Below are 204,362 nucleotides of genomic sequence, written 5' to 3' on the forward strand. Positions count from 1 at the left end.
TGTAATCACGGAGAGCAGAGCTATAATCAAGCACAGGGCCTCTGGCACAAAACAGACAAAGCATGGCAAGAGACAGAAAAAAATGTAATCATAGCAGGGAAGGAAGGAAAATGATAATATATCTGAAGCAAAACCTTTAATCACTCAGGGGGACAGAGACAAAGGGAGAAGGAACCGGGCGACAGAAGTAGATGGAGTGGGAGAGGTGAACAGACAGTGGAGACAGAAGGTAGGCTGGAGTAGACAGAGGGGTGAAGTTGGTATTTTTAACACGTTCTAATCAAAGCCAGCACATCAAAAGTGGCCTGCTGTGAAAACGCCCTCTCAGTTAATCAGCAGGAAGAAAGGACGAGGAAAAGAAAAAGTGATCGTTATTGATACTAGAACAAGACTGTGGCAGACCCGACCTTTTTTTTTTTTTTTTTTTTTAAAGAAGATTTGTCGTGTACAGCATACAGAAATGAGGGCAGGATGGAGTGAAATCTTCTTATGCAAATCTTTTACGCATGAAAAATTCCTCTTGTACACTTTAGGGTTTAATAAGCCGGGAGTCCCATCCTGTCTTCTACTAGTTCAGTGGGTTTTTGAGAGAAGAAGAAAAAAAAAAAAAAAAGAAAAGAAAGAAGATGAGTTGTGCCTGAAAACAGGATGAGGGCTGACTCAGGGGAGGATAAGATCTGTCTGCCTCATGTTCGGATGCATTCTGCTCAGCTCCCGCTCTGGTTTTTTCTTTATAATCCTGGTGCCATAGGACAGTAGTGTCAGCCCCTTTAACAAACCCCAGCAGATTAGCATACAGGAGAACACACTGCTACAGCATGTCCTTATAGGCGTTACCTGCAACATAAAGTGAGATAGTGTCAAAGCAGGAAATGTGGAAAAACACCAAATATCCTGAAAAATCCTGCAAAGCCATGAATAATGTAGAATGCCTTGCAAAAACTGTGCAAAATGTAAAAATACTGTTACAACTCTTGGACATCTTAAATGGCAGACAAGAAGCCCATAGCAAAAGTTTGCAGCAAGACATCCAGAGTGCACAGCAAACATTAAGAAAAAAGCTAAACACACATCTAAGAAGTGCCAGGAAATGGTTTAGATGAAAGCATCATCATTAGGATGACCTAGTCAAAGTCTGTAGCAGCACTGAAAATTATGATTCACATTTGCGCTCCATCAAAACCCGAACAAGCTTTTAAGAAGAAAGAGCAAGAAATTCAGGCTCTGGATCTGCAAAGCCGGCGGGAACTTAACCCAGGGAATCTGCTGCTACAAATAGCAAAATTGCAGGACGCCGCGCGCACAAACACATGCATCACACCTTTCTGATTTTTATTTGTAAACGTTTTTTGAAACTCAGCTGAAACTGTTCTCATGCTTTGCAATCGCGATCGATATAGCAAAAAAATCCCAATAAAAAAACACATAAAATGTGAAAAAGATTCAGGAAAACTTAGCAAGTCACTGTAGCTTATTAATGTTAGCTAGTTAGCGTTTTTTTTTTTTTTTTTTTGTTCCTTTGATATTTTTTCCACATGGGTAATCCCTGGAATATTGACTAGCTGTGAGCCTGACGGTGCTCCAATCACACAGCAATCAGGCCCATCGCGGCCCAGCGGATCAGCCCGGACTCCACGCTCAGGTACTTCACCCTCCCATTAGTATGGACGCTATGCACCGACTGATTTGCTTGTCATTCCATGCACCTTCAAAGCTCTGCTGAAGAGACGAGGAAAAAAAAAAAAGTCACATCCAACAATCAGCAGCCAGCCAGCGGTGGGACAATACGAGAGCTTGTACGCGGCAACACACTTCCAGCCACCGCGGCCCGCAGGGAGTGGGACGGCGCAAGCATTTAAAAGCCTGTTGTAGCGGGGTTATTATCCAAGAACCATGACAGGAATTCAATACCAGGCGTTTTGTCTTGAGAAATTTTTCTCTTCCCATACGAATCTGTATGTTTCTGCCTCTTTTTTTTTTTTTTTCTTCTTCCAAGTCCGTCCCCATTTTATATCCCTCTGCTCTTCTGTGGGGAACGAGTTAAAAGCATAACATTGGGAGTACTTGACTGAGAGGATTCCTCTTGAATGTTAATCAGTCTTATCAAATGGCAGACTGCAGCACAGTCCCGGGCATGGGCAGGGATATTCTGAAAAGTCATCTGATTATTCTGTATACCTCACAGATAAGGGGGAAAAAAATTCAAACAAATCTCTGAGGCCCGGATGGGCTTTTGGTGCTGGATGGATGTGAAGTGTCCTGTTGGCAGCGCGGCATCAAGAAGTGACATTTCAGAATGATGCAATCGTGTCTACTTGAAGGAGAGGTTTGGGTTGGATACCTGTTTTCTCTTCGTTATTTGAAAAATGCTGTCCTTTTACTCGGGTTATTTTCGTCAAAACAATAATTTACTTGATGACATGAAAATGAGACAAGAATCCCCAACAGAAGAAATCAGTAAGATGACGAATACTTTTGCTTGCACCGCATGTTTCCATTAAACAATCTTAGAAATATAACATTATGTATCACTCAGTAAAAGTAATGTATAACCAGAATCTGGCCTTGCAATATATGAAAAGTAGTTTTAGTGGGATTCTTACAGTTTGTAGTTTTTAAACATTTTTGATGTTTTTTGATACTTGAGCCCGGCTGCACAGTGGCACAGTTGGTAGAGCTGTTGCCTTGCAGCAAGAAGGTTCTGGGTTCGATTCCCGGCCCCGGTCTTTCTGCATGGAGTTTGCATGTTCTCCCTGTGCATGTGTGGGTTTTCTCCGGGTACTCCGGTTTCCTCCCACAGTTCAAAAACATGACTGTTAGGTTAATTGGTCTGTCTAAATTGCCCCTAGGTGTGTGTGTGTGTGTGTGTGTGTGTGTGCATGGTTGTTTGTCCTGTGTGTCTCTGTGTTGCCCTGCGACAGACTGGCGACCTGTCCAGGGTGACCCCGCCTCTCGCCCGGCACGCCAGCTGGAGATAGGCACCAGCAACCCTCCTGACCCCACTGAGGGACAAGGGTGAAAGAAAATGGATGGATGGATGGATGGATGGATGGATGGATGGATGGATGGATGGATGGATGGATGGATGGATGGATGGATGGATGGATGGATGGATGGATGGATGGATGGATGGATGATACTTGAGCCAACTCAGATGATGTGTTGATGGATCAATCTGCTGCTGATTGATTTCTAATCTGCTCACCTGGGTGGTTCCAATGCAAAAAAGCAACACAGACAGTAGGATGCAAATATGATTGTCTTATCAGCTCAATGGTAGCAGATTAATAAGGAAAATTAAACCAATTTGGACCATTCTAAGTTGTAATTGTGGTGCTTTGATTTGTTTTTGTCGGTAAAAATGACATAGATATGTATATAATATTGATGTAACTTGTCTTTCCAAAGTTGTTAAAGGGTTGCCTTTTAATGTGATTTTTAAAAAATGACATAAACAGGCTTGTGATCAGTTTCAAATATATGATTAAATCAACCATTCCTCTGCCAGATTAGCAACGTTAATAACTTAACACAATTCTGGCATCTAAGGAAGACAACATGTTCAAATATATCTTGAGGCTAACATGACAGTAAAAGATGGATCATATTATATTTTAGATTTCCACTCACTTAGTCCTGTGCAAAAAGAGTGAGACGACTGAAAAAGATTAGCACACTTTTCCATGCAATGGAAACAAACGTCTCAGGCTTCCCATAAGCTTAGTGTGAGCAGGGCTGTCGTCCTTGTAGGTGAAGGATACAGTAAGTTTTGTTACACTGTGGAACAGGTTGCTGCTTCAGGAGGTAGCGCTAAGAAGCTGTCATAAAATATTTGCACTAAGACGCTAAAGTTTGTTCCAAACTGCCACGTGTCAAAAAGAAATAAACTTACAGGTTTGGCGGCGGTTCCTAAAGTTTCTAAAAGTCAAATGGGAGGCAAATATGATCAGGCTCCTCTCCAGTGAAACCGGCTCCTGTAGTTTGTTTTGTTTTGTTTTTACTGTAAATCTGAGATCCTGTCAACTTTTAAAATAGATTCAGGTTATAGTGAGCTATCTCTGTTGTTTTGTTGCTTTGGGCTGAGGAAATGCTGTCCTCCATTTCCTTGGTCCACTTCTAGTTCTACTTTCCCCTGTTCTTCATTTGTGCGCTATCTGCAATTATTGCTTCTGTCTAGCCAGTGTTTTTAGGAAGTTTTTGTCTGTAAAAGCTACTGCAAACTGTAGCATCATTTCATAGAAAATGTTTTATGTTTGAGTTTGTTGCATGTAACGTTAGTTCAAAACCTACGCAGCTCAGACCAGTCCAACAAAAAAGAAAAAAAAAAAACTGATATGAAAACTGAAGCTGAATTCAAGCTTGTCATTTTTCATAAAATATTAGAAAAAGCTACAAAAGCTTGGGTAATCATCAAAAGAAAAGCTTGTGGAGCATCTCAAGGTAACTGGGTTAATAAGCAGCAAATCGGTAAGGCGATTAGCTATTCAAGACACGCATTGTGGTAACACTGTCCTCACAAGCGTACACAAAGAGAAAATATTTAATCTGCACAACACTCTGCCTACACCGCTGCCGTTTGTGCTCAAATAAGCAGCAGCGCTTGTGTTTCTGTGGGAGTCAGAATCCTGACGGATCGCCTGTGCTTGGGGGGGGGGGGGTGGAAACAGGACGTTGTGTTTGTGCGCACGCATCAGTTGAAGCAAAAGCCATTTCCATCCACCATTTTTCCTGTAATTACACACAGCAGTTTGGACAGTGAGCGTCGGTAAATTACAGAGCAGCTCAATCGGACGGCAGAAAACGGAGATTACAGAAAGCAAACTTTCCGTTTCTCTTCAGTGGCTCGCGTACAAATGCGTGGCAGGACCCTTGGCGTCATAAAGATTTAATGAAGCTGTAGGGGATGTCGTCTGGTGAAGTTTAAATGTTTTAAGTGCTGCTATTTTTGACGCGACGGGAGGGATGAAGAGCATTTCCTGCGGTGATCTCTGTGTGTCGGTGGTCGTCTTCCTTCTGCCTGTAGCCGCAGCAATTTCCCTCAGGCCTCAATACATTGATGTCCGTGTGATGTAAAGCGTTGCCACTGCAGAGTGTTACAGGGCTCTAAATGAGCAACAAACTATGAGGACGAAAGCCGCGCATCAACAACAGAAGTCAAAATTTAGCTGCTTTTATTAGATTTGTAGAAAGAAAATCTTCTTCCCTGTGACAGGGATGTGTTTGGCGTAGACTGACTTACACTCAAGCTCCGGAGACGAGGATTTCAGCACAAAAAGAGGAGTTTCATAAAAGAAGGATGGCTTGTAGCTGAATTTAACAACCGAGGGAGGAAAAAAAAAGGTGTCCTGACACAGAATTTATCCAACAGCCCACTCAGACTCAGCTGCTCACATATTTTTTACGCTTTCACAACCGTCGCTCTCCGTCTGAAGCACTCTGCGTTTACAAATGGGATGTTACAACCCTCCAAGCTGCAGCCCAGGGCGAGCACATATGAAGATGTTTGATTAAAAGAAAGAAGGATCAAGTAAAAGCCGAGCAGTGTTGCTACGGAGCCAGGGAGCCGAATTGGAACTGATTCGATGCTGGTGTCTACATTTAAATAGGCGCCAATTCCAGTCCATTGCAAAACGCTTTAATTTAAAGCATTGATGTAAGACGTTGTAGAAGCAACCACACACACACAGTCGCACTCAGTCGCTGTAACCATAATTATATTTACAGATGTGATAATTAAGAATAATTATTTAATAACGACTCCCAGAAGGATTTGCTCATGCCTCCTCTGTCAGCTGCACAACAGACCTCGGAACAGAAATGACGTTAAAGGGAATAAATCACCGTTTTTCCAGCTTAATTTGTTTGACTGTGTTCACACTCGCTTTATTCTCATTACATGAAGAACAAAGCCGCATGTAGGAAAAGCTTGATGGAAATAAAATGAGCTGCGGAAGTTACCGATGAGCAACAATGTTGTGTTTGGATGGTTGAACTGTGGCATCACTCAGTGGCCACCGAGACAAAAGTAGCTACGTCAAAGTTTCCATAAAGCGAGGATTTGCATCTTGCTCTGTAAACTTTGCATGCTGCTCCCAGGATTATCTTGTAAAAGAAAGTTTTAAACTCATTGGGGTTTCCTAAGTGAAATAAAGGTTAATAGTATATTTTCGGAGGTGCAGGAAATCCGAAGACGGGATATTGCAGATGTTTGCAGGCAGCTTCGGTTCTGGTTCTGACCGTCACTGCCCTTTTGAGTCTCACAGAATCAGCTTTTCCCATGTCCCCAAACAGCTAGCAGATATTTTTAGACTGTTTCGACACAGTGATTGTTTCATCTACTCAACTCAATCAGTTTGTGTTTTACTTGTGAGGGTTTGACTGAACAATACAGCAATTTATCAATTAAAACATATTTTGGAGCATGCTACTCATGATCTATCAGTCATCCAGCTCTTATTTTCTTCTCAACAACATGTTGTTTGGCTCCAGATCATCATTTCAAGCTGATGTTATACATGTAGAGCATATGAATCATATTTGTCAGGTGAATTTCAGGTTATTCATATAAATGATAAGTCTTCACCAGTAGGAGTACCACAGGATTCAGTCATTTTTTAAATTTTATTTATTTATTTATTTTTACTGAAAATCATCATATGTTGTGCTGATGATACTCGGTTATATTTATCCAATACATCCTGATGAATCTAATCAGCTCAGTAGACAATAATCACATCTCAAATAACCTGATTAACTTTGAAATTTCTGCTTTTAAATTCTGACAAAACAGAAGTTTTCATCTCTGGACCAGAAATGGCATTAACTGGATGACATTACACCAGGGGTCCCCAAACTTTTTCCTGTGAGGGCCACATAACTTTTCCCTTCTCTGGTGGGGGGCCGGAGTCAGTTTGTAACAGAAAAAGTGCATCACCTGCGCTGCCGGACATTGTTGAGGGGGGGTTGTGCGTTTCTCGATTGATTCTTACCCAGAAAGCACATGGGCAAAAACTGTTAGTGAAACGGTCACTGGGACTGACTAGTATATATTCCATTGAGGGAAAGTAACTTTAACATGAATTCCTCATATGTTGGCATAAAGGCTCGTTTTGAAGTATAAGCTGCTTCTTACAGGCATTGCTTTGAATAATTCGACCTGGAATGCGGCGTTCATAACAAACGTGTGTTCATCTGCTCTACCGCTAGCAAACAACCGTACTGATTAAATAACATAAAAGTCAAGCAGTTCCCTAAAAGTCCAACAAATGGCAGCAATGCGCCATGCAAAACAAAACACCCACAGTTTACAGGACACACCTCCTGCCAAAGAGGAGCAACGCCAGCAGTGAAGCCCTGCGTGCAGCAATCAGAAACTCATATCGAATTATTTGCCTGTGACATTTTCTGTCCACTGATAAACCGGAAAATAGTGATTAAAAATCAAACCCATATATCTGTGACCTTTTTAAAAATATGACTTTTTTTTTTTTTTTACTGACACTTTTCAATCAATCAATCAATCAAATTTTATTTGTATAGCACATTTCAGCAGCAAGGCATTTCAAAGTGCTTAAAGTGTTTAAGTAGGTTAGCACCGATAACTGCAATGTCAAGCTCCCCAAACATTTTCTAGACTGCAAATATTTCCTCTTGTATCAAAATTAACAAACATAGCTGTTTTATTTTCATTCAATCTGCTGATTGCAACTGGACAACTTTTTAAAAAATGGCAGCATGAGTAAAAAGTGTTTGAATATGAACCTTGCCTTTATATAACAAATAGAGAAAGACATTCGTTTCAAAACAAATATGTCAAAATAAGTCAAGTCAGTTATGGCATCTTAATAACACAAAGCTCATCCCAAGAAAGTGTTTACGCTTCCAGCCATGCGCGCAGAGAGAGGAACCGACAACCAAACGCAACCGAATCTAAAACCAAGCTGTATCGGCTTTGAGGCAGGTGGACATGGAGGAGGATTAGTGCTCTTCTGAGATTTATTAATTAACAGAACCGCTGACAGAGCAGTCAGAGACAAATTGCATAATGTTGTGATGCATGTTAAAAAGCCTGAACTGCTTCTGGTACTTTGGTTCTGGCGCTGAGCATCTCTTTCCTGAAGTCAGGCTTACAACATTAAGCATTAATGACTTAATGTTTTTACCAGTGAGAGGTGAATATTTCTCATGTCTTTCTAACTTATGAATCAATGACTTTTGCTCATTTGAAATGCTATTTTACAGATAAAGATTAAATGTGTGCAGCATTATCCATAACACCCAGGTTGTTTCAGTGTTTACATTCAAAGGATGCATTATTCATCGTCAGGTTTTACATTATGTACAGTAGGAACCTCACTGTTTCTATCAGATTCATCATCTTTCCTGTCATAATTGCCTGATGGTGTTTGCTTCACATCTTGGAAGTTTGACTTTATCAACTATTAAGTTTAAGTACCTACAGGCAATTAACATTTATTATTATACAAATTGAATCTTCTTTAAAATGTTCAAATTCATTGTTAAAATTTTTTTGCAGTAAATTAGTAAAGGTTCAACAATCAACCTGTTATGATCTGTATTGTTCAGTATAGTTTATTTTGAGATTTTCTGTGTTTAGTCCTGTTTCCCTGTGAGTCTCTGTCCTGTCCTCCCCATTGATGGATCCCAGCTGTGTCTCGTTCCTGTAATTACCCTCCTAGTGTATTTAGTCTCACCTGTTGTCTGTGTTCCTCGTCGGATCCTTGTCTTTCGTCATACGTTAGTCGTCATTCGTCTAATGTCGTTCGTTGAAGCTCTCCAGTAGAACTGTGAAGTCCTGGTTTGCTTAGGTCTCGTTTAAGTCTTCAGTTGTCAGTTGCTACCGGTATTAGCTGTGTGCTAATTAGCTGCCGTGCTGCCTGTCCTGGACTGTTGTGGAACACTTTCATTAAATTCTTCATTCTTTCATCAATAACCTGGGTCTCAGCGTTTCTCCTCACCACTTCCACCCACCAAACCTTGACACAACCAATATTTAAGTGTCTGTGAAATAATTCAACAAATAATCATAAGCTTTTCAAAGCAAGCACACACCCCTTGAAGTATATTTGATCAATGGATACGTCATCACACCAAGCAAATACTTAGACTCAAACATTAAAACTAAAAGCAAAGTTTAGATCAATATTTAATGCGTTGTTGAGACCAGGCAAAACAGCAGCAGTGATGCAATGAATAATGTTTTTTTTATTTTTTTTTTTCTTTATTTGTATTTCACAGACAAAATTAGGCCAACGCCAGCAGTGAAGCCCTGCGTGCAGCAATCAGAAACTCATATCGAATTATTTGCCTGTGACATTTTCTGTCCACTGATCTATTGACACTGGTTGACGGGAAACTCCAAACTGTGTCCAACAAAGTTCAATATTCATAATACAGCACAATGCTGGGTTTGTTTTCATCACTGGATGTCCTCAAAACAGCAGGTTTGACACATTAAAAATGTATTTACACATAATGTATTTTACCACATCTTGAAGGATTTCTGAAGACATATTTACTCAGGTTTTGCGTTGCTCTCAGACAAAGTAATGTATAAACTCACAGCTGTTTGCATTGCTCCTCTCTGTAGGTTGTAGTACGAGTCTTGTAAATGATTTTAAAGAGAATTATGAGATAATTATAGTCAGTCATTTCATGCTCGGTGAACGTGAAAAAGCCTGGAAGTGCTAAATACCCTAAAATATAACCATATATAGGACCTAAAGCAGGTTCCTGCTACTGTTACATGACAGTTCATGTAGACATAAATTGCACAAGTTAAACAATAATGAGAAGAAGAAAAGCTGGAATGAAGGCTGAAGGCCAGACTAATACTTGTCAAGGGGAACGGTGACACCAGAAAAGAAGAGATGTCTGACATAAAACAAATACAATATTCCAGGAAATGATGTCACATCATCGATGAAGCACAGAGGAGGAAGTGTTGTGGTTTGTGGATTATTTGGACCAGCCAGCTCACATTTATAGAATCCACCATTAAACCCTGAAGGATATCAGAAGAAAATGTGAGATCATCTGAAAAAGATGTATATAACTGAACCAGAGCAATGACACAAACCAAACATACCAAAATCCACCAGGAAATGCCTTAAAACAAACTAAGAAACAGGAAGTCCAGGGTCAAGTCAGAGTCCAGATCTTTGTCACTGATATTCTGTAGGTGACTTAAAATGGTCTGAACCTGCGAGAAAAACTTCAAACATCCAACAGCTGACAGTAAGAATCGGGTTAAACTTCCTCTAATATCTGAAACTTGCAGAACGCAGCAGAAAATTTGACAAATGTGGTCGCAATTATGGAGAAGTTATGTTAAGAATTATAATTTAATGCTGCTACCTAAATCATTCCTCCTGGTTGTGGCAATGAATAACTAAAGGTTTCCCCTGTGATTAATTGTGTTTTCCCCAGTCTGCCGGTTTAGTTGCCTCATAGGTTTGATTGATGTTAGTTAATGGAGGTGACTACAAATGCACACTTTTTATTTCTGCAATTTATATACAGGAAAATAGAGACCCTGCATTCCTGATAGTTATCGTTCCCAGGCATTAGCTAATCGCACACATATCCCAGTAAAATACATCTAAGTTTGGGGTTGTCATGTGACAAAAGGCTGTTTTTCTACAAATTTTGTTTGATGAAGATATGAAACTACAAATTTTGTGATTGTCTTGGTCTACCTTCTTAATAGGGTTAGGGTAGGGTTAGCTTCATGCCCTGGAATTCAAGAAAAAATTGTAATAAGGTGGCTTACAGAAACAAAGATGTGTCTATTGAACAGAACCTATTGTACTTATTTACTTTTGTCTAAAAAATACAAAAGTAAATAAACTGATTTGTGATAACATGGTTTTCTATTGCATTGAAGATTTTTGTATCCATTTAATCTTACTTTGTTTACATAAAATAAAGATACCTAAACTGAGTCTGAGTCAGAGGCTTTGTTGTGGTCCACAGTAGCTGCATATATTCGTTTTCTTTTCCTTTTTGTTTCCATCCTCTGCATCTCTGGTGAGTATTGATAGACTCCACATGACACTTTCAAAATACCCTTAATGCATGGTGCCGAGCAGATTTCATTTAATGGCCTCTGACTGAGCAATCATGCACAGACTGACAGAGAAACACAAGAAACTGCTACTTTATGCCATCAAACACAGAAGTGCCTGACTGTTCAGCAGTGAATTACTGAACAAAATACTAATGTGTTGTCATCGTGTCATTATGCTGAAAGCGAAAGCGGTTCTGACCCAGGATCCATTTTCTCAGCTCTTGACAGGCTGCCACAACATTCCCATTTGTATTTTTGAGCACAGCCGATGTTTATTTGCAGCCGGAGAAGCTGATCGGAACGGTTTCAGCTAATGTACCATGCAGCCGTTTCTGCAGATCAATAGGCTCCGATTACCCTGTAATCACTCCGAGGGGTTATTATATAGGTCGGGTGATCTCTGTTATTATCTGCAGTCTGCAGGTATGGATTTTCCAGAGATCAAATGGTAAGATATTTAGGATGCATACCAAATAACGCAAAAATTTATCAGAGCTTCAAGGACAAGCAGAGGCAACGTGTCTTTGGGAGAGATTTTAGTCAGCAGACATAAAAAGAAGCCACGCCAGAGCTTAAAATATACGGGCACCAAAATGACAAGAACAATAAGTACAAAAGGAGGAGGACAATAAAGGGTCTGTTCATAGCAAATAATGAATAATGGCTGGCAGCTTGCAGGCCTTTTTTTGGCAGCTGGGAGTTTGTGGACATTGGCTGGGGCTTTGCTGCCCTCAAGTGGCAAAAAGAAAAGATGGACTCTTGACAAGCGTTGAGAACAGTTCAAATCTGCATGGCTTATTTTAGCCAGATTTAAGTAAACCAAATGTATTTCACCTTTAGGTCTTACTGCTTAGAAAACGGGATGCAGATGTTTAATTTATCAGTGTCCTCAACTGTGGAACCACCCCACGTGTCCTTATCTGTGTGGCAGACACTCTGTCTACTTTTCAGAGTTTTCGGTCCTTATTCCACACAAATAGACACAGCAGACTGAAATGAGTAGGTGTTTGATCATTATCACTTCTAAACCAAAAGCTTGATGCAATTTGCCAGTTTATCACATAATAAAGAGGATAACTATGGTGTGATCAGGACTGAATATCGGGAACGCCGTTGCACACAAGCAGAGTTTATCTCACATTTATTCATATAAAATTCAGAAGAGGCACAGTATGGCAAAAATCTGTGTGAGTTAGGCTGCAGTAACACAGCCCTGCATTATTCAGGCTTTCCAAGATTATTTGAACGTCACCAGATCACAGCTTATTTGAAAAAAAAATAAAAAAATGGTGTAAAGGAAATTGTAATGTGTTGTTAGTACTCAATGCCACCAGTATAACGTCTAGGATGTTCCTCTGACTTTCTCACATCTGTTTAGCTTCCCTACATATGTGAGAGATTTCTGCACCTCCACCATCATTTTCATCTTTGGTCTAAATGGGGGGAAAAACGTCAGTATTTGTACAGTAATTAAAGGTCAGACAGTGGAGACAGCAGAGAACTACAAATATCTTGGAACTATTTTGGATAATACGTTCAAATTTACCTGCCATTCAGAAAACCTACAACAAAAGGGCCAGCAAAGATTATTTTGTCTAAGGAGGCTCGCAAAGTTTCTGTGTTGACTGTTTTTCCCTCCTCTGCTGGTTTGGAAATCTTAGAATTAGGTCAAAAAATGCCCTTAGCAGAGTAATCCATACTAGTAATAAGATCTGCTTATTAGGAGTTGAACAATGCTCACTTTCAGAACTGTGTAAAAACCAAATCATTATTAAAACTAAAGCCTATATTGCTGATACTTCTCATCCTTTACATGCCGAGTTCCAGTTTCTGCCTTCTGGCTCAGACTTCTTAGCATAAAAGGTAACAGGTACAAGCACTATTTTCTTTTTAATGCAGGACAAGGCAGGGGGACTTGCACCTGATTTAGTGTATAGCAACCGACAGACAATAATGAAATTCGCTGCCGTACTCTTCCCATTTTGTATTGATTTGTATTCCATGTCTTTTTGGTTTGTTTTGTTGTTTTTTATTTTTATTTTTGTAGCTTTGATACTTTGTCTTTTAGTTTTTATACTTGCTGTAACATCAATTTTTCATTTGGGATACGAATAAATCTGAATCTGAATCAGAATTGTTTGGAGCAAATCTGGTGCCGATGCCGAGCATGATGTCGTATGCTTTACACTGAGCACCATTAAACCCAATATGCATATTTACCCAGCAGTCTTTATTGAGTATAGGCTAAGATTTCTCAAAAATATAAGCAAGAACGATTTTTAAACTTCTACAATACTGTTCAGTGTGTGCAGACACCTGTTCAAACAATTATTTAAAAAAACATGTTTACAAGGAAAAACAGCATCAGATCAACAAAGAGCTCAATTAAATGTTAGAAAAAAAAGACTAGAAACATTAAATATTACATATCAGAGTCAACCAAAACCAACATGCAGCATTTATAACCAAATATATATATACAGTTTTACCAAAAATAAGATATACACTGACCTATGAGTGGCTTAAAGAGCTTAACACCTGCTCTCAAAACAAGAACTGAAAAAAACATTAAGTGACAAATATCATACAGGATGTGGAAAAGTAATGAAGCTGTACACTTGGCCGGGTATCATCGGGACTTCCACTGGACAAAAACCCACAACGCAGGATGGAAACATCTGCTTCGCCTGAAGGCTGAAGATTTCTCCGCCTGCAGCAGAGCCGCCGAGTTCCTGCCGCACACTTTGGTTATTTGGCAAAATCGACGCTGTCCCCTCAGATCATGAAGGACTGAGTTTGTTTGTAGTGCTTGAGCTGTAGGGAGTGGAGAGAAAATACAATGAATCATTTCCTTTAATTAGCACGAGACCGCTGCTATCAGCAACTTATCGACTGCATTTAATGGTAGACCTGGAGCAATGCAAGCAAAACAAGCCCTGGCCTGATAACAGCTGTTTTGATCACTTACATTGCGGGTGGGAGGAGGAGGCGGAGGAGGCGGAGGAGGGTTGTAGGACTTGGAGCTGAAGGACAAAGGGTGACATTTCAGAACGAGCTCCGAAGCAGGTAATGTAGCTTAAAAGGGAGTTAGACCAAACAGAGACACTCACGTTTTTGTCTTCCTGCTTTCTGTGTGAAAAAAGAAACAAAAAAGACCATTAATACATGTAGTTTTGATCAGCACCTTAAATATTCCTTATTTGTTTACTGTGGAGTCTAAAGGTTTGTTTCAAATCTGATTTCTTGAGAAAAGTATCTCATTAAAATGATGGATGTTTAACATTAAGTCACAAAATGTAATATTCAATAAATACTAAATCCACCTTTCTGTGTTTTCCTGTGGATTTCATCCAGAGAATTACAACTGACAGTAACTGCACACTGAAAATAATAATATTTTAAAAAAAAGCAAAGGGGAGACTCATAAAACTCAAACAAATTAATTAATCAAATATTTAGAAGATGATTAAGTGATCCAAGAATCTAAAACTGGAACCTTTACTTCATTCTTTCTACTGCCTCTTTTTCTTTTCTGTCTTAGATTGTAAACATTTGCCTGGTTTCTGTCAAGTCAAAGGAATTAACTAATGCTTTCTGGGTTGGGGGGGGGAAAAGACAAGAAATCTGTTGCTTTAAGATAGTGATCGGCACATTACACAAGTTTGTAATGCTGAGCACTAATCATGTCCCGGAGGTGTAATTAAGCATCATGTTTAATCTCGGTAGCGTTTCAAGCTGGTGTTGCTCCAAGAAGATGTTGAGAAATTAAGAGCTGACAACCAGAAGACATGAAACTGGTTTAGAAATCTAACTGGTTGATTGGAAAAACTGCCTCAGTTGTTCAGTGCATCTAGAAGGTCACAGCACTTCACTTTTTTCTGACTTATTTTTCATCCTTATTCCCAATTGTATTAAATGAGTCTCTTTCCTCAAAAGCCTATGAACAAATACACCTTCATGACATTAAAAACAGAAATCACATTTGCATGGGTATTCACATGCTGCTCTGCCTTTAGCATATCTTTTACAGCCTCTAGTCGTTTTGAACATGATGTCATGAGGATTTGATCGGCCCGTTCTTTGCAGTCCTTCTCAAGCTTCATCGGGTAGGAAAGGAGACGTTTTCCTATCAGATTCAAGTCTGGACTCTGGCTTGGACATCCACAGAGTGGTTCTGATTGGTCTGGTGATGAGCCGCATCTGTTTTTTTCCAAACGTGACACCTGGCATTTACAGCAAAGAGTTTTTTGTCTCATCAGACCAGAGAGTTTTGTTTCTCAGAGTCCTCCAGGTGCTTTTTGTTAAACTTCAAACCTTTTATTAAGGAGTGACTTTTGTCTGGCTGCTCTACCAAACAGGCCTAAATGGTGGGTTGTTGCAGAGATGGTTGTCCTTCTGGAAGGTTCTCCTCTCTCCACACAAAGCTGGAGCTTTGACAAAGTCACCATTGGGTTCTTGGTCAGCTCCCTGACTAAAGCTCTTCTCTCCAAATTGTTCAGTTTAGACGGCCGGCCGGCTCTAGGATGGAGGCCGCTGAGCTCACTGGGACCTTCGAAGCTGCAGAAATGTTTCTGGATCATTTCCCAGATTTGTTACTCAGGACAATCCTGTTTCAGAGGCCTACAGGGAATTCCTTTGATTTTGTGCTTGGTATTTGACCTCTGACCTGCACTGTCCACTATGAGCTAAGCACACATACCCAGATGTGTGTCTAGTCTTCTGCATGTTCTCATGTCTGTAGAGCTTAATATGTAAACTCTGCTTCATCTGGACTGTCCCCCTCATAGGGTTGCAGTAGCATGTCAGCACTCACTCTTGCAGCAGCCTCTGCGGCGGCAGATACAGATGCAGATGCAGCAGAAAAGGATCAGCGCCACAAATCCTGACGCACCTGCTATCAACATGGTCATATTCCACGGATCTGCAGGGGCGGTGATACATGCTTAGCGGTTTATTATTGATATATGACAGATGATTAGCTTTTGTTTTCCACAAAGACACCTACATTCAACAACTGTGAGCTGCTTGGCTACACAACTCTTTGGCGCCCCCACACTGTTGGAGGACTCACAGCGATACATCCCCGTGTCTTCTGTGGACACGCTCTTGAACTTCTGCTCCAAGCCGTCAGAGATAAAGCCAGAAGACAAAAAGGAAAGATCAGCAACTGTGACTCTGCACAAATGGACACTGTGTTTGGATGCGCTCACCAATGTTCCCTTGTTTGTGTCGATGCTGTACGGAGCGCCTCCCGTGGCCGTCAGAGCCTTGTTGTCTTTGTACCAGCGGTAGGTGGCCGGAGGCACGCTGAGCTTGTCCTTACAGAGCAGATCCAGGCCGGTGCCGGCAAACACCGAGCTCGGCACCTCGCATGACGGGACGTGAGGAGGCACTGAGGAAGAAAGGGAAACAGTCCACACCACTTGGAAACATGCTTGTTCGGGTTTTGCGCTTTTTGAGCAACAAAAATGTTTTTAAAACAGAAAATGGATAAGGCCGCACACTGTGCATGGCCCTTTGGGTATTAGAGTTTAATCCCAATGCCAAGTATGTGAGTTAGCAGGAAAACCTTCATAATGCAGGATGTTTTTGTTGTTGTTTGAATGTACAAACTACCTCTGATTTATACGGCACATGGTTTTTTATGGCAAAGAATCAGTCACAAGGACAGTGTGTATCCTGATAAAGAGGAACTAAATCAATAATTTTCCTGGTCTTCTTTTCTCCAGGTATCCATGTGTCAAGATAATCGTGTGTCTGGATCACAGTATCTCTCTTTCTAATCTTGGCAAAATGCCCAGATGCTTTTAATTATTTACACCGACCCAGAAGGAAAAGAATTAAACATCATGTTAGTTTGGCAGAAAACATAAATCTAATGTAAAAGGAAAATACATGCTTTATAATAATGTACTTATGGAAGTTTCAGCACTTTTTGCAGATGATGGTATGTAAAGCGTTGTATCTTATTTTTAATTGTTTTTCATTTTAAAATGTTGTGATGTTTAATTGATATCTTCCAAAGATATACTTCGGTACATCGGAGGATTGTTTTTAAAATATTTCAATAAATCTGTGCACAATTTTAGAATACATCTAAAATATTTATGAAATTTCATTCTTAATTTTTGACTCCGAAATATGTGCAAAGTACTATTTATTGGTCAGGAAAGTTTTACAATCTTTATTTTACAAAAATTGGAATGACACATTTTGATGATTTTACCACGTTATCAAAAAGCAGCAAAAAAATAGTCTAATACTGTAATACTTCTATGTTACAAACCTATGAAGGTTCCCATGTCATGAGGTTTTTAATAAACAATCTGCAGCGTTATGGTGGCAAACAGCGAGTTGTAACTAAAAACGTGTTTGTCAGTGTTAAGTGTTAACATACCGAGCACATTGAGGGTCACAGTGGCCTCTCCGAGGTTAACGTGGTCTTCGCTGGCGGTTACCTCACAGCGATATTCCCCCGAGTCTTTCTGGGTGACTGAGTGTATTGTCAGCGTCGCCCCCTCTATCTTGGCCCGTCCTGCGTAGGACTCTGAGACGGAAAGCAGAGAAATTTAGTCTTGGGGTGGAAAACAGGAGGCAAATCTGGGAGAACGTGCATAAAAGCTGACTTGATAGATTAATATGAGCCTTTAAGGTGTGTAGACTCACTTGCAAATTTCTTGTCGAAATAAACAAAAGTCACTCCTTTTCCTTTTTTTTTCCACTCAATTCGAGGGTTCTGGTCTTTTTCTGTCTTGAACTCACAGGATAACACGGCGTCTTGAAGGGCAGAAATAAATAAGTCAAGAATTTACTTTGCACCAAATGAGTAATAGATCTGTTGTGTTTTTTTAGCATGAAGTAAAAAATATCCATATTGGACAGTTTTTGAGGTTTGAGGCCGATTTAAGGTTATGCCACTAATTCAGTTGGAATCATTAAGAGGTGGACATGTTGCTGTGCTTCGGCTCACTCTGTCTCCTTCAGGATTTTTCAGCCAGAGAACAAAATTTATGGTTGCATTACTTATGGGACGCTGTCCAGGTCAAAGCAGAACAGGCCTACCTACTACCACCACCGTGGTTAATTGTGGTTTGATGTTTTTTTCTCTGAAATGTCCTGATTAGGACATCCTCAGTGTGACGTTGAAACACAGATGGAACAGGAAATTAAATATCAGATTAGACCAGCTGGAGCAAAGATCAAGTTCGTTCATTTTAAATGATGTGAAAACCTGTTTGAGAAAATGGAAAAGGAGATACTGACACACTGCCATTTTCAATACATTAGAGTATTACTGAAAAATGTATGTATTAAGTGATACAAATCACATAGATTATCACACAGAGACTGATGTTTACAAGTCTTTATTTTAAATAATTATAACTATTTCCAACTTACAGCTCATGAAAACAGGACATTTCCAGTTAGAACATAATATCAGATCAATAAAAAATTAATCTTAACTCAGAAATTTAGACTTAATGAGAAGCATGTTTAATACCTGCATAAAAGGTTTTATTTAAAAAAAATGCATTTAATATACAGTAGTAATTCTTTATGTAAACTTTGGTGTCTTTATGTCTTTTTATTTGGTATATGTGAATGTAAATGTTATGTCTGTTTCCTGGTATCTGTTATTTCAAGATTAATATATATATATATATATATATATAATATATATATATATATATATATATATATATATATATATATATATATATATATATATATTGCTCTGGGACAGAGCATATACCAAGGAGATGCTCTGTCCCCACTGCTGTTCTGCATAGGCTGAACCTCTCAGCCAATCATCAACAAGACTGGCTACGGATACCGATCCAAGAATGGGGCCACGATCAGTCACCTCCTCTACATGGTACATCAAGCTGTACGCCAAGAGCGAGCGAGACATCGACTCACTGATCCACCCACCAGGATCTACAGCACTGACATTGGATTCATTCGGACTAGAGAAGTGTGGTCGGATGGTTACAAGAGAGGAAGGTCGCCACACAGAAGGGGTCTCACTCCCAGAAGGAACAAAGCAGACATAGAGCCAGCTACAAGTACCTGGGAATACCACAAGCAAATGGCAACCTCGATGAGTCACAAGGAAAGGAGCCACAGCCAAATACCTCCAACGAATAAGGCAAGTCCTGAGAAGCCAGCTCATGGCAAGAACAAGATCCGTGCAATAACAGCTATGCCTTACCAGTATCAGATACCTGCCGGAATAATAGCTGGCCAATGGAAGAGATGAAGGCCACGGATGTAGACTAGGAAGCTACTAACCATGCATGGAGATTCCACCCAAATCCAGCACCCGAGACGACACGAGCCGTAAGGAAGGAGGCAGAGGACTAGTGAGTGTGAGAGCCACTGTCCAGGATGAAACATCCAAGATCCATAAATACATCAAGACAAAGCCTCAACTGACAAGTGCTCACGAATGTCTCAGGCAATGGGAACAGAAGACAAGGTGCTGGAAGTACCATCATGGGAGGACAAGCCCCTACTGGGATGTACCACCGACAAATAACTGGAGTGGCTGATGTCAGGAAAACCTACCATGGCTGGAGAAGCTGGACTCAAGGACAGCACAGAGGCTCTCATCCTGGCCGCCCAGGAACAGCCCTAACACCAGGCATAGAGGCTCAGATCTACCAACCAGACAAGACCAAGGTGTAGTTGTGCAAGGAGGCCTGAGACAGTCCAGCACTAATAGCAGGGTGCAAGATGCTGGCAGGGAAAGCGTACATGGAACGATATAACCAAGTGGCGGGCATAGTTACAGGAACATCTGTGCAGAATATGACTGGAAGCCCCGAGATCAAAGTGGGAACACCCCAAAGGGTGGAGAAGACCGAGCTAAGATCCTGTGGGACTCCAGATCCAGACAGACAAGATGTAATGGCGAACCAACCGACATTGTGGGGGATAAGAACAGAGGAAGCCGTGTGTGGATGTAGCATACCAAGTGACTACAACATCAGGAAAAGGAGCATGAAATTGGAGAATACAGGCCTCAGGGGAACTGGAAAAGACCTGGAGGTGAAGACCACAGTGGTGCCTGTGGTCATCGGGCCCTCGGGGCAGTCACCCCAAACTGGAGCAGTGGCTCAAACAGATCCCAGGAACAACATCGACATCTCAGTCCAGAAATGTGCAGTTCTAGACAGCCAGATACTGCGCAGAACCCTCAAGTCCCAGGCCTCTGGTAAGGACCCGAGCTCAGGGATAACAGACCACCCGCGGAGGTAGAAGGGAATTTTTTTTATATATATATATATATATATATATATATATATATATATATATATATATAACAGAATATTTAATTCTGTTAATAACAGAATTAAATATTCTGTTATTTCCCAGAATATATTTAATTCTGGGAAATAACAGATACCAGGAAACGAATCATATGTATATATATATATATATATATATATATATATATATATATATATATATATATATATATATATATATATATATGAATTTAATACCTCAGAAACAATTTCTATTCATACCTAATAGCTTTAAGGAGAGACTATGTGGCAATTCAAATGTAGCTGCTTGGCTGTTAAGCCTCTTAAAAACAACAACATACATAAACATGAACAGAGGTTGTGTGATGTCCTACCTGTGTGCTCATGGATCTCCACTTTGGGCTTACTGGTACTTACTGTCACCGACAGACACATGTGACCTAGAACAGAAGAATAACACTCTTATCTTAGTTCATTTAGCACAGATTTTTAGATACTTTTAAAGAATACCAGCTTCATAAATAACAATGGACATTTATCAATTTTTCAGGGAACCTGTATTCTTTAAGTTTTCATTCAAAGAGAAATAAAAGACTAATCTTAGCAACTTGTTGCAATTTAATGCTGGGAATATATGTTGATTAATCTTGTGATAAGGTGAAGAAGCCACATGGTTGTTATCATTAAAGCCTGGTGTCACTGTGTCATATTACATGCACAAATTACTGTTTTGTACACACAAAAAGTAGGCAGCAAGATAAGAAAAAAAAGAAAATCAAAACCCATCCAGCATATTTTACTTGACCAAATTGACCTTTTCTCCAAAGTTTTTCAATTCTTTCAGGAGGAATACGTTCAAGACTTCACCGCTCCTTAAATAATCCATGGCTAAGATTAGAGTATACTTGAAATGCTATATTTGCTACATGTTGACATAAATACGTGTATATTATTTCCGGTTTTGTAAAGAAAACATTCCCTTGCTGGAAATGTCCAAATCTCCACAAACTGTCCAGAAATAAACAAACAAAATAAAAAATTCCAAGACATCAACAAAACACTTTAAAGTGCAAAAACATATTAAGACATGTATAGATTTTTGATTAATTCAAAGCAAAAACTTTGCGCCAGTGACATGAAAGCACATTTAAAGTGACGCCTTCTCTGTTTCCAAACGTTCTAAACATAAACTGAGCTGAACTGCAACCAGAAACTTAAAATCTAAGACAAATATTATTTCTAAGTGGTGGGATTCAGACTGTAAGAAGCTTGTGAACAGAGGAGCATATAGAGTATGTGGTTAGGTTCTGGTGGTGCCAGGAGCGGTGCTGTTCAGGAATGTTGCTGACGAATCATCTCCTGACAAACTCCTGATAACCTTCTCCACTGATCTGTCTCTTCAACCAGCGCTCAAACCCAAACACACACACACACCTAAACGCCACCACGCACAACAACCACAACGCACCCACACACACACACACACACACACACACACACACACACCACACACACACACTGACTCCAAACACACACTTAAATGTGCAATATTGAAAACCCAACAATGAGTGTGAAAACCATGCAGTGTTAAACTTGGCATGTATCCAGTTTCTATCTGAAATAATACATCTTAAATCAGACTGGACATAAACTAAAGTCTTTTTAATTTGGTTTTGTTCTGGACCAATATGAAACCTGAATATTCTTTGATCTTAAACATTTCATTGCAGCTCAGGTTGAATGTTTAGGGTAATTTTTCTGCTGGAAGGTGAACTTGAACCCGAGTTCCAAGACATTTGAAGCCTCTAAAATATTTTCTTCCTGTATTTACCTCCATCCACCGTCACATTAACTCCGTCCAGCTTCCCTGCTGCTGGGAAACAAAAGCATCCCCACAGCATAATTCCTCCACCACCATCCTTCACCAAGGGGTTTGGTGTGTTCAGGATAACCAAACAGACTCGTTTGCATCCAGGCCTTGAAGTTTATTTCTTGACTCATTTACCTTCAGAAATCATGAGTTGCTATGATTTTCTTTCAACAACAGATTTATTCTCAACACTCTTTAGTTTATGAAGTGCACTGCTAATTGTCTGTTAGCTGTCAAAAGATTTTCCCACCTGAGCTGTGGATCTCTGCATCTCAGCCAGAGTTACCAAGAGTTACCACTGGATTGCTTTTAGGTGCATCAGATTAAAGGAGGTAAAAACAAAGGCATGCCACACTTTTCAGTTTTTTTTAATTCCCTCTTCCTTCAGCTTCACGATTATGTTCCACTTTGTGCTGGTCTGTTATATAAAATTCCAATAAAATACTCCAGTTTGTTGTTTCAATAAAGAAACGAGAAAAAAAATCCGATGTGACACAAAACCAGACAGACAGTTTTTCAAAGAACTGCATGTAGTTTAGATTTCTGCTGCAGATGCATGTGTCATCAAATGTTCGAAGATGGCATTTAGTCTGTGTGTGTGTGTGTGTGTGTGTGTGTGTGTGTGTGTGTGTGTGTGTGTGTGTGTGTGTGTGTGTGTGTGTGTGTGTGTGTGTGTGTGTGTTGGGACCACATGCATGTGCTCTTCTTGCACACAAAGACAGCCTGTAAAACTGTAACCTTACCCACCTCAGCTGACACGCCACACGCAGAGGCATGTACATTTGTAAGGATCTGATTGAAGCCTGACCTCCGATGCTGTAAGTTTTACCTTCACCCTTAACTTCTGGTTTTTTGTTGTTTTTTTTCTGGGTGTTTGCCAACCACGCCAGGCAACAAATGCATTTTTAAATGTTGTGGTGTCAGGAAAAGGAAACCAAACTTGGAACATTTTCAATTGGGCATTCATTTTTATGTTGTTTGCTCTGTTTTTAAAAAAATATGAAAATAGCCAAAGCAAACGTAGTATAACTCAGTCTGAGAGAAAAACGCATCGATCTTCTAATCTTTGGAAGAACATCAGCTCCACACAAGTAAATCTGAGGAAGATGAAAACACCAAAGCTCCCGTTGCTGGGATAAAGCTTGTTGTTTAAAATTCCTACAGCAACATCAAATGCACGCTTTTAACAGATAGCAAGCAGTTATTCTCATCCCAGACCAATTAGCCAGAGGGTCACACGGAGGCCATCTTTCACAACTCAAGCGACAGGACCTGAAACTCCTCTGCAGCTCTGTGTGATCCGTTTCATCAGCCTGTGGATCTCGGGTTCAAACAGCATCAGAGCCTCGCTCAGTGTAAACATGAAGCTCAGCCACTCCCTTCACAATCTCAGCCCCTAAACACCAAAACGCCCTCCTCCCTCCGCATGAGGGGTCTGCAAAAGCTCAATCACACACATTATAAATCAGTGGAAAGAAGCCCAGGAACAAATGGAATGCAGTAAATATATCAGCTTAAACTCTTTGTCTGGGCACAAGTTTAATTCAAATATCTATTTTATCAGGTCGTGGCCAAAAAAGTGAGTCTTTGTGTGAGAACAACATAGAAAAGTAGGAAGTGTTTGACAGTTGAAATGCTTCAAGAATAGCTTCCTTTTATCAAATGTATTGTTGTCTGTTTACTTGATTAAATTACATTACCCCAATTCTCAAACAATAATATATATAAAGAAACGCAATATATGAATGTCCAATATTAAAAATGAACGTTTCAAATCCTGCGTAGACAGGATAACCTGAAACTACTCTCGTTAGTTTCAAATGTGAGAACTGTCCGCAAGTTTTTCCTACCCAGAGTCACTTACTGGTGCAGCGATGATGAGCAGCAGCAGCGGCAACATCTTGGTGGTGTTTTATGGTCCGTCGTGGTTCTGGAGTTTAGCTCTGGGGGATTGCTGATCTGGATAGATAAAGTTAACTGCTAACTCTCTACAGCTCTTCTTCAAGTTCATCTGCAGCAGGGCTGTGGGCGCTCATGTGTGCCTGACAACTGACAGGGTGCGAGGAGGAGACAGGGTTTACACTGTACACACACACGCAGCCCGCACGCACGCATAACACACACATAGGAAACATGAGCAGGACAAGAGTTTGTGTTTTGACCTTGTCCAACCCATTAGGCCACTGAATACAATGGCGTATCAATCTTTGGTCAAGAGTTTCTGTTATTAAAATTCTTCTCTAGCCTTTTTCAAACATGAGGAAAAGTCATTTATATTGAAGAATCTACAATATAATTTAATAAGCATACAGTGTAATTGAAGGCCATTTATCTAGTGATGAACAATGCAAAGGCAATCTGCAGACAAAACCACACAAAATTGCCAAAGTTGACTATGCATAATATTAAAATATTTCATATAGTCAAAAATAAGGATGTTCTTGTGGCCATTGGTTTTCAACATGCTTGGATAATTATATTTTATATCCATGACACGTAGTTTAGCAATACTTTGAAATTCACATATGTAATGCAACAAAAAAGAACAGTAAAAAACATTTCTGTAAAATCACATTTTAAGAATTCAGTTCTACAAGGAGTTGACAGCAACACCTTATTCCCCTTAAATCGAACACCTGATCACTGTAAACGCACATGCTGGAACGTCATTGCCAGCATTTGAAATATTTTTTTAAAGCTGAAATTTAGCTTGGTTGTTCCTGCTGCAGATGAGTTTTCTCTGAATCTACAAGAATTTACAGGTTCTTTCTTCAAATTGCTTTTGAAAACTGGCCTTGGTTTTTCATTACATTCACAAATATCACAGCACTAAGAAAATATCATTTTTCATCGATATCTTTACAGAGTTTAAACATCAAAACATAAGAGCAACAACAAAACAATATAAAGAAAAACATACAATCCCGCTGTAACTACCTTCCTCTCGCTGCCATGGCTCAACCTCACATAAAACACTCACTTAGTGCCCCAAATCTGGAAAGAAAGTAAAAAAAATTACAATACTTGGAAAACGTCTCAGTTCATTCCATCACTTAATTTCTCTAACTTCACAAAACATTCTAGACTCCACTCCAGGAAATTGAAGTTGGCCACCAAGATGGAGAGTAACAATTCCCTCTGGATGAAATGTATTGGATCGAGTTCGAGTTAATTGACGGACCAGGCTCTGACATAGTCCCATCACAGAGACATTACCTTTAGCCAGTCCAAAAAATGGACTAATGACTTAAAGCATATCAATGTTCCTATTATTTAAATTTTAGTCAACCTACATTTGCAATGACGAACACCTTGCACTGCCTTAAGCTGAATAAGTGAGAGGTGAGCACAGGAGATTTACAAGTCTTACCTAATCATGATTCATCATGAAGGTTGGTTTAGCCACACCCCACACACACCTGATTTGGAATTGAGTCATCATTGAAGCCCGTGATGCCATTATGAATCTGTGAATGCCTCCTTTATGCTGCACATCAAATGTGAGCAAAGCTTCCCACGCTGGCGAGGTGGAGCAGAAGACACCTATGGAACACTCAGTAAATCTCTACAATTCTCACAAAAGCACATTTCGTGTCAAAACATCCAACACGTCCGCATACGACGTGATCTGTTGATCCCGTTAGACATTCCTGTAGCATTCACACAAAGAACTGGAAGGAAAAAACTCACCAACATACATAACACTGAATGCTCAGACCATTTCTTTCTTCTCTGTTTTGTAATTACATGATTGTAACTTTGCACCTATAGCTGGGCCCGACGTCTAAGCAACCGTTTCCTCTGACAGCAAAAACCGGTCGGCATGTTGATACGTGTTACGGATTATAATCTTAGTTTGGTGAGGGTTGTAGAAATTTAATAAAAGTGGCAAATGACGCCTTGAGAATGTAGTTTTCCTCACATTTGGAGTTTAGTATCCAGCTATTAAACGTAAACAAATAAGGTGAAAAATGGTTTTTTTCTTCTACATTGACAATATAAGCTAAAAGTTCCTGCAAGTCATATAGTAGTGGGTTTTCCTGTCTAATAACATGGATCTACTCTAAGATATTGAAAAAAAATCATAATGTATCAAATATAAAGTATGAGCCAAAGTGACCCTTTGAGGTTGATTAGGTTTCTGTAACTTTAAAGTAAACTTGACAACATTTCTGCCTCAAGTCAACGACTCATCTGAAACCATCTCCAGTCCTCACTCTAAATCCACATTGCCACTCTCCATGTTCCACAGCAGGACATGCTGAGGTGGTTTACTTTCCACTTGCATCTTTATGATTTCTCGACACGCTCCTGCGGGACATGTTCTGTGGGGAGTTGTGCGACAAATTCTGCAAGCCGATAGCCCGTTTGAGAAACGACAAATGTCATCCGATTTATTTTGATTATCCTAAAGCACACAGAGAGCAGCCCCTCCAACAAAGCGAGCAGGATGTCACAGAGGGTCGGTCTCCATGTGTCGAGTGTCGGATGAGGTGCGGAGATGAGACAGCTGCCGTTGAGCCTCCGCGTCCTTGGCTATAAGGTTCTAACCAGCAGCAGTCACACAACACGCATTGTGCTAATGTGCACACATGCTTACACTTGTGGCCACATGCACACTCAAAAGACACACGGCATAAGCCCACACGCCCGACACGTGTGCGAAGGCGCACACAAGAGAGGGTCAGTGAAGCGCTGTCAGCTAAAATCTCAGCTGCAGCACCTGTTCACAATCAGCAGTCCCAGCTGTTCGGCTCTGAGCAGGACGCGCTGAGTCATGTAACACACAGTGTGGCACACTGACACGGACACATGTCAGTGTGCCACACTGCTGCCTGTCCGCCGCTCGCCTGAAAATGTTTGGCATAAATAAACTGTCTTGAGGTAAAGCTCCAAAACGCCCTCCTCCCTCCGCATGAGGGGTCTGCAAAAGCTCAATCACACACATTATAAATCAGTGGAAAGAAGCCCAGGAACAAATGGAATGCAGTAAATATATCAGCTTAAACTCTTTGTCTGGGCACAAGTTTAATTCAAATATCTATTTTATCAGGTCGTGGCCAAAAAAGTGAGTCTTTGTGTGAGAACAAACATAGAAAAGTAGGAAGTGTTTGCACAGTTGAAAATGCTTCAAGAATAGCTTCCTTTTATCAAATGTATTGTTTGTCTGTTTTACTTGATTAAATTACATTTACCCCAATTCTCAAAACAATAAATATATATAAAGAAACAGCAATATATGAATGTCCAATATTAAAAAATGAAACGTTTCAAATCCTGCGTAGACAGGATAACCTGAAACTACTCTCGTTAGTTTCAAAATGTGAGAACTGTCCGCAAGTTTTTCCTACCCAGAGTCACTTACTGTGTGCAGCGATGATGAGCAGCAGCAGCGGCAACATCTTGGTGGTGTTTTATGGTCCGTCGTGGTTCTGGAGTTTAGCTCTGGGGGGATTTGCTGAGTCTGGATGAGATAAAGTTTAACTGCTAACTCTCTACAGCCTCTTCTTCAAGTTTCATCTGCAGCAGGGGCTGTGGGCGCTCATGTGTGCCTGACAACTGACAGGGTGCGAGGGAGGGAGACAGGGGTTTACACTGTACACACACACGCACGCACGCGCACGCACGCATACACACACACATAGGAAACATGAGCAGGACAAGAGTTTGTGTTTTGACCTGTGCCAACCCATTAGGCCACTGAATACAATGGCGTATCAGATCTTTGGTCAAGAGTTTTCTGTTATTAAAATTTCTTCTCTAGCCTTTTTCAAAAACATGAGGAAAAAGTACATTTATATTGAAGAAATCTACAATATATTTAATATAAGCATACAGTGTAAATTTGAAGGCCATTTATCTAGTGATGAACAATGCAAAGGACAATCTGCAGACAAAACCACACAAAATATTGCCAAAGTTGACTATGCATAATATTAAAAATATTTCATATAGTCAAAAATAAGGATGTTCTTTGTTGGCCAATGTGGTTTTTCAAACATGCTTGGATAAATTTATATTTTATATCCAGTGACACGTTAGTTTAAGCAATACTTTGAAATTCACATAATGTAATGCAACAAAAAAAAGAACAGTAAAAAAACATTTCTGTAAAATCACATTTTTAAGAATTCAGTTTCTGACAAGGGAGTTGACAGCAACACCTTTATTCCCCTTAAATCGAACACCTGATCACTGTAAACGCACATGACTGGAACGTCATTGCTCAGCATTTTGAAATATTTTTTTTAAAGCTGAAACATTTAGCTTGGTTTGTTCCTGGCTGCAGATGAGTGTTTCTCTGAATCTACAAGAATTTACAGGTTTTCTTTCTTCAAATTGCTTTTGAAAACTGGCCTTGGTTTTTCATTACATTTCACAAAATATCACAGCACCTAAGAAAAATATTCATTTTTCATCTGATATCTTTACAGAGTTTTAAACATCAAAAACATAAGAGAGCAACAACAAAACAAATATAAAGAAAAACATACAATCCCGCTGTAACTCACCTTCCTCTCGCTGCCATGGCTCAACCCTACACATAAAACACTCACTTTAGTGCCCCAAATCTGGAAAGAAATGTAAAAAAAAATTACAATTACTTTTGGAAAAACGTCTCAGTTCATTCCATCACTTAATTTTCTCTAACTTCACAAAAACATTCTAGGACTTCCACTCCAGGAAAAGTTGAAGTTTGGCCACCAGAGATGGGAGAGTAACAACTTCCCTCTGGATGAAATGTATTTGGATCGAGTTCGAGTTAATTGACGGACCAGGCTCTGGACATAGTCCCATCACAGAAGACATTACCTTTAGCCAGTCCAAAAAATGGACTTAATGACTTAAAGCATATTCAATGTTCTCTATTATTTTTAAATTTTAGTCAACCTACATTTGCAATGACGAACACCTTGCACTGCCTTAAGCTGAATAAGTGAGAGGTGAGCACAGGAGATTTTACAAGTCTTACCTAAATTCATGATTCATCATGAAGGTTGTGGTTTAGCTCACACTCCCACACACACCTGATTTTGGAATTTGAGTCATCATTGAAGCCCGTGATGCCATTATGAATCTGTGAAATGCCTCCTTTATGCTGCACATCAAATGTGAGCAAAGCTTCCCACGGCTGGCGAGGTGGAGCAGAAGACACCTATGGAAACACTTCAGTAAATCTCTACAATTTCTCACAAAAGCACAATTTTCGTGTCAAAACATCCAACACGTCCGTCATACGACGTGATTCTGTTTGATCCCGTTAGACATTCCTGTAGCATTCACACAAAGAAACTGGAAGGGAAAAAACTCACCAACATTACATAACACTGAATGCTCAGACCATTTCTTTCTTTCTCTGTTTTTGTAATTACATGATTTGTAACTTTGCACCTATAGCTGGGCCCGACTGTCTAAGCAACCGTTTCCTCTGACAGCAGAAAACCGGTCGGCATGTTGGATACGTTGTTACGGATTATAATCTTAGTTTGGTGAGGGTGTTTGTAGAAATTTTAATAAAAGTGGCAAATGACGCCTTGAGGAATGTAGTTTTTCCTCACATTTGTGAGTTTAGTATCCAGCTATTAAACGTAAACAAATAAGGTGAAAAATGGTTTTTTTTCTTCTACATTGACAATATTAAGCTAAAAGTTCCTGCAAGTCTATATAAGTATGTGGGTTTTCCTGTCTAATAACATGGATCTACTCTAAGATATTGAAAAAAATCATAATGTAATCAAAATATAAGTATGAGCCAAAGTGACCCTTTGAGGTTGATTAGGTTTCTGTAACTTTTAAAGTAAACTTTGACAACATTTTCTGCCTCAAGTCAACGACTTCATCTGAAACCATCTCCAGTCCTCACTCTGAAATCCACATTGCTCCACTCTCCATGTTCCAGCAGCAGGACATGCTGAGGTGGTTTACTTTCCACTTGCATCTTTATTGATTTCTCGACACGCTCCTGCGGGACATGTTGCTGTGGGGAGTTTGTGCGACAAATTCTGCAAGCCGATAGCCCCGTTTTGAGAAACGACAAATGTCATCCGATTTTATTTTGATTATCCTAAAGCACACAGAGAGCAGCCCCCTCCAACAAAGCGAGCAGGATGTCACAGAGGGTCGGTCTCCATGTGTCGAGTGTCGGATGAGGTGCGGAGATGAGACAGCTGCCGTTGAGCCTCCGCGTCCTTGGCTATAAGGTTTCTAACCAGCAGCAGTCACACAACAGCGCATTGTTGCTAATGTGCACACATGCTTACACTTGTGGCCACATGCACACTCAAAAGACACACGGCATAAGCCCCACACGCCGACACGTGTGCGAAGGCGCACACAAGAGAGGGTCAGTGAAGCGCTGTCAGCTAAAATCTCAGCTGCAGCACCTGTTCACAATCAGCAGTCCCAGCTGTTCGGCTCTGAGCAGGACGCGCTGATGTCATGTAACACACAGTGTGGCACACTGACACGGACACATGTCAGTGTGCCACACTGCTGCCTGTCCGCCGCTCGCCTGAAAATGTTTGGCATAAATAAACTGTCTTGAGGTAAAGCTGCTCGTAGTATGAAATGTCTTAACCCTCCTGTTGTCCTCGGGTCAAAATGACCCGCCACTGTGTTAAAACCCCCCCAAAAATCCCCTAAATGTTATTTTTTTAACTTGAGATTTTAAGACTTTTCCTAGATTGGCCCATACAATAGAAAAAGTTAAATGTTGTTTTTATTCACATTTCCATGTAAGCTGTACAAAAAAAGGTTCAAAGATGGTCTTCGGGTCAAAATGACCCATGAGGCAAATAGAGTTGAAATCAAGGTCACAGAGTTATTTACAAACCACAAAATGTAACAAAGTTTTAGTTGTGTCTCAGATCAATCAGTAGCAGAAGTAAACAAGGCAAATCAGGTGGTGTTCTCGCAGACTTCAGAAGAACACCTGTTATTTCAAGAGGTTATAAAGGTGTATACAGGTCCCGAGGTGAGGCTGCAGCTAGTCTATGGGATGCAGAGAGTGGAAGGCCAATTTTCCGAGCCACAATGCCACTCAAACTCTTTCACACCTACTCAAGACTGATACGATTTGATGACCGTGAATCAGGACCAACAAGACGTGTGACAGACAAACTTGCAGCCATAAGAGAGGTATGGGACAAGTGGGTGGAGCGGTTGCCCTACCTCTACAATCCAGGGCCTGATGTAACAGTGGATGAGCAACTGGTTCCATTTAGAGGTAATCTATTTTCATATTTGTAATAAAAGTGATTTTCACTATTGATTTCTTTGACTGTTTTCTGTGACACTGATACTAATCACTGATGCTAATGTCTTTTGTCCAAAGGTCGCTGTCCTTTCGGGAGTATATGCCCAGCAAGCCAGCAAAATATGAGATCAAGTCATGGGTGGCTTGCGATGCCAAATCAAGCTATGCTTGGAAAATGCAAGTCTACACTGGGAAGTCAACCAGTGGATGCCCAGAGAAGAACCAGGGGATGCGAGTTGTGCTTGATGTGACAGAGGGACTGAGGGGTCACAATGTGACATGTGACAATTTCTTCACCTCTTATGAACTCGGACAGCAGCTCCTGAAGAGGAAGATCACCATGGTTGGTACAGTTCAAAAGAACAAGCCTGAGCTCCCACCTGCACTGCTTGCGTCAAAGGAGAGAGAGATCTTCTCCTCAAAGTTTGCCGTCACGCCCACCACCACTCTAGTTTCCTACCTCCCAAAGAAAAACAAGAATGTAGTTCTTCTGAGCACACTGCACAAAGACGGCGACATTAGTGATCGTGAGGACAGGAAGCCAATCATCATCCTGGAATACAACCGCAACAAAGGAGGTGTGGACAACCTAGACAAGGTGATTGGAACATATAGCTGCAGAAGAATGACCGCCCGCTGGCCCCTGGTCATCTTCCACAACATCATTGATGTGTCCTCCTACAATGCCTTTGTGATTTGGAGAGACATCAACCCAACCTGGATGTCTCGTAAGCACAACAAGAGGAGGGTGTTCCTGGAGCAGCTAGGAAAGGCACTTGTAACTCCACTCATTGAAAGAAGGAAGCATGTCCCCCGCACAGAAGCCTCAGCAGCAGTTGTGAAAGCTATTCAGAGTGCAGCAGCTCCTGATCAACCTGAGGATCCATCCAACACAGCCACTTCCCCAGCTAAGCCAAGTAAGAGGAAGAGATGTCAGTTCTGCCTCAAAGAAGGACTGTAAAACACATACTGTGTGCTGCAGGTGTAAGAAATATATCTGCAAGGCTGTGCACTTGCATACTACCTACATGTGCTAATTAATTGAATGGGTTATGTTATTTTTCATATTTTTGTATTGTACATTCTCTTAAATTGTTCACTGGAGAAAAGTAAAAGAAAATGAGTCACTGAGATGAATAAAATGCATTCAAAACTCCTTTTGCACATTTTTTTATTTTCTTAAGCTATAGAAATTCAAGTGGAGAGGGAAAACTCAAGTATTCACACATTTTGTGGTGAATGACAATATACAAGATGAAATTTGGTGTTTAAAAAATTCAATTAAGCTGCTTATATTGGGGGTTTAGTGAAGACGGGTCATTTTGACCCGGAGGACACAGGGTGTATACAGAAAATGAGGACGACAGGAGGGTTAAGAGTTGGGTTTAAACCAGCAGTGCGACTTCAGTCGTCGCTTCGACAGCCGCCTTCATTAAACTTTGCTGAAACGAAACGCTCTCTGGAGCCCAAATTATTGTTTGGTTTTTTTTTTTTTCAACAGAACTTTAAACTCTTGTCTTAAAAACAAAGTTTTGACTTAATTTAATTGTCTTTATCTCTAAAAAAACCCAAAAAAAACACGACATGTTTTTGTGAATTTACCACTTACTTGAACTATATTACAGATTCCGATGGTTTTTGCCAAAGTAATCTTGCATAAATGAAAATAAATTGGATGTAATAGTAACATGTTTCCTTGCAGAGAATTTGTGAGCAAGCAAATATATATATTTTTAATCTTTATCACATGTTCACCACTCTGTGGTGCGAACAGAGTTATTTTTGGTAAAGATGTTCAATTGTAAGCCTTAAAAAGTAAAGTTTTAAGTTGTGTCAGAACTTTTTGATTTACTAAGTGGGCTTTGTTGAAGTTTCTGTACAGTCTAATAACGTTTCCAGGACCTTTAGAAGTGAAACAAGCCCACAGCATCACACATCCTCCACCGTACTTAGCAGTGATAATTCAGCGTACTCATCCTTTATTTTTTATCAGATCTACCTGGAATGTTTGTTGTTATTTATGTTATTTGATGACCCCAAAACTCCTTGCTATCCACCTCACTGTGCATGACTAGATTAATTTGGGTCCTCATCCATCCTCAATGTAGACATTAACCTAAGTTGCATCCTATTTATGCCCAAGAGAAACTAAAAACGAATAGTTCAACATTAGAAACTTTTAACACAGCAGCATTCACATACTCCTGGCCGGTTATCTCTACGGGGTTTGTGGCATCAAAGACACAAGAAATAAAGGTAGTCAGGCCACGAGACAGGTAGTTAATTATTGTTTTTTATTTGAAGGTCAGAGTCCAGCTTCAGATTACCAGTAAACTGATTTGCTTCCTGGGAAGTTAAGATCAAAATTACCGTAGTTGTCCTTTTAAAAAAAATCACTATTTTCATACAAATTTCTAAAAGAATATTCTGAATTTTATGTCAAAATCTTTCCAATTCTGGTACAAGACTCACTTAAAGCAGCCTTTTTTTTCTGCAGCCTTTATAAACAACTAGCATTTTAATGCTAATGTTTAAAAACTCCAAACACTCTGAACTTGTGTTATCAATCAGTTTGTGCATGCAGGAGTATTTGTCTTTATGCAGAAAGTGTAAACTTTCTCCCCCAACAACTGTGTCTGAACCAATGCCAAGAGGAAGCAAAAACGGGAAAAATATGTGGCCCTTTGACAAAATCAGGTCAGGGTTATAAGGTTTATGATTTACATGGAGAAATAAAAGAAAGGAGGCAGGATAAGGGCTGTTTAAAAAGATTGGAAGAACAGAATCAAGTTATTGTTCAAGTCAGAGAGCAGAGAGACAACATTTGAAACGGTCTCAACCTGGAATACTGAAGCAAATTTTAGAAATCAAAGATGAAGACGCTGGTGCTGCTCTTTGTGAGCATTACAGGTACGAGAGTTTTCATTTTCCCAGGAGAGGAACTGATTCATTCCTCTCCTGTCTGTCTGGGCTGTTTACTCACGAGTTTTTCATACTATACTTTTCTATTCAGCGCAGTTTTGAGCTGTTTTTCGGAAAAGTCTTCTGTCAGAAACTTAATGTAATGTTAAGTTTAGCTATTCAACAATGAAAGGTACAGGAGCTTTACTGCTTCGACAGCATCTATAAAAAGAGTGGATTATTTTCCAGATACCTTTCCTCACCGATGAAGGGTCAGTTTCATTTTATTGCAGTTACTCCAAAAGTTTCTCTCCGATCAAACACGTTCAAAACCGATTTAATATCAACGCAGAAAGAATGGCAGCGCTTCTAAAACATGTTTTCATGCTTCTTAACCTTGTTTTCGATTATTTCACATTACAACCACAAACTACAATCTATTTTGTTGGGATTTTATGAGAAAGCTATAAGTCTTATGTCACTGAGAGTCTCTTTGAAAGCAGTTTGGTGCAATAGGCTTTAGTTTAGATGAAAAAGGTGAAAATGGTAAGCATTTTCACCCTTCTGAAAATCTTACCATTTTCAGAAAATAACAGAAAATAAAAGAATTATTTTCTGTTGGCTTTTCATCCAAAATCCCCCAAAAAATGCACTGAGGTTTTCAAACATAAGTGGTAATCCGACATCTTACAGCCCTTTTATCAACGACCATTTATTCTGTTAATAACTTCTGCTTTTTTCTTTTACAATATTTTCACAATTTGTGTTTACAGTGGCTCTGGGGATGCCAGCAGTTCCACAACATCCAGTTCCAGAAGAGAAAAGCCAGCCGCCGGTGGCCGGGGACTGGGTACCTGTCCAGGGTCATGTGGTGGTGGAGCATCCTGCCCCGCAGGTTTTACCTGACCCCAAAGAGCAGCAGGAGAAAACGGCTCCGGCAGAACAGAAAGAGAAAGAGGCTCAACCTGAGACCAAGCCGGACGAGCTGCAGGTGGAGGAAGAGTTGGAACCAGAACAAGAACCGGTACCAGAGGTAGAGGCAGGGCCTGTAGAGGGTCCCGACTTTCAGGTGGCGTCTGAAGTTAATGTTCAAGTTGAAGGACAACCTCAATATAAACTGGAGGAAGAAGAGGAAGAAGAAATAGGCCCTGATTTTAAGGTGCGGTCAGCGCCCAGGGTAGACGCTGGAGCTCACATGGAGCTGGAACCAGAAGAGACACCTGAGTTAAACGAAGCTCCAGAGACATTTCAGGCACAAGCGGATGGAGCAATTGGTCCAGAGATGGGAGTTGAAGAGAGGCACATAGACATGGAGGGGAAACCCCTGGCTGTGATGGAGCTAGAGCCGCTGGACGATGCCGACATGCCTGCAGAGGAAGTGAGCGAAATGTCAGAAGAAGAAATGGCTTACAGAGAGGCTTTTCAGGAACCGGATCCTGCTGCCGCTGCTGCTGCTGCTGAACTCTTTCCAGAGGAGGAGGAAGAAGAGGAGGAGGACAAGGTTGACGGAGAGGAAGATTTCAAGCAGAAATATGAAAATAATGTTCCAGATGAGCAAGAAATCATGGAGTTGGAGCGTGAGTTAACAGGAGAGCAAAATCCAGAAGACGCACCAGATGCTGCAGTTCTGGTTGAGGAACCAGTGGATCCGGCGCCGCAGCAGACGATGCCTCTGTCAGAAAACTATTTCCCAGAGGGAGAGGCAGGAATGGAGATGTATGGAAGGGATGGAGCGCCAGAGCAATTCCCAGAGGAGCAGGAAATGGGAGATGAAGGTCTTCCAATGATGATGGGAGATGATTCACAAAGGCAAGGTGAGTGGAGATAAAACATTATTCATTTAAACAGCACATGGCACTGTTGAGTTTTATTTAACATTTCAACTACTGTATATGTTTAAGAGCTTAATTCTGTTATTATAGACGAGGTTGAATAAAGGAATTTATTTTTTGTTCATTTTTGTTTAAATATAAAACGGAATAGCTTTGCAGATAAATAAAAAATTTGATATATTCAATATTTGATGATTATTCTAAGAATAAAGTGTTTCCTGTGCTGTAGTTAGGGTTTTAGGCAAACCAGGATAATTACTTTTGCAGTTTCATATAGAATAGAGAATAGAATAGAATAGAATAGAATAGAATAGAATAGAATAGAATAGAATATCATCTGTACAAGAACAATGAAAAACAGTTTACTGTATCAGCTTTCTGTACAGCACCACATATTGTTTTAAAAGAAAGGTGCACAAGCTTATATTTTCACATGGCAGACTATCAGATCTTAGATTTTAAGACAGGGCATGGAAACCCACAAAAATGAATGTAATTGAAACGTTTAAATGTTTCAATTTTTTAATTATCCTGCAATTAAGAAAATCTTGCATTTTTCCTTTTTGCCACAGGGGAGCGCTATTGTACAGGTCTGATTGTTGATGGGAAGTGTTACCAGTTCTTCAAAGAACCGCTCAATTACGAAGATGCCGAGGTATTATTAACACATCATTTCTACCCGTCGAAATTATTTGTTTCAAGATTTCTTCACAAAATTAAGATGATCTCACACAACATTCCTCTGTCTGTTTATTTTTGCCTCGTAGTTCTTTTGCCAAGAACAATTTTCAGGAGGCCACTTAGGCGCCATCACGACCCAACACGTCCACCAAGAGCTGATGAGTCTCATACAGCAGAGCGGAGCAAACACACGCACCTGGGTTGGAGGACGACGACTAGATGTGTGTATTCCTCAGTCAGGAAATAACTCCATGTCTTGTCTTGCAATAATCTACGGAACCTGCACAAGATTAAACGAGGCCCTGAGCAGAGTTTTATTTAGAGGCTTGTTTTCAGTGAAGCCTGTCAGCCACCAAACATCCTGTTACATTGTCCATGCTTGAATTTTTGTGCTTTTTCTATTATTATTTTTGCATTCTGTATTGTTCCAACTTCTCTTAAGTAAAATATTGCGTTACAGAATGTCCGACAATCACATTGCTCTTCAAAAATATTCATTACATAAAATTTAAAGTTAAAAGCATTCATTTTTCCCAACATTTCACTTGGCTTCTTTTTATATTTTCATTTTATTTATTTAAAATTCAATGCATTGTCAGATATACTGTTGTTGGTACATATTTGCCTTGCATCAAAAAGGTTCTGGGTTCAAATCCAGGGTCTAAACAAACACAAGACACACAAGCAGCAGAAATTAATCCATTATAGGTTTAAATTATTACTTTGCTAATGTTCAGTCTAAGGTTTTCTTCCCTATTCAAACTGTCCGTGCATTTGTCAACATGTCCTGAGATAACTTAGCTTAACTTTAACGGGAGGCCTTCACTTTTGGACCGGTTCTGCATCGTTCGAACGGTTCATTGTTCGAGTGGAGAAGTGACAGGTTCTCATGTGGATTTTGCTGCGTTGCAGAGACGCTTCGTCTGGTTGGACGGATCCCGCTGGAGCTACGAGGACTGGCTCCCAGGCGAGCCAAATTACACAGCCGGAGTGGAGAACTGCGTGGAAATTCTGGGTAAGAGATGACCTGCTGGTCAGATTTGAGATTTTTATTGAGCTTGGAAATATTTTTTAAATTTTCAATATTTTTATTTTTAAAAAAAAGAAAAGAAAAGAAAGAAAGAAAAGTTTTTAGGAACATGTTGAACACAGAAATTCATATTGAATCTAATTAAAATCTTAAAGAAATAGTTGCTTGATAGGGACATCTGAGATAAAGGAGCGATGTGTATGTAACTTTAAAACTGGGAAAGCGATGAGAAGTAAGGTGGCAAGTTTTAGCTTAAAACCAAATGATTCATTTTTGAAAAAGTTCAGCTTCAGTGGAGAGTTAAACTGAAACACAACTTAATTACAAGCTGTTTCTAACTAATATCGGTGCCTCATTATGCTGAAAAACGTTGTTGTGATGAGGTTTCTCATATTTTAGCTTGTTTGGTGTAAAGCCTTATGAGGAGTTTATTGAAAACGCGTCACACTGACATATCTCCATAACCCATTTGCATCCTGCTCTGCCTCCTGTCCTGAACAATCCTCTCCATATCCAGCAAAATTCACAGGGAGGATGTAACCTCCTGCTGTGACGTAACAACAGCTGTAAAAAGAAAAAAAACTCCCTTCATGTCTGAAAAGCAGCTTGATTTCTATTCTGAAATGCAGGGCAAAAACCTTAAGTTCATATTATAGTTTAAAAACATATCAGCAGGTAATATAAAGATGTTAGCGGTGTTTAAAATTACTGTTTAATTTATAAAATCAAACCACTTTTAACTTTAGCTAAGTAGCTAAGTAGCTATGAAGAGGAGAGGCTAAACAGTGAGTTTAGCGTAAAGAAAATAAAGGAAGTGACATTCCCCTGTGGTTTATTGTCACAAGCTATGCTGCTTCTTTAAGCAAACATATATTTTATTGATTTCTCACATATCCATGTGGGTGACAGCAGACGTGTGAACAGGATAAGAGCTAAAAACAGCGACATGAACAGATTTTCCATCAGGTTGACCTCCAAACATAGAAAGGTGAACTGCGTTTGATCGATTCTGCAAACTTACATTATTGGATACAAGTTCCAGAATTCAACACTGAATTTCAATCTCCATGTTGGATGAAGTTTAATTGGCTAATGTTGGCCACCAATGTCTACAAAACTTGATTAAAGGAACAATAAATTGTTTAGATTTTTATATCTGGTCAAGTTGGTCTGTGTATTTATTTCAATTAATAGGTGAAATTATGGTTTATATATTTAGATATGACATTAAAATTTGCTTGATAGAGTGAAATATTTAAAATGTGACAAAAAAAAGCAAAAACAGAAGAAATGTGTATGGAGGGAAATTATTGTCAAGAAATAGAACATGATGGTTTACATTTTTTTATTTAAATATTAAAAGTTGCAATAAAAGAAAGCTTAAATGTACAACTTCAACTTTACTCCTGATTTGATTTTTGTCTGTTTTTGTTTCTTCAGGAAATGGAAAGTTTAATGACTTCACATGTTGGGAAGCTCAAGCTTACGTCTGCTCCTACCCAGTTTAGTAAATTCAGAGGAAGAACAACAAGCTACTTTATTTTTTTACCAGAACGTATGCTTAATTCAGAGTTTTATCCATTGCTTTGTGTCTGTATTTGTCAATTAGGAACAGACTTTTTATACTAAACAATTAGTCCAAAAAGGAAAACAGATAAGTCAATATTTCAGTCAAAACCTTGTATGTTTTTGGTTTTTAGCTTCTGTCAATCGGGATTAGTTTTGTAAATTGATAGACGATGTTGGGTTTGTTTTTATAAAATGGGTGAAGCTCATTTAAAATGCTCCAATCATATCACAGCGACATTTGATTTAATGGTGTCAGCTGGTTGGGGTAAAACCTCAAATTCTTTCTCCATGTGTTTGATTTTTTTATTTTAATTTTTTAAACCTTTTGAAAAAGAAAAAAACTTCTTAACAATGATTGTATTGTTGTGAATACCAGCATGAGGTAGCATGTAATTACATTGTTATTGCATGTTTGTAAGTACATGTAAAGACCACTGTATGTTCAAGCTTTAAATACGCTTCAAAAAACTATTATATTTGCTGTCAGAATAACATGAGATGCAATAAAAAACGATTAACAAGGTTTTTTTTCTCAATCTGTATAAATTAACGCATAGTTTAATATTTATATAACCATGTTATTATGAGTGCTGTTTAGGGGAGTGAAGGTGATTTAATTACAACTTTCAGTTGTTAATCTCGTCATGATTTATAAAGTAAACCTTAAGGGTTTTCCATTAGTTTTAAATATAACAAAGTGAGAAAACCTTCCTGAAAAAGGCTTAGGTTAGGTTTAACTCCTGCAGCTGTTTCTGATATCCTTGATTAGTTAAAACTATATATTGCCCATTAGGAAATAGAGATGACAAATTTTAAATGTATGTCAAATGCAGTGAATTTAATAAATGGCGTATTTGATGAAACTGCCAAGCAAAACACTAATAGTCCGTTTAACTCATTTAGACCAGTAGACCAGGTTAGGCCAGGTTTACCAGACTGTAGACCAGGTTCTGTTTGTTATAAACAGTCAGCTTAAAACTACGAGCGTGTTTGCAAACCTGATCACAAGCCGATCACACTCTTCTGCTAATAAAGCGTATTTGTGCATTGAATATAAATCCTCGCCCTCCTTTTAAAATTACTGCAGATTAACACCCATTTACTGATATATTTACGCTGCCCGGCTGCAAATAGAGCTACTATAAGCCCACTGTGACTTACATGCTGCTGTGTGACTCATTTTCCACTGACCCATACACAATATTTTCCTGACCTTTGCACACAGAGATGGGGATTACAAACTCTAAGGTCTTTATCCTGCTGTTATATTTGCTGACTACTCCACCTATGGATGCATGAATTATCACCACACACACACACACACACACACACACACACACATGTTCTCACCACCATTCCTAATATTCAGATGACAGGGACTTCAGTCAACTATTGTTCAAAATGCCACATGGGTTCTCTCAGGCTTTCCGCTGTTCTCCTACCAGGAAAAGTTATGGCTGCAGGAATTAAGAGATTATGGATAAATGTCCATGTGAGCTCTGCTACTCAGAGGAATAGCCCTTATAGCTTTAGTGTGCAGTAAGTATTTAAATAGCTCAGATTAATTTATGGACTCTATACATCATCGGAAAGGATTGTTTTTGTTGTTGTGACTGAATTTCACAGCAGAGATTATAATGCGTAGAACAGAGAGCCATATATTCCTCCTGTTGGGATCACGCCGCTCCGCAGCGATGGAAATCCCCCCCCCTCCCCATAATACCTTCACTGATTGTTAGTGTTGCTGTTTAGATGAAAGTGACTCACTGTTTGTGCTCACCATCTGTCAGTTCAAGCCATTTTCCAGCTTCATGCAGCACCGCCACCTGTTTGCCGGCTCCACTCTGTGTGTTTGTGAGCTCAATTCACCAAAGCTGTGAATCCTCCCACCTAAACCTGGACAGCCTGGCTTACAGCGCCGTCACCGAGTCCGTTCTCAGTCAGCAGGCCGGACTCTGCTACTAGCAACATCACACCCAAAACAAGATTTGGGGAATTGTCTTTTAGTGTGTTTTAATGTACCAACACTTATATTGTAGCGTTAACTATTGGTCTGACGGCACTCAAGTATACCAGTATTTTCTTTCTGGTATTTCTTGATTTTGGTTGAATGACACTTTTTTTTACCATTTTGAAGAGAGGATAAAGGAAATGGATCTCAGAGGAAACATCCCTTGTGTTTAATGTGTGTCTCTGCACCAGCAAATTTCTTTCCTCCTGCAGAAGCCCATTTACCACCCAGTTATTTCATTTAGGCCAGTGGCAGCAGGGAAACACTTAAAACGTGCAGGACAGCGTCGACAGAGTTGACAAGCACCATCCCAGACTTTCTGACAAGTCATAAAAAGTTCAGTGTAAAAATGAGAAATGCTTTTGTTGCAATCAGCGGTAGAGAAATGATTAGAGATACTGAGAAGCATGGTAAAAACAATTTATGAATGTGGGATTTGTTTTGGAAAAAAACAAAACATCTTTCTTTAATGGCGTCACAGGACAGTATGGAGGATGAAAGGCCTCTTTGTTATCACCCTAATCTTTTTTTCTCACCTCAGATTCTCAATAACAGTCAACTCAGGACTCTAGTTGGGCCACTCCAAAATATATCTATTATATTAACAGATAAGCTTATAAAAAGATGGTAAAATGAAAACTTCGAACCAAAATCTGCCAAAATAAATCTGTGCTTTTAATTTTTACGTTTAGAGACCCAAATAAAGACGTTTAAATAATTAATTGACCAAACATTATTTATTTTGATCTGGTTGCCTCCATCTTTTGTGAGCAGGTTTGCACTAGAAGAAGGGAATAATTATTGTCTGACACACATTATTAAATTTAAAGGTGCAATAGCTCGCATATTGCCAAGCCAATCAAGAGAACAGGTTGGGACTGTTATAAAACAACAGAAGATGTGAGGAAGAGGATGAAAGGTGGGGGAGAAGGTTTCAATCATTTAGTGCTTAAATCTTCTGCACATGTGCGGCATAGCAGAGGATATAGCATCACACGATGCAAGCTGCTGTTGAAGCGTTGGGAGGGGTCCCTGGCATAGACCCCTGCTTCCCTCAGAGGCAGGTCACAGAGTACAGATGATGCCGTCTCTATAAAGACATGAACTCAACCCACAAAGGTGTGCACTCTGTGGCAAAACAATAAACTAGAAGAGGAGGATACCGGTTACCGAAGGTATGTTTCACATTTTCTGAAATTTGACATTTCAAATAATAATTTTCCTTCCGCGTACTGAGATGACTAAAGACCGACACCATGTGTGTTTTGCATTGAAAAAAAAAAATACCTGATAGTGTTAGAAACGACTTTCCATACTTGTTCTGAACTTCAGCACATTGTAATTTCTTTAGAAAACTCTGCATTAGCTCTGGTTGCCACATCAGATAATAGAGGAAATCTTTGTGTTGTTCTCGTCTCTCAGCACTGTTCAGAAGACATGGAAGGATTGTTATCAGCCAGCCAACCTTTCCTACCAAAGAATTCGGAAAGCAGAAGGAAAGAAATCATGAGTCATGGTGAGAAACTGCAGAGCAAGGAAGAAATGACTGATCTGGGTAAACCACAATTCACCCTAACACGACAAGTTGTCACTGAAAAGAACAGAGAACTATTTTTATACAGTTACTTACTTCATTACAAAGCTTGACCATTGCAAATATATAAATGTATCTGATGTCTTGTGCTGAAACTTTAACAGACAAAGATATAATGACAAGAGAGGGTCTGGACAGGAGGAATATCTGGGAGCCAAGCGTTTACTATCCCCTGGGAAAGGAGTCCTTTCATTTTGTTGGTCATGAAATCAACATCCGGGAGTCTACGGACTCATACGGAGCTCTGATTTGGCCTGGGGTAAGTTCTTCCATCATCACTCTGCAAATTCACTGGACAACAGCGGCGGCTTTTGCATGAATGTTTCCCAGAGTGAGGAATGCTTACTGCCACCCCCCAACCAATCAAAATGCAGGGAATTGTCTAAATTTTAAAAAGATGCAGTGCAAATTCATATAAAGCAAGTTAAATAGTCACACTATTCTCAGCAGCAGTGGGGTGGCAGATATCCATTGACTGCAGCGGTACAAAATGTGCACCTAATTTGTTTTTTATTTTACATTTGTGTGGTCTTCCTCTTTCTGATGCCACTCTGGGCAACAAGCTACCTGGTCCATATTAAAAACTGCCACTGCTGATAAATGTAAAAACCACAATCATTTTTTTTTTCTTTTTATAGGCAATAGCTCTCTGTCAATTTTTAGAAAACAACCAGCAACAAATGAACCTGATGGACAAAGCAGTGCTAGAGCTCGGAGCTGGAACGGGCTTACTCTCCATTGTGGCAAGTTTGTTAGGTAAGTTTGTGTTTACATGGTTTGAACGGTAATAAATTATTTTTAAATTCTTGAAAAGGGATGGATGGATATTGTTAAATTTTAGTTATTTTTATTGGCTGATGAATTTATTTATTTATTTTTTTTAATTTTATTTATTCATTCATTCTTTTTGCGTTAAAGCTTTGGCTTTGCAGCTAATTTTAGTTTTAATGTAGGTTGTTGCGTACTGTGTGAAGTCTGTTACATCAGATCAACATGCTAGCGATAGCCCACATGCTATTATAAGTATTTTAGCTAGCTTTAGTGTTTGTTTTTTTGTGTGTTTTTTTAGCTCAGTTTAATTTACAAACTTCTGCTTGCACATTAGGTGGAGTAAAAGTTTCATACTTTTACTCCACCTAATGTACAAGCAGAAGTTTGAAACTTTGTATGAGTTTCATACTTTGTAAAGGTTTGAAACTTTTATTCCACAATTTGACATTTAGTGACTCACATTTAGTGACCCACAATTTTTGACATTTTAGCTAAAACACTATAACACACACACAGCTCTTGAACAGATGGCCTTACAATCTAGCTTTGTAAGCAGTCGAACTGGACAAATTTATGAGACTCCATAGCTGGGATTTTTACGTTGACTTAAAGTTTTCACTCATTTTCAGCAGTTTTTCAACACATGTTATATACAGACTGTTTTGCTTTTTCTGCTGCTTCTCCTTATTTCTCATATTTCTGCAAGTCTTCTGCGGTCGACTTCAAACGCTTCTGCAATTTTCACCAAACACATTCAGCTTACAGCAGAATTTTCGCAAGCAATGCAAATTTTTCTCGTTTTTATTTTAGGTTTTTTGACGTTTTAGTACATTTTAAAAGTATGTCACTCAAAAAACAGTCTTATCTCTCCAACAGGTGCCTGGGTGACGGCTACTGATCTGCCTGACATCTTGTCTAATCTCTCCTTCAACCTTCGCCGGAATACCAAGGGCCGTTCCCGCTACATCCCTCAGGTGGCTGCCCTCTCCTGGGGCCAGGAGCTGGAGCGAGACTTCCCCTTCCCGTCCTACCGCTACGATTATGTGCTTGCAGCTGATGTGGTGTATCACCACGACTTCCTTGAGGAACTGCTGAACACTATGCTTCACTTCTGCAGACCAGGGAGCGGGACGACCCTGCTTTGGGCGAACAAACTTAGGTTTCAGTCAGACCAGAGGTTCGCAGAGTGCTTTAAGAGCAGCTTCAACACAACACTGCTTGTTGAGGTGCCGCAGGAGAATGTGTGTATATACAAGGCCACAGCAAAGGAGCGAACAAACGAGATGTAAAAGCTGGAAACTAGTTTACAGACTTCCTAAATTTATTTGTCTTTTGTTGGTTTAAAGGAAACGTTTGGCTTGTTCCGTTATCATACGGTTTGTATTTTCCAGTAATGTCACATGAAATCAAATCACTGTAATACTTTCCAAGTACCCTTTCGGTTTTGATATGGGCCTGTATGACATTCCGTGACTGGAGTATCAACACCATATTGCAAAATGCAAAGTTCCTGACACAAGATTTCATATGAATAAACTATTTTTATTTTAATCTTTTTAAACATTTTCTACTTCTTAACAATATGTATATATATTTTAGAAATAATTAGTTTCCTATTATTTACCTCAGAAAAATCCGACCCGACACAGTGATTCATTCACAGTTATTCATTATAAGTGACAATAGTTGATCAATAAATAAATGATTGGGAAATATTTAAAAACAAGCGTGAAAGTTGGAGCTTTTTGGGCCTTGTAGCGTGGAATAAAATCAGTTTTATCATTTGTAAAGAAGAAAAAACACTTTCCCATAAATGGCATATGCTCTATAGCAGCATGTTGACAAAAAAAACAACAAAGCTTTTGAAATGTTCAGAAAATTACTGACAGCACCAGATGCATAGTTACTAAAACTCTATTAATGGGATTTTTAAAAACGCCTTGTGTGAATTCAGCACATGACCACATGAAATAAAGTTACGTTGTTTGGAATTACTAAATGAAGTCCTCTCCAAATTCAAGCTCCACCTTTATTTTGTCCTTTGCATTTTCAGGAAAGGAAAACAGTTCAAAACTTTCTCCATCTGTAGTCAGAAAGCTCTGAAGACACTTTTGTCCTTCCTGGGGGACTTTAACAAAACCTCTTCTAAAGAAAAACAGGTCTATTAACTGCATTTATTTTCAGTTTACTTTACGATATGCAGCAAGTCGAGGACTTTGGCTGCTCCAGGATGGATTCTCTGCGGAGATCGTTTGGGATGGTGCCTTCAGGCCCCCAGAGGTTCAGCTCTCCATAAATGCCCATGTCAATCATCTCCTCTTGCCAGGGGATCGAGATGTTGCCCGTAGCAAACTCGTCGAAAAATGTCTTATCGGGATCCTCCAAAGCGACGCCCCTCACCGAGGAGAAAGCCCCGACGTCATCCAGATCCTTGGCGTAGACTACCTTAGGGTCGGGGACGAACGGAGGCGGAAGGATACCTGAGGAGTTCAGACAAAAATAGATGAGTTAAAGCTTTACTAGTGCGTTAGAGATAGCCTACTGAGACTTTATAGCATTAGAAAATCATTAATGAACGTTTGAATGTTTTGACGTTTTGTTACATTTGAATTACCAACACATAAACTTGATAAACTCTGGAATTTTATGTGATAATCAGTGGACAATTGTGAATCAGAAAGAAAATTATATATTTACAGAATAAAAGTCTGAAAAGTGTGGCATGCATTAACATTTAACCCCTTATGCCTCTGCCTATTTGTGTTGTTTCGTTGTTCTCCACCAGTCTCAGGTCTTTGGCACTGTCTTTCAGTTTTTCTTTACCAACTTTATAAACTTTAGCATATTTTCTTTCCGCACTGAAGAAGATTATCCCCTTATTATGATTCTGCCACCATCATGTTTCATGGTGTGGGAGCTCTACTCACTAGTTATTGACCTCTGAAGGCAGTAGTTGCATTGAAATTTGTTTAGGGACATCAGAGTAAAAGGGGCTCAATATATATGTATGCCAAACGTTTTAGATTTGCACTAACATTCATCTTTTTCTTTCCACTTCACAATTAGGTAATAGTTTGCGTTGGACTATGGTATAAATACACAACTATACAATTCTCTGTATTTGTTGTTCTCATATGTCAACTCAAGAAACGACCGAAGGTTGCGTACCTGCATTGAGTTTCCTCCAGTTGACATCTTTGAAAAAAGGATGCGCTCTGATTTCGTCGCAGCATTCGTTCTTGAACCCCATCCTCTGATCGACCTCTTTCGCCAGCAGCCCGTCGCACAGCGATTTCGCGTGTTCACTGAAGTTATCCGGATAGGTCACCACGCGGCTCAGCATGCGCTCCTTCATCTCTTCTCTTTCAACCTGAGCAGACGACAAACAACCTCTCATCAGCTAGTTTATCCTATAAAAAGTCCAACATTTCCACACGAGTCGACAGCCGCAGCTGCCAAAAAAAAAGCCTAACCTTTTCTCCTCGGTTTCTAAACGGATTCTTCGCTGCGATAAACTCGTACAGAGTCACCCCCAAGGTGAAGTAGTCCACCGAGCTGTCGTATTTATCTCCTTTCAGCATCTCTGGAGCCATGTAACCTGCAAGAGGAAAAATAATCAGGACACGCCATTATAGTTATAGAGACACAAATATGGTGGCAGTAACAACGACCGTGACACTTGCACAGAAAAAACTTTAGGTGGTCACAAATGGAGACAATAAGGAGGTCAAATTAGACTAACCTGGTGTTCCAGCGTAGCCTTTGGTCATTGTTTTGCCTTCTTTTAGCTCTACAGCAAGACCCAAGTCAGATATACGAACATTACCTGTTTAAACAAATTAGAATCAAATTAATCGAAAAATTAAACTTTTTTGAATTATGTTATTGTCGTTGCACAAAGACACAACAGTGAAAATGGTAATGAAATGTCATCGCCTGGCCACCGGAACGCACAAAAAACGAACTACAGAAAATCACAAGTGTGTCTATAAATACATAAATACACAAATAATAATATATTACGAAATATGTGTAACTTAGCACTTTCACACATTGTTGAGCAATCTGACGGCCAATGGGAGGCAACTATTTCTGAGTCCGGCTGTTCAACAGCGGACGCTGCAGAATCTTCTGCCAACCGGATGACCAGACCGTGGAGAGGACGGGTGTGATCAACAGGCACTGAGGTTTCATTAAGAGCATTTACCATCATTGTCAAGCAGCACATTTTCTGGTTTGAGGTCACGGTAGATGATTCGTTTCTGGTGGAGGTGCTCCAGACCCTGGATGATCTGAGCGATGTAAAAACAGGCTCTGGTCTCGTCAAACCCAGGGTTGTTCTCATCCACCAGGTAGATGTGGTACCTGAACAGAGCAAACAGCAGAGGACGACTCTTCACATGCAAAGAACGCTGCTAAACATTCATAATATTGTGTATAAATGGATGTTATAATACTAATTTATACTTTTCATGTATTTTAATGTTAGTGAAAATGAATTGAAAACTTTTTTTTTTTAAACAGTCAAATTTTCTGGAAAAGCAGAATTTGAACTTGTTTTCAACTTTAAATGACGACAAGAGGTCAGCGCTTTAGGAGAACCCACAAAACATTACGCGTCCGCTTAAAATGGATGCCTTGTTTTGCCCTCATAAAGCATTCCTTTTGGGGACATATTTGCATGAACCGATTCTGAACTTGTGCCCTTCTGCTTGGCATTAATGTTGCCGAGATCCTTCATCTGAGTAACATGAGTTTGGATTTTATAAGCAAGCAAAAAGATGTGAGAAATAAATACATGCACAGAAGTTAGAGCTAAATTACACTTGGTATAATTGCTGAGATTTCATCTCGCCTTTTTTAAGCCATTCCTTTCACATCAAGTTATTCTTATGTTGAAAAAGTGGGCTTAAAAAAAAACTGTGTGGTTTGCATGGTGAATTTACTTGAGGTCTCCTCCATTCATGATGGTCATGACCAGACAAAGCTCGTCCTTTGTCTGGAAGGCGTAAGCCAACGAGACAATAAAGCGACTGTGGACCTTCTCCAGAATCCTCTTCTCCACCATTGCCCCCTACAGGGATAAAAACACGAGAGGCGATGTTAATAAAAGGAGATAAGTGACGTTAAACAACAAAAAGCTACAACAGAGCCTTGAGCATTAGTGCGAGGGTCTGTGCCATTTTTTTCGGGAGGAAGTGGGACATGCATTTTGCAGGATGACCTCAGCCAAGTCAAGGGCAAGATATAACTGTGCAAGGAGTTCCCTTCAGAGGAGCTTTTCAGTAAAGCCCCCAGTAATCACTCTATCCCTGTCTCAGTGTTTAATTCTGCAGGCTAAAGCCAAACGAGACAGAGGCAGGGACAAAGATGATTAACACCCCTGCAGCCTGGCAAGCACAGAACACTTTTGCTAATACATAAAGCCAAATTAATACCTTTATTATTCAGACTTCTTTGGAACAAAAAAAAGCACCTAATTGAATGTAATGCCTGACAAAGTAAAGAAACCAGTCATAAATTCATGCAACAAAACGATTTATGCGTCAACATTGTCGTAAATCGTGCAGTCTGCTGTGTGGGAAAAATAAACTTTCACCAGTTCCCACTTTTGCATATCTAATTGAAGAGGAGGAAGTTTGGTGTTTGCTTAACTATAAAAGAGTCATAAATATATGCACAGCTGAAAATGTTGCACAACAAATAAATTTGCTGTTGTCATAGTGTCAGTGTTTGCATTGCCTCAGTCTAGGGACGTCTTGGTTGCAACATCATTCAACGTTTCAGGTGCTCTGCATTCACTATCCATCACTATTATCCGTTATGACGTGATCGAGTTCTTGCAGATCAGTCACACAGTGTGAGGTGCAGACTATCTGATGATGGAAAACTTTGATTTTGACAGAATTTGTTATCTTTTTTTTAGTATGAGATTAAACTATTTCTTCTGGTGCTCAAAGTTTACATATTTTACATACTTTCTTTTATTATTATTATTATTATTATTATCAACAAAGAAGATAAAGTCCTTTTTCTAAATCGACTCTAAAGACATTGTGTGTTTTCAAAGCCAGCTGAGCAACAGACATAGAAAAAAAGTGCAGGGCTTTCACCTCATAGCCTTTCCTCTTCTTCAGCCGCTTCTTGTTGAGTTTCTTACATGCGTAAAGTTTCCCGGTGGCCTTCATCTGACAGGCAGAAACCTCGCCGAAGCCACCTTTCCCCAGCACACGGAAGTCCAGGAACCAGTCCGCATCCATGGGCTGCATCTCCAGCCACTTCCACTGCAGGAACCTCTTCAGGTACATGCTCTCCAGATAGAACGTGTAAGGGGCCTCTCGGAGGTACTCCAGCGTTTTGGCCAGCGATGCAGAGAACAAATCGTCCTCTACAGCCTCCAGGTTTTCCTTTACCTTGCCTATGATGTCCTCAGGAAGGTACGGGCAGAAGTGTTTGGCAGATGGGTCCATGTATCTCTGGACAATCTTGGACGCTTTCTTTCCTCTGTCGGAGTCCTCTGCCAGGTCATAGTCCTCGATGTCTTTCCACAAACGACAAGCGCCGTGATACTCTTTATTCGCTTCCAAGAACTCCCTAAAGAGCCGTTTGCCGATCGGCTGTTCCACGCAGACCGAGTCAAAGGCCAAATCGAGGGTGTCCCTCAGGCCCTCGCAGACGGTGATGTGGGGCAGTTTGAGGCGAGCGTGGTACTTCTTATCCCGCGCTGCTGCAGGGTTGGAGCCATCGATGCTTCCACGTGCGTTGATGTACGCAGAATTTGCTACCACAGTGGTCAGTCCTCCAATATCCATGTTGAGGGCAAGTGAGTGTTAGGCAAAGGAGAGGGAAGACATTGCAAATAGAGAGCAGAGGCAGATGATGTTTGCTAATAATTACTCTCCAAAAGTGAGGATGGAAAAGGGGAAAAAGGAGTGAGGAAACAGGAGACAGAGGAGTTGGTAGAGGGAGCATAAGGGGGGGAAATGCAACTCAAGAAGACTGCAGCACATTTTGAGGGACTGTGCTACACAAATACACACACACTCACACACACAGGAACACACGCACCTGAGTCAACACCTTTCAGTAATCCATTAACACCCCGATGCCCCAGACAAAGTGTGCGAGCACCTGCTGGAACAGTACAACTCCAGAATCGTCTGCAGGAGTCAACCGGTGCAAGTGGGCTCGACTCATTTCATTGTAGTTTGAAAAAGCAAAAACTTCTAAAGCTGAATGAGGCTGACTATGAGCAGAAGTTGTTTGTTGCTAATGCTTATCCTAATTTAAGGGTAAAAGAAAACAATGCAATGATCTACAAATGATAAAAAAAACAACTAATAAATAAATATAATGTATTTCTGCAAGACATTTCAAAAAAAGCTGCCTGATGGTGAAGAATACAGAGATTTTATGTGACAAAGCAAAACAAAGCAGGTCTGTTACTTGGAAGGAAATGTCATGGGCTTCACACTTTTCTACAAATAAGTAAGAAAAAGGTGTCATTAGTTTGTTTTAGACTTATTTTACTCTTAATATTGTTAAACTAATCCAAGGAAACATCAACTACTTAATAGACAGAGTGTAATTGTGTGTAATTTTATCACAACTTGATACATCAGTTCAATCTAGCATCTGAAAATGTAAGTATAACTCAACTGCAAACCTACGAAGACTTGGTGTTTTACCTAAACTGACACAAAAAGTTATCATTGCTGAAGCAGCCAAGAGGCGCATGGTAACTCTGGAGGAGCTGCAAAGATCCATGGCTCAGGTAAGAACAAATTATGGAAGTATCAGAAAGAAAGCCAATGTTTGAAAATAAAAAAAAACCCTACAAATCCTGTTTAACGTTACACAGCGAACACACGGAAGGATTTGCTCTGATCAGTCGAGACCAAAATTAAACTTTCGACATGGATTTTGTGGTGCGTTATGAATGATTGTTATATCGCAAAACTCAAGTGTGCTCGAGTATTTTAAGTCACGTTATACTTGAGGATCAACGATACAGGATACAATTTTCAAAAGATTTCTACTTCTTCTCTCTCCAGTCCAAATTAAATCGAAAAACGGGATCAATAATATTTTCAGACTGATGTGAGATGAGATGAGCCTCGCGTCGTAGAAAATGACATTTTTGCTCACGCTTTGTTTTTAATAAGCTACTGAGCTTGACATCAGATGAGTGAGGCTTCCAGTGCTTCAGATGTTCTGGGTTCGTTTGTGACCTTCAGAAGGAGTCGTCATTAATCTCTTAATTTTGATACGCTGGTTGTTCTTGTGAAGGTTTCATGTTTTCTCCATTTGTAGATCAGAGGTCTCCCTGTGGTCTCAAAGCTTTAGAAGCTGCTTTGTAATCCTTCTCATATTTTTAACTATGAATTCATGATGTGTTGCATTTCTACATAGCTTATTTTATATTGTGAAACTTTTTCTAGTAATGTCTGATGTCAAGTCTCAGTGTGGAAAATCATATTTATGTTCGATTTAAAAAAAAATCATGCAAGACAGGTTGGTTTTAATAGATTTTCCACCTTAGTAAAATAATTAGAAAACCACTCTTGTACAGGTCCTTCTCATAAAATTAGCATATTGTAATAAAGTTCATTATTTTCCATAATGTAATGATAAAAATTAAACTGTCATATTTTAGATTCATTGCACACCAACTGACATATTTCAGGTCTTTTATTGTTTTAATACTGTTGATTTTGGCATACAGCTCATGACAACCCAAAATACCCATCTCAAAAAATTTGCATATTTTATCCGACCAATAAAAGAAAAGTGTTTTAATACCAAAAAAGTCAACCTTCAAATAATTATGTTCAGTTATGCACTCAATACTTGGTCAGGAATTCTTTAGCAGCCTTCAATGCGGCATGGAGGCAATCAGCCTGTGGCTCTGCTGAGGTGTTATGAAGGCCAGGATGCTTCGATAGCGGCCTTAAGCTCATCCAGAGTTTTGGGTCTTGCGTCTCTCAACTTTCTCTTCACAATATCCCACAGATTCTCTATGGGGTTCAGGTCAGGAGAGTTGCCAGGCCAACTGAGCACAGTTGGTATTACATGGTCAGTAATACCAGTGGTTTTATCACTGTGATCAGGTGCCAGGTTGTGCTGAAAAATTAAATCTTTATCTCCATAAAGCTTTTCAGCAGATGGAAGCATGAAGTGCTCCAAAATCTCCTGATAGCTGCTGCATTGACCCTGCCCTTGATAAAACACAGTGGACCAACGCCAGCAGCTGACATGGCTCCCCAGACCATCACTGACTGTGGGTACTTGACACTGGACTTCTGGCCTTTTGGCATTACCTTCTCCCCAGTCTTCGGCACCTTGATTTCAGAATGACTTGCAAAATTTGGTCTCATCCGAAAAAAGTACTTTGGACCACTGAGCAACAGTCCAGTGCTGCTTCTCTGTAGCCCAGGTCAGGCGCTTCTGCCGCCGTTTCTGGTTCAAAAGTGGCTTGACCTTTGACCTGGGGAATGAGGGACTTGTAGCCCATGTCCTGCACATGCCTGTGCACGGTGGCTCTGGATGTTTCTACTCCAGACTCAGTGCACTGCTTACCCCAAGGCCTGGAATCAACCCTTCTCCACAATCTTCCTCAGGATCTGGTCACCTCTTCTCGTTGTGCAACGTTTTCTGCCACACTTTTTCCTTCCCACTGAGGTGGCTTGATACAGCACTCTGGTAACAGCCTATTTGTTCAGAAATTTCTTTGTCTTACCCTCTTGCTTGAGGGCGTCAATGATGACCTTCTGGACAGCAGTCAGGTCAGCAGTCTTACAGATGATTGCGGTTTTGAGTAATGAACCAGGCTGGGAGTTTTTAAAAGCCTCAGGAATCTTTTGCAGGTGTTTAGAGTTACTTTGTTGATTCAGATGATTAGGTTAGTTGCTCGATCAGAGAACCTTTTATTGATATGCTAATTTTTGAGACAGGGATTTTGGGTTTTCATGAGCTGTATGCCAAAATCAATATTAAAACAATAAAATACCTGAAATATTTCAGTTGGTGTGCAATGAATCTAAAACATGACAGTTTAATTTTTATCATTACATTATGGAAAATAATGAACTTTATTACAATATGTTAATTTCTTGAGAAGGACCCGTATTTATTCAGGTTACCGTACCTTTTTTTTAATGACTTGAAACATAATAGTCTAACAAAAAAGCATAAACAGAAGAAATCTATAATAATAAAGCTGCCGGTTTTTCACAGGCAGATTCTCTCCACTGATCTGAAGCTTTGCAGAAACAAATTAGCTTTATTTTCTGCCGTTTTACTTTTCCTTCTTAAACAGCTGTTATGCAGAAATATTGCACGTTACCCAAGTGTGCACTACCTACCTTTTAAACTTGAATTTTAAGGAAAAAGACAAAAGGGCAATTTGAAGAGCATTAAGTTTTAGTTGAAGCTTTGCAGTTTTGGCTGATTTGTGCCCGACTTTTCTGTGCATATATATTTTTTTGTAAATGCTTTGAAAATACATTGTTAATATTGGTTAAAATGATATAATCAGCTGACGATTTGCTCAGAAATGATATTTGGTCCTTTAAGGTAAATAAAGCAAAATGTGAGATCCAGTATGCGTCTTTAACTTCAGTTTCCATTTCCAACAAAAACGGTTGATGCAAACTTATTAAAACAATCTATATTTTAATTTGCAAACTTATATTAGATTACAGAAAAAGGTATTTGGAAGAGTCAGTACATGTGTTGCTCAGTTTTAAAAGGGAGATCTTTGAAGGGAATACACAAAGATCTATACAACCACACATTGTGTTACATCAATAATTTTTGAAAGGTCTATCTTAACCACTGGCCTCTAAAGGATACTATAAGCTACAATCTTTGTAGGATTTATATACTTAATTAACAAACAAAGCTTATTTACCTATCAGGAGCCTGGGTTATGAGTCTTTACCTCGCTGCTGCCATTTTTTTTTGTAAACACTACCGAGGCGTCAAACAGGGCGGCGGTGAAAAATTCCTCAACTCCAGAATACAAAAAAAAATTAACAGAAAAAAAAAAAAAAAAAAAAAAAAAACAAACAGATACAAAACAAAACTAGCAAACAGGATCAGAAAGCAGCTGCCTACAAAACAGGAGGAAGCCAACCCATCTCAATGGGAAACTATCTTAAATCATTGTGCAGAACACAAAAACGAAAATGTACCGACGGGTCGGACGGAGTCCCGACCGGGAACGCCGTTCCAAGACCCGCCGAGGTGACTAACAGCACGTTAACGCAGGCATATTAGGGAACATTTTGATCATAATGTCTGTCTGCCATAGGTTAATAGCAAAAATAATAAACGAGTAACTATTTAAACAGGTACATTTTACATTCTCCAACAGCAGTGTGTTTTTATAGTGGGATGGCTTATTGAAAAACAGGATTAGACGTATGTAGACTTCAGGTGGCCGAGTCAAAACAAAAAAGAAAAAAAAAAAAAGGAAAAAAAAAAATACCAAAAAAGAAAAAGCCTACAGTTCCCTTGGATCGCACCTCCCCCCCCCAGAGCTGTGGTGCAGGTGCACGTGATTCGGGAGCAGAGCGCTGCCTCTGCTTGTTCAATATTCATCTACAGCCCTGAGAAAGCCAGAAAGAAATACAGGCGTGGGACACAGGGACGGGGGACGGGTGGGGGGTTTTCAAGAAGCGCACACGAAAAAAGGGGGGATTCGATTCCCATGGTGACTGTGGTTTGAAGGACTGCGCTCGTTGGAGTGGCGAGCTGTGGGAGGGTTAGTCTTCGTCGTCGTTTTCCTCGTACTCGTCCTCCTCGTCGTCGTCCCCCATGTAAGAGACGGGGGTCTCAACACGAGACCCGCTGTAGTGAGAGTCGTTTGAGCTGGACGCCATGGTGCCGTCAGTGCAGCCGTCACTACGAAGTAAAAGCGGAAATTAAGGTCAAAATTAAGACAAACCTGAATAAACTGAGGAATGGGGGGGGAAACCCATTAGGTAATAAGATCTGCTTCCTACCTTGCAGTGTAACGACCTCCATTGGCAGAAGAGCCTCCAGTGATGTAGACGTTGCTGATGGGGCCTTTTGCCATCTCTTCAAGAAAATTATTTGGACAAATACGGTGAATACATGACTCCTGCTGAACTATTTACTCGCTAAAAACGACTGCCAAATAGATTTACATAACCTGACATGAATGAAAAGATATCCTAATGTAGTTGAACTGTTTCTCCATTTCATTTTCATCTTAACCGCATTTGTTTCTGACACTGGCACGAGTTTGAAAGCATTTACCTATAACGTAAGGCTCCAGGGCTTTTGGCACCAGGCTTCGTGCAATTTTCAGGTTTTCAGGAGAACACTTCCCCACCTCCAAGCCACAGGCCATGCCCATGCGCTTTAGCACCTCGATGTCGTCGTGGATCTCAAACATGCTGTCGAAGTTGAACAAATACTCGAACCTGGAGACAAGGAGCAGAACGGGAGACGTGGTAAAACGTCAGGATTCCCACTTTGGTGTGGATGGGAAAAGGCCGCGCTGGAGACGGAAAGAAACAGAAGCCGTTCAGCTCGCTTCAGCAGCAAACATTTCAAAATCCAGCATTCGCTATAGCAGATTGCTCCTTTCCAACAACTTGGTGTAGAACAGCCTAAACTGCAAAAGTAGAAAGCAACAAAATCTGCACCATCTAAGCTTTACAACATCGGAGAAATCATCTAAATCTCTCATCAGTGCATGAGCTACATGATCTATGATTGCATCGTGACTTCCTACTGAGCCAGGAAAATACCAACTAAAACGGAGAACTTAAGATGAGCATTACCTGAATGTTAAACACAACGTGCTTTAAAGTACTTTGTACTTACTTTCAAACTAATTACACAAAAAAATATGTTTCAAAGGAACTTGAAAATGGTCATCAATGCATCATCTTTCTGATTTGCTCAGGTACAAACCTTTCATCTGAACTCATTTGGTCGTTCCTCTGCTGAAGTGAGAACTGCACGTTTCCTGCAGAACTTCTTGCAAGGCTTTAAATTGTATAACAGTCAGATTTTTCACAGCAAATGACTCATGCTGCTGTCTCAACGCAAATTTGTAATTCAGCACCGAGACAGGAAGTTGACTTTACTAGACCGAAAAAACATTTCACCAAAGCCGAGTCAATTTTGGAGCTTGAAGAATAAAACTTTCATATTTTTGGTTTGAGAAAATATCGACCCATCACAATGTTAATGCCTTAGAGAGGATTCTCTAGCGTTCGAGTGCGTAATGAGGCAATTCAGCCATTTAATTTCCTGGTGTGGACTTCGGAGGAGTTCAAAAGTTGCTGGAATCACGTCGGTGTGAAAGTTTCTCTTCTACCAGAGTTAAACTTAAATCATGAACGAGCTGGCGATCACGTACTTGTCGTTGGAGATGCTGCAGTCGATGACGGTCTTCTTGCTGGTGTTGACGATGATAAATGGAAGGTGGATGATGGAGTTTGGAGGTGGGGGTCTGTTTGCTTGCTGCTCTGTCTCTTTATTCCTCTTAACGAGGTTCTTGAAAGCTATTTGCTGTCGAGACACAAAACACGAACTGTTAAGTAGCTACCAGATGCTTTCCTGTCTGGGGTGAGGCAAATACGTATGATTTCCATTTTACACCACTGTAAAATATTCAGTACCAACTTTACTTATATACTTCATTTTCAAAATATTCCTCCCAGATCTCTCTGTTCTGCAGATCGTACTCGAATAGCTTCTTCATTTATTTTAAAGTTAGAACCGGTTCTGCCACCATTGCACCGTCATCGAGTATTGGCAAAAAAATAAAAATTGCATCAAGTCTTTCATTAAACCTGGGGAATTTTGACCCACAGATGCCACAGAATTGTTTTAAAGGATCAATATAAACTCTGGTTATCATTCAAGTGTGTAAAACAAATAATTGATGAAATATGTTTTACTACGCCACTGTATTAGCAAAGAGAGTTCAGTCCTGAACGATCCACTTCAGCACTGGTACAAGCGCTCCATTCACCTGCAGTATGAGCTCCTGCAGCTGTGATTGTTTCTGCTTAATCCTCTCCAGCCGCCTTTGTCTCTCCACCTGAAGAGCAAATCAAACAGCAGCAGCTGAGACGTGGAGCTGTTGTAAAACGTTTGGAGATGGCGAGGTGGAAAAAAGTTTCCTCCTCTGTACCTCCAGGTTTTGGCACTCCTGTGCGGAGTTGGTGGGCAAGCCAATCCACTTGATTTCCTTCTTCTCTTTGGAGATGATGTTCATGGCCATGAGCACGTTGAGCGCGTCGTAAACGCGCCGCCGTATGTTCTTCTGGTCATAAACGTGCTGGGATAAAAAAAAAAAAAAGGATAAAAAAATTGATTACCACAAAGTACGGATTTTGAATCAATTTTGCCACCGCCTCGCTTTGGAGAAAACTCCAAAACTCACCGAGTCGTTAGGCGACATGTGGTTGTCTGCAGAGCTGAATTCTGCCACCAGCTCGTCTGCCACTTCATTGTAGGTGGTGACTCCTTTCTTCTGCACCTTCTCGCACACTTTCATGGAGAAATGTCTCAGGCCCTTTCCATTCTTCTCTCCTTTCTTACCCCGCTTTCTGTGGACAGAGCCCCCCCTGCCCCGTCACTACACGTCTAAACATGGCGACACGTTACAAACTTCTTCACTTGGAAAGACAAAAAAAACTCGCACACCTTGGAGTTTTTCACGTTTCACAAACATTATGTGGGAAGACCCATAAAGGTTGAATAAGTGTGAAATAGAAACAAAATAATATACTTTTTTTTTTTTTAAATAAGTACTAAATAGAGTCCACCTGATTTAATCTCAGTGTAAATTCAGCTTTTCTGTTAAGAACATTATGGAACATACAGCATCATGACGACCAAAAAATAATTATGACAGGCAGGTCAAGGAGAAAGCAGAGTTAGGGAAGAAAAAGCAACATCCCAAGCTCTAAACATTTAACATAGCTCTGTTCAATCCAAAAATGTTACTAATTTGCCACAACTGCAAACATACCAAGACGTGACAGAAAAAGACCATTAATTTTAAAAAAATATACAAGAAGAATAAGAAACCCTGTTTAAAATTGGCTTAAAGATCATTTAGGGGAAAACGAACTCGAGCGCATTACCTCCACAGTGAAAAAGTGTCTGCAAAATAACTAGAACTAGGAGAATGACATCAATCAGCCAGAGCTACAGTGAACTTTTTTAGATCAAATTATGCTTCCAGATCCAAGTCGAATTCAGAATCCATGGAAACACTAGAAAATGGCTACTTGGAGAGGTTCTGCGTCCGATCCAAAAGAGCGTCAGGTGTTTGCAAAGACGAGCAAAAATGTATGTGAGCTTGTACAGATGTGCAGCTGTTACTCCACCAAATGGGTTTCAACATACATTCAACTCATAGGGACTCAATAAAAACAAAAATCTTTTACATTTTATTTGAGATGCGTTTTATGGGCGACTGTGACTCTGCGGGTAGAGTAGTCGTCTTGCAATCGGAAGGTTGTAGGTTCGATTCCAGCTTCCTCCTGCCACGTGTCGATGGGCCCCTGGGCAAGGCACTTAACCCTAAATTGCTTACCGAGCTGCGTATCGGTGTATAAATGTGTGAGCGTTTGTGAGTGCGAATGGGTGAATGTGACTCTAGTGTAAAGCGCTTTGAGTGGTCAAAAATGATCGGATAAAGCGCTATATAAGTTCAGTCCATTTACCATTGGTCCTTTTCCTCCCGCTTCATGATTATGCAATTTTATGCATTGGTTAATGCCGTTTAATCTCAATAAAATACCCTCAGGTTTTGCTTGCATGTAATGTAACAAAAAGCCATTAAAATGCAGGGAGTACGTATGCTTTTGCAAGGTGCTTTATGTTGAATTTAAGCTTCACAAAGCTCAGCAACAACTCACCCTGACGACCAGGGCGAGGCATCAGCGGGCTGGGTCTGAGTTAGGAACTGGGAGCTGGGCGTGTGCGGACTGTTTACCAGAATCGTGTTCGATACCGTCGGCCTCTGCGGCGTTCCAATCACCTGCAAAGAAGAGGGCGGAAGAAGCGGTGAGAACAATCAGACTGACCGGCGACCGTATGGGGCAGCAATCGGAAAATGTAATATTCTGTAACCGATATTCTTTAGAAAAAGAAAAAAGAAATGCATTTATAATAGGGTTTAGATTACATTAAAACAGTGAAGTAGTATTTTCTGGATCAGTCTGACAACAGCTAAAGGTTTTAATTAGAAATGAGCTTTCTTAAACAGCTAAAATGACTGAATGCAACTCAAGTTCAGGTTACTTTATGTGACCAAGTTTATTTTTATTTTTTTTAATCATTTTTACTCATTTGCTTGTTTTTGTTGTTGCTGTTGTTGCAAAACAATTTCCCACATGGGCTTAATAAAGCATATAAAGTATCTGTCTACTTTAACATCAAGCAAATTTCTATAAATACTTATTTTTATTAATAGAGCAGCAGAAAAAGAATGGAAGACGTCGCTGGAAGACAAGAACTTGATAACCATAGAGAAACAAAGCTTTTCATGATCTTATATTACAGATGAGGTCAGTAATATTTCAGATTTCATATTCTACATCATTGTGATTTCTACCTTTGACTATGATGGTGCAGCTGATTGAATTCAAGGGGAAGTTCACATCAGGCTGTAGAGAAGCTACAGCTGCTCAGACTGAAAGGTTTGAATCGATCAGATAAACTTGGTCCCGAGTCTCTTTTACACATCGAGGCATCAGACCATCCAATTTCTGCTTTTCTGGAAAACGTTTCTGGACTTTTGGTGAACGTGTGCATCCCCATCAACATGAGCAGGCCTCCAGAGGATAGGTGATCTATTCCTTCGCTAAGGTGATATGTAAGCTGATTTCCGTTGTGTATACATTGCTTCAACATAATGAGATGATGGGTGTAATCCTGCTGACTGTAGGGTTGATGAGCTTAGGATCAACTGCCTGCACCTACCCCTCCGCCCGGTCACCTCGCAATGATAATGAGGGGGGGGTTACAATGATAATGAGGGGGGGGGGGGGGGGGAAGTTACGTTACAAAAGATGAAGCAAAACTATGTTTTGGTTCGGGGTTTTTTAAGATCTGGAGAAATTTTGCAGGAATTTGTTCATTGTGGTGGCCTTACAGAGATTTATACCCACGCACTCACCATGTGTGGCACATGCTGCATGTGTGCAGCAACGTTCACATTAGACGGCCCGAGGGTTTTGGGTAGAAGCTGTTTGGGGGCAGCTGTAGGCTGGACAGTAACCAAGGACAAAACACCTGAGAGGAGACAAAGGGAGAGCAGCGATGAGGAGAACGGCGAATGAATCTCCATTGCCCCCTGTTGTTCACTTTCAAACAACAACGAATGCACCTGGACAGAAACGTGTGCATGCTTCGGGACTGGATTAGAGAAAATGATTCAGGAATATGCAGTTTTATTCAAATACTGAAGGAGAAACAAATATTAGGGTATACCTTTGCTAGGGCTCAGATTCTGATCGATGAAAACTTTCAGCTCTGCATTTGTTTCAATCAGACCAGCCTGTAAAAAAAATAAAAATAAAAGAAAATTACACTTTTGCTCCATCAACAGCTAACTCATATTCCCTTTAAGTGAGCCTCGTTATTCACTTTAACCACAAACCCATTTCTCTGTATTTATTTGCCGATTTTGATGTATACAAAAAATTGAAGGCAAAATGAATGCAAGTCTTAATGTCTACAATTGAAATGTACATAAAGTGTAAAAGTTTTCCTTTTGTCTCATTCTCAAGAATGTTTCCCTTTTTAGGTCACTTAGGATGAACTAGATAATTTTCTCATATGTTCTTTAAATTAAAAAAAAAAAAAGTACGTTCATCAGTCTTTGATGGAGTAGAATTGCCTTTAAGCTGTATGACTTGGATGAAACGTTTTGGGTTTCCTTCTACAGGCTTCTTACTGTAGTTTGCTGGTATTTGAATCCATTCCTTGTAACAGAACCGGTGTTACCGATTCGAGATTTACAGGATTGAGATCAGGGCTTTGTGACACCGATTGTCGTCCTGAAAACACAAACCAATTTCTCTCAACGCTTAAGAATCCGAGTCCACTTTCAAGTCCCATTTGTCCTGAAACAGACTTTTCTGAATTAAAGATTTAGTAAGTTAAATGTTATCTCATCATTCTGGCTTTGGGTAGATGGATACATTTTTGGTTGTCATCAACTGACCTAAACAAGAAAAAGTTTAGAGAAATGCAACGTCAGATACTAAGGATAAAATGTTACATGTCTTTTTGTAACTTAGAATTCCCCCTTTAGGAATTACTCATTACTGAAAACATAATTACTATTTATGTTGCTTACAATAAAAAGAAAAAAGGTAGCAGGTCATTTCACTATTTTGTAAATTTGTGGTTTTGGTCATTTCATACTCAATTTTTTCCAAGGTAGAAAAGGTGGTTTCATCACACCAGTAAATAATATCGCCAAGTCATTTTGGTTTGGAGTCACAATCTGAATATTTCATAGAAATGATCCAGCCTCAACAAGCATCAGAATCAAAATAAATGAAGAAAGCTGTAATTCAAAACTTTTCAAAGAATAAAACAAGCCAGACTTAAATTAAGTCAAATAATCAGGCAAAGTTATATTACCAGTTTATTATAAAGAAGAAGAAAAAAAAGATATTCAAAGGTTAAAATACATGGGTATTAAATGGTTTGTTTGCATGTATGAAAAATAATTAGGAAGAGATTAACTAGCAAAGAAATCAGGGTGGAACTGGTAGAGAGCTCCCACTGACTTGGGAACCAGAAATAAAAACTTCTGAAAGATGCTTGGTAAATGAATTAGTTTAAATTATAGCAGAAAATGAATAAAATGTGAATAATCAGTAAAATCACATCAAAATATGACCAACATGACACTGGACCATGCCATCTACATTGGTGGCCTCAGCCTGATATCCAGTCCAAGAACTAAATCAGACTCAGGTCTGGTGCCATTGGGTCAGATTAGCCCCAACTCAAAAATGATGTAAATGCATAATTCTGTTCTTGAGGAACAGAATTTAAACTAAGGATTATATATATATATATATATATATATATATATATATATATAATCTTTAAATGGCATACAAACATACTTACATCTTTAGCCATGATCCCAAAGGACCAAAAGGAGTTCTGTGTCAGGATAAAAAAAAATGCTTTATATCACTCAATCTTCAGATCCCTGCAAAATAAAAAGAAGAATAAATTATTACAATGACTGGAACATTTCTAGTTTTACTCAATAATAATATATTTAAATAATTAAGCCCAGGTCAGATGTATATTCGCATGTTTTCAAAGGATCATTTGAACTTATTTGTGAACTAAGGCCCAGTACAATTTGCTGACTGGGAAGCACACTATAGAAAGCTAACTACATCTCTATGGTTAGCTCCAATTTCTCCTTCATATTGGCAAACATACGGAAGATGTGATCAACCTGCTTTACTTTTAACCCCGGCAGCCTTTGAGAGACGCATCTGAATACATTTCCCATGTAGAAAAGCACATTAGACCATCCCTAGATGCTCTGAACTTTTACTACGCTAAGAGTGCACAAGGCCTACTTCAGGTACCGAGCACGTCCGGAGGAGAGGCATCGTCCAACTTCTGCTACAGGTCACGAAAGCACGCTAACTTTATCACAACACCGCAAAACTACCGATGTGGCTTCACCGACAGGGCTATATAGCCACAGACAGTGGGGCTTCACGCCACAGCAGCAGCCTTCACATCATATGTTGACAGCAATGTAGAAATCTTTTGTTGACTGCAGCTAGCTAACCGTCCCTGCTAACAGCGAGTCAGGTTCAGCTCGCTGCTGCTAGCCTGCTACTATAGTTAGCTCCTGCACGCTTTGAGCCGATTCACAACAAATTCAGAGAACCCCGCTCCCCTGCTGCACAATACAGCCTCGTCCGAACAAGAGCTGCCACTGTGAAAAATAAATGGACATTCACCACGTTAAATAGAGTTAAAGTGGTGAATCTGTGCACTTACGAGTGCACTCTCTTGTCTCTTCGACGGCTGTTGTTGTTGGCATTTGAGAATGGAGGAAGAGGAGGTCTAAATCCCATCTAAACAGGAAACAAACTAGGCAATGTCGATATACTTAATCCGTTTTACAAATAAATCGAAGGGATATATATTTCACAGATAATACAGTGTTTGCCCAGAGGGTTTATTTTATATTACAGGCTTTTTAAGGGGGCGCTAATTCAGTAAGGGATGCCAGGATTTGCCTGTTGGTCAAGTATGGCAGCTGGTAGTTTTCGATCGGTGCTGACTAACTACCGAAGACTCTGTTTTTATTCATAAGTAACAAAATAATGAGCGACAAACCCACACTTTTGAACTCTTTTCCCTCTGGACTGCTGCTATAATAAAAAATGAGTAAGCCATCCTAGTTCATCAAGAAGGATTTATAAGGGTTGAAGGTGAATTGGGCGGCCTCAGTCTAACATAAACTTATTCAGGTTAAGGCAAATGAAAAAGATCAAAATTGAAAGGGCGAACAAAACTTACCAAAATATATATTACTCTTAAGTATACATTTGTTTTTAGATTGCCAATATAATCTGTTATTCACGTCTAAGTTTGAGCGTTACCTGCCAATGCCTCAGAAACAAAACTAATCGATTATACTGGATTAGCCTTACAGACTGCATTTTTAAAAACAAATAGTTTCTTCGCAAAATTTCCAAAGCACAATTTCTTTGTTTAAAATTACGAAATAAGGTTATAGATCTTGTAATGACTGCCTGAGCTACAAAAACAACGCGAAGGCTTCAACATTATAAACACTTTCATTTTAAAATAGGAAATTCAAAACTTTGCAAAGACATCACATATGCCCTAAAATGTAATATTTTTATTTTCACATAAACAAACACAATTATTGACATTATTGCTACAGAAGTCGAAGACTCTAATAAAAAAAACAATAGATAACTGCATAAAGTATATCAATAACTAGTTGTCTGTTAATTACCAGCTGGTTATTGTAGCTAGTTGCTAACTCAGTTGAGAAACTAATTTCCGCTGCTTTGTTAGCCCAGCTGCTAGCGGACAAGCTAACTCCCAGCTGTCATCCAGATCCATGCTACAGTTAGCTCAAAGTTCACGCTGTAAGCTGCGAGTCTGTGTTTTTAATGCAAATTTAAAACATTCAATCGGTTAATGCGTAATTGCATGAGCTTTGTGCCGCGGAAGGCCAGTATCGCCCAATAAGTCAGTAAACGGATCTTACCGGTTCACTTCCCAAGTTAGCAAATGCACTCTGTTACTAGCCCAGCTCACAGAAGCGCCTCTCACAATCTGATCTTGGCGGTGTCTCGCCTCGGCCTGCTCTGATTGGCCAGCGTGGAGGAGACGAAAGCAAAACAGTAAAGAAGTCCTTGCCCACACGCTACAACTCATGGGATTGGTGGAGAGTAGCCAGCGTTAGAGGTGCGTGTGGCGCCATCTGCTGCACAGGAGTGGGACAATGCTGTTCATTTTCCCGCACTTTGCTTGTCGTGTTTTCCTGCTTCAAAACAAACCTTCAAGTGAATGTACTGCTCGCTTTAGAGGCAATCAAATGTACATTTTAGATCAAGTTTCTAGTTAAAACATAAGAGAAGAGGACATTTTTCTTATCTTTAGATATAGATAGATAGATAGATAGATAGATAGATAGATAGATAGATAGATAGATAGATAGATAGATAGATAGATAGATAGATAGATAGATAGATAGATAGATAGATAGATAGATAGATAGATAGATAGATAGGTAGGTAGGTAGGTAGGTAGGTAGGTAGGTAGGTAGGTAGGTAGGTAGGTAGGTAGGTAGGTAGGTAGGTAGGTAGGTAGGTAGGTAGGTAGGTAGGTAGGTAGATAGATAGATAGATAGATAGATAGATAGATAGATAGATAGATAGATAGATAGATAGATAGATAGATAGATAGAGAGAGAGAGAGAGAGAGAGAGAGATAGATAGAATGCAGAAAGTGAGACTTGTGTGTTATATAGATTAATTACTTAAGTCATTTTGACGATTATTTGTACATTTACGTTATTTAAACCCAAAATAATTCAGTGTCTAAAAAAATTTGAATATTGGGAAAACATGAAATATTGGAAACATATAATGTTGCACCCTAATCAGCTAATTAACTTATAATTAGCAAGTCTGTAGCAGGTTTTCTGTCTGGATTGCCCTATATGTAACTCGTTTTCATCTACTCTGACCAGTTTCTCTGTCCCTACAGAACAAAATACACTCTCTATACTGTTGAGTAGTGTGTTGAACGATTTCTAAATATTTTAGTATTGTTTTATATCCTAACCTTGCACAAAATTCTCTCAAACTTTATCCTTGGTCTGTCTGCTGTGTTTCTTGGTCTGTTTGTTTGCTAACGTGCTCTGTACTAATCGTCACAGAACAGCTGGATTTATCCCATGACTAAATTACACATTAGTGGACTTGAACTAAACAGTTGACCTCTCTTGGGAGTTTTTTTTTTTTGTAAATTACTTCATTAACAAGTGGTAAAGTAAACAGAGATTTCAGATGATTAAAAACTGAAATCTCACTATATGAGGTGGTGCTACTCTGTATTAATCTTTCACAGAAATGTGAACAAAAAGTCTGGTTGTAACTCTGAACAAAAACAGAAATCATAAGGTTGTTGATACAACCTACATCTAAACACAGTGTGACCCTTTAGCTTTGTCACAGTCAGTTTTTAAAGCAGTTTTGTTTAGTTTTACTTTATTGTCTGCATGCATTTAAATCGATACGATGTATAAAGTTTAACTTGTTTTAACAGGCAGACTGAAAGGTGCAATAAAAAGAATGAAACATATTTCTCTTATTTGCAAATACGAATTAGATGTCGGAATGACTAAAGTTGTGCATACATTCAGTCCATTTACCATTTCACCATGTACAACATGGCTCATTTTATTGCATTATTGGTCAATTTATTAATAGCTACACTTAAGAATCTCAAAAGCCACGTGTAGCTCTGAAGCCACCGATTGTGGACTCCTGCTCTAAAGCATGACAGTCATTTAATGCCATTTTAATACATGTTCTTTACAAGAACTGTAGAGGAACATGAGACTCAACTTTTGCTATTACATCCCAAAACAATAGAAGTCACCACCAACTAATTCTAGTGTGGTTTGCTCCAAAATAACCTTTTTAAAAATTGGTATTTTCTTTTTATTTCATTTCATTTCGTTTTGTTTTGTATTTGTTTTGTTGTACATTTCAGCAATAACTTAAACAAGTATGAAGTTTGCATTGTTTAGTGCAACTGCTGTGTGGCTTTTGTGTAGTGTTTTTGTTTAATGAAGCGTTTCTTCGGGGGTCTGTGATGGACCCTTGGGGGTTGTTGTTTGTGAGTTATGCCAGTAAATTCAGGTTTCATAAGCTCAAAATAAGCAATATTAAAAACAAAAACAATTCTTTTCATAATACTGGCAACACAAATATTGTTATCCTCAATTTCCCCTAAACAAAACTCAGTCAACATAGCTTATTTTTTACTGACAAAGCCAGCAGAAATGTATTTAGAAAGTATAATTCAAAGCCTTTGAAAGTTACAATGCTTGTAAGGGACAAGGATACTGTGTACAAAATATCACTACAGTCCATGACTTTGTCTATTTTACACTCCTTTCACTATAAAATGACAGCGATGGCAAAAAGGAAGCTGATGTCCACAGATACAGTATCAGTGACACTGCTGTGTGGTGTGTTCATAACACTTGTGACAGGGTGGATTCATTTTTGCATGAGATAAAACCGAGCGGCGCCTCCTGTCAGCTCAGCTCAGCTCATATTTTTGACTCCTTGAAAAATGAGCTGTACTCTGTAACTTTTGTATCCATAACATGGACTCCTATCATTGTTGACAAAATGTTAGTCTCCCAATGCCTTTTTCAGGATAAATATTAACTATAAGGAAAAAATATATTAGTCAAACCCATGCTTTAAAAAGGTCATATTATAATATTATGCCATCCATTATAAAATAAAAACCTCAAAACAAGAAAAAAGCTATTTTGTATCCTTTTTTGGTAACACTTTATTTGAAGGGTGTGCATAAGACTGACATGACGCTGTCATAAACATGACATAACATCTGTCATGAAGATGAAGAAGACTTTATGAATGTTTATGACAGTTGTCATGAAGTGTCATTCAGTAAATAATGACACTTTTAATACAAAATTGCTCTAAAAGTTGCATTGAAAGTCCATTAAAAATGCCGACTTTGCATTAAATTGGCATTATCTACAAAATCATGCAAAGTTGGCATTTTAATGGACTTTTAATGCAACTTCTAGAGCAACTTTGCATTAAAAGTGTCATTATTTACCAAATGACACTTCATGACAACTGTAATAAACATTCATAAAGTCTTCTTCATCTTCATGACAGATGTTATGTCGTGTTTATGACAGTGTCATGTTAGTCTTATGCACACCCCTTCAAATACAGTGTTACCCTTTTTTTAATTCACAGTGATTATATCAGTTTGACATATTGATTCAACATAAAATGTAAGCCACGCATTAAATGAAAGCTTTGGAGGAAGCTCATGTTCTTAGTTTTGGTTTCTAGATCTATTTTTGGTTCACATATTTCTGTTTTGTCTCTTTCAAATGATTGAAGTAAAAACTGTGGTTGAGCAGGAATACCATAACTTTTAGATGATTATGAGTGTTTCTGCAGGAGTGTAGTCTGTCCTTGAGGACTCGTCACATGTTAACCAGCCAACCAACCTTATGCTAAAAATGATCAAATTCAGGTACAAACTGTGTGTTTAATGTGGATGCTCTTTTTAAGTTTTTGTGTTAATGCTTTTGGAAATAATAAAGATGCATTTTTGACAAGGTGAGGCCATGTGTGGTGGTTGATCAATAAAAAAGAGAAAACAGAGGCAACATGCATAAAAATACTTTTAAAGAAGGGTTTGCTTATTGTTCCAATAATAAGTTTCCACTGATTGTAGAGTATAAATTATGCATAAATAATGTTCGACTGACTTTTTTCTTTGGAATTAGTAGTACTTGCATCTTTTGAGAGCATAATTTAGCATCAGAAAAAAAAAATCCCTCCCACATGTTTTCTGCATCTCCTTACATGACTTGTGAAAATCCATGCGGGATGTTTCATTAGTTTCTTTCAAATTTTGGCTTCCTTCTCGCCACTCTTCCATTTCTGGAGAAAACAATTTCTAGTTATCATACCATTACATTGTTCCAACTAAGCTGTTGACTCTTTCCATTTTCAGACGATGGAGTGAACAGTGATCCATCACATGATCCATCCGTCCATAGTAGATATGTTTCTGAACAGAAACATATGTAATAATATTGGGGGGTTTTCTCCTTGATGTACTGGTTGAAAAATGACATTGTCCGTCTCGTCTGAGTTTAAAAGCATAGCATTTAAAAGTTCTCTAGTCTTCTACGGCTTTAAGATGGTAGGACTTTGCGTGTCTGTTTGTAGTCTAGTTGGCTTTGTAGAGAAACAGAGCCTAGTATTCTCAGCAATACACCGGAAAGTCATTCCATGATGTGGTCTGATAATTTTCCTAAGCGAAAACATTTATATGTGTGTCTGTTTTATCATAATTGTGTGTGTGTGTGTGTGTGTGTGTGTGTGTGTGTGTGTGTGTGTGTGTGTGTGTGTGTGTGTGTGTGTGTGTGTGTGTGTGTGTGTGTGTATGTTCATGTGTAGCTATCCAACAGGGGACATGCGTGTCATTTTACACTCACCAACAGGGGACTCACCATTGAAGAGGGGACATTTTGTAGGTCCCCTCTTGGAAATGACCCTGTTTTAATTGGTTCAAACTTTGAACCTTTGGTTTGTGAAGGTTTATCATTAACATGAACAAACTGGAATCTGTGAGACAAATGTGGTCTAAATAAGACTAGTGTATTTCCTTGATCCCCCTTTCAGTGGTGTCCAAAGTCCTAGTTTAACACACCTGGGTCCAATGATGGCTCCTTAGATGGCCTAAGAAGAACATTGACATGATGAAAAGGTCAAAACGTGGAGGATGCCAGCCCTCGAGGACCGACTTTTTACACCCCTATTCGAGAAGAAAAATGTGATCAGCTGTTTTGTACATAGAATTGAGGTTTTACAGAACAAGTACAAAGACAAGTCCTTTATCTGAGGCCAGGAAAGCATCAATAGTGACTTTCATCTATGACTTTCATCAGTGTCGTTTCAGTCACTGAAACCTCGATGAAAGTAGTCAAATAACTCAATACTGTGTTAATGCTCACACGATAGCTATGTATTTTATCAAGGTGTTTTGATCTAGTGTGGATATTTTAAATTAATGGTTTAATCATGACATCAACAGACCCATTTAATAAGGGTAGGTTAGTAATGTACAACACCCAACAGTGTCCCAACAGTGCTAACAACTGTTCCAGCATGCAGCTCACTCATACATGCCAGTACGATTGTATATGAGTGGGTCAACTGGGGTCATCATAACAAATAAGATTAGTTGTACAAATACAGTCCTTATCCATTCTTTTAAAGAGGCTATATGAGGAGGAAGAGTTAAAAACTGACAAACTGGGTACATCTGAATTTAAAATGTCCACACACACATACTTAAATAATTTTTAATAATTAATGAAAACAACCATTGCCCTATGATGGACTGTGTCCCTGTACCGTACCTCTCCCCAATGACTGCTGCAGATAGGCACTAGTCCCCCATGACCCTGCAAAGATAAGCGGGTGTCAGGGTGTCAGGGTGTCAGGGTAAGCATTTAGGTTGTTTCTTTATGTAAGTTATGTTTTACAGCAAAGAGGAGTACACTAAATAATGAATTAGAAATATTAGAATATTTTCGTGAATTGTCACGCAAGCTGCTTTATTTTTCCTTTTAGTTTAGATCTGAAAGGATCCTCATTTGGTCCCCGAAATAAAGCAACTTGCACAAGAACATATGCTGCAAACCTCTGCTTTCTGCTCAGCTACTTCCTTCGCGCATGCGCACATGGAGCAACAGACGGGCTACTAAACTGGTCAAACAGCGGGTGTAAAAATGGTAGGTAACCAAAATAAACACAAACCCAGGCACTTGCTTTTGTGCCATGAAGGCTTATCTATCAAGACTGATGGAATAATGTCGAAGCGCATGATGTGTCGCGTTTTGCGAGGCTCACAGTGCTCAGTTAATTGTTTTCGCTGCTGTTTCAGGGAAGGTCAGTTGATATTTTGAGAGCAGCTAGCAGCATTAGCCACACGTCCCTTTTTGGCAGTCTGGTAACTTCGGCTGTAAGCAGGTCAACCGCTGGACCTCAAACACGGATGGGGTCGTTTCACTAAAATCTCGGCCTGTTCATAACAGCACTGACACTTTTGTGCGGAGGATATATCCTCATGATTGTTGTCAATACATTCTGGCTAACTCGGCTAGCGTTAGCCAGTGCAAGTTACTAGCTGGGATGTAGACAAAGCTAACCCAAATGTTTCCCAACGATGACCAGGTTCGTCTTAAAAGGCAAACGGAACATTCATCTCAATCCACGCGTGATTAATGACAGAAATCAGTAAAAATGTCAGGCGGGTCAATAAGAGCTCGTTGAACTCAACCTTTAGTCTTCGCTTCCAGGAAATACTGCTCTGCAGAGAAGTGTCCAGATGATGCAGCTGGTCGAGATTTTTTCCCTTCAGTTTGACCACTTTGCTTAGTTTGCGTTATAATGTAAAGTCAGAAATATTAGAAGGGGGAAAAAAAATGCATAGTACAATTTTATGCACCCTGCGGATATTTCTACAAATGCATAGTTGTGTTCAGCCCTTAGGTTCAAAGCCCAGACGCATTTGCTTATCTGTCATCTGGAATGAAAACATAGGAGATGATCTGCACATCCAAGCTCCCAAACTAAGTTTGATAAATTACCTAAATGAGCAGTAGCACTGTAGCTGATTTAATCTACAATTCAGTTCATTGGAAACTGGGACTGTTGTCACCATATGGTAATCTCATGTAAAAACAAGAAAACAAAAAGTATCAACCTAAAGATTTTTTACCAAAAATGGACTAATTGCTTGTATCTAAAGCAGCTTTCCAGCTAATAGCTTTCTAACTGTGTTTTATAAGAGTGACAGCCGATTTGGGTTTTTCTGCATGAGAAAAATGTAGTTGTCTTTTCTTCCGCCAGCTGTCAAACATTGCACAGCAACAGGTGGACAAAAGGCAATGTTTTTTACTGTATACTATAGTCCATACAGCTGAAGAACATTGGTGTCTAACCGGTCTTTTCTCCAGCACCTTAATATCCCATTAGAAGGACTTTAAGATGGCAACGGTATGCTACAAGCTTTCACTTGGTTTTGAACCATAGTGTTTGGAAACAAGATAGTCATGTGCAGCTTTGCTTAAGGTATTATGAAAGCTTCTGGGCCTCATATAGATACCTATAAACTAGCACTGTATCACTTTTATGTTTCAGTATTCTTTACTCATATATGATTGGTTGGAGCAGACTTAAAGTTAAAGTCTCTCCTGCAATCTGCGCTCCCTGCCTGTTTTGATTGAATTATTTATTTTTATATTTCTCAGTATTTTCGGCACAGTGCTTGCGTTACACTCCAGACTTGTTGCACCTCTGGCTCCTCGCGATGGCATCTTATTTCCATCCTCATGTTACGTCTGTGACTGTAGTTATCTGCGGGGCCCTCAGGGGTACAGCATGTGCTCTGAGTACCCACAACATCCCTCTTCAGAAGAGCCTGTGTTGCTCTCACACAGCGTATAATTACCATCCTGTTAAACGCCTGTTTGTCGGGGTTACTGTATGGGTTTGTGAGCGATTTCTTGCCTCCTGGATGTGTTTTAATGTTTGCGTCTCGCTGTTTGTTTTCATTCTTGTGTCTCTCTGTGTCTGTGCGCTGGTTTCTGTTTTGCCCGGTCTGATGCCGCTTGTCTCTGACCACCCCTGTGCCGTGTCTGCGCAGCATAAGCTGAAGTCTTCGCAGAGGGACAAGGTACGGCAGTTCATGTCCTTCACACAGGCTGGGGAGAAGACGGCCGTGTACTGCCTCACGCAAAATGACTGGAAACTAGAAGTTGCGACAGACAACTATTTTCAGAATCCAGAGCTTTACTGTAAGGAATCCATGAAAACCTCGGTGGACCGGAAAAAGCTGGAACAGCTCTACAATCGTTACAAAGGTAAGGCTCGATAACTCACATCCTGCTCTGCATGCTGTTACCGCAGTTCTTTAAAAGTATTTATACCCATTAAACTTTTCTATTATAACCATAAACAGTCAGCGTATGTTATTGGGATTTTATGTGATGGACCAACACAAAGGAGGGAATAATTATGTAGTAGAGAAAAAAAGATTGTGGTTTGTATTTGCAATCAACTTTCATTACTGTTTTCACCGTCAGAGGTCGTTTATTATAACCTCGGTGTCGCTCCAGCTGTTCTGTGAAGACTTTAGAGGTTTGTTTGAGAAATTACTTTACAAACAGCTTAATGAAGACCCAGGAACACAGCAGGCAGGTCACAGATGACGTTTAGGAGAAGTTTAAAGTAGGCGTTGGTTGTAAATGTCAAGCTACCGAGGCATGTCCGCTTGGTAGGACGGCCACTTCCCATTAACGACAGAAAAATCCAAGATTCCTACGATGACTCTGGATGAGCTGCAGGTATCCACGGCTCAGGTGGGAGAACCCAAACAAGTATTAGTTGCGTACTCCACGAATCTGGCCTTTATGGAAGAGTGGCCCTCAGAACGTTACAAGAAGACCCCTCTACCATAAGCCACTTGTAGTATTATTGTTTAATATTGCAATGAAGAGAAGTTTATTTTCCATCATCATAATGTCCCAGTCCCTTCTATCTGAGCTTTCAGATTTGGGGTATGCAAATCTATATCCGTTGTAGGCATAAAAGACAAGTCCATTCTACTGGCCAAGTGCATTATTGGAAAGCAAAGTTGCAATTTGATATGTTGTGCAGCTCTGTTATAGGTCAAAGCATATTCATGTGTTAGAGTGGCCCAGTCAAAGTCCAAACCATCTGCAAGAATCGAGCATTGACGTGTTTATCCTGCAGTTTGACTAAGCCTGAGTGATTTTGCAAAAATGTCTTATTTCTAGTTGCGTAAATTGGAATCATACAGGAAATGAGTTGCAGCTGTTATTGCAGCTAAAGGCGTTTTGGGGCTGAACGCAAATTCCAGCCAAACTTCAGATTTCTATTTGTTGAAAAGTTTCCACATCGTCTATGTCTCACGTCCCACTGCGTATCGATGTCGCTACGTTGTGTTGGTCCGAGGTTTCGGCTGTGACGTAACAAGGCAAAGCTTTTTTGTAAATCTCTGCATCGCTATCTGATGTTGATGTAGAAAGCTTCACATAGTTGTGCTTTTGCTTTATCCGAAACGGAGAAAAGTAACCCGGCTCTTTGTTCTCGGTAGATCCCCAGGATGAAAATAAGATCGGCATTGACGGGATCCAGCAGTTTTGTGACGACCTCTCGTTGGACCCGGCCAGCATCACCGTGCTGGTCGTTGCGTGGAAGTTTCACGCCGCCACTCAGTGCGAATTCACCAAGAAGGAGTTCATGGATGGAATGACAGAACTGGGGTGAGTGTTGTGTTTTTTTTTTTTATCAGCAGCCTGCTTTGCACTCCTAGTTTCATCTCCTGGTGGTTCTCCTGCTGTAGCTCCGAGGGAGGGAAGGCCGGCTAAATATAGATCCGCCCACGGCCCGGGTATTCTGTGTCTTCGTGTGATGACTCAATGAGAAAGTTGCAATGTTTCGACTTTTAAGGCTCGTGTCTCCGAGTCTGTCGGCCAGATCGTCTTCAGCATCCAGGCGGTCCTGTCACGACTGGCTGGGTTATGCCAGCCTGTGGTTATTTTTTTGGACATAACTGGACTGTTTTTTTGTTTTTGTTTTATAGGTGCGACAGTCCAGAAAAACTGAAAGCCCTTTTGCCAAGATTAGAGCAGGAGCTAAAAGACAGCGGGAAGTTCAAAGACTTCTACCAGTTCACTTTTAACTTTGCCAAAAATCCTGGACAGAAAGGTCTCGGTAGGTTAAATGTCAGCTGAGGTGAGGTCTCGTTTTGAGCAGATTAAAAATCTGAGCCGTTCCTCTTGTTGCAGATTTGGAGATGGCCGTAGCCTACTGGAACCTGGTTCTGTCAGGACGATTTAAGTTCCTTGATCTTTGGAATAGATTTCTTTTGGTGAGTGAAAATGGTGCCAGTAATTTATATCCCATCATTCATGCCCTTTAATAACCCGATTTGAAAGCCTGTGCAGTCTCTAGCTTTTGTGCATTATATTACTGAACTGAAATTACTTAATGGGTTGAGTTCAGATTTAATTTAAAAGATAAGAAACTGGACACAATCCGTCGTTAGAGGTTCAATCTGTGGGGTTGTGGTTCAGTCCAGACATCTTGAGCAAGGGGTGTCCAAACTTTTTGTCACATTGGCCAAAATCATAAGCTCAAAAGTACTTGCGTGCTAAAAAAAAATGTACATTCTTAAAACCTAAAATCACCAGAAATGTTCTCATTTTTAGTCTTTTTATCAACTCAACAATAAACTAAGCATAACCCATTTCAATTAAAAGTAATAAACTAATCAGATTTTTTTGTGTGAATTGGACTGTGGGTCCAAAACGTCATTTTGAGCTCAAATGAAGAAAACCGAAAAAGACATTTAGTTTAATCTCAGCAATAAAAACAGGATCTAGGTCGGTGTTCATCTGAAAACACCTGCTGTATTTAGCCAAGTTTTAATAAAGCAATTAAACGCAGATTTGGATGCACAAAGGTGTACTTTAGAGTTTAATTTAGTGAGAAGTTGTGGTTCTGTTTACCACGAAAATAGAAGGAAATCAGAAAGTTTGGTAAACATGATCACTTTATGTTGCATCTAACATTTTAAAAGTAGATTTTAATTGAAAAGTTGTAGTTTTGTCCTTCTGTATTTCACTTTTGTAGTCAGGGATCTGCTTAAAATGGCTCTTGGACCCTACTATGAACACCTGTGTTGTACACAGGGGTGTAAAAGCCGACATTATAACAGCTGCTGGTGAATCTCACTGGCTTGTTTTTTTTTACTGTGAAAATTAGAGCCGCCAGATACATTGAGCCAAAATTATTGTCTATCAGTAAATCAAACCTACAAAGTATTGTTTGGACGTAGCATCCAACAGGACATAATATTTAACATACCGTACATTCACACTCTGCATGGCTATAATACACAGTGACTCTCACACCTGTTAAAAATAACGCATAATACATATTTTTGAAGCTTATTCTATAAATAAGAAGCCCACTTCAGCTGAAATACATATTTGAAGGAAACAAAATAAAAATTGTGCATTAACTCAGTGCTAGTAGTGGGCACATTTCAAGTATGGAGCATCTTATGACAATATTGTTTGTCCAGAGTAGGCGAGCCTTCAATTTTCTTCCCATTAAGTATTTGTTTATTCCAACAACTTAATGGGAAAGTGTTTCAGAAGAAAAGGAAGTGGCAATGCGGTGAAGCAAACGCAGATGCAGATAATCGGTCGTCTATCCAGCTACTGGAAAAACTCCGTCTTAAGAAGGTTTACTGAAAGCATTGTAGCTAACTTATAACCTTTTTACTGCTTTACCTGCCAACACCAAATGTACTGCAGACAAAATGAGCCAGGATACACCTTACTTAAATAACATTTATTGTAGTCCAGGCAGTCCATCAGAGAATACATAACTCCAACTACTGCAGTCTTCACCTCATCAGGACTTTCGTTCTCCATGCACCTCGGCAGCAGGTGAATTTGGGCCGAAAACCTTTGGATCTCAGCGAGCAAATGTAAAAGAGAGTCTAAAGTCAATATGGGTGAATATTTCATAAATCTGTGGGGTTTTTTTGTTCAAAAACTTTCACGAGGAAACCGCTGGCTAATGTAGATATTTAACTTTCATCGTTTTTGACAGGTTTAGGGTTTAAACTTTATGAAGATTTTAAATAATTTCAGTATCTTTTTTTTTTTTTTGTCGAAAATGTCTCAAAACATTAAGCTAAGGCAGATGAGGGGAAGAGCAACTTAAAATTCCTGGAGAACCATTGTGTTTAGGTGTCTGAGAAGGATTGAAAAGCCCCATAATTAACTGTAGGCTGGTAGACATGAGGTCCTTTACTTAGTGGGAAAAGTTCAGAGAAAAATGCAGGATGCCAGACGGAGGCTGTACTAATGTGCTGTTACACAGGAAGTTATTAGCTTACATGGTGTCCTGACAGCCCCGCTGGTTCTACACATATATACATATATATATATGTATATAAAGTTGATATGTTTATTTAAAGCAATGCTAACTAAAAATCTAGAAATCTCACATGTTAACTCAAGAAGATCTTTAATCTGAACTTTGGAATCAGTTGGTGATTGCTGAATTGAAACTTATAACAGAAACAAAAAGTGAAATCAATATATAATTATTTATGCATAGCAATAATTATACAAAGTTAAAGTGCTACACAAAACCATCAGATGCTGGAAAAAGTTCCAAATAATCAAATTTTGCTTTAAATGTCCCACCTTTGGAACCAGAAAGATAAACTGGGTGGATTGGAATAAAACATTTGTTGGATTTAATTTGACAAGTTGGTCCATCAGTATTGTGCAGCTTCAAAGAAGCGTGGCCTGTTGTGATATGAAGATGTATTTGTTTTAAAGGCGAGGGGAAAACAAGGTGTAAAGCTGTGTTTTCATCAGCTCTTGTCCGTTACAGGAACATCATAAACGATCCATCCCAAAGGACACGTGGAACTTATTGTTGGACTTTGGTAACATGATTGCAGATGACATGTCTAACTATGACGAGGAAGGTGAGTCTGCAGTAACAAAATACACACAGAGCGTCTCTTTTTCTCTGCTCCATCACGAGTTAATTAACGGTGCATGTCTGCTCTCTCCTAAGGTGCATGGCCCGTCCTTATAGATGATTTTGTGGAATTCGCTCGACCAATTGTTACAGGATCCAAACGTAAAACTCTCTAAATCCGATCCCGACTCTGGAAAGCCAGAACATTGTTTCTTTCACAGCGACATCATAGTTTTTTTTAAGACTCTGTACAAAAAAGAAAAGTGGAAAAAAAAACAAAAACTGTAGACTTCAGAAGAGAAAACAGAAGCACTTGAAGCCGTCTTTCAGGGAGCCGAGTTGAGAAACAAACTGGCCACATTTTCGGTCTCCTTGAGACGGAGGCGCCGTACGGACATCGCCAGTGTCTCAGCGTCCCGGAGGGGCCCCCTGCGCTCTGCTCTGGGAGGAGCGCCACAGCCTCACCACCGGGCCGACGAGGACACGGCACCGACACGAGGTTCACCCGCTGTGCGTTCTTTAAACGGACAGGACAGAAGAGAGCTGTGTGTTTTAAGATTCTTCCAGGTCATCTTTGTTTTGGTATATGAAGCTCTGTGTGACTGTGCAAACATCCCATGTCTTAACTCCAGCTTTGGGACAAGAGTGCTCGCGACACCAGCACCAACAGAACTGTTGCAGTTTTTAACTGTACATACTGTATCTAATGGGACAGATGACAAAGAGAGCTATAAGAAGAATAATATAATTATGTTCAATTTATAAAATGCAAAAAGATGATTGTTTTATGTACAGTAAAATGCTCAGATCTCTAAACGGTGATGCCTCAATATTATGGATAATAATGCTGTTGGTTTAGTTGTTCGGTGGATGTCCAGTCATGGAGTTGTGAGCTCATTGAAAGCATGTTCTAAAATCATTTTACGTCACCTCGGGCTGGTTTCAGAAATAAAGTTTCACTAAAGTAAAGGCCGTGCTTTAATTTAGATAACTGATACTCGCTCATTTGTCTGGATACTTTCGGTTCTGAGTGGTTGTACGTAGGCATGGGCCGGCTGTCGAGGCGTAACCAAGGTTCTGAAACGTTTCGGGTTCAAAACTTTATGTCTGCAATTTATTTATTATTATTTAAAGACATTTGAGGTGCCAGAAAAAGTGCTCAAGTGAGGAGTTTTCTCCAGGTGTGTCCAACACAGATTAATGCAGACCGACCCCTCTCCTACCTGTTGCTGAACACTACTTAACAACTGGCTAAAAAATGAAAAACAAATCTGTTCCTTATTTCTAATGCTTATAAAGACTAATTCTACTGTTTTGAAGTATTTGTACAAATATATATATATATATATATATATATATATATATATATATATATATATATATATAGCGCACACATTGCATTGTAGTGCAGCCCCTCCCCCACCTTTTTCTGGGCAAATTGTGCATCATCTAGCTAAAACAAAAAAAGGCTGCTGCATTTTTCTCATGCTTTACAAAAAGCATGATTTGACCATTTGCAAATATTTCTGGTCTTGAAAAATGTAAAGTAATGCGGTCATTGGCCATGCTCGTCACTCCACAATGTTACTGCATACTGCTGGTCAGCTGGCTGAAAAAATTTTGCTTTTTTTTTTTTTTTTTTTTTATCTTACAGAAAAATACTAATTTATATGGCAAAAGTTTGGGTTGCAAATAACATATTTGGTGTAAAGTAAAGCCGCCTTGTCCCTCCCAAGTCTGTTGCTGAGCACTGCTGGTCAGTCGGCTAAAAAAATTAAACCACATTTTATTCATGCTGACAAGAATACCAATTTGACTTTTAAAAATACAACTGGTAAACATTGCAAGGATTGTTTGGAATAAAAGCAAGTTAAACCATCAAAAAAATGTATTTTTAAATCTGTGCTTACACCTTTATGACTTCACCCAATAAAAAAAATAATACTGTGAGTATCCCATACCGGCCCATGCCTAGTTGTAAATATAATGTAGTCGAATTTTTTCACTGTTTCTTTAAGAAAAACTGAAATCAGTCTAGAAGACATCTTTCTTTATGATTATTTTTAACAGACAACCCCCTCGGCAGTCTTTGTGTCACTCCAAAACCTAATTTTCAAACTTTACAGTTAAGAAACGCTCAACCTGTAGGATTGCATGGCATAAATCTGTGTGTTTTGGCAGCGAGAAGTTGTTTTTTCTTTTGTTTTGTTTTTTATTCTTCAGAAGTTGAGAAAGCGACGACAGGACAACAGAGTAAGCCTTAAGAGTAAATGCCTGTCTGATATTTCTGTACCTGTCCCACCCAATCCGTTTCAGTGTTACTGCAGGTAGTGAACATCAGACTGTGTTGTCGATGCATCGTTTTTGTAGCCTAAGTATATCGCTCATCTGAGAGAGAAGTATAAAGCATGAGTTTTTCCATAATCCTAGATGTATTTAGCTTATTTGTTTGATGAGACTGATCATGGAAATGTCCCAGAATACAGCTGTGCAGCAAAGTATAAAGCAGAAATATGGTGATGCAGTTGTGAAAAGTATTAAATTTTTTTAAAAATTATTATTATTTGCCATGAGTCAGATGAGCTTGGTCATTAACCGAACTCACGTTGCGGGACACCTTGTGCCACTGATCTGCGGTAGAAAGAAGACGACCATGTGTCTTAAACTAGAGCTCATTTGTTCTCGATGTTTTGATGAAGTTGCTGCTTGTCCTCTTTGTGTCTTTTTTTTTTCTTATAAGAGCTGGGTGATGCTTTATTTTATTCTTAAATAAAATGTATATTGGGCACTATATTTTATTGGGAAACTATGATTACCTTAAAGGAGCTGCTCTATTAATTTGTGTTATAATGGGTTAAAATGTTGATTCAGATATTTTTTCTTTTTTTTTTTTTACTCCAACCACCTTTGGAGCAAAGGTGGTTGGCGATATAATATCAAGATATCAGATATTGATTTTGTTTTGCATTAGCAACTCTTTTTTTGTCTCGTCGAGGATTGTTAAAGGACTCGCATTAGTTTTCTAGACTGATTATAGACAGTATTTACATTTATTTTACATATATTTTCTTACTGTTGAGGTAAGAAATGAGACATGATCATAAGTTGTTTATAAATTACTACTTTTTGAACTTATTAGCAACCGTTTAATTGTTTTATAAATTTTATAATTTTACCACTATTTATGCTTTAAAGTCAGTGTAAAGTCACAGTTTTACTCCAATGAGTCAAACGCTATTATTGAGTCTATAAAGAAATTTTAATAGATGTTTGCCCAGAACTCCAGGCACATTCACTGTATGTTTGCCTTCACTTACTTGTGAGGATGTGCTGCTTTAAGTAAATATTGGTTTAGTTTCATTTTCTACATATCTAAAACAGTTGTACATGTAATCAGACAACAAGCTTGTTTCACGCTGTCGTTGATTTTTATGAAAAGTCAAAAATATGACAATACATCATATATGTTTTTGGAATTGACCTCAACACCGTTCAAATGTCTTCACAGTGACTCAGTAGGAATGTAACTTTGTCCCATGCTACGCTATGCAGACTCTCTGTCTGCGGCTACGAAGGTCACTCAGCTTCTAATGCTTGAAGTGGCTCCAAAAGCAGAGCAGTCTCACCCATTTTGTGATTAATGCCGTTATTCTGAATTTGACCTCATGGGGGCGCTCATAGACAGTGTTCAGATCAACGTAATAATTTACTCTCAATGTTGCCAGGAAGTTACACAGTACGGGGAAAGGACAAAAAGATCCTGTCTTCATACAGCAGCATTGATAAATTTGACACTTTTTCTTCCAATTCAAACACAATGCATGGTTGTGTTCAAGATTATGTCAGTGTTTTTTTAAAACAGCAGCTAAAATTCCTTGTAATAGGTGTTACTATTGAGGATTGTGTGGTTTCTGAAGTTTTTGGATAATTTTCTTAATTTGGCCAACATGTAGTTTAAAGCATTGCCATTGGCGATGCCACTGAACCCCTCGGGTTCAACTGAGACCACTATGTGCTGATTATTCACCGCTGATTAATTTTGAGACTCCAGAAACAATTGGAAGTAGGATTTTCTGTTGAATTTAGATATAATCCTATTATGTAATCAATTAAACGTTTAATAACTTTAGAGATTTGACTATAAACCTTAAAATCATTGGTGGTTGAATAGGTACAACTACATCAACATAAGTATAAATTACCATTATAAATAATACTGTAGTAATAGGCTGTATTACAAGCAGTAGGAGGCATAATTGCTACTTTCTTTTATACACCTTTGGTCTGAATCAAACTTCTGTATTTTTGGTGACGGTTAAATCGATGGTATGAAATCTGGAGGAAATAAGTTTCAGACTTTTGTCGGTTTCTAAATCTGACTTCGGATTCCAGGATTTCTGTGTCTCGTTTTCATCACCGAGAGAAATGTCCAAACGTGAAACTTTGAACTGCCGCCTTCGCTCGCATTAAATCGTCACGTACAGGAGGAGCTTCTCTCCCTCCGTTTGTTTTGTGTGCAAATAAAGTGCACACCTGCGTGGATGTTACCTCTGCGGTGCGGCCCCTCCTCTCAGAGCGAGCTGTAAGGTGAGCCACTGAAAACTCCGGCTGCTTTGTTATTTACCCTCACAGCAGCCTGTTGCTCTCTGGGCGCTTGGGGATGAAGTAACCTTCATGTTGGAGGTTGTTTGTATGTTCAGTGGATGACCGGGGTTGTCTCACGATGGACAGAGAAACGAAAGGAGGTGCAGCTCAGCCGCCGGCGTGCTGCGAAGACACTGACAGGTAAACGTTTCTAATATATTCTCGCTATTAGATTGGGGAGAGTCTAAGCGCCTGCTGCTTCCTCCTGGGTGACCTTATGCAGCAGGCCTATTTGCATCACATTCTTCCTCTTCGGATCATTGTTGTTCTCTTTTAATCCATCAGGCCACCATTAGAAACAGAAGCTCTGGTGTTTATTAAAGAACACAGACTGCTCCCGACTCCACTCGGGCGTAATTTAATACTTAACCATTCATCCAGCCGGGGCATTCGATCACCTGGCTGCAGCAACCCAACCCAGTGGAGGCGGCCAGGGGAGTTAGCTGTGCAGCAGGAAGACACAGAGAGGCGGAGGGGTCAAGGGTCTGGCTTTTTCTGTCGGCTTTGTGCACTGATGAGAGAGGGATTGTGTTCGCCCCCGCAGGATCGACCCCTACGGCTTCGAACGGCGACACGATTACGATTCCTACAAAGAGATGATGAATGAGTACGTGACTGTCCTCAACAGAAGGTCGATGAGGTGGTCCAAGCTCCTGCAAGACAAACCCAACGTGGAGAAGAACCTGACGGGTACAGACATCAATCCGTACAGTCCCTCACACAAGCTCTCACACCGCCTCGCCATGAAACCGCCTCAAACCTCAAAGCATTTAATCGAGATTTCAGGTGTTGATAGGCCAACCAACACAAAGCAGGACATAGAACACAAGTCTACACTTGAGTTAAGGGACTATTGAGTTTAGTCACTTAACTCAATACTTTGACTGGGCCGTTCTAACACACGAACACACTTCGATTTAAATTGTCTCTTTGTAGCTCTCGCTGTATGTTCAGGGTCACTGCCCAGTTGGAAGATGAACTCGAACAGGTTTTCTTCCAGGATGCCCCGATGTCCTGCTCCATTTATCTTCCTGTCACCTCCAACCAGATTCCCAGTCCCTGAAGGTCGGCATCTCAGCAGCATGATGCTGCTACCACCATGCTTTACATTAGGGACGGTGGGTTCAGGGTGATGTCCAGTGTTTTGTTTCTCTAAGCCAGGGGTCACCAACTCCAGTCCTCAAGGGCTACCATCCTGCAACTTTTAGATTCACCTCTGCTCCAAAATGTCTGAACTTCCTCACCAGCATTCATTCCTCTCTGCAATAAGCTGGAAATGAGCAGTTTATTTGATCCAGGTGTGTTTGAGCAGAGACACATCTAAAAGTTGCAGGACGATAGCCCTCGAGGACTGGAGTTGGTGACCCCTGCTCTAAGCTTTTGGTCACATGTAGAGCATGGTATGCAAACGGACGCTATTGATTTGATCAAATTTATTTGACCAAAGCATCATCCACATTTGCTATAGCTGTAGCAAACTTTAAATGAGATTTCTTATGATTTTCTTTCAACAATGGTTTTCATCTTGGCACTCTGCAATAAACACAGATTTCTGATTTGCACTGATAGTCTTAAAGCGTCAAACCTCTTGCATGTTTTTGACATGCAGAAGGTTTAGCCAAATGATAAAGAGGCCAGAGGATCTGCTTTATTGTTAAAGTTATTTTCACTGGTCCGAAAATATATGCTTAAGTTTTTCCTTCATTTGACTGAAGAACACTGTCAGCCATTGTATCCAGGTGTTTTGGTAAACTGTGCAGTTTTGAAATCATTTGGAAGTCCTCCTTTTTAATCTCTGATCTATCTGCTGTGTTTCTTCGATTTCATGATGTTCGAAGCTTTGAGGCCTTCACAGAAACGCTGCAACTATACCAAGATTTAAATAACACAGGTGGACTCTATTTTCTGAATAAAGGGACTTTTCAAAGCATTAAAGCATTAGATCACACTTTATTTAATTTAGGGATTTTCAGACCAAGTAACTTTTGTTTTGGTCTGTCAAATAAAATCAAGATAAAATACATTGAAGTATGTGGTTGTAACATGACATAAAGATGAACGGCTCAAAGGGATTGAATGCTATTGCCAGTCACTGTGACCTCTGAAAATCTATTTTTGGATTTTTTTTGTTTCTTTAAGTGAAAAGATTTGTGCGTAAAGGCGTTCCCAATGAGCACCGAGCCAGGATCTGGATGGCAGCGAGCGGCGCTCAGGAACAACTGGAGAGTAAACCGGGTTACTACCAGTCTCTCTTAGCCATGGAGCACGACGCCAAGCTGAAGGAGACCATTCACACAGGTGTGGCCATCCTGCTTTATGCACTCAAAGTGATCATTAAAGGAAAGAAATCAGCCATTTTTATGTCCCAAATCCAACACTGGTGACATTTTGCCTTGTGGGCAGACATGCACCGGACCTTTCCTGACAACATCCTCTTCAAGAGCCGAGCAGAGGAGGGTCTGCAGAAGGTCCTGTTCAATGTGCTGCTGGCATACGGACACCACAACCAGGCCGTGGGCTACTGCCAGGTGGGCAAAACGCTCCGCTCTCCTCTCACATCCGTTCTACAGGACGGACTGTTAACTTTAATGGGATTAAAAGAAGTAGCCATTATCTAAAACGTATTCTTTCAATTATGCCTTCCTACCAAGACCTTTGCTCTTTGAAAAATGTTGTTTCATAACTCTCCGAAGATCTTCCTTTGCAAATATTTTCTTGTTCTTGACTCTTGCCTGTGGTTTGCATCTGAAGGCACACCCTCAGTATTTACATTCATGCAGGTGTGTCTTCATTTTGACAGCGATCTGTCTCTGTCTTTGAGTCTCAGAGTTTTTCTTTTATGACCTGATATTTTCTTGCTACGTATTTGTCTCTCCAATGGGCCTAATTGTTTGATCAGCCTGAATAAGGCTTCATTTACCAGCCAAGACTCATCTAGCTGCTATATTTCAGGGATGCAAAAATCAGCAGCTTATTGTCCAGTTACTTTAAATAGGGGCTGTTTAGTAGTTTTCTTTTTTTTTCTTTTTTTTTTTTAATTTGACTCTTTGACCTGAACAGATTAAAATGTTGACCTCGGGCATTTTCAGCATTCGAGGGCATTCTTAGCTTCTCCACATACAGCTCTGGAAAAAAATAAAGTTTCTCAGATTTTACTTTTAATATGTTTAAGTTTGAGTAAAAAGAACATTGTTCTTTTACTCCATGAACTACTGACATGTCTCCGAAATACCAAGCACAAATTTAACACTAAAGTTTGAACTCAGGAAGAGTTCAGAAATCAATATTTGGTGGAATAACTGAGGTTTTCACTTTCAGTGGTCTCTTCATTTTTTTCCCCCAGAGCTGTATATGTTCTCAAGTTATTCGATCACCTTTAAAATAGGATTTTAAATATACATATTTAAGATAGAAAACCACCCAACTAATCTTTTTTTTTTTTTCTGTATGCATCTGCTGAACATTTAGTTTGGTTTGTCTTTCCCAGGGGATGAACTTCATCGCAGGCTACCTCATCATCATCACCAAGGATGAAGAGAAGTCCTTCTGGCTCATGGACGCGTTGCTGGGCAGAATACTCCCAGGTAGATTTATTCGCGTCTTGACCAAGAACGATCCGCCCGGGCGGATGAACGCAAACAGCTGTGCACATCCGGCCGATTGGTTTGAATTCATGGTGGATTATTGTACGGACAAACCGTGACGCTTCACAGTTTGGAGTGAGATTATTTCCCCTGGTGTGCTGTCGATATCAAGCGAGCTAGTGAAACATCTTCGGTGCGTTTCTGTTGGCGCGTTTATGTCAACGGTACCTAGAGCTGCTGGAGTCTTCATTTAGCACACTGCGGTCTGCTTTTAGCGAGAACGTACTTGAACTGCAAGGTTTCTGTAATCTGTTTGTAAAACTAAAAAAAAAAAAAAAGAAGGTTAACGGTAATCTAAATGTGCCGCTCAGACTACTACAGCCCGGCCATGCTGGGGTTGAAGACGGACCAGGAGGTTCTCGGGGAGCTGGTGAAGACCAAAGCCCCCGCGGTGGGACAGCTCATGGCCCAGTATCCCGGCATATGGACACTGGTGGTGTCGCGCTGGTTCATCTGCCTCTACATCGACATCCTCCCCATAGAGGTAAGGGAAAAACTTACTGCTCTGACCCCAGAATCAACGTTAGGACCAAAGATCAACCATCAAACGGGGAGTCCTCCACGTTCCTCTCTCTTCCCAGACGGTCCTGAGGATCTGGGATTGCCTTTTCTACGAGGGCTCCAAGGTTCTCTTCAGAGTTGCTCTGACTCTGATCCTCCACCACCAGACGGAGCTGCTGAGAGCGCGCTCACTGCCCGACGTGTGCGAGTGCTTCAAGCAGATGACGTGTGGGTCTTTCACGCTCGACTGCCACAACTTCATGCAGGTGAGGCGAGAAGGTCAAGGGCACAAGCGCAACATCAGTCCAACTAGTTTATCTGTGTACATACATTATTCTAACAAAAGACGTTTTTTCTGATTTTTTTTTTTTTTTTTCCTATAGAAAATATTCACAGAACCTGGGACCCTGTCGATGACAACTGTTGATAAACTGAGAGAGAAATGCAGAAGACAAATCTTGGAGGAGGAATCCCGACAGCCGTGAGGTTTAGTCTCCTCCCCACCAATTTTATCTTCCTTAACTTGTTTTAAATTATAAAGCAATCTATGCAAACCTGAGTGAGTGTGCAACAGAACTGCCTGGAGGCAATAAAACAGAAGAAAGAAGCCCCGTTTTGCTTGCTGCTCAATATATTAGCAGAGCCTTTGGTTGATTTCTGATACTGTGAGGTACAAAGATTTGTTACACTGTAATTCAGCGGCCTGGGTGTGAATTTTCTGAGCCTTTCCTTTAGATTTTATCTGAAAAACCTTTGTACTTTTCCTACGGTGAAGCTTATTTTTATTATTTGCGAAAAGTATTAGAATCCCTAGCGTTATTTTCGTACTTTAATTGTTGCCACATTTTTGTCCAAATGTTCCCATGAAGACTTTTGTGTCTCCTGAGTTGAACTGAAGTAAAAATGTACAGCTTGACTTTGGCGAGATGTGTATACTCCGTTTCAGCTGTTAACAGAAAAGAGGTCATGAAGGGTCTGATTTAGCTGGAAGTGACAATGTAATTAGCTCCTAATCTGTAGTTTTTACTGTTCGAAACACTTTAGTCCAAAGTCTTCAGAAAATGAAATCTCAGCAAGTCTACCTGTTCATTTCTGAGCTCAATCGAGTCTTGAGCTTTTTAGATCTAGCAACAGATACATGACTTCTGAAGGGTTGCAGCATCTAAGAGATGGAGATTCAGAACCTAATTTTTAAAATCTTAATTCCACTAGACAAAAACAAGGATATAAATATATTGCTATTTAAAACAGATTTAGTTTTTTGTAACCAACATGGAAAGAAAACACCAGCCTTTGCACAATGGGTATTTATGAAATCTTCAGGTATTATGTCTAAAATGTCTAATCAAAGGGGAAATATAAACTGATCAAATTTTTTGTATTTCTGAAAACTAATGCAAAAAATAAGGATGTGTTCTTCAGAGTACAGGCACTGAGCCACATAATCTCTACCTAACTTGACCAATTTAAGCATAGCGCTTTATAAATATTACGCTTAAAGCTTTACAAACTATTTTATTGGGTCTCCTTCTGGCAGAGGAACACAATGAAATTGATGCGCCAATATCATAAAGTCATAGGGACAGTGAGCTGGATGGAGCCAAATACTGGAGGAAAACTAAACCTTCAGCCAGGGTTTCAGTCTGCAAGACACTGACCCTAAACAAGACCATTAGATTGAAGCATTATAATAAAGTTTAGACCAAAGCTCAAACAAGGATTGAGAGAGATTTTAAAATTAATGCACTCTTAATCCAACCAGACTGAGCTTCAACCTCTGGATGTTCACAGCAGATTGAGACATCTTTAAATGCACACCACACTTTCCAGAATTTTATTTCAAAGCCTTTGTAGTCATGCATTAATGTTCCTCTTTTAAAAGCTTGTTCTAGTTTTTGTGTCTTTGAAAAACCATTTAAACTTTCATTTTGTTCCAGTTAAGCATTGTATGACCCAAGTAAAATAGCTTAGATCTATAATTTTGAACAAAGTAAAAAATTTGCAGTTTTCCAAATACGAAAGCATCCATGGGGGCAAAAAAAAAAAAAAAAAAAAACTTCAACATTTCAGCAGATATCCTGCAAAATTAAGTTATGAATTCAACCCATCAGTTTTACTCTTTGAATTTTAATAAACGTTAGTCTTTTTGCTTTGAATACTGCACAATAGTTGTATAACAGTTTCTTTCACTGATATTTACATTTTGTGATGTTCCACGTTTCTCTGCCAGGCGTCAGTGATGTCATTTCACTTCCACTTCTAGGGAGTTCAAACAACCAGAAACGGGTCTGACCAGCAGAGGAAAAACAACACAGGCAACGTCTTTCCTTCTCACTTTTATTGACATCTTTAAAAAAACAAAACAAAAAAAAAAAAAACAGTTCAAACAAGTCCAATAAAACATTATTAAATAACTGTATATTAAGACGAGGGGAAAAACGATGCATAAATATTTAATTCTACCTTGTAACAATGCATGTTTTAGTTGTAGTAACAGTACATGGAGGCTATGCGAGACACACGTCTCTTCCATGGCAACACACTGAGTGAGGGAGGTCCTGTGTGACATTGGCTTTAACTGGATCCCACCCACATCCCGGCTGGGAAGGCACCGATCAACACCAACAGGAGTGTTTGGCCACTTTGAAATATTTCAGTGCAACATCTTTCCCTTTTAGCAAACAAAACCCCAAACTGGGCTGAAAAACTAACAAAACTGCTCCCGTGACCTAGAAATGTTTGTATTTAATGAAATGCAACTGTCAGAAAATTTCCCTTTTTTTAAATAACAAACCAAACTTTGGGCAATACCAATAAAAAAAAATGGCCACCCCAAAAAAAAAAAAAAAAAGGAAAAGTAATCTGCTCAGATCCCACTTCTTCACAAAAAAAAAAAAAAAAAAAAATCATAAATAGAAGAATGCAGCGTGACGCTCTGATCAACATGCATCCCCTGCTTTACTGGGTGCCAGTGAAGAGTTAAGAATCTCATTACAATCCCCCAGCAGAGTCCCTTTAGTATGAAAGAAGTCAGTTCAGAAAGCACATGTCTAGTGTTACTGATGAAGCCGAAGAAGAAGAGTAAACACACAGATAGATAAAGGATGAAGGGACAGAGAGGGGGGGAAAAGGTGGCGTGGTTAAATTCAGGATGGGGGAAGCCCTGCTCTGGCATCTGGTAACCGCTCCATGAGCTCAGATGGTTTGGTAGCCGGCGTGGCTCCGCTTCCTGCCGATGAGGTAGGCCAAGAGCACGACGAGGACAAGCCCCGCCAAAGCTGCTCCCACTATGATGGGGATCAACATGTCGTCTTCATCCAGCTGGCACTCCACAGCTGAGAAAGGAACATCAACGGTAAGGAGAGACTCTTGGATCATCGTTTCGTTGTAAGCATGCGTTGCTGCGTGTTTTTTTTTTTTTTACCTGCTCCAAAAGCGTTTCCCGACACCCCAAAGGGCTGCAGCTGCACCTGGAAGGTGTTGATGGACAAATTCTGGGTCACAGTCAGAGTTTGCTCCATGCGGCACATGTAGGAGTATCCAAGAGTTCCAGGCAGGAAGTCCAGGCTGCTGTTCTTAGCGGAGAAGTTTCCCTCTGCCAAACAGAGGAGTTGGTAAACTGCAGGAATTCATTTCTGAGGTTCCTACTTTCCATGACCACTGAACACTCAACTAGACACATAAAACAAAAATCAATCTTATTGTTAAAGTAGCACCTGGTCTTGGACTGGATACAGAGGGATTTACAAAGTCACAAAAAGTTGTGTGATTTGTATCATTAAACTGCACAAAGTAACCACATTTAGTCATGTTTTCAATTTAATTGATATTTTCACTGAAAAATAAAATTAAGCCTACAAATGCAGAAAATCTGGGGTTTTGGAAAATACAAACTGGAATTTGTTGTGATAAATCAAAAATGCTTGGACTAAGTTTTATCATGATAAAGAATATGATAAATGTCCACCCTTACTGAGAGTTTGTCAGTAAAGTTTCCAAAGTTTGTCTTTGGAATTAGATTTAATGACCACAGAAAGCTGATTATATAAAAAACACTGATATGAATTTAACTTGAGTATTACAGATAATCTAGTTTGTCATTCATCTGAAAACTTAAAGAAAAATGTGTTTGTAAGCTAATCAGAATAAATTCATCCATCACCATGGAAAAAAAAAAAAAAAGAAGTCATCACACAACAGGACAGATGCAGAGAAGGCGGCTCACCCTTCAGACCCAGCACACTTGTCGTCAGAGATGCTTCGCTCAGGTGGTACGTACCGGACGTCATATTCTGCAGACAAACATCCATGTAAGCCTCACAGCAACATGAGCAGGTTTACCTCAAGCTCCCGCTGCCATCTAGTGGCAAGGCACAGGAACTACAACGTGATGCAGAGACTCGCCTGAGTGAAGACAAAGGTGAGCACGGTTTTATTCGCGTCGGTCTTCAGCTCCAGCACGGCCCTGTCTGCTTCGCACGAGCCTGAAGCCAGCGTCACGTTGGGCTTGACGTTCACCACCTCCTGCACGGTCTGTGAACAAATCAGGGTTACAGTCGCTGCCCGTCTGCGGTTTCGCTTAAGCAATCGCCTCATGTGGGCACCTTGTTCTGGGAGGTGGAGTTGTAAGTGATGTTGAGCTGCAGGCCCATGTAAGCCAGTAGACACACGGTGTTGTTGCTGTTGGTCACGTTGTACTTCCCTCTGTCGGGCCGACCGGGATCTTTGTGTGGTGCAGCGGTGGTTTGAGCGGGCGTCGGCGTGGTGACCGTGGCAAAACTCTGATGCAGGAAGGCAGCTGCGAAACAAAATGAATCAGACGTCTTCCTTTTATGTTTCTTAAACGTCTACTGTTCGTAATGATATCAAGTTATGCTACTTTTTACGATTGAAATTATTTTTGCAATGATGAGATATAACCATGTTAATTTTTAAAACATTTCCATAAAAAAAAAGAAGCTCTAGTCATGCATGACCTCATTTAATCAAATTATAAAAGGCATGTTTATCATAACACTTCAATCAGCCACACAGGGTCTCCAAACTAATACAAAAAAAACCAAACATGATTTAGCACATAGAAATTATACTTTTTTCACCCCAACAGTATCAAACAGATAATGCACATAAAGGAATGATTTAAGGTTTCAACTAATCAATATTAATCATAATCACATATGTGAATGTCAAAAAACTATTTGAGCAAATTTCTGCACTTTGAAGTACTGCTAAAAATAATAAAACTTTGCTCATAATCAGAGATTTTGGAAACATTCTGAAGCATCCACTTAGTTAAAAACGTCTGAAAATTTGAGTAAAATGAAATTGAAACCTTGATCTGCAAAGGTGGAGATTTTAATGAAATTTACAGTTTGGTGAAGGCTTTGATACACTTCACCAGAAATGTGTTCATTACTATTACACAACAAAATTACGATGAATAAAGTCGTTTTACAAGAAAGATTAGGAGGTCCTTATCCTGCACTGCGATGAACCGCTGCATTTCACTTCCTTTTCAAGGGTTGCACAATTTAATCGAAGCTCTGCTGAGTTTGAAATGGATTTTAAAAATAAAACAAAAAGTAAGACATAGGGGCAACAACAAAAGACACCCCTTTTGGTCGAGTACCTGATTTATAAAACAAGCTGCAGCCTCTGCAGAAGCACCAAAGAGCAACAACCAAAACGTCAGTTGCGTGATGGGATTAAAGGATAATGGTAGCCAAGCAGACAAAACTAAATTTGACTATTTAAATCAGCAATGCAAAGCATGTTGGGAAGAGAAAAAAAAACAAAAAAAAAAACAAGGCCAGATCTCATGCGACGCACTGAAAATGATTAACTACCAACAGCATATTTGGGCTGTGATAGAAGAGCGTAGAAGTAATTACTATTAACCAATAATTAACCACATCGAACATTTCCACCTCTGACTTGGTTCAAAAAGTCGGCTACTTTAACTTACAGTTCGAGTCTATAAGTAGTTTATTTAAAAATATACTGGATAAGACCCACAGTAATTTAATCATCTTCCAATATTAAACACACTGTGCAAAAGTTTTAAGCCATATGACATTTCTTTGCAATTTGCAAGAGAAGACCTAAAAATCTACATGTAGGTCAAATGTCCAACTCCATTCCTCCAGCTTTTATCTGCTCCAACACGCTGAATCAAATCACCGAATCACCTCTTCGGCATGACATCAAGGTTGGCAAAGGCCTGGTAACGAGCCATTCATTTAATTCAGGTGTGTTGGAGCAAGGATGCATCTAAATCAGGGGTGTCAAACTCCAGTCCTCAAGGGCCGCCGTCCTGCAGTTTTTAAATGTGCCACACGTACAAAAATAAAATAAAATAAAAATTAAAAAAAACAAAAAAAACACTGGAATGAAATGGCTTAATTACCTCCACCTCGTGTGACACCTGTGACCTAAACCTGCAGCAGGGGACTAGAGTTGGAGACTAATGCAAAAGATGACCAGAAAAATCCGACAAAGGCCTGAGAGACTCTCCGTCCTCCAGTTTATCATCCACTGCATGTTTGTTTCTCAGCCATTAACCCTGTGAGAATCACCTTGTGAGGAATAACATACCATTTGTCAACCTGTTTTCTGTAGCATTTCACAGATTGAAATAAAGAGAACGTTACCAGTCAAAGACCATCATCTAACAATATCACTTCATTTAGATGCAGGGGGAAAAAAGTGAAAGTAGTTCTTTGAGTTTATGGGGCTTTAATGACAGAATGACTGGTAGTAAATTGAAAATGTTATCAAAATCTAATCAAACTGTGGCTCAAAGATTCAAAATTGAATTGTGAGGTTAACAATACCCAGCCTTACCCATATCTGTTCACAGTCACCCAAAATAAGCTCATTAAATCACTACTATGGTTTGCAGTTTAGAGAATTTCAAACGATATGACAAATATTGTGTTTAAATTTATGCACTCAGGGCTTATTGCTGAAACTTAAGATCAGACAAAACAGTTTTTGATTTGCCTGAAGATGGTCTGATATCTGAATCACTTGTATGCCAAATTAGGCCATGCAGACTACAAGATTGTTTGAAAAATGTTAATGGATCCTAATTTTAGGATTTAAGAATGCAAGCTCAATGTCTTTCTTACCACAAGGCAAAAATATTAGCTGCATTTTAAAAAAGAAAATTGATATATTGTACAACAACAAACCTGACCTCATTATTGCTAAATAAAAGCGTTGTCAAGACAGATCAGTTGTTGCTTGTTTTATGGCAATATCTAAAAGATGAAATTTAAGGATTTCACATGTAGTCATGTAATGTTTTAAACTCTTAAAGCGTAACACTTAAAAAAAAAACAAAGATATGATTAGATTGCCATTTCTTCATAATTTAAACTTTTAGAAAACCATCTTCACTTTTTAAGGCTGACCTGAAACAAAACAAGCAACTGGAGAAGAAGCGGGCGAGGACGAAAATGAAAGCTTCAGAAATTCACGTGACTCCATAAAGCACATTAAATACGTACATAAAAACTTAAAACTTTGATTATTTTAACTGCATCATATTAGTAACCGTTTGCATGCTTGCTTGGTTGGTTTTAACATATCATTTAGGTTGAATATCTGCCTGATTTCGAGCTGATAACGTTGTTCTCCAGTAAAGTCGCTGTAACGTAAAGCAATTACTCACCTAAAATGAGCGGTAACATCACTCCCATCCAACGCCAAGGCTGTCCGCCAGCAGAGATCATGTTTTTTTTTCCTCCGGGATAAAAAAAAAAATCGCAACACCACAACAAACAGCTAGTTAGCTACCGTTAGCTGGACCGTGCTAGCTAGGCTAACGTTGGCGTCGCAAAAAAAGAGAAAAACAAAAAGACAGACGAAAGTAGAAGACTTATAAAGCAATGTTACTGAGAAGAAAAACCTAATACAGTCGGTGTTAACTGGTCTCAGATTTCTTCTGTCTGTATGAAGAGGTTTAGAGGTCAATAAGCCCGCATTTGACACTTTATCACCACTGCTAGCACTGACATCAGGGTCATGTGACTCTCGCTAAAGAAACACCGAGAAAGTCACGTGACATCCGAACCAGCAAACACTAGTATTTATTCAGTGCAACAATGATTGAGGTCGTCTGTCTGGACACAGGTGCAAGCAAGGCTGTGATTACGAAACAGTCGAGCTGGAGAAAACACATACCTAAAGGCCTGGCAAATTTTTCATTACAAATACCATAGAATATAATAGAAATATTTTTTATTGTCCCAAAGTGAGAAAATTCAGGTGCACAAGCAGCAATTTAAAAGTAAATAGAACTAAATAGACTAAGGTAAAATTATATATATATATATATATATATATATATATATATATATATATATATATATATATATATATATATATATATATATATATATATATATATATATAGCCAAGCCAAGATACTGCGCAGATACTGCGCAGAACCCTCAAGCTCCCAGGCCTCTGGTAGAGGACCCGAGCTCAGAGGATGAAACAGATCACCCGCGGAGGGTGAGAAGGGAATTTTTTTTTTTTTATATATATATATAAAGATGAAGAAGAAACTGTTCAGTAAGTGCAAATTTACAAATTAGGAAAAGTAAAGCTGCACAGATATTGAAAATAACACTCCGTTTAAGGGAAACATGCAAGTGAGTGGAATGATTTTAAAATGACAAATTGTGCATGAATACCTGCATTAAAACAACAAAATACTTATGTGTATTTTATACATTTAATAGTGCATAAGGCTCTATTAAAAAAAAGACTTGGGGGGGGAGGGGGAGGGACATATGCAAAAACAGAAGATTTTTAAACATTTACGGAGTTTGTTAGGAGCAGAGATATAGATCCTAGAACTGCATGGAGAAAGAATCTGCGATAATAATCCTGTATCTGCCATGGATGCAGTAGTCTGTCACTGAAGGAGCTCTGCAGTTCTGCAACAGCTTCATGGGATAGGAAACATTGTCCAACAGTGATGTTACTTTAGTCAAAAAGAAAGCTATGCAGCTAATTATTAATGCACAAGCACTCATAAAAACTCCATGAAACTGGCTATTAGTTAGGAAACCATTTTATCAATTATAGAAGCAAAAACAGAAACATGCTCACTTTGCACTTACTGAACAGTCTAGTAAATCTGGACGATTTACTAGAGATAGTTGTTCAATTTGCTGTTGGAACAAATAAGAAATCAGTATTCTTAGCAGTAAATATTTACATTTCTGAATCTAGACTTGGTGAGGAGACTTCCTGAAGTTTAATGTGATTTAGAATCAGGGAGAAACGGGATCTGATTGATTTCTAACATGGCACAGCTGTTTTAGACTGATTGTCTGAACCGAGTACATTTGAGAAACTGCTACTGGGATCTTCACAAACAATAACCGTCTATCCAGTTTATCGAGATTGCCTGGAAAAAAGAAGACATCCGACTACTGCGTGATATCGGAGGCGAAAAGGCTTGACTAATTTCACATGATGGAAAGGAAACAGTTGCGCAAATACTTGTTAAAAACCAAGATGTGTGCAGAATTTCACTGATAACTTGACACATCAAACATTGAAAGCAGCAGAAACCGCACCTGGTGCTGTTCATGTCACCTAAGAACAGGAAACTGAGGCTACACAGGTTCTGCCCTGTATTTTATTCTTTAATGGTTTCTCTGTTGAGCTTGTGTCTTCTTACAAATATTTGGGGGTTGTAATTGATGAAAACTTACATTTTAAAGCTCATGTGAAGAATATTTTGAAAAAAAGTAAGATGAAAATTGGGTTTCTTTTATACTTATGTTTTATCTTGTAACGCAAGGAAACAACTTGTTGTTCCCACCTTCCTGGATCTCTTAGACATCGCGAACGCCTTTGCACGTTCTCATCAGCAATTAGACTCAGTTTAATACCAGGCACTAAGGTTAATAGCCAGATTTTTCTTAGTAAAATTGCCAACTTTTTCCACACGCAGCGTTTTCCATAGGTATACATTTATTTACAAATCAATGTTTGGCTTGTTACCCTCATATTTATCCCCAAACACACCAGCACATTTCACAGGATTTGTTACGATATTTATAATATCTGCATGCTGCCAGTTTAGATGTTTTTCTCAAATCGGTGTGATTGTGCAACTACAGAAATGCACAAGGCTTTGGAAGAATGCTGAACTGTTTCTCTTTCCTCAACACAAACCCACTAACATTTAACTAACATTTAACATTTCTCCTGACCTTTAGAGTTACAGATGGCTGAATAACGTAGAGCAGTCAGATAAGCCTGTCTGCATCTATTTGTGCTTGATAAATGCTTACCATACATTGACTGCGTAGTTTTTGTTTTTATTTGCTCCAAGTTTTTATTTGGAGCAAAATCTTTTCTTTTGTCATTTTCTAAAAGAAAAATAATCTGCTTATTGCAATGCTATTTTTTTTTTATCTTACAGTGAAGGAAAAAAAATAGTTTTCTTTCATTCATTCGTTTTATTTTCATTTGCAAAATAAATAAATTAGACATTTTTTTTTGTTTATTCCTTTTAAACGGTTATATTTTTAGGTTTTTCTGTTGCCAAAAAGAGAGCTCAGTCAAAGTTTTGTGAATGTTAAATATTCTCAAAAGTGGTGAAGACGTTCCAATAGAAAGAAAACATTAATTTGCAAGATTTGAAGACGAAACCGTGAGCAGGCAATTTTATTCCTCCACAATAACTAGTTGAGCTTTAACTCCACTAGTTATTATTTGCATCCAGAATTAGCTTAATAAGAAGCCTATACGTGCTGTGTAGAGGAATAACCTGAGTGAAGACCCTCAAGGTGGCAACGTTTAGTCTGTAAATGCAGATTCTGAGCAGATGAAATGAACAGAGCAGGCGAGACCAGCGGTGGGTGTTCAGGGTTGCAACACAGCTTTGTAGTTTACAGTCTCAGTCCACTAGTGGGTTGTCATTCAGCCTCTTCCTCTCAGCAGAGGGATCAGACGATACTGTGAGGCGACTCGCAGCTGCTTGACGAAAAGAGTAAAAAAATTATTTTTACTGGCACACAGAGGCATGGATTCATGGATGACAGGCGTGTTTGTGCTCTTTGCCCTGTTCATGCCTGTTTGCTGTGAAGGTAAGTGAAACAAAAAGAAAGTTTGTGTCAAACTAGCTTTTCTGAGCTTGTTACAAAATGTTCTTTGGATTTCGGTATTTGTGATTAAGATTTATGTCACGTTAACTACGAAAATTGAGCTCCAAATTAATTTTGTTTGCCAAAAATTATGTTAATTTAAATAAGTTTTTACACTTTGTCCGAACTTTCAGCGTGACCCTTACGATTGACATCGGATCAACAAAACTCAACACTCTGAAACATTTAGATCACTTATCTTGTTGTATTTCTTTATTGTCACACTGATGCTTTTTATCTTGAGTGCAAGTTTGTTTTGTTTTTGTTGGTTTAAGATTCATTTCATGTTCAGTTTTGTATTTTACAAAAAGCTCCCAAAACCTGGGACAAAGCAAGAAAGAAGATACAGAAATATGATTGAGCACTTATCTGATAATCCAAAATTAAATTTGTTGAAATTCAAAAGTGTATTTCCTTTTGAAAAAAAAAATATATATATATATATATATATATATATATATATTATATAGTACCTTTTCTACTGCAAAGGGATTTATGTTGTGGTATTTTTTGTTTTGTTTTGTTTCATTTCGTTGGTTCACATTTGTTTTTAGAAGGGGATATAATTTAAATTTCTCACAGACTTTCTATTTTAAGTTGTAGATAATAAAAAAAGAAGAGAAAAACAATCAAAGAGATGCTCCAAGTCCAAGTTTATTTTGGTCTACTTTACTGTGATCACTGTAATATTTTTAAAGACTATATTAAATTAAATTCAGACAGTTAAAAGTGGTCATGCAATCAGCTACATATTGAAGTCATTAGCTCGCGACAATCACTAATGTCGGGAAATGTGAGGAGTCTGATCAATATTTTTATAATTAATGGTGCATCACTCCTGTTTTTTGAATGGAAAGATGTAAAAACTGTCGTTCTTTCTAGATGGCAACACTACGGTCTAAATGAGTCTGATGTTATTAATGCAATTTATGAAAGATTTTATTATCATCACAGTGGTGAAAGGTAATAGTTTAGACTCTTTTTCACACATGTTTTCATAAAAACAAATCCTCAGATAAGTTGGATTTTCATTTCTCTATGGATTTAAAATATATTGTTGATAGTTTACTTTTGGTTGGACTGCAAGGTCATCTGTGATAGATGTGTCTGTATCAGATCAATTTTTTAATGCGTTTGGAATTTCATCAAACTATCCAAAAACGGAGAAAACACTTAACAGGTGTGAACCTTTCCACCAAAATTACTCCAAAAGTGCATCAACAACTCATCCAAGAAGAACATACAAAGCACTGCAGGCCTCACTTACCTCTGTTAACGTCAGCGACAGCGAGTTACATGACTGGCCCTGTGCTGGAAACAAAACAGTGGGGTGGTGGTGTGATGGACTTGAGCTCCTTTGATGCTTCAGGATCTGGATGTTTTGCCGTAATTGGCGAAACTGCGAATTGTGCTGTCAAGCAGAAAACCTTGAGGGACGATGTCCGGCCACCACAGTTTGAGACCATTTGCTAAAGCACATCAGCAGCTCCACTTCTACATAAGTAAACATTTTAGAGTGACCTAGTCAAAGTATAGACATGAATTCAAATGAAATGATGTGGTGTCAAGCTGATCTGGCCGTTTATACAAAGAAAAACTCTCCGACGTGACTGAAATCGAAAAATCAGTGACATAAAAGACTCAATGCCATGCATCACTTCAGGGCATATAGTTGCTACCAAAGGTAGACCAACCAAATATATTATCTTTGAGTAAATTATATAATTATCTCAAAACTGCACTTTGTATTTAGTCAAGTTGTCCTTGTCTGATATTTAAATTTGTTTTATCAACCTGATACATTGTGACAAACAAATAAAAACCGCAGAACCGTGTTAGGGGCCAAGCACTTTTTTTTTTACAATCCTGCGTGTTTTGGATCTGAAGCGTAATTTGGAGTGGATTGACATATTTTTTGTTCAAGTTAGAGTAGGACGCACTTAAAGGACAGGAAGCCATCTTTTAAAAAGACTTAAACTTCTTTCTCCGTGCAAAGGATATGGGAATATTTCTTGGTGCTAAGTACCGGAGAGAACCGTCGAAACTTATTTTCAAGCTACACAAACAGTGTTAACACAAAATTACTTTTAATTATTTTTGTTGTGTTGTTTTGTCTTTAAGTTACTTTTGTGTTCAAATCAAGAGGAAAACTAAACTAGCGTTAAGATTAAATCACAAGTCTAAATGACGCTGCCATGATTGTTGGTCCTGAGCTAAGCTAACTAGCTAAGTGAAAAGGATGTCAGAAATTTTACACGATATTTCTCAGAGTGAAACTTTGAAGAACAGTTTCTAATGTGCTGCTGATTATTTCGGGCTGCCAAAATGAAACATTTTTACAACACAGTGTCGGTGCACACATTTCCAGATGACAAAACAAGATGAGGTCCAAACGTTAGCATCGCTGCTATTAAGTTTAGCTTTCCAATCGTGTTCATCGAAGCAACACCGTTGTTGCTTTTAGAAGCATAAAAATAACGTCTGAATGGAAGAACTGAAGCAGCTTCAGATGATTGAGAGAAAGACGTTAAAGCCTCTGAATCTGCCGCGGCTGTCCTCTTTCTCACTACAAGGCTGCTGTTCCAACCGCAGGCCAACATAAAAGAGCCTCACAGAAACCTCACAGCAGCCCATCGCACTGACAGGAAGACATTTAAGGTTTTCAGCTGCAGATATGTAGTTTTCTTATTTCCTGTTCTGAAGGGGTCTCTCTCAGTTTTCTCATCCGTCTTGCTTTAATGCCCCCCCCCCCCCCTTTTTTTTTCCATCCAGTTCACACACACGCAAACGGGTCCATTTATAGTTTCTTCCTGTGTTTCTGTTTCTAAAAAAGCACAGTGTCACTTAAATGGCTGCATGTAATGATTATTTTATTTGTAATCAGATTTTGCATGAAGACCCAGGGATCTAAAAATAAGGTAATGCAGTTAGTATAGATTTTGCTCCATAAAAAAAAAATACAGTAAATAAATTTTTTAAAAAAAGTTCAAACCCTTGCTTGAGTGCAATTGTAAAAAAGAAAAGAAAAAAAAAAGAGCTGCTTCCTGTGAACACAGACTTTCAAAATGTACAATTCAGAACATGACTACCAGATTTTTGCTTTAGAAATTGAAAACTGAGCCTTAATCATGAATTGAAAGAGAAACGGCACGATTGAACTGAACTGCAAACAACAACAAATTTCAAGTAGGTCATTCTGGGATCGGAAAGGTGTTTGACACATCAACAGAACTTCCTCTGCAAGAGAGAAGATCACTGCAGAAACACGCACAAGCAACGTCCTGCAGCTAAAAAAAAACAACAAAAAAACACCAGCAAATGAGTGAAGAGCTAATTAGATGGAAAATAGAGTTTAAGAGCACAGTGGTGGTTTTCTGCAGATATCAGCGTTGCGTGCTGTGTGAAACACATCATAGTGTGTTAGGGGCTGGAAGCCAAATTTGAAACTTGGTCATAGATCAAAAAGTCCCCTTCCTGCAACAAACTGCACGCATTTTATTATCATGTTGTTCCATCAGTGAGACCGCTTATCTCCTCCAAATTCACTGTGCAACAAGGCACCCAACCCAAAACTGATCGTCCCCTGCACAAATATCTTGAATAGAAACTTCATGACACAGTTGCGCGCACAGTTTGAAACAGTCGTATAACATCTTGTTTCTGTTTTCTGTTTGTTTCTTCTGCAGAAACCTTTTTCACTGATCCGGTCATCTGCTACTTCCTGGACGCGTTTCTGATGGTTTACTGTATTGCTGCAACGGCGCTGTTCTTCAGAGAAAAAGTGAGTGTCAGCAAAGGTAGACCACATTTCAGAGTGGTCTCAGACAGATAAGCATCGGTGGATGGAAACTTGATTGTGAAACTGAAATATAGTTAATTATGATGGTTAAAAATGTAAAAAAATATATATATTTCTCAGAGTGTAGGAGAAAAAACAGAGGTGAGTGTCTACAGTAACTGATAGGAAAATGATCAAATATTTTAAAATGAGATTTCACATTTTCATTTCATTTCATCTTCTGATAGAGGCAGACTGGAGTTAAATTAACTACAAAGCAAAAAATCCAATAAACTTTGTGAATCAATTATATCTGACAATTCCACATCCATACGTGTTTTTGACATATTGAATTAAATAGATATTTGTCCTTCGTAATGAAACATTAACATCTAATTTGTAGACTACACAAGAAGAATATAACAAAACTGTCATCCAAGCGAAAGTGGATGGAAGGAAACTTATGATAAAAAAATCTGCATATTTCTGTTCTTCTAAAAATATTGGTGTGTAAAAACGCATAAAAACTCAGAGAATATAAGCAAACAAACAGCGTCATGCAGAGCAAAGAACAGAGCTGACGTGTTCTTTGCAGAGGTTTGAGGTCAGTTCACCAAACAACATGCTGAGCTTTGAACATCTCACCACTCGATTCATCATCAAAAAATGTGAAGAAGGCACAAATGCAAACCTACCAAGTCGTCAGCATCCGCCCAAACCTGCAGGCCAAACACGAAATGCGAGAAGCAGCACAGATAACTCTGGAGGAGCTGCAGAGATTCACAGTCCTGGAAGAACTTGTTGCTGAACTTTACCTTCTGGTCGTACAGTGGGCTACAGAAAATGTTTATGCTGTGTTCTTGTTATACTTTGATGGAAAGGCTTCATTTGATTGTAAAGGTGGTTGAAAAGTTAGATTTAATACTTTCTGTTTGTTTCATCCTGGTTCAGTTTTCCAAAATGCCACGAGTTCAACCGGAGCTTGTAAGTATCCAAACTTCAAATCATCTCTCTAAAATCTTTTTATTCAAATAGAGCTGGTGATGGTTATTCAACTTTTCATATAAACTAACTGTTTTATTCTTCTCTTTTATAATAAAGGGAGAAAAAGGGGGCATTTACCAGGTAAAGTCAGCATTCTCACAGTTTAAATAGTCAGATTTTTGGTAATTGTGTTCTCATCTATGTATTGATTATTTCATTTTGTTTTAGGAACTCGAGAGGCCAAAGGACACTGATGCTTACGAAGTGCTTGACCCCAAAAAAGCAAAGGTTTGCTTAAAACCCGAATGAACAAATTCCCAGCTGTTCACCTTCATTTTTCACGATGGTGTTTTGTCCTCTTAGGGAAAAACTGACAGGAAGAAGAGACCTAAGGTAAACCAGTCAAATATGTTGAAGTATTTCAGACTCTGTGAATCTTCAGAAAATTTGGGGAAGATCAAGAGACGTGACAAATTCATTTTACACCATAGCTCAGATACCTTTGGCTTATTTGCGAATCTGTTCAGTGTGAAGTTTAAACCATCAGAACAATGAAATCAAGTTTGTAATACTCAACGACCTTTTAAATTACATAGACTCGTAGCGTATGTTCACGCAGTTCGTCTCTCTTCTCTGCAGCAGAGCCAGGGCAAGAAGAAGGATAAGGATCCGTATGAGTCTGTCCCCACCAGCCCTCGGTCCGCTTCGGCTCCGTAGCGACGCACTTTCAGAAACAGAGAAGCTAATATTTCTGAGATGAATGGAAGATTATTGCCTGTTTTTTTTTATGTAAAGACTTTCCTTTTCTCTTCGCTTTTTTTTTGTATTGATAAGCACTTCATTTTTTTTTGGTGGTTGGTTAGATAAAATGTGGTTGGATTTTTAATCAGACGTGAGGTTTTGTACCACTGAGAACAGATAGTTACATGCGCCGTGTAAAACAAGACAACCTTTTTCCCCTCACTGTCTGACATTAAATCAGACTAAACGTTTCCTGTTTTATGTCAGCTTCTTAAGTAATTTCTGTTTGCTAAATACCTGAATAATGGCATTTTTGCCTTCATCAAACCCAGAGGTTTAAATACAGCCACTGGTTTGATTCTCATTTGAGTAAAATGAAGGCAACTATTGATCTTCACAGTAATAATACTGATTCAGCCTGTAAAAAAGCAGAACATCTTGTAAAAACCTTGGCTGAAGCTGGTGAATGTCATTACATGGACTGAAAAAGCCACACAGCAAGAACATTTTAAGAGATTATTTTTGAAAAAAAAAGCACTCGGGGGGGGCAAAGAGCTTGACTTTTACAGGCATGCTGAAGTGATTATTTCTACATTTGTAGGATGTTTGAAACTTGTAAACATCTCGAGTGTGAAGTAGGGATGTGGCAACCTTCTCTTGAGTGTTTTGGTCCAGGATAGACTGATAAAATGACCTAAGGAGAGAGTAATACATACAAAAACTGAAGCAGCATCTCAAGACGTCAGCCAGGAAGTTAAAGCTTGGGCTTAAATTCAGTTTTCTAAATGAACACTAATAATCCCGCTAAGTTAGCTACAAAGTAACTTTAAGCACAATAAAATCAATGTTTTGGAGTAACCATCAAAAAGCCTGGATCTGACTCCAACAGGAAACGTGTGAGCGATGCCACCTACAACGCTGACTTCAGAATGTTGGGAAGAACGAACCAAAATTCCCACAAATGATTTGACAGAATATTGTTAAAGGGCACAAAAAATATTTGACCCTACTAACAAACTGAATAGCTGAAATTGCAATTTTACCACATGCTAAAGAAGCACAAATAAACTTTTGACATTAAAGTAAAAAAATAAACTAGAAAAATAGTCTCCGTCTGACATTTAGCAAATAGATCCAAGTTAAATTCCGACTAAAAAAGGGAAAAGTTTAGTCTGATTTAGTGTTTTAGTTCTTTAGCCTGCTGTCATGCTGCAGTAATAGTAATAGAGGTATTTTCTAAACCGCGGACCGATGTAAATTTGAACTCAATAGGAAGTATTGCATTCATTGTATATAACAGGATAAAGCACGTGTCAAAACACTTGGAAAACAGTTTTAATGATGTTTACAACAAAAAAAGAACTGTACATTTACAGTAAAAGATTATCTTTGTATGTGTATAAAAACAAAAAACAAAAATACAGCAGACAAATGCATCAAAATCTACTATGTATCCTGATTCACATACTTAAAACTCCTACACAATCTTTTATTTCTAAACCTCCATGACTGGAGGCCTTTACTTTTTTTTATTTTTATTTTTTTATTCTTTTTAGTAATAATATCAGAGCAGTGTCCCTCTCTCAGTGTTGTATTTCAGGTGAAAACCAAAACTCCTTACATTCGAGTCCTGGAAAGTAAATCGATAGACTGCAGAGTAAGAAAAAGGAGGAAAATAAAACAGGAACACATTCCTTTAGATCAGCCCAAGCTTCCAACGTGAATTGTTTTACAGAACGCATTTCTCGAGATACACCGACATAATATGTACATGGTTGTCATCCTTTTTTTTTATTATTATTTTTTTCTTATTTTTCTGTTTTTTTTATTGAAAGCTGTGGTTGCCTGGGCCGGAAAACTGATAATCGCACACGACACACCCAAAAAAAAAACATACAAAAATACTATATCTTTAACCTACTAAGAGTAAGACAGCTCTGCAATTAGTTCCATGCTGTGACAGAAAGAAAAAAAAAAAAAAAAAAGAGGTTACAACAAACAGACGCTTTTCACGCAAGTTTTTTTTTTTTTCTTCTCAGAAATATATCAAAATATACATCTAAGCTTTGGAATTACTGAGGCTAAGGACTAAAAGCCAGAGCTGGGTTTTGTCTCTTAATACACATGCTGCAGGGCGGGAAGGGAGACAGAGAGACACACACAGAGATAGAAAGAGAGAGAGAGATCTTTGGTATCTGCGTTTGTCAAAAAAGTTTAAATATTTGGATTTTTGCTTTGGGATAGCGCTTGTGAGAGCCGGACGGCCTCGCCTGGAGTAAAGCCTTAGACAAAAAGTGTCACCGAAGCCCCGTCGGGTCTGAGCCGGGCGGGGACGGACCGTGATGCATAGTGTCACAGAGTCTGTAGAGAGGAGACGACAGTGAAGGGAAGGACGTGTGTTTCTGGAGACATGAAGGGGGAAGCGAGGGGAAGAAGAAGAAGTCCTTGAGAAAGAGAAAGAGAAAGAGAGAGAAAGAGAGAGACGCGATGGAAGAAAGTAAGGGAGGACGTACAAAGTCCTGAGCAGGTACAGCGTGCACAGGATCCACCCTCAGCGTGTATTAACAAACATCACCCAGCCATCGCCACATTGGTTCGTGCCCGTCACAGAGGCCCGCTCAGCCCCCTCCAATCCCCGCCCACAGGCACTGAAACCGCTGCACCGACGGGACGCACATTCACTACAAGAAAAGCAAACAAAACAAAACATCCCCTTACAGTCGGAACGCTTTGGGACTCTGGAGGATGAGGGACGTGGAGGGAGTGCAGCCTGGATTAGATGCTGAGCAGTGAGGCGGGGATGGGCGAGACGACGGCGTTGCTCGCGTACAATCAAGTTAGAAGTCTTTGGTTAGCGTTGGTACCACAGGAAACCGAGAGCGGGCCACGACAGGAGGAAACCTGCACATACTTGTACCGTGTCATAAATGACAAACAAAAATATGGAAAAAAAAAACAGGATTGTCAAACTTAAAAGGAAGTGTATACACACAAAGACGGGAGTAGGAAATCAACTAAAGTGGCAACAAAGGATTGCAGATTTTTCAGATCTGACAAATGTAAAGACACGTGTGCACAAGTTGTAAAGGGAAAAAAAAAAAAAACAGCAGACATTCACAAGCACTGGTGTGTAATCTGCCTCCACCTTGTGGCAGTACAGGTATGAGCAGGCTTCTCCACTGACTTTTTTTTTTTTTTTTTACTTTTAAAAACATTTTTCTTATCTTATAAGTAGATTAAAGCAGGTTTCACTCTGTTTTGAGTTAAGAAATGAGGTATACAACAGTTTGTTTTGCCTTACTGGTGGTCCACCTGTTCTTCCTCCACAGCAAACTGACATAATCGGGCTCAATATAGTCGCCTGGTTGAACCACGAGAACACCTTGAAGTCTCAAGATCACCTACTGACAGTGAAGCACTAAAAGCCAAGAAAACAGCTCATAAGAATATCAAAAGAAAAAAAAATAAAATCAACCACAAACGGTAGGATTTTCCCAAAGCAGGCTCGGCGAACGGCCTGCGTGAAGCCTGTGGCTTAATCAGTAGACGAACTCAGTCAAAAAAAGAAAAAAAGAAGTAAGCACTCCTCTACAACAAACTTTTTGATAAAAGAAAGAAAAAAAGAAAATCACTCCTTACAACAGCTGGAAGATGAGGGAAAATGCACCGTAAAGGTTTGCAGACAACCCAAACACACTTTCACACACAAAAAGCCACTGGAATTACAAATAAAGTATTTCCCAACCTGGCCGAAACAAAACACACATCACTAATCCACTCCAAAATGCCCTAGATATCTACCATTTCATCGAAATGCACCAGATTAGCCCTCACTCTCTCTCACACACACACACACACACACACACCAACACAACGCTACAATGCTCATGTCTTCTACGTAACAGTAAGGCATAAATGATAATGTTAATCCTCTCTTGTCAAACTACAAAAGCCAGTGATCTTATCCTCTCATGCTATACAAAAAAAAAGGCAAGAAGTTAAAGAAAAATGATTGTTAAAGACAACACAGCAAATCAAATTCACAACAACGCAAAAAATAAAACATTAGCAATAATAATTATAATATAAAGCAATAAGGTCAGATGCTTCAGCGTCTCGAGTTCCTCAGGTCAAAAACAGAGGCATCCTCACTAACTTCCTCTCATATTTTTGGTCAGGTAAGAAAAAAAAAAAAAAAGTGAATAAAGCATTAGAAGATTGCGGGGAGATTTATTCTTTTGAGTTAGCATGATAAACACTACATTCAATCTTGATAACATACTAGTTCAAATATAAAATATGAATATCTTACACGTGTTTATATATATATTTATATAGAATTAAGAAAAGGTTGCCTCTCTAATTGTTAAGTCTTTCCTCAGATAAATATTTCAGTAACATCCTATGGTGCCAGCTGGTTCATCATGGTGCAGGTGAAACATAATGACTAAAAAGAAGGGCAGGAACTGAGCGCCCCCTGCAGGTTGGAGGGGGCCAGACATCCACAAAGCTTTGACGAGAAAAGGCTTTTACTTTGGCAAGAAAGATAAAAAAAAAAAACAAAAAAAAAAACACACACTTAAACCCAGAAACACCCTTTAAATAGTAGTACTAGAAAATAGCAGTAGTAGTAGTAGGTTGTCCTTTAACGTTGTGGTTCCTATGAACGGTATAACCTCTGAATGGTAAAGCCAGACAGCACTTATACATTCTACACCCAGAAATGTCTAACGGTGAACCTATGTTGAAGTTTCTGCTGAGGTATATTTAGTCACAATTATTAAAAAGAAAACAAGGAGGCGGATCGTGTGGACAAATTTCACGACTTACAGCCACAGGGGAAAAAGAAAAAAAAATAATAATCACTGCAGGAACTAAAGTCATCATTTGGATATCGATCAATGCTACTTTTCTGTGGGGTGTGACTGAATGTGCTGCTTTGTAAAACAGTTTGGTGGGTTTACGACCAGTCCACAGACACAATGGGTCAAGGCGGCGACGCCGAGACGAACGTGAAGGATGTTCTCCGACGATTGGGTTTATGCATTTACACAGGTGAGCCCTCCCCAGTGGGAGGGTCGAAACTACCAAACCCCGACTTCCACAGGGCGTAGTCGTAAAGCTATAAAGGAAGCATGCAGGCCTCTCGACAGCTCGGCTCCCCGTCGGGAGCTTCAGCAGCAAGTTGTTAAAGCTAAGTTTCTGTGATCTGGTTCCAGCAGCACCAAATCGGGGAGAATCTGGCATTTGGAGAAGAGGGAAAAAAAACTGCTTGCACGGGCGGGGGAAGTCGTAGAAACCATGTGAACAGCAACTTGCGTGCTCCGGCAGGCACAGCAACTTACTGAGTAAAACTGCTTTGGTTCGAGCTGTTGTTTTATGGCTGAATATTAGCACAAAACAAACAAACAAAAAAAAAAAAAAGTCCATTAGGCATGGGCCGGTTACCTGTTACAAACAGTTCCTATGGTTAAAGTCTGTTTAATGTAATAACAGAGATTTCTTTTTTCCTGCAATTTGAAGTAATGATGTTGCACACTGCTGGCCACCAAAAGAAGGGAACTACACTTTTCTCTGACTTACAAAACAAAAAAATATTTATCAGCTGTTTGGAAATATTTCAAGCTTCAAAATCCTTCAGTCTTATCAAGGAACTACTCTGAGATGACAGTCAGCCAAGCTACATGCCGGTATTAGATCGTCTGAAAAGAGTAAAACTTGTTTTTTTTACTCAAGTCTATCATGCCGGCCCATGCCTGCTTTCCACTACGGTTCAGAAAAAATGTCAAAAATGCTACTAGAACAGATTAGGAAAAAAAAGCATGCCTTCAAACGGCTCTGAAAAAACAAGTTTAAAAATCGAGGGCAAGGCCCAGGTGGTAAAAACGAGCAAATGTGTCTCATAAAAGTAAAAAAAGAAACCAATTTCTCACAACCACCCCATCCCTCTCATGTTGGCAAGTAGTGCTGCCAATTAAAATAAAAAACAAGAAAAGAAAAAAAAAAAAAAAACAATGTTATCTTTGGAAAATGGTCATCAAAATATTGCATTTCTATATTCTGTTGACAATGAAGAGATTCTGCACTCATAAATATATCGACTAGACTAAGCTACACTGACTACACACAGCAACTATTTTAACAAATATTTTTGGTATATCTTAAAGTACATATTCATTCCTCCCAAAATCAGGCAGACTGCAGCTCATCAATCCAGTTTTTTTTTTTTGGTACAGATACTGTGCACAAGTTCATATATGACAGTACTACTATTAAAAAGAAAAAGGAAAAAAAAAAAACACAAACCCACAATAAAATCCCATGGAGCCAGTACCGCCAGTACATGGCCCTCCACGAAAAAAAAAAAAAAAAAAAGACACACTGCCAGAAACTGATCTGGAAGAGCTGCAGAAAGCACATTGCAACCCAAACCACCTCATCCGGATACGTGGCTGCAGCTCGCTCTCTATAAAAGCTCTCCACACAAATATTTCGAGCCATTTTCTGTCAGTGTCAACAATCCACAACTAGACCCTCGTTTTACAAAAGCTAAGAGGCCTTTTGACCGCCACAGCGACTTGTAAAACTCAGTGTTTCCAGAGAAGAGACGCAGAGAGACCCACCCAGTCACCTCCGACCCTTAAAGCAATGATAACCTTTAAATCGGCCACTTATTACTTGTATTTAAAGCCTTATAACCACGATTAAAAAGTGATAGGTGAATATTAACTTATTAGAATTATAAAGATTTAAAACCAAAAAAATACCTAGAAAGGAAAAGCAAAGAAGAGTACAACTTTGATATGATTTAAGTTGAGGCCTGTCAAAAACGTTAATAAAAAACACAAAGAAAGTGATGCACAAACCCTTGTTAGTCACGACAAAACATTGTGAAATTAGCGAAAAAAGAAAGTTGAAATGTTAGAAGGGACAAAGATTTTGTTTTTTTGGTTAGACGTGTCAGATGTGATTCTGACCTCGTAATAGGAGGAAATATGTACATAATAGTGTGATGGTGCAGAGTTTGTTTGTTTTCTTTTTTTTTCAGGCCAACAAGAGTGTTTGTGAAAGAAAATATTGAGAACTATTGAAAACAAAGAAAGAAAAATAGAAAGAAAAAAACAAAACCTAAGCCCAATTATATTGGATGTCGTTTTCCTTTTGGTGGCAGCAAATACATTAAATAATGTTCTAGTTCTCATCTGAAAAGTGTGGTGGGGCGGGTAGTGAAGCCTGTGTCCCCCGCCCGTTGTGACGGGGAAGTAGTGCTCGCGGCAGGAAACGAGGCGTCGGGACCGAGGCTTCACTGAGCCTTGGAGGCAGTGGTAATGGTCGAGGCTTGCACAGGCACGGCAGCGGTGGTGGCCTGGTGGTGGGCGTCGGCGGTGACTTGCAGCCCGCCCGCCCCCGCCGACACCAGGCTGACGGGGTTGCTGGTGAGCAGCGACAAGTTCTGGGGGTTGAGGAAGAGCGGCGTGGTCACCAGGTTGGGCGTGTTGGCGGCCGAGGTGTTGGCGAACAGCAGGTTGCCGCCGTCCAGAGACGTGATGGGGATGGGGCTGCCCGACGCCAGTGCTGAGGAGGAGACGTGGGGATCGGTTTTAGTGTGCAAAACACAAGGTTTTCAATAATATTTACATGTCTTTAATTAATGCAACCATTTCTTATGGACTGTTTAACGTATCCAAACGTTACTATCCATTTTCTACTGATGCATTCAGTTCTTTATATGCAGGGAGAAACAAAAGATTGAATAGAAACAATTTTATTTGTTTTGCTTTGAAATCAGTCCACTCAAACAATAAAACAATTAACAATGACGTTGACTTTAAGGGTGTTTTTGGCATCAAGACCAAATTAGATCAGTGTTATTTCGAAATCTATAACGCCAACACTTCTCAAATCTGGACTGGATTATCCTACACTAAAGAGAAATTCTCTAAAGCCCACAGTGGGATTTATTAATGGTTAATAATTTAAACTAAAAAGATCAAAGAGTTTAACCAGAAGTTCTTGTGTTACTAACACAGATGACAGTTGTTGTTTAGAAATTACTTTTTCTTATTTGAAACTCTCATTTTCATCTTCTAGAAAGTATTATTCTAACCCTAGTGAAGCTAGGAGTTTTATTTAATCCATTGTTTCAGGATGCAATTTCTTACACAAAAGAAACACAAAAGAGAAAAACCACACTCATTTTGCTAAAAGGGAAAATATCCAAAAATGTTTACTACTGGGTCATGACGCTGGCCTAGCACACACCTTGAATTGCAGCCAGAGTGCTGTTATTCATCAGAGGACTCAGTGCACTGCCAAGCCCCCCAGTAGTCAGGCTAAGAAGGGCGCCCCTAAAAACAAAACAAGCATTATTAAGGCAAATAGAGAGGAAAAAAAAAAAAACCTCTGAGCAAATTGTAGAAAAGTCAGACTAACCCTGGAGTGAACTGGGATGATGCCATCAGTCCCGGGGTCAGCCCCGCAGCTGCAGCCATGGCTGCAAAGCTGGCGCTGGTGGGCAGCTGGGCGGCCCCCAGCTGCGCTGTGGATAGGCCCGGAGCGGCCACCATCACCTGGCCCGTCCCTAAAGACGTCGCTATGGACGTCGGAGCCTGCGTGACCAGCGCCTGAATGCTGGCTTTGCTGTCTGTGGACGTGGATTGAACAGTGGTCATGGATGGGCTTATCGATGGAGCGCTGGTCGACGTGGTGAGTACAGGTGCGGTGGAGATGACCGATGCTGTGTTTGTGCCTCCAACTGTTGTGCCTTAGCAGATGGGGAAAGAGGAGGAATGCAGTTTCTTTTCTCTCCATTAAAATAATCAGGTTAAACGCTGGATTTAATACATTCCAACATTAATTCACAAACAAAAAAAAGAGTGAAAAGAACAGGAAGAAGATAAAATCTTGTATAAACCTGCCCCGTTCTCATAGCCGTATACATTAAATTAACAACATAAGTTGGAAACAATATGTAATTTACTCCAAAGTGTGTAAAAGTTAATCATTTCTGACTTAAAGTCTCTTGAATTGATTTACAGTAGAGCATTTTTTCAACCCCTCATCTAAATTGTGCCACAGTTTTACTCCATGCACCGAAAGTTTTACTTTTGCAAATAATGAATGTGATGTCGAAATAGTTTAACTGCAACTCCGCAGCCTGTCCTCTTTTAAAATGCGTATAAATATGCAAAGTGGTTCCCACCTAAACCTCCAACACTCGCCTGCAGCTGTTTCCTTTCAACTGAAAACTACTTAAAGTTGCACAACAGCCCACTGCAATGTTAAAGACACTCTCTAAAACATTACTGAAGCTAAAACAACAAACATGTAAGACCGCTGACATTCAGTAAGGCTATCGACGATATCTGCAACTTATTTCAAGTTCGAATAAAGTTAAACATAAGCAGGAATGCAGCAGCTGCAGGCGCACAACAGAGAGGAAGCTATTTGCCTATTCATAAGTTTGTGCATGCCGAGACGCACAGGTGTAGATTTACAGCTAGGGCATTTTAACACAAAGGTTGCTCTTAAAAAATAAATAAAACCGACACCCAGCTTAGATTGACTGATTCAAGGTTTTAGTCAAAGTTAAAAACAAACACAAACCTGTGAAAGCCAAACTGGAGACACTGGTGCTGGTGAGAGGCATCACTGGGTTTACAGTCAGGGTGGTGGATGTGTTAATAGTTGGACTGCTAACAAGGCTTGCTGTGCTTGCCACCTGGAGAGGAGGATACGGAGGAACACTCAGCGAGCTTCTTTGGGTTTACATCTTGTTTAAGTTTAGCTTAAAGCATGAAGTGTGACAGATCAGTCAAAAGATCCAACACTGCTGAAGAATGGTTTTAATGTGCGAGTGTGGCTACCAAGGGGCTGCTGGGGGTAAAGATGGTCTTGATGGAGGTGCTGCCTCCTCCGTTATTGACGCTGCTTGGCGGGTTAATACGCTTCTCTTTCTGTCGGCGATTGCAGAACCAGACCCGGATCACCTCCTTCTCCATGTTGAGCTGGTCAGCGATAATGCTGATCTCGTCAGAGGTAGGTTTTTGGTTCTGCTTGAAGAGGGCAAAGAAGCCAGGGATTCCCCGTCAGTACTGAGGAAGCTGCAGCGCTGCATCCTCGAAAACAACCTCACTGCTGCTGAGTGTCAAAGGTAAGTTTTCAAACTTTTTCTGCACCACATTTTGGAGATAAAAACTATACAAATGAACTGAAAAAAGTTTCAATTCACTGTATGACATAATTAATTACTGTTATTAATAATATCTTATTATAGTGTTCTGCATAGCAGGAACAAAGTAAACTGAAATATGACAAAATGTTAATTCTCTCTACACCAGACTGGTCTGAGAACAAAACATTGATTTAGCAAAAAAAATAAAAAATAATAAAATCAGCAATTTCAATAAGTTTAGTGAATGAAATATAAGACCAACTTCATTTCAATTACTCAAATCAATAACTCACTGACCCATTAGGAACAATAAATTGTCATTACATTGTACAAATCTGTTTGTGTTAAATTACCTTTTGGCTCTAATGAAATTCTTACTCTATATATAAATAATCACCTGACTTTCTGTAAGGAGTCTTTTCTCCTAAAATTCTACTGCAACTTTATTACAAAACAATGCAGACAGATGGATGTCATGCACTTTCCAAACCCTGAAAACTCCATCCTTAAAAATTCAAGCATTTTTAAGGATTTCAATCACCGGTTCAATCAGGACTTTTGATTTCATGAACATGAGGCTCTCACCTCCAGAAAGCTCTTTTCTAAGGCCACTCGAATGTTGGTCTCGATACTGGTCCTTTTCTTCCGTCTGCGATTGATGCCCTCTATGCCCATGCCTGAGGAGCCCAGGGCACTGGGGCTGGACAAGGACTGGTCAGATGTCAGGTTCTCTGCACAAACAGCACCGACAAAAGGAAAGGAGGGAGGTAAAGGCAAAGTACATCATGCAAAACCCACCATCCTTCAACTCGGGTCATTGAGGTCAAGTTCTTCAAAATGCTCATGATGATTTGTTTGATTCAGATGTTGGAGCATTGATCCATCTGTCATCGAACTCAAGAAACAAGGTGGGCTTAGGGACAAACCTGCATCATTAAGCCACTTCTCCAGCAAAGGCTTGAGTTTGCACATGTTCTTAAAGCTCAGGTTCAAGGCCTCAAAGCGAGAAATGGTGGTTTGGCTGAAGTCGTTTCCATACAGTTTCCCCATCGCCAGGCCGACGTCCCCCTGCAATTTGAAGGGAGACACAGAAATATGAGAGTCATAAATTATTAATTGTCTTCTAGTCTCCTAGTTCTGATTAAAGCCTCTAAAAACTAATCTCTATTCATTTAAATTACATAGTGAAAAGTTTTTTTTTTAGATTCGCAAAAATATTCTGATCAGAGCTTAAAATGGCCTACATGTGACTTTCACACATTTTTCCTCATTTAATAAGCATGGATCTATGAATATACAAGCTGATTCCTGCCTTCATCCCTGCTGCTGCAGCTCCTGAACCTCAGCTTGGTTCTGTCACAGAAAGCTAATAATGCTACAAGACAGGAAGTTGTAATTTAGGTGTAACTCAACAGCACGACTTCAAACTAGAGTCGAACACTAACTAAATGTGCAGGGCTTCCTTTATGTCTCTGTACTGGTTTGCAATATATTTCTCTAAAAGTGCCAAAGGAATAGGACACCTTAAAGATGAAGAAAAACACAACTGACATTAAAAACAGGTTTCCTTTGTAATTTACGGGTCAGAGTCCAAACTTTCTCAAACTTTAAATTCTCCTCCCACATTTACAACATTCTGGAAATGAGTGCAAAACATTTATCTAGTTTCATTTTATTTACTAATTCCATTTAGCTTCATCTTAAAGTCTGCAACCAAAAGATTGATCAAATCTGAAGGAAACTATCCTGCACCTTTAATACGTCTACATAAATTTTCCCCCATACTTATCCAGATTTAGGAAACCAAAAAGCAAATTTCCTACCTTCACAAACTATGTAAAATCAACTGGAGATGCTTACTGCCAGCACATATTTGTGTGACTCCAACTCGAAATCTTTTTCAGATGAATCTCTTGACTGTTTACCTGCGTGAAGCCCAGTTTGATTCGACGCTGCTTGAAAGTTTTGGCAAACTGCTCCAGCTCTTCAAGATCGCTGGGCTCCTCCATGGTGGGGGTGTCCAACCGCTTGGGGGGCGTCTGACTGTGGGGCAGACTCTGAATGTTGGTGGTTGCCGTCGTACGAGTTGGAGATGTAGGCTGCAGAGGACAGGAGTAAAGATAAACAAAACATGTATAAGAAATTAACAACCTAAACAAACTTTTATTATATCTTACCTGAGTTGCAAGGGTAATGCTTGGTTGAGTCGGATGGAGGTTAGCTTGGCTTTGAGGTAGTTGAGTTAGAAGACTCTGGGCTGGCAATATGCCTGAAGAGTTACATGCAACGGCAACGTTTTAACAAAATCCTGCTAATGTTTCTCTCCTCTAAATCCTACGAGTAAGTCCACTTGCCTTGCTGGGCCGGCGGCGTCTGCGAGATGATAAACTGAGTGGGCTGCAATGGCGTTGCGATCGGGTGGCCAGACTGAACCAGGACAAACTGAGGCAGGGTTAGATTCTGCGGCAGCTGCTGCATAAAAAAATAACACACACACACAATTAGCCGACTGTTTGAAACATTTTACTGTTAGTGTATGGAGGGTGGCGACTTACAGGGGCGATCTGGATGGGCTGTGAAAGGGGCAGCTGGGTGATCGGCGCGGCTGCGGTGGCCGAGATGTTGGCTCCAGTGGTGCTGCTCTGCTGGCTGGCGGAGTGCTGCTGCTGCTGCTGCACGGCTGCAGCCAGCAGATGAGCTTGGGCCTGCTGGAGCAGCAGCTGCTGCTGCGCCGGGCTCAGGGTCAACTGAGGGGAAACACACACAGGAGGCGTGAGACCGGAGCGGCTGGAAACGGCGAGGAAGTAGGTGATGCGCTTTAGGTTTAAGGATAGATCGCACGGAACGTGAAGTGTGCTTTGGCTTCGATACCAATGAAAAGTTTACTGTCAGATGCGAGATCAGTTTTTGATTTAATGCCTGGGATTTTTGATAGTAATTTGGGTATATTTACTGGAAATCTTCCAGTAAATATACTGAAAGTAAATTCCTATCAATAACAACAAGTTATTGTTCGTTTTTTTAATAAATGTCAACACTGACTTCAGTTGGTGTTGATGCAACAAAACCACAAGTGTAGCTGTGCTTTGTTCCTGCAACTTTCCGATCACAGTGCCTTGCAAAAGTATTTACACCTTTTTGATACTTCTCAGGTGTGCTGGTGGCCGCATCATGCTGTGTGGATACTTGTCTTTAGTGGGGTCAAGGAGCTGATGAGATTTTACGTGCAAAAAATTAAATAGTGGCAGTAAGAAAGTTGAGAGAGAGCCATCAGAAGTCCAATTTAACCATTTGTCCTAGATCTAAAACCCATAATTCTAAACACACCATCTCCACAGTGACACATAGCGGTGGCAGCGTCATGCTGTGGAGATGCTTGGTGTAAAGATGGGTAGATTTAAAGAAAGAAAAAGGCTTTAGTGGGAGCAGATAATGACCCTTCATTCAGAAAGCTGGTTTGGATCAAAGCATATTCATTTGGTCCAATCAAAGTCCAGATCGAAATAAGTCAGAAAATTTGTAGCAAGATTTAAAAATTCCTGCTTACCGATGTTTTCCAATCAATCTAACTAAGCTTGAGCTACCTTACAAAGAAATTTCAGTTTCCAGTTGAGCAAATTTGGTGGAGAAACCACAAGACTTGCAGCTGTAAGTGCAGAAATAAGGTACTTCTCCAAAGTACTGAACTAGAGGGCCTCAACATAAATATATGCAACACTTTTTAGATTGTATGTAAAAAATAAAAAAATAAACCCAAATAGACCCAAAATCATGTTTCTTCTATTTCAGTTATTCACTACTTTCTGTCAGTGGATCACATACAATCTTAATAAAATAAACTCTGGTCACAACATGGAAAAATCAAGGAAGTGTGAATACCTTTGCAAGTCACGGAATCGTGTTAACTGCGAGTATTTTTGTAAATGTCCTTGAAGAATGTAACTTTTCACAAAGATATCAAAGATAAACGAAAGCTTAGGCTGTTTTGTAAGCACAAATATGAGTCATCACAGGAAAACAGAGAGAAGGACTCATGCAGCTGCGCCAGGCAAAAGTGCGAATGAGCATGTTGACGTCGATGTTCAAACACAGATCCACATGCACAGTAAACATTCACTCCCGCATCGCACAGCAGCAGCCGTCGGGTCCTCTCAGGAAAAAAAAAAAAAAACATGGAAATGAAATGCCTCGAATGCTCGCTTTACACTTTCTGTTATGGAGACATTTGAACATAAACTAACAACCACAGAGATGAGCAGGCAGACAGGCAGAGGAGGCTCAAACTTATCAAGCCATCATTTTATCAGCTATGTTTCTCCAGCAGGACTGATCGTATTGAAAGGTGATCACGGGGGACGGGGGATGCACGCAACGACGAGGTTGTGACCGAGCACAGCGAGGGCGCGGGGCCACTTACTCCAGCAATCTGTCCCCCTGCCAACATTAGCTGGGTCTGAGGCAACACGCTCTGCTGGACGGAGGCAGGAAGAGCGCCCGAGTCTTCCAACTTCGACTGGCAGAAGTGAAGCGGAGAGCCAAACTTAATTTTACGTCCTTTTAAGTCATAATCATAAAATATAGGAGCAAGACACTGATGTTTTTTTAATTAAGGCAAATCAGATCAAGAAACGAAGCATCGTGCTAAACAAGGAGAACCAAGACGATAAAAATCTAATTTATCTGCTACCTGAGTGGCTCGGTCAGACTGCACCTTTTGTCTTTAAGCAGTGAGAGGAATTTCAATTAAAAAAGAAAGGGAAAAAAAGGCAGCGATAAAAGTGGGCATTTAAAATGTGTCACAGCCTTCAGAGACAGGAAGAAGTGAAGGGAGGGGAACAGCAGAGATGCTAATTAAAATAACTGTTATGCAGTGCATGTAAATTCTGCATAGATTTGCATATTCTCTGCCATCTGTTTCCGAGCAACCGCAGAGCAGCTTAATTAGCATACAGGGTTGATTAATCTGCCTTGTTGCCAGGCGACACTGAGAGAGCCTGGCTCATTTAAATGAACTCCTTGCTTGCAAATGTTGTCGTGCTGATGAGCATACCTCTCCTAGAATTGCATCTCTTTTTTTTTTTTTTATGCAACTACTTTTATGAATATTTAAAGCCGTAGTCTCCTGCAACACGGCTGCTCCTTAGATTAAAACAAGAACTTTTGAAAGGTAAAAGCGAATGCTCCAGCTCATGCAGGCATGTGTGATGTGGTACCTGTTGGAAGAGGGCTTGTGCATGTGCGTTAGAGATTGTGGTTGGCACCGTCTGCCGCTGAAAGTCCAGTCCATTGGTTTGGACTCCTAGGGACAGAAACACAGACATGTTTGTAACAGCGGTTCAACCGAGAAAAGACACTGCAGTTAAAAAACAAAAAGAGGAACACTGAAAATATCTGCAGGTGGGAGGAAATGTTTCTTTAAATGCATATGAAAACAGCTGCGTGTTACTGATTAAATAAAGTGTTCACATTTGCAGCTTACACAGGAATTCAAAGCACATATCAGGAAGAATGCAAATGTTTATCTTCAGTATTCAACGTAAGGTTACATAGTTGCAGCGAAACGTCACTAAAGCATTGGAACAAAACAAAACAGAACGGAAAATAAATGAATAATGGAAATTTTGGAAAGCTGATCAAATGAGTTTACAAAGATTAACAGGATGGTTTTGTGTTGCCAACATTTTTCAAATAAATTTCGGATCCGATTCTGAAACCTGTTGAATGAGGAGATAAAACTCCAAAAATTCAATATCTCCACCATGCAAAAAAAAAAAAAAAAAAGAAACAGGCTGATCGATACTGACCGGTGTTTCCGTCACCTCTTTCCATTTCACATTTAGAAGTTTCTGACTGATTATTCACTTTAGCATCTGAAAGAACCAGACAGACACATAATGAGATAATCTCATATCAACTGGTGCCAAGATATTACTCCTGCTCCTCAAGTCTTCATTCATTCTCACTGATAAAAGCTACAGAACACTCTCATTAAAAAAGCAAGATGTTACAACCTTGTAGGATAAAATCTGTAACATTTGCATGTCAATATTCCAGATTAGCCTCCGACCAAACAATAAAACCCAGCTGAACTCGCTCGCAGTCTTCTTTAAAAAAAAAAACTCACCCGTTTTTGCTCCACCTGTGCTTTCCTGCATGCTTGCTGGACCTGTCGAGTACAACCCGCCCGACTGGGGAACCCCACCGACAGGATGTCCAGGACGCACTCCTTCCTCCCACACCCCCCCCCGCCTCTGCCTCCCTTCTCTCTTGTTTTCACTCTCCACTGGTCAGCAGCGAGCACACAGAGACACAGGGACACAGTGGCGGTCTCTACCACACGGTCTGCTGAGCAACTCTGGGAAACGCACACTGGGAAAGCCAACAGTGTCTAGGCAAACAGCTCTCCTTGCTCCCCTCTTTTCTTTTCTTACAGCTCTGCCCCCTTTCTCTCTAGCAGTCCCTCTCTCTGCTGCCAAGATTGCCTCTACTTCTGAAAAACTTCTCTCTCTCCCTCTCTTGCTGGAATGAAACAAACGACAAGTGCAGCTGGCGGCCTCCTTCAACACCGAACCCCCCTCCTCCTTTTCCTCCCTCCATCCAACTCTATAATGAAGCATAATCAGTATTCAGCTGATTAAAGCCGTATGCAAATCTACTCCTGCCTCGTTAGTGATGCAAGGCTTTGAAGTCCTGCGAGCAACGCATTTCACACCGGGCTCTGAAAGCTCTCTGCATAATTTAAAACCCCTATAAATATTTATCAGCTCATTAGCATATTAATTGGATGGCTTTTGGAGGACGATAAAAAACAGGGGAATAAGGACGACGGGGAGAGAGAGGGAAGAAAGTGCTCAAACTAGCACTCTGCGCAGCAGAAGGAGGGGAGGAAGCAGCACAAGACCAATTATTGTGTGAGCATCGGCCTAAAAAGTAATTAGCTAAGAGCAGGTAAAGGGGCTGAAGACATCCCAGAATGCAACGTGAGGTCTGACAGCAGAGGGCTTGTGGTGTTAGCTGGGTGAACTGCTTCGATGGAGCGTCTGCGACTGGAGACTGGGCCGAACTGCTAAAGAGGGAGGGAGGGGGAGGTTTGGGTTTCGTGTGGGGGGGGAAGAGGGAAAAGGCAGAGGGGGTGGAGGGTGTTGGACTCGCTCAATCGGAAATAAATAACTCCACATTAATCCACCAGCAGCTTGTCATTACTGTGAGAACCCCCGCGGCGAAAACATTCCAAAGCGAATGACTTCAGAAAGTGGGTGGCGGGCCGCTGGCGTCCATGTTTATGAAGTGTTTGGGGATTAACATATTTAGATTAGCTTTACATTCCATTAGTGTTTCGTTTTGCCCCCCGCACCCCCTTTTAAAATTCACTCGGAGCATGTGCTGAGAGTTAATGCGGCAGGGAAGCGGCCCGGTTATGGAGCCGCACAGGTGTCCAACCAATCAGAGAGGAATGCGAGGCTGGATTTGGGTCTTCTGGGGAAGGGGCTTACCGACTAAATCCACAGCAACTGCTCCTGGCTAAAGGCCTAATCAACCTCTGTACTTACCAACCACTGCCTGACCGAATCACAGCTGACCAACGCTGATAACCGCGCCAGCGCTGCGGTAAATACTAATAAACATGTTTTCTTCCTCGTTTCTCTCTACATGTATACTAACAAAAAATATTTTCATTTCAACCATGTAGATAAAATTAGAGATGCACTAAGAAATATGCTGGCCCTCATCACTTATTGTCCAGCTAGCAAATAAATACCCGACCTTTTTAACAATCACTGAACGCACCATGCAGAAATACTAACTACTCATACTCAAGAAACGCTCTTCGGTATAGAAGTTGTTACTGAGGGAACATGACTCAAAGTTGGCTACTTTAAATAGTGATGCAGGAATCTGATATTAATATCTGTATTGGTTACAATATTGAGAAGAAGAAAAAAAGAGTCTAGATTATGTATCTATTCCGTCTAATTCTATGCTTTGTGCTCTGAGTGACATCACGGCTTAATATTTATTTTACATTATATTTAGAATTCCTAATCGCAAAAATATTCTTTCAAATTGTTCAGAAAGTGCAGTTAAACTTTTTATATGTTTGACTAGTCAACCTATTGTTATTTATTATTTTACATTTGCTGTTATTCTCCTAATTGCACTGACTGAACAAATTAAAGTTGTGTTGTTTTTACATTTTTCACCAAGCTTTTGCAGCTGCTTTTATATTTAAGTGTATTGTACTTGTGCATAATTATCAAATAAATTCTTAATTCAAAACATTTATGTTTGTGTTTAAATAAAATAAATCACTGCTTTTCTGTATCAGATCGGTAACTGCTGATACTAAACCTCAGATATCTGTATCGGTATCGGAAGTGAAAAAAGTCCATCGGTCCATCCCTGATTTTAAAGTCACTGAGACGTTTCAAAATGAGGCCAGACAAAAGGTGTAAAGAAGACGCTCAGGGAAGCAAGTCTGCTGTTTGTCCTGACTGCTACCTTTAAACAGGGTGAGGCCTCAGCCATTAACCAACACTGAACACAGCAGTAGCTTTTGCTTGAATCTTTTTAAGTGTTCAAATATTTGTTCGCAATCTTTCTGGAAAGGTTATGGTGACCCTACAGGGAACATGCAGGTGTTAGCATGGCTATTACTAAACATGGTAATCACACCAGTCATGCTGAATGCTACTACAGGTTGCTAAAAGCTGCTTAAAGCATCACCTCTGCAATACTTTAGTCTGTTTAGAAATTTTGTGATGGAATATTTCATATATTATAGAAACATCGCAGTTTTAAATAATTATTAAGCACTAACTGCACTCTCTCACTTACAGATGAGGTGACATTGCTTCTGGACCTAATGTGAATCAGTCAAACATGCTTCACAGGGCTCCTTAATAGTGAATGAATGAAAGATTTAAAAGTTAACAATCCACCAAAAGTACAGGAGAGGTTTCCCCAATCACACATTAACCCAGACAATACTTTTATTCACTTTTAAAATGACCATAACAATTATTTTTCTACATAATCCCAAGGATTTTACTGTATTTGTATTGTCTGTGATGTAGAGACAGACACCCTCAGATGTTTTTTTAAAAAACCTTCCTCTACTACAAAAGCTTTGTACAGTTACATTTCTACTCTAACCAGGAGGAAAATAAAAACGTAATTTTCATTTATTGTTGTGAAAGAGAAATCAAAATCAGCTAAAATCTGTCAAACAAACTCGTGTCTTTCATTTCAGAATCAACCATGTTTTCTCCACTATGAATTTGGCAAATACATCTTCAAATTCCCTCAGGTCTTAGTGTCAATTAGAGCTGCACAATATATGGAATTACAATTATTATTGCAATATCAATACCTGCAATATCACAAAGAACAATTTTGATACAACATTATGACTGATACATGTCAGTCATAATGTTGTGACATGACTGCAAATTATGAATGCCAATAGTATATTTGGCTTATTTGATTAACTACTTCTGCTCTTGATGTTCACACCTTGTGTATATTTTTAGTGGTAGAGATGATAAATTTCACAAAAAGTGGTGGGGAAAATAATCACTCAATAGTCATAAATAACATCACAGCAGTGTTTGGCAATACCATCTTAATTGCATGTTTTCCTGATATTGCACATCCCTAATTTGAATCTGAAAAATAACTTGTTTCACCTTTTATCGACAACTTGGACTTTACTGGCACATTCTAGATGACTGCCTATTAATTGTCATAACACCGCTGATATTCAATATACACTTCACACTATTTTTCAGTCTTATTTCCTTCAAGACATAAATATTTAAACGATTTAAATAAAATATCCCCACTGAAGCATGTTTAAATGTATTGACATGTTCACACTCGTCAACAGTTTATTCAAAGACGAGCATTTCCATGTTTCATGCCATCTGCAATAAAAAGATTTTGAAGATATTGCCTGAACAAGGTAAGCCTGGGGAGGCTGAGAAACAACTCTTCTTGTCCTCAAGCAACCAAATGAGACAGCAGAGAAGAAGTGAATGCAAACTTGGTTATCTGCAGCGCTACACATACACGGCCCCTTGGTTGAATGGTTTGCAAAACCTCAAAGTGGAACAATGCATTATACAAATATCCTGCGCAGAGAATTTTAAACCGTTATCTCATTAGCGTTGTAATACGGGAAGGCTGGCTGAATTCTGCAGGGACATTAATGTGAGCTGAGAGATTCGACACGAGACTGAGCAAAAAGTTAATTAGCGCATCCTCATTCTGTACTAGCACCTTTGTTTTTCAGGGTTAGCCGAGACTACACGGACAACCTGTACATTTAGGTCAATCTGAGCACCGTGCTAATTTGTTTTTATTGGTCTGGATGTATGCGTAAGACAAATTATCTGTGAGTTTGGGGCCATTAACCTAAAAACACAACAACTTCCCAGCTAAGTGCAGCATTTTTATAAATATTCCAAGCAGATTCAGACTGGAGTGTAATAAACCACGCAACAAAATCCAGAAGCTGCGGCCGGACCGAGTCCACAAATGAGCATGAGCATGCCATGTAATTTGATGAACAGTAATGGGTCTAACACCTCTGTAAGCTACCGTGGTTTCTCTCCTGGGTGGTCATTAGGTAACTTTCGGTAGACTAGGAGGAAAATCCAATCCGAGCAAATTAAAGTACGTTTCTCAGGGAGGACAAGCCCTCCATTAAGCACATGCAGCCGAGGCTAGCTGCATGACTCGCTGTTACAGTTTAAATTCACATGAACGTCACTGATGAGGGACATGACATTTATATTAACTCCTGACTATTCAGGTGGTTACTCATCGTTCTGAACCTTCTGCTCTGTAGCAAGTCAAAGGAAGCTCAACAAAGCAACAATGTTCTTACTAGTTGGTATGTTTTCCTACGCAAGACCTCAGTTTTCACTTCTCACCGTTTGTAGCTAAAACAAGCTACAATAAAATATCAGCAGTAGTTTACTACAGATCTTAATTATGTCTGAGGCATGTCATCCGTTAGAAACAACGTGACAGTTATTGCCTGCAACATGCAACAACTTGCCTTTCCCTACTTCTCCTGAAAGCCTTCTTAAAGATTCTCTTGTTGCTACATCGTAAACATGTTGTCACTTTTACTTTTCATCTCCATCTAGGATTTTAATACTATTAAATGCTTAAAATTTGACCTAAGCTTGCTTATTTTTTGTATTGGTGTTACAAAAAAAATTAATAATAATTTCCTGTTAATTGGAATATATTTAACAAGTTTTGCATGTCATTGCAAAGTCAGAGTGGATTTTTTTTTTTTAATTCCCCAGAAACATGAGAAGTCCTAGGGCACCACAAGACTCTTATTATTATCTAAAATGTTGCTTCCAAAACAGGAAAAAGGCAGCCTGTCTAACTGGAGCCTGCATGGAGGCCCTCTCAGTGCTCTGAAATGGCATGTCCTGAATTTATTACAGCGGGTGTTGCATTATTCATAACAACCATGTTTACAACAATGAATATTCATGATGAAAGTACAAGGCTAGAATGAGGGTGGAACTGTGAAACTGATTAAATGAGAAAAAGTAGCTCCAGTTTGAGGGAAACATTCAATTCTCAGCTGTTATTTAAGAACCTCAATCTAATACGAGTCCTTCTTTTTTCTACATAATTTTTTTTTTTTTTTTTTACAGTTGCAAATATGCTACTGGAAAAAAATTAAAGTGCTAGCGTTTATGAGAGTGTTGTTACATGCGAGACATAAGCAAATTAACTTTTCTTTGGCAATCCCTAACGCAGTAAATTTAATTAAGGATCTTGAAACATAAAATTTGACACTTAAATGCATGAGACTGTTTTTGTACTTTGAAAGTGAATCAGTTTGGAGAAAAATACAATTTAAATAAATAGCAGACACATCGTTAAACATGAAGATTTCACATTTTTCCACACAAAAATCTCCAGCGCTACCACTGCGTAGCCATTTTTCGGGAAAAAAACACATACAATATCAATTCATGGCACATATCTTATAGTTGCCAGGCTTTAAATATGGATTCCACAAATGGGATGAATGGATGAGACAAAATGATAAGGCAGAGATGTAGTATTATGCAAATATTATTCTGTTCTGCATTTTATTTTCCCCGTACACATTCAGACTTGGAAAACACTTCCCAGCACTTTTAAGTAGAGCTTTAAAAAAAATTAAAAATCTCTACGAAAATAACCGAGCAAAAAAATAAATCTCCATTTTGCTCAAATAACCTTCGTTATTATTACAAACTCCATCTGAGTGCAGCTATCTGAGCCAAAGATAGTTTTCATGTGGGTTTCACTCATTTCTTCTGCTGATATTTCATGTTATCCGTTCATCTCGAGCATTTGCATTCGGGTACTTGAGTGCTATTTTTGCACATTCAAATACTATAACATTATTGTGAGCATATTTAGTTTGAGCCAAAAGACGAAAAAAATTTAATAAATACCACTATGTGTTTTAGAGTCAGAGAGTCTGTGGCTGCTGTTTATAATAACGGCAACACTGTCCCCTCAGAAGCAACATTTTCTTAAATATTTGCCAAGGTATACTGAGGTTTTAAAAAGTTAAAAACATTAAAATCTTCTGTTATGTCGCTTCTGTGGTTTAAAGCTCTTTAAATACAGGGGTCCCAATTGCCAGCCAATGTCCTGCAATTTTTCCCTTCGACACACCTGAATCCAGCAGGTTACGACCAATACTCTGTAGAAATTACTGTATTCTGAGGAGCTAATTATGCAATTTGATTCAGGTGTGTTGGGCAAAGGACACATCTAAAAGTTATAGGACACCGGCCCGTTAGAAGTGAGATGAGATGCCAGAGAACGCCTGAGTGACTGAAGATTATTTGATTGCATGAGACAAATTTGGCTGTTTGAAAATACTTCTAGTCACAAAAACACAAAACCAAAATGTGATTTTGATTTTGAACCAAAGGAGTTGTGACCCATTGTGCTTATTAAGGTAAAGTTGTTAAATGTCTACATTTAGCAAGCTGTGTTATATAAGAACAATAAATACCACACATTTTTAATCTCTATTTTAACGCCATTATACCAAAGTAGTGTTGTAAAAATACAATGCCAGAAAAGTCATTCATTGTTAGAGTTTATCTTTGAATATTTAGTCCAACAAAACAACGTTTGATTTACATAGAGTAATTTTTTAAAAATAATCCAAAAACCATTTTTCATCAACCTTTATGTCATATGTCAACCAATTTGGTAGTGCATGCTTAATTTTATCTGATTTCTATCAAAAAAATTTTAAATAGCTTGTGCAAGTTACAGAATTTGCCAACAATTTGTATTTCAAAGCAAACTTTCTAATGTTGAAAATGTAACATTTTCAACATTTCGGTCAAATAAAACTTGTATTTCAGAACAACTGACCCCTACCAAGGCAGAGCCCAGTATCATTTTGTAAACATATCATGGTAATTTCCCAAAAATATTACGTAAGTTTTGGGTTTGTATGATTCTGGATCAGATATTTTCAAAGATTTCAATTGTAAACAGAGACACAATTGCTCAAAAATGGTGGCGCAACAAATCAAAATCGATTCTGTTCAGTTAAAAGTTTAAAAAAATCTTAATATGCAGAAAGGAATTTTTGGCTGAAAAAGAAAAGCCTAAGCAAAGCAAATGAAGTTGTATAAAAGCCAATGTCACAAGAGTACAGCCCGTCTTCATTAATTAACTCTAACTCCCATGTCCAAAAAGGAGTGGGTAGGAATGTACCCTTCTCAAGGGGTTTGTGAGTTTAAAATAAACTAAATGAGAAGTGTAACAGCATGGAGTAAAATAGTGCTGTCATGCTGTGTCTTGCCCGGTCATGAAACCAGCATGGAGAATAACAAAAAAAAACACACAAAAAAACCTCCTGCCTGTTATTACTGTGGCCTTCCGGAAGTGGGCCTCACCACCCCTCCCTGTGCCTGGGGGGATAACACAGGTACAACCTCTGAATTCAGTGCAGCTTCACAAAGTCCAAAGACAACCTTCCGCCGCAAAAAGAAAAAAAAATCACATTAAGTTTTCAAAACCAATCCTTCAGAAGCAACGAGGGCTGAACAGAATAAATTATATTCGGTTACAGATTCACCACACAAACAGGTCTCAATTCAAGCAGAAAAGTGCACAGACCAACTCTTTCAAAACACCGCTTATATTACCCCTTAAAAACACAACAGCTGCATCTTACGAAGCTAAAGTTAGCTTCAGCACGACTGGACTGATACTAGCCACTTAGATGATGACTATGCTAGGAGAAAAGATGATAATAGCTTTAAAGTGTTGTGTTGACATGTATTTGGTGTGTGTAAAATATGCTGAACTCCGCACTCTGGCTGAGGGAGGCCTGCATGAATAACACAACAGGCTGCTGCTGTGGCTCCGCTGCGCCGAGCACAAAAGACAGAGGCAAAATGCTGTAGAGAAGAGGGGGGAAAAAATCACGTCGAACAGAGGCACACCGAGATGGCACTGTGCTCCTAATGAAAGCCATGTGTGCTGTGTTTAGATTAATATCTCCGAGACGCCCTGGTTGTAAAAGAAACGAGCGCAAAGCCACTGCCCGGCCGGTGGAAAAAAAAAAATGAATATGCAAAGCTCCCTCAAAAGCCTCACTGTGGGCATCAACACAAAGCCAAGCGTTAGCCGGTGAGCTAACGCTAACAGACTACAAGCCAACTGCCACTAGAAAACAGATATATACGCTACACATGAACCCGAGCCACGACGGCGATTACTAATAAAATATGCTAAGTTGTATTTGTCGACCGAGGTATGAATATGTAGCGGCGTACGGGCCGTCTAATCACACAAAGGGGGGAGGCATGTTTCCATGTATTTCTGCCGTCGCACTGCAACAGCTAGTTTCCTCCTCTGTCAAATTACAGTTTAAGCTAGCTGTGTGTAAACTAAAACAAAGCCTAATGTGGTCCGCGTCGGCCGGTCGTTCTGTGTTTCATCTGCATTCTGCAACCATAAATTGCGAGTAACGCAGTTTGAATATGAGTATGAATATGTAAAATGCTGTAATCATTACCTGGTGCTGAACTCTCATCTTGACTCGCTGCTCCTCCGTCCGCCATTTTGAATATTTAACCCGAAATCCCAACCCTGAGCCTGCCTGCCTGCCTCATACACAGACACACACACACACACACACCTACACACACACACCAGCAGCAATACACACACACACGCACACACACAGTGAAACACTACTAAACAAATACCTTGTTGTACTTTATGGTAAGTAGCACGTTAAAAACGGTGGTTGTGTTCCGCATAGAAATATACGTTCAACAAGAAATACAAAGTCTAGGCCTCATGTTTACATAAAGAAACAGAAGAAACAAGGCATAGCAGACTCTTCGATTTATTGTGAGCTGTGGCATATTTACATACATAAATAATACAGTTTCCCTCTTGCTGCGAATTTGTATGTAGAAAGCCTCGGAGGGAACACCTGAAAGTTTAAAATCGTCTCTGGAGTGATTATTCAAAACAGGCTGACTTCCTGAGCTGACAGTTTTTAATCACACAAACACAGGTGCATCTCAATAAATGCACCTGTGGATTTATTGTAGTAATCAAATTCAAAATGTGAAACTCATATAAATTCATTTCACATGATAAGATATTTTAAACATTAATTTTGATTATTACAGAAAATGAAAACCTCAAATTCAAATTATCAGAAATATCGCAAGATATTTAGGACTGAACTCTCAAAGGCTTCACAATCATGGTGCTTGTCAAAAAGTGCATTTACGATGCAGTGCATAGGCACACTTTTCATTAGACTAACATGTCTGCATTAATAATAATCCCATTTTATAATGCTTTTGTGAAATTCACATTTTCTGAAAAACTACATTTGATTTTCATTATCTACCAGCCATTAAAATCAAAATTAATGGAGATAAAGACTCTGTAATGAGTCAATATAACATGAGTTCCCCTTTTTGGAGTAAAATAAATGAACTTTTTGATTATATACACATTGAGACAGACTTGTTTCTTTGTCACAGATCATTTATTTGTCCATAACTTGTATTCAGAGTTTGTAGCAGAGAAAGCAAAATAATCATTGCTTATCTGAATCAGCTACCATTGATATTCTAGCAGGGGTCATTAAACACAAAGTTTAATATCGAGAAATAAAATTTAAGATTATTTGGTAATTTTTTTGTTTTCTTTGTTGTAACATATTAAGTGCAATCAGTTTATTATTACCGTTAAAATTAGATTAAAACACACAAACCAGATGAAGCATGTACAAAAAGTCTAATAATAATCTGAATCAAAGGGGAGGGACACTCCAAGCAAACCTTCAAGTTCCTCTCTGTCTCCTGCAGTACCTATTTTTTTGTCTTATTGTGGATACTGCAGCATCAAGCTGAAATGAAGATGAATCCAGACTCTGTTGCGTATTGTGAGGACGTTGGAAGGTTGTTTGTTTCAGTTTCCTCAGAAAGTGTAATCTCTGCTGTGAGTTCTTCTACCAGGTGATAGCATCAAAGATCTGTCACATGGTTGCTGATGCTAAGTGGCGAGAAGTGCTTCCTTTCCACTGTTGCCTTATACTTGATCTCATAGGGGGATTGCTGCAGAGTGAATGTGCAATCATCCAGGATTAGATGCATTTTCAACCAACTGCCATTTTGCAATTAGTTGAACTTGATTGGACTGCTTTATAATTTGATTTGGACTGTAAGTAATTTAGGTCTCTAACTATCTGACTGCATTGTATTAGTATGGACTGGACTTATTTGACTTAATTTGCAGAAAATCAAATCTACATATAACTAATCCATCTGTCTCTATAATTAGATATGATTTGGACCAACTTTTTTTTCTTGTTCGCAAAGTGCCTCCAGATGAGATTTTTTATTTTTTTTATTTTTTGCATAAATTGTCTCTGTATTATTAAACAGCATTGAAAAGCCAAAGTTACTTTAATGGTTTTTGAGACATTTTGGAGCATTATTCTTGTTTAGTTGGATTTTAGCAACATTTCAATTGCTCAACCACATTTTGGGTTTTCAGATCTCTACTGCTGATTTATTTTGATCATTGGATGAAAAATGTTCTCTGATCTGAATAATGGTAGAGATTACAGATTTTAATGCGTGAATGTAAGCAACAGAATTTTCTGTTTTTGAATTTTGTTTATGAGCAAGAAAAAAGACAAATGATTTATATTCAAACATAACATCTTAGAGAGTTTTTGACCTCTGTTTGACCACAGAAAGACAGTTTCACTTCTCCAATATAAAGGGATGTAAAGCCAAAATAACTTTATTGACGTTCCACCACTTCCTGCGAATTACCCATAAAAGTAAATTGGACTAAAGCCCATTAAATTACACCTCTTTCTTCACTCACGGCATTGAACTGATGTGTACGTTTTTTTCTGTTTTGCTTTAATTCATTCTAAAACAAGTTGGAACTTGGCAACAAATAACAGGAACTGTAATAAAACCCCTTGAAGTTTAACCAGTAAGCATAAATAGATCAAAAAGTTGTAATCTGATGAACACACCAACCATGAAAGAAATTCAAGGACTTATAATGCTAAGAACTATGCATGACTTTATATAAAAACCTGGAACATCCATTGTAGTTACACATTTCCAAAGTGTAAATAGACCAAACTATTTGTACTCTCTAGTTTCTGAATGATTTCTGCATGTGTGTCAAAGTAAACGTGGGCGTGGTAAGTGGCCTTCAATCCTGAATAAATCACATAATTTCAGTAATCAGTAATTGGTTAAAATCTCTAAACTACTGTGAGGAACTTGTTGAAAAATACCCCAAATTTGACTCAAGTCATAAGGAATAAAAGGCAGTTCTGTCAAATATTAAGGAACTTGATCCAAACTTTTTGTCATGTTGTGTGTGGACGTTGAAGTGGACCCACAGGCACAGATGTCAAATGGACGGTGAAGGTTTAATGAAAATAATTGTGAAAAAACAAACTTGCAAGGAGCTGGGAGATTACAAAAACACGTACAAAACTGGAACCAGAAACATGAGGCGCATAACGGCAGGTAAACAGGAATGGTTGGGATTTAAAAGGAAGAACCAGCAAAGAGTGCAAGCAGGAGAAGAGTTTAAATACTGAGATGATGAACACTGGGGGAAAAAATTGACCTGAGCTGATGAGCTAACAGGTTACAGGTGTGAGGGGAGCGAGAAAGACAAAGGAAGAGACAAATGGGAGCCAGGGAACGCACACTGGGGACCAGGAAATGAATCTAACGCTAAAGAATGACTAAACATGATAAAACTAGAGAATCTAAGAAATAAACACCACAAATTCACCTAATAAACTAAAATCACTAACAAAGGACTGAACCAAAGTAAAACAGAAACACAGGTGACCTAATGAACGAAAAGGAACCAAGGAATACAGAAATTAACAAAACCCAAAACTAATTCAAGCAACCCAAAATCATGACACCTTCAAAGTTTAAGAGGCAAAAATATACTTATTATTCTCATATTTTTCCAAAACAAAAATACAGTCACTTATGACATAATTTCCCCTACACAAGGAAAGTTTATCCTGATTTTATATGAGACAGTAAGAAACAATATTAGATCTCATGTTCTAATTTCTTGGATATAACTGCAGATCTCTGGTTTCAATTTATTGCAACAAGTTTTGAAGAATAGGTTCAGCAAATCAAGGAAAGAGCTTCCCATTTGTCTTTTACATTTATGAGCTTTTTACACTCGTCATAATTCAGCAATAATATTCATTAATTTAAATGTGACGTTGTGCTATTTTCAACGCAATGGTGCTACCTGCAGGTCAAATGGTATACAACACCAGCTGCTGACTTAAATACTAAACCTCTATAAACCTTTATAGGACGATAAAGTCTGTGTATCCCTCTATATCTGGCACTCTACACAACATAGCAGTGGCAGCATCATGCTGTACAAAGCTGGGAAGATGGATGCAGGTAATACAGGTCTTTCTTAAAGGATAATGTGTCAGATTTAGTAAAACGAAATGAATATGACTGAGGTTTACTTATGTTCATGTAGGACAAAATGCCAAAATATTAGTGACATTAGTGACTGGAGCACAGTATTAACTAAGTGGGACACATTACACAAGCATGCAACACTTTTTAGACCTTTGTCTTTGTAACAAAATTATCTTTTTCCTTTGATGAACAACTTATTGTTGGTCTATCAGACAAAATCTGTCTGTGGTTTCTGTTTGATTGGTAGATCCCCTTTTCTTATCTTTGCAAGTCAAACTTCAAACAAAAGCAGGTTAGCGATTGGACGTCGACTGACATGTGACACATATTGCTAACTCATTACCTGGAAGAGTCAACTACTCCACACCCAGGTGACACAGGAGTTCACCGTAAAGGTTAGGCAGGCTCCTGTTCCTCGTCCAAGAGCATCTGCTTCAAGTCTCTACAGTCTGTGAATGTTTTAGTCTTCAACTTTAAAAAAATGACAACGGGAAGGCATTTCGGATGGCAAAAATTAATTCTTCTACTGGCAGGTAGGTTTTATGTTTCTGTTCATTTCTGGGGGGTTTTGTTAAACAGCCCCTGCCACACCTTTACGGTAGTATCACTGTTGTTAATCAGTAACTCTTTCATTGCTGTGCTACTTAAAGCAGGATCATGTTTTACTACAAAGAGGTCAGTTGGTTAAAATAATATTTCAAATGAATATCAAGATTTCACTGCCCATAAATAGAATGAAATAAAAAGTTACTGACATCGAGAGATATTATTCGTGTGTTATCATGTTTATTCTTTTGTTTTGTAGTTTTCCCCTGCTGCTGGAGTGTGCAAGTGTCTATCAAAGAAAAGGAATACAGGGTGGCAAAAGGAGACGATGTTACACTGACCTGTACCTTCACCCCTGCTAACCCTATCAAAAAAAACTTTGTCCTGGCATGGGACGTTGTGGGTGCCCCATCGGTAAGATGTACAAAATCTAAAGCAGAGATGTTTTCTGGGTTGTTTCTAGTACGTTGGTGGTAAATCGCAGGTTTACGATACAGTAAAAGGGTCTAATCTAAACCAATTCACTTTGGAAACTATGGATCGGTCGATCACTCGGTTGATGTTATCAATTGAAAAACTTTGGAGAAGTTTTAAAGTCCTATATAAAACAAATAACTTCATTTTGGTCACATTTTATCATATTACAACCATCAAATTTTAATGTATTTTGTTGTGATTTTCTCTGACCAACACAAAGAAGTCCATACTTCTGAAGCTACAGGAAATTAACAGGTTTATGACATTTATTTGCCTTAAGAATTTCAGTGAATCGTAGTGTCTATGCAGTGACATAAATCTGATTCGTGCTTTTATTGGATGTGATGAGGTAGCGACCTTTGTCTGGTGGATGATGAATGGGTGAATGAGTCACAAAACTACAGTCCTGCTTATATGGGTCAGAAAAAGAAAATACCCCAGTAAGCTTTAATTCAACACATTTTGTTTTCTACTTCTTTGTAAATTTTCTTCGATAAGAGCACATAAAGTATTTTAAACTGAGGAAATGATAAAGGTTAGAATAAATATTAGAAATTATGTAACAGCTATCACTATGATGAATCTGTATTGTCATAAGGGCTTGTAGCAACTTATGGATTATCCTTTACTATCAAATCTGCATTTTTCCTCTTGCAGAAAGCAGTGGCCTCCTTCTTTCCGAACAGTCCTGTTGACATCGCTCCATCATATGAAGGAAGAGCCACCCTGGTGGTTGATGTGGACAATGGAGTAGCGACGCTCCTCTTGAAAAAGTTGACCATGGAAGACAGCCGCTATTATCAGTGCAGCGTCAGAATCCCCAACGATGACGAGGGAACACCGATCGCCTCTACTTCTGTTTTAGTTCTAGGTGAGATTTGACGCAAGGCTGAGCTTTAGGTTCTTGATTGTCTGTCTACAATTATAGATAAATGCACATTGAGTGTAAATATTCAGTTAAACTCCTAAACTCGAATGGAGAAGAAGGGATATTGACGTCATAGAGACACATTTAAAGAGGTTGCATTGACAATATTACCCCTTTTTTTTATTTAAATTGGTAAGACCTTTACTGGAAACAAATATTTCTATTTCAGTAAATGAAAGATTTGCTTATTTACAAGGGGATTATTATCTTCCATATTTTTCTTCACTGTATTCAGTGTTTGAGTTTGTGTTTCGTTTGTTCTGCTGTGATCAGTCATTTACTCTGGATGTCATCGGAGTAAACGACATCTACTCAAGATTTCCTTTTTTACCCTATTCAGTCTTCACCTGCCATACTCTTGCTATTTTGTGTAAAAGCATACTTTGCAAAAATAGTCATATTGCTTCATCTTTCTCAAAATATTTTTACATTACAACAATATAATGTACTCTAATAGGATTACATGTTGCAGTCTAACACAGATCAGCACGTAATTGTAAAGTGGAAGAAAGCGATTTATTGTTGTCAAAATCTGCAGTGTTACGCACTGGGGATGATTTTCTTCATCAGGAAAAGAAAATGGATGATAGTTGATGGTAAGTTGACTGGAGATGAATACCGTCCAGTACTGGAGAAAACCCTTTTATAAGCTGCAAAAGCCTTTTCAAAGCTCTAGTTGTAAACAAATGTTGGAAACCACCTATTTTGATTGTTGCACATCACAATTATGTAATACATTGTGTGATTTTTCCCTCAGTTAAACTGCAATGTGCTATATAAAATGTTGCAAAGAACATGTAAACTGAACTCTTACGTAAATTGTTCGTGTTTTTTTTATGTATTGTTGGAAGATAGAATAAAGGGTGTCCTTTACAGATTGACTGTATTTATATCAGTGATGGAAAACAGACTCTATATTGCAGTTTATGTTTAAATCCTGTACATTTTCCATTTCAGAGCCTCCCTCTAAACCAGTCTGCACACTTCAGGGACAAGCAGAGTATTTTGCTGACATCACACTCACCTGCAAGTCTGAGGAGGGTTCCCCAGCTCCCGTCTATTCCTGGACGAGCTACAGTATTGAAAACCTTCAAAGACCATTTCCCCCGAAGACAACACAGGGTATGCATTAAAAACCAAACATGTTTTAAAGAAACATGTTTATGATTCGGGCTGGTGTGAATGCTGCCCATATTCTGATTAACATGCATGATGTTGCAGAGGATGGAGTTCTGTCTCTCTTCAATATTACAAAGGAGACGTCTGGCTTTTTTATATGTCTTTCAAAGAACAACATTGGTTCTGCAAGCTGCAACTTTACACTAGCTGTAATGCCTCGTAAGTATTTTAAGACATTTCAATCCAACAACTTGTATGATTACCAGATCAGTTTCCATCATGTGCTAATGATAAGAGCAAACCAGTGAAGTGGAAGAAAAACAGTTTCAGGATATTTCACAGATAAAAGACAGAAAAGTCTAGTGTACATTTGATTTAGTTCCTTTTTACTCCGAGAACCCTGAATAAAATCTAGCATAACCAACACTTTGTACTTTTCTATAGCATAAAATCCCAATAAAATACATTGATATTTGTATCAATGTATTTGATGCCAATCAAATACATTGATTGTAGCTGTAATGTGAATTTTTTTTTTTATGTACTCTGCTTTTTCAAGTCATTGTATTCCTTCATTTTTTGTTTTGTGTAGGTAGAAAAGTACACAAAACAGTTATCTGGCATTAAAAAAGCATTTTGAATAATTCAATGAGGTTAAAAAGGAAGTTGTTGACAGCTAAATAAAATCTCATGTAATCTTTTTATGAGAACAAATCAAATTACTATGTTTATTCAGAAAGAATCTTAAAGAACAATTTTATTTAAAAAATCTCAGCCAGAATGTCTATTTTTTTCACAACAATAAAATTGTAGACCAACATAAATTGGTTAATATCCACACTTTATTACAATAGCATTTATATTACCACATTTAAGACTGTTATCACTCAAATTGCCTGATTCAGTTTCTCTTGTTGTATCCATCTGTCTTTTTTGTCAAAACAGGTCAAAGATGGAGTAATGTCTTTTCTGTTTTATTCTCTTAGAAAGTGTGAGCTTTGCATCCACTGGAATTATAATTGCAGCAGTTGCTGCTGGTCTTCTGGTTCTGGGGATTATCATTTTCTGTTGCTGCAGAAGAAAGAATAAAAACGAGGCTGATGAGGAGGGGTATGTAGTCATTTGCTAATCAAATTAGCAAATCAACAAATGTATAGCTTTTACAGTTTTCTGTGTGAAAGTCATGTAACCATTTAGAATGTCTTTGTTCCTTGTTTTAGTCCCAATGGAGATAAGGTGTATTATGACAAAGAAGGTCCTGAAGTGGGAGAGCCATACATGGATGACAAGTCAAACACTGAAAAGAAGAAGCCTGATCAGAATGAAGACAAAGATATTGCTCCTCAAAGCAATTACACCATAGGTGGAGCAGGAAAGACGTTTGATGATGACCAGCACAGTTATAGAAGTGGTTTAGAGAGGCACGACGGAAAGGGTAGTGATATAGATTCCCAGCGTTACCAAGGAGATCGGAAGGATTATTATCGTGGAAGCCGGGATCACCTGGACGATCAACGTGATCACTATGGAAGCCGAGATCGTGACGATCAACGCAATCGGTATGGAAGTCGGGATCGTCTCGACGACCAACGAGATCGCCATGGCAGTAGGGATCGTCTTGAAGACCAAAGAGATCGCTACGGAAGTCGGGATCGTCTTGACGACCAAAGAGATCGCTACGGAAGTCGGGATCGTCTTGACGACCAAAGAGAACGCTACGGAAGTCGGGATCGTCTAGATGATCAGCGAGATCGCCATGGCAGTAGAGATCGTCTTGATGATCAACGTATTCGCTCTGGAAGTCGAGATCGACTTGATGATTACCGTGACCAAGACTTGTACCGTGGTAACCGTGATCGCATTGATTACTGAGATAAGTAATGTAAAAATGTATATGTTTAATGTTGACTTACTGAATACTCTTCACTAAAGAGTACTCAGTAAGTCTCAGTCATTGTGTCCTTGGGCAAGACGCTTCACCTTCTTTGCCTGCTGCTGGTGGTCAGAAGGCCTGGTGACACTGAGTGTCAGTCTGCCCCAGGGCAGCTGTGGCTACAATGTAGCTCATCACAATCTCTGTGTGAATGACTGAATGTAGAGTAAAGCACTTTGGAGTCTTCTGACTTGATAAAGCGCTACACACGTACAGGCCATTACCCTTTGACCCTTTGAGCTTATGACATAAAGAAAGGTACTATTGTTCATGGTTATCTATGTCTTGAATGGGATTTTTTTTTATTTAAGACTCAGCAATAATTTAGTTTAAAATAGTTCATGTTTGTGATCCAGACTTACTGAACTCCCCTGCATGAAAATTACAACTTAAAGCTGGTTTTTCTTGGTAGCCCATCTTTCTATAATTAAATGCCAATTAGGGCAAAGTAAACATGAATTCACTGTTTAAAATAGCTTTGTATACTAAAATTGTGCACTAAATACAGATACAAGTGTACAATTAGTGTCATTATCCACCAGTCCATGGCATAAGATTACAGCCACTGAAAGGAAGAGTGAATCATTTGTTTCATCATAGCGCCTAATCCTCAGTAAGTTTCACAGTGGTTTGTAAAAATCTCCACATCCTGAGAAAATTATAACTTTTTGTGATGTGAAATTTGATTTTTTTTTTTTTTTTTTTTACTGAATTACACAGGATAAGACGCATTAGATGTGGAAAAGGTTTTGAAGTGATTTGCAATGCTGTCGGTCTTGTATTTCAACAAGGGTGTGGGTTCCTCTGCAAGATGTAGTAAGGAGAAATGCAATGCTCATAGCTGCTGTGTTGGAAGCTGAAAATATTGGCCAATTTAGGGACTCCAAAAACTGTGATCACTACAGGACTGGTTCAATGCATCTCTAAAACTTCAGTTCTTGCACGAGGTCTGCAGTGGTCAGTATCTATCAAAAGACAGAGGACTGGGAAGCTTCTGCAGCTCAAATTGTTAAAGACATTAATCATTGTTCTTATTAGAAAATGTCAGAATACATAGTGAATTTAAGTTTATTGCTTGCAAAGAAATAGATGAGGGATGATTATGGCATAATGTTATGTTTGCATGTTGTATAGCCTGTTTATGTTAGAAAAAGTTTTTATAATAAGATCTTTAATCATGTTAGTGCAAAGAGCCAAACTATATGACTATCAACCTACAATGTAAGATATACTGTATACTGAAATTTTAAATGATTAATTAAGGTTTTGCTTTGATAATTGTATTTGGACATTTGTATAATGTTTGTAATCTTAGTTTATTTTGTAAATACTATGTTTTCTTTTTTTCATATGTCTATCACACATATAAAAAATTGATTTAGGATGTTCTGTTTTGTTCCACAAAATCCATGCTAAGTGACTTAATCAATCATTTGTAGTGATTTTTGTGCATGTTCTGTGCAACCAAGGTGCATTTTTATATCGAGATTAATAAATTACTTTGGATGACACCATTAGTGTGCAGTAAAACCTTTTTTTTCTTTTTAATAAGTGTTAAAGTATTTTGTCAACCCGTTAGATTTGATAGAGTTTTGTATCAGAGCCCCCCTTTGTCAGTGAAGTGGTACAGTCCCGTTAGACGCAGCCTGCCTCGGGTCTGGAGCAGCCGCACTCAGAGCGGACAACGACATGATTAACATGCGGATAAAAGCCGTTTTACCATAAACACGGAATATATGATGAACTTTTACCGGTTGGCAGTTTTACTGGGAGCTTCGGGTGAGTTTATTTCCTTTTATTACAACATGTTTAACAACCTTTCTGCTCTCGACAACAGCGCAACAGGTTGCGCCCGTAAACTTCAGCTTATCCCAAACCCGCTGGCCTCAGCGAGGAACCTGCTGAAGGGTTTAGGTTATGTTTTATCTTCACCGAGCCAAACAAGACAGACCCCCTTTAGTTCCCCGTGGTTTGGACAAATATTTTAAACTGTCTTCACATATTTTTGGTTTCTGGGAAAGCCCTCCTTGTGCAATTGGCTGCTGGTTGTCATTAATCATTGTGAATATTCCTCAGGGTGTTCAGTCTTTGCTGCTGTAAGAAGTTGTGATACAGCAATACTATATCAACAAGACTATTTAAGCTTTTCAAATGTGGTAAAATTATATGTATTTGGAATAGTAAGGGGTTTTTTGTAGGCGTTAATGGTAGTTAATACAATTATTATAACTGCAGCATAACGGATAGTTTTTGTAATTTTAATGTATCTGCATTATACATTATACAACATACAAAGTATAACTGGTTAGGAAGAGTACAAAGCAAATAATAATAATCCAAATAATCCAAAAAGTTAGCAGAAGTATACACAATACTAAATAAGACAATTATAATCTGCACTATAGTGTCAGTAACAACAAAGATAGTAGGGGAAAAAACAAAGTACAGCAATGAAATGCAAAATTACCAACATGGAATCTAAAATAAACTTTTAAAAAATCAGTTTAGAAAATATCTTCTACAAGCATTAACAATAAGTACTTTGTAAAAACATCTCAAGAGGAAAGTTACAAAATGTTTTTCTATGAAGAAGTTTTTTTAAGTGTCACTATATTAAAAAGTTCAGCACCTTGTGGAGAATCTGCATCTACTTGTTAAAAATTTAGGAGGAGCTGCCACAGACTGGCAAGCTAAGTAGGAGTAAATGCACAAATTTATTGTGAAATAGACTTTGCAGTAGTCAGGATTATCCCCAGCAATCATTTTCATCAAAAAAAGAAGAAAAAAAAACAGCCAAAATGTTGGTTGGAGATAGGCACCAGCACCCCTCCCAACCCCACTAGCGACAAGAGTACAGAAAATGAAATGGAAATGAAAAAAAAATCATATGCAGACACATTATCAGGTATATTCCATTCTGTGTAGACATAAGCTTCAAAGAATCTTTGAAATTAAGCTTGGAAGCAACAACGCTTAATTTCTTGACTTCTGGGTGCTTTTTTAAATCTGCAGAGGAATCCACCATCAACCATTGAGTCTATTTTCAGTCTTATCAGTGGGATTTGTTGGAATAATGAGTCGATGTGAAGGAATGCACCGTAGGGAGAAAAAAGGCAGGAAATGTGACGGTTTTGGGAGGAAAAGCCTGACCGTGTTCAGGAAACGAGCCAGCGTCCAGCAGCAGAGCTGTGACCTGGAATACCTCTTACTGTTTTAACGGCTCCTCTAACGCTGAAATAACACCTTCAAGTCAGAGCACAGGTGGCGAGGAACCTGCCTATTAAACCACAGCCTTGATCACAGTAAACAATGGTTAACACACGTGCTTCATGATGCATACAGGCGTTTTCCTCTTTGCTTATTCAAAACTCCTCTCACAACAAAGTGAATGCATTCATGGAGCTGATGGAGGAACGGTTTGGTTTAAATCTTCAGTGGCTAATTGGTCTGTTCGGAGCCAGCTGTATGAGGCCGGACGCTCCTATTGGCTCAGAGTCTGTGACCTCCTTCCCCCCCTCTCAGCTCAACTGGGACAGCAGAGTGGGGAACAATGGTCAGCTCCATAAAGACAGAAACAAAGGGAAGACCGCAGGTCCTCCACTGGAGGAATTCAGGGTTTCAGTCCATGTTGTACACAATTCTGTTTGCAGAGCGTAAAATCGTGAGGTTAAAGTTTATGCTGGAGGATTTGGAATATGTGACACGTGAAAGAACTGGATTTCCATAAAACAAGTATTCATGAGGCAGAAAAATAATCAGGTCATGTTGGAGAATTTTTAATTTTTTAAAATAAGAACAATAAGACGCAAATATGTTAAAGAATAGTTGTTAAATTAATTTTTAAAGACTTAAGTTTACAATAGAAAATATTTCATTTTTAAAATATTTCAACAAAATCAAAATTAAAACATCCTAAAGTTTAGATTTTTATTGTTTTTAAATAAAATAAAAAGTCTAGCTTGCTTTTTTATCATTGTTTGAAAGACCAAAAGAAAAACATAAATGTATTATTTTCCTTAAAAGTATAAGAAATAATAGAACATAAACAAACCTGGCTGTGCATTTGTATGTAATTAATTCCTTAAGAATAAAAAAAGAAAAAGTTAAATCCCTTGACGTATATATTTTTTTAAATTTGTTTTTAAATGACATGAAAGTTCTGACTTTTGAAGTATAATTTTACTTATAAAACATCAATAAATATAATTACTTATGAAAAACATATTCAAGTCTCCCAGCAAAGGTTCACTAAGCCTAAAGGTCTTTCTCTTAGTGTTGTAAGCCCCCCCCAAAAAAAAAAAAAAATCAGCAAATAAGATTCCAGGCTCTGGTTTAAGTAATTTTTTAAAAAACAAGTTGATTCATTACTGTAAAATAAAAAATTAAAAATCAGTAGTTCACATCTTTCTGAACGCTTAGTGATTTAGAGCAGTGACTGATAAAAGCTATTGAAATAAAACTACTATATTGTTAATGAAACTGATTATTACAGAGAAGAAAAACAGAACTAATTGTCGTAATCAGGGAATTTTAATTAAAAGAGAGTAAATAAACACAGGGTGAGTGCTCCTCCTCCTGCTGCTGCTCTGAAGGAAAGGCAAACTGGTGGACTTGCTTTTGTTTTCATTTCCTGTCTTGAGGGAAATGTTTAAAAGCAGTTCCTGCCCCACCTAGAGCTAAAATGACTTTCAGGCATTACTCACGAGCATCTGACTGCTGCATCCCCTCCCTGTGTGATCACGGTCCCCCTGGCTCTCCTCAGTCCTCCCCAGACCCCCCCACGTTACACTGGAATTTAACCTCCTGACCCCAAAGCCTGAGCAGCAGAGGAGCCCCCCACACACCTAATCTCTGTTCCTGTCTTCTCCCGTTTTGATGCAATGCAAATTACAGTTTCTTATCCTGAATCCTCTGCACAGATAAAGAAGATCTACAGCTGTTTCTACAGAAATAAAACTGTAATTTACATGCATTTTCCAGCCTTAAAGAGGTTCCTTCAAACCTATACTCTTTTGAATGTCACTAAAGGAGCGTCAAAAAATAATTAATTAGCAGGAACAACAACAACAAAAATGCTATAAACCATTACCTGTTAAAAGCTACTGTGCAGTGCATTTTAATCCCAGAATTAAGGTCCGAATTATTTGGTCCAGGCTGTAGTAGGACTGGTTCAAGGAAAAGTGTTTGTATGTTTCTGAAATCTGGAAATTTTCCGACTTTCCAGATTTCAGAGTGAAAAACACACTCTGGAAAATGTTCAGGTGTGAAGCTTAAAGCAAGCTGGTTCAAGTCTGAAAGTTGGCTTGGTCAGATCAATTATTGCAGAGGAAAGAGAGCACAGTAAGTTGTTAATATTCAGCCCTTAATAATAATAATTAATAATGCTTTATGTGGTTGCAAAGTGACAACATGTGAAACAGATAATGGTTGTTTAACTTATTTAATGTTTTTGCAGAGAACTGTAAACAAATGTCAATATGTCACATCAGCATTAATAAGCCAATATAAACTAGAACTCATTTATGAAGTGAAAACAAAATAAATGCTTTTCAAATTTTGGAAGAAAACCTACGAGAAACTACAAAATACCATGGGGAAGAGGTTTTAGATAGAATATGTTTAGAGAGGTTTGTATTTTTTTATCTCAAATGCAAAATGTAAATAATAATTTTTGCACAATTTTGGGTTAATTAATTATCTGACTGTTGTTCTTTCAGCACATGGACTTTTAAAATCGATTGCTGAATTAGTTGACGGTTACATCACGATTAGTCTAATTAATCACTTCAGGCCTAGTTAATATACCAAATATCCAGGAATGAGAGTTCAGTTTGTACAATTGTTCTCTCGACGTCATTAAAAAATGTTAATCAGAGTCCGTCTCTGTCTGTGCTTGTGCCAGTCTGCGTGTGTAATGGCATGCACGTCACAGTGCGGGAGAAGAAGCGGTACGCCATGCTCTTCCAGTCCGTGGTCCTCCCGTGCCAGTATCAGACGTCCTCCAGCAAACCCCCGGTGGTGCAGTGGTGGTACAAGTCCTACTGCCGAGACTCCACCCGAGCCTCCTTCTCCCTGCCCGACACTCTGGGCTACAAGGCCTCGGAGCTGGGAGCCACGGCCCAGGTGGAGTGCTCTGACAGCAGCCGGACGGTGCGGATCGTGGCCTCTAAGCAGGAGTCGTCCGTGACGCTGACCGAGCACTACAAAGACAGAGACGTCACCATCATAAACAGTAATGTTGTCAGCTTTTCCCTCCACAATGCAAAAACACAAATTCTCATTAAATATTTGGTCTAGTTTCTACTGCAAATGTCTTTGTGCACTTGAAATAAGACAAAACTAATTCACAAGTAACTTTTCAGCAAGATATAGGAGCTTATTTTAAGTCAATAATTCCTTAATATTGATGATGCTCTTATGAAAAAGTACTGGCTATAAGTGCAATAATCTGTCAGTGGAAAAATACATTTTTCCCCATGTTATAAGCGAAATAATTTATCAGGTTAACTCATTCTTTTTAATCAACATTGAGGAATTGTTCACTTAAAACAAGCTTCTATTTCCTGCTGAAAAGTCACAGTTTTGTCTTATTTCAAGTGAACTAAGATATTTGCACTAGAAACTAGACCAAAATTACGTGGTAGGATTTTGTCTTTTTGCAATTCATGACAAACGTTTGAATGGGGCGGCTGCTGAGTCTGTTTGAATCATAGCCGTTCTCTCCATATAATAAGAATTTGTGTCATAGTTTCGTAATACAAGAGGAGGATCAGTCTCATGATCTCAACCTTCTTGTGTAAAGTTTTACATAACTCACCTCTCATCATCTCCTCTTTTGTTCAGAATGGATTCAACCACTCATCTTCACAGAAATCCTCTAAATATGAGCTTTGTGTCTCCACGCAGAGGCCGACCTTCGCATCGGGGAGCTGCAGTGGGGCGACAGCGGCGTGTATTTCTGTAAAGTCATCGTTGCCGACGATCTGGTGGGAAACGATGAGGACCACATGGAGTTACTGGTTCTCGGTATGGCTGCAGAAGAAGCAACATAAAGTTTATAGCCGTAAAGGTTTTTGGAAAAAGGTGCCTTCTTTGGGCTGCATTCCCAAGGGCCTTTATGGCAGCTGCCATGGAAACAGCCTTTAGATGGTCCTGATCCGTCATGACACACTCTATTGTTCAGCCAGTCGTGCATTTCAGAGGATCTGTGTGCACTTGACTGGACTGGGAAAAACTTAAAGTCAGTGAGGCTGTGCAGCAGAGTGCCGAAGGATTGTCTGTGCTTTGTTGGTTCACTGGGAGTACTGGTTCCTGGTTAATGATTGTACAGGGCTTGCAAATCTCCATCAAACAGCCTGTACTTCATTGATAAAGGTCAGACAATGAGCATTTACTGTAAACTGGAGCTCTTTCCAGATATGGAAAAGAGCTCCAGTTGGTTTTGTCCTCCCAAAACCAACTTTGACCTGAGGCCTATTCATTCATAACCTCTTGACTGTGCTAATCTGATTAGAACAATCTCACAAAGCATGGAGGGTTAGCAAACTGGTTTGGCTTAACCAGTTTGTTAACCAGTATTTTAGTAATACTTAAAACCTTTCAGAGAGTTGTAAGCATTCTAGGCAACTTTTTTGGCGTATTCTTGTTATAAAAAAAAGTTAAGCCAAGCTATTCCACGAAGAACAAACATCTAAAACACCTTTAATCGCTAAAACGGCAATGAAAAAGCAATGAAAGACATGAGGAAAACACAGAGTCAAATTGGAAGTACCAGAAGGAGCCAGCAAGGAGTGACCGAGAATGAAGCGGTTAAGTACTGGGAGGTTGAATGCTAAAACAATGGACCTGGACTGATGAGCTAATGGGATGCAGGTGTGAGGGGAGACAGCAGAAAGAGGGAGAGACACACTGGAGACTAGAGAAGGAATCTAACAAAATAACTAGATATAAGAGACATAATTAAACTATAGTAACAAGGAAAAACATAACTAGAAACAGTAGTGAGGACTGAACTAAAATAAAGCTGAAAAAATACTGATTTGATCAAAGAAATAGACTAAGGAACAGAATAATCAAACCTCAAAAACCACTCAAAACAACCCTGGAAATAACAATTTAATTTATTACAGTTTTAGGAACAATGAGATGACCTTGTTTTACAACAAAAGTGGTTCAGATGCTGCCATTCCTCGCCTCTCTAAACAGAAAAATGTTATATCTCAAAAATTCACTCTTATTCAAAACAATTTTCTTCTAAACTAACTGATCATTGGATATGTTTTTCTTTTTTTTCTGTATTTCTACTTTTCACACTTTGTTGTTTGCCCCCTGTTGTCTTCCAAAAGCCCCTTATAAATTACCCCATGACTCACTCCATAGCCCTCCAATCACTCCCTGCTCCTCACAACCACAACGCTCCTTGTCTTTCTCCAGTTCCTCCGTGTTTCAGATGGTATGTGAGCACAGTTGCAAGGCCAAGGTAGCAAGATTCCTTTTTTTTTTTTTGCCTCGACACTCCCTACCAACAGCTGACTCAGCACATTTGGAATAAGCTCTCCGCAGTTCCAAGAGAGTTTGGTTTCTGCTTGCAGACAGACAGATCATTTGCTGGTCTTTACTCTAATCACAGTTGTTTAAAATGTTATAATAAGCACATGGGGCAAAAACAAGTGGCTCAACTTCAGGATGTAGCAGTTTTCTACCTGATGAAATGATTCCTGACATTTTTATCGTTAATAAAAAGCGCAAAAGAGCATTGTTTTTTTTAATACAACACAACTCTTTAAACCATTTCTAATGATCTGCTGTGGAAAAGTGTTGACCTCCGATTTGACATCTCACCTGTTTTGGTAATTGTTGCTAAAAGTTGCTAGAATTAACTAAAATATGTTTGGATTACAAACAGAAAATACATAATGTTATATTGCTGATGCTGGTGCCTTTAAACAGCAGTGTAAAACAAAATTTAGAAGCTAAAACTATGTTTTATTTGTATCATTGTGCCTCTATTTAACCAGGAAGTCCCACTGAGATCAGAAATCTCTTTAAGAAGCGAGACAACATCAAAATTAGAACCATGTAGATCAAATATTGAACAATAAATACGACAAGTTACGCAGCAATTTAAACACGGTGATCTCAGAGGAAAAACAATGACGTTCCTTCTTCACTGCATTTTTTTATAAACCTTAAAATGCTTAATGGATGTAAGTGTTTTGAGTTTAATCCAACTCAATAACGCATGGTAGGAAAATGCTGTTTTGCCCATAATCTGTCAAAGTCAGACATTCGAAAGCAGCCATTTGGAGGGACTAAGTGGTGTTTATGGAACTGACAGAAAATGGGTTACTGAGGCATGCTGGGAGTTCACCGCGCAGGGCTTTATACATAAAAACATATGCATGAAAGATTTTGCATTTGAGATGGAGTTTGAAGACGGCTCTTTAGAGAGGAGGAGGCTGCATGCATGAACAGTATGTCACAGTAATCAGTTACAGACAGATACATGGATTTAGTTTTCTGAAATATAAAACAGTTTTCATTTTGAAATTCTTACCCAAGTTAAAGAGCTGCACATTTAAGCCTTTCATCAGCTCACATTCCCAGTTACGTAGAGGAGGACACTCTTCCAGTCATTATATCATCAGACGTAAACAGACCTTGATTGTTAAAGTGTTGCTTTTGACAAAACCATAAACTTTGTTTTTTTGGGGTATTTAAAACCAATTTCAGACCTTTCAAAAGTTGTAATGCCAGTGGTAGCAGATCTATAGATCATCTGGAAAAAAGGCAGTTTAGTTTGAATGTTTTTATTTACTGGTCAGTTCCACTGGTTAAGGTGCTTGGGTTCATTGCTGGTCTTCCTGTCTGTTTCTTACTGATAGTAATGACTTTACTATGAATAAGTACCCCACACGACCCCATTTCAAGGAAACACACCTACTCTTTTAATGCTTTTCCTGTGTGTTCGCTAAGCCTGATTTTGTACAATCTTAGTTTCTTTGATTAATTGATTATTGCATGAACATCAATCATCATCTTCTGCCAGATTTGCTAATTTGCCTGGCCTTTGTTGGCGCTGCTTCCTGCTGCTTCTGTCTGGCCTTCACCTGTGCTCTCCCTCTCTCTGCAGGCAGGACAGGTGAGCAGGACGATCTTCTGCCTGAGTTTGATATGGAGATCATGCCAGGTACGGCCAATCAGCTGCCGCTTCTCTGCATTTTCGAGCTTTTCTGTCGCCTCCTAACTGATTTAACTCACGCTGACCTTAACCGACGCTTTCCTTGACTCTGAAATAAATTATGGGTTTCCATCTAACAACTTCTTTCTGTCTAAATGGCAGATCTGGTGCTTTATCTTTAGTCATAGTTTAAATTCTTCAGAGAGCTCTGGTGGGCTGTGCAGATTTTGCTTAATGCCTCCCCTGGGGAGGTGTGTTGTTAGCGTCTGTAATTTGGAGATGTGATCAAGGATTAATGTTACTGTAAGTTCCCTCAAAATCCCGTGAAAACACGGGATTTTGAAAAATCCTTGTTTCCCTGTTTCTCGTCACTCAGTTACTATAAAAGCTACAATTGGAAGAAAAACTGGTTTATTAGGGGTAAGAAGTTAGCTCGTTAGGATAAAAGATAATACAGGACCTCTGAATTTACACTCAGAATAATTACAAGCTAACATTTGTCTACAGATAAAAGATAAAAAATGTTTACATTTGGTAAATCTTCATGGATGTCAGTTTGTTTCCAAACCGTTTAGCTTCATGCTTGTTAATGTCTACAAACATCATTTTATTGGGATTTTAAGTACTAGAGCGACACAAAATAGGGCATAGTTGTAAAAACCCATAGTTTTTAACATCTTACAAATAAAAATCTGAAAACTGTGACATGCATTTGTATTCAGCTCTCCTAAACCAATACTTTATAGAACCACCACACATTTAAAGATTCAGATTTTGCCCTTTCAGCTTTGTAAAATAGTTCAAACTCAGTCAGTTTGGATGGAGAACAGCTATGAACATAAATCTTCAAGTCTTGCTACAGATCCTCAGTAGGATTTTAGGACTGAACTTTGACTGGACCATTCTATCACATGGATTTGTGTCAATCTTAACAACTTTGTTGTAGCTCTGGCTTTTGTGATTAGAGTTATAACATAAAACATCTTCTCCTCAACTCTGACCAGTTACCTGATCATAAGAAGAAAACTATGCATTATGCTGCCAGTGTCATGTTTCAGACTGGTGACACTTTTTATCTGACCAGAGCATCTCAGATTAAAAGTATCTTTTGAAAATATTGACCTATAAGCAGATATTGAGCATATTTTTCAATTAAGTTCACGTTTCTGTAATGACAATGTATTTTTTCACTGGTCCGAGGTAATATTTTAATCCCAAAATGTTATTTTTTTATTAGCTGTAAGCAGAAAATCATCACGATTAACACAAAGTGTTTGAGGTACTGAAATAAATGAACTTTTCAGTAATATTCTAATTTTTTAAACGGGTCTTTAAGCACCTTTGTTTTGGGTCCGCCTTGTATTTACTGATGTGTTGTTCTGATTACAGTGCAATCTGAGCAAGTTATAAAATAATTGTTTTTGGCTGCTTGTTAATAAATCAGATGAGTATTGAATATGTATTTATTGTTTGCTGTATCTTCTTCCTGTGTGTGTGTTTGTGTAAAACAGAGTGGGCGTTTGTGGGCTCCGTGGCCCTGGGCAGCGTCCTGTTCCTCCTGCTGTTGGGGATCTGCTGGTGCCAGTGCTGCCCTCACTCCTGCTGCTGCTACGTCAGCTGCTGCTGCTGCCCTGATACCTGTTGCTGCCCACGACACCGTCAGTAACACGGACAGTCATCCGCTGCATTTACACTTTTTCTTGCCATCTGCCTGGGTGGTGTTGACGTGTCGTTGATTTGTTCAGTGTACGAGGCGGGGAAGATGGCAAAGTCCCGACAGGCGGCTCCGGTTCCCGCCCAGGTCCCCGTGTATCCGTACTACATCTCCAGTGTGCCGACTGTGGTCCCTCTTGCTCCTTCATCCCAACTGGACCCAAAGATCTCATCGATCGCCTCGACTGAAAATAACCTGGCTGGATGTGAGTCATCACTCCTTAAATGGTTAACTTCCTCCCGCCCGAGAAGGAAGCGAAAACAACCCGTTTATCACTTTATGAACTCATAAATGTAATACTCCCTCCTTTGATTTCTCAGAGCTTCTAAGGAAACATGATTCATGGAAACCCATTAATCACCGACCGTCTAACTCTGACTTTATCCGTCACCTTTGAGTTCGTTTCAAAACAGAAACGTCTCTTTGTGTCTTGCATGCTTGTGAATTAACACGTCATGAATCATGTGTGTGTGTTTGTGTGTCTTTGCCTGTAAACATCCTCCTTGTGTGTGTGTGTATGGGTGCTTGTGTGTCTGCATCTACAGTGCGCAGTGGTTACCGTCTGACCAGCAGCCAAGACCAGGACTCAATGAAAGTTTTGTACTACATAGAGAAGGAGCTGGCTCAGTTTCCAACCAGCAGGTTGGCTTCACTCAAATGTAAGCCGCCACTAAGCAGGCCTTTTTCTCAGTGTCTCTACGGCAGTGTGAGTGAGTGTGTGTCATTCTGTCTTTCTTGTGTGTGCGATTTGTGTGAGTTAGATAGTGCTAGAATCCATTTAATCCTCTTAACCGTCTGAAAACATTTGACTAATTCAGATTGCTTTGGGTATGTATTTTAATGTCTTTTTCTCCTCACCAGAATCTTATGAAATGTCCAAAATAAAAAAAAGGCTGCAAATATTCAGACTTATTACTCTTTTTTCAAATTAAATCTAGTTTAATTGAAAGGGATTATTTTTTTAATTGAGATTTTAAGAAAAATAAAATATCTGAAAAATATCTAAAGACATGAACAGCCTAAACACAAATGAGAAACATGTACAATTGTTAAAATTGTTGATTTTTCTAACATCAGACAGGTATAAAACAGGTATGTTTAGTCTGATTTAATTGCTATTATGTGAAACAAAATCAACCATTATTCTGCCTTCTGTTAAAACATATTTATTTTTACACTTATTATATTATTTATACCTTTTTTAAAGTAACACAGTCAGTACACTCAGTTGGTATCAGCTGGTTAATTTGTCAGGCTATCTGCTGAGGTAGTCAGTCTGCAGTAAGGATAGACTTCCTTGTACTTCGTGCAATTTGCATTGCAAATCAGGTGCATAACGAAAACAAAGAGCACAAAACATCTCCTCTGTTTTCATTTATTATGGAACTTAAATTGTGTTAAATCACCTTTTTTTCCTTTAGCTTTCAATGTTTTCCTCCTGTGCGGATCAACTTTTCAGTCAGCTGTGGTTTCCAGAATCTTACTGTATAAATACGGTAACATTTTGTCAACCACAGCTGCTGGTATATATATCATAAATTAGTGACGGTTTTTAATGGCGTACCTCACCTCTAAACAATGTGCTTAGATTTTAAGGTTCTTTACAATTCTTTGCTTCTGACGTTTTTGACATTCAAGAAAAACAGCTATGAACAAAGTAGCAGAAGTAGGCGATTATTGTCAAAAAATAAAAAATACACTTTAAAAGCAGCTTTTAATTAAGTAACAACCAAAAACCTATGACACTAAGTGTAATAACTAATGACCTACTGACTACTTTGTTGATTAAAAACCACAATGAGTTACTCATGTTTATCACAAGATTAGCGTGAAGAAACTCAGACATGCTCAGAAACCCTCAAAAAGGGAGGATTTCAATGGTGTTGTTTTAAACAATTACAGTGAAGGAGGAAGACAGTAAGTAATGACTCATTTTTGACAAGTTTGGAGGCTAAATTTGGACTCAATGAGGAAGATTTTCTGGATGTAAACATCCAAAAATTAGTCACACCACTAATAAAATGTAGATATTGTGATAAAGTTCAAGAGGATCTATGGAGTATTGCTGAGAGGAAGGTCTGAGCGCCACTATCAAAGTAAGCAGGAGCTAAGAGGAAAAGGCTGATCACCGCCACTCACTGATGCAGTAATTTATACAAGCAGAGTCCCAACCAGGTATTAAGTGCATGGAAATAAACATATTTTTCCTAAGACTGGCATTTCTGTTTAAAATATATTATTTGATCAATCTCATCTCTTTTTCTGAGCACTGAATTGATCAGTTTCGGTTTCTGAAATGAGTAACAAAAAATGTTGTACTGTACAATATATTTTTTAATGTACGTTTAATGTTACACATCATTTATTAAAAACGGTTCAGAAATGTTGCATAAAGAAGAACCAAACATGAAGCACTTTGCAAATTGCAGGGGAGTTTTCTAAATTAAATTTACAGCCACAAAGTGGGTGTAAATAGTCTTGACTCTAATTGCCCCGAGTTTATAAACAGTTAGTTTTCTGTTGCAATAATAAAAAAGAACGCACATCAGGCCTCATCCCTAATGTGGGTCAGATGGAAGTTTGCTACAACCACAGACATTTGTTTTCGAGTGCTGCCAAATGTTTTCACATTTCATCCGAGCAGAACTCATTCCGTTCATTCCTGCTCTGTGAAATGTTGCAACACATGCTGAAGATTCCCGTAAATCTCTCCGTTTTGAACGTCGCCACAATCATTTCTCTCCGCTCCGACAGCCAGCAGCATGTCGGAGCTGAGCTCCCTTCACGATGGAGGGAACGCGGATTTCAGACGCAACTATCAGACGGTCCAGATGAAGGCGCTGCCGCCCATCCCGGACCGCGAGGAGCAGGTGAGAGCGGCTCCACCCGCGCAGAGTCGGCGGCCCAGACGAAATGACGGCAGTCTCTCAGACGATGAATTGGATCGAAGGTAACGGTGTCTAGAATAGGCTGCATTCACACGTCACGTCTTGTTGTAAACTATTTTCTTTTTGCACGGTCGATGTTTTTTTGTGGAGCATTGACCGCAACTTCTGTAGGGAAGTCTGGATGTGTAGTCAGGGCCAGGAGAGGACTGATGTGCTTTAGTGACGCAGGTTAAGTTCATGTAATCATAATTTCTAGCCGTTATTGACTTCCTGATTCACCGTCTCTGGCTTTTTTCTGGTTCAGAGTTACGATGCACGTCTCATGTCAGTGACATAAAAGCTAGAAAGATGCAACATGTCCATTCAGACTGCAAATGGTTCAAAAACAATCTGACACGTATCCAAACTCGTACCACAAATGGTAATGGCACAGATTGGATTTTTGGAGTAGTGGAAATATTGGAATTGGGCTCTTTCAGACTGCGGTGAGAAAGCTGGGTATAGGTCGCATTTGTTCAAGAAACAAAAAGCAGATTTGGGTCACTTTTATCTGCTGTGTGAATGTAGTTGTTGCTCTTTTATAACATCCTTAAAAAATACTAATTAGTCTTGAAACTTAACCACATTTTGCTGCAACAAACTTCAACCTATGGGACTTTTTCGAAATAGGTAACAGAGTAACAAATGTCAAGCAAAATAAGCTGTAATGAATGTTGCTGCAGGTGGAACCCCCGCTCCGAGCACCTGCAGAGGAAGACGTTGAGCAGGCGAGGCCGCACCGGCTCCCTGGATGAGCTGGAGGAGTTTGCACGATGCTACGGCTCCCGCGCTCGTCGTCCTGAGCCTCCAGACCGGCTCCATGGGCGGGACTACAGCCCGCCGAGGCGTTCCTACCGAGAGGAGGACGACACCTGGGGCCGCCGGAGCCGGAGCCCCTCGCCTTTAATGCACAAGAGAAGGGACACATGGGACAGCGACCGTCCTTGTCGGCCGCCCCTGAGCAAAAGCTATGACGACGGCTTCCTCACCAGCGTGCTGGAGAGGAAGGCGAGAGGCAGGGGAGGGGACAGGAGCGCTGGGAGAGTGGATGAGGACAGCGACACTCCGTCTAAAGGCAGCTCCAGGGGAAAAGGCAGCGACAGCTTCTACAGCCGGTCGCCCAGCCACCGTCCAGATGAGGACGACCCTTTGCCTCCGTACTCTGAGCTGGAGGCCGAGCGATACCGCAGGGCTGACCTGACCACGGACAGGTACCGCACAGCAGACCCGCCCCGATCAGACAGATACAGGACCGCTGAGCCAGGCTCGAGGCCTTTCTCCTACACCCGACCCCACCAGGGAATGTCCCAGACGATACAGGGGGGCAGAGAGGAGCGGGACAGGAGCCGAAACCTGGTGAGTTACTTGTAGCAGGAATGAGAACTTCCTTCCTCCACCGCTCTGCAGGAAAAGTCCTGTAAATTGCTACAAGTCAAGCCCAACGGCATCCGATGGTTTTCTTGTTGTCAACGTTATCGCAAGTTGACTCCACTGCTGAAATCTGAAACAACTTTGGTAAAGAAAAGAAGGGTAAAATAAACAAAATTAAACAAACTCGGCACAAAGAATAAATGCAAGCCAATAAAAAGAGATAAAAATCAACAAAAAATAGACCAAATGTCCTACATGTAACAAACTGAGAGAAATAATATTAAAATCAATAAAAAATTATAATAAACTAGTAATAATACATCTATATTCTATGTAAATTGGACACCAAAGTGTCCAGTTTATGACACAAAACCATCTAAATGAAATTCAAATATGAGGAACCACAAAAGATTCAAATGTACTCATCTTTGGGCACAGAATGACTCAGAAAATAGTTGCAGATGATATGATGTGCATCTCTTATCAAGTGATGCACATTGATAAGAGATGCCTTAAATATTGTCTAATGACTGGAAGTAGACAATCCCATATCAAAATCTGCCAAAGGCCTGAAGATACTACATCCATATTTTTTCTTTTTTATTCTTTAGAGTTCTAACCTCTGTCTGCTTGCCATGAAACATGCTGAACTTTTGCAACCTTTAGAGAATTTAAGGGTCAAAGTCACTGAAGTTCACAGTTACTAATGCTAACGGCACTAAGCTAGCTAGATCACGAATAAGCATTTTAACGTTGAAAACTGAAAAGTCTGTGTTGCCATTTTAAAGTTTAAAGTAAGACAGATCTGAAATATGCTTCCGATCTGTATCTCTTCAAACTATGAAAAGATGCAAAATAACCTCAAAACGATATAAAATGAGCAAATGAAGTAAAGAGACGAGCTTGAGGGCAGAAAGTCCAGAAAAATGATCAGTCCTTGTCGTAAAACAAATATTGAATGATGCATAATTGCACAGTAACTTCAGTGGGGGGATTGCTACATTTTTGTTCCCAGGAGTTTGTTTTATTATTCATAATGTGTCCTGGTGACCTCGGGTTTCAATCCAATTAGGACCTTTGTTTCCAGCCCTCCCTGAAATTCCCTTCTGGTTCTTTTTTTTTTTTTTAATGTTTTTTTGTGCAATTTCAGCCCCATTGTTTTACATCTTCAGTCCACAGCTTTAGTTATCTGCTTCAGCAGCAATTGGAAGAGAGTGCACAAAATTACTGATTAAGACCCACAGTTTTCATTTCGTAAAATATAAGCATCCCTAAAGAAAGTATGTAAATTTGATATACACAATTAAATTATTGAGGTGCTTACAAACACACCTAAATAATTTCTACAGGTCTGCTAGAGGTGTAAAATATGCATTATTCTTTATATGTGTGGAGAATATCAAGTGTTTACAGATTGCTTGCTCTGCGCCCTCCAGTGGAAGCAAAATGAACTGCAGCACAAAAAGTCAGCAGTTCTCCACTGAAGATTTTTTTTTTTTGTCTGTTTTTGTCGTATTTGTTGTCAATAAGAAACATTCATCGTTACTGTTTCTATATATATTTTTGTCTCTTGTGACTTTTAAATATACGGCATAGTGGAACACTGAGTTATTAGTTTTTGACATATTGTCCTTTTGAGGTATTATTATTTTTCTTTTTACAGGAATGTCCTTTAAATCGCAACTAATTCTTGATATATTCTCTCCATGTAAAATGTGTCTTTCCTTCCTTTCCAATGTTCCAAATCTAAAACACATCTTACTAAAACCTTTCCTCTGCATGGTTTCCAGCTGTCACGCTGGTTGAGCACCGTCACTCGGCATGAGCGTCTCTAACCTGCAGCCTCTCGGTGTATCTCCCTAACAGAGCGCTGCACTGAGCAGGGATTCTCTGGTAGTGTGACGAGGCACTCGAACCTCCACCTGCACAGAGCTGCCGGTCCGTTCGTTTTATCCGTCCTGCATGCAGCTACGCGGGCAGAAGCTAAAACCGCCTCCACCAAGCAGGTGCATGAAGTCTGGCTCATCTTGACATAACCTCAGTGGGAAAACAACATTAGAGGAAGGAAAACCTGAGACAGACTGAGGCAGCCAGCCTCCGCCTGTTAGAGCTTGAAGGTTTCTGGATTATACTTGTGCATAAATGATACTGTATCATGCATATTTTATGTAAGGTATGACCTTTTCTTTGTGTGTGTCCATTTTGTCTGGTGGCTAAATTTACACAAGTGCCAAGATGTTTTATTTTATCTGTCCAATTTTTGCAGGTAAAAACCTCTGCAGCCTCCACTCCTCCTATTTATGTGTCAGTACTCTGTAACTCAGGTTAACTCTGCATTTTATCCTTGTATCTTTCCTTTTTGTGACAGTTTTGGAAGTACTGCACCTTGAATTTGTTTTGCAGATGATCATTGCACTGCCTGAATGCTTTGTAATAAAAAAAATATCTTCTGAAATCTTGTCACTTTATCATAAGTACAGAACATAGCTGACTCGTTTTTTTGTTTGTTTGACTTTTCAGATGCAAAAGTTTTGCATTTGCGATTAACCATTCTGTAGCCAAATTCTTAGATTCTTTTTAAATGGTTCGAATTGCTCAAATAGAAATATAATGTTCATAAAATTAATTCACTGGATTGCCAGACAGATGACGTCCAGTGATTGTTTAGTTCTCCCGCCTTACTTGTAATTTCTCCAATTATTTTAGGCACATTATTTATTCCTTTGTCTGTCTGGGAGAGTTTAGACAAGAAGTTGATGCCATTTGATCTAGACTTAGTATATCAACATGCATCAGATGAAGATTACTCTACTATTTCATCTATATCGTGTATCTTGTTCTCCAATTTTAGGACTTGCTCCATTGATACATTTTTAAGGAATAATTATGCTACATGTTTGAAAGAAAATAAATAAGATGTTAATTCTGATACCCAGATTAATAAACCATCATGCTGAACTTTTTCACACAGTGAATAGAAGCCAGTACAGACTGAAAGGTGCTGCATCTTCTCTCTTGACAAAGACAAAGAAGGAATTAAGGAGCTGCCGAGAGCAGAGCTTTTCATCTCTGCAGCATTTCATTTCTTAAGAGTATTGAGACACACTTGAAAACACTTCAGCACATTCAGGTCTGCGCTGTAAAGCTGGAAGAGGGTCCATGTCCCCTGCAAGACGTGAGAATCCTGACAGCTGCGACGCTTTGCATCCTGAGAGGAAGCGCCACAATCAGGAGCTGAGAGGAAAACAAATCCCTCTTCTACATGAAGAGGATGTCAGCATTCACGTGAGGAATGCATTCTTGTTTAATGGAAACTCACAGCAGCACTGCAGACTGTTGTTGATGGGCTACTTCAGTCTTACTGATTAAAACCACAACGAAAGAGGCAGATACGATAACTGAGAAAAGAAAATGCAACTTTTTTTTCTCTAAAAAATGGTTTGGTTTAAATTACAAGACTCATTAACAAACAAATATCAAAAACGACTGATGATAATAAATGTGACACAATCTGTTAGATTTACAGGGCAATAACTTTCGCACAGGTGGTGGCATGGCGGATTGGAGAGTTTTTTTTCCTTAATAAATTAAATATTTAATTTCAAAGTGATATTAGAATTTCTTTAACAATATAAATCATTTAAGTGTGGAAAAAAAGCACTAAATTTAGTTCAACTCAATATTCCCATTGTGTCTCCCTGAACCTGTCACAGTGGGCGGGGCCAGTGATGTCACCTGTAACTAAGTGGGGGATGGGGATGATCAGCCTCCGCCTTTCCACTGGGAAGTTCGTCTGGAACTACTGCTGAAACATCTTCAGGAAGAAAAACAACACACTGGCTAACATGTTGCCTTTGGTGGAAACCCGGTGATTCTGTGGAACTCGAGTACATAGCGTTGTTTTTGTTTTTTTTACCAGTACTCCGGGTTTTTTACAAGATTTTCGGTCACTAACAAGAGCAACAAGTGAAGTTTCCGCGGAAGGTTACAGAGCACCGAGATGGGAAATATGATACTGGTGGTGTTTCTGCTGCTGCACCTGCCAACAGGTGAGGTTTTAACTCTCCCAGTATCAACACTTTCTGCCTGAAAGTACACCTGTGATTCTATGTTACTGTTGTATTACTTTAGTGAGGCACACAGAGACATATCGTCGACAGTAATAAACAATGGTGGCAAGTTAATAATCGACAGGTGTAAACAGGACAAGGCCGAGTGATGTCACGGATCTGCTGGGCCTAGTTTTCCATGTACACAAGAAACTCCCAACATCAGGAGTTTCTGCAACCACACAAAGGAGTTAGGTCATTTATCAAAGACGTTGTGAACAAAAGCGTTTTAAATGCTTTCTTGTCACTTACAGGGATTGGATTTGTCAACTTTTCTGTTTCAAAGAACATTTTTAGTTGTATCTCGTGTTTCATGATCACTTTTTTTAAATAAATGTAATTAATTAAAGCTGGTCAATGGTGCAGAGGGTTGAAGCCTCTAATTTTTATATCACCTGCTCTTAGTTTGCACCAACACTATCCATATGTAAGATTAGCATGACAGTTTGATCTAGACAGGTTTTTTTTATGTAAAACACATTAAAACTTCCTAATGTTGGCACTTTTAATAATATTATTATTATTACAACAACAATAACAGCAATAATTACAATAATTGTCTCTACTGGTTAATTTATTTTATTTTTTTGCCTTGAACAGATTAGCATAGCTCTATTCCTTTAAATCAAGACTAAAAACCCACCGGTTGTTGCTTTTGAACCACAATAAATGAAGCATTGATCAACATATCTGATGTGTATTATTTTGGGGCTCATCAAAAGATGATATCTGTTCAATTGATGACTGTATGGTGTTTATATCTTTGTAATTTTCTGTTTTTATTATTTAAAGCACCTTGAACGTGCTACACAAATAAACTTTGACTTTATATATTTTTGTAATATGTGTTAAAGGTTGTTGTAGAGGAGCCTTGCTATCCAAAAATGATAGCAAGGCTCTCATTTTTGGAGAGCCTTGCTATCTAGATTTCCCTTTCTCTATGTTTGAAGCTCAATATATTTTAACTGTAAAATGAAATACTGTGTTAGACTAAAGATAATCAATAGAATATTTTTCATACTTGATAGAGTGTGCAAATGTTTGTAAAATTAGGTAAAGCTCAGTCAATCCTATTTTTTTTTCATATGTATTACATTAAGTAGATAATACATTATAACTGTAACTGACCATCAAAGTTTAAGGATTTCAGATATCGTTAAATTATGAGAAGCAAAAGCTCATAAATATCAGACAACAGTCAGAGGTACAACGTGTTTACATTTTCCAGTTATCGTAAATCATAATTTTATTCATTAGCAATGGCTTCCTGCAGGTCATGACACAGTCTACTTGTAGTAAACTGTTAACCAGTCTGGTCAGATTCCTGCATTCAACCACAGAGTTATGCTGTTGTCACTTAAATAACACGACTCTTGTCGTTGTTCTGCTTCTTTGTACCAGAGCTGCTGTCCATTCAGGTGATCGTTCCAGAGGTTCAGAGAACAACGGCGCTGTTTGCTTCAGTGATAATCCGCTGCGACTACACAACATCAGCCAACCCCCAGGAGGTCCTCGTCACGTGGAGATTCAAGTCGTTCTGTAAAGACCCAGTTCTGGAGTACTACTCCACAGGTGAATTTAGCATTTCGGACTGGTTGAATGCTGCAAGCAGCTACATTTGGACTTTACCTTACTTGTCCACAGAACTGGGAATAGTTACATTGTCTTGACTTTGTTTATGTGAGCAGTTCAGTTCAGTACAAGCTATATGCCTTATTATTGTTGAAAAATCTGGACTCTGACATAAAGCTTCAGTCCTGTCCATCTTCTTTTCCCCCCTAAGCATAATTGGGTTAAGAAACCTTAAAGTTCCCAAATAGCAGAGTTTAGTGACAGCTGGGAGTCTTCTGTTTAGTTTAGGTTCATTTTTCAAAATGTTGCGCTGCATACAGGTGTGAAACAAAGCTTTATTTGTTTTATGAATGCACTGAACAGAGAGGGTTTGGTATGAATACATGTATTGTTACACCATTAGTTGTCCTACATGCTGATCAAAAACGTAATGTTTCCAGGTACTGTTTATGATTGATTACCTCTGTTAATCGTTTATCAAGTTTTGTTGTTGAAATTGCTTATTTCATATGTTTTTTTTTTTCTCCTTAATATTACAACTACAAAATATATTGTACAAACTAACACTGCAGAAAACAAACATCTTGACTGCTTTATTAGGCAGTAAACCTGATGCTCTGCTCTTCTTTGTTTTTGAAGCTTATCAGGCGGCTCTCCAGATCGGTCAGGATCCTGCCAATGACTGCCCAGACAGCCAGCGCACAGTTCGGACCGTCATCCAGAAGAGGGGCATCAATGAGCCAACGCTGGGGTCAGAGTACAGAAATCGTAAAATCACAATCCAGAACAGTAAGTTTGACCCCAGTATGATTTCTTTGTTGCTTATTCGCCTGAATGTGTCGTCATGGGACGGTTAACATGCATCCTGTCCTTTTTTGTTCCTGGCTATTGCTCTAGTGTGGAAGGATTGTATTCTCTAGCTTCTTTTTTTTTTGAGAGCATATCTTAATTGGTACATTATAGCAAATACTCAACGTAGGGGGATTTAAACAAAACTTTCTCTCAACAGAGGCTGACTTGGTGATAAATGAGGTGATGTGGTGGGATAACGGCATGTATTACTGCAGCATCGATGCTCCTGGTGACACCACGGGCGACTCGGATCGAGAAGTCAGACTCGTCGTGTACCGTAGGTTTCTTCAGTCTCTGCAGCTGCTTTTAAACATTCACAGAGGACAAAACCCACAAACGTACTCCGTAATAAAAATGATTTTCTTGTTTCAGACTGGCTGACTGTCCTGTTTATCATCATCGGCGCTCTGCTGCTCATCATGCTCTTCTGCATATGCTGCTGTCAGTGCTGCCCGCAAAAATGCTGCTGCTATGTCCGCTGCCCCTGCTGTCCGCAGACCTGCTGCTGCCCTGAAAAAGGTACTAAAGCAGCAAAGAGCTGCCCCTCAGTGTTCCTTCATAGTCTTTAAAACTTTGTGATATAAATGTATGCTCTGTATCTTGCTTTGAATGTACTTGCAGGTTCAAAAATATTGGAAATTATTATTAACTTGCAGATTCTGATTAATTAAACCAACTCTGTGATGCTTTGCGCCGCTGAAGCGTTTCTGGTCTTTGCTGTGATTGCAGCTGTGATGCAGCATCGGATGCTAAAACAAGCTCAGAAAGCCATGGCTCCCTGGATGTACGGTCAGCCTGTTTACGCAAACGTCAGCAACACCTCCTCCCAGGGTGTTCCCCTGCTCTACTCGGGTGAATATCAGTCAGATAAAAGCATGAAAAGGTTTACTTGGTGAATGATTTGTTTCTTTTCTCAGGGTGTGTTTATTTGGTTTGAAAACCAAAGTACAAGAAAACCAGTTCTTGCACTTGTAAAGACTTCGAACAAGCCCGTTACATACTCATGTCGTGCTTTAGTCCATTTAGCATCTTTTTCTGTAAACTTTGTTTTTATTTTGTTTTTATCTGATTTTTTTTTTTCTTTTTTCCAGCCTCGATGTCAGATTACCCAACCAAACAAAACATCTCCATGACTCCCATCCCTTTGGGACCCATGGTCCCACAGCAGCAGCAGCCCCCTTTGCATGCTCAATACATGGTGAATGGCAGCCTGCGTAGCAGTAATAATAGTGGAAACCCAATGCTGGACTACCTGGAGAGCCAGGTGAGAGTACTAGATGTGGGACCCCCTCAAATGGCACCACATGCTGTCCGAAACATGCCCTCGTTGCAGCCCCAACCCTCTCATCCAGCTGTGCCCTACGCCCCCGGCCCGCCCAGCATGTTGTCGGCGCTGGATGATATGGGGGTAAGAGGGGTGGAAAGAAGGGTGATAACCCTGCCTCCTATCATCCAGCAAGTTCCCAGCCTTTCCTCCCGCCGGGACCCTGCTGGAGACGGGGCCAAGGTCTATCCGAGAATGTCCAGTCAGTCTAGTGGGAGTACTAACCGGTCAGGAGGGGGCCAACGTGGAGGCAGCCGTGGGTACAGAACCAGAGAGGACCTTCTACCAAGGCAGGGGATACTGCGCGAGTACAGCGACGATTCGGACTGGGACAACCGGCGAGGAAGAGCAACCCACGGGAGTTCAAGGAACGAGAGGGGCAGTTCATCCAGGAGGAGAGAGCGAGGGTCCAGGCCGCGTGCCCGAAGCCGCGACGACTTGATGGAGGAGCTGCAAAGCAGATCGGCAAGGAGGGAGAGGAGCTACTCCCCTCCCACGCAACACAAGGGATCCTGGAGCTCAGATGAGGGCAGCAGCCAGAAAAAGGGACGCAAAGTAAAGGATTGGCCCGAGAAACCACCCAGCTACTTCGCCAGTGAGGTGCAGCCTGGTCGCAGGAACTACAGCCATCTTTCTGTAAGAGCTTCCCCTACTGCCGACACTGAACCAGAAGTGTGTTAACATTTAACCTGTTTTGTCATCGTGTTCTACTACCACCTTCAGTTTTCACCCTTTGCCTGTTTCTTGCATCTTTAACCTGTGTGTGCTGTGGTTTTGAGAAAATCCGCCGTCTTGTAGCAGAGTCACAAACAACCAGAACTACAACCATAAAGATCTATTTAATACTCGGCTTAGTTCCACTTTGAGGAAATGCGTCTTTCGTTGTACTTTGAAACCTGCTTCGAAGTATGATGACCTTTAGAACCTGCAGTGACAATATCTTCTCTAAGTGTGAGCATGAAGTATGTTAGTTATATAGCAATATGCAAATAAGTCGATGAAACAGAAATTTACCAATATTACATGCACATAATGTTAACATATACAGTACGGTATGTTTTGCCAGATCTTGAGAGAATTTGCTGCAGAGAAACTGAAAGATATATATATATTTTTAAAATAAAGGTAACATGGAGTAAATGCTTCATCTTATCATTTTTCAGCTGGAAATATCAGAAACAATGATTCTTTAAAAAATGGCTGTTACAAATCTTGTGTCACTCTGTGGCAAAAAGAATCAGTTTGTGTTCTTTGTTGGTATTCACTCAGATGCTCCTTTACTCTTGTAGAGTAGCAGACTGTGCCTTTGTTGCAGCTCTTCCCATTGCTTCAGGTGATGGTATAAGTGCATCATCTCAAACCTTTTCTTATCCATTTATAATGGGAATTATAGAAAATTAGCACATTAGATTCAGCTCGAACTGTTCCACAGACCTTTCACACTGCCCCCAAGTGGCAGCAGGTGGGTACAACAAATAGATGTGCAAAGCTCTTTATCGTCTGTTCTTGCACAGCTTAGATTTCTTCCTCTTCTTTGGTGCTTTTTTGTTGTTTCTGTTTGTTTTTGGATGTGGTAATCATCTCTTGCTTAGACTCTAACCTTACCTTTTTTTCCACGTTTTTTTCTCATAGGATAGAGGCTCCCATAGCAGTACCAGCGTAGTCATCTGAAACATTTCTCTTGTATTCCCCCTGACTGCTTCCAATTAAGAAGTTTGTAACTGTAGCTGAAATGTTGTGTTACAGACCTAAAGCATTTAGGACTGTATAAATATGCACTACATGTGCATATTTGGACTGCAAATCTGTTGTGTATTACAGCAAAATAATAAATCATGTTCATTTCCATTTTTCATTTGTTTTTATGTGAATCTTTCATGTCACATTTTCTGTTTTGTGTGCTTTTCCCTGGTGATGGAAAAAAATTTCTTTAGGTTGATGTACACTTAGTTTCAACAAACACATGAAGTATTGTGTATTGATTTGTCTCTACATAATTTTATCTTTGCATAATTCTTGTAATATTTAAACATTTAGCTTTTATCTAATAGAACAGCTGAAGCAGAAAGCACAGATTAGTACTTTGAAATGAATGAACCGATTAGTTTTAAAGTCAGTTGGCACTAAAATACTGTATAAATGTGATCTTACCTAACCATTTCTTTTGTGATAGAAAAGTAGTGATGTGTATAAATAATGTTTGTATGTTGTTGTTTTTTTTAAAATAAACATTGTTTAGTTACAACCAGAGTGATTTTGGTCCTTAATGTGCTCGAATACTGTAAATGCAGAGAAATTCACATCGGGTTGATTGGAGATTTTCAATGGATTATATGTGAATCTATTTGACAAACTGTCAAAAAGGGGGAGCAAAGCTTATTATTTAGTGTGTGCTTCTACTCCATAAAATGACAAGCCTTACATCAATAAAAAATAGAGTGAATACCAATTGTTTTGAGTCAATAATGGTGTGCATTTTATCTATTAGGCCAGGGGCATCCAAACCTTTTGTCATGTGGGATGAAATTGTCAAAAATAGTTGAGGGCCAAAAAAAACAACCTAAACAAAAAACAGTTTAAAATCAAACAAGGATTTTTTTATTTTATCTACAAAAAATTGCAAATTTCCACAAAAAACCCCCTCATAAATTATAACTAATCTTGGAAACTTTCTAGAAAAAAAATTAACTTTGTTTTAAATTTCTGCTTGGAGTTTATGGATTTTTCCACTTAAAGATACTTTTCAATGTCAGTCTCAAACAACATGTGGGAATAATAAAAAAAAAACAAGCAATTATAGACAAAAGTTTAGGAAACAGAAACAGGAAAATCCTCAGTTTTGTAAATCGGCCAAAACACCTCAGTATTTTGATTTTTTTACTAAAACTTTTGTAAATTTATTTTTGTTTACCTCAGCTGCATCAATCTTTGCACCGGGTAAAGACAGATCTATTGTTTCCTAAAATTTGTGATATTTCTATTAGGCGGACTAAGAGTTTAAATTTATTTGGTAGTTCCAGTGATAGTGTCCGCTATACTTACAAGCAGTGCGATAAAATTAACTTGTATTTAGTTACACTCGGTTGCATACTTCAGGCTGCAAGTTTACAGAACATGGATGGCTAGAAGGCGCCTAAAGTCCGTCGCTATCGTGAGATTAGACAAGAGCACCAGTGGAAGTTGGCGCAGATGCTGAAGATGGAGCTCATGTTCACCAAGCAGCCGTGCTGAGGGCGGGGCTTCTGTCCTCGCAGAGCCGGTCTCTCATTGGCTGATGCGCGGCTCGGAGAGGCGGGCTAACCTGGACACGGAAGTGAAGTCGCCCAATGTCAGGAGGTCCTGGATCAGCTGTAGAGCCTCCTTCCTCCTGTTAAACAGCAGCCAGTTCTATCGGTGGCGGTAGGGCCAGAGGAGCTCTTCCTATGATCAATTAGACCGGGTGCTTATCATATTCCCGCAGTTTTCAGGTGAGGCCCGCTAACTTACAGCTCTGAGTTTTCTGGCTTTAGCTGATTCATCTGCATAGAAAACGGTGCTTGTTGGAGAGCTGCATGTGCTAACCGCAGCTAGCTTCTTTTATAAAACAGTTTAACCATTCGGCTACTAGTTTAATCTTTATTATAGTGAGATCCTGTCCAGAGAAACGCTGCGTAGTGCAGAGGACTTAGACTCCTGTTTTCTTTATAAATGACTCAGCTTGAAGCTAATGTTTTAAAACTTGAAGCCGGTTGTTTACGGAGAAGCTGAACTTGTATCAGTCACAGTATGTTTGGCATCCCGGGGTTGTATGTCCTCCGGTCGTACTGCAATGTCTCATGTTCCTCTGAGTTGTTTTTGTATTCTCGTTCTCGGTGTCCACAGGCAGCATGAACTCCCTCCCAGGAAAAGCCGCTTTGTCTCTGTGCAGACGCACAGCGGCGGGCGGGATGAGGGCGCTGGTCGCCCCTCCGGGTCGCCCCACTGTGGGAGCGCAGGCCGACAGGGCCGCTCTCCAGGCTGTCCGGGTCTGCCACTCTGGGACCAACCAGAAGGGCAGCGTGTACACCAAGAAGCGGGGCTACGACATCACCAGGAACCCCCACCTGAACAAGGTTGGTTTATTTATCTGTTTACTTTATATGGCATATATAACCCAGGGTTTCCCCCAGTGTGTTATAAGCCTGGCGGGCCACCAGGCCTTACTTGTGCCCCCACTAGGCTAAGTATTGCTTATTTTAAAAAAAAGTCTTTTTAAGACTTTATGGTGTTCAGGTATTAATCTTCCAATCTTTTTTACAACACATAATTACCAAGTGATGTTTTCAAATTTCCTGTCAACTTTAAACAGTTTTTAATTCAAAGATGATGAGCCTCTGGATGAATGACTGCCCTAGCGCCCAACCACCAGGCTTAGCACGTTTTCAGGGGAAATCTTGTATTCTCACATTTTAAAGTATTTTAGTGGGACTTTGTGCGGTAGATCAACACACAGTAATGCATAAGTTGGAGGAAATCATAGTTTATAACTCATACTTTTGTGTGGAGTACCTTTTATATTCGACAGCCGTTTTTAGTGAGCACCAAGAAGCACACAAGACAGATCAGGTAATAGTTAAGTTATGAATCCCCATCTAAGAAGTCTTTGGTAACTCTAGAGAAGCAGATAAGCTCAAAAAACGCTTTGGGTCCACATACAAAACCTTTTGTGTAGCAGAAGCTTCAGACACACAATCCCCAGGGTGAAAATTGGCGATGGCTGCATTATCGTGTGGGCTTACTTTTCAACACCAGGGAAGAAGGTCAAAGTTCATAAAGAAGTGGAAGCAACCCTTTAGTGGAGGCTCACCTTCCACCCAGAAGTTCCATGATCCTAAATATACAATCACAGCTACAATGGAATGGTTTAGACTGCGTCGTATTCATCATGACCTAGTCAAAGTCCAGACCTAAACGCTTTGCGTATCTCCTTCCACTTTATAATTATGTGCTACTTTGACTTCATGCAAAATTCTACAAATGCAGCGTTTCTGGGTGTTGCATGTGGATATGCGAAAGGTTCAAAGTGTTTGAATACATTTGCAAGGCAATGTAAATCTGGGAAAATATAACAGGCCGTTAAGGAATTAATGTTTTCCCGTTAGAAGAGCGAGGCTGTTAATTGGCTGATAAACTCTTCTTTACTGCATATTACTCCTAGATAATTACATGTTTTCTTCAACTTAGTCTAAGTAGGTTTAGCTTTGTTTGAACAAATAGAAGCATTGTGGCCTTAAATATAGCCCTTTATTGCTACTTTTATGATTATGGTTTTATAAAGTCAAGTTGTGATTTGGAAACTTGACAATGATCAAGATCAGTTGTAAATACAGCGGGTGTAGAATAGAAATGATGCCAGGTTAGGGTGTCAAATGTGTTTTTAAAAGTTGAAGTTGTGAAGAAAATGTAAATGGATGCTTCAGAAACTCAGCTCTCACTACATTAGGTTAAATGTTTGCACAGCCAACATAATGTCCTGCATAGAACGTGCTGTGATGTTGGCACATATATAAACACAGTAAAAGGCCAGAACGTTTGGCTTCATGAGTCATGGTGGTATTCAGCACTTTTTACAGTCTCTGCTAATTATTTAACAGTCGACACAGAACAAGAATCTTACTCCTATTCCTTCTCTGTTCTGGTTGAATGAAAATAATCAACATTTCCTCAAAGTACCTTGTCTGTGTTACTCCTGAATTTTTCTTTCCCCCACCAATCATGATGGCGTTAAGTTTGTTCATGCTTTGTGTCTGACTTGTTCCGGCCCAGGATTCCTGCAGTGGCTCAAGATGAGTTTATTGCTTAGATTGTAGATGTTCAGAGGTCACTCTCAGTTCTCTCTTCTTTCCATGCTGACTCAGCAGGCACATCCTCACTCACAGGTTCATTTAAGTGCAAACAGTCAGGAAATGGAGTAGCATTTTGACAAAAAAAAAAAAAAGAAGATATTTTCCCTCTGTGCCGTGCAAAGTGGTGAGACTCCAAGTAGAGCTCCACTTCAGTGAGCTACTTCCTGGAAACAAGATTCCAGTAATTTCAAACATGTCCAGCTATTTCCTCATTGTCTTCACTTTGCAGTCTGTAAAGCTTTATTTCAGTTTGTAGCTTTACAGCAACTGGGGTGAGGCAACTGGTTAATTTAACATACAACACGTTTTTTTCTTTTGTATTTTTTTTTCTTCTTTCCCCATGTGTTACATTAACATGAAAGAAAATGTTTGGCTAAAAAAGTTTGTCTTTTTAGTCTGATTCTTCTAAATAACATCCAGTGCAACCGGTTATCTCCAGAATTAATTTGTAAATAGTTGCCACGAAACAGCTAACGGTATTTCTGTCCACTGTCTTATCTCTGTTCCCATCACTCTGTGAATTTTTAGCATTTTGGAGAATGTCAGTGTCTGGACAAATCTGGACCAATATCTGTCCAGCTGGACAAATATTACGTTTGGATGTAAAAATGCGCAACACTGGAATAGTCACCACTTTAAAAACACTTGGTGAGAGTTGTGAAGGTTTTCCGTCCATGTAAGCAGTTTAATTTGAGGATTTTCCAGGGAAGCTTCCTCTCAAATAACTTTCTCTTATTCTGCAGTTCTGGAACCAGTGTGCTATTGTCTTCTTTCTGAGACCTTCACTTGTGTGGCTACAGCAAATCCTGTTTAGTTTGAAACATTGTAGTGCGTCTGATGTTGGAATAGGTTACAAAGAAAAATTTGCATTTGTAATAAATGCACCGTAGAACAAAGTCGGAGTGGATTCTGTGTCTTCAGAAATGGGAGAGACGATGAGAGACAAGTGGAGCTTAGAGGGGGAGTGGGAGCAGGGGCTCTCGTCATTGGACAGAATAAATAGATTGAAGCTCACACCCTCGCTCAGATGCCCTTCAAGCAGCCTGCATGCAGAACTAGAGGAAACTACTTTTACAAGTTTACAATGTTCCTTTTCAGAATTACAGCTGTAAAGTTTTTTTTTTTTTTTTAGTAAATTACCCAAACGGCTCACACATCAGTATCAGATCTGTCCTTTCATATCAGACACATTATCTAACAAGAAGCAATGCAAATGGTAATAAACCTGCAAAAGAAGGTTTCAACGCATTGGTCAATTGTTATTAGTAATGGCATGTGCAACAAAGGTCATTTTTATACTAACTTATGCTTTTTTTTTTTTTTAAATGAAAAACCACAACCTTTCGTCCTTGTTTCTTTTATATATTGGGCAATGGCTGTACAAACATATGGTTAACCTATTATTTTATTTCATCTGAGGTTTTTTATGCCCAGTGTCTGTATGCTGAGTGTGTGAAATTTCTTGTTTGTGCACACGAACAAGAACAATAAAGCTTATTCTGTTAATACATGTAGCAAATAGAAATGCACTTTAAATGTGTGTGTGTGCGTGCGTGTGTGTGTGTGTGTTTTCCTGTGGTAGACTGGGAAACTGCCAAGGTGATCCCTGCCTCTTGTCCAATGACTGCTGGAGATTTTTTGCACTTGTAAAGTTTATTTTTCTCTTTTGTCTAAACTTTCTTCCTGACTGGAAGCTGCATACGATCACTGCTTTCAAATCCCTTCTCCTCATGTTGTTTCCTCCCTTGAGTTTCCACATGTTGTTCTCGCTGGAGTGGAAATGTGACCACAAAAGAGAGACCGTTGTTTTTACGTGAATACGATGAGTCATAACTCCACTCTGAGGTTGATGACAGACGCATGAATCACTGCGATCTATATTTGCTGCTGTCTTTATTTATTTTAAAGCCTTTTTTTCTTGGTGCAGATGCTTTCCCGGGATTACAGTGCTTTATATTAATCGATGTTCCACCCTTCAGGGAATGGCGTTCACCCTGGAGGAGCGCATGCAGCTGGGCATCCACGGCCTCATCCCGCCCTGCTTCCTCTCGCAGGACGTCCAAGTGCTGCGCGTCATGAGGAGCTACGAAACCCGCACCAACCCTCTGGACAAGTGAGTCTCCCAGCAAAGCATGGCGAAGTGCTGTTGAAGATTATCACACTGCAGATGCAGATGTTTAATCAGTTGTGCTGTCCTGCTTGTTGGGTAAAATCCTCTTTAGCGTGTTCCAGCTGTTGCACCTACGGCTTGTTTTTTTTTTGTTTTTTAATCAAGGGATTCAAGATTTATTTATTCTGGGATTAAAGGCTCAGATCACCATTGGTTGAGAATTTGCTTTGAACATTATGAGAAAACCCTTTCCAGAGCATTGGAAAGTGTTCAGACCCACAAACTTTAAGGTATTTCATAGGGATTCTACATGTTGGATCTGCTATAAGTATCAAACTAACTCATTTGTATAATACAGTTTATATACTTTAACACAAAAAGATTTTTCATTTGATGCTCATCTCTCCATCTCAGGTACATCGTACTGATGACTCTGCAGGACAGGAACGAGAAGCTGTTCTACCGGGTGCTGACCTCCGACATCGAGGAGTTCATGCCCATCGTGTACACTCCCACCGTCGGCCTGGCCTGTCAGCAGTATGGCCTCGCCTTCAGGAGGCCTCGGTGAGGCTGGTTCCTGCTACTGCTGCACAGTATTCAAAAGAAATAAATGTGTGATTTTATTCTTCAGGACAGCTGTGATGGTTAAACAACATTTTCTTTTCTTTTTCTACTCTTTATATTCCATTATTTTTTTTCTACTCTTTATATTCCATTATTTTTGATGTTCTAGACAATGGATGTGTTTATGCTGTACTTTATGACATTTACTTGCTGTTAAACTTATCTTTGACCTTTTAAATGCTTCATGTTAGTCTGTATGACTGATTTAGCTTTATGCTGCCATCCCGTATGTTTGCAGAGGACTCTTCATCACCATCCATGACCGGGGACACATTGCCACCATGCTCAACTCCTGGCCTGAAGACAACATCAAGGTACACACCGTGCACTGACACGCTCTGCTTTAACTCCTGACCTCTTCACACATTAACCATGTTTCTGTGCAGCCTGGGAACATCGAGCATTAGCTCAAAAATTAGCTTGGATTTTCCAGATCTGAATAAGTATGGATAAAAGAAAATTGAGTGTGCCAAATGTTTTGATATTCCAGACTACTTTCCTTCTTGTGTCTTTTGATTGAGAAGTCTAATAAAGCAGTGGTTTTCACACTGATTTGCTACATGGACATGCTTCATCTTTGATTTGCCAACTTGATTTGTAGCTCTTCTCCCATCTGGATTTTGTTCTTGTTTCCAAAAATCCCAAAAGGAGACGATTTCACTGTTTGCCTGGTTTTTACAGTCGGGCTTTAAAGTGCTGACTGTAAAAACTCTAAAATGCTGAACCAAACACTCAAGCCAATATTTTTAGGAGTTTTTACAATTATAATAAGGTTTGTAAAGACTCTGAATTTTGTCTTGGATGCTCCATTCTTAATTTGACAAGTCCAAGAGTTACAGATTTTTAAATGGTGTCAATGTGAGTCCAGATGCTACTGAAGCAGATCAGTGGCCCTGCACAAGGCAGAGAATCAGAAGCTAATTTGCTGTTGTGCTGTAAAACTACATAGACATTTTGTGATGGAAAACGTGAAGTAATGCTTGGTGCCTGTCCAGGCCATAGTGGTGACAGACGGGGAGCGTATCCTTGGACTGGGAGACCTGGGCAGCTATGGGATGGGAATTCCTGTTGGGAAGCTGGCTCTCTACACGGCGTGCGGCGGCGTTCCTCCTCAGCAGTGTCTCCCTGTGCTGCTGGACGTCGGCACCGACAACCAGGTGAGGGCGCAAGAGCGCTGGATTGGGTTTCTCTTGTTGCAGACCCACATATCGACCTCATTTATCGGCACGATTAACTCTAAAACCAATTCAGGAAGTCAGAAATATCCGTTGCGTTCTCGTCCAGTCACTTCTAGACGATCCTCTGTACATCGGCCTGAAGCACAAGCGAATAAGAGGGAAGGAGTATGACGAGCTCATCGACGAGTTCATGCAGGCAGTGACGGACAAGTCAGTCCATTGGCAGTTTTTTTTACTAAAATTAAATGGTAACCTAGGTGCTTGGCTGATGGTGCATTTCCTCTGCAGGTACGGGATGAACTGCCTGATCCAGTTTGAGGATTTCGCCAACAGCAACGCCTTTCGTATCCTTAACAAGTACAGGAATCGCTACTGCACCTTCAACGACGACATCCAAGGTATTTTGTTCGTCACAGGAGTCGGCGTTGGCATTGCAATCAGTTTTGTTGTCATTTGAAAAAGCAGAATTGGCACCCATTAAAGTTTTGTACATTTTTCCGTTCTGCACTTCAATATACTTTTATTTTCTGTTGGTTTTATGTAATTAAACCGACACAAAGTAGTGGGAAGTGGAAGATAATGTTTCGTCTGACTGGTTTTGTTTGATACTTCTGATACTTAGTGAGTCACAAGCCGTTATTGTTTCATAATTAAGTTCATTTCCTCTGCAGGCACGGCCTCCGTAGCCGTCGCTGGAATATTTGCTGCTCTGAAGATCACAAAGGGCACACTGTTGGACCACACCTTTGTTTTCCAGGGAGCAGGCGAGGCGAGTCGAGCTAAACGATGATCAATTTTAAAAATAGCATTAAAGGGAGACTTTGTTACAGAATGAACTGTTGTTGTTGTTATCTGACCAGGCTGCTATGGGAATCGCCCACCTACTTATGATGGCCATGGCTAAAGAGGGAGTGTCTAGAGAAGATGCTGCCAAGAAGATTTGGATGGTTGATTCAAAGGGTCTTATTGTGAAGGTAACAGGTCTGACCACGTGTTCCTGAACTCAAATCGCCACGAGGTTTGAAAACAAACAATGAAAGTTATTGTTCCTCCAGGGAAGAGGCAATCTGAACCACGAGAAGGCTGAGTTTGCTCACGAACACCCACACTTGAAGACTCTGGAGGAGGTGGTGGAAACTATCAAACCCACCGCCATTATTGGTGAGATAATTGGAAGTGCTGGTAAAACCAAACGCATTGTTTCACCAGCGTGTAACCCTCATTTGTTCTGTTCCTAACCAGTTGTGGAAACTCAGTGAAAATCTGTGAAAGGTGACTCTTTTTTCACGTAGCGTTTCTTCTCAACGTAGCGGCAAAACGCTTACTCGCTGCTTTCTCTTTAATCTGAACCGTCGAAAACCCAGACCATGCACTCGATGGTTTGAAATTCGCAAACTGCATGTAAATTGAACTGTCCAATATTTCTAACATCTCATCAAAGTTTCAACTTTTATCGGCTTTAAAACTAAGAATAAATACATGGTACAAAAGTAATTTATCTGACAAAATAATCAAAGATAATTGTTAGCTTTAATTTTTAACAGATGTTGCCAACCGAGATGCAGAATCCTAGAAATGGAGAGTTCCTGCATTCATCGTTATCGTTGTCAGAAAACTGACCGGTGTTTGTGCTGAAGGTGTGGCTGCGATCGGAGGAGCGTTCACCGAGAAGATCATCAAAGACATGGCGTCGTTCAACGACAGGCCCATCATCTTTGCTCTGAGCAATCCCACCAGCAAGGCTGAGTGTACTGCAGAGCAGTGCTACAAACTCACAGAGGTAATTCACACAGATATTCCAGTTGATGCGGTTCAGGGCTGTGCACAAGTATTTATTACTGTTTTTTTTTATTGTTTTTTTTTTTAAGGCTGTCATGTTTTCTCCCCTCACTCTGTCTGTGATCAGGGCAGAGGCATCTTTGCCAGCGGGAGTCCATTTGACAAAGTGACCCTGGCAGACGGACGCACATTCTTCCCCGGTCAGGGAAATAATGCCTATGTGTTCCCAGGAGTCGCCCTGGGGGTCATAGCCTGTGGAGTGCGCCACATATCTGAAGACATTTTCCTCACCACTGCAGAGGTGAAAGAAAAGACGGACTAACTAGAAGCTAAGCAGCTTCTGCTGGGTCTCGTTATGCTTCATCAAACCCAGAATCTCTCCGTTTTCGTTTTCAACTCTGACCCTCTGATTGAACCTTCAAGTAAAAACCTCACGTCTGATCATCGTCCCTGCTGTGCCTGTTTGTGTCTGTCAGGCGATAGCTGACATGGTAACAGAAGAGAACCTGGCCGAAGGAAGACTCTATCCACCTCTAAGCACCATCAGAGAAGTGTCCTTCAAGATCGCAGTAAAGGTGAGAGATTTAATATTAAACAATATTTAGATTACCTATTTTCTCATGCAGCTTCCTGAATGATTTACAAATGAGTTTTACTATGTTATTATCCAGATTAGCAGGTTACTAAAATAATGTTAGTAATTACATTTTCTCTTCATATGTTCCTCCAGCCAATCCCAACTATCTCTCTCCTGCATGTTTTCCTATCCAAAAGACAAAGCAGATCTAACATTAAAGCAGCATGGCACAAATAGATGTTAAATAAGGATCAATATATCCTTGATCCTTATTAGTTTTAATAAAAAATTTTATAGAAAATAACATTTCCAATTTAAAAAGCATTTTTTATTCCTTCTGATAGAATATTGTAATTTTCTCTGAAACTAAATTTAGTTTGATATTAGTTTTTGTTAGCTGCAAGCACAAAATATCAACATAAATGGAAATAAGTGATTTTTGGCTGAATTTCGATGAGCTACAATTTACAATAAAAGCACTGAAATAAACTTTTCAGTATTTCAACACTAACTATAGGGGTAATGAGATGTAAGAAGACCTGTAATTTGTGTGGAATATAGTAATCACTAGTTTTTTGTGTCATTTTATTCTGGGCTTGGGGAGGGGAGTTTCCCCCAACAAACATTCTCAAAAATCAAATTTATTATGTAAATTACACTCAATTATAGAAAAAAGAAGAAGAAAAAAAACTTATTTCTCTTTATTTGTTAGTGCCTTGTCCTAATCATTTAAATAATAAAATGCATTTTTTGATGACCAAAGTGAAGGAAACGTCAGCAGTGATTACTAGAACCAGCAGAGGGAGCTGGAGATCAGACCAGGAAATGCCACAAAACATCTTTAGCTGGTTGATCAAATCAAAATGACGGATCTCAACGTCCTGCCTTTTGTTCCTGTTTTAGGTCGTCAACTATGCATACAAGAACAACATAGCTTCGGTTTACCCCGAGCCCAAGGACAAGGAGGCGTTTGTGCTGTCGCAGATCTACAGTCCTGACTACGACTCCTTCACTCTGGATACTTACAGCTGGCCGCAGGAGGCCATAAATGTCCAGGATGTGTAATCATCATCATTCTCTGGCATCTGCATACCGCTGTGGTGTTGCCTACAATTTCACTCCCTTTTCTTTTTTTTTTTTTTAGTTGAATTTTTTTTTTTGTATACTTTTCAGTAAGCATTGGACCCAGAGATACCAAACAAAGAGTCGTCTGAGAATCGAGAATTTATTATTTTGGTAGTATATTATTTATTTGACCCGTTCGTAAATGAAGATTATGTTCTGTTCTCAAAGCAGCATATCAAAAATCAATCATGCCACTTGCCCACAAAACCTTTTCACTTGTTTCTTTCAACTAAGATGCTGCAGTCAGTAGTTACTGTGCAGCATTGTGTCACAGTACCTTGCAGTGCTTTAGTTTCTCGTCACAAGAGAACAGAGGATTCATTGTGATTCTGTGTCTGAAGTGCAGTCAGAAAATCCCCATCAGTCTCGGTGTGGCTGACTCTGTGACCTCAGGAGGGTTGCTGCTCCATCGTTTGACCGTTCTTCCTGTAACACACTGCTCCGTTTGTTTTTGTACTGGTTTTTATTTTTGTTTTCCAGTCAGCTTTGCATTGCTGTCAGAATTGTATTTTTAACGAAGGACACTTTAATTGTTTAACTGTAATTGTCCCCATCATGTTTTTGTACGACTCCAGTGTTTGCCTTCAGTTCTGTACAAGTATTTTATTTTTTTTTTGCCAAAGCAATTTAAGCTCTACATGTTTTACTATGAGAAATGATGCTGTGCAGGCTTTAGCACTTAGTGATATGCTTGAAGTTTTGGAAAAAGTATCATGTACCTTTTTAAATAAAAGTCTTAACAAAACGTGGTGTTTTTTTTGTGTGTGTGAGTTTGATATATGATTGAACGGTAAAGTGGTTATTTGTCAATGAAGAGTGTTCGTTGTGTAGTTTGTTGCACAAACCTGCACCAAAAGCTACAAGGGACCACGTGTTGATTAATACAACAAGAACAAAAAAACAAAACATTTATTTTATGTTTCGAGCTTGCCTTGTAAAAGCTGTTTGCATAATTGCATTTTGCTCTAGTGGGCTTGCCCATACTTTCTTTTGCTGCTTGCAAAAGAAACCAGTCTTACATTAAATCTTTTCAGGTTTATTACTAACAATCTGTCCCAAAGACAATTTGTTTTCATTTGACTTTCCTTAAATCTTTGAAGAATACCAAAAGCAGCAGGTTATATTGGTACATTTTGAAAAAACGAGAAAATAATCACGTAGTAAAAGTAAAATATAAAATTCTTTATTTCAAAAATGATAAGCAACAATAAGGGGAAATTAAGTCTTGGTAAACTTGCATAAAAGAAAATTCTGACTTGCACAAAACATTACTTAAAGGTCTGAGGATAAAAGTAAATAAAATCAGACCTGTGTAGAGCTTTCCAGGTCTCTCAAAGATGCTTTACAATGAGATCAGTCATTTCCATTCATGCACACTGATGGTAAGCTACTAGATCGTAGTCACAGCTGCCCTGCAGCAGTTTGACAGAAGCGAGGCTGCTATGTTGTACCATCTGCCCTTCCGATCACCAACCGGTGGGTAAGGTGGGTGTAGTGACTTGCCCAAGGACAAAACAACAGAATCGGACAGTAAACATCTTTTTCTGATTCTAAAACACCTGCTTGTTTCACCTTACAGCAAATAACGTGGCCCTGCCTGCACTCCATTTCCAAGAGTTTTAAAAGTAAGTACAGAAAAAGCTACTTGCTGTCCAGTACTCATTGTAACTCATCATTACAAGCAATTATCAAGGATTTATCCCAATCAATTTATCGTATTAAAGAATTAATTGGCTTCTTCAATGGGATAAAAGAAGCTATTAGCTAATCGCTAAGTAAGGGCTACTGCTAAAGGCTAATGGCCTTTGGAAGCTTAAATAAATCATTTAATCTTTGATTAAAGTGGAAGCGTGTCTGCTTGTTAAATGTGAGCATTAAATGTGAGTGGAAAAACAACCCATTTTGTTAAATATGTTGACAAAATGTGAAAGTGTTTGCATTGATGAATATTGCAAAATCTACAGCATATGTCTGCATAAGAGCAAACAGTAAGCTTTCTTTCCATTTCTTTGTCTGAAGATCTTGGGCTGATTTTGGTTTAATACTCTAGACGGTCTGAATGTCCTCCAAATGGCTAAATAATTAGCAGAACGAGTTTAAAACTAGGTCCGACTCTCCTAATGTGTCAGCCACTCCAAGCATTCTACATGCCGAGGCGAGTTAATCTTCATCGGTGCAGACAAAGTGTCAGCATAGGGTATCTTGAGATTAAGTAACATTATTGGATGTTTGCTGGAAGATTTGGATTGTATGTATCTAGTGGCACACGTGGTATTTTTGATATCTTTAAGTGGTGAGATGCCACAGGATTAAAAATCCCCCAATTCCCCAAAAAATAGAGTAGCCTTGGTTATTTCATGTACTAAATTACAAGATAAGTAAAAGTTTCTATTTAAAGTGCATGTATTCTCGTTAGATTTTTTTAAATACTGATAGCTCACAGAGTTAAAAATTTTTTAAATAAGGAAAATATCCTAGATAATTATCCTCACCTAGAAATCAGTTCAGAAATATTCCATAGCTTTTCATGTATTCCAACATGAGCCAACAATGATTATTTCTCACCGAAATCAATATTCAACAATGAAACTAAACTGTAACAAATTCTAACATCCTCTTGAGGCAAATTTTTGATCAGATTCTGTGAAAAAAATTGATTCACTTTACATTTTCCCATACTGAGGAGTGAAACGTTATTAAGGTAAACATAGAGTTAATATGCTTGTAAACATGTTACACTCAAAAAAAGCTTGTTTTATAATATTTTTCAGCTAACTTCCTGTAAAATACAATGATTTGTAAGGCTCGGTTGCTTCAGACAATTTCCCTGTGAAAAACAGGAGGAACACATGGAGTCTAAAGGTGGATATAATTGATCGGTACCACAGAATAAACATCTATTATTCTATAGATAGAAGAACAATATCTATCTATAGATAATATCACATTGCTGTGAGAAAGTATTTGCTTGTCTTGCAGATTTCTTCTAATTCTCCTTGTTTGTCACACCTAAATGCTAAAAAATAATATCAGTCAAAAAAACTCAGTGAATGCGTAAAGTAGTTTTCTGCTAGAGAAAAACATCTATCCAAAGCTGCTGCTGACATCTATCAGCGGTGAAAAGAGTTCCTAAGCCCTTGGGAGGAGTAGCCAAAAATAAAAAACAAAACCATTTGAGGCACTGTCTAGTGACATAATTAGTCACAAGCAGCTGTTGTGACTAATTATGTCATGTAAAAGGCAAAAATAGAGAAGTTCTCAGGCAAAACAAAATGTCTGCTAACCAAAAAGAAGACGAAAGCCTCTCTTACATTGGCCCCAAAACATCTTGATGAATTCAAGAGTTTCATTTAGGAAAAATACTCTGCGGATTGATGAGGGAAAAGTGTTCCACTCGTTATCCCTCGCATAAAACAAAAAGCCTTACGAGAAAAACAACAAGTCTCTACAATGACTCTAACAGAAACGTCTGAGTGAAAATGTCCGACCGCCCGTTTGTGCCATTCACCTTAAGCCACAGGTGTCAAACTCCAGTCCTGGAGGGCCACTGCCCTGCAACTTTTAGATGTGCCTCTGCTGCACCACACCTGAATAGAATAATTAGGTCATTAGCAAGGCTCTGGAGAACTGATCTACACAAGGAGGAGGTAATTAAGCCATTTCATTCCAGTGTTTTGTACCTGTAGCACATTTAAAAACTACAGGACACTGGCCCTAAAGGACTGGAGTTTGACACCCCTGCCTTAAGCAAACCTGGACTACACAAAAGGAAAATGCTCCAAAAAACACTAGCAAGGCTTTTCCACATAGGACAACACAGTTGTGGATAGTCTTCTTAAAACTATAATTTCAAACATGAATTTTGTGCTTACTCAGGTTGCCATGTCAAAACAAATTGGCACAGATTTGTAAAATATTACAAATAATAATTAATTCATTTGTGACTCAAAGTTACATTTTGTCCAAATTTTCATTCGTAGCATTCAAGAGGAAGGGATGAATAAGAAAGATGTTTTTCCTGCCTCAGCCTGTCGTGAGTAAAGAGGCGTGAAGACGCCAGGTTTGCTCGACATGCACACACAAGCTCACTTAGGTACCACCAACGGAGAAGAAATGATTCTGCCAGAGTCTTTGGCATTCCTGGAATAATGCAAAACACAATAAATACAAAACCATTTGCTAAAATTTGGGAGGGTGGCTCTGAGAAGCAGAACAGAGGAAAAGCTGTTCAGGTCCGTACAGTTGACAGATGGATTCCCGCTCCCTTCGACAAACAGATTCCTTCACCAGACGTCGCAGCTTCTACTTTGTCCTTGACTTTGTCACTGGACAGACGTAAGACAGAAGCATGTCTATCATGTTCTGCACGATGGCCCGAGGAGGATGGAGGGCGTGAGGGAGGTGATGAGCCAAACTCATTTCCCAGGCATCCACCATGAGAACATCCATGCCTCTGAACATGGCCTTAAGCACCGTGTCCAGCTGCAGCGAGTACCAGTCGCTGTTGTACAGGCTCACCTCTGCATCCAGGGCTTGGAGGTTGGCCGACCGGATCACCACCAGCGTCTCCGGCGCCCGGCCCAGCAACCTCAACAGCGCCCGCCGAATGTGCCGGAGGCGCCGGATGTACACCTCCACGGGGAAGGTGCTGAAGTGGGCCCAGATGCTGAGGACCACCACGGTGTTGGGGCCTCCGGAGAGGCCGTCCAGTTCATTAAAAACGTAGCGCAGCTCGCTGGACAGGACGGTGGAAAAGCGGATGGGCGGGCCATGGCAGCGGTACTTTAACAGAATGTTATGGGTTGTGTCCACGGCCATGAAGGGCCCCACATTTTTGGGACTGTGTAGATTTATCTCCTTCATTTCTGGGAATAAATGAAAGCTGCTTTAGGAGCAACAGGGGATGTGTGAAAGTAAATAAATAAAACAAGGTGAAAACAAACTACGACTCACCTGGGACCAAAGTAATGAGGTACTCGAACCACTGTCGAACGGTCGAGTCTCCGTACATGTTGATCACCTTGTTCCTCAAACACTGAGTGATTACCGCCGATTCATTGAAGTGACGCATGACGGTCCCTCCTAACGGCCTCCATGAGTTTTTGAAATAATATCCAGAAGGCTTGGGCTTAACCGGCTCTGTTCTTACAGAGCTGTTTTCCTTCTCAACGTCATCTGCTACAAAGGGAGAAAAAAAAAATGTATCCACAAAATACACAGTCACTGAAATGCTGGACAAAGAAGTATAAACTTTACCTTCAGGTGGCAGCACGTTGATTCTGTCTTTTCCTGAGGAGCGTATTTGAACTTTGATGTTTACACCACTGGGAAAATGACAGTGAAATATTATTTAAAGCAAATTAGAGTGAAAGTCAAGTGACAACAAATGTTAATATTTTAGTAAACAAGTTTGTAGAAAACAGTCCTCAAGCTAAAGTCACTAAAGTGCTTGCTGTTTACAAATGCAGATTACAGTATTGATAGAGAGTGTACATCATACTAAACGATTGGGTTGAATGGTAGCGGAGGGATGGATGGATGGATGGATGGATGGATGGATGGATGGATGGATGGATGGATGGATGGATGGGTGGATGGGTGGATGGGTGGATGGATGGATGGATGGATGGATGGATGGATGGATGGATGGATGGATGGATGGATTCGTTCTCATTCTTTACATGTATATTCCTGACATGGAAAACACTTGATTCCCAGAACTGCCCAGACTGTGGAGGAACCCAGTATGATTTGTTAACCCATAAAACACGACATACCTCTGGAAGAGCAGAGCCTCCTTGTTGGTCAGGAGATGTTTTAAATATCCCCCTTTGGCGTGGTTGATTCTGGTGTCACAGCCGAGTATCTTAGGCTTGTAGCAGTACCAGGGTTCGCCCGTGTAGAGGTCTGTATAGTTGCACAGAGAATGCTGGTCGGAGGGTAAGCACATGTTGCACACTGTCGTTTCTGACAAGAAGCCCAAGCGGAACAGGCTCTTGAAGAAAACCCGATCGGGCCGATGCTCCCTCAAGTGTTTCAGCACAGCGACCGCCTCGCTGGAGTGCACAAGAGTTATCTCGACCTGGGCGGACCCCACCCAGAGCAGCGGGAACAGAGCAGAATAAATTCCATTCCTGTGGTCTACCACCGTCCCAGCTACACCCGCTCCAAGCTCTGAAGAATGCAGCCTAGCAAGGAGGAAGTCCCCGCCATAACGCTTAGGACGACCCTGATAGTCGTGCATTTGGACCAGAGCCTCCAGCTGGTCCCCGATGCGCCACTCTCTTCTTTCCTTATTGGGAAGGATGGTGAAGAGACTGTGGACAGGGTCGCTTGTCTGGCGTAGGCTGAGTGGAGCAAAGCGAGCTGGAGGGCCAGGCCACTCTATTGAGTCCAACAAGTAGTGCTCTTCAAGTTTATCCTCAGGAGACGGTTTCTGGCCCAGATGGGCACAGAAGGTGAGGTTCTGATTGTATGTTGGGAGGTTCACTGACACGAGAGACGAGTGGATCCTGGTCTGAAACTGATAAAAGGCTGAGATTGCGTGGCAGTTCCAACTCTAAAAAAGAAGAAGATAGTTGAGTGTTACACACAGCCAGCTGCCCTGTAGACTTGTATTATTTGCTGAAACCAATATTGACTTTTGCCAATTGCAATTTCTCTGTAGAAATGATAATATTGTAAAAGGTAAGACCAGTTTTTCTGCAACAAGGGTTCTTTAGCCAATTACCTCAGAAGGTAATTATAACCTCAGTACCGCTAACAATTGCCTAGCCAGTATGGGTAAGACGGGGTTGTGTGATGGAGCATAAAGCAAAGGCGGCAGCAGCTGTTCTGTGGCGTACATGAGACTATGTATCACCTTAAAGTGTCCATCAAATCTGAGAAATATGATTATTGACAAGCAACCTGAGGATAACGAGCAACAACTTGACTTGTATTTAAAGCACTGAATACATTTAGAGAGCCTCATGAGACTCAGGCTTGGGAAAATCCCCAGCAGATGAAGGCTGAGTTATGAGCCGGAGCTACACCCCTTTAACTTTGCCATACCAACATGATGTGCTGGAGGAGTATTGCTGACTCAGCAAGCCAGCGGCAATTCAGCGCTGTAACCGGCTGTTGTTACTAGCGGAGATGCTCGTCGTTGTTCTCATATCTGTTTGTTAAACAGATAAATATAAATTAGTAACTCAGTTATGGTGATGTAGAAGTGTGCAGGAAGTCCATGCTAATGTGGGGAAAGTTGGCCATCTATCGCCGAGGGGTTAAATGTTATTTGTTGTGTTGGAGTTAAATCATTTCTGTCTCTGTGCACCACCCAGGTTCGTTAACCAGTTTCAGGATCTGACCAGAAATAATGAGATTTGGTTATATATAAAAACAGACTTTAATGCCAAAAAAATGATCACCGGTGAATGTAATTAATGAAGCACTAACCAAAACATATTCTTTAGGCTGTTGCTTTTTATCCGTAAATCACAATTACTTAGCAATGCTGGATATTTATCGCTTAATTGCAGTTGACATTTCTTCTGGGTATCACTAAAGTCAATGCAAATCTCCCCCCAACCCCCAAACCCGCAGCAATACTTTTGAAAATCTTTGGTACAAGATATATTTTACAAAAAATAAATAATTTTAACAGTTACACAAAATCCCATCTTCATTCTGTAGATTAGTATATCTGCACAGACGAGGCAGTTTTAAAAAAAATAAAAAATACTCCCCAAACTAACTCACAACACTGCAGAGTGTCTCAGACTTTTCACACGTCTAGATAAAAGAGGTTATTTAGAGAGGAGGAACAGAAAATGAAGGTCAAATCTGAACTAAAAGGGAAATGTGTTTTATGGTGCAAAAAGGGTTCTGCACCTCAGACTTCAGTTTTTGCTGAAAATAAGTGAACTTACCAGCTATGTTATTCTTTTTCTAGCTGATCTTGTGTATGCAAATCTGGACTGCCAAAGTGTAAGGTTTTGCTAAGTGTGGCAAACATTTCGTTGTAGTGTGTAGCATAAAACAAATAAAAAGAAAATCCCTCTTCATATATGGCAATGCGTCTCACTTGCCCAGAAATGCTTTTTAGTAATAAAGTCCTAATAGTTTATAGCACTGCATAAAGTTGCGGTATGTAACTTTTGTAAATAAATATTTTTTCACATATCTTTTAAAACTTTCAGTTTCCATTACAAATGTACCCAAAACTTTGTCAATATCCCTCTAATGTCAAACCCCCCCCCACCCCCTCCCCCACAAAATTCACAATTGCAGTGTTTCCATTAAAAAGGAAACACAATTAAAGTCAAACTGCATAAATATAAGGTCAATGGAAATGCAGTTAACTAAGTCTTTTCAGTTCGGTATGAGTCAGAAAACATACTGCCGCTTTAAAAGGGAAAAAAAACCCAGTCACTCTCATTTTGTTACAAAACCCACATGTGTCCCACTTTCTGTCTTACCTCCAGAGTGTGGATGTTGCGCAGCAGGAAGATGAATCCCGACAGCGACAGAAAGAGGAAAAGCAAGGCATACTTGGACAGATTTCGGCACATGGTGTCTCCTTTTTGTCTCTCATGATCAGACCCTGTTCTTCTTCCGCACGTCACCACGGCAATGATGGCATGATTTTACTTATCAGCTCTGTGAAACGTACAAGGAGAGGCAGAGCAGAAAATATCAGATTGAGCAGAGCCATTATCAGCCCAGACTATGGAAACATTCATTTGTAGGATTATTATTTCTGGACTGGACGCATGTTACTCCCACTGAATTTACAAGTGAATTATTTATGATGTAATCACAATCTCACAGTGATCATTTAAAATAAAAATAAGAAAAAAAAACCCAACCTTTTAGTTAGGCTGATAGATAAAGATCAAATCAAAAAGAACATATTTAAATATTTTTTAAAGTTGATCAGATTGTCTATAAACTTTCAACGTATGAATCCTTTTCATTCTGACATACAGGTAACAAAGAAAAACATTTCTCCTATTTAAAAAAAATTAACGGCATATATCTTTATAAATTTGGAAGTGGCTAAGAAAATAGCTACTCATCAAAACATCCCATTGTAGTCAAAGTTAGGCAATTCTATTTTCCAGATAGCTAAGTAATTCTTTTTTGAATTTCTTTTTTTTTAAATACAATTCTTAAAGATGAAACACATAGTGTGATTTACATGCAGGATAGAAAGTTATATGAGAAGGGGTACAATAATTGTCTTTTTTTTTAATGCCGCATCATCTTAGGTCCAGCCCTGGATAAAGCCATAACAAAGGACAAAGCTGAACTCCAGCTGCTAACAGCACAGCCAAAAGAATCGGGTTGCTGTTTTGACGTACGGCAGGGCGATATGATTTGAATACAGCTCTTAAAAACGTAGCATTTATGCATTTCACCCCCCAAAAAATCTTTGCAGACATCAGCAAAGCAATGAGCAAAACAAAATAACAAACAAAAACAAAAAACAACCAGCTCAATGGTGTAGACTGAGCGACAGTTTTGTTTTTAAATTATCTTAGCGGACGAAAGATGACAGTGTGTAATGTCGGGGCGCACCGATATCTTCACATACTTAAAATCCGGGAAAATAACATTTAATAAATAAAAATAAGCCTATATATATGAAGATTTATAATAGGCAAGACAAGAAAGATGCACCCTAGAACCCAAATCGTTATTTTATGCGGAGGGCGTTCAGCCGTGTAATGATATCTTACTTACATGTTAGAACGACATCGAACCGACGAGGAAATCGAGAATTAAGGCCAGAAGACCAGAGAGAGAAAAAAATCCGAACATGAGAGGCAGAGTCACCGTTAACTGTGCTGAAGATGGCTGCTGAGCTTAACTGCGCCCCCTGGTGGTCAGGGTTTGACACATGTTTATTAGCTCATTTTGGATGCAGTTTTTCATTTTTTAAAAAAAAAAAAATTTTAATAAAAGCTACGCGTGCTCACCTCCACAGAAGGTTCCACAGCGAAGCCAGACCTTCAGATGTTGCCGAACTTTCCAGCTTCTGACCCACAAAATAAAAATGTAAACGGGTCGTGACTCAAATTCTTGACTGAGTATACTAGCATTGAGCGGTGCAATGTCAACATAATCAACATAAACACTACATCAAGTATATTCGTCAATATGTTGCTTTTTTTTCTCCATTTTTAATTCATGTTTTTATCATTTGACAAAATTTCTAAAATGCATATGCTTTCTCATTTTTGGTGCTTTGATATTTAAGTTTTCTGACCTTAAGACCCCAGAATGACATATTCATGACCCCAAATGGGATTCCATCCTTACCTTTAGGAGCTACTTCTGTACTCCACTGCAGTTTTTATTTAAATGAAGCTCCAAAGATGCAGCATTTTAAGATTAGGGAGATAATGACTGTCTTTAGGTACAAAGTTGCAAAACAATCACGAGAATTCATGTCTTGAGCTAAAAATCAACAAATGAAGCAGGCAGAACTATTCCAAGAATGTTTTTGGCCTGAAGGCTTGTGAACTGACTGTGGAAGTGCAAGTCCAGTTTGGAGGTGAATAGAAATGAATTGGTTTCCGGGCAAAGGGGCCGAGCACAAGGAAACTTTTGTCTTCAAAATGAGAAAGACGGGAGAGTAATTCAAATAGGGCAGACGTGTGCTGTTCTTCTGTGCCAGTAATGCATATCTACATGTTTATTTACATTTTTGAAGATAGCACAACAGCTATAACTTATCAGATCAAAAGCTGACAAAATCTACATTGGTAAACAGATAAAAAAAATACACAAAATATTACAATAACATACATTGTGTAACTGTCAAAAAAAAAAAAAAAAACGGTCAGCCTCTCATCATGTTTGCAGTAGTTACTGATGAACTTTGTACACATTAACTGCTATAAATTCTGTTACTACATTCAACCAACATCTTTTCATGGCACTAAATGTCCAGTAGCAAACAAAACAGATGGTACAAAACAGCTTAAGTTACATTCAGTGCAAGGTAGAGTTTCAAGCTTCTTCCTAGAGTTAAAATTGAGCTTAATTTGTAATCAAGAAGTATGCAGTTTATAGACCTAATTAAGGTCTTATTAAGGAACTAAATGACTGACTCCCACACAGAATAATTATTAACACACATTCTGGGTAAGGACCTCAGGCCAGCTCTGGACTGCTTTGTGCTGCCTTCTGCATGGGGGTGTTGTTGGTGGAAGCTGTCCTGCTTGGGGAGGTCTGTGGCGTTTCTGTTTTATCGCTGTTCACCTCTTCAGCCTCCTCCTCCCTCTGCTGTACAGAGGACAGGTATTCGTCCAACAGGCTGCAGTCTGCGCTGTCCGCACCGTCGCCCACGCCGGCGAAGCTGCTCCGAACCGAGCTCAGCGCTCGAACCGTCTTCAGAGAGTCGGCTGTGCCGCTGCTCAGGAAACTGTCCTCCTGCGCCGCCTGCTGCTCGTTGGTCGACTGGAATCCAGAGTCTGGGAAGGAGACGTCTGCGATGGGAGGGTTCGTGGCGCTTGAGGCGACAGGAGGGACTGCGTGGCAAAGCCCGGGAGAATAGATCGGAGCTGGTTGTGCAACGGCTGCAAGCTTGTTCTCCACCGACTGTTTCCACTGCTGCATGGACTGAAGCTACGTGAAGAACAAGTGGAAAAATATCAGGCTGAAAAATCACACCTCAAAAGGATACAGCTGTTCCTGTGAAAAAGTAACTACAAAAACATTTTTTCAAAGTTTGTCACATTACAAACTTCAGTGGATTTCTTTGGGATTAATGTTATCAACACAGACTAGTGCATGACTGTGAAGTGAAGAAAATGACAGAAAGGAAACATTTTTTGAAGGCCTCGGATCAGAAAAATCAAGGAACACAACCAACGTAGCACGATTAAAGTTGTGCAGATGTGCTATGCAGAGATAGGTTATAAATAATGTACCTAACTTTTAACAGTTAACTGAACGATGTTCTTACAGTAACATGGGCATCAAACTAAACTGACAGGCCAGGCGAGAAAATGAGTCAGAAGCAGCAAAGCATGAACTTGGTCAAATCGATCTGTATTCTGCTAGCGTTTCAGCAGAACACTTTGTCCATTTTGCACAAATAACAAATATAAAGTAAGAATTTTTTCGGTTTGAGTCGACCGTTTACATGCCAATGCGCAAGATTGGTTGTTATTAATCATAAATACAATAATTATTAACCTCTTTCCATAGAAACTTCATCGCCTCCTCCTGAACCAGCCTTTGGAGTCTCTCCTCCTCGTACTGCTTCTCCATCCTGCCGACACAACAGATTCAACCTTTACATCTTGTTTCTGGCATGTGCTAAAACACAACCAAAAGTAAAACATATCAGATTTTTTTTTTTCCTCTTACCGAAATCTGTTAACGCTGTTATATAAGCACTGTTGATAAGAAACTTACGTTTCCAGCTTATCAGACAGGAAGAGGATGTGTTCTTGCATTCGGCGCAGACGGATTTCGCTGCGCACCTCTTTGGCTGCGGGATGAAAACATCGAACGTAGTGTCCTCGCCACCAGGACTGGATTCTAACTGCCGCCTCGTTCGCCTGCAGCAGATTTAATTTATCGACAGACGTGCTCACTTGTGCCAGCTTTGCACCATCTTTACTTTCTGCTTTCCCAAAGTCAAAGGGCATCTCTGTGGGATCTTTGGGCATGGCAACTCTTGCCATGGATGCAGCTGTTGTCGTGGCAACAGATGCGATATTCCCTCCAACAGTTTTCCTCTGGTTCTTCTCCGTCGGAGACGACTCATTGGTTTTGTTAGGGCTGGGATTTCTGGATTGCGACGGTCGCTTTGGAGCCAGAGAATCGGGCTCAAACGTCTCTGTCTCGTCTTCGCTGTCGGTGTGGGCCGTTTGTGGGTCCAGGTCAGACGTGAAGGGGAGGAAAGTGGACTCGGAGGAAAGCAAGCTGCTGTTGATTTTGTCCTCGTCAGTTTGCACGTCTTCCAAAAAAATGTGCTCCCCTGTAATCCTCGGGTTGCGAACGACTGGCAGCGACGCATGAGATGCATCACAACTTACCCACGTGTTAAACTGCACGACTGGCTCTGTAGGAAACCAGAAGAGGAAAATAAAGGTTTTCTGCAGGTTCCACCAACTTAAATCTAAGACGTACAAAAGAAATGCAGGGGACAAAAACTGAAACATTTTTCAGGTTTGCTCTTAGCAGCAAGTTTGTGCTTCTCACGTACATAAGCCAGCTGCTAATGAGCCATGTGCTAACTGCTAATGGCTTGTTTGTTTGCTTGCTAGCAACTATTAGCAGCTTGTTACTGGAAGCTTTAACCAACCTAAATAAAAGGCAAAACTCCAACTTTTGCCTCATAGAACATCTACAGATTAAATAGTCCCACCACAACAAAATTTAAGACCTTTGATTAACATATTTAAGACCAACTTACATGTTCTATAATGAATTTAAGATATTTTAAGGCCTTGATTTTAGATTCATGAACAATAGGTAAAGCAGTCTTCTCACCTTTCTCCTGGACAGACGGAGCAGCAGCTAGTGCAGGCGTGGGGATGTTTTTCACCTCTTGGTCTCCACTCTGTGAAGCTGCATGTGAAGGGCTGTGGCTTTCAACATCTAGCTGAGTTGGACGAGGAGGACTGGGACAGTCTCCGCGTGTCTCCTCCAACAGCTGCCGTTGGTGGAATCTGACACAAGATGAGTGAATTTGAGATAATTATACGTTATAAAAGCGGGTGGGAATAACCATTTCATGCTTGCGTTAGGCAACACAACATTCACACCAATACCTCTGCTTACTGAGGATCTTCTCCAGTTTGGCATCTTCTGCTGTCTCCAGGGCAGGTGATGCTGTCAGAGGGCAAACAGTGGCCAGGTACTGAACCAGCTGAACATGCTGCCCAGGTCGATATGAGCGACCTTTCCCCTGACTGTAGAGCCACTCTGCTTTGAGACTGTTGTCATCAGCAGATAAAGAAAACACAAATTAGATTCAAATGTTCTGACGAAGCCTCACAAGTAAACAGTGTACTGTAGCAGTGCGGCAAACGGGCTCACCCTTCTTTTTGCGTCACGATGTAGCCATCGAGGACCTTCAGGTTTAGGCACCAACTCATGATGTACGGTCGATGATCGAAACCCGGCAGCGAGGGAGTCGCCATGACGCAGGGGTTGCACATGATGGACAGCTGCTCCAGTTCATGAAGAGGGGCCAGGTATGACACCTGAACAACAACACTCAATACTGTCACTGATAAACGATATTAGTGTGTTTCAGTTAGGCCAGTTGCAATAAATGATAAATCAATCAATCGGATAATAATTTAAAATAAGCTCATAATTTATATTTCCATGTTTTATAATTTTTCTCTCCATTTCTAACCAAAAACTGGATGATGAAAGTTTTCTGTGTGGTTCCTTGGTCTCAACTAGCTTTTTTTTTTTTTGAAGGACAATTTTCTTCACAGAAACTTTATACTTTGCTTAATTTGGCGCTTTTTTTTTATGTCTACGAGTTACAGTGTCAAATACTCATTAGAATTTCAAGTGTATTAATCTTTGAGGATGTTTTTCCTCACCTCACATTATTATGCCACTATCATTATATTATTTGAAAACGGTCTCAAAACAACAATATTATAATTTATCACAATAACGTCTGAGACAATTTATCATTCAGCTAAATTTGTTATTGTAGCAAGTCATATTTCAGTTAGGGTCCTAGTCATGATAGAATGAAATGGTAAACAATTACTTCATTAAGATCCCTTATCTCATTTTCTGCCAGGGAGAGAATGGATAAATGGGCAGGAAGATGAGCAGGAACAGTGCGGAGCGTTGTAATGCTGTTTCCATGGAGCAGCAGTGTCTGCAAAGTGGACAGAAAATGGATCACATTCACACAAAAAAAACACCCTCCAACACAAGAATCATTAAAGTGTTTTTTAGTGGATTTTTTGTTTAAGTAAATATTAAGACTTACCTTTAATGCCTCTAGTTTAGTCAGATCGCCTATGGCAGATATGTTATTATCAGAAAGATCCAAGTGCTGGAGAGACACACAGCTGTTCAGTTGCTCAATGACCTGTGATGGATAGAGGAGACTGGTGAAGATTTATCATCTGACACATTAGATAAATATACAACCATATTAATTACAACATAGTCAAATATTTCCATACCTTAATGTTGTTTCCTGACAGGTTGAGCCATGTCAGATGGGACAGATCTCGCAGCCCTTCAATGTAGCCAATACTATTATTGGGAAGATTGAGGACTCTCAGCTCTCTGAGTTGGGAGACCCCCATCATTCTCACCAATCGGTTATTGGCTACAGACAGCTGATTAGTAGAAAATAATGAGTTCAAATTAGACATCAAAACAAAGATCAAAGCAAATGTTTAGACGGTATGAAACCTACAAGTTCTACACATTTTTCTAGTCAGAGTGCCATACTTTCCTTTTATTTAGCCAATTTTAAGGTTAAGTACAAAACTTCATTATGAATGTACGGCATGGCAAATTTTTCCAATGGATGGAGGGATAATTTAGACAGCGGGATAGGGGGCAAACTGGAAAACACTCAATACATTTTTATTCTTGAGAGTCCTGCTAGTGAGTGCTGTGTCTTTTTCCCCAACACTACCTGCTGAAGGCTTGGGCAACGTTCCAGGTGATCCAGCTTCATGATGTTGTTACGGTCCAAGATGAGGGTGTGGGTGTCCTCGGAGCATGTGAAACTGGGATCCAGCTTCTGCATACTGCGAGCTGAAAGATCTACCACAGGAACTGGGGTGGGAATTAAGGATGAGGACAGAGCAGTCAGAAAAGCCACACACAAATATTATTTCATTACTTTATATGACTGCAGCAGACACAATGCTTTCATTTTAAAACAAAAGCTACAAGTGTGACTGACAAATGTATTGAGACTTAAATGTTTAAAAGCTTATCTGAGCTTAATAGTCGATGCAATTTCATCAAGAGGACAAAACAAGGGCAAAAAGAAAATACCATCCTAACAAATATTTCTCTTACAACACGTACAAGATACCTATACATAATATGCATTGATTTGATTCAGAGATAAGCAAAACAAAACATGAAACGTGTAAACTTCTTGTCTAATTTAGAGTAACTGACTCTGGGTGTTTCTATGTACTGATAACGTTAGGTTGCTAACGGGTGTCATCTGATGCGCCCTAAGCGGCGTCTTCTATTAAACCCCCCAATTTATCTGTTTATCTACGAAAAACTACAATTTATCCACTTACCAGCATTTGTATCACACTTTACATCTGATACACCCATCCTATCGGCTCAGGACAAGGCTAAGCTTTAGCTAACAGCTACAGTGGGAAAGACAAGAAGCATCTTTAGGTTGTCAAACTGCGGCACGAAGGGCTTTATGGGAAACGCAGTTCTACGTGCCTTTCTCTTTCATAAGGGTGCTTTACAATACACCCCCGACAGGACTACAGCTCATTGATTGTCCGCGGTTGTACGCTCGTCCCGCCAACAACATTTTGATTAAAAAATAAAGAAAAAAAGATTAATAACAATGCTGAAAGAAACTACTTATTATTTTTAAGAAGAATTTTATATTTGTTTTATTTATATTTTCGTTAATAAAAAAATTCTCTGTTTTTTCAGCAACGGTCAAGTTATGACGTCAAATTGTAATGTTTAGCCAAGATATAGATGTGACCCGAAAAATAACTTTAAATTTATTATATTAAAACATATAAAAGCAAGCATACGACTAACTTTTAGGAAACGTTCACTTTTTTGTATATTAAATGTCAAATAAATAACCTTAAATCAGTTTCCGCTTCCGGTATCTTTCTTTCCGGTTTTGAGCCCTCTCGTAGCCATCATGAAGTGAGTGTACTGAATATAATCAAAAGCAATCTGAGCTCTTTAATAAACATTATTAAGATGCTTCTAGCATAAACTGATATAATGTTCACTCTTCTATCGGTGATGTGTTATATTTGTTGGTTACAGGGTCGAGTTGTGCAGTTTTAGCGGGTATAAAATATACCCCGGCCATGGCCGCCGATACGCCAGGATAGACGGAAAGGTAACAATTTCACATTGTATTTTGGCTTTTTCCCATTGCAAATGTAGCTGTTTTGCGGGCTAAACGCTTTCTTGGTTTAAAATGAATGGCTTGTTGGTTATGTTTTAATTTAAGTCTGTGTAATAGGTACTCTTGGTCCTATTGAAAGCTATTTACTTTGCTAACATTAGCTTCCAGCGTCATCATGTTCTAGCAAGAACATATAAGTTAATGTAAAACTTGGGTTTGTACCGACATTAGGTTCTTACCAAGAGAAAAGTATGTATTTTTGAAGTCAGATAATGTTAAAGTCACGCATACCCTACGTTTAGCGGGGATGTTTATTAATCATCTTGATACATTCATATTTAGGTTAGTGTGTTGAATAATAACTTGCTAGCATTGTGCATCTTGAACAGTTTAGTATTGTTATTCATTGTAATTATATAAATTGTGACTTATAATAGTATTTATATCCTTATTATTGATTGGTATAATATATCAACATGTTTATTGAACTAGTTAAATGTCAAATTTCTAGCACACAAACTAAAATTATAGCAATTGTTTTGGTTTTGTTAGGTGTTCCAGTTTTTGAACGCCAAGTGCGAGTCTGCCTTTCTATCCAAGAGGAACCCCAGACAGATCAACTGGACTGTGCTGTACAGACGCAAGCACAAGAAGGGCCAGTCTGTAAGTACCAGGGCTTACAAACACAACCGGATTTGGGTTGATGTAGAAAATCTTCACTTTTGAGTTTGTGTTTATGTATTGTCACAATGACAACATATACAAGCTGACTTGCACAGTTGGACCTTAAGTGTTCTAGAAAGCTGCACTGCCCCAACACCTCCTTTATCGCCACAAAAATGCATGTCCATTTCCATGTCCCAGAGGATGAATTCAGTTGAGATCTCATTTATCTGCATAGAAAGCGTGAAATAAATGCTGAAGAAACATTTAGAAGACGTTGCAAGTAATTTCTTTGTAAAACATCACCAGAGATGTGCAGATGATGAGACTTGCCGACATCTGTCGCCAAACATTAAATATAAGTGTCTGCTTTCTGCCTGTAGCTTTTTGAGGGGGGGGATGCTTCTTTTGCAAGTGGTAATTAATAATATCACCACTTTTACGGACAGAGTGTGCTTTAGGGAGGAAAGTAATTTTTCTGCTTTTAAAACTTTCAGCAAAACATTTTCAGATTGCTTGGAATCCTAATAAGTTAAACATATGAACCAAACATTGCGAAGAAGGAATACATTTGGCTAAAATGGTGACTAAACTCTGCACTGTTTTTCTACGTTTTTCAGACAGAAATGTCTTTGCACAATAATTTGTTTAATGTTAGCTGTACATTTCAACCAGGCAAAAAAAATGGTTGAACTTCACATATATTCCTGTATATGCCTCTGAAGTTATGCACTGTAGCACTTAATGAGGTACTTCTATAATTTTACTAACTGTGACCTTTAAAAAGGCTTTTGAATGTGCGTGAAGTTGATGGAACATCTTTTTGGCTGTGGGTGAATGGTGTGCACAGTGTAGGTCTGTGCTATGTGGTGTTGCTAGGCTGCGTTTTGCAGTCCTGGCCACAGCGCTCACGCCGCACCCGCAGCCATAGAGCAATCGGGGATCATAGTACTGGTCTTTGAGGTCTTCTCAGACATCTCATCATCGACCAGCCTCCAAAGTCTCCAACAAAACACTCATTTACACATAACGGCTCATATATCAGCTAGTGGTGGCGAGTATTATCGGAACACTGCACAGTGTGTAATGTGAAAGTAAATGTTCGTCAAGTGGAGAATAGTTTAGTTTTTTTTAAAGACTAGTAATCTACCTTTTGTGCTTGCAGTTAGAAATAGTCTGTAGCACATCGAGCACTTGTTCAGTGTCAGGTTAAATGTTGATATTTTTCTTGGTATTGATGGTGAGACAAAACTCTTAAATACTATTTTTAGCCAGAGTTAAGCCAGACTCAGTTTAATGTTCAGTTTTCTGGGAATAGGTTTGCTTTTTTTGGCCAGAGAGTCAGAAGAGAACCATATATTGGGTTATTTATTTATTTATTTATTTACCTTTTGGTGTACTTTTGCTCTTGCAGTGAGACGGTTTTCTTCTTGGAGCAATGTTAGTTTAGACTAGCAGTGTTGGTCTAGTTTTTGTTCAGTGCTTAGATATCACCTTGTTGCGTTTGAGTATTGGTTACTTCTGTCAGTCGAAGCTTATATCCATTTATTTAAATCACCTGGTGGTGCTGAATATCCAGTAAACTTAAATACAGCTACAGCTGTTTGATTATTCCTGTCTGCATTCCTGCTGCGAGGTAACAGCAGCGCTGCACCCTTAAAACGATGTCTGCTTTGGAGGATTAAAGCTTTATTAACAATAACACAATACCTAAGGAAGAATACTGCTATTTCTCTTACATGCCCAATATATGGGTGCTGGGCCTATTTGTGTTTTCAAAAGTATCTTGTATTACAGTCTGCAGGATTTTAATAAATGTCTTGTCTGCCTTTACAGGAAGAGGTGACAAAGAAGCGTACCCGTCGCGCAGTGAAGTTCCAGAGGGCCATCACTGGGGCCTCCTTGGCCGAGATTCTGGCCAAGAGGAACCAGAAACCCGAGGTCCGTAAGGCCCAGAGGGAGCAGGCCATCAGGTAAGAAGACGGAGTTATGATTAAAGTTTTGAGATGTTCTGAACTCCGTGTGGTTGTGGTTTGCAATATGTTTTGAGGAAACAGTATTTAAATAAGTTAAACAATTCTTAGAGCTATCTGCTTGTAGAAGTGCCCTGAACAAAAGTAACTACTGTATTTATTTATTTTCTGTTAACCATCTAATCAAATGCAACAGGGTTTAAAGATTTAGAAATATTTGCATGTTTACTAAGATGTTTTAGAGATCAGACAGGGGACAAAAAATGTTTCCTTTTGGGTTACAGTCTGTAATGGACTGTTTCTTTGTTTTATCAAAGTGAGGACACTAAGGTTCCCTACTGTCCATAAATCTTAACGTGACTAAACCCCACTTAAATAAATAATTCTTATAAAGACTGTCCCTCAGTCTAGGATTGTCATTCTCTTTATATATTTTGTTAAAATGAAGCTTTGAAGAATGTAAACAGTGTGTATTTCTATTTATGTACATCTTTGACAGGAGTTACAAAACTTCTAAATGTCAAAAAATTAACCTGATATGAAAACAGCCAAACTGGAAGTATCTAAGCCTTTTTTTCCCTCTTGTTTAGTATTTTACTATAACTGATATGATAGACTGATCATTTAAACATTTCCAGATCACAACAATGCTGTCATCACTTAAAGATGACATAAAGGACCAAATTGTCCAGCAGCAAATGTTCAAACCTTCCTTCTCGTTTTAGAGCTGCCAAGGAGGCCAAGAAGGCGAAGCAGGCAGCCAAGAAGCCCGCTGCGCCAAGTGCGAAGGTGAGAAATGTAGCTAAGCTTCATTAGTCAATGGTTTAGACTCTAGATGTAGGTTTGAGGTTTACTGCAGGAGAATTTAGGATTTGCTCTGAGTTTCTAGGTGAATTTGGTGTTTTGAACGCCTTCCTTGTTTTCTAGACCTCTGCCAAGACGGCACAGAAACCCAAGATCGCCAAGCCCATGAAGGTCAGCGCACCCCGTGTTGGAGGAAAACGCTAAATCTGGATTTACATTACTGGTTGTTAATAAAGTTTTGTGGTTAAACCTCATGTTTGGTTTTGGATTTTTGTTTGAAGATACAACATTGAGATGAAGGTAAACCTCTGATGTGGTTCATTTTGTTTCCTTACTCATAAATATTCATCCTGTTCATTAGGCTGCAGCTTGAGATGAAGTATGAATCCTGTTGAAAAAACACTTAAGTGACTGGGAAGGCCACATACATGATGTACCTTTTATAATGGGAAAATACAGTATTTTGAAATATTTAGAAGTTGGACAGATATTGATCTACTCTACAATAAAAGCACTTTCCCTCAGTGATATTAACTCAAACTTTTCCTGTTTTAGTTCTTTTAGGATTACAGCATATATATTTTCTGGATGAACATGTTTTTCTAACCTCAAATTTTGAAGTTTATTCCTTTAGTGTCTGGTAGACCGACACAGCTGCCTTTTGGAGCTGTATCGGCCACTCGAGTTTCCCTCTAGAAGCTCTTAAGTTTGCTGGAGTTCAGACCCATTCCTCCTCACAGAACCGATGTAACTGAGTGAGATTTGTAAATTGACTTGCTCCCATGTCTTTTGAACTCCCCACTTCTTTTTTTAACGTCCACATTGTTTGAGGTGTCATCTTTCCTAAACAGGATCAATGAACGTTTCCAAACCGGAAACTCATCAGCTAGTATTTGGGTGCAAGTGCTGATGAGCCACTTGCACCCAAATATTAGCCAGATGTTAAGTCTCTATTTTGGCCGATTTCTGATTTATTTTCCATGATGTCACAAAAAGAAGCAGTGTGAGGTTGTGTCTTAAGTGTGCCTCCAAATTAAATGTGGATTCACAAAACTATGAAATAATCTTTGCTTCCCAAAAGTAATTTAAAGGGATAGTAGCCTTAGTGTATGTGAACAAACTTACTTTGAAGATGGTCAAAAAACATTCTCATATTGGTCTGATTTAATGTAAGTAGGGGGACAAATATGTTTACTCATACATTATAAATCTTGATTAATCTGTATTTGCACTATGGGTAAAATGATTGACACATTTCATATATCCATGGGCGACTGTGGCTCTGCGGGTAGAGTAGTCGTCTTGCGATCGGAAGGTTGTAGGTTCGATTCCAGCTTCCTCCTGCCACGTGTCGATGGGCCCCTGGGCAAGGCACTTAACCCTAAATTGCTTACCGAGCTGCGTATCGGTGTATAAATGTGTGAGCGTTTGTGTGCGAATGGGTGAATGTGACTCTAGTGTAAAGCGCTTTGAGTGGTCAAAAATGATCGGATAAAGCGCTATATAAGTTCAGTCCATTTACCAGAGTTATACGGAGTTAATTGTCAATACGGGTGACCAGGCTGTATTAGTCTGATTTATTAATACATAGCCATTACCAACATATTTTATACATTTAATGACCATCCCTTAAATGTCTGAACAGTCAGCAGATTAATTGCACAAATTATTGCTAAATTACTGAGTTACTGCATAAATACAGTTTGTGTCAATTATTGGAGAGAAAAAAAAAACCAAACAAAAAACATTTTCCCAGATTAGGTATTTTACGAGGAAGTCTAAAAAGAGCTGTTACAGTCTGTACCAGTGTTTGCTCGTCGACTCGCAAAGCTGCACACACACGTTGAATAACTTCACACACTTCTGTCAAAATAAAGAAATATATAAATCAGGGTTTGTTCTTGAATGGATTATTCAAATGGAAGGAATCCTTTCCATTGTAATCAAAGGTTTAATGACTGCTGAGGAACAGACACCAATGAAATTAGAAATATGTGAATGAAAAGATAAATCCTTCCTAAATTTATGGTGACATTCAGCACAGATCCAACAGTCAGGTGCATTTTGGGAAATTTGCTTGAGGTACTGATCGCTACATCTGACAGACGTCAGTTGACAAATGACGCAACATTTCCCCGACTAGTGCACACGATACAAAGCATGACGCGTTTTAATTCAGACACTGTACAATCGTAAAACTTGATGAACAAGCGGTACTTGTGCGTTGATTACCACGGTTCTTGAGCGTGTATTGATGAGTTACAAAAAAAAAATAAATCTCTTTATAAACACCCTGAGGAAACGTGAAACTTGGGGAAAAGCGTATTTCCTTCAGGGACAACAGGCTTAATGTGGTAAAATGTAGTTATGGCATGGATGTTATGGGGACAGCATGGGATGGTGCAGAGATGAGATAAAAGTCTCCCTTTGTGTCAGCAGCATCGCAGCGAGAACTTCCTCACGACTCGGCTTCTTTAGCCTTCAGCTCCTGCTTGTAGCTGCAAACACGAGGAGAAAAAGGTATTGGAAAACATCAACATTGAACACTTTTGTTGCGTGTAGCTTTCTATGTCTGCCACCTGGATTATGCTAAACTTGATTTTGATGCTAAAAACATGAATCTTTGTAAAGATAAAATTATTTCAGTAAAAGCACTCTGGCACCACCTAGAGTCCAAAATATGCAACGTATTTGTGGATGCAGCCTTTTAAGCAGTCAAACTGAGCAATAAAAGATATTTTTTATTAAAGCCAAATTCAAAGAACATTCCCAAATAAATACTGAGCCAAGCTATATTAATTAAAATTGAGTTTAAAGGACTCAATTTTACAGTTAAAGTTAAAACAGGATGTCCCAGTAGATGTGGGCCTTGTTCGCTGCCTAAAGAACAAACAGCAGGGATGTTAACATCAGAGGTTTATTCAATATTCTGCTGGTGACCCTTGGTTCCTCCTCTTATATGGATCCTTGTGTACAACCTGCCTCTGCATTGTTACACACCATTTCCTTTCTCCATGAAGGCAGTGTGTACACTAAATACCGAGTTCCTCAGAACATTCCTGGTCCTCAGAACAAAACTGGTTCAACTAGGAGGGCGGTATCAAACTCATTTTCATTTTGGGCCAAATCCAGATCATGAATGCTCTTAAAGGGCCGGTTGAGCCAGAAAGTATTGATAAAACCTGTTAAAATATTAATAAATTCTTTAAATTAAATAATATTATTGAACATCTTTTCAGTTCCTCCAGGATTTTGTGATTCTTTTTGTGAGTTTTTGAAATAAAAATCAAAGTGTTTGTGGTTGCCAATTTGAAAATATTTGCAATAATTGCACTTATTTATGACGGTAAATGCAGCTTTTTATTACTCTCTGTATAGATCATGGACTATAATATGACATGAATTAAGGTAGACACTGCTGTTTAGAACAAGAAAGAGTTTTTGAAAATTTCTGAGAAAAATCTGCAATAAACTCCCAAATGTTAGCGCAATTTGTTGATTTTGCGTGAATTTCCACGATGACTCAAGAAACTGGAGGGACTGATTGATATAATTTGGCAATAAACAGATAAAAACTGCATTGATTTGATTGGCAACATAATATTTAAGCACACTTAGTGTTTAGTTTAGAATCTAGAGGGCCACATAAAAAACTGCCGCCACAGCTTTTTGGCCCGTGGGCCAGATTTGGCCCACGGGCCTCGAGTTTGACACATGTGAACCATTGCTAAGGAGCCTGATCTACGGGTCTCACAGGATCTGCTGCTGACAACGCAGAACGGCCTCAGGGGTCCAGAGGAGTCCATTGGTCACAGAAGGGGAACCGACTCAGCTACAGGCAGGCGGTCATAATGTTATGCCCGTTTGCTTGAATTAGCCTTTGGTTAAAACTAATGTTGCTGCACATAAATGTATGGCGAGCAGCTAGGACTTTAATATTTAGGTATTTCAAATTTTATGTCGTTCAACAAGATTTAAAATCTCTTTTCTTACATTTCTGATCACGATTTGACACAGGTTTTTATTCATTTTAGAGATTGGAAAGCATCCGAGTGATGTTGCTCAGTTTAACATCCTAAATCTGAGGTAAAATCGCAGGTAGAGGCGATTCTCTTGACGGAAGTTCAGTCATTTCACAATTTGCTCAAAAACACCCCTAATAAATATACAACACCTCCAGAGTGGAAGGTCAGAAATTAACTTAGTGATGTTTCACATCAGGAATCATTACAGGTTGTGTGCTACAATAAAAGAAACCAGCCATATGTTTCTAAAGATTATCAGTAACAGGTGAGTAAACTGGACTATCTTTGCTTGATGAATCCCTTTCAATTGCATGTTTGGTTGTGAATTTACAAAAACGCAAACCCACTTCCAGATCCTGTAGAGCTGGGACGCTCCTGCGCTGCCCACGAAGAAGTTCACAGCGAAAAGGTTCCAGTTCTTCGGGATAATAACCAGCGAATATCTGGACCAGATGAGCCCTGAGGGAGGACGACAGGAGGGATGTTTGTCCACAGTGACGACAAACCAGAACAGAGTCAATATTTTGGCAAAAAAAAAAAAACGGCTGATAGATAAGATTTGTTAAAGCTAACGAAGAAGATGCAACGGGTAACCTTTAGCACATTTTAATCAAAGTATCTCTGAGGGAATGTTGGCAAGCAGTTTGATCCACGAGGTTTATTGTCTTTGTTGAGAAAAACCAAACCAGACCTTACCTCAACCAAACGATGTTTCTGAGTTATTTAAATGCTCGAAAATGACCCATGATGACAAATTCAACTTAAACCCACCTGTGGCTGTCAGCACTGCAGACTGGGAGGTGCTGAGTTTGTCTGCTGGTCGGGTCATATCAGCCAAACCAGCCATGACCAGGCCCTGAAAGAGAAAAAAAAGAGATTTTCTATCATCCAAAACATTTACAACACCAGCCAGTCATTCAACAAGATTTAAAATCTCTTTTCTTACATTTCTGATCACGATTTGACACTGGTTTTTATGTATATATTCGTTTTATAGATTGGAAAGCATTTGAGTGATGTTGCTCAGTTCATCATCCTAAATGAACTGGGCAAGTCAGTTGACCCCTGATAGTCAACTGACTGACTTTCAGGGGTCAAAGTCAGAAAAAATCTCTCAGGTACACAATGTTCACGTACTGAACTGGCAACCAGACAAGGGTTACGTACGCTAAACTTTGTTTTAAGCTGTCAAAAGCCAACAGAGGTCGTGAACGACCTCCGTTTTAAGTTTGCAGGCTTACAGATGGATGTGTGTGAAAGTGCACTTACCCATTTAAACATCGGGGCCCAGAAAAAAACTGTTTTTGGACCTGGAGAGACACAGTGAGAGGGAAACCGTGAGATGTGGCGATTCATGTTGAGGCTACTCTGTTTAGCTTCCAGTTCCTGTCAAACAATTAGCTTGTTATAAGATGCATAAGCTGGCTAATCAAAATCAGGAAAACTTTCCTTCAGAAATTTGAAAGTCACTTTAATGACATGACAGACCATATTACTGGTAAGTCTATATATCAAAATGAAAATGCTCCAGATTACATTGCTTTGAATGCAACATATATGTTAAGATTATTTTAGCAGCAGTAGGAATGTTTGCTGTTTTTATGTTTGACCACATTAGTTCTGATTTATTTTGTTTTAATGGAAAATGAGAAGAAACAATATGGAGGGAGTTTGTGCTAAACTAATGCAATTTTACTTACTGAGCTAAAAACACAGAACTCGCAAAGTTTATATAAATGCAATAGATTTATATTTAAAAAAGTAAACTTTTCCCTGTCGCACAGCAATAAGATGATCAATCTTTCTTGACAGATGAAATAGTTTTAAATGCAAAAGAAAATAAAGGTTTATCCCAGTTTATGCGTATGCAAATCAGGTTTTAAATCAACTCAAAACTAAGTGTTTCAAAGAATATACTGTGTGAGAATGATGTTTAATTTAAGTTAATTTATTTCAGTCAATAAAAGAAAACATGTTTTTTTAACTGACCTGCTTATCAACTGATAAATATCCAAATCCAATACTTTATTTTCCTTCTTTTTTAAACAATATGATGCATTTGTACTCCATAAACAGAGTCACTCAGATAGATACCAAGAGCTTTAAACAAGTTAAGGAACTTAATTTGTTTGTTTTTATGGCAATACCTTTGCGCTCTGGGAAAAAAAAACAACCCTGAAAATGTCTGATGCAATCTGTATTTCATCAGGACAGCTGTAACTGCAGCAACACAAGACATTGAAGGTTAGGAATGTTAAATTGGACAATAACTAAAAGTATTCTTTCGCTCCATCTAGAGTTTGACGTGTCAAAACAGATCAAACCACACTGAGAGTTTTACTCCCCAAGGAACAGGAATGACGCACAATAAAGCTGCGTAAAGCTTCAACCCTGGTCATAAAAGCTGCTGGTCTGGAGTCGGTACTCCTCTCAAACGTAGCGAGCCAAACTAAAAAGTGGGACGTCTGTCACTGCAAATCATGTTGGAGGGAGGTGGCTTTTGTCGCCGCCCTCACTACCAGGTAGGAAAGATGTCCTTGAATTATAATAACATAAAAAAAAAACCTGTGACCTCAGTTTCACCTCAAACTTCTTTCACTGAGCTTAAAATCAAACTCCGAGTTACTAAACATTAGCTACATGTAGGACTAAGAAGTTAGGCAAATTTTAAATCGGGGCTGTTGCTTTGTTTTGGAAAAGTCATGTTGCCCGGTGTTTGTACTATAATTATTCTACCCGTATTGATAGACACCGAGCAGGCAACATATAAAGACATGATGAAAGGTAACATTTTAACCTTTTAGTCCATTTAATGAGCAATCCTCCATGAAGTCAAGACCAGAAATAAAAATTAGACCTTTAAAATACAAATTTTTAAATTGTTTTTATAGAAAAATAATCATAAAAATGCCACCCAGAATATTATAATACAATAACAGGCCATAAATTATAAACCAAATACACATATTGGGAACAAATTAACTTGTTTTTTTCTTTTCTTTTTACATTTTCTGCAGTGAATCAGTTTTGACCTCCACATTCTGCAGTAACTAGGCAGCCTAACAAGTTTTAAGGCTTAAACATACGTTTACTTTGAAAACTTTAACTTTGCCCTTTTACCTTCTCAAAACAAGGAATGATTAAAGACAGAAATTTCAAAGAGACGATCATTTACATTCCAAGTTCTTTGCCAGAATAAAAGCTATATTTGCTCATGGACATTTTATTTTTGCTGCAGAAATCAATAACCATCTCTGTTTGCTTTCCAAGACAGAAATTTTATTTTTGCTGCAGAAATCAGTAACTATCTCTGTTTGCTTTCCAAGACAGAAAACAACACAGAGAAACTTGACAGGTGTGTCTGATGAGAAGTGGCCGAAAGCTTGAATGAACTGACTGTTGTCAAACCAGAAAGCATAAACTACTTTCCCTATAAACTCTTAACAATCCAAGAAGATTAGATCTGGTTAGAGTAAAGTTATCCAAGAGTGAGATTACTACATAAAACAACGACTTTTCGTAAAATTGCGGCGCACAGATTAGACAGCAGCTGCTCTCATTTTCTCTTCAGGATGCGCTCCCCATTCATAAACAACAACACCACCACCAAAGCTGGACCACCAGCAACACCTCGCCAGTATCACCAAGAGGCTGAGCAGTACTTTACCTGCCGGGTGGTTGTAGAGAGGTCTCAGTTTGGCGGGCAGGATGTGCTCGATCCGGTCCAGAATCCTGTGGTAGGACGCTCTGAGCGCAGCCATGATCGGGGTTATTGCGACTACAGAAGCTAGCTTCCTATAAACTGTTAGCTTGTTGTTTATCTGCGTTTACCAGCCACAGAACTGTTGCTAGACGCTATTTAATGCAGTTTAAATAGGATACTTGGAAGTTTAAGATCAGAGGAGGATGCTACTGTCCCTCTGTCGACCTTTCCCCGGTAGAAGCCGCTGCTATTAGCTGTCAGTAGCTTCTCCCTGACCGACAAGAAGAGGTGACTTTCTGTTCGACGCAGCCTTCCGCGTGATGGGCGGGGTTACACAGCTGCACGGTTCTCATTGGTCCAGACGGTGACAGCTCTGCGATAATTGGTTTACTATCGAGGTTGTTTGTTTTTGTTTCCATAATGTACCAGAAAGGCGGAAACATATACTCATCAAAAGAATTACAGCACCCGGAAATTTTCTTTATATTTCTTGAACTTTTTCATGTTTTGCTACATAACACCCTAAACCTATGAGCATTTGTCTTTATTTTGTGTGATAGAAAACACAAACTACTACTTTTTTTTTTCAAGTAGAAGGTAAAGTATGCATATTTTCCATTATTTTTTCATAAATAATAATCTTAAAAGGTTTGGTTTGGTTTGGTATATTTATATAATCAGCCGCCAAATTCAAAACTTTAGAGCTAATTTTCACTGCAATTAAAACAGCAAGGCACAAAAAGGATCCTAACAGTAAAAAGTTGTCATCATGTGCTTACTGTGACAATTTATTGAAGAAGATGCAAGCTTTTTGTTTCTTCTTCATTTTAGACTCACATTTCTGCACTGAGCAGATTTTGCTGGGTCAGCTGAGGATCTCTGCTTCTCCTCTTCAATTTCAATGGATTTCCAAGATGCTTTTCTGATTAATCCTATTTACATTTGTTCCATATCCTATATTGCTTCTGTATATTGTATTTTGAGATTACTGCACACAGTTGAACTATATTCCCTGTTGTGTGGAAATGTATCTTTCTGTTGAACTGAATTTTATTTAGGGTGATCAGAGTAAACTGTCTGAACACAAATCCACATTACACTTAGGATTTGGATTTTGAAAAAAATATTGTAAAATATTTTTTATTGTAAAAGGAGGAAATCTGGAGCAGCTCAAGTTGTATGTATTTAGCTGTAAATATGAAAATAAAAATATATAAAACAAACAACTTAGCAGTGGTGTGGACATTTTAAAATGATGAATTAAGACGGTGCAGAATTAATATGGTGCTCAAAAGTGTGTCAGTAAAG

At 39.4% G+C, this 204,362-nt stretch overlaps 18 protein-coding genes and 1 non-coding gene across 34 annotated transcripts; 11 read left to right on the plus strand and 8 right to left on the minus strand.

Annotated features, from left to right (window-relative positions):
- Nucleotides 1–13,300: 13,300 nt before the first annotated feature.
- jam2b (junctional adhesion molecule 2b) lies at nt 13,301–27,801 on the minus strand. Its single transcript, XM_081602042.1, has 10 exons — nt 27,597–27,801; nt 20,736–20,801; nt 17,756–17,866; nt 17,487–17,636; nt 16,300–16,481; nt 16,095–16,203; nt 15,903–16,010; nt 14,200–14,218; nt 14,058–14,112; nt 13,301–13,903 (listed from the first exon to the last, which is right to left on the minus strand). The coding sequence occupies exons 1-10, from the start codon at nt 27,631–27,633 to the stop codon at nt 13,865–13,867; spliced, it is 876 nt and encodes a 291-aa protein (XP_081458168.1). The 5' UTR covers nt 27,634–27,801; the 3' UTR covers nt 13,301–13,864.
- Nucleotides 27,802–34,278: 6,477 nt separating this feature from the next.
- On the plus strand, nt 34,279–40,023 carry LOC103480587 (uncharacterized). The gene is made up of 6 exons (XM_081602044.1): nt 34,279–34,397; nt 35,162–36,202; nt 36,793–36,875; nt 36,988–37,122; nt 37,814–37,916; nt 39,372–40,023. Exons 1-6 carry the CDS (start codon nt 34,361–34,363, stop codon nt 39,437–39,439), a joined length of 1,467 nt encoding a protein of 488 aa, XP_081458170.1. The 5' UTR covers nt 34,279–34,360; the 3' UTR covers nt 39,440–40,023.
- Nucleotides 40,024–41,599: 1,576 nt separating this feature from the next.
- On the plus strand, nt 41,600–45,427 carry mettl21cb (methyltransferase 21C, AARS1 lysine b). 2 transcript variants are annotated; one of them, XM_081602045.1, is made up of 5 exons: nt 41,600–42,686; nt 42,934–43,066; nt 43,210–43,364; nt 43,744–43,861; nt 44,753–45,427. In XM_081602045.1, exons 2-5 carry the CDS (start codon nt 42,949–42,951, stop codon nt 45,163–45,165), a joined length of 804 nt encoding a protein of 267 aa, XP_081458171.1. In that variant the 5' UTR covers nt 41,600–42,686; nt 42,934–42,948; the 3' UTR covers nt 45,166–45,427. The 2 variants fall into 2 exon arrangements, with proteins under 2 accessions (XP_081458171.1, XP_081458172.1); XM_081602046.1 differs by having other exon boundaries at nt 41,601–42,686; nt 42,934–43,027.
- Nucleotides 45,428–45,885: 458 nt separating this feature from the next.
- LOC103480054 (rhodopsin kinase GRK1-like) lies at nt 45,886–50,936 on the minus strand. The gene is made up of 7 exons (XM_081602043.1): nt 49,990–50,936; nt 48,823–48,950; nt 48,084–48,241; nt 47,619–47,702; nt 47,350–47,474; nt 47,045–47,246; nt 45,886–46,356 (listed from the first exon to the last, which is right to left on the minus strand). Exons 1-7 carry the CDS (start codon nt 50,686–50,688, stop codon nt 46,067–46,069), a joined length of 1,686 nt encoding a protein of 561 aa, XP_081458169.1. The 5' UTR covers nt 50,689–50,936; the 3' UTR covers nt 45,886–46,066.
- Nucleotides 50,937–54,530: 3,594 nt separating this feature from the next.
- On the minus strand, nt 54,531–65,302 carry tfdp1a (transcription factor Dp-1, a). 3 transcript variants are annotated; one of them, XM_008434811.3, is made up of 12 exons: nt 65,181–65,302; nt 63,029–63,113; nt 61,370–61,436; nt 61,056–61,171; nt 59,794–59,915; nt 58,308–58,473; nt 58,056–58,202; nt 57,894–57,962; nt 57,276–57,427; nt 56,162–56,328; nt 55,885–55,960; nt 54,531–55,783 (listed from the first exon to the last, which is right to left on the minus strand). In XM_008434811.3, exons 2-12 carry the CDS (start codon nt 63,038–63,040, stop codon nt 55,645–55,647), a joined length of 1,233 nt encoding a protein of 410 aa, XP_008433033.1. In that variant the 5' UTR covers nt 63,041–63,113; nt 65,181–65,302; the 3' UTR covers nt 54,531–55,644. The 3 variants fall into 3 exon arrangements, with proteins under 3 accessions (XP_008433033.1, XP_008433039.1, XP_017163933.1); XM_008434817.3 differs by lacking the exon at nt 65,181–65,302 and adding an exon at nt 63,932–64,275; XM_017308444.2 differs by lacking the exon at nt 65,181–65,302 and adding an exon at nt 63,508–63,787.
- A 5,575-nt stretch (nt 65,303–70,877) lies between these two features.
- On the plus strand, nt 70,878–80,613 carry dcun1d2a (DCN1, defective in cullin neddylation 1, domain containing 2a). 2 transcript variants are annotated; one of them, XM_008434829.3, is made up of 7 exons: nt 70,878–71,012; nt 72,929–73,145; nt 74,402–74,570; nt 74,891–75,021; nt 75,096–75,178; nt 77,728–77,824; nt 77,917–80,613. In XM_008434829.3, the coding sequence occupies exons 1-7, from the start codon at nt 71,010–71,012 to the stop codon at nt 77,994–77,996; spliced, it is 780 nt and encodes a 259-aa protein (XP_008433051.1). In that variant the 5' UTR covers nt 70,878–71,009; the 3' UTR covers nt 77,997–80,613. The 2 variants fall into 2 exon arrangements, with proteins under 2 accessions (XP_008433051.1, XP_081458173.1); XM_081602047.1 differs by lacking the exon at nt 70,878–71,012 and having other exon boundaries at nt 71,034–73,145.
- A 1,359-nt stretch (nt 80,614–81,972) lies between these two features.
- On the plus strand, nt 81,973–87,525 carry LOC103480080 (growth hormone-regulated TBC protein 1-A-like). Its single transcript, XM_081602048.1, has 8 exons — nt 81,973–82,605; nt 83,009–83,154; nt 84,604–84,762; nt 84,868–84,992; nt 85,952–86,048; nt 86,420–86,592; nt 86,690–86,875; nt 86,993–87,525. Exons 1-8 carry the CDS (start codon nt 82,544–82,546, stop codon nt 87,092–87,094), a joined length of 1,050 nt encoding a protein of 349 aa, XP_081458174.1. The 5' UTR covers nt 81,973–82,543; the 3' UTR covers nt 87,095–87,525.
- Nucleotides 87,526–88,929: 1,404 nt separating this feature from the next.
- lamp1b (lysosomal associated membrane protein 1b) lies at nt 88,930–94,668 on the minus strand. The gene is made up of 6 exons (XM_008434985.3): nt 94,285–94,668; nt 91,214–91,407; nt 91,014–91,142; nt 90,835–90,901; nt 90,034–90,204; nt 88,930–89,944 (listed from the first exon to the last, which is right to left on the minus strand). The coding sequence occupies exons 1-6, from the start codon at nt 94,343–94,345 to the stop codon at nt 89,805–89,807; spliced, it is 762 nt and encodes a 253-aa protein (XP_008433207.1). The 5' UTR covers nt 94,346–94,668; the 3' UTR covers nt 88,930–89,804.
- A 2,791-nt stretch (nt 94,669–97,459) lies between these two features.
- On the plus strand, nt 97,460–105,216 carry cd247l (CD247 antigen like). Its single transcript, XM_008434997.3, has 7 exons — nt 97,460–97,726; nt 101,470–101,564; nt 102,513–102,545; nt 102,663–102,686; nt 102,774–102,833; nt 102,909–102,938; nt 103,185–105,216. The coding sequence occupies exons 1-7, from the start codon at nt 97,663–97,665 to the stop codon at nt 103,260–103,262; spliced, it is 384 nt and encodes a 127-aa protein (XP_008433219.1). The 5' UTR covers nt 97,460–97,662; the 3' UTR covers nt 103,263–105,216.
- pou2f1b (POU class 2 homeobox 1b) lies at nt 104,606–128,666 on the minus strand. Of its 6 annotated transcripts, none has more exons than XM_008434922.3 (15): nt 128,537–128,666; nt 119,265–119,330; nt 118,674–118,759; nt 117,878–117,973; nt 116,016–116,207; nt 115,815–115,929; nt 115,638–115,729; nt 115,386–115,559; nt 114,387–114,528; nt 114,046–114,191; nt 113,153–113,341; nt 112,893–113,007; nt 111,720–112,050; nt 111,549–111,634; nt 104,606–110,861 (listed from the first exon to the last, which is right to left on the minus strand). In XM_008434922.3, exons 1-15 carry the CDS (start codon nt 128,580–128,582, stop codon nt 110,590–110,592), a joined length of 2,148 nt encoding a protein of 715 aa, XP_008433144.2. In that variant the 5' UTR covers nt 128,583–128,666; the 3' UTR covers nt 104,606–110,589. The 6 variants fall into 6 exon arrangements, with proteins under 6 accessions (XP_008433144.2, XP_008433134.2, XP_008433118.2 ...); XM_008434912.3 differs by having other exon boundaries at nt 113,153–113,338; nt 115,815–115,932; nt 128,537–128,665; XM_008434896.3 differs by having other exon boundaries at nt 115,815–115,932; nt 128,537–128,665.
- A 3,514-nt stretch (nt 128,667–132,180) lies between these two features.
- LOC103480154 (V-set and immunoglobulin domain-containing protein 1) lies at nt 132,181–139,014 on the plus strand. The gene is made up of 7 exons (XM_008435011.3): nt 132,181–133,030; nt 133,303–133,457; nt 134,178–134,391; nt 135,406–135,570; nt 135,670–135,786; nt 136,554–136,677; nt 136,788–139,014. The coding sequence occupies exons 1-7, from the start codon at nt 132,979–132,981 to the stop codon at nt 137,437–137,439; spliced, it is 1,479 nt and encodes a 492-aa protein (XP_008433233.2). The 5' UTR covers nt 132,181–132,978; the 3' UTR covers nt 137,440–139,014.
- A 101-nt stretch (nt 139,015–139,115) lies between these two features.
- On the plus strand, nt 139,116–156,147 carry LOC103480161 (immunoglobulin-like domain containing receptor 2). Of its 3 annotated transcripts, XM_008435022.3 has the most exons (10): nt 139,117–139,279; nt 143,403–143,732; nt 144,407–144,526; nt 147,633–147,689; nt 149,192–149,338; nt 149,426–149,599; nt 149,940–150,053; nt 152,149–152,344; nt 153,005–153,677; nt 155,559–156,147. In XM_008435022.3, exons 1-10 carry the CDS (start codon nt 139,237–139,239, stop codon nt 155,592–155,594), a joined length of 1,890 nt encoding a protein of 629 aa, XP_008433244.2. In that variant the 5' UTR covers nt 139,117–139,236; the 3' UTR covers nt 155,595–156,147. The 3 variants fall into 3 exon arrangements, with proteins under 3 accessions (XP_008433253.2, XP_008433244.2, XP_008433262.2); XM_008435031.3 differs by lacking the exon at nt 147,633–147,689 and having other exon boundaries at nt 139,116–139,279; XM_008435040.3 differs by lacking the exon at nt 149,940–150,053 and having other exon boundaries at nt 139,119–139,279.
- A 1,179-nt stretch (nt 156,148–157,326) lies between these two features.
- Nucleotides 157,327–163,799, plus strand: ildr1b (immunoglobulin-like domain containing receptor 1b). Of its 2 annotated transcripts, XM_008435058.3 has the most exons (8): nt 157,329–157,741; nt 159,203–159,373; nt 160,013–160,162; nt 160,383–160,502; nt 160,598–160,744; nt 160,955–161,077; nt 161,317–162,185; nt 163,182–163,799. In XM_008435058.3, the coding sequence occupies exons 1-8, from the start codon at nt 157,693–157,695 to the stop codon at nt 163,218–163,220; spliced, it is 1,668 nt and encodes a 555-aa protein (XP_008433280.1). In that variant the 5' UTR covers nt 157,329–157,692; the 3' UTR covers nt 163,221–163,799. The 2 variants fall into 2 exon arrangements, with proteins under 2 accessions (XP_008433273.1, XP_008433280.1); XM_008435051.3 differs by having other exon boundaries at nt 157,327–157,741; nt 161,317–163,799.
- Nucleotides 163,800–164,808: 1,009 nt separating this feature from the next.
- me3 (malic enzyme 3, NADP(+)-dependent, mitochondrial) lies at nt 164,809–175,551 on the plus strand. 3 transcript variants are annotated; one of them, XM_081602135.1, is made up of 15 exons: nt 164,809–164,877; nt 165,578–165,640; nt 169,393–169,526; nt 169,938–170,087; nt 170,386–170,461; nt 171,143–171,304; nt 171,432–171,535; nt 171,614–171,723; nt 171,997–172,094; nt 172,186–172,299; nt 172,381–172,486; nt 172,963–173,105; nt 173,232–173,405; nt 173,581–173,679; nt 174,585–175,551. In XM_081602135.1, exons 1-15 carry the CDS (start codon nt 164,824–164,826, stop codon nt 174,744–174,746), a joined length of 1,749 nt encoding a protein of 582 aa, XP_081458261.1. In that variant the 5' UTR covers nt 164,809–164,823; the 3' UTR covers nt 174,747–175,551. The 3 variants fall into 3 exon arrangements, with proteins under 3 accessions (XP_081458261.1, XP_081458256.1, XP_081458257.1); XM_081602130.1 differs by lacking the exon at nt 164,809–164,877 and adding an exon at nt 164,902–165,016 and having other exon boundaries at nt 165,411–165,640; XM_081602131.1 differs by lacking the exon at nt 164,809–164,877 and adding an exon at nt 164,907–165,015 and having other exon boundaries at nt 165,401–165,640.
- A 416-nt stretch (nt 175,552–175,967) lies between these two features.
- On the minus strand, nt 175,968–184,671 carry nxpe3 (neurexophilin and PC-esterase domain family, member 3). Of its 2 annotated transcripts, none has more exons than XM_081602140.1 (6): nt 184,536–184,671; nt 183,269–183,449; nt 180,584–181,365; nt 180,063–180,130; nt 179,760–179,981; nt 175,968–179,671 (listed from the first exon to the last, which is right to left on the minus strand). In XM_081602140.1, exons 2-6 carry the CDS (start codon nt 183,359–183,361, stop codon nt 179,109–179,111), a joined length of 1,728 nt encoding a protein of 575 aa, XP_081458266.1. In that variant the 5' UTR covers nt 183,362–183,449; nt 184,536–184,671; the 3' UTR covers nt 175,968–179,108. The 2 variants fall into 2 exon arrangements, with proteins under 2 accessions (XP_081458266.1, XP_081458264.1); XM_081602138.1 differs by having other exon boundaries at nt 179,760–179,984; nt 184,536–184,670.
- A 785-nt stretch (nt 184,672–185,456) lies between these two features.
- cep97 (centrosomal protein 97) lies at nt 185,457–191,238 on the minus strand. Its single transcript, XM_008435079.3, has 11 exons — nt 191,069–191,238; nt 190,441–190,583; nt 189,977–190,135; nt 189,778–189,879; nt 189,550–189,663; nt 188,853–189,019; nt 188,585–188,749; nt 188,304–188,482; nt 187,221–187,872; nt 186,999–187,074; nt 185,457–186,425 (listed from the first exon to the last, which is right to left on the minus strand). The coding sequence occupies exons 1-11, from the start codon at nt 191,103–191,105 to the stop codon at nt 185,952–185,954; spliced, it is 2,268 nt and encodes a 755-aa protein (XP_008433301.2). The 5' UTR covers nt 191,106–191,238; the 3' UTR covers nt 185,457–185,951.
- A 337-nt stretch (nt 191,239–191,575) lies between these two features.
- Nucleotides 191,576–195,580, plus strand: rpl24 (ribosomal protein L24). The gene is made up of 6 exons (XM_008435088.3): nt 191,576–191,675; nt 191,802–191,877; nt 192,439–192,549; nt 194,386–194,522; nt 195,248–195,311; nt 195,450–195,580. Exons 1-6 carry the CDS (start codon nt 191,671–191,673, stop codon nt 195,528–195,530), a joined length of 474 nt encoding a protein of 157 aa, XP_008433310.2. The 5' UTR covers nt 191,576–191,670; the 3' UTR covers nt 195,531–195,580.
- LOC145550916 (small nucleolar RNA SNORA23) lies at nt 193,382–193,562 on the plus strand. Its single transcript, XR_014086742.1, has one exon. It is a non-coding gene; the product is annotated as a small nucleolar RNA SNORA23 (small nucleolar RNA).
- A 1,300-nt stretch (nt 195,581–196,880) lies between the features above and the next one.
- Nucleotides 196,881–203,375, minus strand: mpc2b (mitochondrial pyruvate carrier 2b). The gene is made up of 5 exons (XM_008435097.3): nt 203,019–203,375; nt 200,621–200,661; nt 200,123–200,207; nt 199,699–199,810; nt 196,881–197,824 (listed from the first exon to the last, which is right to left on the minus strand). The coding sequence occupies exons 1-5, from the start codon at nt 203,110–203,112 to the stop codon at nt 197,785–197,787; spliced, it is 372 nt and encodes a 123-aa protein (XP_008433319.1). The 5' UTR covers nt 203,113–203,375; the 3' UTR covers nt 196,881–197,784.
- Between the last annotated feature and the right edge of the window lie 987 nt (nt 203,376–204,362).

This window comes from Poecilia reticulata, chromosome 2 (assembly GCF_904066995.2).
Source record: "Poecilia reticulata chromosome 2, P_reticulata-male-v2, whole genome shotgun sequence".
In the NCBI taxonomy this organism is placed as follows: domain Eukaryota; kingdom Metazoa; phylum Chordata; class Actinopteri; order Cyprinodontiformes; family Poeciliidae; genus Poecilia; species Poecilia reticulata.

Coding starts and splice junctions, on each gene's coding strand:
- jam2b (XM_081602042.1), bottom strand. CDS start 27,633: ATGTTGCCGCTGCTGCTGCTCATCATCGCTGCACACA. Junction 20,802..27,596: donor GCTCATCATCGCTGCACACA/GTAAGTGACTCT, acceptor CTTCTGTTCTAG/GTCACATGTGTCTGTCGGTG. Junction 13,904..14,057: donor CTCCTCCTCCCACCCGCAAT/GTAAGTGATCAA, acceptor CACTCCCTACAG/CTCAAGCACTACAAACAAAC.
- LOC103480587 (XM_081602044.1), top strand. CDS start 34,361: ATGAAGACGCTGGTGCTGCTCTTTGTGAGCATTACAG. Junction 34,398..35,161: donor GCTCTTTGTGAGCATTACAG/GTACGAGAGTTT, acceptor TTGTGTTTACAG/TGGCTCTGGGGATGCCAGCA. Junction 37,917..39,371: donor GAACTGCGTGGAAATTCTGG/GTAAGAGATGAC, acceptor TTGTTTCTTCAG/GAAATGGAAAGTTTAATGAC.
- mettl21cb (XM_081602045.1), top strand. CDS start 42,949: ATGGAAGGATTGTTATCAGCCAGCCAACCTTTCCTACCAAAGAATTCG. Junction 43,365..43,743: donor GAGCTCTGATTTGGCCTGGG/GTAAGTTCTTCC, acceptor TTCTTTTTATAG/GCAATAGCTCTCTGTCAATT. Junction 43,862..44,752: donor CATTGTGGCAAGTTTGTTAG/GTAAGTTTGTGT, acceptor TCTCTCCAACAG/GTGCCTGGGTGACGGCTACT.
- LOC103480054 (XM_081602043.1), bottom strand. CDS start 50,688: ATGGATATTGGAGGACTGACCACTGTGGTAGCAAATTCTGCGTACATC. Junction 48,951..49,989: donor AGAAGAGGAAAGGCTATGAG/GTGAAAGCCCTG, acceptor TTATCCCTGTAG/GGGGCAATGGTGGAGAAGAG. Junction 46,357..47,044: donor CTGGAGGAAACTCAATGCAG/GTACGCAACCTT, acceptor TGAACTCCTCAG/GTATCCTTCCGCCTCCGTTC.
- tfdp1a (XM_008434811.3), bottom strand. Junction 57,428..57,893: donor TGCAGGAGCTCATACTGCAG/GTGAATGGAGCG, acceptor GTGTCTCGACAG/CAAATAGCTTTCAAGAACCT. Junction 56,329..57,275: donor TGCAGCATCTCCAACGACAA/GTACGTGATCGC, acceptor CCTTGTCTCCAG/GTTCGAGTATTTGTTCAACT.
- dcun1d2a (XM_081602047.1), top strand. CDS start 72,593: ATGGCATCTTATTTCCATCCTCATGTTACGTCTGTGACTGTAGTTATC. Junction 74,571..74,890: donor GATGGAATGACAGAACTGGG/GTGAGTGTTGTG, acceptor TTTGTTTTATAG/GTGCGACAGTCCAGAAAAAC. Junction 75,022..75,095: donor TCCTGGACAGAAAGGTCTCG/GTAGGTTAAATG, acceptor CTCTTGTTGCAG/ATTTGGAGATGGCCGTAGCC.
- LOC103480080 (XM_081602048.1), top strand. CDS start 82,544: ATGGACAGAGAAACGAAAGGAGGTGCAGCTCAGCCGCCGGCGTGCTGC. Junction 82,606..83,008: donor TGCTGCGAAGACACTGACAG/GTAAACGTTTCT, acceptor TCGCCCCCGCAG/GATCGACCCCTACGGCTTCG. Junction 86,049..86,419: donor GCTGGGCAGAATACTCCCAG/GTAGATTTATTC, acceptor TGTGCCGCTCAG/ACTACTACAGCCCGGCCATG.
- lamp1b (XM_008434985.3), bottom strand. CDS start 94,345: ATGATCTCTGCTGGCGGACAGCCTTGGCGTTGGATGGGAGTGATGTTA. Junction 91,408..94,284: donor GATGTTACCGCTCATTTTAG/GTGAGTAATTGC, acceptor TTTGTTTCGCAG/CTGCCTTCCTGCATCAGAGT. Junction 91,143..91,213: donor ACTCCACCTCCCAGAACAAG/GTGCCCACATGA, acceptor ATTTGTTCACAG/ACCGTGCAGGAGGTGGTGAA.
- cd247l (XM_008434997.3), top strand. CDS start 97,663: ATGGATTCATGGATGACAGGCGTGTTTGTGCTCTTTGCCCTGTTCATG. Junction 101,565..102,512: donor CGCTGTTCTTCAGAGAAAAA/GTGAGTGTCAGC, acceptor ATCCTGGTTCAG/TTTTCCAAAATGCCACGAGT. Junction 102,834..102,908: donor TTGACCCCAAAAAAGCAAAG/GTTTGCTTAAAA, acceptor TTGTCCTCTTAG/GGAAAAACTGACAGGAAGAA.
- pou2f1b (XM_008434896.3), bottom strand. CDS start 128,582: ATGGCGGACGGAGGAGCAGCGAGTCAAGATGAGAGTTCAGCACCAG. Junction 119,331..128,536: donor AGATGAGAGTTCAGCACCAG/GTAATGATTACA, acceptor TGGTTCTTTCAG/ATGCTAAAGTGAATAATCAG. Junction 116,208..117,877: donor CAGGGGGACAGATTGCTGGA/GTAAGTGGCCCC, acceptor GTTTCCCCTCAG/TTGACCCTGAGCCCGGCGCA.
- LOC103480154 (XM_008435011.3), top strand. CDS start 132,979: ATGACAACGGGAAGGCATTTCGGATGGCAAAAATTAATTCTTCTACTG. Junction 133,031..133,302: donor ATTAATTCTTCTACTGGCAG/GTAGGTTTTATG, acceptor TTTGTTTTGTAG/TTTTCCCCTGCTGCTGGAGT. Junction 135,787..136,553: donor TACACTAGCTGTAATGCCTC/GTAAGTATTTTA, acceptor TTATTCTCTTAG/AAAGTGTGAGCTTTGCATCC.
- LOC103480161 (XM_008435022.3), top strand. CDS start 139,237: ATGATGAACTTTTACCGGTTGGCAGTTTTACTGGGAGCTTCGG. Junction 143,733..144,406: donor AGACGTCACCATCATAAACA/GTAATGTTGTCA, acceptor GTCTCCACGCAG/AGGCCGACCTTCGCATCGGG. Junction 150,054..152,148: donor CAGGTTGGCTTCACTCAAAT/GTAAGCCGCCAC, acceptor CCGCTCCGACAG/CCAGCAGCATGTCGGAGCTG.
- ildr1b (XM_008435051.3), top strand. CDS start 157,693: ATGGGAAATATGATACTGGTGGTGTTTCTGCTGCTGCACCTGCCAACA. Junction 157,742..159,202: donor GCTGCTGCACCTGCCAACAG/GTGAGGTTTTAA, acceptor TCTTTGTACCAG/AGCTGCTGTCCATTCAGGTG. Junction 159,374..160,012: donor TCTGGAGTACTACTCCACAG/GTGAATTTAGCA, acceptor TTGTTTTTGAAG/CTTATCAGGCGGCTCTCCAG.
- me3 (XM_081602130.1), top strand. CDS start 165,416: ATGAACTCCCTCCCAGGAAAAGCCGCTTTGTCTCTGTGCAGACGCACA. Junction 170,088..170,385: donor CTCGCCTTCAGGAGGCCTCG/GTGAGGCTGGTT, acceptor GTATGTTTGCAG/AGGACTCTTCATCACCATCC. Junction 171,305..171,431: donor ACGTCGGCACCGACAACCAG/GTGAGGGCGCAA, acceptor GTTCTCGTCCAG/TCACTTCTAGACGATCCTCT.
- nxpe3 (XM_081602138.1), bottom strand. CDS start 183,361: ATGTGCCGAAATCTGTCCAAGTATGCCTTGCTTTTCCTCTTTCTGTCG. Junction 179,985..180,062: donor CAACGTGCTGCCACCTGAAG/GTAAAGTTTATA, acceptor CTCCCTTTGTAG/CAGATGACGTTGAGAAGGAA. Junction 179,672..179,759: donor CCTCATTACTTTGGTCCCAG/GTGAGTCGTAGT, acceptor ATTTATTCCCAG/AAATGAAGGAGATAAATCTA.
- cep97 (XM_008435079.3), bottom strand. CDS start 191,105: ATGGGTGTATCAGATGTAAAGTGTGATACAAATGCTG. Junction 190,136..190,440: donor GTTGCCCAAGCCTTCAGCAG/GTAGTGTTGGGG, acceptor TCTACTAATCAG/CTGTCTGTAGCCAATAACCG. Junction 188,750..188,852: donor ATCGTGACGCAAAAAGAAGG/GTGAGCCCGTTT, acceptor TGATGACAACAG/TCTCAAAGCAGAGTGGCTCT.
- rpl24 (XM_008435088.3), top strand. Junction 191,878..192,438: donor ACGCCAGGATAGACGGAAAG/GTAACAATTTCA, acceptor TGGTTTTGTTAG/GTGTTCCAGTTTTTGAACGC. Junction 195,312..195,449: donor CCGCTGCGCCAAGTGCGAAG/GTGAGAAATGTA, acceptor CTTGTTTTCTAG/ACCTCTGCCAAGACGGCACA.
- mpc2b (XM_008435097.3), bottom strand. CDS start 203,112: ATGGCTGCGCTCAGAGCGTCCTACCACAGGATTCTGGACCGGATCGAG. Junction 199,811..200,122: donor TGCAGTGCTGACAGCCACAG/GTGGGTTTAAGT, acceptor GTCCTCCCTCAG/GGCTCATCTGGTCCAGATAT. Junction 197,825..199,698: donor CAGCTCTACAGGATCTGGAA/GTGGGTTTGCGT, acceptor TCGTGTTTGCAG/CTACAAGCAGGAGCTGAAGG.